Source organism: Oncorhynchus clarkii, chromosome 22 (genome assembly GCF_045791955.1).
Source record: "Oncorhynchus clarkii lewisi isolate Uvic-CL-2024 chromosome 22, UVic_Ocla_1.0, whole genome shotgun sequence".
Taxonomy (NCBI): Eukaryota; Metazoa; Chordata; class Actinopteri; order Salmoniformes; family Salmonidae; genus Oncorhynchus; species Oncorhynchus clarkii.
The window spans coordinates 29,532,250-29,763,557 of NC_092168.1; the positions used below are offsets into that span (position 1 = coordinate 29,532,250).

General features: G+C 43.5%; 7 protein-coding genes across 24 annotated transcripts in view; all 7 read left to right on the top strand.

Moving 5' to 3' along the window:
• LOC139380745 (GRIP and coiled-coil domain-containing protein 2-like) overlaps positions 1 to 1,051 on the top strand; it is a 24,407-nt gene extending 23,356 nt beyond the window's left edge. For all 3 annotated transcript variants that reach the window (XM_071123727.1, XM_071123729.1, XM_071123728.1), the window contains exon 23: positions 1 to 1,051. This exon is cut by the window's left edge and continues 341 nt beyond it. The gene's annotated coding sequence lies outside the window, so the exon portion shown is untranslated.
• Positions 1,052 to 8,599: 7,548 nt separating this feature from the next.
• LOC139380746 (LIM and senescent cell antigen-like-containing domain protein 1) lies at positions 8,600 to 79,763 on the top strand. 9 transcript variants are annotated; one of them, XR_011628462.1, is made up of 12 exons: positions 45,697 to 46,288; positions 50,744 to 50,903; positions 58,791 to 58,857; positions 59,089 to 59,209; positions 59,600 to 59,749; positions 67,926 to 68,076; positions 69,052 to 69,144; positions 69,460 to 69,508; positions 69,689 to 69,764; positions 70,100 to 70,273; positions 75,491 to 76,349; positions 77,503 to 77,873. XR_011628462.1 is itself a non-coding variant. In XM_071123733.1 (11 exons), exons 1-10 carry the CDS (start codon positions 9,377 to 9,379, stop codon positions 70,227 to 70,229), a joined length of 1,035 nt encoding a protein of 344 aa, XP_070979834.1. In that variant the 5' UTR covers positions 9,224 to 9,376; the 3' UTR covers positions 70,230 to 70,273; positions 75,491 to 79,763. The 9 variants fall into 9 exon arrangements, 5 of the variants coding, with proteins under 5 accessions (XP_070979835.1, XP_070979834.1, XP_070979833.1 ...); XR_011628464.1 differs by lacking the exons at positions 45,697 to 46,288; positions 70,100 to 70,273 and adding an exon at positions 8,600 to 9,414 and having other exon boundaries at positions 77,503 to 79,763; XM_071123733.1 differs by lacking the exon at positions 45,697 to 46,288 and adding an exon at positions 9,224 to 9,414 and having other exon boundaries at positions 75,491 to 79,763.
• Positions 79,764 to 86,181: 6,418 nt separating this feature from the next.
• On the top strand, positions 86,182 to 120,505 carry LOC139380748 (E3 SUMO-protein ligase RanBP2-like). 4 transcript variants are annotated; one of them, XM_071123739.1, is made up of 30 exons: positions 86,182 to 86,398; positions 86,998 to 87,065; positions 87,185 to 87,296; positions 88,219 to 88,371; positions 88,709 to 88,939; positions 89,024 to 89,166; positions 89,323 to 89,518; positions 89,611 to 89,911; positions 89,993 to 90,174; positions 91,178 to 91,356; positions 96,320 to 96,443; positions 96,773 to 96,931; positions 100,669 to 100,806; positions 100,991 to 101,122; positions 101,844 to 102,059; positions 102,226 to 102,309; positions 102,443 to 102,584; positions 102,717 to 102,817; positions 105,809 to 110,573; positions 114,112 to 114,267; positions 114,369 to 114,455; positions 114,570 to 114,775; positions 114,898 to 115,326; positions 115,555 to 115,825; positions 115,978 to 116,088; positions 116,235 to 116,380; positions 117,450 to 117,723; positions 117,834 to 118,009; positions 118,125 to 118,298; positions 118,518 to 120,505. In XM_071123739.1, exons 1-30 carry the CDS (start codon positions 86,327 to 86,329, stop codon positions 118,821 to 118,823), a joined length of 9,834 nt encoding a protein of 3,277 aa, XP_070979840.1. In that variant the 5' UTR covers positions 86,182 to 86,326; the 3' UTR covers positions 118,824 to 120,505. The 4 variants fall into 4 exon arrangements, with proteins under 4 accessions (XP_070979840.1, XP_070979839.1, XP_070979837.1 ...); XM_071123738.1 differs by having other exon boundaries at positions 114,573 to 114,775; positions 114,898 to 115,311; positions 115,375 to 115,825; XM_071123736.1 differs by having other exon boundaries at positions 114,898 to 115,825.
• A 6,407-nt stretch (positions 120,506 to 126,912) lies between these two features.
• LOC139380939 (E3 SUMO-protein ligase RanBP2-like) lies at positions 126,913 to 130,073 on the top strand. The gene is made up of 2 exons (XM_071124108.1): positions 126,913 to 130,021; positions 130,066 to 130,073. Exons 1-2 carry the CDS (start codon positions 127,060 to 127,062, stop codon positions 130,071 to 130,073), a joined length of 2,970 nt encoding a protein of 989 aa, XP_070980209.1. The 5' UTR covers positions 126,913 to 127,059.
• LOC139380749 (E3 SUMO-protein ligase RanBP2-like) lies at positions 129,986 to 142,715 on the top strand. 4 transcript variants are annotated; one of them, XM_071123740.1, is made up of 12 exons: positions 129,986 to 131,299; positions 132,203 to 132,280; positions 134,969 to 135,124; positions 135,226 to 135,312; positions 135,427 to 135,632; positions 135,755 to 136,619; positions 136,772 to 136,882; positions 137,032 to 137,177; positions 139,199 to 139,472; positions 139,581 to 139,723; positions 139,844 to 140,017; positions 140,237 to 142,715. In XM_071123740.1, exons 1-12 carry the CDS (start codon positions 130,114 to 130,116, stop codon positions 140,540 to 140,542), a joined length of 3,732 nt encoding a protein of 1,243 aa, XP_070979841.1. In that variant the 5' UTR covers positions 129,986 to 130,113; the 3' UTR covers positions 140,543 to 142,715. The 4 variants fall into 4 exon arrangements, with proteins under 4 accessions (XP_070979841.1, XP_070979842.1, XP_070979843.1 ...); XM_071123742.1 differs by lacking the exon at positions 132,203 to 132,280 and having other exon boundaries at positions 130,945 to 131,299; positions 135,755 to 136,179; positions 136,344 to 136,619; XM_071123741.1 differs by lacking the exon at positions 132,203 to 132,280.
• A 7,397-nt stretch (positions 142,716 to 150,112) lies between these two features.
• On the top strand, positions 150,113 to 153,521 carry LOC139380193 (translationally-controlled tumor protein homolog). Of its 2 annotated transcripts, XR_011628430.1 has the most exons (7): positions 150,113 to 150,238; positions 150,975 to 151,048; positions 151,292 to 151,476; positions 151,644 to 151,749; positions 151,975 to 152,091; positions 152,207 to 152,680; positions 153,083 to 153,521. XR_011628430.1 is itself a non-coding variant. In XM_071122648.1 (6 exons), exons 1-6 carry the CDS (start codon positions 150,130 to 150,132, stop codon positions 152,207 to 152,209), a joined length of 594 nt encoding a protein of 197 aa, XP_070978749.1. In that variant the 5' UTR covers positions 150,113 to 150,129; the 3' UTR covers positions 152,210 to 152,846. The 2 variants fall into 2 exon arrangements, 1 of the variants encoding a protein (XP_070978749.1); XM_071122648.1 differs by lacking the exon at positions 153,083 to 153,521 and having other exon boundaries at positions 152,207 to 152,846.
• A 26,633-nt stretch (positions 153,522 to 180,154) lies between these two features.
• On the top strand, positions 180,155 to 181,624 carry LOC139380402 (potassium channel tetramerization domain containing 4). Its single transcript, XM_071123043.1, has one exon. It carries the CDS (start codon positions 180,257 to 180,259, stop codon positions 181,025 to 181,027), a length of 771 nt encoding a protein of 256 aa, XP_070979144.1. The 5' UTR covers positions 180,155 to 180,256; the 3' UTR covers positions 181,028 to 181,624.
• Positions 181,625 to 231,308: the final 49,684 nt, after the last annotated feature.

The window sequence follows — 231,308 nt, forward strand, 5'->3', positions numbered from 1 at the left end:
GCGCCTAAGTTGAAATGGTTAATGAAGTGAACTATGACTGTGATGACCCATTTCACTTAAGATCTAATGTAGAGGGGTTAATCGACAATTATAACAATTCACACCTGTTTCGATGTATCAATATTACATACCAAAGAATGCTATGTTAATATGAAGGTACGTAGTCTGTAATTGGTCAATGTGTGTGTGTATATATAGTAATTATGTACTTGCTGTGAAATTGCAATGCATTTGTAATGTGGGGCTACTTTTTTTCAAGCTAACCAAACATGAAGAAGGGGTACTGGTTATCAATGACTGGGTCAAATTGAGGCCTCTGCTCTGTCGTCCTATGGTTGTGCTTCATATCACATCATTTACAAGCAGCTATCTGCACTTGAATTTACACATTTGGTGGACAAGCACCAACTGTGACATGTATAGGAGTCACATTAGGCTCTCATTTACTATGACCAAGGCTGCGCCTGAAATTGTTCTCTTATTTCCCATATATCGCACTATATTGGGATAAAGTGCCGGTTCAGATTTGGCTCGTCTCTTACACAGGGTTATATGCTAATGTCATTGTTCTGTGTTATTCCTAAGGCATATTAATGAATGAGGCCAGATGGGGATAAGTAATACATGGGAATAACTGAATGTACTCGTAATGAATAATTGTGTATTTAAACTGGGAAAGTATATTGTTCGTCTATAAAATATGAATGATTACTGATGTTGAAAACTGGTGATGGTTTCCAGTCCTCACGGTTGAAGTTGATATCCCCTCTGGGTTAAGACATGATTTAGAAAAGGACAAATAAGTCAAAGTTAAGCATATGTTTTAGGTCAACCATTTTATATAAAAAGGAGACCTGCAATCAGTAGCAAAACCACCATTCTTTTTCCTAAGAGATTATTTAACTGTGAATAAAGATGACAATTAATATATATGCTTTTTTTTAATACAATTTTTTTACTTTCTTGGCCTGCCGCTACTCTTGTTCATCTAAAAATGTAATGTCTCATCTCAACTTTTTAAGTCACCCCAATTAAATGATTTTGAGGTAAATTGATGTTATATTTGGTCATTTAGAAAAAGTTATATCTAAAGAAGTTACAGTATATACACTGCTCAAAAAAATAAAGGGAACACTTAAACAACACAATGTAACTCCAAGTCAATCACACTTCTGTGAAATCAAACTGTCCACTTAGGAAGCAACACTGATTGACAATAAATTTCACATGCTGTTGTGCAAATGAAATAGACAACAGGTGGAAATTATAGGCAATTAGCAAGACACCCCCAATAAAGGAGTGGTTCTGCAGGTGATAAGCACAGACCACTTCTCAGTTCCTATGCTTCCTGGCTGATGTTTTGGTCACTTTTGAATGCTGGCGGTGCTTTCACTCTAGTGGTAGCATGAGACGGAGTCTACAACCCACACAAGTGTCTCAGGTAGTGCAGCTCATTAAGGATGGCACATCAATGCGAGCTGTGGCAAGAAGGTTTACTGTGTCTGTCAGCGTAGTGTCCAGAGCATGGAGGCGCTACCAGGAGACAGGCCAGTACATCAGGAGATGTGTAGGAGGGCAACAACCCAGCAGCAGGACCGCTACCTCCGCCTTTGTGCAAGGAGGAGCACTGCCAGAGCCCTGCAAAATGACCTCCAGCAGGCCACAAATGTGCATGTGTCTGCTCAAACGGTCAGAAACAGACTCCATGAGGGTGGTATGAGGGCCCGACGTCCACAGGTGGGGGTTGTGCTTACAGCCCAACACAGTGCAGGACGTTTGGCATTTGCCAGAGAACACCAAGATTGGCAAATTCGCCACTGGCGCCCAGTGCACTTCACAGATGAAAGCAGGTTCACACTGAGCACATGTGACAGTCTGGAGACACCGTGGAGAACGTTCTGCTGCCTGCAACATCCTCCAGCATGACCGGTTTGGCGGTGGGTCAGTCGTGGTGTGGGGTGGCATTTCTTTGGGGGGCCGCACAGCCCTCCATGTGCTCGCCAGAGGTAGCCTGAATGCCATTGGGTACCGAGATGAGATCCTCAGACACCTTGTGAGACCATATGCTGGTGCGGTTGGCCCTGGGTTCCTCCTAATTCAAGACAATGCTAGACCTCATGTGGCTGGAGTGTGTCAGCAGTTCCTGCAAGAGGAAGGCATTGATGCTATGGACTGGCCCGCCCGTTCCCCAGACCTGAATCCAATTGAGCACACCTGGGACATCATGTCTCGCTCCATCCACCAACGCCACGTTGCACCACAGACTGTCCAGGAGTTGGCAGATGCTTTAGTCCAGTTCTGGGAGGAGATCCCTCAGGAGACCATCCGCCACCTCATAAGGAGCATGCCCAGGCGTTGGAGGCCACGTGCCTGTACTGAGCCTCATTTTGACTTGTTTTAAGGACATTACATCAAAGTTGGATCAGCCTGTAGTGTGGTTTTCCACTTTAATTTTGAGTGTGACTCCAAATCCAGACCTCCATGGGTTGATAAATTTGATTTCCATTGATAATTTTTGTGTGATTTTGTTGTCAGCACATTCAACTATGTAAAGAAAAAAGTATTTAATAAGAATATTTCATTCAGATCTAGGATGTGTTATTTTAGTGTTCCCTTTATTTTTTTGAGCAGTGTATATAAAAGTTATATTTACCAATAGGGAATCCTAAAGAGTAATACTCCACACATTTAGAGAGAAGAAAGGTATCACCTGATTATTATCCAGGCGTCCTCTGACCTGTTCTCTGTTACTCCTCTATTGTTCCTCAAGCAAGGTGGGAGACCCATGACATCGGAGCGCATCATCCGGCCTACTCCATGAAGTTTGCACTTCAGTCGTAAAAAATAGTATTTTACTACCCCTAAAAAATGTTTTACCTTTAAGTGTGTACATTACTGTATTTATACGTGGGATATTGTTTGTCAACAGGAAAAGTTTAAAAAATGAAATAGCTGACGTCACCAGTCTTTTCAAACAACTTTTACACTAAAGGGGCATCATTATTTTTACAATTGCACAGTATTGTTCCAACCTCAGTATGGAAATATACACTAAGTGGTCAGTATATTAGGTACACCATCTTGTTCACAAAAATGGTTCGCTCTTACAGGCAGTGAGTCACGTGGCTGTGGCTTGCTATATAAAGCAGGCAGGTAGGCATCCAGTTACTGTTCAATTGAACATTAGAATGGGAAAAACGAGTGACCTAAGCGACTTTGAGCATGGTATGATCGTAGGTGCCAGATGCACCGGTTCCAGTATCTCAGAAACAGCCTGCCTCCTTTGCTGTTCACACACAACGGTGTCTAGGGTTTACCGAGACTGGTGCGACAAACAAAAAACATCCAGTCAGCGGCAGTCCTGTGGGTCAAAACAGCACGTTAATCAAATGTTATTTGTCACATGCGCCGAATACAACAGTGAAATGCTTATATACAAGCCCTTAACCAACAATGCTTTAAGAAGTTTAAAAAGATAAACAAACTATTAAACAGCAGCAGTAAAATAACAAGCAGGACTATATACAGGGGGTACCGGTAAAGTGTCAATGTGCGAGGGCACCAGTTAGTTGAGGTAATTGAGGTAATATGTACATGTAGGTAGAGTTAAAGTGACTATGCGTAGATTATAAACAGAGTAGCAGCAGCGTAAAAGAGGGGTCTGGGTAGCCCTTATGGCTTAGGAGTAGAAGTTGTCTCGACTTGGCTCTCCGGTACCTCTTGCCGTGCGGTAGCAGAGAAAACAGTCTATGACTAGGATGGCTGGAGTCTTTGACAATTTTTAGGGCCTTCCTCTGACACCGCCTGGTGTAGAGGTCCTGGATAGCAGGAAGCGTGGCCCCAGTGATGTACTGGGCCGTATGCACTACCCTCTGAAGTGCCTTGCGGTCCGAGGCCGAGCAGTTTCCATACCAGCCAGGATGCTCTCGATGGTGCAGCTGTAGAACCTTTGGAGGATCTGAGGACCCATGCCAAATGTTTTCAGTCTCCTGAGGGGGAATAGGCTTTGTCATGCCCTCTTCACGACTGTTTTAGTGTGTTTGGACAATGATAGTTTGTTGGGGATGTGGACACCAAAGAACTTGAAGCTCTCAACCTGTTCCACTACAGCCCAGTCGATGAGAATAGGGGCATGCTCGGTCCTCCTTTTTCAGTAGTCCACAATCATCTCCTTTGTCTTGATCACGTTGAGGGAGAAGTTGTTGTCCTGGCACCACACAACCAGGTCTCTGACCTCCCTATAGGCTGTCTTATCGTTGTCGGTGATCAGGCCTACCACTGTTGTGTCATTGGCAAACTTGATGATGGTGTTGGAGTCGTGCCTGGCCATGCAGTCATGAGTGAACAGGGAGTACAGGATGGGACTGAGCACGCACCCCTGAGGGGCCCCCGTGTTGAGGATCAGCGTGGCGGATGTGTTGTTCCCTACCCTTACCACCTGGGGGGCGGCCCGTCAGGAAGTCCAGGATCCAGTTGCAGAGGGAGGTGTTAAGTCCCAGGGTCCTTAGCTTAGTGATGAGCTTTGAGGGCACTATGGTGTTGAACGCTGAGCTATAGTCAATGAATAGCATTCTCACATAGGTGTTATTTTTGTCCAGATGGGAAAGGGCAATGCTGAGTGCAATATAAATGGCATCATCTGTGGATCTGTTGGGGCGGTATGCAAATTGAAGTGGTTCTAGGGTTTCCGGGATAATGGTGTTGACGTGAGACATGACCAGCCTTTCTAAGCACTTCTTGGTTACCATCTGAAGATTATCTGAAGTGGTCTGGTGAGGGTGCAATTGTTGTTTTGTAAACCAATCGGTCATGCGATTCATTCTTGTTTTTTTTCTCTAGTTTTTTTAGTGTGTTTGGTCATTTAGGCAGGTTACCTTAGTGTTCTTGGGCACAGGGACTACGGTGGTTTGCTTGAGACATGTTTAATTACAGACTCAGTCAGGGACAGGTTGGAAATGTCAATGAAGACACTTGCCAGTTGGTCAGCGCATGCTCGGAGTACACGTCCTGGTTATCCGTCTTTCCCTGTGGCCTTGTGAATGTTGACCTGTTTAAAGGTCTTACTCACATCGGCTACGGAGAGCGTGATCACACAGTCGTCCGGAACAGCTGGTGCTCTCATGCATGTTTCAGTGTTACTTGCCTCGAAGCGAACATAGGAGTAATTTGGCTCGTCTGGTAGGTTCGTGTTACCGGGCAGCTCTTGGCTGTGCTTCCCTCTGTAGTTTGTAATAGTTTGCCAGCCCTGCCACATCCAACGAGCATTGGAGCCAGTGTAGTACGATTCGATCTTAGTCCTGTATTGACGCTTTGCCTGTTTGATGGTTCGTCGGAGGGCATAGTGGGATTTCTTATAAGCTTCCGGGTTAGAGTCCCGCTCCTTGAAAGCAGCAGCTCTACCCTTTAGCTCAGTGCAGATGTTGCCTGTAATCTATGGCTTCTGGTTGGGGTATGTACATACGGTCACTGTGGGGATGACGTCATTGATGCACTTATTGATGAAGCCAGTGACTGATGTGGTTTACTCCTCAATGCCATCGTAAGAATCCGTTACAGACCTATATCCATCCTACCCTGCCTCTCTAAAGTCTTCGAAAGCCACGTTAAAAAACAGATTACTGACCATTTCGAATCCCACCGTACCTTCTCCGCTGTGCAATCCGGCTTCCGAGCTGGTCACGGGTGCACCTCAGCCACGCTCAAGGTACTAAACGATTACATAACCGCCATCGATAAAAGACAGTACTGTGCAGCCGTCTTCATCGACCTGGCCAAGGTTTTCGACTCAATCACCGTATTCTTATCGGCAGACTCAATAGCCTTGGTTTCTCAAATGACTGCCTCGCCTGGTTCACCAACTACTTTGCAGACAGAGTTCAGTGCGTCAAATCGGAGGGCCTGTTGTCCGGAACTCTGGCAGTCTCTATGGGGGTACCACAGGGTTCAATTCTCGGGCCGACTCTTTTCTCTGTGTATATCAATGATGTCGCTCTTGCTGCGGGTGATTCTCTGATCCACCTCTATGCAGACGACACCATTCTGTATACATCTGACCCTTCTTTGGACACTGAGTTAACTAACCTCAAGACGAGCTTCAATGCCATACAACACTCCTTCTGTGGCCTCCAACTGCTCTGAAACGCTAGTAATACCAAATGCATGCTTTTCAACCATTCGCTGCCCGCACCCGCCCGCCCGACTAGCATCACTACCCTGGACGGTTCTGACCTAGAATATGTGGACAACTACAAATACTTAGGTGTTTGGCTAGACTGCAAACTCTCCTTCCAGACTCACATAAAGCATCTCCAATCCAAAATCAAATCTAGAATCAGCTTTCTATTTCGCAACAAAGCCTCCTTCACTCACCCCGCCAAATGTACCCGAGTGGCCTATTTATTGCCTACCTCCTCATTTGCACACACTGTATATAGACTTTCTTTTTTTGTATTGTGTTATTGACTTTACGCCTGTTTATTCCATGTGTAACTCTGTGTTGTTGTTTGTGTATCACTGCTTTGCTTTATCTTGGCCAAGTCGCAGTTGTAAATGAGAACTTGTTCTCAACTAGCTTACCTGGTTAAATAAAGGTGAAATATATATATATATAATTTTTAATACCGGAACATATTCCAGTCTGTGCTATCAAAATAGTCCTGTAACTTCGCATCTGCTTCATCTGACCACTGTCTTATTGACCGAGTCACTGGTGCTTCCTGCTTTAGTTTTTGGCTTGTAAGCAGGAATCAGGAGGATGGAATTATGGTCAGATTTGTCAAATGGAGGGCAAGGGAGAGCTTTGTATGCATCTCTGTGTGTGGAGTAAAGGTGGTCCATAGTTTTATCCCTCTGGTTGCACATTTAACATGCTGATAGAAATTAGGTAAAACCGATTTGAGTTTCCCTGCATTAAAGTCCCCGGCCACTAGGAGCGCCACCTCTGGATGAGAATTTTCCTGTTTGCTTATGGCCGTAAACAGCTCATTGTGTGCGGTCTTAGTGCCAGCATCTGCGGTGGTATATAGACAGCTACGAAAAATATAGATACTCTACCTCAGGTGAGCAAAACCTAGAAACTTCCTTAGCTTTCGTGCACCAGCTGTTATATGCATAGGCCGCCACCCCTTGTTTTACCAGAGGCCACTGTTCTATCCTGCCAAAAAAGCCTAAAACCCGTCAGCTGTATGTTAATCATGTTGTCTTTCAGCCATGACTCGGTGAAACATAGGATATTACAGTTTTTAATGTTCTGTTGGTAGGTTGGTATATGTGCTCGTAGTTCATCTATTTTATTATCGATTGATTGTACATTGGCTAATAGGACCGATGGTAAAGGTAGATTACCCTCTCGGCGACGGATCCTTACAAGGCACCTGGAATGTGATGAAGATGATATCTCCATCTTTTCCTCCTGCGGATGACGGGGATGAGGGCCTTGTCGGGTGTCTGGTGTAAATCCATCCCATCCGACTCGTTGAAGAAGAAGAATTCCTCCAGTACGGGGTGAGTAATCGCTGCCCTGATATCAGGAAGCTATTTTTGGTCATAAGACATGGTGTCAGAAACATTATGTACAAAATAAGTTACATATAACGCAAAATAAAAACACACAATAGCTCAATTGGTTATGGGATCGTAAATCGGCGGCCATCTCCTTCGGCGCCATTATCTGGAATAACAAGAATTGTGCAAGCTAACACAGGCAGGCCACAAAAAGGCAAATAACGGTGCAGTACAACAGTGGTGTACAGAACGGCATCCTGGAACGCACAACTCGTCGGTCCTTGTCACGGATGGGCTATTGCAACAGACAATCACACCGGGTTCCACTCCTATCAGTTAAAAACAAGAAGCGGCTCCAGTGTGATCGCCTGGTACGACGAATCCCGGTTCCTGTTGCGTTATCCTGATGTCAGAGTCAGAATTTGGCATAAGCAGCATGAGTCTATGGCCCAATCCTGCCTGGTTTCAACGGAACAGGCTGATGGCGGTAGTGTAGTGGTGTGGGAAACGTTTTCCTGGCACAAGTTAGGTCCCTTGATACTAATTGAGCAACGTTTGTATTCCACAGCGTATCGGTAGTTGTTCTGGAGGCAAAGGCAGGTCCAACCTGGTACTAGATGGGTGTACCTAATAAACTGTTCATTGGGTGTATATAAAACACTGGAAAATTACACTTTTAACTGCACTGGGCCTTTAAGGGAAAATTTCTCCCAAAAACTTTTGTTTCATTAGTATTTGTTTCATTAGTCCATTGTTGATATAGTTCCAAGATGTTTAGCATGTCAGCAATCAAGTTTTCAAGATATATATAACTTTCAAAATACAGAAATACAGCAGTATGATGCATTTAGCTTTTAAGAGTTAATTACTCCAAATAAAATTGATTTTAACACACTAATCTTCAGGGGACAAATGCCCCCTTTCAAAGTTTCTGTTTTTATCAAATAACACACATAAATAAATCATTCATTCTGCCCACTTGCCTAAGGATGGCCAGTATGCACATATCTAAATCTTACCAAACGTAGACTTTTTTTTGTGTCTGAAAATAGACATGTTCATTAGGGGAGGCGTTTCCCCCCAACATAACCTATTCAGTCTACGGGTCTGGAGAGCCTACAGCGTTGGCAGGTCCTCCAGATGTTTTCCTATCGTCTTATTCGGGAAATGTAGCCTTTTAAGGAAATATACTGTATGTTCCAATTACATGACCTAAGCACACTGAGCACTAGTAGGTATTTTTAAAGTTTACATTCTTATGGTTAAATCTCGTTAATTTGAACTAATGTTAATACATCAAATAGTCTACAGTAGACTACAACATTTTCGAGCAGCGCCCTACTGCGCCCAGTTATTTTCTCCAATAGCATGTAAGAAGTAGCTATACGACTTAGAGCTCACATTTATGTGTAATAGTTTTGCAAATATTACACATTTTTCACTGTGGGAAATCGGTGCTGCTCGGGTAGATTTCCGCAAACATCCGTCCATGTTTAGCGAGGAAATATGTTGGAAATGCACAGCACAATATAATAATAACATTTAGCTAGTGCATGAGGTTTAAAGTTGAAGTTTTATATTTAACCTGCTGTCCATAGATGCAGCTGGTATTTACAGTAAATACTAGTCTACTGTAGGCTATCGTGGTCCTACATGAATCAGAAGCTTAGAGGGCGGGTCTAGTCCGATTAAATTACATTTTAACGCAGTAGCCAGACACAGCGACAAAGAAATAGGCGAGGCTCATTCGCCATTACTAAGAAAGTATCGCCTGTAAACAATAGCCTATACAAAAAAAAAATACATCCACTCCAGCCCCAAACATCTGGAAAGAAAGTGCCGTTGGAGACGAAATACCCCTGCAGCCAAGAAGATGTTGGGGGTGGCCGAAGAAATGACCAATGGCAACGGGTGAGTACCGAAAAGAAAACACGTGTTATGATCGGCCAAATTTGCTTCTTAAAAGTGTTGGTAGTCTGTGTGTTGACTCAGGACAAACAAAGCTGCAGCCTGTTGCATTCAATGATCATGCACAGCGCTGTCTGTCTGCGGGGTGTAGTTGTGCACAGATGAGTTGATGCGGTGCTTAACTATCATCTATCCATACTTGGATATGATCACTACTGCAACAATCTAACAATCACTTTAACAAACACCTACTTGAGTTATATTGTATTAGGCTACTGAACAGCTGGGGCAGTGATGATCACTCTGGTTAGGCCTATTCACAATGAGATATGAGCAAAAGTTGTCTTTGTTTGCTGCTCTGCAGTGCTGCTGAGATTTAAAGCCTGAATTAGACTGTACAGTTGTAGGCCTACTTTACAGGTTTTGACCTACTTGATGCAAACTTGATGAAAGTACAGCCTGGGACCATCTGAAACCTTGTTGTGGTCACTACGGGACAACAGTGCTATACCGTCTGTGTTCGTGATTCCTTACGAAACCCAGACAAAAAAAAGACCATGTGTACAAAACATTAGGGGCACCTGCTCTTTCCATGACATACGCAGACAAGGTGAATCTAGGTGAAATGCCACTTTCAAAACAACTGGGAACTCTGAAAAATACAAGGTCAAATCATGACAACAGTGATCTTCAGGTCGGAAAGTCAGAGTTCTAGAAAGAGGCCAGAGTTCCCAAGTTGGAATTCCAAATTGGATGACTGTTCAAATGGATTTTTCCTAGTCTGAGCTTGTTTTTTTTTTCAGAGTTCCCAGTTGTTTTGCACACACTAGTCGGGAGTCAGAGATTTTCAAGTTCGGAGATCCGAGCTCCCAGTTGCTTTGAACTCGGAAAAAGCCATGATCCCTTATCGATGTCACCTGTTAAATCCACTTCAATCAGTGTAGATGAAGGGAGACAGGTTAAACATTAAATAAGGATTTTTAAGCCTTGAGATGGTTGAGACATTGATTGTGTATATGTGACATTCAGAGGGTGAAAGGGAAAGACAAAATAATTAAGTGCCTTTGAACGGGGTGTGGTAGTAGGTGCCAGGGGCTCCCGTTTGAGTGTGTCAAGAACTGCAATGCTGCTGGGTTTTTCATGCTCAACAGTTTCCCCATGTGTATCAAAAATGGTCCGCCACACAAAGGACATCCAGCCAACTTGAAGCTACTGTGGGGAAGCATTAGAGTCAACGTGGGTCAGCATCCCTGTGGAATGTTTGACACTGTGGAGTCCATGCCCTGATGAATTGAGGCTGTTCTGAAGGCAAAAGGGGTGCAACTCAATATTAGGAAGGTGTTCCTAATGTTTTGTACACTCAGTGTATATTTTACTTTTGTATCTAAAAGCATAATATTATACCTCGCCAAAAATGCTAACCTCCCCTGTTATTGTAAGGGTGGGAGATTAGCATGTCTTGTGAGTATGATATTTGTGCGTCTGTAACTTTCTCACTCAACATTATTCACAATTCATTCAGGACTATCCGTAATCATGGTAGCATCCACATGAATGTAGAAGTGTTTAGAAACATATTCTATTCTTATTTACAATAAAAGGGACTCCAACATGACACAATCCATTATTTACCATTCATTTCTATTGGGCACAAAATAATCAGAAACACAACCAAAACAAACCACAAATGCATCCAACAACTTTGTAGGGTCACGAGCTTGATGTCATCAGTGTGTGCTAAGAATATGGGACTAAATACGAAGTGTTTGACTACTTTAATACACATAAGTGAATTTGTCCAAAAACTTTTGGTCCCCTAAAACTATGTACAAAAAGTGTTGTGATTTCGAAACTGTTCACCCGATATGGATGAAAATACCCTCGAATGTTCTCATTTCAAAACCAAAGTGCTGCTGTACAGAGCCAAAACAAAAATGTCCTGGTAAACATTTTTGTTGTTTTGGCTCTGTACCCCAGCACTTTGGACATGCTAACCTCTCACCATTACAATAACTGGGGTTAGCATTTTTGGTGAGGTATGATATTATGCTTTTAGATACAAATGTAAAATATACATGTTCCAATATTCTTGGCGCTCACTGTATAAATTGTATCTAAAATGTTATATTTTCAATAAATAAATGTAAAAAAATAATTGAAATCAAAATACTTGTATAACAGAGCAAGCGGTAAAGCTTCATATGACACCAATGTTTGCTTTGTTGCACCAAACCCACCACTGGTGTACATGGCCAAAGAGGTTCATTTTCATGTCATCTGACCAAATCACCGGTTCCAATCCATATGCTTATGCCGTTTAGCCAACTCCAGGTGTTTACTTTTGTTGGATGACATGAAAATAGAGCTCTGGCCTCGTACACCAGTGGTGGGTTTGGCGTTTAAATGAGAATGCATGAGCAGAAAAGAACCCCATACATACTGTAAAATATGGTGGTGGATCTTTGATGTTATGGGGTTATTTTTCTTCCACTGGTCCTGGGGCCCTTGTTAAGGTCAACGGCATCATCAACTTTACACAGTACCAGGGCATTTTAGTCATTAACCTGGTTGCCTCTGCCAGGAGGCTGAAACTTGGCCGTAAGTGGATCTTCCAGCAAGACAATAACCCCAAGCACACATCACTATCCACAAAGAAATGGTTAATTGTCCACAAAATCAACAACTCTGTCTCTGGGCTTGAAACCCATTGAAAGCTATAGTTTGAATTGAAGAGGGCAGTTCAGAAGCACAGATTATCATAACATAAGGCGAGACCCAGATACAGACACAGGAGGCAGATGTTTGGCAGATGTTTGGAGTGTTACAATATGTATTAATCCAATAGGGTAAGAGAATGGTCGTGGACAGGCAAAATGGTCAAAACCAGTTCAGAGTCCAAAAGGTACCGAAGGGCAGGCAGAATCAAGGTCAGGGCAGGCAGGATGTTCAGGCAGGCAGGAAAGTAGTCCAGAGTCAGACAGGGGTCAAAACCAGGAGGACTAGCAAAAAGAGAATAGCAAAAGGAGAATGGGAAAACACGCTGGTTGACTTGACTAACATGCAAGACGAACTGGCACAGAGAGACAGGAAACACAGGGGAAAATAAGCGACACCTGGAGGGGGTGGAGACAATCACAGGAACAGGTGAAACAGATCAGGGCGTGACACAGATGAAGGACATCAAGGATCTGGAAGGATTCTGTATGGAGCAATGGTCTAAGATCCCTCCCAATATATTCTTCAAAATCAAATCAAATCAAATGTATTTATATAGCCCTTCGTACATCAGCTGATATCTCAAAGTGCTGTACAGAAACCCAGCCTAAAACCCCAAACAGCAAGCAATGCAGGTGTAGAAGCACGGTGGCTAGGAAAAACTCCCTAGAAAGGCCAAAACCTAGGAAGAAACCTAGAGAGGAACCAGGCTATGTGGGGTGGCCAGTCCTCTTCTGGCTGTGCCGGGTGGAGATTATAACAGAACATGGCCAAGATGTTCAAATGTTCATAAATGACCAGCATGGTCCAATAATAATAAGGCAGAACAGTTTAAACTGGAGCAGCAGCACGGCCAGGTGGACTGGGGACAGCAAGGAGTCATCATGTCAGGTAGTCCTGAGGCATGGTCCTAGGGCTCAGGTCCTCCGAGAGAGAGAAAGAAAGAGAGAAAGAGAGAATTAGAGAGAGCACACTTAAATTCACACAGGACACAGAATAGGACAGGAGAAGTACTCCAGATATAACAAACTGACCCTAGCCCCCCGACACATAAACTACTGCAGCATAAATACTGGAGGCTGAGACAGGAGGGGTCAGGAGACACTGTGGCCCCATCCGAGGACACCCCCGGACAGGGCCAAACAGGAAGGATATAACCCCACCCACTTTGCCAAAGCACAGCCCCCCACCACTAGAGGGATATCTTCAACCACCAACTTACCATCCTGAGACAAGGCCGAGTATAGCCCACAAAGATCTCCGCGTCTGCACAACCCAAGGGGGGGGGCACCAACCCAGACAGGATGATCACATCAGTGACTCAACCCACTCAGGTGACACACCCCTCCCAGCCCCAGTAAGCCAGGGACTCAGCCCCTGTAATAGGGTTTGAGGCAGAGTGCTTTATCCGGGTAGCCGGAAAGTAGAGCATTGCAGTAGTCTAACCTAGAAGTGACAAAAGCATGGATTAATTTTTCTGCATCATTTTTGGACAGAACGTTTCTGATTTTTGCAATGCTACGTAGATGGAAAAAAGCTGTCCTTGAAATGGTCTTGATATGTTCTTCAAAAGAGAGATCAGGGTCCAGAGTAACGCCGAGGTCCTTCACAGTTTTATTTGAGACGACTGTACGACCATTAAGATTAATTGTCAGATTCAACAGAAGATCTCTTTGTTTCTTGGGACCTAGAACAAGCATCTCTGTTTTGTCCGAGTTTAAAAGTAGAAAGTTTGCAGCCATCCACTTCCTTATGTCTGAAACACATGCTTCTAGCGAGGGCAATTTTGGGGCTTCACCATGTTTCATTGAAATGTACAGCTGTGTGTCATCTGCATAGCAGTGAAAGTTAACTATGTTTTCGAATGACATCCCCAAGATGTAGAATATATAGTGAAAACAATAGTGGTCCTAAAACGGAACCTTGAGGAACACCGAAATTTACAGTTGATTTGTCAGAGGACAAACCATTCACAGAGACAAACTGATATCTTTCCGACAGATAAGATCTAAACCAGGCCAGAACTTGTCCGTGTAGACCAATTTGGGTTTCCAATCTCTCCAAAAGAATGTGGTGATCGATGGTATCAAAAGCAGCACTAAGGTTTAGGAGCACGAGGACAGATGCAGAGCCTCGGTCTGATGCCATTAAAATGTCATTTACCACCTTCACAAGTGCAGTCTCAGTGCTATGATGGGGTCTAAAACCAGACTGAAGCATTTCGTATACATTGTTTGTCTTCAGGAAGGCAGTGAGCCTTGTCTAAAAATTTTGAGAGGAATGGAAGATTCGATATAGGCCGATAGTTTTTTATATTTTCTGGGTCAAGGTTTGGCTTTTTCAAGAGAGCCTTTATTACTGCCACTTTTAGTGAGTTTGGTACACATCCGGTGGATAGAGAGCCGTTTATTATGTTCAACATAGGAGGGCCAAGCACAGGAAGCAGCTCTTTCAGTAGTTTAGTTGGAATAGGGTCCAGTATGCAGCTTGAAGGTTTAGAGGCCATGATTATTTTCATCATTGTGTCAAGAGATATAGTACTAAAACACTTGAGCGTCTCTCTTGCTCCTAGATCCTGGCAGAGTTGTGCAGACTCTTTTGCTTTCTAATAATCATGATATTTTCCTCAAAGAAGTTCATGAATTTATCACTGCTAAAGTGAAAGCCATCCTCTCTTGGGGAATGCTGCTTTTTAGTTAGCGTTGCGACAGTATCAACTCATTAAACATTTTAGAAAAATACTCAGTGCTGTTAAGGCACCGATAGAGAGGGCAGCTGTGCTTCTAGCCCCTAGGCAACTTTGCAGTATTTCGTTTTTTATGTGTTATTTCTTACATTATTAGCCCAGGAATTTTTTGGTGTTATTACATACAGCTGGGAAGAACTTTTGGACAGCAGAGTGGCAGTAACTCACCAGCATTACCAGCATTACGATCAATAATACGACATTCCTGAATCGGATCCTTTGTTCGTACCCCCCAGGGCAATTTAATTGATTCCAGAAGCTGATCCAAAACAACGCCGGCGGAGAAGAGGTAGTTGGAGCGCAGACCACCCACCGCTTCCGAGTATATTACTGGCTAATGTTCAGTCTTTTGATAATAAAGTTGACAAGCTCATGGCGATGATTTCCTTCCAGAGAGACATCCGGGATTGTAACATACAGTGTTTCACGGAAACATGGCTCTCTCGGTATGTATTGTCTGAGTCCGTACAGCCAGTTGGGTTCTCAGTTTATTGCGCAGACAAATAAATACCTCCCCAGGAAGAATGGCGGGGGTGTATGTTTCATGATTAACTACTCATGGTGTGATTGCAATAACATACAGGAACTCAAGTTCTTTTGTTCACCCAACCTAGAATACCTCACAATCAAATGCCAATCATATTACCTCCCAAGAGAATTCTCTTCGGTTATAGTCACAGATGATTTTATTACCCCTCAAGCCAATACCACGACGCTCAAAGAACTTCACTGGACTTTATGCAAACTGGAAACAACATATCCCGAGGCCGCATTTATTGTAATTGGAGATTTTAACAAAGCAAATTGAGGAAAATGCTACTGAAGTTCTATCAACATATCGACTATAGTACTGGCGCTGCTAAAACACTCGACCACTGCTACTCCAACTTCCGGGATGCCTACAAGGCCCTCCCCCGCCCTCCCTTCGGAAAATCTGATCACGACTCCATTTTGCTCTTCCCTTCCTATAGGCAGAAACTCAAACAGGAAGTATCTGTGCTAAGGACTATTCAACGCTGGTCTGACCAATCTGAATCCACGCTTCAAGATTGTTTTGATCACGCGAACTGTGTTATGTTCCGGGTAGCCTCAGAGAGTAACATTGATGAATACACTGATACGGTGACTGAGTTTATCAGGAAGTATATAGGATGTTGTACCCACTGTGTCTATTAAAACCTACCCTAACCAGAAATGTGGATAGATGGCAGCATTCACACAAAACTGAAAACATCAACCATGGCATTTAACCATGGCAAGGTCATTGGGAATATGGTTAAATACAAACAGTGTAGTTATTCCCTCCGTAAGGCAATCAAACAAGCAAAAGATCAGTATAGACACAAAGTGGAGTCGCAATTCAACAGCTCAGACACGAGACGTATGTAGCAGGGTTTACAGACAATTATGGACTACAAAAGGAAAACCAGCCATGTCGCAGACACCGACGTCTTGCTCCGGACAAGCTAAACTCCTTCTTCGCCCGCTTTGAGGATAACACAGTGCCACCGACGTGGCCCGCTACCCAGGACCCGTGGACTCTCTTTCTCCATGACCGACATGAGTAAGACATTCAAGCATGATAACCCTCGCAAGGCTGCCTGCCCAGACGGCATCCCTAGCCACGTCCTTAGAGCATGCACAGACCAGCTGGCTGCAGTGTTTACGCACATATTCAATCTGTCCCTATCCCAGTCTGTTGTCCACACATGCTTCAAATTGGCCACCATTGTTCCTGTACCCAAAACAAAGGTATTTGAACTAAATGACCATCGCCCCTTAGCACTCACTTTTGTCATCATGAAGTGCTTTGAGAGACTAGTCAAGGATCATATCACCTCAACCTTACCTGACCCACTTTAATTTGCTTACCGCACCAATAGATCCACAGACGATGCAATCGCCATTGCACTGCACACTGCCCTATCCCATCTGGAGAACAGGAATACCTATGTAAGAATGCTGTTCATTGACTCTTCAATACCATAGTACCCTCCAAGCTCATCATTAAGCTGGAGGCCCTGGTTCTGAACCCCGCCCTGTGCAACTGGGTTCTGGACTTCCTGACGGGCCGCACCCAGGTGGTGAAGTACACCTCCTCTTCGCTGATCCTCAACACTGGGGCCCCACAAGAGTGCATTCTCAGCTGCCTCCTGTACTCCCTGTTCACCCATGACTGCATGGCCATGCACGCCTCCAACTCAATCATCATGTTTGCAGATGACACAACAGTAGTAGGCTTGATTATCAACAGTGACGAGACAGCCTGCAGGGAGGAGGTGAGGGCCCAGGGAGAGTGGTGCCAGGAAAATAACCTCTCTCTCAACGTCAACAAAACAAAGGAGCTGATCGTGGACTTCAGGAAACAGCAGAGGGAGCAGCCTCCCCCCTATCCACATCGACGGGACCGCAGTGGAGAAGGTGTAAATCTTCAAGTTCCTCGGCGTACACATCACTGACAAACTGAAATGGTCCACACAGACAGTGTGGTGAAGAAGGTGCAACAGCACCTCTTCAATCTCAGGGGACTTGGCCCCTAAAACCCTCACAAACTTTTACAGATGCTCAATTGAGAGCATCCTATCGGGCTGTATCACCCACCGCCTGATACGGCAACTGCACCTCCCGCAACTGCAGGGCTCTCCAGAGAGAATTGCGGTCTGCCCAACGCATCACCGGGGGCAAACTACCTGCTCTCCAGGACACCTACAGCACCTGATATCACAGAAAGGCCAAAAAGACAACAACCACCCGAGCCACTGCCTGTTGACCCCTCTATCATCCAGAAGGCGAGGTCAGTACAGGTGCATCAAGATGGGACTGAAAGACTGAAAAACAGCTTCTATATCAAGTCCATCAGACTGTTAAATAACCTTCACCATTTCCTTAGAGGCTGCTGCCCTATATACATAGACTTGAAATCACTGGCCACTTTAATGATGTTTGCATTTTTTACATTACTCGTCTCATATGTATATACTGTATTCTATTCTACTGTATCTTAGTCTATGCCGCTCTGACATTGCTCGTCCATATATTTATATATTCAAAAATTCCATTCCTTCACTTAGATTTGTGTGTATTGTTAGATATTACTTGTTAGATATTACTGCACCTTTCCTCTTTTGCTCTCTGTTGCTCCTCTATTGTAATTCCTCAAGCTGATGACATCAGATTCCCATCAGACCAACTCCTTGAATGCCCTACTCCTTGAATGCCCTACTCCTTGAATGCCCTACTCCTTGAAGTTTGCAGTTGTGTCTGCAGTTGTGTTTTTTTACCCTTTAGTGTTTGTACTTTACCGTATTTATACTTAGGATATCGCTTTTCAACAGTAAAAGTAAAAAAACTCACTTGGATGTCTTTTATGCAATATGTTCCAAGGGGTTGTGGTGCAGGCCAATATGCCACTGCTAAGCCCTGTTCTTAGGCACAACGCAACCAATCCAGAGGTGCCTTATTACTATTATAAACTGATTACCAACGAAATTAGAACAGTAAATAAGTCATTTTGCTTAATACCCATGGTATATTGTCTGATATACCACAGCTTTCAGCCAATCAGCATTCATGGCTCTAATTACCCAGTTTCTAATAACATACAGTACTGGCTAGGAGCTGCATATCCATACTGTTCAGGTCTGGCGCAGTGAATGTGATGACGCTATCTCTCTCCATCAGTCCTTAGTTGTTAGTCGTTACCGTTGTTCCATTCTACCCCCTGAGGCATGTTTCAGCAGATCCGCTTCCTGCCTGTTAATTACCCCCCCTGTGTGCGTGTGTGTGTTTGTGTATGTGTGTGTATGTGTGTATGTGTTACTTTATTTAGATACAGGGATCTCTGCTCCTGTCAGGAAGGAAACTGTTTTATCATTCACTGGTTCACTGGGGCACATTCCCCCCACCAGTACGGAAAAGTACTCAAATGTCTCCACTCACTACTGTAAGTCGCTCTGGATAAGAGCGTCTGATAAATTAGCCAAAAGTAAAAATGTCACACACACACACACTTTGCTTGTATAACTTCCTTTCCTGAGTTGTTTACGGTTGGGGGAAAGGAGGGGGAATGGGGTTGATGGGTATAGGGAAAGAGAGAGGGGTCTTTGTCATGGCTGAGGCGCAGAGAGAAGTTGTTTTGGCAATGCAAATATATCTTTCCCATGCCAATAAAGCTCTTTGAATTGAATTGAAAGGTCATGATGTGGAGAGCGGATGTCCTTCTAGTCTCCTGAGTCTCTATCTGTCTACATCTCTCTCTCTCTGCTCCACTCCACCCTGGGCAGGAATGTGCTCAGTGGGAACATTGGACATCAGAGCTCTCTCTCTCTCTCTCTCTCTGCTCCACCCTGAGCAGGAATGAGCTCAGTGGGAACATTGGACATCAGAGCTACTGTCAGTCAGATAACTTCTGTAGCTGTCACACATTTACACATTTTTTAATACCTTGGTTTTTCTTCCTGTCCCCATAGCAGAACGCCTTTGAAGAACCCCCTTTGGTTCCAGGTAAAACCCTTTTGCGTTCCATATAGAACCCTTTCCACAGAGGGATCTACATTGAACCTAAAATAGTTCTACCTGGAACCAAAAAGGGTTCTCCTATGGGGACAGCCGCAGAACCCTTTTGGAACCCTTTTTTGAAAGAGTGTACCATCCCTCCCCTGATTGTAAACTAACGGACAACAATACTTATATTGCTACTTACAGCTATTTTTGCTCACATGTACTGTACATGAAGTTAAATAATTTCCTCTTCCTGCAAGTGCTGGATTTCCCCCCACAGTGGCCAATCCACCATTCATTCTGATCTCAACTCCAACCCTCCTATGTCCACAGGTTAACCCATATTTCCCAGTATAATTCCATTTAACAATTTCCTTTTGCAATACATCCCTGCATTTTACTGCAATGTCTTATAAGTGTCTTGAACCTCCCTATTTGTAAAATGTCTACCGATATTGCCCTAAAATAGAGTATAATGATGTTTACCGTTGACTGATTGTGGTTCTTCAGATCCCCTAACAATACATTGGCTGGTCTATCTGAACCCTGATATTATGACATAACATCCATTCCTGGATGTTGAAATGAACGGATTTATGTGTCAATTGTTGTTTTGTATGTCAGTTCATAGACCCGATGCCAAGGTATTGGTACATCAAAAACATGTTCCCAACTGACTTGAATTTCATACGGCATTGATGTCAAGCCTTTTGACTTTAAGTGAAACTGCTACATTTATTTATTTATATACTAATCATTTCAAGCCATGTATGATATTTAATGGGTGGCAGACAGACTAATTCTTTAATTTCTTCTTTAAGTAATTGTCACTGCCAATTTTGTGGCAGAGCCGCAATGAGTTGGTTATAATTGTGTTTAGTGCATACACCTCCATACACTGTTGTTATTTGCTTTTGTGACATCATTTTACCGTCCTTGTTTACAATGTTCTTCATAAATATTATACCCTTCTTGTGCATTTCTTCCAATATTTTTTTTCTCTCTCTCAGTACATTGGGGTTTAGCCATATTATTGGCTGTAATATTAGATCTGCCTTTTTTTGGAGGAGGAAATTGAAATTGTATGACTCTGACTTCCTTTAAAAAAGGGTGATACTTTCAACAGAGATCCCTTGTCAATCCACTGAAAATGTGAGGTTTTAATCTGCACAAAGGAAAAGAGGCCGCTTTTTAACATTGGATGGGCCTCTTAGAATCTTGCTAAAAAACAGTTTGGATTTAGATACAATTTCAGTACAATGGAGACTTTAAGAGAGAGGTTTAATGCCTTAATAGTTAAGGCTCGTGTTCGTTTTATAAATATGGAGGTTTAACTTGCCTTTCCAAATAAAGTGAAATACTTTTTTTCACATGATTTGAAAAATGATTCTCCTGGAGTCGGTAGGGCCATGAATAATATGTAAACTGCGATATAACTAGACAATTAATCAGGGAAATCTATCTATTTTGCAAAGTTTTGCGAGATCGCTCAACTTTTCCACGATATGTACACCAAGCAGGGGTGCTGTATGGGGGAAAAGTTAGGACGATTCTAAGGGCCTGTGACAGACAGGGCCCTAAACAATTATTAGAACATTAGGTTAAGAAACATCTATATTAAATTATTAACCTATCATCATTGTTATATTATTTTATTTACAATTTATTAAAAAACGAACAGTTTATTTTTCTTATTTTTGACAAAAAGTTAATATCCTGATTCTCCATTCAGGAAAAATCTCACTTGAGGCAGCCAATATCAGAGCCTTAAACGAAGAGATGCAGGTTCTTTGAGATGGATGGGAGTCTCTCCTGTCTGAGGCAACACTGATTGCTATGCAAATGATTGTTGCACCTCAGTTTAGCAATTTAGAAGAAAAATAAGAGATTCCATGATGAGACCGTGTTTTTTACTGCTATGGACAACATCATAAGTGGCTTGGACATTAGGTTCCAGAACACTGCAAAAATTGTAGAATCATGTTCTGCTGTTCTGAAAGTTGGGCAGATTAGTGAGGATAAAGTCCCTTCTGTGTGCCAACCACTGATCATGAAGTATTCTAGAGATCTTACACCTGGGTTTCCAAATGAAGTAAGACACCTGAACACTGTATATGCTGCCACTTTCCCCCCTAACTTGTCCCCTCTTGGTCTCCTGAATGCAATTTGTAAGATGCAGCTGCAAAGCATTTCTGTAGAAGTGTGCATTTCTTTACGTATATTTTCCACACTGCCTGTGACCGTTGCTGGTGGCGAGAGAGCTTTCAGTAAACTAAAACTGCTAAAAAACTATTTGAGGTCCACTATGTCCCAGGACAGGCTTTGCAGTCTTGCCATGCTGTCCATTGAACGTCAGTTATCTAGAAAGCTGGACTTCAAAGACTTGATCAGGGACTTTGCTAGCAAGAAGGCTCGGCGCTGGGCTCTTGGTGAGTAAGGCTGAGCAAGGGTCAGTGATAACTGTTAAATGGCATGGCTATGGATATTGGATCACTACGCACATGATGCCCACAGGCTCAGAACAAGACTGAGAACAGACTGAGAACAAGATATATCTCAAAGTAATGACTGGATTGCCATAAAAATGTGTTGTGCACAATCAAGACCCCAAGTGGAAGAAACCTATTGATTTGGTGACCACTTTACCTTTCCTCTAGCACCACCATCAGGCCTTTTCATTTCCATTTCCTCTTGACCTTTCCTCTAGCGCCACCATCAGGCCTTTTAATTTCCATTTCCACTTGACCTTTCCTCTAGCGCCACCATCAGGCCTTTTCATTTCCATTTCCACTTGACCTTTCCTCTAGCGCCACCATCAGGCCTTTTCATTTCCATTTCCACTTGACCTTTCCTCTAGCGCCACCATCAGGCCTTTTCATTTCCATTTCCACTTGACCTTTCCTCTAGCGCCACCATCAGGCCTTTTCATTTCCATTTCCACTTGACCTTTCCTCTAGCACCACCATCAGGCCTTTTCATTTCCATTTCCACTTGACCTTTCCTCTAGCGCCACCATCAGGCCTTTTCATTTCCATTTCCACTTGACCTTTCCTCTAGCACCACCATCAGGCCTTTTCATTTCCATTTCCACTTGACCTTTCCTCTAGCGCCACCATCAGGCCTTTTCATTTCCATTTCCTCTTGACCTTTCCTCTAGCGCCACCATCAGGCCTTTTCATTTCCATTTCCACTTGACCTTTCTTCTAGCGCCACCATCAGGCCTTTTCATTTCCATTTCCACTTGACCTTTCCTCTAGCGCCACCATCAGGCCTTTTCATTTCCATTTCCACTTGACCTTTCCTCTAGCGCCACCATCAGGCCTTTTCATTTCCATTTCCACTTGACCTTTCCTCTAGCGCCACCATCAGGCCTTTTCATTTCCATTTCCACTTGACCTTTCCTCTAGCGCCACCATCAGGCCTTTTCATTTCCATTTCCACTTGACCTTTCCTCTAGCACCACCATCAGGCCTTTTCATTTCCATTTCCACTTGACCTTTCCTCTAGCACCACCATCAGGCCTTTTCATTTCCATTTCCACTTGACCTTTCCTCTAGCACCACCATCAGGCCTTTTCATTTCCATTTCCACTTGACCTTTCCTCTAGCACCACCATCAGGCCTTTTCATTTCCATTTCCTCTTGACCTTTCCTCTAGCGCCACCATCAGGCCTTTTCATTTCCATTTCCACTTGACCTTTCCTCTAGCGCCACCATCAGGCCTTTTCATTTCCATTTCCACTTGACCTTTCCTCTAGCACCACCATCAGGCCTTTTCATTTCCATTTCCACTTGACCTTTCCTCTAGCGCCACCATCAGGCCTTTTCATTTCCATTTCCACTTGACCTTTCCTCTAGCACCACCATCAGGCCTTTTCATTTCCATTTCCTCTTGACCTTTCCTCTAGCGCCACCATCAGGCCTTTTCATTTCCATTTCCACTTGACCTTTCCTCTAGCGCCACCATCAGGCCTTTTCATTTCCATTTCCACTTTTACAGCTGCATATCAAATCAAACTTTATTTGTCACATGCGCCGAATACAACAAGTGTAGACTTTACCATGAAATGCTTACTTACAAGCCCTTAGCCAACAGTGCAGTTCAAGAAGAGTTAAGAAAATATTTACCAAGTAGACGAAAATAAAAAGTAATAAAAAAAGTAACACAATAAGAATAACAATAATGAGGCTATATACAGGGGACACCGGTACCGAGTCAGTGTGCGGGGGTACAGGTTAGTTAAGGTAATCTGTCGGTGGAGGTGAAGTGACTATGCATATTTTCTAGTTGGTATGTATACTTAGTTAAACAATCTGCTGCTGATTTTATTATTTTGTTTGTTATATTATTCAATAGATGATAATGTTATTTATTTTAATTGACGAGGTTAATGTATATTTAAGTTATATTTATTTTAATGTTAAGATTCAAGTATTTTACCATTCAAGAGTTTTACCATTCAAATGACATTTAGACTGTAAAAGATGGCCTTTAGCACATTTCTTATAGAGGGGGATCAGTCTTGCATCAAATAGTGAATTCCACTGTATGCAGAATGTTGCATGCATGTCTGCACAGTGTTATATTTTCACAGCTCACTGTCAGTAAATATCGTACAGTAAATTTTGAACTACAAGAGAGATGCAAGCCTGCAAAGGTAGAGTTATTTAAAGCTTTGAATGGGTCGATTGGGTTCTGGAGGTGTGTGGTTACAGCAATCAGTAAATATAAGTTAACATCTTGATTCTCAGGATGTTAACGCAGGGTTGGTGTGGCCTGTGGTGGTGGGGCCCAATGTGATATCTTTTCATGGGGCCCAAAATCCCTGGCAGCACCCCTAACACCAAGCACATTGACTTCACCATCCGCCCATTTAATTGGGAGACCACATTGAAATTTAAAGCTTGTACAGTGGGGCAAAAAAGTATTTAGTCAGCCACCAATTGTGCAAGTTCTCCCACTTAAAAAGATGAGAGAGGCCTGTAATTTTCATCATAGGTACACTTCAACTATGACAGACAAAATGAGAAAAAAATTCCAGAAAATCACATTGTAGGATTTTTAATGAATTTATTTGCAAATTATGGTGGAAAATAAGTATTTCGTCAATAACAAAAGTTTATCTCAATACTTTGTTATATACCCTTTGTTGGCAATGACAGAGGTCAAACGTTTTCTGTAAGTCTTCACAAGGTTTTCACACACTGTTGCTGGTATTTTGGCCCATTCCTCCATGCAGATCTCCTCTAGAGCAGTGATGTTTTGGGGCTGTTGCTGGGCAACACAGACTTTCAACTCCCTCCAAAGATTTTCTATGGGGTTGAGATCTGGAGACTGGCTAGGCCACTCCAGGACCTTGAAATGCTTCTTACGAAGCCACTCCTTCGTTGCCCGGGCGGTGTGTTTGGGATCATTGTCATGCTGAAAGACCCAGCCACGTTTCATCTTCAATGCCCTTGCTGATGGAAGGAGGTTTTCACTCAAAATCTCACAATATATGGCCCCATTCATTCTTTCCTTTACACGGATCAGTCGTCCTGGTCCCTTTGCAGAAAAACAGCCCCAAAGCATGATGTTTCCACCCCCATGCTTCACAGTAGGTATGGTGTTCTTTGGATGCAACTCAGCGTTCTTTGTCCTCCAAACACGATGAGTTGAGTTTTTGCCAAAAAGTTATATTTTGGTTTCATCTGACCACATGACATTCTCCCAATCTTCTTCTGAATCATCCAAAAGCTCTCTAGCAAACTTCAGACGGGCCTGGACATGTACTGGCTTAAGCAGGGGGACACGTCTGGCACTGCAGGATTTGAGTCCCTGGCGGCATAGTATGTTACTGATGGTAGGCTTTGTTACTTTGGTCCCAGCTCTCTGCAGGTCATTCACTAGGTCCCCCCGTGTGGTTCTGGGATTTTAGCTCACCGTTCTTGTGATCATTTTGACCCCACGGGGTGAGATCTTGCGAGATCGTGGGAGATTATCAGTGGTCTTGTATGTCTTCCATTTCCTAATAATTGCTCCCACAGTTGATTTCTTCAAACCAAGCTGCTTACCTATTGCAGATTCAGTCTTCCCAGCCTGGTGCAGGTCTACAATTTTGTTTCTGGTGTCCTTTGACAGCTCTTTGGTCTTGGCCATAGTGGAGTTTGGAGTGTGACTGTTTGAGGTTGTGGACAGGTGTCTTTTATACTGATAACAAGTTCAAACAGGTGCCATTAATACAGGTAACGAGTGGAGGACAGAGGAGCCTCTTAAAGAAGGTCTGTGAGAGCCAGAAATCTTGCTTGTTTGTAGGTGACCAAATACTTATTTTCCACCATAATTTGCAAATCAATTCAATAAATATCCTACAATGTAATTTTCTGGATTTTTTTTTCTCATTTTGTCTGTCATAGTTGAAGTGGAGCTATGATGAAAATTACAGGCCTCTCTCATCTTTTTAAGTGGGAGAACTTGTACAATTGGTGGCTGACTAAATACTTTTTTGCCCCACTGTATCTATTGGAGACCCAATCCATAATATAGTACACTTATCATAGTTGAGTTTTAGTCCAGAGAAACTGGAGAAATTATCCAGGTCTTCAATAAGGCTCTTCAAGGTTGAAGATTGAGGACTCAAGAGAATGCTTTAATCATTGGTGTACATTGATACTTTTGTCTCTAATCCATTCCTTTTTAGCCCCTTAAAGTTATTGTTGATCTGATTTTAAAGCCAACAGTTCAATGGCCATATTAAATAGGTATGGTGACAAAGAGCAACCTTGTTTTACACCTCTTGGCAATTCAAAGAGAAGTAACTGTTATTTATTTTTTGTCATAGAAGATTGTTGTATGTACATTTTACCCATCTTACGAGAGATTCTCCAAAGTTGAAAAAATCCAAGCACTTACATTGCATTCGGAAAGTTCCCCTTTTCCACATTTTGTTACGTTACAGCCTTATTCTAAAATGGATTCAATAAAAAAAATCCTCATCAATCTACATACAATACCGCATAATGACAAAGCAGAAACCAGCATAAAAAAAATACAAAACAGAAATACCTTATTTACAGAAGTATTCAGACCCTTTGCTATGGGACTCGAAAATTGAGCTCAGGTGCATCCTGTGTCCATTGATCATCCTTGAGATGTCCACCTGTGATAAATTCAATTAAATGAACATGATTTGGAAAGGCACACACCTCTCTATATAACGTCCCACAGTTGACAGTGCATGTCAGAGCAAAAACCAAGCAATGAGGTTGAAGGAAGAGTCCATAGAGCTCTGAGACAGGATTGTGTCTAGGCACAGATCTTGGGAAAGGTACCAAAAAATGTCTGCAGCATTGAAGGTCCCCAAGAACACAGTGGCCTCCATCGTTCTTAAATGAAAGAAGTTTGGAACCACCAAGACGCTTCCTAGAGCTGGTCGCCCGGCCTAACTGAGAAATCGGGGGGAAAGGTCCTTGGTCAGGGAGTTGACCCCAATCTCGATGGTCACTTTGACAGAGCTCCTCTGTGGAAATGGGAGAACCTTCCAGAAAGACAACCATCTCTGCAGCACTCTTCAAATCAGAGGAGTGGTTCTGCTTCCCAAACTTCTCTGTGGCTGTCAGTCATTCTAGGAATGTGAGTGATCCAACACCAAAACCTCTTCTTTGTATCCTCTTGTGACCCACACAATAAACAAAGATGATATGTTGTTATATACACAGTTTACTCTTTCCCTAGCCCTGTCCCTACTCTAGCCCTTACTATTACCACAGGACTGCACCCTGAGACAGTCAGCCACTAACACACACACACACACACACACACACACACACACACACACACACACACACACACACACACACTTGTCATGCCTGCCAGGTGCCAGCATATTACGCTTTGCATAACAAACTCTCCCCACACTAAAATAGTCATGGGTCTCTGAGCCACTATCTACTACCACACCATGACACAAAAACACACACACACAGGCAGCCAAATAGGAAGTGATATGGCTGAGCAGAGAGACATGGCAACAGACACATTAGGGACACTAGTAGTGACAACACAAACAACAACAACCACACAGCAGCCTAACAAAATACTTTGGTAACACATACTATGTTATAGTATTCTGTTTCTTCTACATGCAACCTACACAATCTGCAGTATCAGATCTTGATTGTAGAGAAAACAATGTATTAGTGGGTTTTTGCTCGTCTCAGTTATATTGATTCAATGTCTCTTTGAAAGAATTATCTCAAATATTTAAACTAGATGGCCGTAAGAACAGAGTCGACTGTAGTATTTGTCAATAAGACTGCAGTACCTGTTAAGTCCAGAAAGGGGCAGTATCTTCATGTTCTGTTGGATTTGGACATAATGTTACTTGGCTTTCCTACACTGGCTGATATCACTCTTTTATTTCTTTTGGCAAAATCTATTCAAATAGCACATGTCCTTTTCCATAGAAATAATGAATTATATATGGGAAGCAACCAAGTAAATCTCAAGGACAGTACTCCACTGTGTCAGTGTTGCAGTCAGCCAGCCAGAAGGTGGCGGGCGGCCGACACCCCAGCTACCCTGCCAGCTACCCTGCCAGCTACCCTGCCAGCTACCCTGCCAGCTACCCTGCCAGCTACCCTGCCCAACTTACTGCTGAGAGTTAGAATAGTAGAATATACACAGTGCATTTTTTGGTTGTGCATTAGGAGTTTTTCTGTTATTATGTCAGTCCCTGACAGCCACTCAATTTGCCCATGTCAGCTAAACATTTTTAGATTGGTAAGTTAGTCTAGCCAGCTAGACTAACTTAGGGCCCCCAAAAGGCTAGGGCCATCTCTGACTGCATGTGTGGATATGGATGTGGGTACACAGACCCGCGAGCCACTGCGGCCATGAGTTCAGATTTTTTGTGGCCCCCACCCCATCAAAGTTGCCCATCCCTGATTTAGAGGAACCTGAGGGGAGGTTTGTGTGTTTGTTTGTGTGTGTGTGTGTGTGTGTGTGTGTGTGTGTGTGTGTGTGTGTGTGTGTGTGTGTGTGTGTGTGTGTGTGTGTGTGTGTGTGTGTGTGTGTGTGTGTGTGTGTGTGTGTGGAATGTAGTGCAGGTTAAGGCAGGCTAGTGAAGGTGAAAGCTGCTGGGCATGTTGACTCTAGAGACAGAACTAGCCTTATGGCATGAATATCTCTCTCACACACACACATACACACACACACACACACACTTCCCTCTCTCACTGTATTAGCCAATAACATCCTCTGAGTAAGAGGAACAATATCAGGTTATAGCATATTCTCATAATATTCTGTGGGCAGACTCAACACACCTCAGCACTGAGTAAAATGTAAGTAAACCACTTCATTACATTTCATTCATCTTAATTTTGGACAGTTGTTTTTTCTCTGTGTCTGTGTGGGTCATTGTTTAGTTGCTGTAGGCCTATACCTTCAAATGTTTTAGCCAGTCTAGTCCTCTGCTACACCAGGACCTGCCTGTGTCTCTGGTTCTCTCTCTTTTGCTCCTCTCTCTGTCTGTGTGTTTGTTTGTCTCTAGTTTGTGATGACTGTTATTTTCTGTTAATGTCACAGGTCCTTGTGATATCACCTTCTGCAGATCTTCTGCAGATGTTTGATTGGGTTGCTCTCATGTTGGTGTAGAGATTGACATCGGTCTGATATGGGTGGGGTTAGGGATTGTGATATTGTCTGCAGTAGCACGCATGCACACAAGCATGCACGCACATATACAAACACACACACACACACACACAATAAAGTCCCAACGAAGCTTGCACATTTTGTTCCTTGGAAGCTGTGGGAACTAAAGTTTTTGGTTTCCCATTGGTTTTGGAAACGAAACCATACTTTTCCAGACCGGTAAAACTGAAAATGTTTTAAACATTCAGAGAATGGAAGTGAACATTTGACCTGTTCTAGGAACGTTAATCTTTAGGTTGCAGGGAGGTTCTGAGAACTTTTTACTATGGTTCCTTTAAAGTTTTCCTGGCAGGTTATTTTAACTTTCTGAGACGGAAATTATAGTTTATTTCATGGTAATTAAATAACATTCTGAGAACATGTTTCAATAAGAATTTTAATAACAGTGCTAGCTTAGGTTAACTGTTTTGAACTCCAAGCACAGATAGGAGCCATGGAAATAAATTAGCTTAGGCATTAATCATGCAAACATATTTATTTAGTGGCATGGTGTCAGTGAGATTCAAACCTATGATCTCCTGTTCTATATCCATAGAATTAGTCCACTGTGCCACCAGGGTGGAGCTTGCACCTGATGTTATTTTTAACTCATACAAAACCGTTCATTTTAGTCTATTCAAACAGACCCCATTTCAAAAGAAACAAGCACTCATTTAGATCAGGTGTGGCCAATTAGTAGGCGCAGCCAACACTCCTGAACATACAGTTGTGGCCAAAAGTTTTGAGAATGACACAAATATTAATTTTAACAAAGTCTGCTGCCTCAGTTTGTATGATGGCAATTTGCATATACTCCAGAATGTTATGAAGAGTGATCAGATGAATTGCAATTAATTGCAAAGTCCCTCTTTGCCATGCAAATTAACTGAATCCCCAAAAAACATTTCCACTGCATTTCAGCCCTGCCATAAAAGGACCAGCTGACATCATGTCAGTGATTCTCTTGTTAACACAGGTGTGAGTGTTGACGAGGACAAGGCTGGAGAGCACTCTGTCATGCTGATTGAGTTGGAATTATTGTTCTTCCTCTGTCAACCATGGTTACCTGCAAGGAAACACGTGCCATCATCATTGCTTTGCACAAAAAGGTCTTTACAGGCAAGGATATTGCTGCCAGTAAGATTGCATCTAAATCAACCATTTATCGGATCATCAAGAACTTCAAGGAGAACGGTTCAATTGTTGTGAAGAAGGCTTCAGGGCGCCCAAGAAAGTCCAGCAAGCGCCAGGACCGTCTCCTAAAGTTGATTCAGCTGCGGTATCGGGGCACCACCAGTACAGAGCTTGCTCAGGAATGGCAGCAGGCAGGTGTGAGGGCAACAGGCAGCAGTGAGTGCATCTGCACGCACAGTGAAGCGAAGACTTTTGGAGTATGCCCTGGTGTCACGAAGGGCAGCAAGAAGCCACTTCTCTCCAGGAAAAACATCAGGGACAGACTGATATTCTACAAAAGGTACAGGGATTGGACTGCTGAGGACTGGGGTAAAGTAATTTTCTCTGATGAATCCCCTTTCCGATTTTTTGGCGCATCTGGAAAAAAGCTTGTCCGGAGAAGACAAGGTGAGCGCTACCATCAGTCCTGTGTCATGCCAACAGTAAAGCATCCTGAGACCATTCATGTGTGGGGTTGCTTCAGCGCCAAGGGAGTGGGCTCACTCACAATTTTTCCTCAGACCACAGCAATGAATAAAGAAGGGTACCAACACATCCTCCAAGAGCAACTTCTCCCAACCATCCAGGAACAGTTTGGTGATGAACAATGCCTTTTCCAGCATGATGGAGCACCTTGCCATAAGGCAAAAGTGATAACTAAGTGGCTCGGGGAACAAAACATCGATATTTTGGGTCCATGGCCAGGAAATTCCCCAGACCTTAATCCCATTGAGAACTTGTGATCAATCCTCAAGAGGCGGTTGGACAAACAAAACCCACAAATTCTTTATTTTTTATTTTTTATATTTTATTTTTGCATTTTCCAATTAAGAACATTCAAAACAAACATAAAAAGATATTAGACAACGATAGGACAAAGTGACAGTAACAGACGAGCGTAACAAAAATAAATAAATAATTATAATTATATATACAAACATACAATAAGAAAAAATTGGATTGGACATTGGATCACCTGCCGTAGGCTACATATTATACATTACGTGTGAAACATTATGTGAGGATTATATATAGATTAAATCAATGAGATGTGGGGGGAGATTCTCCATATAGTCAATAAAAGGTTGCCAAATTCTGTAAAATGTCTTTAACTTATTCCTCAGTTCCAGCAGTAAGTGATTTTCTCCAAAGGGATACAACTATTAACTTCCGATAGCCACATTGCAACTGGCAGGGAGGAATCCAATTTCCATTTCAAGGCAATACATTTCTTGGCAATCGCTAGCAATATTTCTGTTAGCTTTATAGTATGGCTTTGCCTAAGATTGGTGTTAGTGAAGTTACCCAGTAGATAGACCTCCGGGTCTAAAGGGAATGCAACCCCGTGAATTGAGGATATGGTATTGCATACCCCCTGCCAGAAACCGTGTAGTTTTGAACACTGCCAAGTGGAATGGAGGAATGTTCCTTCATCTGAGCCACATCTAAAACATAGGGAGGAGATATCAGGGTTGAACTTGTGTAGTCTAGATGGGGTGATATAGAGCTGATGGAGGAAATTAAACTGGATCAGTCTGTATCTGGAGTTCAATGTGGATGTAACACCATCCCTGCATAGGTCACTCCATAGATCCTCATCAAGATCAATACCCAGATCTTTTTCCCATCTAAGTCGGGGTTTATCTAGCCCAGGCAGTGTTAGTCCTGTCATAAGAGCATCGTATACACAAGAAATGGTCAAAACTCACAAATTCTGACAAACTCCAAGCATTGATTATACAAGAATGGGCTGCCATCAGTCAGGATGTGGCCCAGAAGTTAATTGACAGCATGCCAGGGCGGATTGCAGAGGTCTTGAAAAAGAAGGGTCAACACTGCAAATATTGACTCTTTGCATCAACTTCATGTAATTGTCAATAAAAGCCTTTGACACTTATGAAATGCTTTTAATTATACTTCAGTATTCCATAGTAACATCTGACAAAAATATCTAAAGACACTGAGGCAGCAGACTTTGTGAAAATGAATATTGTGTCATTCTCAAAACTTTTGGCCACAACTGTACTTAACAAGATAGAGGACAGACGGAGTTTTGTTGATGCTAAGAACAGAATGTATATGTTTTAAAATAACATTCTTTGAACCTTTTTTGAACATTACTAAAGTTTTCTTGTGGTTTTTATGAAACATTTCTGAACGTTCTCTGATCAATTTGACACCATGACTTTAAATAGAACCATGAGGAAACCTGTAGACAATGTTATGCTTATGTACTGTAATTCCCAAAGAAGAACGTTGGTTCTTAACATTCTCTGAAAGATTTGAGAACATTCCCAATGTCAATCCAGTTGGAGAACATTGCTAGAACATTCCTAAAATTTAAATGAAATATAGCCATGTTTGAACTTTTAGGAAACATTCTGTTGGAAAAACACGAGATGAACTGCTACAAAAAAGACCTGCTAAAGCTAAAGAACACTCTGTAATGTTCACAACTACATATACTAAAGAACACTCCGTAATGTTCACAACTATATATACTAAAGAACACTCTGTAATGTTCACAACTACATATACTAAAGCTAAAGAACACTCTGTAATGTTCACAACTACATATACTAAAGAACACTCTGTAATGTTCACAACTACATATACTAAAGAACACTCTGTAATGTTCACAACTACATATACTAAAGAACACTCCGTAATGTTCACAACTACATATACTAAAGAACACTCTGTAATGTTCACAACTACATATACTAAAGCTAAAGAACACTCTGTAATGTTCACAACCACATATACTAAAGCTAAAGAACACTCTGTAATGTTCACAACTACATATACTAAAGAACACTCTGTAATGTTCACAACTACATATACTAAAGAACACTGTAATGTTCACAACTACATATACTAAAGCTAAAGAACACTCTGTAATGTTCACAACCACATATACTAAAGCTAAAGAACACTCTATAATGTTCACAACTACATATACTAAAGAACACTCTGTAATATTCACAACTACATATACTAAAGCTAAAGAACACTCCGTAATGTTCACAACTACATATACTAAAGAACACTCTGTAATGTTCACAACTATATATACTAAAGCTAAAGAACACTCTGTAATGTTCACAACTACATATACTAAAGCTAAAGAACACTCTGTAATGTTCACAACTACATATACTAAAGCTAAAGAACACTCTGTAATGTTCACAACCACATATACTAAAGCTAAAGAACACTCCATAATGGTCACAACTACATATACTAAAGCTAAAGAACACTCTGTAATGTTCACAACTACATATACTAAAGCTAAAGAACACTCTGTAATGTTCACAACTACATATACTAAAGAACACTCTGTAATGTTCACAACTACATATACTAAAGAACACTCTGTAATGTTCACAACTACATATACTAAAGAACACTCCGTAATGTTCACAACTACATATACTAAAGAACACTCTGTAATGTTCACAACTACATATACTAAAGAACACTCCGTAATGTTCACAACTACATATACTGAAGAACACTCTGTAATGTTCCCAACTACATATACTAAAGCTAAAGAACACTCTGTAATGTTCACAACTACATATACTAAAGCTAAAGAACACTCTGTAATGTTCACAACTACATATACTAAAGAACACTCCATAATGTTCACAACTACATATACTAAAGAACACTCTGTAATGTTCACAACTACATATACTAAAGAACACTCTGTAATGTTCACAACTATATATACTAAAGCTAAAGAACACTCTGTAATGTTCACAACTACATATACTAAAGCTAAAGAACACTCTGTAATGTTCACAACTACATATACTAAAGCTAAAGAACACTCTGTAATGTTCACAACTATATATACTCAAGCTAAAGAACACTCCGTAATGTTCACAACTACATATACTAAAGCTAAAGAACACTCTGTAATGTTCACAACCACATATACTAAAGAACACTCTGTAATGTTCACAACTACATGTACTAAAGAACACTCTGTAATGTTCACAACTACATATACTAAAGCTAAAGAACACTCCGTAATGTTCACAACTACATATACTAAAGAACACTCTGTAATGTTCACAACTGCATATACTAAAGCTAAAGAACACTCCGTAATGTTCACAACTACATATACTAAAGCTAAAGAACACTCTGTAATGTTCACAACTAAATATACTAAAGAACACTCTGTAATGTTCACAACTACATATACTAAAGAACACTCTGTAATGTTCACAACCACATATACTAAAGCTAAAGAACACTCTGAAATGTTCACAACTACATATACTAAAGAACACTCCGTAATGTTCACAACTACATATACTAAAGAACACTCTGTAATGTTCACAACTACATATACTAAAGAACACTCCGTAATGTTCACAACTACATATACTAAAGCTAAAGAACACTGTAATGTTCACAACCACATATACTAAAGCTAAAGAACACTCTGTAATGTTCACAACCACATATACTAAAGCTAAAGAACACTCTGTAATGTTCACAACTACATATACTAAAGAACACTCCGTAATGTTCACAACTACATATACTAAAGAACACTCTGTAATGTTCACAACTACATATACTAAAGAACACTCTGTAATGTTAACAACTACATATACTAAAGCTAAAGAACACTCTGTAATGTTCACAACTACATATACTAAAGAACACTCTGTAATGTTCACAACTACGTATACTAAAGAACACTCTGTAATGTTCACAACTACATATACTAAAGCTAAAGAACACTCTGTAATGTTCACAACTATATATACTAAAGCTAAAGAACACTCTGTAATGTTCACAACTACATATACTAAAGAACACTCCGTAATGTTCACAACTACATATACTAAAGAACACTCTGTAATGTTCACAACTACATATACTAAAGCTAAAGAACACTCTGTAATGTTCACAACCACATATACTAAAGCTAAAGAACACTCTGTAATGTTCACAACTACATATACTAAAGAACACTCTGTAATGTTCACAACTACATATACTAAAGAACACTGTAATGTTCACAACTACATATACTAAAGCTAAAGAACACTCTGTAATGTTCACAACCACATATACTAAAGCTAAAGAACACTCTATAATGTTCACAACTACATATACTAAAGAACACTCTGTAATGTTCACAACTACATATACTAAAGCTAAAGAACACTCCGTAATGTTCACAACTACATATACTAAAGAACACTCTGTAATGTTCACAACTATATATACTAAAGCTAAAGAACACTCTGTAATGTTCACAACTACATATACTAAAGCTAAAGAACACTCTGTAATGTTCACAACTACATATACTAAAGCTAAAGAACACTCTGTAATGTTCACAACCACATATACTAAAGCTAAAGAACACTCCATAATGGTCACAACTACATATACTAAAGCTAAAGAACACTCTGTAATGTTCACAACTACATATACTAAAGCTAAAGAACACTCTGTAATGTTCACAACTACATATACTAAAGAACACTCTGTAATGTTCACAACTACATATACTAAAGAACACTCTGTAATGTTCACAACTACATATACTAAAGAACACTCTGTAATGTTCACAACTACATATACTAAAGAACACTCTGTAATGTTCACAACTACATATACTAAAGAACACTCCGTAATGTTCACAACTACATATACTGAAGAACACTCTGTAATGTTCCCAACTACATATACTAAAGCTAAAGAACACTCTGTAATGTTCACAACTACATATACTAAAGCTAAAGAACACTCTGTAATGTTCACAACTACATATACTAAAGAACACTCCATAATGTTCACAACTACATATACTAAAGAACACTCTGTAATGTTCACAACTACATATACTAAAGAACACTCTGTAATGTTCACAACTATATATACTAAAGCTAAAGAACACTCTGTAATGTTCACAACTACATATACTAAAGCTAAAGAACACTCTGTAATGTTCACAACTACATATACTAAAGAACACTCTGTAATGTTCACAACTACATATACTAAAGAACACTCTGTAATGTTCACAACTACATATACTAAAGCTAAAGAACACTCTGTAATGTTCACAACTATATATACTAAAGCTAAAGAACACTCCGTAATGTTCACAACTACATATACTAAAGCTAAAGAACACTCTGTAATGTTCACAACCACATATACTAAAGAACACTCTGTAATGTTCACAACTACATATACTAAAGAACACTCTGTAATGTTCACAACTACATATACTAAAGCTAAAGAACACTCCGTAATGTTCACAACTACATATACTAAAGAACACTCTGTAATGTTCACAACTACATATACTAAAGCTAAAGAACACTCTGTAATGTTCACAACTACATATACTAAAGCTAAAGAACACTCCGTAATGTTCACAACTACATATACTAAAGCTAAAGAACACTCTGTAATGTTCACAACTAAATATACTAAAGAACACTCTGTAATGTTCACAACTACATATACTAAAGAACACTCTGTAATGTTCACAACCACATATACTAAAGCTAAAGAACACTCTGAAATGTTCACAACTACATATACTAAAGAACACTCCGTAATGTTCACAACTACATATACTAAAGAACACTCTGTAATGTTCACAACTACATATACTAAAGAACACTCCGTAATGTTCACAACTACATATACTAAAGCTAAAGAACACTGTAATGTTCACAACCACATATACTAAAGCTAAAGAACACTCTGTAATGTTCACAACCACATATACTAAAGCTAAAGAACACTCTGTAATGTTCACAACTACATATACTAAAGAACACTCTGTAATGTTCACAACTACATATACTAAAGAACACTCTGTAATGTTCACAACTATATATACTAAAGCTAAAGAACACTCTGTAATGTTCACAACTACATATACTAAAGCTAAAGAAAACTCTGTAATGTTCACAACTACATATACTAAAGAACACTCTGTAATGTTCACAACTACATATACTAAAGAACACTCTGTAATGTTAACAACTACATATACTAAAGCTAAAGAACACTCTGTAATGTTCACAACTACATATACTAAAGAACACTCTGTAATGTTCACAACTACATATACTAAAGCTAAAGAACACTCTGTAATGTTCACAACTATATATACTAAAGAACACTCTGTAATGTTCACAACTACATATACTAAAGAACACTCTGTAATGTTCACAACTACATATACTAAAGAACACTCTGTAATGTTCACAACTACATATACTAAAGCTAAAGAACACTCTGTAATGTTCACAACTATATATACTAAAGCTAAAGAACACTCCGTAATGTTCACAACCACATATACTTTGAAATCGGGAGATGTGGTCAAGAAACACTGGCATATTTTATCATCGGACCCAACTTGGCCGGCTGAATTTAAAAATCCACCACTTATTGTGTATAGGAGAGGTCGCAATTTACGCGATAAATTGGTTAATGCCAACTGCCAGCCACAAAAGAAAATCAGCCAGGCTCTTTTTCACCCTCTACCAAATGGTAGCTATAAATGCAGAGGATGCGCACAGTGCAACAACATAATAAAGTGTGAATATTTCTGGAAAATGGTTCCAAATAAATGACATTATTACGTGTTCCACCACCCATGTTATTTACATTATTAAATGTCCATGTGGGCTCTGCTATGTCGGTAAAACCTCTTCTCTCAAACAGAGAATTAGTGAACATCAAAGTTCAATCAGGAGAAACGACAGGGATTATCCAGTCGCAGTACATTTTAATGGCCTAAAGCATGACATTTCTAACTTTAGATTTTGGGCGTAGAGAAAGTTAAGATATCAGACAGGGGAGGTGATATCAATAATACTCTGAGTAAAAGAGAATGTTTTGGGATTTTCACCCTCCGGAGATTATTTCCTAAAGGTCTTAATCTTAATGATGAAATATGTTATGTTGTGAATTTGAACATGAATTATGTCCCTATTTAAGATTACTCTGTTTTTCGCACAATGTACCCAATGATTAATGAAAACTTGATATGTCCTCATTGTGGTTTTACAGACGTGTTTAATATGTCTTATTTACACACTTTATTCAAATATTTATGAAATACATGTTGTTATATTTGGTAGCACTTATTTGTTTTTCCTTCGCCTCCAACGCCTTTTGATGCGTGGAACGGATGTGGGTGGGGCTAGGTCTTCATAAGGGTGCTATTTTTTTTTAAACTCACAAAAGCTCTGACGAAGGCCGTGAGGCCGATACTTAAGCATATTAAAGATCAGTGATACTATTAAGAGCAGTGTGCGGTTTCCTTTCTCCTTCATCTTGTTCAACTGTTACCATGCACCTGCAAAAATGATTGCTCAGATGTGCGAGTGCCTTTTGAATTTAGGAAACATTCTGTTAAAGTAATGAAATACCAAGAAAATAACGTTATTTTGTCAATTTTTTTAAATGTGCTGAGAATGTTCCAAAGCCAAGCCACTATCCTGCACCGTTCCGAGAACGTTGTGGGAAGGTTGTATGCAAAATAACCTTAGGACAACCACGCTCTGAGTAACATGTGGTTAGCTGGGAAACTGGAAAACAGGAACAGGAAAGGGTGTTCATGTGGGATCAGAGTGGCCATCACTCTGTCACCACTTCATGGTGACAATGTAAACTCTGAACTCTTCTGGCTCTTTTTCTGACCCTGTATGTGTGTTTCTGTGTGTGTCTGTGTGTGTGTGTGTGTGTTTCCTGTGTGAGTTCAGTGTAAAGAAAACATGTGCTATAAGGGTGTGAAGTACATAGTGAGCAGAGTACATACACACCCTACACACGCTGAGTACATACATACACACCCTACACACGCTGAGTACATGCATACACACACTACACACACTGAGTACAAACATACACACACTACACATGCTGAGTACATACATACACCCTACACATGCTGAGTAAACACATACACACCCTACACACGCTGAGTACACACACTGAGTACATACATAAACACACAACACACACTGAGTACACACAGACAGCTGTGGATGGGTTCATCTTGTGGGGCTCCAAGGGGGCTGTTTGGTATTTGAGGAAATCTGAGAGGATGAGATAAATTGTATAATGCAATAGTCGTTATGTCAATCAGTATTGTCAGTTCAGTTCAGCTCTCTTCTATCACAGAAACCCTCTCTCTCAGTCAGACGGATGCAGAGACAGACACGTTGAGAGACTCCAGAGAGATCATGAGAAACTCCCGGGAGATCAAGAGAGACTCCAGGGAGATGGAGACTGGGGTACCAGGGCCGGCTCCAGGCATAGGCAACATAGGTGGTTGGTTAGGGCCTCCAGATGCTAGGGAGCCCCTGGCCCACAAAATTAATATATACTAATATATTAAAACATTTTGGAACACAGTGGGGGTCTCAACTTACATGCATAAGTAGGATAGTAGAATACACAGGGTGCAATTTCGAAATTGAGTTGCATCAAAAGTTTTCCTCATGTTATGTCAGTCACTGACAGTCACTCAATTAGCCATGTCAACTAACAAATTATAGTTAGTCTGGCCAGCTATCTAAACTTAGTAATCATGGCCAAATACCGACTGGCACGTAGGGCATGTGCCTAGGGGCCCTGACCTCCAGGGGGCCCCCATTGATTTTGTTAGCCACTTTCACTCGGATATCATTAACATGGCATAAGTCTTGGCAAAATGTGTGCAATTGACGGACATTTGCTTTAAAACGGCAAAAGAGATTTGGTTGGGCAAGCTCGCATAGGGCCCTCAAAAGGCTAGGGCCGGCTATGGGGGGGACACTGACATCCTATCAGAATGGGAATGTCATTGGATAGCTTGGCAAGATGACAAGCATAAAGAGGACAAGAGAGGGGGAGGGAGCAACAGGGAGAGGGGGGAGAAAGAGAGGTAAAGACAATAGACTACTGCAGTACAACTACCTCTTGCCCTTTTTACCATTCTTCCTCCTTATCCCTCCTCCTCCCCCCTCTATCTCTACCTGCCCTGGGGCTGAGGAGGGGGGCAGAGCGAGGAGCTGATAGGTGTGTTGGATCAGAGCCACACCCCTGATAGGTTATTCCTTTGGGTGTGTGCCTGGAGGTGTGTGTTTGTCAGAGATAGAGGTTGTGTGTAATGTAGTAGCCTGCTGTTCCAGGAGAGAGAGGGGAATGATCTGCTAAGGGCTTCCCAGGGGTGAGCTGACGTTCTGGGCTTGGAGAGGAGACTGGTGGGGGTCAGTGGTGGTTGTTGGCTGTCGAGCCTTGGAGCTTACTGATCACATACACGAGGAGGATTATTGTGAGTGTTTATCCACACCCTGGTGGACAAAGGGAAGGGAAGGAAGGAGGGATGAACTCTCTGCGGTTGAAGGAGTTGTCTAACTCAGACCTGTATAGACGCAGACAGGAGAGACCTGACAGCTATGGAAGCATAGCTCCTGACAGCCTCAGGTGAGAACCTTTTCTCTCTACCCCCCCCCCCCCCCCCCCCCCCCCGCTTTGATTTCTCTCTATTTGCCCATTCTGCAGAGTAAACAGACAGCAGGTCAGAGAGTGTATTGTAGTGGGGGGTGGGTTAATGCTTGGTGAACTCTGTGTTGAAGAGATGCAGAGAACGTGGTCTGTGTGGCCTTTGTGTACTGTATAAGTGTGAAGTAAAGTGTAGAGTGTATACATATATAAAACCGTTTACCATTTTAAGAACCAAATGGAAGCAAACAGAGCAAACCAAACGGGGAGGGGCCTACCTGATTTTGTCCAATAGAAACTCTGTTTTATGTTGCAGAACATTTTCTGTTTGGAGTAAAGGGTTTCTGTTGCTCTCTTTCTCTCCCTCTCCCGCCTTCTTCCTCCTTCTCTCTCTTCATCTCCCTCTATCTCGCTTTCCCCTCCTATCTCCCTCTCTCTCCACCCCTGATCATGCAGTGATTAGACGTCTGTAATGTCAGGAATGCCGACAAATCTCTTTTTAGAGGTGACCTGAGAACAACACAATATAGCTGCAGAGACGATAGAGGGAGATAATATCTCTCCCAAGGGACAGCCATATTATATCATATCACACAGTAGTGGTGATTGTTCACCTGCACCCATCCACAACCACCCGACTATATGTGATATTGTGTGATATTATCCAACCATAATCCGCTAATATAGAACATGTGCTGTAGCTTTTTTTGACAGAGGGTGCAGGATTTTTTTCGCCTAATTTAGATATGTTTCTGTTTATAATTTCCAACATTATGATAGGCTATTTGTTAGTCAACTATGTTTATAATTAGCCAAGCGTACAATTAGGCCCTAGCTTAGGCTTATGCAAAAATAAAAACACACACACACACACACACCAGCCTTCACTGCTAAACATGATGCACTGAAGTGCTTGGTCGGCAGAATTGAGCCAGTGACAGAACAGACCATAAAGTCACCTGGTCTCTGTGACATCTTTGGTTGTAGTGGTGTGTCCCTGCCATGTGATGTGACCTTCACATGACAACATGACTCATGACCACGCAGCTTGCTTCCCAGGTTGTCACACATACTCCCAAACCCTCTCCTCCTCCTCTCACTCTGCCCTCAGCAGGAAATGGAACAGTGGAGTCATGCCAGTAGGGCAGAGGGGCAGGGCAGAGGTTTTAGGGATGTTGGGAACAATGGGAAAACAGGGAGGAACTATCTTCTAATGTTTGAGATACAGTACACTTAGCACAAAGGGAATTAACATGTCTACAGAGAACACCTAGAGTATTCTTTCGTCCACTTTTCTGAGCATTGGTTTGAGGTGCACAGCCACAGGTTTTCCTCTAGTTGTTGCTAACACAGCCCTTATATTTCTCCATTACCATGACTACTGTTGACACAGTGCAGCAGGAGAAGGGGGTTTGTTTGGTTAGCATTCTCCTTAGTGCTAGCAGCCTAGCAGCCTTAGCCAGTAGGTCCAGTCTGATCTGTGTACCTAGCCCTCGCTGAAACCATAACCGCCTGAGCATTATCCAGGAAACATACTTGTCAGAACTCATTCCTAACCCTCTGGGAGGGCAAATGCACAGCTACTGTGGTGTTGGACTGTTAGATGGCTATCACAACTAAACAATGACTGGTTTTAGAAATACTTAGCCTGGAAGCTTGGAAGATTCTTGGGGAGCCAGGGTTAGCCAGGATGACCTGAGGCCCTGGGCAAAGATTTGGAAGGTATAGGAGGCCTGGGGAGATAATTTTTGAGCCTGTGGTTAGGTTAGTTTGAGACGGTCTGGCCTGGCGTTGCCTGGAAGAGTGTGGAAGGATATTGCAGAACCCTGCCTCTGGGCCCTGACGAAGGCGTGGAGTATTCTGGTTGAGCAATGACACTTTGCAGCTGTGCTGTTGCACCACTTTCTCACCAACAGGAAATATTGTACCATCGCCATAGTGATTTATACTGCTATTCCATCTGACTTTGTATTACCATGCCTGTTACTCTGACAACACATCTGTCAAGTAGCTAATCTAGTGCTATGTGTGTTGTTGCAGTTTGTAGTGTGTTATTGTGTGTTGTAATACAGGTCTTGGCAGTCTATGTATTTACTCTAGAACATGCACTAGACAAACTAACCCCAAAGTGACTGTTTGTAATGGCTTACCCTCCCAACAGGCCTAGCTAAGCATCTGTCTAAACAGTTATATTCATCCTATCATGTATCCACAGACAGAGTTGGATATAGCCCAGGGGAGAAACCTTTATACTGGCTCAAAGATCATTTTGTCTCTCTTCGGACACAGCAAAGTCTTCCTTTGGCATTATCAGATGTTTTTATTATCTCTGTATGGATGTCGAGTCCATCTAAAGCTGCTTTTTGTCATCATCATCATCATAACACCTAATTTTTCTCTTAGTGCAGTCTAAACTCCTGCCTCCTGGAATGTTTCCTGTCACCTCTATGTGTACTTCAGACCCCCAGGGGGCAGTGTTTCTCTCTGTACTGCAGACCCCCAGGGGGCAGGGTTTCTCTCTGTACTTCAGACCCCCAGGGGGCAGGGTTTCTCTCTGTACTTCAGACCCCAGGGGGCAGGGTTTCTCTCTGTACTGCAGACCCCCAGGGGGCAGGGTTTCTCTCTGTACTGCAGACCCCAGGGGGCAGGGTTTCTCTCTGTACTGCAGACGACAGGGGGCAGGGTTTCTCTCTGTACTGCAGATCCCCAGGGGGCAGGGTTTCTCTCTGTACTGCAGACCCCAGGGGGCAGGGTTTCTCTCTGTACTGCAGACCCCAGGGGGCAGGGTTTCTCTCTGTACTTCAGACCCCCAGGGGGCAGGGTTTCTCTCTGTACTGCAGACCCCAGGGGGCAGGGTTTCTCTCTGTACTGCAGACCCCAGGGGGCAGGGTTTCTCTCTGTACTGCAGACCCCAGGGGGCAGGGTTTCTCTCTGTACTGCAGACCACAGGGGGCAGGGTTTCTCTCTGTTGTTGGCCCTGTCCTGAGTCCTTTTTACTGGAGCCTCCTTTGTCTGCATGTTGTTGGGGCTAACCCTGGCTTTAACCTGCAGGAGAGAAAGCAACATGAACAGAGACATGACCACATGAACAGAGACATGACCACATGAACAGAGACATGACCACATGGAAATGCTCCTCCTCTCCTCAGTATAATCAGTATGCTGTAATTAGGAAGGCAGTTCAGAGTGTTTCCTGTTTTAGTCCCGCCTTCCGTCCCATTGTCCTGTCAGTTAACACCAGGGATTTGTTTTCCTGTGAGGCCTTCTTTCTCCTATTAGTTTTAATGGGAGTAATATGTGAATGTGCACCTAGCAGTAGGACACACACCAGGGACAGGAAGGAGGGAAAAGCTGCCCCCCCCCCATACACACACACACACACACACGGGGGCTGGCGTCAGCTGCCAGCGCCTATTTTGGACATGATACTTTCCTGGGCGTCTGTTTGTGGAATGATGGAAACAGGCTGGAATAGCAGAGAGAGGAATGCCTGTGCACTCCTGGTTTATAGTCTCTGGTAGAGACTCTGGAGAGACACACATGTCCACAGTACTCCTCTCTAGAGAGACACACAGGCTGCCACACAGCATTGAGATTTGGAGCGGGAACACTACCCTAGCTTTAAAATAATTGGATAAATAGTTTTTCTTACAGAAGATGAATATGTTCCCACTGAATCAGAGTTATTTGAACATCTCCTGTAGATTTATGCCCCTGACCTTTTGGTGGTGTCGAAGTGTCATTTATTTATCTCTGTACTTCAGACCCCAGGAAGATGTAGGGGCGCAACTTTGTTTCTAGAAGTGTGGGGGGGGGGGGGCATATACACATATTTTTTTATATATAAATTTTTTATCCAGTCGGATAAACACCCCAAACAGCCTACCCGACCGCTATAGGCATCTGCATGGTCCTAAAGCACACCGTTGCCTTGTTTTGTATCACATTCCAATGATAAAACTGGAGGGGACAAAAATGAAATTTCTGAATGTGGGGGGGACCCCCTTCCCCAGTGACAGTTGCTCCCCTGGTGTGATGAGTTTAGCCACATAAACAACTATCAGTCACTTTGATTTGTAAATGTTTGAAGTGTTTATTCAGTAGATTAAAAATGGCATAATATGGATGAGATTACTTTTATATGGGGCGGCAGGTAGCCTAGTGGTTAGAGTGCTGGACTAGTAACCGAAAGGTTGCAAGATTGAATCCCTGAGCTGACAAGGTAAAAATCTGTGGTTCTGCCCCTAAACAAGGCAGTTAACCCAATGTTCCTAGGCTGTCATTGAAAATAAGAATTTGTTCTTAACTCACTCGCCTGGTTAAAAAAATATTTATGTTTTCATATTGCAGAGTGCATGTTTCATTCCTTAATCTCCCTTGAGCAAAACACTGAGTTGCTCAACTCAGCCTGTTTCTGACTCGGATCCATGTGGTGGATCTCCCTGAGCGCGCGCGCACGCACACACACACACACACAGAGCTATGACTTTAGCCAAACCATCTGTTTCTCTCCTGGAAGTGAGAAATCACAACATATCTCCATGAGTGATAATGTAGAAGTGTGTGTCAGTGGGGGCTGCTGAGGGGAGGACGGCTCATAATAATGGCTGGAATGGAGTCAATGGAGTGGTATCAATCACATTAAAGATGTGGTTTCCATGTGGTTAATACCATTCCATTGACTGCATTCCAGACATTATTATGAGCCGTCCTCCCCTCAGCAGCCCCCACTGGTGTGTGTGTATGTGTCCAGTGGCACAGTAACCTCTGTCCGTTAGATGGGCCAGTTGCAAAGTCAAAATGTATAATATTGCAAAAATGACCTTTTTGTCCTTAATTGAAGGTTAGGGTTAGGCATTAGGGTTAGCATTGTGGTTAAGGTTAGGTTTAAAATGTGATTGTATGATTTTGTGGCTGTGCTAGCTAGTGACCACTCTGCCTCCAGGGCAAAATTCATTACCATAAATGCCAACCTGCATGTGAGAGAGAGAGTTGAGGGAGGGTGAAATGGAACGAGAGAGTATGAGCAAGGGAGATAAAAAGAGAGAGAGGGGGAGGGTGAAATGGAACGAGAGAGTATGAGCAAGGGAGATAAAAAGAGAGAGAGAGAGGGAGGGTGAAATGGAAGGAGAGAGTATGAGCAAGGGAGATAAAAAGAGAGAGAGAGGGAGGGAGGTAAATCAGGGATATGTGTGAAGTCAGGGCAGTCAGACAGTCTTCTTCTCTGTCTCAGTGCTGCTCATACCATCACTTTCTAGACTACTCCTACTTTTTGGATTGGACTGTTTGGGAAAGAGCCTGTATTTGGATAGGGCCGGGGAAGGGTGTGTTGGACTAGGAGCTTATACTAACTAGTATTTGGACGTGTACTATGGAGGTACAGGTTCAAAGTCAGCCACAGCCCCCCACCATCCTGGAGAATGGGGAGGCCCAGGACCCTGAACCACACCCTGCGGAGTTCAACGGTCATCGTCATGCCAACGGTGGGGAGGCAGAGCTGCCCGTCTCCAAGTCTCAGAGGAGACGCAGCGATGTCAAAGTCTACAAGGAGTTCTGTGACTTCTATGCACGCTTGTAAGTCCTGGAGCCATGATACACACACACTGGGGGAGAAGGTGTGTGTGACAGGATTGTGTGGATCGTTGGTGTGGATCTCTGAAATCACCTGTGTGATCCATGGCATAAAGATCTGTATAACTTCTGAGTTGATTTGATTGATTGATAAATGCTTATTGGAAATTTGAAGAATTTGAAGAATTCTGGTATTGGAAACAGTTTGATTATTGGGAACAATTCTGGTATTAGGAACAGTTTGATGATTAGGAACAATTTGATGATCTGAACTCTATAGAGTTATTTGACATGAATAGACTATTGGCTGTTTTCTGCTACAGTGCATGCTGTCGTGGTGTGGTAGTAGACTGTGGCTCAGAGACCCTGGACTATTTTAGTGTGGGGGAAGTGTATTATGCAAAGTGAAATATGCTGGCAGGCATGAGAACTCTGTGCCATGAAGGGATCTATGGGATGAGGGCAGGCTAAATATATGTGAGCTTATGTTGTGGCCCTGTGGATAGTTAGAATGAATGTTACTCATATTATGGGGGTCATTGGGGGTAATGTTATCAGCATTATAAGTATAGTCACTGAAAATATGTCACATTTGAAGTCTCTAGTCTCAAGGAAAATGTCTGGAATGCAAATCATTAGCAAGGCAATAAGGAGAGTCACACAGTTTGAGACTTATTCAGAGAGGTTAAGTCCGATCCTTAGATGCCTCAGGTACTCTAGCACAGACCATACAGTCTGTGTCAGTCGCTCAGATATGTGATGACAACCTGGTCCTTTTATAGACATAAGCACTAGAGACAACACAGGGAGGGTCAGAAGTTCAAAACCCTGTGCAACTTGATGATACATCTGTCTCTCCCTCCCTCTCCCTCCCTCCCCCTCTCTGTCTCTCCCTCCCTCCTTCTCTCTCTCTCCCTCCCTCTCTCTGTCTCTCCCTCCCTCTCTCTCTCCCTCCCTCTCTGTCTCTCCCTCCCTCTCCCTCCCCCTCTCTGTCTCTCCCTCCCTCCCTCTCTCCCTCCCTCCCTCTCTGTCTCTCTCCCTCCCTCTGTCTCTCTGCCTCTCTCTCTCACTCTCTCTGCCTCTCTGTCTCTCCCTCCCTCTCTCTGTCTCTCCCTCCCTCTCTCTTTACCTGTGAAACAAACTCACTAAGTTAGTATTATGAACAGTGTTGGGGGAAACGACCAATCACCTCACACTGGAAGAAGTTAAGCAACACTAAAGCTACCCTTAACTAAAAAATAGTTTACTGAAAAAAGCTACTTTCATGGAAGTTCACTACATCCAAACTACTTTGTGAAAAAAAGTCATATCTAAATCTGAAATGTCATAGACAACAAACTGCAAAAACAGATCACTCTGGAGTCAGATGTGTAATTTTGCCTATTAAACACAAAAACGGTTTCAAGTGTGAATTGTGCAGGTTTGATGTAAAAAAAGAGTTCTTGCCTACTTCACCCATATTTTATTAAAATGTTTGCTAAAAAAGTAGTATGTAGTTCCAGTAGTTAGCTACACCACTACATGGTAAAAAAAGTAGTTAACTACTGAAAACACTACCAAGATTTGAATATAGTTCAACTACCACCAAGCTACATCAAAATGTAATTAAATGACTAGTTGAACTACATGTAGTTAACTACTCCCCAACACTGATCATGAAGTATTTACCAACCAGCTCAGCACCTCCTTCATAGTCTTTCTGTCTTCCTGTCTCTGGGGGGAAATGCTTGAGGCTTGTGTCATTTCCTACTAGCAGAGCCAGAAAAGGGCTTCTGAATTCTTCCTTTTGTCTGATGTCACACCAAGGCCCTGACAATATGGCCCCTATATGTTCATACATTACATCAGACAGTGTGATGATAGCTGTAGAATATCTTGATGGAACCTCTGCATTGATTCCACATCTTGTGCCAATACGTTCTATGTGCTCTGGAATGTAGTGAGTTACTGTAAATCAGATCAAATCAAACTTTATTTGTCACATACGCCACATCACGGTCAGGTGTAGACCTGACTGTGAAATGCTTACTTTACAAGCCCCTAACAAACAATGCAGTTCAAGAAAGAGTTAAGAAAATATTTACCAAATAAACTAAAGTAAAAAATAATAAAAAGTAACACAACAAAATAACAATAACGAGGCTATTTACAGGAGGTACCGATACCGAGTCAATGTGCGGGGTAATTTGTAGGTAGGGGTAAAGTGACTATGCATAGATAATAAACAGCGAGTAGCAGCAGTGTACATGTAGGTAGGGGTAAAGTGACTATGCATAGATAATAAACAGCGAGTAGCAGCAGTGTACATGTAGGTAGGGGTAAAGTGACTATGCATAGATAATAAACAGCGAGTAGCAGCAGTGTACATGTAGGTAGGGGTAAAGTGACTATGCATAGATAATAAACAGCGAGTAGCAGCAGTGTAAAAAACAAAATATTTACTATATAAACTAAAGTTTAAAAAAATCTAATCTAAATGTAACACAAGAACATAACAATAATGAGGCTATATACCTGGGGTACCGGTACCGAGTCAATGTGTAGGGGTACAGGTTAGATGAGGTCATTTGTAAAGTGACTATGGATAGATAATAAACAGTGAATAGCAGCAGTGTAAAAACAGAGAGGGGGGGTCAATGTAAATAGTCCTGGGAGCCATTTGATTAATTGTTCAGCAGTCTTATGGCTTGGGGGTAGAAGCTGTTAAGGAGCCTTTTGGTCCTAGACGTGGTGCTCTGGTACCACTTGCCATGAGGTAGCAGAGAGAACAGTTTATGACTTGGGTGACTGGAGTCTTTGACATCTTTTTGGGGCTTTCCTCTGACACTGCCTAGTATAAAGGTCCTGGGTGGCAGGAAGCTTGGCCCCATTGATACAACTCGTCAGGATGCTCTTGATGGTGCAGCTGTAGAACTTTTTGAGGATCTGGGGACCCGTGCTAAATCTTTTCAGTCTCCTGAGGGAGAAAAGGTGTTGTCGTGCCCTCTTCATGACTGTTTTGGTGTGTTTGGACCATGATACTTAGTTGGTGGTCTGTAGTGTGGATCCTGCTCTAGGATGTACAGCTACTAGGCTGTATGATGAGAGGGAGGAAGGTTACAGTAGATAGACACCTTACCCTTTCCCCCATTCTTCTGTCTATCTATCTGAGAGGGAGAGGTGTGTGTGTGCGTGTGTGCGTGTGTGCGTGTGTGTGTGTGCGTGTGTGTGTGTGTGTGTGTGCGTGTGTGTGTGTGTGTGCGTGTGTGCGTGTGCGTGTGCGCGCGTGTGTGTGTGTGCGTGTGCGCGTGTGTGCGTGTGTGTGCGTGTGTGCGTGTGTACGTGTGTGTGTGTGTGTGTGTGTGTGTGCGAGCGTGCGTGCGTGTTTGTCTCCTGGGCACACATTCTGACCTTTGAAAAAAGCAGCCTGTTTCCCTCCCTTCTCCACCTCCTCCCTCTTTTTCTCTCTCTTCATTACATCAGGTCTGACTAATAAACAACACACTGTTTGGAGAGACCGCTCCCTTACTGTCACTGAAAAAAACATTGGTATCCATTGACATGAATGTGGGCTTGAGTTTGTGTGGGACAGGGAGTAGCAGTCCTCCCTGTAGCTCTGAGATTGGATCGAGAGATGCCCTTATTTGAACTAATTTTCTCTCCTCTCCTCCTTGCACACACATACTGTACACACAAAGTGTCTCTCACATACCCTTCACTATGGCTGCAAGTTGTCATTAAACCGCGTATGAACCTGATGTTCCTGGTTCAGGAGACGCAGGCTAGAGCTGTCGCTTTCAAGGAGCAGGAAAATAATCCCGCTATGCCCTCAGACGAACCATCAATCAGACAAAGTGTCAATACAGGACTAAGATTGAATCCTACTACACCTGCTCTGACACAATTAGTATGTTAGTATGTTAGTCAGTATGTGTTAATCCAGGACAGATGGGATAGTGCTTCTCCTATGAAAACAAAACATTTAGATTTCCCAGACTCTGTGTCTGTAGCTATGATAGGCCGGGTTGGACCAAAGCCCACACTAGAAGGTTTAGTGTGAGCTGGTCTGAGAATCCTTGTGTGTGTACATGCCTGTATGTGTATGAGGGAATGTGTCAGCTCTCTTCACTCATTTACCCACCCTGATCTCCAAACCCTGAATACAACCTCCAGCTGGATGTGTTGTGTAAAGAGAGACACTATTACTTCTATGCGTTGGGTGATAAATGTACTTCAGCCGTGGTGTGGCTTGCCAATAGGGTTCTACACTGTGTTCATTGTGACGTTACTCACTCTATGACCGGTTCTTTCCCTTGTTTTGAAAAAATAAAAAGAAGACTGAATGTAAACTCTCGTCTTCCTTCTTTCCCCTCTCTCCCCTCTCTCCCCTCTCTCCCCTCTCTCTCCCCTCTCTCTCCTCTCTCTCCCCCCTCTCTCTCCTCTCTCTCCCCTCTCTCTCCCCTCTCTCTCCCCTCTCAGCAACATGGCCAGTGCCCTGGCCAATGCGATTTGTGAGCGCTGTAAGAGTGGCTTTGCCCCGGCGGAGAAGATCGTCAACAGCAACGGGGAGCTGTACCATGAGGGATGCTTCGTTTGTGCTCAGTGCTTCCAACAATTCCCTGAGGGTCTCTTCTATGAGGTGACGTTCACTTACTGTACCCCTCTTACCATCAGACACACTCTCCTCTCTCTACCAATTCCATTCAATGGGCTTTATTGGCATGGTAAACATATGTTTACATTGCCAAAGCAAACAGAATAGACAACAAACAAAAGGGAAATAAACAATACAAATATTAGTAAACATTTCACTCACAAAAGTTTTTAAATAATATAGACATTTCAAATGTTATATTATTGTCTATGTACAGTGTTGTAACAATGAGCACATAGTTGAAGTATGAGAGGGAAGATAAATAAACAGATAAATATGGGTTGTAATTACAATGTTGTCTGTGCTCCACTGGTTGCCCTTTTCTCATGGCAACGGGCCACACATCTTGTTGCTCTGACTGCGCACTGCAGTATTTCACCTAACAGATATGGGAGTTTATCAGTGTTGATTTGTTTTCAAATTATTTCTTGGTCTGTGTGAGCTGTTGGAAATGTGTCTCTAATATGGTCATTCATTTGGCAGGAGTTTAGGAAGTGTAGCTCAGTTTCCACCTCATTTTGTGGGCAGTGGGCACATAGCCGATCCTCTCGAGAGCCAGGTCTGCCTGTGGCAGCCTCTCTCAGTAGCACATGAGTCTGTACATAGTCAAGGATTTTTTAAATGTAGGGTCAGTCACAGTGGTCAGGTATGTACTCTCTGTTTAGGGCCAGATAGCATTCCAATTTGCTCTGTTTTTTGTTGATTCTTTCCAGCATGCCAAATAGTTATCTTTTTGTTTTCTAACAAATTGGTTGGGTCTAAATGTGTGGGCATCCCTTCCTTTTAGGTGGATACGGAATTTAACAGCTCTTTTCTGGATTTTGATAACTAGTGGGTATAGTCCTAATTCTGCTCTGCATGCATTGTTTGGGGTTTTGCTTTGATTGGGGTTTTGCAATTGGGGAATTCTTGGTTGGTGATTGAACCCTAGACCTCACCACCATAGAAGGCAATGGGTTTGATAACTGATTTAAGTATTTTTAGCCTGATCCTAATTGGGATGTTGAGTTTTATGTTCCTTTTGATGGCATAGAAGGCCCTTCTTGCCTTGTCTCTTAGATCGTTCACAGCCTTGTGGAAGTTACCTGTGGTGTTGATGTTTAGGCCGAGGTAGGTGTAGTTCTTTGTATGCTCCAGGGCTGTCACGCTCTGACCTTAGAGAGCCTTTTAATGTCTCTATTTGGTTTGGTTAGGGTGTGATTTGGGGTGGGCATTCTAGGTTTAGTTTTCTATGATTTTGTGTTTCTATGTTTTGGCCGGGTATGGTTCTCAAACAGGGACAGTTGTCTATCGTTGTCTCTGATTGGGAACCATACTTAAAGGTAGCCCTTTTTCCTCCTTTCTGTGTGGGAAGTTGTCTTTGTTTGTTGGCACTATAGCCTTAAGCGTCACGGTTGTGTTTGTATTGATTATTGTTTTTGTCGGCGTCATCATCCTAAATAAAAAGGAATATGTACGCTCACCACGCTGCACCTTGGTCCAGTTCTTTCGAACAGCTGTGACAAGGGCAACTGTGTCGAAATAGAATGTGTATTCGTGGTCTTAGCTACAAATTTAATCTAAATCCTTTTTTTAAATCAACAAAGCATGAGAAAATGTTGCTTTTGTTTTGTTTGTCAATAAGGGTGTGCAGGGTATATACGTGGTCTGTCTAACGTTATTTTGGTAAGAAGCCAATTTGACATTTGCTCAGGACATTGTTTTCACTGAGAAAATGTTGGCGTCTACTGTTGATGATACTGCAGAGGAAATTTCCGAGATTGCTGCTGATGCATATTCCAAGGTACTTATTGGGGTCAAATTTGTCTCCACTATTGTGGATGGGGTGATCCGGCCTTGGTTCCAAATATTAGGGAATATGTCAGAGCTGAGGATAAAGTTGAAGAGTTTAAGAATAGCCCATTTGAATTTGTGGTCTGTATATTTTATCATTTCATTTAGCATACCATCAACACCACAGGCCTTTTTGGGTTGGAGGGTTTGTATTTTGTCCTCCAATGTAATTGGAGAATACTGTGGGTTCTGGTATTCTTTAATAGCTGATTCTAAGTTTGGTAAATTATCATGTATATGTTTTTGCTCTTGGTTCTGTGATATGTCCGAAAAGGTTGGAGAAGTGGTTTATCCATACATCTCCATTTTGGATAGATAGCTCTTCATGTTATTGTTTGTTCAGTGTGTTCCACCATCAGACCTTTTCTCCCTCTCTACCATCTACCATCAGACTCCTCTCTCCTCTCTACCATCAGACTCTTCTCTCCTCTCTACCATCAGACTTCTCTCTCCTCTCTACCATCAGACTCTTCTCTCCTCTCTACCATCTACCATCAGACTCTTCTCTTCTCTCTACCATCAGACTCTTCTCTCCTCTCTACCATCAGACTCCTCTCTCCTCTCTACCATCAGACCCTTCTCTCCTCTCTACCATCAGACTCCTCTCTCCTCTCTACCATCAGACTCTTCTCTCCTCTCTACCATCAGACTCCTCTCTCCTCTCTACCATCAGACTCTTCTCTCCTCTCTACCATCAGACTCTTCTCTCCTCTCTACCATCAGACCCTTCTCTCCTCTCTCCCTCTCTACCATCAGACTCTTCTCTCCTCTCTACCATCAGATTCCTCTCTCCTCTCTACCATCAGACTCTTATTTCCTCTCTACCATCAGACTCTTCTCTCCTCTCTACCATCAGACCCTCCTCTCCTCTCTCCCTCTCTACCAATTCAATTCAATTCAATTCAAGGGCTTTATTGGCATGGGAAACATGTGTTAACATTGCCAAAGCAAGTGAGGTAGACAACATACAAAGTGAATATATAAAGTGAAAAACAACAAAAATTAACAGTAAACATTACACATACAGAGGTTTCAAAACAGTAAAGACATTACAAATGTCATATTATATATACAGTGCCTTGCGAAAGTATTCGGCCCCCTTGAACTTTGCGACCTTTTGCCACATTTTTTGTGAAGAATCAACAACAAGTGGGACACAATCATGAAGTGGAACGACATTTATTGGATATTTCAAACTTTTTTAACAAATCAAAAACCGAAAAATTGGGCGTGCAAAATTATTCAGCCCTTTTAAGTTAATACTTTGTAGCGCCACCTTTTGCTGCGATTACAGCTGTAAGTCGCTTGGGGTATGTCTCTATCAGTTTTGCACATCGAGAGACTGACATTTTTTCCCATTCCTCCTTGCAAAACAGCTCGAGCTCAGTGAGGTTGGATGGAGAGCATTTGTGAACAGCAGTTTTCAGTTCTTTCCACAGATTCTCGATTGGATTCAGGTCTGGACTTTGACTTGGCCATTCTAACACCTGGATATGTTTATTTTTGAACCATTCCATTGTAGATTTTGCTTTATGTTTTGGATCATTGTCTTGTTGGAAGACAAATCTCCGTCCCAGTCTCAGGTCTTTTGCAGACTCCATCAGGTTTTCTTCCAGAATGGTCCTGTATTTGGCTCCATCCATCTTCCCATCAATTTTAACCATCTTCCCTGTCCCTGCTGAAGAAAAGCAGGCCCAAACCATGATGCTGCCACCACCATGCTTGACAGTGGGGATGGTGTGTTCAGCTGTGTTGCTTTTACGCCAAACATAACGTTTTGCATTGTTGCCAAAAAGTTCAATTTTGGTTTCATCTGACCAGAGCACCTTCTTCCACATGTTTGGTGTGTCTCCCAGGTGGCTTGTGGCAAACTTTAAACAACACTTTTTATGGATATCTTTAAGAAATGGCTTTCTTCTTGCCACTCTTCCATAAAGGCCAGATTTGTGCAATATACGACTGATTGTTGTCCTATGGACAGAGTCTCCCACCTCAGCTGTAGATCTCTGCAGTTCATCCAGAGTGATCATGGGCCTCTTGGCTGCATCTCTGATCAGTCTTCTCCTTGTATGAGCTGAAAGTTTAGAGGGACGGCCAGGTCTTGGTAGATTTGCAGTGGTCTGATACTCCTTCCATTTCAATATTATCGCTTGCACAGTGCTCCTTGGGATGTTTAAAGCTTGGGAAATCTTTTTGTATCCAAATCCGGCTTTAAACTTCTTCACAACAATATCTCGGTCCTGCCTGGTGTGTTCCTTGTTCTTCATGATGCTCTCTGCGCTTTTAACGGACCTCTGAGACTATCAAAGTGCAGGTGCATTTATACGGAGACTTGATTACACACAGGTGGATTGTATTTATCATCATTAGTCATTTAGGTCAACATTGGATCATTCAGAGATCCTCACTGAACTTCTGGAGAGAGTTTGCTGCACTGAAAGTAAAGGGGCTGAATAATTTTGCACGCCCAATTTTTCAGTTTTTGATTTGTTAAAAAAGTTTGAAATATCCAATAAATGTCGTTCCACTTCATGATTGTGTCCTACTTGTTGTTGATTCTTCACAAAAAAATACAGTTTTATATCTTTATGTTTGAAGCCTGAAATGTGGCAAAAGGTCGCAAAGTTCAAGGGGGCCGAATACTTTCGCAAGGCACTGTATATACAGTGTTTTAACAATGTACAAATGGTTAAAGGACACAAGATAAAATAAATAAGCATACATATGGGTTGTGTTTACAATGGTGTGAGTTCTTCACTGGTTGCCCTTTTCTCGTGGCAACAGGTCACAAATCTTGCTGCTGTGATGGCACACTGTGGAATTTCACCCCTCCTCTCTCCTCTCTACCATCAGACCCTTCTCTCCTCTCTACCATCAGCTCCTTCTCTCCTCTACCATCAGCTCCTTCTCTCCTCTCTACCATCAGCTCCTTCTCTCCTCTCTACCATCAGCTCCTTATCTCCTCTCTCCCATCAGCTCCTTCTCTCCTCTCTACCATCAGCTCCTTCTCTCCTCTCTCCCTCTCTACCATCAGCTCCTTCTCTCCTCTCTCCCTCTCTACCATCAGCTCCTTCTCTCCCTCTCTACCATCAGCTCCTTCTCTCCTCTCTCCCTCTCTACCATCAGCTCCTTCTCTCCCTCTCTACCATCAGCTTTCTTTTCAGCACCATGGAGTAAATCCTTACCACCGCTGCACCTGGCTATCAGAGGAGTCTTGTCTGACAACGACACAGTTCATTCAGCCTAATTTACTCTTCTAAAAAACAATAGCTGATTTGGCTGACTTGCTTAAACAAATGTGGTTTCTACTGACAGTTTCTACTAACAATAAAAAATCCTGACATAATGTAAAGGTTATACATGACCCTCTCTCCCTCAGTGACATTGTTAGTTTCTAAGATCTCCGCCCGTCTCCCCTTATCAATGCCTGTCACATGTAATCACTTCCCTGCACTCAACATATTCCAAGCTTAGTTGCACCCACTGTATACTTTCCTCCTATAACCCTTAACTTCTGGTGTCGACCCTCAACCTTAGCACTCCATCAGTGACGTGAATAAGTAACATTTCATATTCTTAGAACCCAGCACTTTGTAAAGCTTTCAGTTAGCCACTGATTCCTTCCATACTCGTTGTTGAATTTGAAATGTCCAACTTGTATAATGTTTATGTCCAATACGTTTTATTTCAAATTTTTCTTCGTGTGACAGGGATTGAAAACTGTTTGCTAGTAGATTGTCAACTTGATTCATGATGATGACCGTTCGCTAGCTAAGATTTTGAAATATGATCTTGACATTATCAAAGCAACGGTGGATATAACATTGATTTTGCATAATTTTATCTGTGGCCAATGACATTGAGCCTTCTTGGATGGGCACTTCTAATGTAACTCTATGGCAGCATCCAAGGGGCTTGAATTTTTGAGCTCTCCCTGTAGATTTTGCGGGGACGTAGTGTCCCCATGAGTGACACTGAGCCAATCACAGCACAATTAGAGAACATTACTAACCCCTATGCTCCGTATTTTCCGCTGGTTGCCCCACCACCACAGAAAGCACGGAGCTAGACTGAAACGCGTGCATTTTGGAGCTGCCTTAAACAAAAAAGAGACCATGTTTGTATGCGGATTTATTACCCCAATGATTTGGTCGCCACTGGCCGTGGTAGCCCACGAGCGGTCTTTCAATCACCCGTGAGTGAATGCACTTTTCAGATCAGAGCGTGTGCATTTTTGTTTATATTCATTGCAAGTTAGCGAGTTATTAGCCCAGTTATAGATGAGTATAGGTCAGCAATGGGGAGTTACTGCTTCCTACAAGAGCACAAAACGTGGAGGCTACATTTCAAGCTGTCTTTGAAAATCCAGTCAGGTGAAAAGCTTGTCTTAATTAAAGGGGCAGTGTTGTATTTTGAGACAGGCTTGAATATGCAAATAAGCCAATAGGCAGTGGGGTAGCCTACGTTGTCTACTTCTCTGTATGGTAATAATAATACATAGTATTTTGTAAAGTGGTTTCTTGCATCATACAACACAATGCAAAGCAATTTACAGTCACCTATTTGGCCCATGGTGTTAGACCAAGTAAAAAATCATTCATTAATGTCAAGCCCTTCTTCATGTAAAAACATTTTTAAAAGTCTCATGCAATGTCGGCCTGCGTTGAACACCACATATAGGCTATTGTAGGCTATATCATATAAATCAAAAGCTATTTCCATTTGCTCCACTGGTTTTGTTGGTAGGCCTACATTATGCTTAAATAACTGTACAGGGTACAGCCTCAGTGTTCACTGTAAATGTGTGCCAGCAGTTGCGCAACATTCTCACAACGTTCAGGTTTCTGCTCAGTGCCCCAACAAATTAGAAGGAACATTACTTAGACTGTTTACACAGGCAGCCCAATTCTGATCTTTTTTTTTTTTTAACTAATTGGTCTTTAGACCAATCAGATCAGCTCTTTTGCCCATAATTATGCAAAGGATCAGAATTGACTGCCTGTGTAAATACAGCTTTATTATCCCTGTCACTCTCACCCATCACATTCTACACAACCGTGTCTAGCCTGAAGTAAACCCAAGCCCTTTATTGTGTTAGCCTCCTGGAATCTATAGCGGTGGAACTGCCACGTCTGTTTGAGATATAACAACAAAGATGTTACTTCAAACAACAAACTCGTTTCCCCCTCGGACATCATTGTACGTATGATAGAACAGCAGACTATAGTCCTCCTCTCCTCCTTTCATAAACAAAAACAATAACAAGTGCACCTAGGGCGACCAGTGGCACTATTTCACCAAATGCGGATTCCAGCTTTAAATTAGATATATTACAAACTTTGCTTACATGGCCCTCATGCTGAAAACAACAAAATATGATATCATATGTATTTGGTACGGGTGGTAATATAAGAAGACAAGGGTGGAGACACCTTCACCTCCTGTCACAAATTTGATATTGGGTAAAGTGTATTAACTGGATCGACTCCTAACCTCACAGCACTCAGCCAAATGCATTACTGGCCCATTAGAAGCTTCCCACTGGGCAAAAACAGGTTGAATCAATGTTGTTTCCACGTGATTTCAACAGCAACAAAAACATTTGATGTTGTTGAATCAACGTAGGAAAATGATTGTATCTGCAACAAGTCGTCAATGTATTATTTTTCACTCAACTTTGAATCTAAATACAACGACGTGGGGACATTCGTTATTTATTTCAGGTTGAATTCAAGTTAGATGACAACTCAACCAAATGTAAATCAAAACTAGATGTAGAAATGATGTCGGTACCCAGTGGGTTGTCTCTGAGTTATCCCACTCTCTCTCTCTCGTTGTGTCTCTGTCTGACTGGCTTTTTAGGGGCAGCAGAACAGGCAGGAGGCCAGACACATCTCCAGCTGACCCTAGGGATCCCAGAGCTGTTCCCCGAAAGGGAGATCATATCCACAGACAGATCTGTAGACGTACAGGTCTATCTATGGCTATGGTATGTTCTAATCATTGAGTGATTCTGATGCTTGTTCTCTTCTTCTGCAGTTTGAGGGCAGGAAGTACTGCGAGCATGACTTCCAGATGCTGTTTGCTCCCTGCTGCCACCAGTGTGGTGAGTACAGGAACTGCACCTACACAGTAGAATTATTAACACTGGTGGTGTTGTCTGAAGCTTAAGGTCATATTTGGTCTCCTTTAACCCTGCTTCCCTCACCTCGAGCCCTAGACACAACTGGGTAGACTTCTATCGCCAATTGCTTTCTTGTGCCAAGAGTTGTTTTCTTTAGTTATTTCTCTCTATATTGCCAGTGTGTTGTCCCTTATCTCCTCCTCCTCCTCACAGGGGAGTTTATCATTGGTCGTGTGATCAAGGCGATGAACAACAGCTGGCACCCTGACTGTTTCTGCTGTGACCTCTGCCAGGCCGTGCTTGCTGACGTGGGCTTCGTCAAGAACGCCGGCAGGTAAGTGCAGAAACATGGACTAGATCACTGATCAGCCATTACTGATTTAACATCATGGGATAGGGGACAGCAGCTTTTCCGCTGCATAGCTTTTGTAAAGCAAGGAGAAATCCCACACACTGATAACACCTTCCTGCAGTTTTAACGTAGCAACAGTATTTCAGCCTCTGGGTCAGGCTGAGCTCTCTCTACCAACATGTATATCACTCTCTATCTCTCTCCCTCAGACACCTGTGTCGCCCATGTCATAACATCTCTGGGAACATCTCCGGGATCCCTAGGGTCAGCTGGAGATGTGTCTGGCCTCCTGTCTGTTCTGCTGCCCCTAAAAAGCCTGTCAGACAGAACTCTTTACCAACATGTATATCACTCTCTTTCTCTCTCCCTCAGACACCTGTGTCGCCCGTGTCATAACCGTGAAAAGGCCCGTGGTCTGGGGAAGTACATCTGTCAGAAGTGCCACGCCATCATCGAGGAGCAGCCGCTGCTGTTCAAGAACGACCCCTACCACCCGGACCACTTCAACTGCAACAACTGCGGGTACTCAAGCAAGCAATATAAAAACAACTCCACAAACCCTATATACAAGTACTACTCAACCAAAACACAATATTTATACAACCTACATTCAACCTAAACCCAAACACTGCTAAATCACCACACAAACTTCACACACCCTCTACATAAACCTAGTGGTATGAATACAACCACTGCCAAATTTTGACTCAACTTGTACACAACCTGTATGCAACCTATACATGTACTGTAGCCTACAGTTCAGGTGGGCCTCCGCTTCAGTAAACAAACAAAAGGAGGGGTGCTCAACAACAATGACAAAAATCATGAGAAGGGCTTACGAAGAAAAACTTCCAAAAATACTCATTTGTGGTAGAAAGGAGTTGAAGCACTCAACAAAAAAAGCAGAGATTGATATGTTTTTGCTCACCTTAGTCCATTGATGAGGATGGAACACCTGACTGACATTTCTATGTCAAGCTGACATCTTCCTCTGAGTGACCTGACCATTGCACTTAGCTCCAATTGATAGCCTAGTTGCCCATTGAGACACAACAAGGTAAGAAAATAATAATGATGATATGTTTCAAGGTAAATGGCAAATTATAACACAAAATAATACTAATAATAGTATTATTATTATTACAAGACCACAGGGCCAGACGGTTTGCAAGGACTTGTACTGTGAGCATGTGCGGACCAACTGGCAAGTGTCTTCACTGACATTTTCAACCTCTCCCTGTCCGAGTCTCTAATACCAACATGCTTTAAGCAGACAACCATAGTGCCTGTGTTCAAAGAACACTAAGGTAACCTACCTAAAATGACTACCCACCCGTAGCATTCACGTCTGTAGCCATGAAGTGCTTTGAAAGGCTGGTCATGGCTCACATCAACACCATTATCCCAGAAACCCTAGACCCGCTCCAATTTGCATACCGCCCTAACAGATCCACAGAAGATGCACTCTCCATTGCACTCCACACTACCCTTTCCCACCTAGACAAAAGGAACACCTATGTGAGAATGTTATTAATTAACTACAGCTCAGCGTTCAACACCATAGTGCCCTCAAAGCTCATCAATAAGCTAAGGATCCTGGGACTAAACACCTCCCTTTGCAACTGGATCCTGGACTTCCTGACGGGCCGCCCCAGGTGGTAAGGGTAGGTAACAACACATCCACCACGCTGATCCTCAACACAGGGGCTCCTCAGGGGTGCGTACTCAGTCCCCTCCTGTACTCCCTGTTCACTCATGACTGCATGGCCAGGCACGACTCCCAACACCATCATCAAGTTTGCCGATGACACAACAGTGGTAGGCCTGATCACCGACAATGACGAAACAGCCTATATGGAGGAGGTCAGAGACCTGGCCGTGTGGTGCCAGGACAACAACCTCTCCCTCAACGTGATCAAAATAAAGGAGATGATTGTGGACTACAGGAAAAAGAGGACCAAGCACGCCCCCATTCTCATCGACGAGGCTGTAGTGGAGCAGGTTGAGAGCTATAAGTTCCTTGGTGTCCACATCACCAACAAACTAACATGGTCCAAGCACACCAAGACAGTCGTGAAGATGGCATGACAAAACCTATTCACCCTCAGGAGACTGAAAAGAATTGGCATGGGTCCTCAGATCCTCAAAAGGTTCTACAGCTGCACCATCGAGAGCATCCTGACTGGTTGCATCACTGCCTGGTATGGCAACTGCTAGGCCACCGACTGCAAGGCACTGCAATGGGTAGTGCGTACACCCCAGTACATCACTGGGGCAAAGCTGCCTGCCATCCAGGACCTCTACACCAGGCGGTGTCAGACGAAGACTCTAAAAATTGTCAAAGACTCCAGCTAATGTACATTAATATCCAATGTAACACTGTGTTTGCCTTGCAACATTGCCTTGCAGATGCAGCACAGTACTTTCTGTGTGGTGCATATGTTGGATTTATCCAATATATGCATCAAATGGTATGCTAGACTTGACAGAATTTGTACCAAAAGGTGAATGTTGAACTTTTGTTGCACATATATCCAGTAACAATTTTGTATTAATGAAACAAGTTTGACGACAGAATGTATTACGCTGCATTGATGCAATGATGCTGTCGGGATGAGGAGTTTAAATTCTTGTTTAGTTTGACCAACTTATTAAGCAGCACTGCAGATGCATTTCAGCATGTACATTTGAAGTTGGGAGTTTACATACATTTAGGTTGGAGTCATTAAAACTCGTTTTTCAACCACTCCACAAATTTCTTGTTAACAAACTATAGTTTGGCAAGTCGGTTAGGACATCTACTTTGTGCATAAACAACAATTGTTTACAGACAGATTATTTCACTTATAATTCACTGTATCACAATTCCAATGGGTCAGACGTTTACATACACTAAGTTGACTGTGCCTTTAAACAGCTTGGAAAATTCCAGAAAATTATGTAATGGCTTTAGAAGCTTCTGATAGGCTAATTGACATCACTTGAGTCAATTGGAGGTGTACCTGTGGATGTACAGTGCCTTGCAAAAGTATTCGGCCCCCTTGAACTTTGCGACCTTTTGCCACATTTCAGGCTTCAAACATAAAGATATAAAACTGTATTTTTTTGTGAAGAATCAACAACAAGTGGGACACAATCATGAAGTGGAACGACATTTATTGGATATTTCAAACTTTTTTAACAAATCAAAAACTGAAAAATTGGGCGTGCAAAATTATTCAGCCCCTTTACTTTCAGTGCAGCAAACTCTCTCCAGAAGTTCAGTGAGGATCTCTAAATGATCCAATGTTGACCTAAATGACTAATGATGATAAATACAATCCACCTGTGTGTAATCAAGTCTCCGTATAAATGCACATGCACTGTGATAGTCTCAGAGGTCCGTTAAAAGCGCAGAGAGCATCATGAAGAACAAGGAACACACCAGGCAGGTCCGAGATACTGTTGTGAAGAAGTTTAAAGCCGGATTTGGATACAAAAAGATTTCCCAAGCTTTAAACATCCCAAGGAGCACTGTGCAAGCGATAATATTGAAATGGAAGGAGTATCAGACCACTGCAAATCTACCAAGACCTGGCCGTCCCTCTAAACCTTTAGCTCATACAAGGAGAAGACTGATCAGAGATGCAGCCAAGAGGCCCATGATCACTCTGGATGAACTGCAGAGATCTACAGCTGAGGTGGGAGATTCTGTCCATAGGACAACAATCAGTCGTATATTGCACAAATCTGGCCTTTATGGAAGAGTGGCAAGAAGAAAGCCATTTCTTAAAGATATCCATAAAAGGTGTCGTTTAAAGTTTGCCACAAGCCACCTGGGAGACACACCAAACATGTGGAAGAAGGTGCTCTGGTCAGATGAAACCAAAATTGAACTTTTTGGCAACAATGCAAAACGTTATGTTTGGCGTAAAAGCAACACAGCTGAGCACACCATCCCCACTGTCAAACATGGTGGTGGCAGCATCATGGTTTGGGCCTGCTTTTCTTCAGCAGGGACAGGGAAGATGGTTAAAATTGATGGGAAGATGGATGGAGCCAAATACAGGACCATTCTGGAAGAAAACCTGATGGAGTCTGCAAAAGACCTGAGACTGGGATGGAGATTTGTCTTCCAACAAGACAATGATCCAAAACATAAAGCAAAATCTACAATGGAATGGTTCAAAAATAAACATATCCAGGTGTTAGAATGGCCAAGTCAAAGTCCAGACCTGAATCCAATCGAGAATCTGTGGAAAGAACTGAAAACTGCTGTTCACAAATGCTCTCCATCCAACCTCACTGAGCTCGAGCTGTTTTGCAAGGAGGAATGGGAAAAAATGTCAGTCTCTCGATGTGCAAAACTGATAGAGACATACCCCAAACGACTTACAGCTGTAATCGCAGCAAAAGGTGGCGCTACAAAGTATTAACTTAAGGGGGCTGAATAATTTTGCACGCCCAATTTTTCCGTTTTTGATTTGTTAAAAAAGTTTGAAACATCCAATAAATGTCGTTCCACTTCATGATTGTGTCCCACTTGTTGTTGATTCTTCACAAAAAAATACAGTTTTATATCTTTATGTTTGAAGCCTGAAATGTGGCAAAAGGTCGCAAAGTTCAAGGGGGCCGAATACTTTCGCAAGGCACTGTATTTCAAGGCCTACCATCAAACTCAGTGCCTCTTTGCTTGACATCATGGGAAAGTCAAAAGAAATCTGCCAAGACCTCAGAATTTTTTTTTTAGACCTCCACAAGTCTGGTTCATCCTTGGGAGCAATTTCCAAATGCCTGAAGGTACCACGTTCATCTGTACAAACAATAGTATGCAAGTACAAACACCATGGGACCATGCAGCCGTCATACCGCTCAGGAAGGAGACGCGGTCTGTCTCCTAGAGATTAACGTACTTTGGTGCAAAAAATGCAAATCAATCCCAGAACAACAGCAAAGGACCATGTGAAGATGCTGGAGGAAACAGGTACAAAAGTATCTATATCCACAGTAAAATTAGTCCTATATCGACATAACCTGAAAGGCCACTCAGCAAGTAAGAAGCCTCTGCTCCAAAACCACCATAAGAAAGCCAGACTATGGTTTGCAACTGCACATGGGGACAAAGATTGTACTTTTTGGAGAAATGTCCTTTGGTCTGATGAAACAAAAACATAACTGTTTGGCCATAATGACCATCGTTATGTTTGGAGGAAAAAGGGAGAGGCTTGCAAGCCGAAGAACACCATCCCAACTGTGAAGCACGGGGGTGGCAGCATCATGTTGTGGGGTTGCTTTGCTGCAGAAGGGATTGGTGCACTTCACAAAATAGATGGCACCATGAGGTAGGAAAATTATGTGGATATATTGAAGCAACATCTCAAGACCTCAGTCAGGAAATTACAGCTTGGTCGCAAATGGGTCTTCCAAATGGACAATGACCCCAAGCATACTTCTAAAGTTGTGGCAAAATGTCTTAAGGACAACAAAGTCAAGGTATTGGAGTGGCCATCACAAAGCCCCGACCTCAAGCCTATAGAACATTTGTGGGCAGAACTGAAAGAGTGTGTTTGGGCAAGGAGGCCTACAAACCTGACTCAGTTACACCAGCTCTGTCAGGAGGAATGGGCCAAAATTCATCCAACTTATTGTGGAAGGCTACCCGAAACGTTTGACCCAAGTTGAAAAATTTAAAGGCAATGCTAACAAATACTAATTGAGTGTATGTAAGGCTCCGGGTGTCGTGGGTGTGGAGTCAAATGCAGGAGACAGAGAGTTCAATGCTGTGCGTATTTTAATAGCACCAACGCACCACAGGGTGCTCACAAAAGTTACGTTCCCAAACACAGGGAATCAAAATGTACAATGGAAAAAATCACGACCAGGCACTAACACGTACCTCTTACAACAGAGCCGAAGGTTACACTGAAATAATCCCGCACAACAACCAAGCGGGCCGGCTGTCTAATAAAGACAAACTAATTTAAACATAAACAGGTGCTATCACTAAACATACAAGGAGGGGGAGGAAAGACAATCAGTGGCAGCTAATAGGCCGGTGACGACGACCGCCGAGCGCCGCCCGCCCGGGAAGGGGAAACACCCTCGGTCGGACTCGTGACAGTGTATGTAAACTTCTGACCCACTGGTAATGTGATGAATGAAATAAAAGTTTAAATAAATCATTCTCTCTACTATTATTCTGATATTTCACATTCTTTAAAATAAAGTGGTGATCCTAACTGACCTAAAACAGGGAATTTTTACTCTGATTAAATGTCAGGAATGGTGAAAAACGGAGGTGAAATGTATTTGGTTAAGGTGTATGTAAACTTCGGACTTCAGCTGTATGTGACATTTGTGTTGTTACAATTAATGCAGCTTTGCATTTTGTATTCCTAACCTGTTCTGAGGTGGTCAAATAACGTTAGTATTGATCGTGTTGTCACAATGTACATATCTTTACAGCAATAACAATTTGCTATCCAAACAATGTTTTCCTGCAATTGTATTTAAAGATATTGCGACATGCCTGGCTGGGCCTGTAGGCTACTACTTCCAGTCGCAACCTAACAATCATGTGGACCTATTTGCAGTCCTTCCGACTGCAGGCAATGCTCTTGATCCTCTGTGGCCAAATCATGCTTTAGTAGCCTAATTTGAATGATTTTATTTACTTCTGTATAGAGAGGAGTAGGCTAATTAAGCTAACGTCAAGTGTAACCAAGATGTTATCTGAGGAGTTTTTCCCCCATACTTGTATGTGTTTTCGATAAGCCATAATAAACTAGACAGGCTGGGTACAGCGTAATGAGAAAGTCCTCTATTATCAAATCCTCTGAAAGAGCGTTATCAATTAAACTATATCCTTTTTTATAATGTCTGTGGGGTTGCAACGGAGAGGGACATAACAAAAAAAATGAAAATGTATGCACTCACTATTGAAAGTCGCTCTGAATCAGAGAGTCTGCTAAATGACGTACATGTAAACTTAGTGTCAGAGTTGAGCATAGACCTCACTCTTGTATTGTTCCCTGCTTAATACCACAATAGACCCTCCCTTCTCAGCCATTTCTATCACAATATCTGGATTGTCTTTCAGTTCCTTTAAAGCATTCTGTTCATCATTACTGAGATTAGCTGCCTTGTTTAGGAGTATTGCGGGGCAGTTTAGCAAAATCATGTTCTGTGAGCCACCTGTCTGTGAGAACAGAGGGCTCTTTTTGACAGTCGTTTGTTCTCTCTTATCAGAAGTACCAGATGCATTATAGTTTCTAAACACTGCATTGCCATTCTCAACACGGCTGATATTCCTAATAAAAACACGGACTATGCTATTGCGCGCCACTGCGTAGAAGCCAACCATGGCTCATCTTCCTGCTCTTTGTAGCCATAAACACAACCACATTTCACCAAGAGGAGGTGACATTGTACGTAAACTAAAACAGAGGCATTCTGGCAGTTCTCAGACACTGTGGATCCTAAGTGTCTAAGATGATTTTTGTCATTGTTTGTCATCGTTTGTCATCGTTTCTATAATGTTGTTGCCTTGATTTTTGGGGTCTCTGTGACTTTGGATTCACAGACACCCAAATATTATCTATATTGAAATGGCATATTGATTAACGACACACACTATTTCTGTTATTATTAGTATTATTGTGTTATAATTTGCCATTTAGCTTGGAACATATCATCATTATTATTTTCTTACATTGTTGTGTCTCAATGGGCCACTAGGCTATAAATTGGAGTTAAGTGCAATAGTCAGGTCGCTCTGAGGTGATGTCAGCTTGATCTCAAAACATCAGTCACTTGTTTGCATCCTGTACAATGGATTAGTGAGCTAAAATAAATACATCTCTGCTTTTTTTGTTGAGTGCTCCAAGTTCTTTCTACCTCGAATGAATCCCTTTGAAAGTTTTTCTTGGTAAGCCCTTCTGTGTGGTAGACACTGAAATTCTGAAATACAATCAAATCAAAGTTTATTTGTCACGTGCGCTGAATACAACAGGTGAAATGCTGTTCAGTGAAATGCTTACTTACAGGCTCTAACCAACAGTCCAAAAAAGGTATTAGGTGAACAATAGGTAAGTAAAGACATAAAACAACAGTAAAACAGACTATAAAAGTAGTGAGGCTACATACAGTAGCGAGGCTATAAAAGTAGTGAGGCTACATACAGTAGCGAGGCTATAAAAGTAGGGAGGCTACATACAGACACCGGTTAGTTAGGCTGATTGAGGTAGTATGTACATGTGGATATGGTCTCTCCACAGAGCTGCTATAGACAGGGAATGTTTTCTGTAGCAGGATAGGACTTCTCAAGGTTGGGTTTATTAGAGTTTACCCATGTACAAGTCAGCCAAAGGAGAGAAGAGAGGGAGGAGGAGGAAGAGAGTAGGGAGAGAGGGACTGATGATAGAATAATGATTATCACAGTAGCTCTTTTAGATGACAGTTAAAAGCAGTTGAGGCACCTCCAACCTAACCAAACCTTTCCCGTAAGACTGCCTGTCCTTAAACAAACCTACAGTTGTCAGCTTGTCCTTGAGGTAGAAGTTGTGATGGTGAAAATTCATTCAGGAAGTCTGTAGACGACTAATTCCTCTATGCAACCCCGCCACTTGGTTTGTGTCGTGAATTCAGAACACAATAACCACCACCCCAATAACAGCTGTTGTTGATGCTCATAAGGTTTGTCCCTCCTCTCCCCCCCTAGTAAGGAACTGACGGCTGATGCCAGGGAGCTGAAGGGAGAGCTGTACTGCCTGCCCTGCCATGACAAGATGGGCGTTCCCATATGTGGAGCCTGCAGGAGACCCATCGAGGGCCGCGTGGTCAATGCCATGGGCAAGCAGTGGCATGTCGAGGTAGTTAAATAAAGTTCAAATTTAAATTTAAAATAAAAAAATATATAATTAAATGATGACATCACTCTTACAATATGGACCTGTTCAGGAGGTTGCAATGTTATGGAACATTCAGATAATGTATTGTGTATGTTTATGGTATTTTGTAGCCATATTATTAATATATTATGATCTTTGGTATGTACTGCTTCGTCTGTCTTTGTCGCTGAACAACTATTTCCTATTATACAACAGGTGGTTTGGAATTCCCATTGTTATAGTTAGTTCTATGATTCCTGAGAACATCACAGTAGAAATGTATTCAAGGCAGTTTGTATGTGGTTCTGTTTCTACCCTGCTTTCATATCATCTCTGTGGCCGTGTTTGGACTATCTCAGAATGGAGCATATCCTTCCTCTTTCTTTCCCTCTGACATTCCTCTGTTCATATCTCTGTGGCCGTGTGTGGACTATCTCAGAATGGAGCATATCCTTCCTCTTTCTTTCCCTCTGACATTCCTCTGTTCATATATCTGTTGCCTTTTCCCTCTACTTTTCTCCTCTTCCCCCCTCCTGTAGCACCATGTATGTGCTCTGTGTGAGCGTCCGTTTCATGGCTCCCCGTATTACGAGCGTGGGGACCACACCTACTGTGAAAACCACTTTAACATGGTGAGGGTTTAGTTAGAGTGACTGATGGGAGACCCTTCCTGGCTGCATTATGTCCTGCTCTCTGTCTGGTCTGTGCTGCATTCTGCCCCCGGGTGGACCTCCCAGACAAACAAGGCTCCTCCTGTGTCTGTCTGTCTGTAGAGGTGAGTGCCTCCACAGGGGGCGCTCCTGCCCTGCTGCTGCCCTCTGAACCCACTAATCTCAGACGGGATGGGACTGACTCCTAATAGCTCTGAACTAAACTAGACTGATATGGATTAAACTGACCTGTGCTGGTCTGTCTGTACTAACCTGTTGTGTGGGGCCATGTTGTGTGTGTTTGCAGCATTTTGTGTGTGCTAAGTGTGAGAAGCCCTTCCTGGGCCATCGCCACTACGAACGCAAAGGACTGGCCTACTGTGAGACTCACTACAACCAGGTAATGTAGGAGAAGGCTGCACACACAGCCCAAGGTCTCTACATAGTAACTCAATCCAATCCAGGCACTGTATTTTATTTATCTTTAAGCAAGCCTTTGAGGGATTGCATCTAGCTGTATATCATTTGAATGTGACCTCCAGTCTTGGCTAGTTTTATGGGAACATCTAGTGGTGGAAGTACAAATGTAGCAATGCAACAAATGAAGACTGTGAAGTGAATTGCAAGGCTCTTGAAGAATACAGTAAAGAGTAAAGACATTGTAATATGTAAAGTGAATTGTGTGCCTGGCTATTGACTCTCTCCTCTCCTACAGCTCTTTGGAGATGTCTGCTACCACTGCAACCGTGTCATTGAGGGTGATGGTAAGATATTATCACCTAATATCATATACAGTCAAACAAATATTGAATGTAATATGTCATATTCGTTTTATAAACTACTTGTAGCTTGGAAACCAGACTGTCTCTGCTTTTGCCATGTTGTCATTGTCTTGCCAGGTACCCAGGCTAATGTAATTGACGTGTTTGTGTTGTGTGTTCCAGTGGTATCAGCCCTGAACAAGGCATGGTGTGTCAACTGCTTTGCCTGTTCCACCTGCAACACCAAGCTCACCCTCAAGTAAGTCTGAGTTAACACAGCAACACCATCCTGTGTGCTGACACATTGGAATGAGGTTAGGTTATCTTTGGGACTATAGATTTCAATTCAATTGAAACCTTTCTTTCTGCTCTGTGCCCACCTGAAGCAATATCTCTGTCCACTTTTGGCTCTCATATGTCTCTACTGCTCTACCTGTTCCACTGTACCTGTGACGACCTGATCTATTTCCCAGCTTTTTCCATCTGCCTGTGTCATTCCTTTATCTCTGTCCCTCTCTTTCACTTGTCTCTGTTTGTCTGTCCATATCCTCTCCTCTTTCTTCCTCACGTCCTCCTCTTTCCTGGTCGTACCAGGAATAAGTTTGTAGACGTGGATCTGAAGCCTGTGTGTAAACACTGCTACGAGCGCCTGCCAGACGACATGAAGCGCCGTCTTGCCAAACGAGAAAAAGAAAAGAAGAAGAAAGTGCCCATGTGTCTATAAACCTCTCTCCTTCCTGTTTCCTCACTTCCACTTTCCATTCATTGGTTAGTTTTCACCTCATTTCCTTCTCTTTTTCTTGTGTTGTGCTTTTACTATCTATCTATCTTTCATCCGTCCACCCTGACAAGTCAGTTAAAAAAGGGTTTTAGACACAGAGATCAAATATCTGTTAAACATAAACTATGAACCATGCATTTTTCATCACATCACATTCAACATCACTGTACTATATCAGTTATAGAGTATGAGCAATCAACAGAAGTAGAGATTAGACACAGATCATAAATAATGATTAATAACCAGTACAGATAGATATTTGTCCTAAGCTATTTGGCCTAAGCATCAGTGCCGGTGTTTCCCACCAATGTTGACCATATTTAGGATCTCCGCAGGAAATGGTTACTCCATATGGCCATTCCTCAACCAGACACACTTAGGGGATTAACATAATAATTCAGCGTTGTAATAATGCTGCAATAATCTGACTGGAAGTCCTTTTCTCTCTGATCAGATGGTTGAGGCTAGAGGCATGTACAGTACGCTAGTGTGTATTTTGTCAGAGTGTAAAGAGAAGGCTTTGTTCACCAGATCCTGGTTTGTTTATGGGTAAAACACCAATCGTTTCCTGCCTCTGTGTACTCGCTGGACTGGATGTCTGAGAGAGGGAGCAGAAGGGGGAGAGAGGGAGCAGAAGGGGGAGAGAGGGAGCAGAAGGGGAAGAGAGGGAGCAGGAGGGGAAGAGAGGGATCAGGAGAGATCAGAAGGGGGAGAGAGGGAGCAGAAGGGGGAGAGAGGGAGCAGGAGAGATCAGAAGGGGAAGAGAGGGAGCAGAAGGGGGAGAGATGGAGCAGAAGGGGAAGAGAGGGAGCAGGAGGGGAAGAGAGGGAGAAGGAGAGATCAGAAGGGGGAGAGAGGGAGCAGAAGGGGAGAGAGGGAGCAGGAGAAATCAGAAGGGGAAGAGAGGGAGCAGAAGGGGAAGAGAGGGAGCAGAAGGGGGAGAGAGGGAGCAGAAGGGGAAGAGAGGGAGCAGGAGAAATCAGAAGGGGGAGAGAGGGAGCAGAGGGGGGAGAGAGGGAGCTGGGGAGGGAACAGAAGGGGAAGAGAGGGAGCAGGAGAGATCAGAAGGGGGAGAGGGAGCAGAAGGGGAGAGAGGGAGCAGGTGGAAGCAAAAGGGGAGAGAGGGAGCTGGGGAGGGAACAGAAGGGGAAGAGAGAGAGCAGGAGCGAGCAGCAGGGTGGAGAGGGAGCAGAAGGGTGGAGAGTGAGCAGAAGGGGAAGAGAGGGAGCAGGAGGGGAAGAGAGGGAGCAGGAGGGGAGGAGAGGGAGCAGGAGGGGGTCAGAAGGGAAAGAGAGGGAGCAGGAGGGGGTCAGAAGGGAAAGAGAGGGAGCAGGAGGGGAGAGAGGGAGCAGGAGGGGGTCAGAATGGAAAGAGAGGGAGCAGGAGGGGAGAGAGGGAGCAGGAGGGGGGCAGAATGGAAAGAAAGGGAGCAGGAGGGGGGCAGAAGGGAAAGAGAGGGAGCAGGAGGGGGGCAGAAGGGAATGAGAGGGAGCAGGAGGGGGGGCAGAAGGGAAAGAAAGGGAGAAGGAGGGGAAGAGAGGGAGCAGGAGGGGAGGAGAGCGAGCAGGAGGGGGTCAGAAGGGAAAGAGAGGGAGAAGGAGGGGAGAGAGGGAGCAGGAGGGGGTCAGAATGGAAAGAGAGGGAGCAGGAGGGGGGCAGAATGGAAATAAAGGGAGCAGAAGGGGAGAGAGGGAGCAGGAGGAGGGGCTGAAGGGAAGGAAATGGAGCAGGAGGGGAGAGAGGGAGCAGGAGGAGGGGCAGAAGGGGAAGAAAGGGAGCAGGAGGAGAGAGAGGGAGCAGGAGGAGGGGCAGAAGGGAAAGAAAGGGAGCAGGAGGGGAGAGAGGGAGCAGGAGGGGGGCAGAAGGGAACGAGAGGGAGCAGGAGGGGGGGCAGAAGGGAAAGAAAGGGAGCAGGAGGGGAAGAGAGGGAGCAGGAGGGGAGAGAGGGAGCAGGAGGGGGGGAGAAGGGAAAGAGAGGGAGCAGGAGGGGTGGCAGAAGGGAAAGAGAGGGAGCAGGAGGGGAAGAGAGGGATCAGGAGAGATCAGAAGGGGGAGAGAGGGAGCAAAAGGGGGAGAGAGGGAGCAGGAGAGATCAGAAGGGGAAGAGAGGGAGCAGAAGGGGGAGAGAGGGAGCAGAAGGGGAAGAGAGGGAGCAGGAGGGGAAGAGAGGGAGAAGGAGAGATCAGAAGGGGGAGAGAGGGAGCAGAAGGGGGAGAGAGGGAGCAGGAGAAATCAGAAGGGGAAGAGAGGGAGCAGAAGGGGAAGAGAGGGAGCAGAAGGGGGAGAGAGGGAGCAGAAGGGGAAGAGAGGGAGCAGGAGAAATTTGAAGGGGGAGAGAGGGAGCAGAGGGGGGAGAGAGGGAGCTGGGGAGGGAACAGAAGGGGAAGAGAGGGAGCAGGAGAGATCAGAAGGGGGAGAGGGAGCAGAAGGGGAGAGAGGGAGCAGGTGGGAGCAAAAGGGGAGAGAGGGAGCTGGGGAGGGAACAGAAGGGGAAGAGAGAGAGCAGGAGCGAGCAGAAGGGTGGAGAGGGAGCAGAAGGGTGGAGAGGGAGCAGAAGGGGAAGAGAGGGAGCAGGAGGGGAAGAGAGGGAGCAGGAGGGGAGGAGAGGGAGCAGGAGGGGGTCAGAAGGGAAAGAGAGGGAGCAGGAGGGGGTCAGAAGGGAAAGAGAGGGAGCAGGAGGGGAGAGAGGGAGCAGGAGGGGGTCAGAATGGAAAGAGAGGGAGCAGGAGGGGGTCAGAATGGAAAGAGAGGGAGCAGGAGGGGGGCAGAATGGAAAGAAAGGGAGCAGGAGGGGGGGCAGAAGGGAAAGAGAGGGAGCAGGAGGGGGGCAGTAGAGAACGAGAGGGAGCAGGAGGGGGGGCAGAAGGGAAAGAAAGGGAGCAGGAGGGGAAGAGAGGGAGCAGGAGGGGAGGAGAGCGAGCAGGAGGGGGTCAGAAGGGAAAGAGAGGGAGCAAGAGGGGGTCAGAAGGGAAAGAGAGGGAGAAGGAGGGGAGAGAGGGAGCAGGAGGGGGTCAGAATGGAAAGAGAGGGAGCAGGAGGGGAGAGAGGGAGCAGGAGGGGGGCAGAATGGAAAGAAAGGGAGCAGGAGGGGAGAGAGGGAGCAGGAGGAGGGGCTGAAGGGAAGGAAATGGAGCAGGAGGGGAGAGAGGGAGCAGGAGGGGGGCCAGAAGGGAAAGAAAGGGAGCAGGAGGGGAGAGAGGGAGCAGGAGGAGGGGCAGAAGGGAAAGAAAGGGAGCAGGAGGAGAGAGAGGGAGCAGGAGGAGGGGCAGAAGGGAAAGAAAGGGAGCAGGAGGGGAGAGAGGGAGCAGGAGGGGGGCAGAAGGGAACGAGAGGGAGCAGGAGGGGGGGCAGAAGGGAAAGAAAGGGAGCAGGAGGGGAAGAGAGGGAGCAGGAGGGGGCAGAAGGGAAAGAAAGGGAGCAGGAGGGGAGAGAGGGAGCAGGAGGGGGCAGAAGGGAAAGAGAGGGAGCAGGAGGGGAGAGAGGGAGCAGGAGGGGGGCAGAAGGGAACGAGAGGGAGCAGGAGGGGGGGCAGAAGGGAAAGAAAGGGAGCAGGAGGGGAAGAGAGGGAGCAGGAGGGGAGAGAGGGAGCAGGAGGGGGGGAAGAAGGGAAAGAGAGGGAGCAGGAGGGGTGGCAGAAGGGAAAGAGAGGGAGCAGGAGGGGAAGAGAGGGAGCAGGAGAAGGGGCGGAAGGGAAAGAGAGGGAGCAGGAGGGGGGACAGAAGGGAAAGAAAGGGAGCAGGAGGGGGGGCAGAAGGGAAAGAAAGGGAGCAGGAGGGGGGGCAGAAGGGAAAGAGAGGGAGCAGGAGGGGAAGAGAGGGAGCAGGAGGGGAGAGAGGGAGCAGGAGGGGGGGAAGAAGGGAAAGAAAGGGAGCAGGAGGGGGGTGCAGAAGGGAAAGAGGGAGCAGGAGGGGGGCAGAAGGTAAAGAAAGGGAGCAGGAGGGGAAGAGAGGGAGCAGGAGGAGGGGCAGAAGGGAAAGAAAGGGAGCAGGAGGGGAAGAGAGGGAGCAGGAGGTGGCAGAAGGGAAAGAAAGGGAGCAGGAGGGGAGAGAGGGAGCAGGAGGGGGGCAGAAGGGAAAGAGAGGGAGCAGGAGGGGAGAGAGGGAGCAGGAGGGGGGCAGAAGGGAACGAGAGGGAGCAGGAGGGGGGGCAGAAGGGAAAGAAAGGGAGCAGGAGGGAAGAGAGGGAGCAGGAGGGGAGAGAGGGAGCAGGAGGGGGGGAAGAAGGGAAAGAGAGGGAGCAGGAGGGGTGGCAGAAGGGAAAGAGAGGGAGCAGGAGGGGAAGAGAGGGAGCAGGAGAAGGGGCGGAAGGGAAAGAGAGGGAGCAGGAGGGGGGACAGAAGGGAAAGAAAGGGAGCAGGAGGGGGGGCAGAAGGGAAAGAAAGGGAGCAGGAGGGGGGGCAGAAGGGAAAGAAAGGGAGCAGGAGAAGGGGCAGAAGGGAAAGAGAGAGAGCAGGAGGGGGGGCAGAAGGGAAAGAGAGGGAGCAGGAGGGGGGGCAGAAGGGAAAGAAAGGGAGCAGGAGGGGGGGGCAGAAGGGAAAGAGAGGGAGCAGGAGAAGGGGCAGAAGGGAAAGAGAGGGAGCAGGAGGGGGGCAGAAGGGAAAGAGAGGGAGCAGGAGGGGAGAGAGGGAGCAGGAGGGGGGAAGAAGGGAAAGAAAGGGAGCAGGAGGGGGGTGCAGAAGGGAAAGAGGGAGCAGGAGGGGAGAGAGGGAGCAGGAGGGGGGGGCAGAAGGTAAAGAAAGGGAGCAGGAGGGGAAGAGAGGGAGCAGGAGGAGGGGCAGAAGGGAAAGAGAGGGAGCAGGAGGGGGCAGAAGGGAAAGAAAGGGAGCAGGAGGGGAGAGAGGGAGCAGGAGGGGGGCAGAAGGGGATGAGAGGGAGCAGGAGGGGAGAGAGGGAGCAGGAGGGGGGGCAGAAGGGAAAGAAAGGGAGCAGGAGGGGAGAGAAGGAGCAGGAGGGGGGCAGAAGGGGAAGAAAGGGAGCAGGAGGGGAGAGAGGGAGCAGGAGGGGGGCAGAAGGGAAAGAGAGGGAGCAGGAGGGGGGGCAGAAGGGGAAGAGAGGGAGCAGGAGGGGAAGAGAGGAGGCAGGAGGGGGAGCCGAAGGGAAAGTAGTGCTAGAATTTAAGACTTGTGATATATAGATAGATAAATGAAAGACAAATAAAATCAGAACCCTGATCATAAAGATTGTATTTTTGTCTCTTCCTTACAGGAACAAGTTTGTGGAGTTTGACATGAAGCCGGTGTGTAAGAAGTGCTACGAGAAGTTTCCTCTGGAGCTCAAGAAGAGGCTCAAGAAGCTGGCAGAGACCGTGGCCCGGAAGTAGACAGACAGACAGACATGCTAGAACAGACAAAAGTGATATCAGAGTGTTTGAGCAAGCACATGACCTTTGTTCTTGGTGTAAATTTAGGGATTAAAACCACTACCCAACCCCTCATAGGTTGATGAAAATCAGATTTGCAATATCCTTCAGTCCTTTCATGCCTGGTTAAATAGTGACAACCCATGAGCAGAGAGAGAGACTGTACACAAGAAAGGGTCATCCCCAAATCAGTGCCTTTGTCTGACTACACATTCATATTATATTCATATATATCCTTGATATACTCATCAACTTATCTCATATATTTCATAATTCTTTTAGCTTAAAATGTCCCTTCATAACCCAACTTGTATATTTAAGTATGCATCAATGGTCCTGGTATTTTGTCAGGTGAATAAAGAGTATTGATAAGGTTGTTTCTGCCTTAGCCAACTACTTTATCAATGTCATGCCATACAAGTAGAAACAGACAGACACCTGGGCTATGTTACTGATGCTACACATAATCACATTACTGTGCAGCAGAACTGGATCCAATATAAATATATATATAGATATATGCAGTACCAGTCAAAAGTTTGGACACAACTTTCATTCAAGGATTTTTCTTTATTTTTACTATTTTCCACATTGTAGTATAATAGTGAAGACGTCACAACTATGAAATAACACATATGGAATCATGTAGTAGCCAAAAAAGTGTTAAACAAATGAAAATATATTTCAGATTTTATATTCTTCAAAGTAGCCACCCTTTGCCTTGATGACAGCTTTGCATACTCTTGCCATTCTCTCAACCACCTTCCCCTGGAATGATTTTCCAACAGTCTTAAAGGAGTTCCCACCTATGCTGAGCACTTGTTGGCTGCTTTTCCTTCACTCTGCGGTCCAACTCATCCCAAACCATCTCAATTGGTTTGAGTTCGGGTGATTGTGGAGAGCAGGTCATCTGATGCAGCACTCATCACTCTCCTTCTTGGTCAAATAGCCCTTACACAGCCTGGAGGTGTGTTGGGTCATTGTCCCGTTGAAAAACAAATGATAGTCCCACTAAGTGGCGTATCACTGCAGGATGCTATGGTAGCCATGCTGGTTAAGTATGCCTTAAATTCTAAATAAATCACTGACAGTGTCACCAGCAAAGCACCCCCCACCATCACACCTCCATGCTTCATGGTGGTAACCACACATGCGGAGATCATCCGTTCACCTACTCTGTGTCTATATTCCAAAGAGAATGGCGGTTGGAACCAAAAATCCCAAATTTGGACTCATCAGACCAAAAAACATATTTCCATCAGTCTAATGTCCATTGCTCGTGTTTCTTGGCCCAAGCAAGTCTCGTCTTATTATTGGTGTCCTTTAGTAGTGGATTCTTTGCAGCAATTCGACCATGAAGGCCTGATTCATGCGGTTTCCTCTGAACAGTTGATTTTGAGATGTGTATGTTACTTGAACTTTTATTTGGACTGCAATTTCTGAGGCTGGTAACTCTAATGAACTTATCCTCTGCAGCAGAAGTAACTATGGGTCTTCCTTCCTTGTGGCGGTCCTCATGAGAGCTAGTTTCATCATAGAGCTTGATGGTTTTTGAAATTTTCCGAATTGACTGACATTCACGTCTTAAAGTAATGATGGACTGTTGTTTCTCTTTGCTCATTTGAGCTGTTCTTGCCATAAAATAGACTTGGTTTTTTATCAAATAGGGCTGTCTTCTGTATACCACCCCTACCTTGTCGCAACAAAACTGATTGGCTCAAAAGCATTAAGAAGAAAATAAATTCCACAAATGAACTTTTAACAAGGCACACCTGTTAATTAATTGAAGTGCATTCCAGGTGAATACCTCATGGAGCTGGTTGAGAGAATGCCAAGAGTGTGCAAAGCTGTCATCAAGGCATAGGGTGTCTAAACTTAAGAAGGATGGAGGCCACTCTGTTCTTGGGGAGCCTCAATGCTGCAGAAATGTTTTGGTACCCTTCCCCAGATCTGTGCTTAGACACAAACCCTTGGTTTTTGCTCTGACGTGCGTTGTCAACTGTGGGAACATATATAGACAGGTGTGTGCCTTTCCAAATCATGTCCAATCAAGTTAATTTACCACAGGTGGACTCCAATCTAGTTGTAGAAACATCTCAAGAATGATCGATAGAAACAGGATGCACCTGAGCTCAATTTCGAGTGTCATAGCAAAGGGTCTGAATACTTATGTAAATAAGCTATTTCTGGGGCTGGGGTTTGTAATAAATGTGCAAACATTTCTAAAAACCTGTTATTGCTTTCCATAATTGTGTGTAGATTGATGAGGAAAACATTTTTTTAAATCCATTTTAGAATAAGTCTCACGTAAGTCTGAATACTTTCCAAACGCACTGTATGTATGTATGTATATATGTGTGTATGTATGTATTTATGTATATGCACACATATACATCTATTTCAAATACTTGAAGATCGCTTGATTTAGCTTGCTTATTATAATGGAACCATTTGAATTGTGCCAAAATTGCAAACTGTGCCCACCCTGTATACCAGTAAGCTAAATCAAGAGCATGTCAAGTACTTGAAGTATCTGATGTTTGAACAGTACTATTTGACCCAGATCTGATGGGAAGCTTATTGAGAAAGTAGCCTCCATCCCAGCAGTTCAGGTCATATAGAAACAAGAGTCATATTCGTACCAGAGGATTGTGTACATTTTTCAGGAAGTATTGGAATATTATCCAAAGATAATACTGAATGAGGTGACACATGTATGCATATCTCATATAGAGATGTTTGGGACTCCATGTCACGGGCGTCGTAAGAAGCGGACCAAGGTGCTGCGTGGTCAGCGTACATATTCCTCTTTATTAGAAATGTCGCCAACAATACAAAACGAAAGCTTAACAGGGCTATGAATGCCTCTAACAAAGTTAACTACCCACACTGAAGGAGGGAAAGGGCTACCTAAGTATGATTCCCAATCAGAGACAACGATAGACAGCTGTCCCTGATTGAGAACCATACCCGGCCAAAACATAGAAATAAAGAGACATAGAATGCCAGCCCCACATCACACCCTGACCTAACCAAGTAGAGAAATAAAACGGCTCTCTAAGGTCAGGGCGTGACAGTCCACAACATTGTACATGGCATTATATTGTTATATTTATATGAATGTACCATTTTCATATAAATATAAATATGTAAGGTCTATTGTCACTGAAGGGCGTTTTTTACTGTTTACTGTGTTTTTCACAATCAATATGCTCAGAATAAACATTAATACACTTTTATATAATAGTAATGGAATCAAACAATATCTGCCAATAATTTTCTTCATGCTTTACATGTCATGCATTATTTTGTCTTTTCAAATGGAGAAAAAAAAATTGCAGAGACAAACAATTCCGTTGATAAATGGATTTTCTTGTAACTGCAATGTCCATTTTTCCTTTTCCTATTGGTGTGTATTACAGTGGATTTATGAGTACTGTAAGATGTGGGAATGTGTGTATAAGCTCAGTAAACCTATCCTCTGATGAGTGTTACTTCCTCCATCTATAGATCCTCTTAGCAAGGAATGAACTGCCAGAAAAGAAAGCATCATATCCCTTTTGACCTTTTGAAAATGTGTTTAGTTTGTCACAGTATTTAACTATATTTGAACAAAAATATGTTGCAGTGTGTTGATTTGCATAGAGTGATACAATTACACATTCCTCTGCTAAATGGGACTTTAAAACCCTGCGTTATTCCTCCGCTATACTGCAATATAATAGTCTATGCTACATTCACAGCCTTGATTCATACAGTGCTTGGCTTAAGGCTATTATTTACCTCAACTAAATGTTGTAATGAATAATGTGGAAATTGAGCAAGTTGAGTTGACTAATCTGTTTAGAGTAATCCTGGACTGTAAACTGTCATGTTCAAAACATTGATACAACAGTAGTTAAGATGGGGAGAAGTCTGTCCATGATAAAGCGCGCCTCTGCCTTTTTAATAGCACTATCAACAAATCAAATCATTTTTTTCATTCAGATCCTCACTGAACTTCTGGAGAAAGTTTGCTGCACTGAAAGTAAAGGGGCTGAATAATTTTGCTCGCCCAATTTTTCAGTTTTTGATTTGTTAAAAAAGTTTGAAATATCCAATAAATGTTGTTCCACTTCATGATTGTGTCCCACTTGTTGTTGATTCTTCACAAAAAAATACAGTTTTATATATTTATGTTTGAAGCCTGAAATGTGGCAAAAGGTCGCAAAGTTCAAGGGGGCCGAATACTTTCGCAAGGCACTGTAGGTCAGGGGAAGCATGTGTTCAAACTGTAGAACCAAGTTCCTACATTTGAATATAAAAATGTATTTTATCAAACAAAACTATGCTACATTTTATCTCTGGGACCCTCAGGATGACAAATTAGGGCAAGATTTCTGAATGTAAGTACAGTACATTATTTACCTTCAGAGGTGAAAGTATCAAACCAGTTGCTGTGATAAGTTTTTTGTTGTTGTGCACTCTCCTCAAACAATAGCATGGTATTTTTTCAATGTAATAGCTACTGTAAATTGGACAGTGCAGTTCGATTAACAAGAATTTAAGCTTTCTGCCCTAATAATACGTCTATGTCCTGGGAAATGTTCTTGTTACTTACAACATCATGCTAATCACATTAGCGCACATTAGCTCAACCGTCCCGCGGACACCGATCCTGTAGAGGTTAACTATATATCTTTGTCTGTCGTGACTACAACACAAGCATATTGAAACACCCACCAATATCCAGAAACTTTGCCCAGACATTGAAGAGGAGTGAGACAACATTCTACAGGCCACAATCAACAGCCTGATCAACTCTATGCGAAGGAGATGTTTTGCGCTGCATGAGGCAAATGGTGGTCACACCAGATACTGACTGGTTTTCTGATCCATGCCACTACCTTTTTTTTCATGTATCTGTGACCAACAGATTCAGATCTGTATTCAAAATCATGTGAAATCCACAGATTAGGTCCAAAGGAATTTATTTCAGTTGACTGATTTCCTTATTTGAACTGTAACTCAGTAAAATCTTTGAAATTGTTACATGTTGTGTTTATATTTTTGTTCAGTGTAGTATTTTTTATTAAATATATTTATATGGGGCCATATAGCTGAACCAGCCTTTGGCAATACATGTAGACTGTGTTTAGACAGTTCTGATCTTTTTTTCTGTAATTTGTCTTTAGACCGATCAGATCAGCTCTGAAAAAAAGATGACATGAAAAGATCTGAAGTGATTGGTCAAAAGACCAATTAGTGCACAGCTGACTTAAATTGTAAATATAGGAAAAATTACTTGCCTGGTAATGTGCATGTATCTTTCTTGGAATGTTCTCAAACCATTACTGTCCATGATATCGGGGAGGGGGGTAATGTGGTACAGACTCCGCATTTGGACCATTGGGGTGATGCAAAAGGCCTCCAGATCACAAGACATTATTCTGAAATACTGATGCATGGGGTATGCCATTTTGATTCCCAGTTACATTGTTTTTCATTTTGCACCAAATAAACATTTTTTAAGCAATAATAGGACCAAAGCGTAGTTGACATTGTTTAAGGGATCTATCAGTGAAGACCACTTCCTCCAGTGCAATAGGAGACACCATATTACATTGTTTAAGGGACATATCAGTGAAGACCACCTCCTCCAGTGCAATAGGATAAACCATATCTCTCTCTACAGAAGAGAGAATCATGTCTAAACCAATTTACGATGGGACGAAATGCTAGCCTGGAAATACAATTTAATGTTTGGTACGAATAGACCTGTTTTTCACTATTTGTAAATGTATCAATTTTATCCGGGATCGTTTACCTTGCCATATACATTTTGAAACCGCACTATGAATTTTATCCCAATAGCCAGAAGGGGGAGCCATGGGAAGCATTGAACTACAGACATTTAGTCGTGGCAATATGTTCATTTTGAAAATTGATATCCGGCCAGTTAAAGCAACAGCGATATTATTCCAATTATTGAGGTCGGGTTGAATTGGTTTGCGCGTTCTAGCAATGATTTTATCTATAAGGAAGGAAATACAGTTGAAGTCGGAAGTTTACATTCACCTTAGCCAAATACATTTAAACTCAGTTTTTCACAATTCCTAACATTTAATCTGAGTAAAAATTCCCTGTTTTAGGTCAGTTAGGATCACCACTTTATTTTAAAGAATGTGAAATGTCAGAATAATAGAAGAGATAATGATTTACTACAGCTTTTATTTCTTTCTTCACATTCCCAGTGGGTCAGAAGTTTACATACACTCAATTAGTATTTGGTAGCATTGCCTTTAAATTGTTTAACTTGGGTCAAACGTTTTGGGTAGCCTTCCACAAGCTTCCCACAATAAATTGGGTGAATTTTGGCCCATTCCTCCGGACAGAGCTGGTGTAACTGAGTCAGGTTTGTAGGCCTCCTTGCTCACACACGCTTTTTCAGTTCTGCCCACAAATGTTCTATAGGATGAGGTCAGGGCTTTGTGATGGCCACTGCAATATCTGAGCAGCCTTTCAGGTTATGTCGATATAGGACTTGTTTTACTGTGGATATAGATACTTGTGTACCTGTTTCCTCTAGAATCTTCACATGGTCCTTTGCTGTTGTTTTGAGATTGAGTTGCACTTTTCGCACCAAAGTACGTTCATCACTAGGAGACCGAAAGCGTCTCCTTCCTGAGCGGTATGATGGCTGCGTGGTCCCATGGTGTTTATACTTGCATACTATTGTTTGTACAGATGAATGTGGTACCTTCAGGCGTTTGGAAATTGCTCCCAAGGATGAACCAGACTTGTGGAGGTCTACAATTTTTCTGAGGTCTTGGCTGATTTTTTTTCATTTTCCCATGATGTCAAGCAAAGAGGCACTGAGTTTGATGGTAGGCCTTGAAATACATCCACAGGTACACCTCCAATTGACTCAAATTATGTCAATTAGCCTAACAGAAGCTTCTAACGCCATGACATAATTTCTGGAATTTTTCCAAGCTGTTTAAAGGCACAGTTAACTTAGTGTATGTAAACTTCAGACCCAGTGAATTATAAGTGAAATAATCTGTCTGTAAACAATTGTTGGAAAAATGACTTGTGTCATGCACAAAGCAGATGTCCTAACTGACTTGCCAAAGCTATAGTTTGTTAACAAGAAATTTGTGGAGTGGTTGACAAATTAGTTTTAATGACTCCAACCTAAGTGTATGTAAACTTCCGACTTCAACTGTATACTGTATCTACTCCTAAATATTTAAAATGGGAAACTATTGGGATTCCATAAGTAGAGATGGAGTCCTCCATCAAGGTATTGAGAGGCATTAGGGCTGATTTGGTTGTATTAATTTCATAATTTGAGTGATTGCGGTACATTGTCTAGAGATAGCAGTGTTGTAGTGCATCCGGTCTCGAGACCACACATTGAGTGTCTCGGTCTTGTCTTGGTGTCAGACACATTTGTACTGACTGTGTAACGGACAGTGAGGACTCGTAATTTCTTACCTAGAGTTACCTTTCTACTCCTACCAGTGGAGAAGAAAATTCACAATTCTCATCTTCCATTCAGTCAGCCATAAAACTGATTCAACAGGCCAAATATCCACACTCCGTTCTTGAAACATTAATATCTTGACAGCATTTATATTCAGTACCAGTCAAGAGTTTGGACACACCTACTCATTCAAGTGTTTTTCTTTATTTGTACTATATTCTACAATGTAGAATAATAGTGAAGACATTAAAAGTATGAAATAACACATATGGAATCATGTTGTAACCAAAAAAGTATTAAACAAATCAAAAAATATTTTATATTTCAGATTCTTCAAAGTAGCCACCCTTTGCCTTGATGACAGCTTTGCATACTCTTGGCATTCATACCTCTCTCAACCAGCTTCACCTGGAATGCATTTCAATTAAGTTCCTTGTTAAAAGTTAATTTGTGGATTTTTTTTACTTCTTAATGCTTTTAAACCAATCAGTTGTGTTGTGACAAGGTAGGGTACACTCATCTTCAGCACATCTATCACTCCAGTATACAAATTGGGTTGGTATAGGATTGGAATAGGGTTGGTATACAAAAAGCCAAGTTAACAAACAGATCACAGACCATTTAGAATCCCACAGTACCTTCTTCACTATGCAATCTGGTTTCCGAGCTGGTCATGGGTGCACCTCAGCCACGCTCAAGATCCTAAACGATATCATAACCGCCATCAATAAGAGACAATACGGTGCAGCTGTATTCATCGACCTGGCCAAGGCGTTCGACTCTGTCAATTACCACATTCTTATCAGCAGACTCAACAGCCTTGGTTTCTCAAATGACTGCCGCGCCTGGTTCACCAACTACTTCTTCAGTGTGTCAAATCAGAGGGCCTGTTGTTCCTACCTCTGGCAGTCTCTATGGGGGTGCCACAGGGTTCAATCATCGGGATGACTCTTTTCTCTGTAGACATCAATGATGTCGCTCTTGCTGCTGGTGAATCTCTGATCCACCTCTACGCAGACGACACCATTCTGTATACTTCTGGCCCTTCTTTCGACACTGTGTTAACTAACCTCCAGACAAGCTTTAATGCCATACATCTCTCCTTTCGTGGCCTCCAACTGCTTTTAAATGCTAGTAAAACTAAATCTATGCTCTTCAAACGATCACTACCCACACCTGCCCGCCCACCCAGCATCACTACTTTGGACGGTTCTGACTTAGAATATTTGGACAACTACAAATACCTAGGTGTCTGGTTAGACTGTAAACTCTCCTTCCAGACTCACATTAAGCATCTCCAGTCCAAAATTAAATCTAGAATCAGCTTCCTATTTTGCAAAAAAGCACCCTTCACTCATGCTGCCACCACACCCCCGTAAAACTGACTGTCCTACCGATCCTTGACTTTGGCGATGTCATTTACAAAATATCCTCCAACACTCTTCTCAGCAAACTGGATGCAGTCTATCACAGTGCCATCCGTTGTCACCAAAGCCCCATATAGTACCCACCATTGCGACCTGTATGCTCTCTTTGGCTGGCCCTCGCTTCATATTCGACGTCAAACCCACTGGCTCCAGGTCATCTGTAAGTCTTTGCTAGGTAAAGCCCCGCCTTATCTCAGCTCACTGGTCACCATAGCAGCACCCACCCATAGCACGCACTCCAGCAGGTATATTTCACTGGTCACCCCCAAAGCCAATTCCTCCTTCGGCCGCCTTTATTTCCAGTTCTCTGCTGCCAATGACTGGAACGAACTGCAAAAATCTCTGAAGCTGGAGACTCATATCTCCCCCACTAGCTTCAGGCACAAGCTGTCAGAGCAGCTCATAGATCACTGCACCTGTACATAGCCCACTTGTTATTAGCCCATCCAACTACCTCATCCCCATACTGTTATCTATTTTATTTATTTTGCTCCTTTGCACCCCAGTATCTCTACTTGTACACTCATCTTCTGCACATCTATCACTCCAGTGTTTAATTGCTATATTGTAATTTTTTCGCCACTATGGCCTATTTATTGCCTTACCTCCGTTATCCTACCTCATTTGCACACACTGTATATAGACTTTTTCTATTGTATTATTGACTGTATGTTTGTTTATTCCATGTGTAACTCTGTGTTGTTTGTGTTGCACTGCTTTGCTTTATCTATGGGCACAAACCCACTGTCGCTGGACCAGACAGGACTGGCAAAAAGTACTCTTCACTAACGAGTCGCGGTTTTGTCTCACCAGGAGTGATGGTCGGATTCGCGTTTATTTTCGAAGGAATGAACGTTACACCGAGGCCTCTGGAGCGGGATCGAATTGGAGGTGGAGGGTCCGTCAGTCTGGGGCGGCATGTCACCGCATCATCGGACTGAGCTTGTTGTCATTGCAGGCAATCTCAACGCTGTGCGTTACAGGGAAGACATCCTCCTCCCTCATGTGATACCCTTCCTGCAGGCTCATCCTGCCATGACCCTCCAGCATGACAATAGCACCAGCCATACTGCTCATTCTGTGCATGATTTCCTGCAAGACAGGAATGTCAGTGTTCTGTTCATGGACAGCAAAGAGCCCGTATCTCAATCCCATTGAGCACGTCTGGGACCTGTTGGATCGGAGGGTTAGGGCTAGGGCCATTCCCCCCAGAAATGTCCAGGAACACGCAGGTGCCTTGGTGGAAGAGTGGGGTAACATCTCACAGCAAGAACTAGCAAATCTGGTGCAGTCCATGAGGAGGAGATCCACTGTAGTACTTAATGCAGTTGGTGGCCACACCAGATACAGACTGTTACTTTTGATTTTAACCCCCCCTTTGTTCAGGGAAACATTATTCCATTTCTGTTAGCCACATGTCTGTGGAACTTGTTCAGTTTATGTCTCAGTTTTTGAATCTTGTTATGTTCATACAAATATTTCCACATTATACATTTTCTGAAAATAAACGCAGTTGACAGTGAGAGGATGTTTCTTTTTTTGCTGCGTTTCTGGGCGTTTTCAAAACGTATCGGCTAAGTATCGACCAATCACAGGTCATGGTTAAATTACGTTTTGTACCACGTGACTACTGCTGCCATTTGACGTTGTCGCGGCAGAAGCGGGGAGAAAGGGCGAATTAGCGAAGCAGTGGGGGAAATATTTACGATTCCTGCTTTTTCCGGATGAGTTTTGTCACTCTATGCAATTTTAGTTTTGAATTATAAGAAAATACGCTTTACACAGCCATGCGGCGAAATAAGGCCGAAGTGGACGAATATATTTATTCAGTAGAGAGTTCCTCTCCTTCACTCAAAGAGGTGAGTCAAACCCGGCCCCAACTGGCTCTTCAGCCTGCGTATACTACCTAGCTAGCTAGGCTAAGCCAACTGCTACTGCCATCTTGGCCTGGCATTTAGCTACACCTAGCTGGTAGCTATTACAGGTAATAGTACATAACGCTTTTAACGTAGCTATCAAAATACTATTAATAGACTAACTTTGAAACAATAAGTAGCTAACGGATCATTTTGGCTAACTATCTTGGCTAACTAAAATGTGAACTGGGACACCTCAAGTTATTCCATCGCAAGGAACACTTCCTCGTTGAAAAGGCTGGCAGCAGGGCTGGCTAGCTTTTGAAACCTGTCCATCAGCTTGCTTTATGCCGGCTAACAAACTAACGTTATGGCTATGTCACTCTTCCTACGATCCGTTGGAAAAGAGCCATCATTACCTTTCTTACTTGATGTGTACATGGCTAACAATGTATACTTGAATGGATCCAGCTGGCTAACTAGCTACCATTTTTAGCTAACTAAAAATGTAATATGTATGTAATCTGTAACGTTAGCGATCTAGTTGTTATAACCAAGAGTGTAACCTTACTTTAAATTAGGCCTATATGATCTTCCCACAGAAACCAATTAAAGGATTTTTATTTGCTAAATTATACTTCGAGGCTAAGGAGTATGAACTTGCTAAAAGGTAAGCCCTGAACACAACCAACGCAGACATTGTTGACATTGATGACATTGAAGTGGGTAACGATGCCGTTTTTTGTGTGTATTGTGGTTCTATTCTGAATGCCTGGTCCCCTCTGTTAGACATGTATCCGCATATCTGAAGGTGGCGGAAAGAGACCCCAAAGCACACAAGTTCCTGGGCAAACTTTATGAGAGGGAAGGAGATATCAACAAGGCCATAGGATGTTACAAGGTAAGATCCTTCTCAGTTCTTCACTTACATACATACTACTGCTATAGTATCCTATTACCCTGTCCTTTAGGCTTTGGCAGTCATCCAGTTTGATATGATTTATTTGTTTTTGAAGAAACAAATATGCCAGTTGTGTGCGATTAGTGCTAGGGAATATATCAAATTAATGTTTTAGCGTGATATTCCAAATGCCTGTTTTGCAAGAATTTTTTTAAATTCTCGTTTTTATGGGCCGTTTATGTCCGCTTGTTCTCGTGTCTTTTTGGTCTTGTCTCCTTCGCTCCTTCTGTGCTGTGTGCACCTTCCCATTTAAACCAGTGATCTGTATATAATGACGACATGCTCATGTCTCTTCCCTAACAATGGGAGTTGTTGTCCCAAAGGAGGGAAGACCGATTTTGGACAGATTTTTGGCAAAAGTGAAACCTCTCTCTTTGCCTCTTTCTCTCTGTTTACACACACCAAGCCCCTGCCACTCACCACAACAAAGATGAGAGATCACTTCTTCCTCTCTGACAAGCGGTTTGGTCCAACAGAAACAGATACATTATTTTACTGTAATAGTGAAGTTAACCTTTCTAATTATACCCTTTTTATGTCTCTACTCCTCAAATTGTGTGCAGAGCAGACACTAAAACAGGAGTATCAATGAACATTCATTCTGGAAAACGAATGCTGTTTGTCGCGCATGGCATTGCAGGCCTGCTAGCAGCATTTTAGCCAGACTATTATGCTAACTATCGAGTCTGTGTTTTATAAATGTGCAATAAGCATAGAACACAATTATATAAGGAATTGGCAACTCATTCTGATGCAGTTTTACTCCATACTGCCCAGCCCTATATGCAATGGGTGTTCACAGCTAGCTGACGATGCTTTCTGGTCTTTAATTGTGTGTATGTGTGTCCGTGTGTCCATCCAGCGGTCTGTGGACCTGAACCCAGCCCAGAGGGACCTGGTTTTGAAGGTGGCTGAGCTGCTGGTCAGTAAGACCGAGAGAGACAACAGAGCAGAGTTCTGGGTGGAGAAAGCTGCCAAGCTGCTGCCTGGACACCTTGCTGTCTTCAACCTCAAGGTAAGAGCTCTAACACAGTATTGATTTCCTGTATTTAAATTATTTTTAGGTTGTTTAAAATGGTTTGCCTAACCTAAAATAGTGGGTCAAGGCTAAAGACTGACTGCATTGTGACTGGAGGAGTGTTTACAAACTGTGGCACTGGGTTGACACATGATCACTACCTGTACCACTCACCCCCTCGTCAGGAGTGCCTGTTGAGCTGGCAGCTGTTTAATGCATATGCCCTCCACACTGTCTCTCCCCTTAGGAGCAGTTGTTTAGCAGCAGATGGGCATGGGGGCTAGAAACAACTGTTTTAAAAGTCCTTGTTTTACTTAACTAACTCTCCCTCTAGGAGCACCTACTGAATCAACAGGGCCAACAGGGATGGAACCAGTTGTTTGACCTACTGCAGGCAGAGCTGTCTGTGAGGCCTGGCGATGCCCATATCAACATCAAGCTGGTTCAGTTGTTCTCCTCCGATGGCAGGCTGGAGGAGGCTGTCAAACACTGTCTGGCCACAGAGAAGAGAGGCCTGCTTAGATCTAGCTTGGACTGGTACTCTACTGTAGTACACACTCTGCAGGTCAGCAGGATGCTCACAAAATACAATTATGTTCTTATGGAATTACATGTACGATGGTAAAGTGATGAATTGTGTGTTTCTCAGGAATCCCTAGCCCAGCCCAGCGTTTCGTCCAATGAGAAGATGAGGCAACATCGGCAGAGAGAGCTACTTTTGGCACACTGCAGCCTGCTGAGACTGACTCTGCAGGGGAAAGGACTGCAGCCTAGCATCCAGGCCCTCTGGAGGTGTGTTTGTTACATCCAGGCTAGGCAGGGACATGTGAATGCTGTACTAGTCTACCAACAGAGCTCCTTCATTAGAGCACCACTCTGTAGAGTCCTATTAGATTGTAGCACTGTGTGTGTGAGTATTTAACCCCATTTCTCTCTGTTTCTGTGTAGTTTTGACTGTGCGATGCAGGGCCTGAAGAGGGCAGAGGGCAGTGTAACAGATGATCTGTCTGGGGTCTATGTGGAGATGAGGGGACATCTGTACCTGCATGCTGGCACTCTGCTGCTGAAGATGGCTCAGGAGAGAGAACAGCAGTGGCGAGCTGTCATTGATCTGGCTGCTCTCTGCTATCTGCTGGCCTACCAGGTAACACACACACAAGCTAGAGGCTTTGTAGCAAATAACAGTCCCTGTGTATCCAACTTCTTGTTTTCATTCTTCCTACTTGTCATATTTAGGTCCCCAGGCCAAAGAGCAAGGTGTCTAAACGGGACCAGTCTCCTCCTCAGCCTCTGGAGCTGCTGGCTAGTGACAGAAAGAGCCAGGCTGGACACATGCTGCTCAACCTCAAGCCCGAGACACACACCTTTGTCAGAGAGGTGGTGGAGGCGTTTGGGAACCGTAGTGGTCAGGGCGCTTTGTTTGAGTTTTTGTTTGGGCCTCTGGCTCCGGTCGGGACTTCCTTCATTGGCAACGATGACATCCGCTCCATCAACACACAGGCTCCAGAGATATCTGACCTTACCAAATGGGATAACGGTATGATGCGTGTGTGTGGCTCTACACAACAGGAGCCCAGCTGATCTCACACATAAGATCTCTAACTTTTTTTGTCTCTAGGCTCCATCCAGCTCCATGGTGGGGACCTCCAGCAGCTGTGTTGGCTGGGCCTCCAATGGTCTCTCTTGGCCCAGAGGCCTGCTCTGAGGGACTGGCTCAAACAGCTGTTCCCCAGGCTCAACCTGGAGACCTCCAAACTGGACACCAACACACCAGAGTCCATCTGCCTGCTAGACCTGGAGGTGGGCGTGGTTGCTCTACAGTATCTAGTCCTGAGTGATTTAGTGCTCTTTGGGGTTGTTCCGGTTAGATTATTACAAAATAATTATAATTTTCGAATTCGGGTTAGATTATTTTTAACATTAAATGCACTATGCATTATGTGGGTTGAATGCTGTATCACAGAAAAAACCATTCATAAAAGTCCCATGATGGTAGTGACTGCCCATGACTGCTTATCACTTATTAACCATCATTTATTCACATTACTTTAATCAAATATTTCAGTTGTGTATATTACATTTGTTTTATTTGATGACTTTTATTTCAAGTCATCTCATCTGTATAGAGCTGATGTCTGACAAAATCACTATTTTTAGTAGTTCTTCAAAGTAAATAAGGAACACTTTTATGACTGCTGAATACCAACTATCAATCACTTAGATCATGTATTTTCAGGTACTCCCTCATGAAGAAACTGCTCTCTTGGAATTATTCTTGATCGCGCATTCTTCTTTCCCTTACCTAGCAGGTGTAAAAGAAACACACACCGACAACTAGCTGCGCGATGGATTATGGTTATTGTAGTTAATTATCATGTTTTCTGCACTAAATTATGTAGAACATTGGCCTGTTGGAAACTACAACTCCCTACCTCATCGCATCTCATTTTGAGCTAGATCTGATTTATCTCTAGAGAAACTGCAGCGCAATCTGCGCATTGAGATCAGGAAAAAAAAGCGTAACGAATTGGAATTCAAATAATTGAACGACGTCGGTCAATTAGTTGTTTAAAAACAGGAAAATAACAAATATTGTTTATTCGCTCAGCACTAACAATATCTATGCTGTTCAGTTACGGCCTTATAACGATCTTAATACTGTCCTTCGTATCATATCATTGATGGTTTCCTTTTGCTTAATTTTTCATTCATACAATGACCTGTAATGCACTAAAAACTAATGCAAATAACTTGTTTAGGTCCTCCTTCTAACAATACACTGGGATGATTCCCTCCTGTCTAGGTGTTCCTGTGTGGGGTGGTGTGGTGCAGTCACACCCAGCTCCAGGAGAGGGCCAGGATCACTTCTACTGGTCAACATGAGCCCCGCTGCCTGCCCCTGCCCCTCCTCCACCACCTCTTCACAGACAGACAGAGGGACTGGTGGGACGCAGTCTACAGGCTCATACACAAACGAGCAGCGTGAGTCACGATGGGTTATAATCTCTGTAGTTATGTGATAGTTGTCTGAAATCAAGTGTTTTACTACATTTTACATTCTAGTAATTTAGCAGACACTACTTTCCAGAGTGAGTGCATATATTTCAGCTTTTTTTTATACTGCCATGCTCTACCAACGGAGCCACACGGGACTACACATACAAGCTCTGTAAAAATGACCCAGCGGAGCCACACGGGACTACACAAACAAGCTCTGTAAAAATGACCCAGCGGAGCCACACGGGACTACACATACAAGCTCTGTAAAAATTACCCAACGGAGCCACACGGGACTACACATACAAGCTCTGTAAAAATTACCCAGCGGAGCCACACGGGACTACACAAACAAGCTCTGTAAAAATTACCCAGCGGAGCCACACGGGACTACACATACAAGCTCTGTAAAAATGACCCAGCGGAGCCACACGGGACTACACAAACAAGCTCTGTAAAAATGACCCAGCGGAGCCACCCGGGACTACACAAACAAGCTCTGTAAAAATGACCCAGCGGAGCCACCCGGGACTACACAAACAAGCTCTGTAAAAATGACCCAACGGAGCCACACGGGACTACACAAACAAGCTCTGTAAAAATGACCCAGCGGAGCCACACGGGACTACACAAACAAGCTCTGTAAAAATGACCCAGCGGAGCCACACGGGACTACACAAACAAGCTCTGTAAAAATTACCCAGCGGAGCCACCCGGGACTACACAAACAAGCTCTGTAAAAATGACCCAGCGGAGCCACCCGGGACTACACAAACAAGCTCTGTAAAAATTACCCAGCGGAGCCACACGGGACTACACAAACAAGCTCTGTAAAAATTACCCAGCGGAGCCACACGGGACTACACAAACAAGCTCTGTAAAAAATTACCCAGCGGAGCCACACGGGACTACACAAACAAGCTCTGTAAAAATGACCCAGCGGAGCCACACGGGACTACACAAACAAGCTCTGTAAAAATGACCCAGCGGAGCCACACGGGACTACACAAACAAGCTCTGTAAAAATTACCCAGCGGAGCCACACGGGACTACACAAACAAGCTCTGTAAAAATGACCCAGCGGAGCCACACGGGACTACACATACAAGCTCTGTAAAAATTACCCAGCGGAGCCACACGGGACTACACAAACAAGCTCTGTAAAAATTACCCAGCGGAGCCACCCGGGACTACACAAACAAGCTCTGTAAAAATGACCCAGCGGAGCCACACGGGACTACACAAACAAGCTCTGTAAAAATTACCCAGCGGAGCCACACGGGACTACACAAACAAGCTCTGTAAAAATTACCCAGCGGAGCCACACGGGACTACACAAACAAGCTCTGTAAAAATGACCCAGCGGAGCCACACGGGACTACACAAACAAGCTCTGTAAAAATGACCCAGCGGAGCCACACGGGACTACACAAACAAGCTCTGTAAAAATGACCCAGCGGAGCCACACGGGACTACACAAACAAGCTCTGTAAAAATGACCCAGGCACCCACCCTTCCTCCTTCCTTCACTTGAACTGATCACTGATATTATATGTCGGTAACCCAGTGTCATAACACTGTCATGACATATACAGTTCCAGTCATAAGTTTGAACACACCTACTCATTCAAGGGTTTTTCTTTATTTAAATGTTTTTCTATGTTGTAGAATAATAGTGAAGACATCAAAACTATGAAGTAACACACATGGAATCATGTAGTAACCAAAAAAGTTGTTTGTGATTTTTTTCAAAGTAGCCACCCCTTGCCTTGATGACAGCTTTGTGTACTCTTGGCATTCTCTCAACCAGCTTCACCTGGGATGCTTTTCCAACAGTCTTGAAGGAGTTCCCACATATGCTGAGCACTTGTTGGCTGCTTTTCCTTCACTCTGCGATCCAAATTATCCCAAACCATCTCAATTGGGTTGAGGTCGGGTGGTTGTGGAGGCAAGGTCATCTGATGCAGCACCCCATCACTCTCCTTCTTGGTTAAATAGCCCTTACACAGCCTGGAGGTGTGTTGAGTCATTGTCCTGTTGAAAAACAAATGATAGTCCCAATAAGTGCAAACCAGATGGGATTGCGTATCGCTGCAGGATGCTGTGGTAGCCATGCTGGTTAAGTCATCATGAAGTGCTTTGAGAGACTAGTCAAGGACCATATCACCTCCACCCTACCTGACACCCTAGACCCACTCCAATTTGCTTACCGCCCAAATAGGTCCACAGACGATGCAATCTCAACCACACTGCACACTGCCCTAACCCATCTGGACAAGAGGAATACCTATGTGAGAATGCTGTTCATCGACTACAGCTCGGCATTCAACACCATAGTACCCTCCAAGCTCGTCATCAAGCTCGAGACCCTGGGTCTCGACCCCGCCCTGTGCAACTGGGTACTGGACTTCCTGACGGGCCGCCCCCAGGTGGTGAGGGTAGGCAACAACATCTCCTCCCCGCTGATCCTCAACACTGGGGCCCCACAAGGGTGCGTTCTGAGCCCTCTCCTGTACTCCCTGTTCACCCACGACTGCGTGGCCACGCACGCCTCCAACTCAATCATCAAGTTTGCGGACGACACAACAGTGGTAGGCTTGATTACCAACAACGACGAGACGGCCTACATGGAGGAGTGAGGGCCCTCGGAGTGTGGTGTCAGGAAAATAACCTCACACTCAACGTCAACAAAACTAAGGAGATGATTGTGGACTTCAGGAAACAGCAGAGGGAACACCCCCCTATCCACATCGATGGAACAGTAGTGGAGAGGGTAGCAAGTTTTAAGTTCCTCGGCATACACATCACAGACAAACTGAATTGGTCCACTCACACAGACAGCATCGTGAAGAAGGCGCAGCAGCGCCTCTTCAACCTCAGGAGGCTGAAGAAATTTGGCTTGTCACCAAAAGCACTCACAAACTTCTACAGATGCACAATCGAGAGCATCCTGGCGGGCTGTATCACCGCCTGGTATGGCAACTGCACCGCCCTCAACCGTAAGGCTCTCCAGAGGGTAGTGAGGTCTGCACAACGCATCACCGGGGGCAAACTACCTGCCCTCCAGGACACCTACACCACCCGATGTCACAGGAAGGCCATAAAGATCATCAAGGACATCAACCACCCAAACCACTGCCTGTTCACCCCGCTATCATCCAGAAGGCGAGGTCAGTACAGGTGCATCAAAGCTGGGACCGAGAGACTGAAAAACAGCTTCTATCTCAAGGCCATCAGACTGTTAAACAGCCACCACTAACACTGAGTGGCTGCTGCCAACACACTGACACTGACTCAACTCCAGCCACTTTAATAATGGGAATTGATGGGAAATGATGTAAATATATCACTAGCCACTTTAAACAATGCTACCTTATATAATGTTACTTACCCTACATTATTCATCTCATATGCATACGTATATACTGTACTCTATATCATCGACTGTATCCTTATGTAATACATGTATCACTAGCCACTTTAAACTATGCCACTTGTTTACATACTCATCTCATTTGTACATACTGTACTCGATACCATCTACTGTATCTTGCCTATGCTGCTCTGTACCATCACTCATTCATATATCCTTATGTACATATTCTTTATCCCCTTACACTGTGTACAAGACAGTAGTTTTGTAATTGTTAGTTAGATTACTTGTTATTACTGCATTGTCGGAACTAGAAGCACAAGCATTTCGCTACACTCGCATTAACATCTGCTAACCATGTGTATGTGACAAATAAAATTGGATTTGATTTAAGTGTGCCTTGAATTCTAAATAAATCACTGACCGTGTCACCAGCAAAGCACCATCACACCACCACCTCCATGCTTCACAGCGGGATCCACACATGTGGAGATCATCCTTTCACCTACTCTGCGTATCACAAAGACATGGCAGTTGGAACCAAAAATCTCATATTTGCACTCATCTGACCCAAGAACAGATTTCCATCAGTCTAATGTCCATTGCTTGTGTTTCTTGGCCCAAGCAAGCCTCTTCTTTTTATTGGTGTCCTTTGGTAGTGGTTTCTTTGCAGCAATTGACCATGAAGGCCTGATTTACACGGTCTCCTCTTAACAGTTGATGTTGAGATGTCTGTTGAACTGAAGCATTTATTTGGGCTGCAATTTCTGAGGCTGGTAACTAATGGACTTATCGTCTGCAGCAGAGGTAACTCTGGGTCTTCCTTTCCTGTGGTGGTCCTCATGAGAGCCAGTTTCATCATAGCGCTTGACGGTTTTTGCGACTGCACTTTAAGAAACTTTCAAAGTTCTTGAAATTTTCCAGAATGACTACCTTCATGTCTTAAAGTAATGGACTGTTGTTTCTCTTTGCTTATTTGAGCTGTTCTTGCCATAATATGGACTTGGTATTTTGCCAAATAGGGCTATCTTCTGTATACCACCCATACCTTGTCACAACACAACTGATTGGTTAAAAAGCATGAAGAAGGAAATAAATTCCACAAATGAACTTTTAACAAGGCACACTGTGTTTCCTCCGGTGCATTGGTGCGGCTGGCTTCCGGGTTGGATGCGTGCTGTGTTAAGAAGCAGTGCGGCTTGGTTGGGTTGTGTATCGGAGGACGCATGACTTTCAACCTTCATCTCTCCCGAGCCCGTACGGGAGTTGTAGCAATGAGACAAGATAGTAGCTACTACAATTGGATACCACGAAATTGGGGAGAAAAAAGGGTAAAATTCAAAAAAATAAAATAAATGTATGGGTCATGATAGTGTTATGACAATTTTTCAGCTTTCATGACATGGTTATGAAGTAAAGTGTTACCATAAGATCTGATTTAAGGTCCGTGTTAAAATGTAAAGGCCCAGGATGGAGAAGTCAAGCTGACTGATGGCTCTGTGGTTAACATGACTATGGTTCTGCTTCTGTCTGCGGGCCTAGTATGTATAATACTCTGTGTATCTGTGTTTGTAGGCCTGGCATGTCAGCCAAACTGAGGATGACGGTTCAACATGGACTAAGCACCTTGCGAGCCGGAGAGAAACATGGCCTTCAACCAGCCCTGCCCATACACTGGGCCCAGCACCTCAGCTCAGCGGTACACACACCTCAGCCAGATGAGACACCTGCCTTTTTCTGTTACACTCTACATTAGTGAACATGATATGTGCTAGGTGTCTGTCTGAAATGATTACCTCCGCATTTACTCAATAGTATTTATAACTTTGTATAATTATTATTTATAACTCTCGGACTAGCAAGAATATTCCACAAAATCCCTTTGGTAAAGTAAATTATGACTATATATAAAACAAAATAACTGAGAATGCAGCACTGAACGAGGTGTCCTTAGTAAAAATTCATGGTTTTGAAGGAATTACATTTCTGCATGTAATTCCATTAAATCTGTTCTGATGTAATTCCCAGGGGTTTGGTGTGAACTCATACTGCGACCACGAGTACATAAGGCGGAGTGTCCACTACTGGAACGTGGTGCTCCCCCTGCTGGACAAGATCAAGAGGAGACGTGGCATCCCTGGACCCCTGGACCCCCTGTTCATACACTTCCCCTCTAGAGACATAGAGGTGAGCTACCACCACAGCTGTTTCTCTGACCAACACCGTTAGTCTGCTGAGTTAAAGCATTGGCATGTGTGTAGACTTTTGATATCAAATTTAATTTTATTGGTTACATGCGCCGAATCCAACAGGTGTAGACTTTACAGTGAAATGCGGACCTACGAGCCCATTCACAGAAGTGCAGTGTTAAGACACATTTTGTTTAAATAAAAAGGGAAATAGTAACACAATAAAAACAATAACGAAGCTTTATACAAGGAGTACCAGTACCGAGTCAATGAGCAGCGGTACGAGGTAATTGAGATAATACACTGTGTACACAGTACATGTGAGTCGGGTTAAAAGTGACTAGGCAATCAGGATCTATATTTGTATTTATTATGGGTCCCGGCAGCAGCTACTCTTCCTGGGGTCCAGCAAAATTAAGACTGTTTATACAATTTTCAAAACATTACAATACATCCAGACTGTGTGCCCTCAGGCCCCTACTCCACCACTACCACATATATACAGTACAAAATCCATGTGTGTATGCTATCATGTGTCTGCCTATGTTTGTGTTGCTTTATACAGTCCCCGCTGTTCCACAAGGTTTTTATCTGTTTTTTAAATCTAATTTTACTGCTTGCATGAGTTACTTGATGTAGAATAGAGATCCATGTAGTCATGGCTCTATTTAGTATTGTGCTCCTTCCATAGTCTGTTCTGGACTTAGGGACTGTGAAGAGACTACATGGATACTACACCTCTGGTGCCATGTCTTGTTTGGTATGCATGGGTGTCCGAGCTGTACTCCAGTAGTTCAAACAGACAGCTCGGTGCATTCAACATGTCAATACCTCCCATAAATACAAGCAGGGATTAATTCAATCTCTCCTCCACTTTCATACATACATAAACTCAGCAAAAAAGAAACGTCCTGTTTTCAGGACCCTGTCTTTCAAAGATAATTTGTCAAATCCAAGTAACTGCACAGATCCCCATTGTAAAGGGTTTAAACACTGTTTTCCATGCTTGTTCAATGAACCATAAACAATTAATGAACATGCACCTGTGGAACGGTCGTTAAGGCACTAACAGTTTACAGACGGTAGGCAATTAAGGTCACAGTTATGAAAACTTAGGACACTAAAGAGGCCCTTCTGCTGACTCTGAAAAACACCAAAAGAAAGATGCCCAGGGTCCCTGCTCATCTGCGTGAATGTGCCTTAGGCATGCGGCAAGGAGGCATGAGGACTGCAGATGTAGCCAGGGCAATAAATAGCGATGTCCGTATTGTGAGACGCCTAAGACAGCACTACAGGGAGACAGGACGGACAGCTGATCGTCCTCGCAGTGGCAGACCACGTGTCACAACAACACCTGCACAGGATCGGTACATCTGAACATCACACCTGCGGATGGCAACAACAACTGCCCAAGTTACACCAGGAACGCACAATCCCTCCATCAGTGCTCAGACTGTCTGCAATAGGTTGAGAGAGGCTGGACTGAGGGCTTGTAGGCCTGTTGTAAGGCAGGCCCTCACCAGACATATCCGGCAACAATGTTGCCTATGGGCAGAAATCCACCGTCGCTGGACCAGACAGGACTGGCAAAAGTGCTCTTCACTGACGAGTCGCAGTTTTGTCTTTATCGTCGAAGGAATGTGCGTAACACCGTTGGCCTGTACTCTGGAGTGAGATCGATTTGGAGGTGAGGGTCCGTCATACTCTGGGGCGGTGTGTCACAGCATCATCGGACTGAGCTTGTTGCCATTGCAGGGAAGACATCCTCCTCCCTCATGTGGTACCCTTCCTGCAGGCTCATTCTGACATGACCCTCCAGCATGACAATGCCACCAGCCATACTACTCATTCTGTGTGTGATTTCCTGCAAGACAGGAATGTCAGTGTTCTGCCATGTCCAGCGAAGAGCCCCGATCTCAACCCTGTTGAGCACGTCTGGGACCTGTTGGATCAGGGGGTGAGGTCTAGGGCCATTTCCCCCTAGAAATGTCCGGGAACTTGCAGGTACCTTGGTGGAAGAGTGGGGTAACATCTCACAGCAAGAACTGGCAAATCTGGTGCAGTCCATGAGGAGGAGATGTTTTTGCTGAGTATTGTAGATTTGTAGTGGTATAATAATGTTATATGATGTACTGTTTTTTGTTTTATATGTTATGTAATTAACTTAATGTGTTTGGACCCCAAGAAGTGCAGCTGCTGCCTTGGTAACAGCTAATGGGGATCCTTAATAGATATAGATGTGAGTGCTACGGAGTGGTAGTCATTTAGACAGAGCATGCACTGACAAGCTGTAACCTGAGTATGCATCCTGGTAATCTGTCTGGCCCTGCGGCCTTGTGAATGTTAACCTGTTTACAAGTCTTAGATCATAGTCTTCTGGAACAGCTGGTTCTCTCACACATGGACAGTGTTGCTTGCCTCGATGCGAGCATAGATGGCATTTAGATCATTTGGTAGGCTGGCGTCACTGGCGTTTCCCGTTGTATTCCGTGATAGTTTGCAGGCCCTGCCACATCCGACAAGTGTCAGAGCTGGTGTTATAGGATTTGATCATAGTCCTGTATTGATGCTTTGCCTGTTTGATGGTTTGTCGCAGGGCCCAGCGTTGTCCGGTTTAGGGCAGGGTTTGGCTGGCTGGGATTTCCTTGTCCCATCGTGCTCTAGCGACTTCTTGAGGTTGGCCGGGCTCCTGCAAGCTGACTTCGCCAGTTGTAACACAGTGGTGCGGCTGGCTTCCGGGTTAAGCGAGCAGTGAGTCAAGAAGCAGTGTGGCTTAGCAGGGATGTGTTTTTCCAAGGACGCATGGCTCTCGACCTTCGCCTCTCACGAGTCTGTTGGGTAGTTGCAGCAATGGGACAAGACTGTAACGACCAATTGGATATCACAAAAAAGGGGTAAAAATAATCACCGACCACCAGGAACGCCGCCTCTGGATGAGCATTTTCTTGTTTGCTTATGGCCTTATACAGCTTGTTGAGTGCGGTCTTAGTGCCAGCATCGGTTTGTGGCGGTGAATACAACTAGGAAAAATACAGATTAATACTCTTGGTAAATAGTATGGTCTACAGCTTATCATGAGTTACACTAACTCAGGCGAGCAGAACATCGATACTTCCTTAATATTTGAGAATGCGTACCAGCTGTTGTTAATAAAGAAACGCACCACCACCGCCCTGGATCTGTCGTTCTGTACTGTCGATGAATTGACAAACCACGTAGCTTTTATATTATCTATATCCTTGTTCAGCTGTAGCTCCAAGAAGCATAGTATTTTACAGTTGTTGATAGGATAGTCTCGAACAGAGCTCGTCCAATTTTCTTTCCAGCGATTGCACATTCGCCAATAGAACCGCGGGTAGTCTCACCAGGGTGCTCGTGTGCCGGCCTCTATACGAGTGTCGTGGATCAGGGCCTGGTCCGGGATAATCCATGTCTTTTGCCTCCGACTCATTGAAGTAGAAGTCCTCGTCCAAATGGAGGTTAGTGATAGCTGTTCTCATGTTCAGAAGCTTTTTTCGGTCATAGGAAACAATAGTGGAAACATTATGTACAAAAAAGTTCAGATTACGACAAAAAAATACACTAAATAGCACAATTGGTCAGGAGCCTGTAAAATGGCCGCTATTCACTCTGGCGTCATGTAATCACTGTTGCCAAGCTGGAAAATTGACAAGACCAGTTTTAATGTATGCATTGCTCTATTTTCATTGGTTAGTGTGTTTGTGTTCATCGCAGATCCCATCAGTGAAGGGCTTTGAGGACGAGGCCAAGATAGCATTTGCGACCCTCCTGGACATCGAGGGGAAGACAGAGGAGGCTATCGCTACCCTGGAGACCATTAACAACATCTCGTCTAACTGGCACCTAGCTAGGGTATGTAGTGAGGGGTTCACTGCTCGACCTTGGTCTTGGAGTCTGTCACCTGCACTTTATCACCATGCTTTTAAGTGCAGCTCCCAGTAAAAAAAAATGTTAAATTCTGCCAGCATTTTTCTCTGTTTTACCATACAAAATGTGTTTGTTATGAATTGTCTTTTGATATATCTGTGTTTTGTAGATCTTCCAGCGTCTGTCTGAGGAGGCCGGTAGCGGGGTGGAGGAGACACAGGACAGGTGCATCATGTTCCTCAGGAAGTTCAGAACTTACCTGTCCAAGATCTACAATGCCAACGCTGACGACATGGATAAGGTTAGACACACACACTAGTGGTGCGCCGGGCAGCTATTTGTTCACTTGCCCGCAATTGCTAAATCTGAGGCCTGCACCCAACCCTAACCCACAAATATAGAATATGCGCTATAGGCTATAGTCAAAGACCGCAGAACCATTCTTTGATAGGGTTGCTTGATTTTTTTGTTGTTGCATGATTTTGATACGTTTCTACTAATCATTTCTGACATTTTGGTAGGCTATTTGTTAGTCATCTTCTCTATAATTAAATACATGCAGCTTCTCTTCTGTCATTAAATGTTGCCCTAGAAGACTAAATAAACCCTTGCTCACCAGAATAAATTGATAGAATGAATGCTTCAATCTAGTTGACATCTGAGAAAATGCAATAACTCAACAACAACAAAAAGATAAAGATGGCACCTCTACCGATGGTATTTAACTGAGCATTCCCATTCTCTCAAGATGCTGAAAGAAAGAAATCATATTTCTCCACTCCTGTTCCCGAGTAAAAATGTTGCCAATATTTTGTGTATCATTTTACTGCAAGAAATGCTTAATCCTGCCGCAGTTAATATTAAAGCTATGTGAGAAGTTATAGGCCTACAATCAGTGTCCAGATTTGAGTTTCCATTTAACCCATCTGAACAGTAGGCTACAGTTACCTTCATATAATCAAACGTTTAAGAGTTGGAAGCATGACATGACATTCAACCATATTCACTGTGTTATGTCCCAGCTGCCCGTTTCGATGGAGGAGGTGATGGATCTCCTGAACGATGTGAAACAGCAGCTGGAGGAGAGTGGAGAAGCGATGGATGAAGAGGACGACGGCGGACCGGTCCACTCCAGCCTTCAGTTTACTAAGCCTGCTGCTTCAATCTCTTGTGTCAAATTTGCCCCATTAACCCCCTCCCCCAGCAAGAGCTTGGCCTCTCCCTCCAAAAGACACCTGGTACTTTTAATTATAAATGTTGACTTGTAAACATATGTGAGACAGTTGCTCTTTCTATTTTTCAAACATGAACATACATGCACTCAGATTTACTGTACAGGTTGTTTTTCTCGCATAAATATTTTAAATATCTTTATGGGGGGGAAAAACTATCCTCCATTTCCAGATTTCCCCAAAGACGCCACCTCATTGGGCGGAGGACCAGAAGTCCCTCCTGCAGATGCTCTGCCAGCAGGTGGAGAGCCTCAAGGTCAGCCCTTGGCTTCATTGTTTTTGAGGATATGGGAGATGGATGTTAGCCATGTCAAGTGTGCATATTAATTAAATTAGAGATGTTAATGTATGGTTTCTATGTTGATAAGTGCTGTGTGGTTGTGTTGCAGAATGAGGTCCATGACCTGAGGCATCACTCGTCAGACAGCATGGCGTCACCCCACCAAAGAATGTATGGAGATGGGTACGGGGCTGAGAGCATGCAGGAGGGCTACCCCCCAGCACAGACCTTCCATGGAGCACCCCTCACTGGTAGGAACACAGTACACAACTGAGTTGTGTAGTTTGACTGTGTGATATAAGGAATAATGAAATAGCAATGTTTCTAGGATATTAAATTCTGAATGTTGATTATACCCTCTTTCCTCCTCTTTTTGTTTACAGTTGCCACCACACAGGCACCCTCTATGTATTACAATCAATCCCCTGCTTATAATGCCGGACAGTATCTCCTTCGTACGGCAGCCAATGTTACTCCAACAAAGGTATGTGTTTATACATTGGGATTCTTTAAGAATTGAGAATGGTTTAGTTACTTAAAGTGGGATAGTATTTTCAGTAGGGCTGGGTGATATGGCCTAAAAATTAATATATTGATTTCTTGACACATCTACTCATTCAAGGTTTTTTTATATATTTTTTAAGACTATTTTCTACATTGTAGAATAATAGTGAAGACATCAAAGCTATGAAATAACCCATATGGAATCATGTAGCAACCAAAAAAGGGGTTTGAGATTCTTCAAAGTAGCCACCCTTTGCCTTGATGACAGCTTTGCACACTTGGCATTCTCTCAACCAACTTCACCTGGAATGCTTTTCCAACCGTCTTGAAGGAGTTCTCACATATGCTGAGCACTTGTTGGCTGGTTTTCCTTCACTCTGCGGTCCAGCTCATTCCAAACCATCTCAATTGGGTTGAGGTTGGGTGGTTGTGGAGGCTAGGTCATCTGATGCATCACTCATCACTCTCCTTCTTGGTCAAATAGCCCTTACACAGTCTGAAGGTGTGTTGAGTCATTGTCCTGTTGTAAAACAAATGATAGTCCCCATAAGCGCAAACCAGATAGGATGGTGTATTGCTGCAGAATGTTGTGGTAGCCATGCTGGTTAAGTGTGCCTTGAATTATAAATAAATCACTGACAGTATCACCAGCGAAGCATCCCCACACCACCTCCATGCTTCATGGACCCACACATGCGGATATCATCCGTTCACCTACCCTGCGTCTCACAAAGACATGGCGTTTGGAACCAAAGATCTCAAATTTAGACTCATCAGACCAAAGAACAGATTTCCACCAGTCTAATATCCATTTCTCGTGTTTCTTGGCCCAATCAAGTCTCTTCTTTTTATTGGTGTCCTTTGGTAGTGGTTTCTTTGCAGCAGTTCGGCCATGAACGCCTGATTCACGCAGTCTCCACTGAACAGTTGAAGTTGAGATGTGTCTATTACTTGAACTGAAGCATTTATTTGGTCTTCAATTTCTGAGGCTGGCAAGTTACCTCTGCAGCAGAGTCTTTGGGTCTTCCCTTCCTGTGGTGGTCCTCATGAGAGACAGTTTCATTATAGCGTTTGATGGTTTTTGCGACCTCACTTGAAGAAACTTTCAAAGTTCCTGACATTTTCCAGATTGACTTAAAGCAATAGTGGACTGTTTCTCATTGCTTATTTGAGCTGTTCTTGCCATAATATGGACTTGGTCTTTTACCAAATAGGGCTATCTTCTGTATACCACCCATACCTTGTCACAACACAACTGATTGGCTCAAATGCATTAAGAAGGATAGAAATTCCACAAATGAACAAGGCACACCTGTTAATTTAAATGCATTCCATGTGACTACCTCATGAAGCTGGTTGAGAGAATGTCAAGCGTGTGCAAAGCTGTTATCAAGGCAAAGGTTGGCTACTTTGAAGAGTCTTAAATATTATTCTAAAATGTAGAAAATATAAAAAAGAAAGACCCTGGAATGAGTACGTGTCCAAACAGTTGACTAGTACGTATATCTAAAAAAAAAAGTTCTCGAAGTAAGCTTTGTACAGTTAAAAGGTCAAATACACTGCATTTCAAACAGTCAAAAAAAATCTAATGAATTCAGGGCTTGTGAAGTTATACCTCGGCTAAATATAGGGCTTCCACAATCATAAGTGGCAAAGCGGTCTAAGGCACTGCATCTCAGTGCTTGAGGCATCACTACAGTCCCTAGTTCGAATCCAGGCTCCATCACAACTGTCCGTGATTGGGAGTCCCATAGGGCGGCACACATTTGACCCAGCTTCGTCTGTGTTTGGCCAGTGTAGGCCGTCATTGTAAGTAAGAATTTGTTCTTAACTGACTTGCCTAGTTAAATAAATAAAAATAAGACCCACTAATGTAATATTTTATCAAAATGATTTAACCTGCCTTTTTGTAAGCACAGATCTGTCTAACCAGAACCATGCAAAATGCACATTCACTAATAATGACTAACTTCTTGTAGCAGGCATTAGGCTATAGAAAATTAATGAAGGTCTCATAATTCATCTCAAGCACAAGCCCATGTGCTAGTGACTAGTTAGCTAATCTTTATATTTAAATTTTAGCTAACCTGGATCTATTTTCTAGCTAAGAAGGCAGAACAGTTGGATTATCAACACACCCTTCTGTCCGTCTCCAACTGTTTGAACAGCATGTTAGCTTGTCCACTTTGTTCAGATATTGAAATCGAGTGGCCTCAGAAACAAGTTGAAATTTCTTTATACAGTTGTGTTTTATGCTTATTGCACATTTATAAAACACAGACTAGACAGCTAGTATAAAAGTATTTGGCTAAAATGCTGCTAGCGGTACTTGATACCGCAATGCCACATGCGACAAACTGAGCATTCATTTTCCAGAATCAATGGTCATTGATAGGCTACTCTCGTTTTAACATCTCTATTATGGTAAAATCATTTCTCAATGTGTTTTGGTGTCCATATGACCGATTCTGTTGGACCAGACGTCAAATGCAAATAGTGAGTTAAAACTGCTCCTCAGGGAGGAAGATGTGATCTCTCATCTTTGTTTTCGTGAGGGGCTTGGCGTGTGTGCCTGTGATTCTGTGAGGAAGAGGCAAAGTCTGTTCAAAATAAGCCAAATGCGTTTCTATGGGCTTATTGTGGGCCTAAGCTTGTCGCATGCCTTCCTGCCTTGGTGACACCAACTCCCATTGTTAGGGCGGAGACGTGCATCTCGTCATTATATGCAGATCTCTGGTGTCAATGGGAGGGTGTACAGAAGAAGCGAAGGAGACGAGACGTTTCCTTTATAAAAAGTACAAAAGTACAAAAAACCTTGATTCTTGCAATACAGGCATTTGGAATATTGCGCAAAGACATACATTGGAATTAATTTACTTAATTTGATATTGCCCAGCCCTACTTTTCAGTGGCAAATATGAAATGCACAGGTTTTTAGTTTGAATACATTTTTCTTTCTCTTGTGTCTCAGGCTCCTGTGTATGGAATCAACCGCCTGCCACCCCAGCAGCACATGTATGCCTACCAGCAGCCCACAAACACACCTCCCCTACAGTCAACACCAGCCTGCATCTACCCTCCTCAAGATCAGGTCTTCGGCGCCCCTCTCCGCTTCGAGTCACCAGCAACCAGTCTACTCTCCCCATACAGTGAGGAATACTACGGACACTCTCAGCCCACCACAAACCCTCCCCTCCCAGAGCCTGGCTACTTCACCAAGCCCTCCATTGTACCTGTCCAACCACCAAAGAGCATTGAGGGGAAGCCTGTGGGCTTTGGGAAGATCTCTTTTGGCCAGCCGATCCCTGCTGAGCCTCCTAAGTTGCCTAGCTTTGGTGCTGGAATAGTCGCCCAGTCCACTCCATCATCCGCTGCCTTTAAATTCAACTCCAACTTTAAATCCAATGACGGGGACTTCACCTTCAAGTCCAAAAATAATGAGAGCCTGTTAGGTCTTCTGACGTCAGACATTCCCACCAAATCTGAGGGTCCCTCAGAGGGGAAGCCACAAGAGCCTCCTAGTCAGGGAGGGATTTTTACCTTTGGCCCTAAAAGTGCGTCTGAGTTCTCCTTTGCTGACACAATCCAGATCCAGGACAAACCAAACCTGTTTGGAAAAGTTGACCAGCCATTTAGTTTCACTGATGTAACCATGCCGGTATTTGGGCTGGCAAACACAGCAGAGGAGGAGAAGGGAGCCGAGAGCAATAACGACAGCACTCATGTGGAGGAGGACGAGGATGGGCCTCACTTTGAGCCTATTGTGCCCCTCCCTGACAAAGTAGACGTGAAGACTGGAGAGGAGGAAGAGGAGGAGATGTTCTGTAACAGGGCCAAGCTGTTCAGATTCGATGCAGAGACAAAAGAGTGGAAAGAGAGAGGTATCGGCTTAGTCAAAATCCTAAAGCACAATACATCAGGGAAAGTGCGTCTACTGATGAGGAGGGAGCAGGTTCTGAAGATCTGCGCTAACCACTACATCACGCCAGATATGCTCTTGAAACCAAATGCTGGGTCTGACAAGTCCTGGGTCTGGAATGCTGTTGATTATGCGGATGAGGAACCAAGGCCTGAGCAACTGGCAATCCGGTACAAAACGGAAGACGAGGCATTGCTCTTCAAGACAAAGTTTGAAGAGGCTCAGAAGATCGTTCCCAAATCTCCAAAAATGCAGCAAGATCAGTCAAATAGGAAAAATAATTTTCCTAAACTCTCTGCTCCATTGGCGACAAACTTTGCTGCCCAATTTGCAAAGAAGTACGGGGAGTGGGACTGCGATGTGTGCTGTGTAAGAAATGCAGCTAAAGTTATGCAGTGTGTTGCCTGCCAGACTGCCAACCCTAATGCCCCATCAAAGCTGGACAGCGCACCGGCTACTGACATCAAAGGCTTTACTAGTGGGGCAGCTTCAGTGGGAGGATTTACCTTTGGATTTGGAGCTGACTCGTCAAAAGACACCAGCAGCGCAGGATCTATTGGAAAAGGATTTGGGTCTTTTGGAGCTCAGATACCCTCCTCCTTTACGTTTGGAACCAGTGGCACCACTTATATACCTGCTGCTGGTTTTGGTGCCCAGTTTGGAAAGAGGCAAGAAACCACAAAAGTATCAGCAGAATCAAAGCCCTCAACCATGCCATTTGGCTCTGGATTTGGTGTGCAGTTCGGCATAAATCCAGGGCAGTGGGACTGCGATACATGCACTTTAAGAAATGAGGCATTCGCAAACAGATGTCTCTCTTGTCAAACTCCTAACCCTTCAGGAAAACCTGCTGCTGGTGCCCCGGCTTTGGCAACCCTCTCAATTGGGTCTGGATTTGGTGCACAGTTTGGCAAAAAACCAGGGCAGTGGGAGTGTGACACGTGTCTTGTTAGAAATGAGGAGTCTGCTAGCAGTTGTGTTTCTTGTCAAACTCCAAACTCTGTAGCCAAAACAGATGTAGATGGAGCAGCAGAATCAAAGCCCTCAACCATGCCATTTGGTGCCCCGGCTTTGGCAACCCTCTCAACTGGGTCTGAATTTGGTGTCCAATTCAGCAAAAAGCTAGGGCAATGGGACTGTGATACATGCATTGTAAGAAATGAGGCTTCTTCAAGCAGTTGTGTTTCTTGTCAAACTCCTAACCCTTCAGCAAAATCAACAGTAGAGGTAGCACCAACAACAGAGCCAACAGTGTCAGACTTTGGTGCTGCTTTTTCAAGGAAGGATGGACAATGGGACTGTGACACCTGTCTAGTGAGGAATGATGCATCTGCCTCTAAGTGTGTTTCCTGCCAGACACCCAACCCCAATGCTAGCAGCTCCTCTCTTAGGGCCATGTTTGCCAGGCAGGAGGGACAGTGGGACTGTGACACATGTCTAGTCAGAAACAACGACTCTGCTAGTCAATGTGTCTCCTGTCAGATGCCCAATCCCAATTTTAAGAGCATAGCCACAGCCGCCACTTCCAGCTCATCCTTCAGCTTTAACTTCGGGAGTCGGACTGCCTCTACTCAACCCACAGGCACTGGGTTTAAAGCGAACTTCAAGGGTGACAGCTCTTTGCAGTTTGGCACAGGCAAAGTTGATAAAAGTTCCCCTGCATCCTTCAAGTTTGAGACCCCTCCTCAGGCTGAAAGCAGTACCCCCAGTGCTGCAGGATTCTCTTTCACCATGCCCATCCCAGCAGGTGGCTTTAAGTTTGGCACTCAGGAAACTGCAAAGGAAACCCTACCAGCTGAAACTCAGACCCCTGCTTCAGGGTCTGCGTCAATGTTCCTGAAGAATATCGCAGAGCAGCACACAGAGAAGGAATCTGGTGTCAGTGTATATGCATCAGTGCTGTCAGTGGACAAGACGGGTCAGGATGAAAATCCCCTCTTCATTGGCAAACCCAACGACTTCAGTTTTGCAGACTTGGCTAAAAACTCACAAGGAGACTTCCAGTTTGGTCAGACTGACTCCAATTTCAAAGGCTTCACCCGCGCTGGTGAGCAGCTGTTCACATCCCTTCAGTCAAACCAGAGGGCAGACACCTCAGCTGACCAGGATGAAGAGGGCATATACAAGACAGAGGATATTGACGATATCCAGTTTGAGCCTGTGGTCCAGATGCCAGAGAAAGTGGACCTGGTGACAGGAGAAGAGGACGAACAGGCCCTCTACTCCCAGAGAGTGAAGCTCTTCAGGTTTGATGGAGACATCAGCCAGTGGAAGGAGAGGGGCGTTGGGGTCCTCAAGTTCCTGAAGAACGCCACCAATGGCAGGCTCAGGGTGCTGATGAGGAGAGAGCAGGTCCTGAAGGTGTGTGCCAACCACTGGATCACCACCACCATGAACCTGAAGCCCTTGGCTGGCTCCGACAAGGCCTGGATGTGGCTGGCTAATGACTTCTCTGATGGAGATGCCAGACTGGAGCAACTCGCTGCCAAGTTTAAAACCCCTGAGCTGGCTGAAGAGTTCAAGCTGAAGTTTGAGGAGTGTCAGAGGCTCCTGTTAGACATCCCACTGCAGACTCCTCACAAGCTTGTTGACACAGGCAGAACTGCACATCTCATCCAGAAGGCAGAGGAGATGAAGTCCGGCCTGAAAGATCTTAAATCTTTCCTGACCGATGACAAAACCAAGATCAAGGAGGACGACAGCCATGCTAACATCACGACAGCCAGTAACACCTCTGGTCTGAATATCAAGCCCCACTCAGAGAACACTGGCCCTACCTTAGAATGGGACAACTATGACCTGAGAGAGGAGGCTCTGGACGACAGTGCTGACACCTCTGTCTACGCCTTACCCCTGGAAAGCAGCCCAATCAGGAAGAACCTCTTCTGCTTTGGAGAATCCACAGAGGGCTTCAACTTCAGCTTCCAGCCTGTCGTCAGTCCCGCCAAGTCGCTGGCCAAGATGAACCAGAGCGGGGTGTCTGCGGACGAGGAGCAGGACATTAGCCAGGAGGAGGAGCGGGACGGCCTGTACTTTGAGCCTGTGGTTCCCCTGCCAGATCTGGTGGAGATCTCCACTGGAGAGGAGAATGAAAACGTGTGTTTCAGCCACAGGGCAAAGCTGTATCGCTATGACAAAGACCTGAACCAGTGGAAGGAGAGAGGCATCGGAGACCTCAAGATACTGCAGAACTGCGATACCAAACGAGTCAGACTCATCATGAGGAGAGACCAAGTCCTGAAAATCTGTGCCAACCATTGGGTCACATCTTCTATGAAGTTGGAGCCCATGAAGGGTGCTGAGAAGGCCTGGGTCTGGAGCGCTATTGACTTTGCCGAGGTAACTAAGGGAAATGTTGAGCAGTTAGCTGTGAGATTCAAACTGAAGGATGTGGCTAACTCCTTCAGAGATATATTTGACCAGGCTAAAACTGCCCAAGAGAATGAGATTCTGGTCACTCCAATCGCCTCCAGTGAGACCTTTACTCAGGAGGAAGCAATAGCGACGGGGACAACCGTGTGTGGACAAGCTGCTGTGGCCATCCTGGAGGAGACCACCACAGAACGGACGGAGCTGTATCATGAGACTTTACACACCCCTGACTGTAAGTCCTCCACCGGTACTCCACATAGCCCTCTCAACCTCTCCAGGATGGTGATGTCCCCACCCAAGTTCCTCTTTGGAACAGACTCTCTCCAAAAGTTTTTCGGCAGCAGCCCACCGTCATCCAAGGAGGATAGTTCTCCAGAGAGCTCCAAGGTTAAAGACAGCGGTCGGACCTCCCAGCCTTTAACTGCATTCAAAATCTCAGAAAAGGGTAAGCCTTTTGTTTTCCTTTCTTGATCGTTTTTGTTGATATTGTGGTTCAGTGTAAACTGCTTGTTTTTGAATGGTGATGCCCATTATGGAGTTTTAACATAATTTGACCCATTGTGTTGTGATTCCATTCATGTCCCATTGGTTTATCGCATTGCTCCTCCCAGCAGCCTTGTGTTCGTAGGACAGAACATAACCGTTACTCCCATTAGCCTAACTCCACTCTTCCTCACATTTGCTATTTTGATATAGGTTGTTTGATATGATAGCTGATGTAATGGATTATAATCCATTACATTTAGTATATTATACAGAATAATGCAGTCACAAGTTTTATTGCAGGCTTTGTCTTCATGAAGGCAGAAATGGGGACAGGACATAGTTAGAGGACTCTAGATTAGGCCTGGGCAATTCCAGTCCTCGGGGGCCAGATTGGTGTCACACTTTTGTCCTCTAACTATGTCCTGTCCCCACCATTCTGAAAGTAGTCAACTGGTTGGAACTTCCTATGGGTTACGGAAGGATCACATGATTTCATCCGAGTCATCTGCCAGTAAATTATACTTCTGAGCAAACACTAGTTGGCAGTATGCACCCTTTCAGTTTGTTTGCCAACTAGGAGGAGAAGAAGGAGGTAATAATAATGGAAATTGCCTCAATGGCGCTGCCCGTGAGTTTACAGACACCATAATGGAACTTATATAAAGATATCTCTAGCATTCTCTATGGGACAGGACCGAAATATAGAAAGATTGATATAGGCCTAATCCATTACGCTTACTTAATGCAATGACGTTCAGCAACTTGAAGCTAACCAAATATGCATTAATACATTTTCATTTCTTAATCCAACCACCCCCAATTCTAGTTTGTCTCACATGCCAACCATTATTTTGTAGGATTGGACTTAAGGCTTTTCAAAGATAACCCAAAGACTTTTTGGACCAGCACCTCATCCACCCAATTTGAGCCCCCAGGTACTCTGTCACCACACTATGTGTGTTCTGTGACACGTCACCTACACAGCTGGCACCTGTCTGGCCTTGCCTGGTAGCCGGTCTTAACCAGCACGCAACGAGTGGAACATGCAGTGCATTCGGAAAGTTTTCAGAGACAGTAGATTTTTCCCACATTTTGTTACGTTGGTCTTATTCTAAAATTGTTGGTTCCCACAATCTACACACAATGACAAAGCAAAAACAGGTTTAGACATACTCACTAATTTGTTGAAGGTGAACCTTCGCCCCAGTCCTGAGCGCTCTGGAGCAGGTTTATATCAAGGATCTTTGTGCTTTACTCTGTTCATCTTTCCCTTGATCCTGACTAGTCTCTCAGTCCCTGTCGCTGAAAAACATCCCCACAGCATGATGCTGCCACCACCATGCTTCACTGTAGGGATGGTGCCAGATTTCCTCCAGACCTGAACCTTGGCATTCATGTCAGAGTTCAATCTAGGTTTCATCAGACCAGAGAATCTTGTTTCTCATGGTCAGTCCTTTAGACCCTTTTTGGCTGTCTCCAAGGGGGCTATCATGTGCCTTTTACTGAGCAGTGGCTTTCGTCTGGCCACTCTACCATAAAGGCCTGATTGTTGGAGTGCTCCAGAGATGGTTGTCTTTCTGGAAGGTTTTCCCATCTCCACAGAGGAACTCTGGAGCTCTTTCAGAGTGACAAATGGGTTCTTGGTCACCTCCCTGACCAAGGCCCTTCTCCCCTAATTTCTCAGTTTGGCCAGGGGGCCAGCTCTAGGAAGAGTCTTTGTTGTTCTAAACTTTTTCCATTTAAGATTGATGGAGGCCACTGTTCTAGGGGACATTCAATGCTGCAGAAATGTTTTGGTACCCTTCCTCAGATCTTTGCCTTGAAAAAATCCTGTTTCAGAGCTCTACGGACAATTCCTTCGAACTCATGGCTTGATTATTTTCTCTGACATGAACTGTGGGACCACACACAGGTGTGTGCCTTTCCAAATCATTTCCAATCAATTGAATTTATCACAAGTGGACTCCAATCAAGTCTTAGGAACATCTCAAGGATGATCAATGAAAACAGGATGCACCTGATCTCAATTTCGAGTCTCATAGCAAAGGGTCTGAATACTTATGTAAATAAGTTCTTTGTTTTTTATTTGAATGAAATATGCAAAAAATTCTGGTCCTTTCGAGTGGCGCAGCAGTCTAAGGAGACCCATGAGGCGGCGCACAATTGGCCCAACATCATCTGGGTTAGGGGAGGGTTTGGCTGACCGGGATGTCCTTGTCCAATCGTGCTCTAGCGACTCCTGTGGCGGTCCGGTTGAAAGCACCCTGACACGGTCATCAGTTACAGTGTTTCCTATATAATAATTAAATTATACTAACAACATGGCTCTCGACCGTCGCCTCTCCTGAGTCTGCACGGGAGTTGCAGCGATGGGACAAGACTGTGAATATAAATTGGATATCACAAAATTGTAGAGAAAGAAGGGGTTAAAAAAAAGAATAAAGTGTTTTATTCATTTTTATTCTAAAAATGTTTTCACTTTGTCATTATGGGGTATTGTGTGTAGATTGAGGAGGATGTTTTATTTATTTAATCCATTTTAGAATAAGGCTCTAACTTAACAAAATGTGGGAAAGGGGAAGGGGTCTGAATACTTCCTGAATGCACTGTACAAACCTAATGAGCTGCATGCCCATGTGTGATACTCGACAGTAACTCTCACTCTAGTGAAATATAGATTTCTACAGATGAAAGTTAGGATAGCTGTTTAGCTATTGGAGGGGTGAAATGACTAAGTTCCTGGTAGCAGCCAGTTGTGTTGACGGTGATTCAGAGTACTTCTCCCTCTGTTTAAAAGGAGACACGGGGAGATTCCAGCCATGCTTGCTGACAGAAATGTGCTGTCACACACACATTTGTAGTCCAGGATGTGTAGCAACAGTGTAAAATCAAATCCCACTCTGGATCGGTTTGTTCCAGAGGTTTACAATATGTCCCAGTGAAAGAGCCAGAGTTGAAACTCCGGTAGTATGTTCTGTATGCCACAAGCAAAACTTGTTCTACCACTGGACAGTAATCTTTGAATTGGTTTTAGAGCAGCAGGAAGAAATGGTATAACTGCTATCCTCTATGGTTGGCCTCATGTACACTATAGATCCATGGTTCTAATGTTTATGATGCTTTTGAGATGACTTACTCAGTAGTAATAGCATTGTCAGAGATATAGGAGACTTCTCTCTCGGTGTGGTGAAATGCACGGTGTCAATTATTTTAGATGCATGTGTTTTGATGAGGAACTAACCCTAGACATGCACCTATCTGCTTAGTGAAATGGTTTTGTGACTTTCTAGTTAATAAAATGTTAGCCTGCCTTTTAGAATCAAATTACAGTTTCTGTAGATGCAATTTTCAATAATAATAAGAAATCAAATTCCCCTTGTAGATTAATATAGTTGTATTAATCGGTTCCTGCTCTCAGTGTCTCTCTGTGCTGTACACTTTTCTGTAGGAAGGGGGCCTCCTGACTGAGTTGTCTCACCATTTGTGTTGTGTTATAGCACCCTCTCATGCGGAGGCCGACAGTGAGGTGGAAGTGGTGTATGTGAGGCAGCCAACAGTTGAGCAGGCTTTTCTGGCTAGGGAACTCCTGCTGCCTCTCACCTTCTTCTGCTACCAGAACGAACCAGGATATACCAGCGACGACCAGACTGATGGTGAGAAACACTCTCAAACTTTTTTTTACCTGCATGAGCAACCGTTTGGTAATTGTAGTTGACAGTGTTGCTAACGTTAGTTTGTGCTGTGGATATTGCAGATGAGGACTTTGAGACAGCAGTTAAAGCCCTGAATGGAAAACTGTACCGGGATCCTCCTGAGAGAGAGGCTGCAAGTGCAGGTTCTGGTAAGTTTCATGGCCAAAGCAGCTATAGAGATGGGTATGAATAGGACAGGTTGGAGTGAAATTTCTCCTCAAAAGTTACTTCACGAATAACCTGCCCCACTCGTCTCCTCTCAGCAGGCCAGGCCGAGGCAGGTGTTGAAGGTCTGGACCCGGAGGTTGAGGTTTTATGGGAGAAGAGGCCAACTCCAGAGGAGGAACAGAAAGCCAGGAACCTGCAGCTGCCTTCAACCTTCTTCTGTGGTGTAGGCAGCGACAGCGAGGCAGAGAAGGACAAGCCAGAGGACTTTGAGACAGAGTTCCGCAAAGCTCAGGAGGCTCTGGTGAGATTATATGATATGCATTTCTTTGCACAAAGGTAAACAACTTATGTGGCATTGGGTTATAAGAAATTGAAAGTGGTTCTCTCAAGCAAATGTTAACTGTTTTAGTTATTGTGTTTCAGGATGCTGAGAGAAGCTCAGACCCTGTTTCATCTGAGGATGTGTCCTCCAGCACCTGCGATACAGTGCCAGAACAACAGGTCCCAGACCAGTACCCCAGCAGCCAGGAACAGGCTTCAGATCAGTCTGGGGCAGAAGTCCAGTCCACTACAGCAGAAGAACAGGTCTCAGATCAGTCCTTAACCATACAGGAGGCTGAAATCCCAACCCCAGGTAGCCAGGAACAAGCCACAGAACAGTCGGTTACCATCCAGGAGGCAGAAGTCCAGTCTTCTACAGCAGAGGAACATGTCCCAGATCAGTCCTTAACCATACAGGAGGCTGAAATCCCAACCCCAGGTAGCCAGGAACAGGCCACAGAACAGTCAGTTTCCATCCAGGATGCAGACATCCAATCTTCTACAGCAGAGGAACAGGTCCCAGTTCAATCAGTAACCATCCAGGAGGCAGATGTCCAGTACTCTACAGCAGAAGAACAGGTCTCAGTTCAGTCATTAACCATTCAGGAGGCAGAGGTCCAGTCCACCACAAAGGAGCAGCAAGCTCCAGATCAGTCAGACTCCACTTCAACACCATCGCAGACTGCCTTCTCCCGCAGCAGGGAGCAGGCTACCACTCCAAACCCTTCAGAAAAACCTGCTGCTAGTGCCCCAGCTTTGGTAACCCCCTCATTTGGTTTTGGATTTGGTGCACAGTTTAGCAAAAAACCAGGGCAGTGGGAGTGTGACATGTGTCTTGTTAGAAATGAGGAGTCTGCAAGCAGTTGTGTTTCTTGTCAAACTCTAAACCCTGCTGCCAGCAGCGGGGAACAGGCTCCAGATCAGTCAGACTCTACTCCTGCAGCTACCAGCAGCAGCCCTATTGACCTGTCTGCCAAGAAGACCTCTGAGCCTGACTCCAATACTACATTTACTACAACCACTACTCAGGGTATGAAACATTTATCACTGCAAAGCCTTTTGAATTCTACCCTCACTTAACTCTTGGCAATGCCTTCTATGTCCTCCCAGCAACACAATCCCACTTCTGACACCAATGCAGCAAACTGAGCTGTCTTCTCTTCCTTACTTTCTCTTTTACAGATGCTCCTAACTCATTTGGCTCATTGGGCTTCAGTGCTCTAGGAGGGGAAGGATTCTCCTTTGCTGATCTGGCACAGAACACTGGGGGGGAATTTGCCTTTGGAAAACAAGGTTGGTACTTCTAAGTTTTCTGAATACGATTGACTGAAGAAAATTCAATATGTGTGTTCTTAAGATTTCTATTCGTCACCATGACAACTGAGCTTTGTTTCAGTGAAAACAAACATTTCATTTAACTTTTTATCTTTCATTGTTAGATTCCAACTTCTCGTGGGCGAACGCCGGGGCTACGTTGTTTGGAGCTGCAGACCCAGCCAAAGCTGACGGAGGGGAGGAGGAGTGTGATGAAGGGGACACTAATAATGTGGGCATTGACTTTGAACCCATAGTCTCTCTACCAGAGGTACTTATCAATGCACTGCTACTCATCTATCTCCACTTCCCCTTACTGGGAATGTCATGTTATGAAGTAAAGTAAGTAGCCTAGGTGTGTGCGAGCCAGAACGGCTCATAGGAGCAGACCGGTTTCTGTAGTGAGGCAGCTTGTTGTACAAGTACACTGCCTGGACAGGACACCAGTCTAACGCAAGGCCTTACCCCAATCTCGCTTTTTAAAGGAAAAATCCAAATAAAACCACAAATTCTTTAATTTACAGGGTTAAATAACACTAAAATGTGAGAAACATTTTTTGTGAATTTATTTTTCATTTTGCCATCATAATAAGGTTTGTAGCAACATGGAAATTTGTTGCATCTCAAGTCGTCTACAAAATCCACAATGCAATGCTCTTTCTACGGGCAAACGTAGCTACACGCTATAATACAGAAGATAATATCAGCATGTTAGTTAGCTTTAAAATCTCCTAAACAAACTGCACTATCAATTTAGGAGTCTACAATCTCACCGTGTTCAAACTGCAGATCGATGTGCCTTACAGAGTGGAGTCTCTAAGGCACATGGGAAACATTGAGAGAAGACATCCTCCCGAGTTGTGACATCAGCCAGTATTGAAATCTGACATGTATGATAGATGATTTTGCGATCTAAAAGGCTTATTCCTCTTCATTTCCAGTGTAGTGAGCGACTTTATCACAGTGCTAAGTCATACCGGAGGCATTTCTGCCTGTTCGAACCACAATAACTCTGATACACATGAAAACATGAAATTACCCAGGGAATCGATAGAACATCACTCATAGATGCACAAAAACAATATAACATTCAAAATGGGTGAACCTTTCCTTTAATGCTGAGTTCCAAGCAGAGACTCTACGTCATCGTTATAACTGACTAAATGTGTTCTAGGTGGAGGCTTAGTCTAGAGCTGGCATTACTCCACATTCTATCTATAGGACAGAGAATCTTGGATGTTCTACTCAATACATTTCTATATGAGTTCTGTAATCTTACACCCTCCTGATTAATGAGCCCTTGGTCTCGTCATTAACCTGCATGTAACTGTGTTGTCCAGGTGGAGACTAAGTCAGGGGAGGAGGATGAGGAGATCCTGTTTAAGGAGCGTACCAAGCTGTACCGCTGGGAGAGAGACCTGGGCCAGTGGAAGGAGAGGGGTGTGGGAGACATCAAGATCCTCTTCCACCCCGATAAGAGGTTCTACCGGGTGCTGATGAGGAGGGAGCAGGTGCTGAAGGTCTGTGCCAATCACACCATCTGTCAGAGCATGGAGCTCAAACCCATGAACACCTCTAACCAAGCCCTAGTCTGGACAGCTACTGACTTTTCAGGTAGGTCTATACATAGCTCGGCAACACACACACAAAGCTACATAAATATATTGATTCGTATATAATTTGAATTGATAAATATTTTTTTATCAACAACAACAAAAATCCAGAGGGTGAGGGTAAGGTGGAACAGTTGGCAGCCAAGTTTAAGACCGCGGAGCTGGCCGAGAGTTTCAGGAAGATCTTCTGTGAGTGTCAGAGTCGAATGAGCCAATCAGAGGCCTCCACCCTCTCCTCCCCCCAGCTGTCCAGGGTACAGGAACATTCCAGAGACGCCAATCCCCAGGTCAGTGTTTCCCCTGTCTGCTAATGTATAGGTGGACCGCCTACCACTTTTGTCCCCTCCACCTACAATAATGTTTAATAATATTTCTAAAGAATCCACTAAACCCTGCCCCCAGGTGTACCTCTCTATCTCCGCTGACGACGAGCCCCTGGGAACGGTCACCATAGAACTGTTCTCTCACATCGTCCCCAAGACAGCTGAGAACTTCAGAGCTCTGTGTACAGGACAGAAAGGCTTCGGGCTGCGCAACACTGTCTTCCACAGGGTCGTACCCGACTTCATGTGTCAGGTGAGAAGCGGGGAGTTGTGGGGTTAGACTCAAACCAGAGTGGGGTTAGCCTCAAACCAGACAACAATCAGAGCCAAAGTGCTTTCATAACCTTCAATACCATGTTTCCCAAAACATAGGTCACAGTTAGTGCCTCTTGGAACACAAAACATTTTGTAAACCTCTGCAAGAATGTATAACTCTGCTTGGTCCGGTCTCTGTATTGTCCTCTTTCCTCAGGGTGGAGACATCACCAACCAGGATGGGACAGGAGGGAAATCCATCTACGGGCACAAGTTTGAGGATGAGAATTTTGACGTGCGCCACACAGGCCCGGGGCTGCTGTCCATGGCCAACCACGGCCGAGACACCAACAACTCCCAGTTCTTCATCACTTTGAAGAAGGCTGAGCACTTGGACTTCAAACATGTGGCCTTTGGCTTCGTCAGAGAGGGCATGGATGTGGTTCGCAGCATGGGAAAGCTGGGCACCAAGACTGGCAAACCCAGCAAGAAGATTGTCATCACCGAATGTGGACAACTGTAGAGCTTCGTTCTGTTCACTGACATTGGACATCACAACTGTAGGGCTGAGATCTGGTCACTGACTGGACGTCTATCGGCCTTCGCTCTGGCCATGGACTGGACAGTGATAGGCTTTCAAACTGTGGAGTGGACAACTATAGTAGGCAAATCTCAAATGAGACCCTATACCTCATGTAATGTGAAACATGTTTAGTTTTTTTGCAGAGCCCATGTGGAGTGCACTAAGGGTTCTGGTAGTGTACTACAGGGGAAATAGGGTGTCATTTGAGACCGAGATGGTCTCCTTTTCATAAGTGTTGCCCCACCCTGAGGGCAGCATGTGACTGTGTGACTTTTGTGTATAATGTACATTAAATTCTTTTTTGGGGGGGTGTTCTTTTCATGTGTTCTATTAAAAGTTGATAACACTGGTTCCTTCATAAGCTCCCTAACTGGATTGTTTTGCATAATTAAGCCTTAATTGAGATTAACAAGAAACCTTGTTTAAGAACCAACCTCAGTTCAAATGAACAATGTTCCTCTCTCCTGCTCCCTGTGAATACTTTTAGGTGTGGTGGTGTATTTTTGTGTATACATTGATTTCATAATGTGCAAATCATTGAGACGAACCTTGTTCATCTTAAACTCCGAAATATATATATAATATGAAGAACTATAACCTGCTGTGTGACACTTTGGGAGAGGTATGACATAACTTTTGGTTGTGTAAGAACCTTCTATGGTATTCTGTTGACAAATATCACTTGGAATTGAAACAATTCTTATTGTCAATATATAAATGATGCTGGAGAATGTCTTTAGAAATAAAGTTGCTTTATACTGATAATTATGAGGATGCCCTTTACGATTTCAAACACACTACATGACTAAAAGTATGTGGACACCTGCTTGTTGAACATCTCATTCCAAAATCATAGTCATTAATATGGAGTTGGTCCCCCTTGCTGCTTTAACAGCCTCCACTCTTCTGGGAAGGCTTTCCACTAGATGTTGGAACATTGCTGCAGGGACTTGCTTCTATTCAGCCACAAGAACATTAGTGAGGTCTGGCACTGATCTTGGGCGGTTAGCCCTGGCTCGCAGTCAACGTTCCAATTCATCCGAAAGGTGTTTGATTTGGTTGAGGTCAGGGCTATGTGCAGGCCAGTTAAGTTCTTCCATACCGATTGAGACAAACTCCCTCTGTATGAACCTCGCTTTGTGCACAGGGTCATTGTCATGCTGAAACCGTAAAAGGCCTTCCCCAAACTGTTGGTGCAAAGTTGGAAGCACAGAATTGTCTAGAATGTCATTGTATGCTGTAGCATTAAGATTTCCGGTCACTGGAACTAAGGGGCCTAGCCCAAACCATGAACAACAGACCCAGACCACTATTTTTTTCCACTGCTCGGCTCATTAAGAAGGAAAGAAATTCCACAAATTAACTTTTAAGAAGGCACACCTCTTAATTTAAATGCATTCCAGGTGACTACCTCATGTAGCTGGTTGAGAGAATTCCAAGTGTGCAAAGCTGTCATGAAGGCAAATGGTGGGTACTTTGAAGAATCTCATCGAATATATTTAGATTTGCTTAACACTTTTTTGTTTACTACATGATTCCATGTGTTTTTTTGTAGTTTTGATGCCTTCACCATTATTCTACTATGTAGAAAATAGTAAAAATAAAGAAAAACCCTGGAATGAGTAGGTTTGTCCAAACTTTTGACTGCTACTGTATATTGTATGTGTTTTAGCTAAGTGTACAAAAACTACAGACGTATTGGTTTCAGGCTTTTCATTATCGACAGAATGCACCTAAAAAGATGACTGTGGGGCGTACTAGAAATCAGGCTACCTTTGATAAACAACCATAACTATTGCTTTTCTGGTTCACTAAGAAAGCAACACGTATGTGTTTGGTTGTTGAGTCAACGAGCCCATGCCCAATTAAAACAGTTTAAAATGATTTCAGAATATTTAGGCAAATCATTTATCCTGCTTTGTGGTACAAATCTAGTTTCATATCATCCTGATCGTGAATGCATGTGATGATTATTTAAGGTAATACAATTTATCTGGAGTAGAGCCTGTATTCAGTGGGGATTGTTTGAGGCTAACCTAATCAGCTCACCTGGAGTTGCGCTGCCCACATCATTCCAATGGGCGGCGGCGCAAGTTGCTAGAGAGGAGGGATAATTCAAATCAAAATAAATGTTATTTGTCAAATGCGCCGAATACAACAAGTATAAACCTTACCGCGCTTACTTACAAGCCCTTAACCAACAATGCAGTTTCAAGTTAAAAGTTAAGAAAATATGTACTAAATTAACTAAAGTAAAAAGTAATAACACAATAAAATAATAACGCTACATACAGGGGGTACCGGTACAGAGTCAATGTATGGGGGTACAGGTTAGTTGAGGTAATTGAGGTAATGTGTACATGTAGGTAGGGGTAAAGTGACTATAAATAGATAATAAACAGCGAGTAGCAGCAGTGTAAAAACAGGACAAGGTCCAGGTAGCCATTTGACTAATTGTTCAGCAGTCTCAGATCTTGGGTGTAGCAGCTGTTAAGGAGCCTTTTGGATCTATATTTGGTGCTCCGGTACCTCTTGCTGTGCGGTAGCAGAGAGAACAGGTTATGACTTGGGTGGCTGGAGTCTTTGACAATTGTTTAGGCCTTCCCCTGACAACGTCTTGTACAGTGGTTCTGAATGGCAGGAAGCTTGGTCCCAGTGATGTACTGGGCCGTACGCACTACCCTCTGTAGCGCCTTACGGTCGAATACCGAGCAGTTGCCATACAAGGCAGTGATGCAACCGGTCAGGATGCTTTTAATGGTGCAGCTGTAGAACTTTTTGAGGATCTGAGGACCCATGCCAAATCTTTAGTCTCCTGAGGGGGAATAGGCATTGTCATGTGTTTGGACCATGATAGTTTGTTGGTGATGTGGACACCAAGGAACTTGAAGCTCACGACCTGCTCCACTACAGCCCCGTTGATGTGAATGGGGGCTTGTTCAGCCCTCCTTTTACTGTAGTCCACGATCACCACACTGCCAGGTCTCTGACCTCCTCCCTATAGGCTGTCTCATCGTTGTTTATGATCAGGCCTACCACTGTTGTGTCGACAGCGAGCTTAATGATGGTGTTGATGTCATGCTTGGCCACGCAGTCGTACAGGAGGGGACTAACCTTTCCACCACCATTTCTTATGTAACAGTATAGACTTTACGTCCGTCCCTCGCCCCGACCTGGGCGCGAACCAGGGACGCTCTACACATATCGACAGTCACCCTCGAATCATCGTTACCCATCGCTCCACAAAAGCCGCGGACCTTGCAGAGCAAGGGGAACCACTACTTCAAGGTCTCAGAGCAAGCACCACCGCTAACTAGCTAGCCATTTCACATCGGCTACACTTGCATAATTAATTTTGCCGACATAAAAGATCCCACCATGTCGAACGAACAAATTATATGTACAGTGGGGCAAAAAAGTATTTAGTCAGCCACCAATTGGCAACTCAGCATTCTTTGTTCTCCAAACACGACGAGTTGAGTTTTTACCAAAAAGTTATATTTTGGTTTCATCTGACCATATGACATTCTCCCAATCTTCTTCTGGATCATCCAAATGGTCTCTAGCAAACTTCAGACGAGCCTGGACATGTACTGGCTTAAGCAGGGGGACACGTCTGGCACTGCAGGATTTGAGTCCCTGGCGGCGTAGTGTGTTACTGATGGTAGGCTTTGTTACTTTGGTCCCAGCTCTCTGCAGGTCATTCACTAGGTCCCCCCGTGTGGTTCTGGGATTTTTGCTCACCGTTCTTGTGATCATTTTGACCCCACGGGGTGAGATCTTGCGTGGAGCCCCAGATCGAGGGAGATTATCAGTGGTCTTGTATGTCTCCAATTTCCTAATAATTGCTCCCACAGTTGATTTCTTCAAACCAAGCTGCTTACCTATTGCAGATTCAGTCTTCCCGGCCTGGTGCAGGTCTACAATTTTGTTTCTGGTGTCCTTTGACAGCTCTTTGGTCTTGGTCATAGTGGAGTTTGGAGTGTGACTGTTTGAGGTTGTGGACAGGTGTCTTTTATACTGATAACAAGTTCAAACAGGTGCCATTAATACAGGTAACGAGTGGAGGACAGAGGAGCCTCTTGAAGAAGTTACAGGTCTGTGAGAGCCAGAAATCTTGCTTGTTTGTAGTTGACCAAATACTTATTTTCCACCATAATTTGCAAATAAATTCATAAAAAATCCTACAATGTGATTTTCTGGATTTTTTTTCTGATTTTGTCTGTCATAGTTGAAGTGTACCTATGATGAAAATTACAGGCCTCTCTCGTCTTTTTAAGTGGGAGAACTTGTACAATTGGTGGCTGACTAAATACATTTTTGCCCCACTGTAGGTATTAATGAAATTGTACCGAACCTTCCTCTATCTACCAAAACTGTCGTGGTTTTCATTAATACAGTATGACTTTCATAAAAACTGTGGATGGAAAAGTGGCTATGGGCATTCCAAGTCTTTTCGGTGATGGCCTTTTGAAACTTTGTTTAAAATGATTTTAAAAATATACCTAGTACCATGAAAAAATTAGCAAATCTCAAATAAATTGTGCAAAAGTTAGGTCATTTTTACATCTCCAAATTATTAGCAACATCCACCAGTAGCACGCGCTCCAGCAGGTATATTGCACTGGTCACCCCCAAAGCCAACACTTCCTTTGGCTGCCTTTCCTTCCAGTTCTCTGCTGCCAATGACTGGAACGAATTGCAAAATCTCTGAAGCTGGAGACTTATATCTCCCTCTCTAACTTTAAGCATTAGCTGTCTGAGCAGCTGTACCTTTACACAGCCAATATGTAAATAGCCCACCCGACTACCTCATCCCCATATTATTACTTACCCTCTGGCTCTTTTGCACCCCAGTATCTCTAATTGCACATCATCATTTGCACATCTATCACTCCAATATTAATGCTAAATTGTAATTATTTTCACCTCTAGGGCCTATTTTTTGCCTACCTCCCTACTCTTCTACATTTGCACACACTGTACATAGATTTTTCTTTTATTTTGTGTTATTGACTGTACGTTTGTTTGTGTGTAACTCTGTGTTGTTTTTGTCACACTGCTTTACTTTATCTTGGCCAGGTCGCAGTTGTAAATGAGAACTTGTTCTGAACTGGCTTACCTGGTTAAATAAAGGTGAAATAAAAGATGGCCAGTTTCTTTAGATAATTATTTTGTAACTTATCTGCAGAAAAACTTTACTTTGAGCTCAAAAAGCAGTAGTAGTAGGTTCAAATCAGGGAGCCAAAATGAACGTCTCTTTCACGATTTGGTTCCTGACGTTCACGAAAAAGATCTGTTCAATAGCAAAGGACCCATCACTAATTTGCTGTCGTGTTTGAGGTAGAAGCGGTAACATGAATGAACATTCCAGAATCTATACTACTGATGGGTTTGGATTTCTGAGCTTTAACTATTATTAATCATTAGTTCTAATAGAGACATGAGGGGTGCAATAGCCCAGAGTTTACACCAGGAGATGTCTGTAGGAGGGAGTGTTATGGTGGGTGGGAGGGGCTGAATGCAGGGAAAGCAGTCACGTGGCAGTCCTGATAAGGGGAGAGAGCCGTGGATAAGGGGGTCGAGGTCAGGTCACGTTAAGGGAAAAGGAACCGTTTATTGCCCATATCACTTCGTTTCCTGCCTAGCAATAAAGATGTATAGCATCATGTTTAGCGAGAAGGAGGAGATTCCACCTAAAGTGGGGTACATATACCACCACTATTGTAACCATGCCTTTGTCGATTCAGCTGTTCGATCCTTTGGGAAGAATAAACTTGGTTTAAGAATAAACTTGTCTGTCAAGTTTTTACTCTGATAATTAGAACCTAACACTATCAACACTTTTTTCTACCTGCAAATACAGGTATGAAAAATACAAGTTTTGTTTATTTAATCTGTTAGTTAAAGTGTGGATACATTTGATCAGTTTTAACTTTCCATCACTTACGTTTCCTAAGAGAGTCCTGTTTTAACAATCCTAGCCTGGCCTCTGTCCAACACCACACCCCCTACAGACAGAGTACAGCACAAACAACACCCACCGAATCAGGAAACGTTCCCAATCTCCCACACAACAAGCATTTCCAGAGAAACGAAACTGATCTGTGATACTTTGCTGCTCAGCCTGTTGATGTGTTTACTATAATGGCAGATGCAATGGACTTGATGAATTGTTCAATTTGCCTGGATCTACTGAAAGATCCGGTGGCTATTCCCTGTGGACACAACTACTGTATGGGCTGTATTGAGGACTGCTGGAATCAGGGTGATCTTAACGGTGTCTACAGCTGCCCAAACTGCAGAAAGACCTTTACCCCGAGGCCTGTTCTGAACAAAAATACTCTACTGATTGAATTGGTGGAGAAACTGAAGAATACAGGACTACATGCTGCTTTAGCTGCTCACTGTTTTGCTGAACCTGGAGATGTGGAGTGTGATTTCTGCATTGGGAGAAAACTCAAATCTGTGAAATTCTGTCTGGTGTGTCTGGCCTCTTACTGCGAGACTCATCTACAGCCTCATTATGAAGTAGCTCCATTAAAGAAGCACAAGCTGGTCAAAGCATCCACACAACTCCACGAGATGATCTGCTCTCATCATGACAAACTGCTGGAGGTTTACTGCCGTACAGATCAGCAGTGTATCTGTTATCTTTGTACAGTGGATGAACATAAAGGCCATGATACAGTGTCAGCTGCAGCAGAAAGAAATGAAAAACAGGTAAGGACATGAGCTTTGTATTTCACTCTCATGTCTATTACCACAGTTGATTACTAAGGAAGTGTTCTAAGGGCTCAAACAGGAAAAAGCCTGATGCACCATAAAATATCCTGTGCCTCTTATTAAGTCTTATTGTCTTATGAAGTCTACTCTACATTCTAAATCTATTCTACATTTGAATTATACTTTTCTTATTTTTATTACCTCACGGTTTTGATTTACGTTGGGTTTTTAAAATATTAAAATCTATCAACATTTGATATTGTACATAGCACAATACTTTCTTTGATTTGGTGTTTTTGTGATGTATTTATTTATTTATTTCTGTTCAGAAACAGTTGGATGAGAAACAGCAGATATTAAAGCAGAGAATCCAGAAGACGGAGATGGGGGTGTTGGGGGCGAGACAGTCTATACAGTTTGTCAAGGTAATTCTTGAAGAGGTCCTTTGGCTGATGGCCTTCTCAAAAAATGACTTTTTTTTGTCTAAGAAACTGTAATCCTACTGAGCCCCACTGTGGGGAACGAGCTGACTAGGGTCCTGATGAGAGCTGAGTGAGCGGAATGGTTGAAGTGGGCCCTGTCCTCTCTGTGTGTCCTAACAGAGCTCTGCACAGGCAGCAGTGGAGGACAGTGAGAGGATCTTTCCTGAGCTTATCCGCTCCATTGAGAGAAGGAGCTCTAAGGTGAAGCAGCTGATCAAAGCCAAGGAGATGGCTGAAGTGAGTCGAACTGAAGGACACCTGAAGCAACTGGAGGAGGAGGTGGTTGAGCTAAGGAGGAAAGACGCTGAGCTGGAGCAGCTCTCACACACAGAGGATCACATCCATTTCCTCAAGGTGACATCACTCATTCTGTTAACAGAGGAAACAGCCTCTCTAGACTTCTGTGGTATGCCCCAAAAAATCTCTTTTCTATGGTTACATTACTTTACCTTGTTTTCTGATCTCTCATAGAGTTTCCAGTCTTTCTCTGTCCCGCCGGGAATTGAGGGCTTACCCAGCACTTTTAACCCTCATGTCTCCATTGAGGATGTCAAGAAGTCCCTCTCTGAACTACAAGACCGAATGGAGAATGTATTCAATGAGGAAATGGTAAAGATATCTAGAAAAGGTAAAGCTTATGTCTCATGCATACAGAACAATGAAGACTATATTTTAGTGATATATATATGCTCTGTTATATGCTCTGTTCAATTAAAAGTCCAATATGCAATATTTATTGATATATATACACATGTATTACCTCAGCATAACCCACAAGATACACAAACAAGTGTTTATAGTTAAAAATGATGTTTAAATCTATCCTTTGATCTTGTCCTTGCATCATTTCAGTTACTTATTTGAAAGAGGTTACATTTCTCCAGCCCCACCCCAATGCTTTAAAACAAACCATGTGGCTGGCTGCTGTTTGGCTAGGGAAAAAATAATAACAATTGTGCCTTTTAAAAATGTATTTATCTAACTTTTTTCCTTTTGAAGTTGGATATGCCTTTCATTTAGCCAGTAGCCCAATGAGGAAAATCCTCTTCTGCTTTGGAGAATGCACCTCTGGCTTCAGCTTCCAACCAGTTATCAGTCCCTCCAAGTCCCTGGCCAAGCTGAACCGGATCAGGGTGTCTGTGGACGAGGACCAGGACGTGACTCAAGACAAACAGGCTACTAAAACCAAAGTCTTTACTGGTGGGTCAGCTTCAGTGGGAGGATTTACTTTTAGATTTGGGGCCGACTCTCAGCCCACCACCAACCCTCCCATCCCTGAGTCTGGCTACTTCATCAAGCCCTTCGTCGTACCTGTCCAACCAGCTAAGAGCATTGGGCGAAAGCCTGTGGACTTTGGGAAGATGTCTTTTGGCCAGCCAATCCCTGCTGAGCCTCCTAAAGTGCTTAGCTTTGGTGCTGGAATAGTCGCCCAGTCCACTCCATCATCCGCTGCCTTTAAATTCAACTCCAACTTTAAATCCAATGACGGGGACTTCACCTTCAAGTCCAAAAACAATGAGACCCTGTTGAAGCTTCTGATGTCAGACATTCCCACCAAATCAGAGGACCCCTCAGAGGGGAAGCCCCAATATCCTCCTAGCCTGGGAGGGATACTTACCTTTGGCACTAAAAGCGCTCTTGGGTTCTCCTTTAATGACTCAATCCAGATCCAGGACAAACCAAACCTGTTTGGAAAATTTGACCAGCCATTTAGTTTCACTGATGTAACCACGCCGGTATTTGGGCTGGCAAACACAGCAGAGGAGGAGAAGGGAGCCGAGAGCAATAACGACAGCACTCATGTGGAGGAGGACAAGGATGGGCCTCACTTTGAGCCTATTGTGCCCCTCCCTGACAAAGTAGACGTGAAGACTGGAGAGGAGGAAGAGAAGGAGATGTTCTGTAATAGGGCCAAGCTGTTCAGATTCGATGCGGAGACAAAAGAGTGGAAAGAGAGAGGTATCGGCTTAGTCAAAATCCTAAAGCACAATACATCAGGGAAAGTGCGTCTACTGATGAGGAGGGAGAAGGTTCTAAAGGTCTGTGCTAACCACTACATCACGCCAGATATGCTCCTGAAACCAAATGCTGGATCTGACAAGTCCTGGGTCTGGAATGCCGTTAATTATGCGGATGAGGAACCAAGGCCTGAGCAACTGGCCATCCGGTTCAAAACGGAAGACGAGGCATTGCTCTTCAAGACAAAGTTTGAAGAGGCTCAGAAGATCGTTCCCAAATCTCCAGAAAAGCAGCAAGATCAGTCATGTAGGGAAAAAAAATATCCTAAACACTCTGCCCCAGAGGCGACAAACTTTGGTGCCCAGTTTGCAAAGAAGTACGGGGAGTGGGACTGCAATGTGTGCTGTGTAAGAAATGCAGCTAAAGTTATGCAGTGTGTTGCCTGCCAGACTGCCAACCCTAATGCCCCATCAAAGCTGGACAGCGCACCGGCTACTGACATCAAAGGCTTTACTAGTGGGGCAGCTTCAGTGGGAGGATTTACTTTTGGATTTGGAGCTGACTCGTCAAAAGACACCAGCAGCGCAGGATCTATTGGAAAAGGATTTGGGTCTTTTGGAGCTCAGATACCCTCCTCCTTTACGTTTGGAACCAGTGGCACCACTTATATACCTGCTGCTGGTTTTGGTGCCCAGTTTGGAAAGAGGCAAGAAACCACAAAAGTATCAGCAGAATCAAAGCCCTCAACCATGCCATTTGGCTCTGGATTTGGTGTGCAGTTCGGCATAAATCCAGGGCAGTGGGACTGCGATACATGCACTTTAAGAAATGAGGCATTTGCAAACAGATGTCTCTCTTGTCAAACTCCTAACCCTTCAGGAAAACCTGCTGCTGGTGCCCCAGCTTTGGCAACCTTCTCAATTGGGTCTGGATTTGGTGCACAGTTTGGCAAAAAAACAGGGCAGTGGGAGTGTGAAACGTGTCTTGTTAGAAATGAGGAGTCTGCTAGCAGTTGTGTTTCTTGTCAAACTCCAAACTCTGTAGCCAAAACAGATGTAGATGGAGCAGCAGAATCAAAGCCCTCAACCATGCCATTTGGTGCCCCGGCTTTGGCAACCCTCTCAACTGGGTCTGAATTTGGTGTCCAATTCAGCAAAAAGCTAGGGCAATGGGACTGTGATACATGCATTGTAAGAAATGAGGCTTCTTCAAGCAGTTGTGTTTCTTGTCAAACTCCTAACCCTTCAGCAAAATCAACAGTAGAGGTAGCACCAACAACAGAGCCAACAGTGTCAGACTTTGGTGCTGCTTTTTCAAGGAAGGATGGACAATGGGACTGTGACACCTGTCTAGTGAGGAATGATGCATCTGCCTCTAAGTGTGTTTCCTGCCAGACACCCAACCCCAATGCTAGCAGCTCCTCTCTTAGGGCCATGTTTGCCAGGCAGGAGGGACAGTGGGACTGTGACACATGTCTAGTCAGAAACAACGACTCTGCTAGTCAATGTGTCTCCTGTCAGATGCCCAATCCCAATTTTAAGAGCATAGCCACAGCCGCCACTTCCAGCTCATCCTTCAGCTTTAACTTCGGGAGTCGGACTGCCTCTACTCAACCCACAGGCACTGGGTTTAAAGCGAACTTCAAGGGTGACAGCTCTTTGCAGTTTGGCACAGGCAAAGTTGATAAAAGTTCCCCTGCATCCTTCAAGTTTGAGACCCCTCCTCAGGCTGAAAGCAGTACCCCCAGTGCTGCAGGATTCTCTTTCACCATGCCCATCCCAGCAGGTGGCTTTAAGTTTGGCACTCAGGAAACTGCAAAGGAAACCCTACCAGCTGAAACTCAGACCCCTGCTTCAGGGTCTGCGTCAATGTTCCTGAAGAATATCGCAGAGCAGCACAGAGAGAAGGAACTCGCTGCCAAGTTTAAAACCCCTGAGCTGGCTGAAGAGTTCAAGCTGAAGTTTGAGGAGTGTCAGAGGCTCCTGTTAGACATCCCACTGCAGACTCCTCACAAGCTTGTTGACACAGGCAGAACTGCACATCTCATCCAGAAGGCAGAGGAGATGAAGTCCGGCCTGAAAGATCTTAAATCTTTCCTGACCGATGACAAAACCAAGATCAAGGAGGACGACAGCCATGCTAACATCACGACAGCCAGTAACACCTCTGGTCTGAATATCAAGCCCCACGCAGAGAACACTGGCCCTACCTTAGAATGGGACAACTATGACCTGAGAGAGGAGGCTCTGGACGACAGTGCTGACACCTCTGTCTACGCCTTACCCCTGGAAAGCAGCCCAATCAGGAAGAACCTCTTCTGCTTTGGAGAATCCACAGAGGGCTTCAACTTCAGCTTCCAGCCTGTCGTCAGTCCCGCCAAGTCGCTGGCCAAGATGAACCAGAGCGGGGTGTCTGCGGACGAGGAGCAGGACATTAGCCAGGAGGAGGAGCGGGACGGCCTGTACTTTGAGCCTGTGGTTCCCCTGCCAGATCTGGTGGAGATCTCCACTGGAGAGGAGAATGAAAACGTGTGTTTCAGCCACAGGGCAAAGCTGTATCGCTATGACAAAGACCTGAACCAGTGGAAGGAGAGAGGCATCGGAGACCTCAAGATACTGCAGAACTGCGATACCAAACGAGTCAGACTCATCATGAGGAGAGACCAAGTCCTGAAAATCTGCGCCAACCATTGGGTCACATCTTCTATGAAGTTGGAGCCCATGAAGGGTGCTGAGAAGGCATGGGTCTGGAGCGCTATTGACTTTGCCGAGGTAACTAAGGGAAATGTTGAGCAGTTAGCTGTGAGATTCAAACTGAAGGATGTGGCTAACTCCTTCAGAGATATATTTGACCAGGCTAAAACTGCCCAAGAGAATGAGATTCTGGTCACTCCAATCGCCTCCAGTAAGACCTTTACTCAGGAGGAAGCAATAGCGACGGGGACAACCGTGTGTGGACAAGCTGCTGTGGCCATCCTGGAGGAGACCACCACAGAACGGACGGAGCTGTATCATGAGACTTTACACACCCCTGACTGTAAGTCCTCCACCGGTACTCCACATAGCCCTCTCAACCTCTCCAGGATGGTGATGTCCCCACCCAAGTTCCTCTTTGGAACAGACTCTCTCCAAAAGTTTTTCGGCAGCAGCCCACCGTCATCCAAGGAGGATAGTTCTCCAGAGAGCTCCAAGGTTAAAGACAGCAGTCGGACCTCCCAGCCTTTAACTGCATTCAAAATCTCAGAAAAGGGTAAGCCTTTTGTTTTCATTTCTTGATCGTTTTTGTTGATATTGTGGTTCAGAGTAAACCGCTTGTTTTTGAATGTTGACGCCCATTATGGAGTTTTCACATAATTTGACCCCATTGTGTTGTGATTCCATTCATGTCCCATTGGTTTATCGCATTGCTCCTCCGCATTGCTCCTCCGCATTGCTCCTCCCAGCAGCCTTGTGTTCATAGGACAGAACATAACCGTCACTCCCATTAGCCTAACTCCACTCTTCCTCACATTTGCTATTTTGATATAGGTTGTTTGATATGATAGCTGATGTAATGGATTATAATCCATTACATTTAGTATATTATACAGAATAATGCAGTCACAAGTTTTATTGCAGGCTTTGTCTTCATGAAGGCAGAAATGGGGACAGGACATAGTTAGAGGACTCTAGATTAGGCCTTGGCAATTCCATTCCTCGGGGGCCAGATTGGTGTCACACTTTTGTCCTCTAACTATGCCCTGTCCCCACCATTCTTAGAGTAGTCAACTGGGTGGGAAGGATCACATGATTTCATCCGAGTCATCTGCCAGTAAATTATACTTTTGAGCAAACACTAGCAGTGTGCACCCTTTCAGTTTGTTTGCCAACTAGGAGGAGAAGGAGGAGGTAATAATAATGGAGATTGCCTCAATGGCGCTGCCCGTGAGCTTACAGACACCATAATGGAACTTATATAAAGATATCTCTAGCATTCTCTATGGGACAGGACCGAAATATAGAAAGATTGATATAGGCCTAATCCGTTACGTTTATTTAATGCAATGACGTTCAGCAACTTGAAGCTAACCAAAGATGCATTCATACATTTTCATTTCTTAATCCAACCACCCCCAATTCTAGTTTGTCTCACATGCCAACCATTATTTTGTAGGATTGGACTTTAGGCTTTTCAAAGATAACCCAAAGACTTTTTGGACCAGCACCTCATCCACCCAATTTGAGCCCCCAGGTACTCTGTCACCACACTATGTGTGTTCTGTGACACGTCACCTACACAGCTGGCACCTGTCTGGCCTTGCCTGGTAGCCGGTCTTAACCAGCACGCAACGAGTGGAACATGCAGTGCATTCGGAAAGTTTTCAGAGACAGTAGATTTTTTCCCACATTTTGTTACATTGGTCTTATTCTAAAAATGATTTTAAAAAAAATAACGGTCCTCATCAATCTACACACAATACCCTACAATGACAAAGCAAGGTTTTTAGACATTTTTGCAAATTTATAAAAAATAAACGGAAATATTACATTTTATAAAAGTATTCAGACCCTTTACTCAGTACTTTGTTGAAGCACCTTTGGCAGTGATTACAGCCTAGAGTCCTCTTGGGTATGATGATACAAGCTTGGCACACCTGTATTTGGGGAGTTTCTCCCATTCTTCTTTGCAGATCCTCTCAAGTTCTGTCAGGTTGGATTGGGAGCGTCGCTGTACAGCTATTTTCAGGTCTCTCCAGAGATATTAGATTGGGTTCAAGTCCGGTCTCTGGCTGGGCCACGCAAGGACATTCAGAGACTTGTCCTGAAGCCACTCCTATGTTGTCTTGACTGTGTGCTTAGCGTTTGTCCTGTTGGAAGGTGAACCTTCGCCCCAGTCCTGAGTGCTCGGGAGCAGGTTTCATCAAGGATCTTTTTGTACTTTGCTCTGTTCATCTTTCTTTTGATCCTGACTAGTCTCCCAGTCCCTGCTGCTGAAAAACATCCCCACAGTATGAGGCTGCCACCACCATGCTTCATCGTAGGGATAGTGCCAGATTTCCTCCAGATGTGACCCTTAGCATTCAGGTCAAAGAGTTCAATATTGGTTTCACCAGAGAATCTTGTTTCTCATGGTGTGAGAGTCCTTCAGACCCCTTTTGGCAAACTCCAAGCTGGCTGTCATGTGCATTTTACTGAGGAGTGGCTTCCGTCTGGCCACTCTACAATAAAAGCCTGATTGGTGGAGTGCTGCAGATATGGTTGTCTTTCTGGAAGGTTCTCCCATCTCCAGGTTCTCCCATTTCTGGAGCTCTGTCATCAGAGCTCTTGGTCATCACCATCTTGGTCACACCCTGACCAAGGCCCTTCTCCGCCAATTGCTCAGTTTGGCCTGGGGGCCAGCTCTAGGAAGAGTATTGGTGGTTCTAAACTATTTCATTTAAGATTGATGGAGGCCACTGTGTTCTAGAGGACCTTCAATGCTGCAGAAATGTTTTGGTACCCTTCCTCAGATCTGTGCCTCGACACAATCCTGTTTCAGAGTTCTAAGGACAATTCCTTCGAACTCATAGCTTGGTTTTTGCTCTGATATGCACTGTCAAGTGTTGAACCTTATATAGACAGGTGTGTGTCATTCCAAATCACGTCTAATCAATTAAATATGCAAAACATTATTGTCCTCCCGAGTGGCTCAGCGGTCTAAGGCACTGCATCACAGTGCTTTATGTGTCACTACAGATCCGGATTCGATCCCGGGCTGAGTCGCAGCCGGATGAGGTGATGCACAATTGGCCCAGCGTCAACCGGGTTAGGGGAGTGTTTGGCCAGCCGGGATGTCCCTGTCCCATCGCGCTCTAGTGACTGCTGCGGCTTGGCAGGGTTGTGTTTTGGAGGATGCAACCTTCTCCTCTCCCAAGTCTGTACTGGAGTTGCAGCGATGGGACAAGACTGTAAACATCAATTGGATATCAAAATTGGGGAGGAATTTTGTTTTATTTTTTATTTTTTACTGTTACTGTTTTCTAAGCTGTTTTCGCTTTGTTTTTATGGGATACTGTGTGATTTTTTTATTTAATCCATTTTAGAATAAGGCTGTAACTTAACAAAATGTGGAAAAGGGGAAGGGGTCTGAATACTTCCTGAATGCACTGTACAAACCTATAGTACAACAACCTAATGAGCTGCATACCCATGTGTGATACTCAACAGTAACTCTTACTCTAGTGAAATATAGATTTCTACAGATGAAAGTTAGGATAGCTGTTTAGCTATTGGAGGGGTGAAATGAATAAGTTCCTGGGAGCAGCCAGTTTTGACGGTGATTCAGAGTACTTCTCCCTCTGTTTAAAAGGAGACACGGGGAGATTCCAGCCATGCTTGCTGACAGAAATGTGCTGTCACACACACATTTGTAGTCCAGGATGTGTAGCAACAGTGTAAAATCAAATCCCACTCTGGTTCGGTTTGTTCCAGAGATTTACAAAATGTCCCAGTGAAAGAGCCAGAGTTGAAACTCCGGTAGCATGTTCTGTATGTCACAAGCAAAACTTGTTCTACCACTGGACAGTAATCTTTGAATTGGTTTTAGAGCAGCAGGAAGAAATGGTATAACTGCTATCCTCTATGGTTGGCCTCATGTACACTATAGATCCATGGTTCTAATGTTTATGATGCTTTTGAGATGACTTACTCAGTAGTAATAGCATTGTCAGAGATATAGGAGACTTCTCGCTCGGTGTGGTGAAATGCACGGTGTCAATTCTTTTAGATGCATGTGTTTTGATGAGGAACTAACCCTAGACATGCACCTATCTGCTTAGTGAAATGGTTTTGTGACTTTCTAGTTAATAAAATGTTAGCCTGCCTTTTAGAATCAAATTACAGTTTCAGTAGGAAGGGGGCCTCCTGACTGAGTTGTCTCACCATTTGTGTTGTGTTATAGCACCCTCCCATGCGGAGGCCGACAGTGAGGTGGAAGTGGTGTATGTGAGGCAGCCAACAGTTGAGCAGGCTTTTCTGGCTAGGGAACTCCTGCTGCCTCTCACCTCCTTCTGCTACCAGAACGAACCAGGATATACCAGCGACGACCGGACTGATGGTGAGAAACACTCTCAAACTTTTTTTTACCTGCATGAGCAACCGTTTGGTAATTGTAGTTGACAGTGTTGCTAACGTTAGTTTGTGCTGTGGATATTGCAGATGAGGACTTTGAGACAGCAGTTAAAGCCCTGAATGGAAAACTGTACCGGGATCCTCCTGAGAGAGAGGCTGCAAGTGCAGGTTCTGGTAAGTTTCATGGCCAAAGCAGCTATAGAGATGGGTATGAATAGGACAGGTTGGAGTGAAATTTCTCCTCAAAAGTTACTTCACGAATAACCTGCCCCACTCGTCTCCTCTCAGCAGGCCAGGCCGAGGCAGGTGTTGAAGGTCTGGACCCAGAGGTTGAGGTTTTATGGGAGAAGAGGCCAACTCCAGAGGAGGAACAGAAAGCCAGGAACCTGCAGCTGCCTTCAACCTTCTTCTGTGGTGTAGGCAGCGACAGCGAGGCAGAGAAGGACAAGCCAGAGGACTTTGAGACAGAGTTCCGCAAAGCACAGGAGGCTCTGGTGAGATTATATGATATGCATTTGTTTGCACAAAGGTAAACAACTTATGTGGCATTGGGTTATAAGAAATTGAAAGTGGTTCTCTCAAGCAAATGTTAACTGTTTTAGTTATTGTGTTTCAGGATGCTGAGAGAAGCTCAGACCCTGTTTCATCTGAGGATGTGTCCTCCAGCACCTGCGATACAGTGCCAGAACAACAGGTCCCAGACCAGTACCCCAGCAGCCAGGAACAGGCTTCAGATCAGTCTGGGGCAGAAGTCCAGTCCACTACAGCAGAAGAACAGGTCTCAGATCAGTCCTTAACCATACAGGAGGCTGAAATCCCAACCACAGGTAGCCAGGAACAAGCCACAGAACAGTTGGTTACCATCCAGGAGGCAGAAGTCCAGTCTTCTACAGCAGAGGAACATGTCCCAGATCAGTCCTTAACCATACAGGAGGCTGAAATCCCAACCCCAGGTAGCCAGGAACAAGCCACAGAACAGTCGGTTACCATCCAGGATGCTGACATCCAGTCCTCTACAGCAGAAGAACAGGTCTCAGTTCAGTCATTAACCATTCAGGAGGCAGAGGTCCAGTCCTCTACAAAGGAGCAGCAGACTCCAGATCAGTCAGACTCCACTTCAACACCATCGCAGACTGCCGTCTCCCTCAGCAGGGAGCAGGCTACCACTCCAAACCCTTCAGAAAAACCTGCTGCTAGTGCCCCAGCTTTGGTAACCCCCTCATTTGGTTTTGGATTTGGTGCACAGTTTGGCAAAAAGCCAGGGCAGTGGGAGTGTGACATGTGTCTTGTTAGAAATGAGGAGTCTGCAAGCAGTTGTGTTTCTTGTCAAACTCTAAACCCTGCTGCCAGCAGCGGGGAACAGGCTCCAGATCAGTCAGACTCTACTCCTGCAGCTACCAGCAGCAGCCCTATAGACCTGTCTGCCAAGAAGACCTCTGAGCCTGACTCCAATACTACATTTACTACAACCACTACTCAGGGTATGAAACATTTATCACTGCAAAGCCTTTTGAATTCTACCCTCACTTAACTCTAGGCAATGCCTTCTATGTCCTCCCAGCAACACAATCCCACTTCTGACACCAATGCAGCAAACTGAGCTGTCTTCTCTTCCTTACTTTCTCTTTTACAGATGCTCCTAACTCATTTGGCTCATTGGGCTTCAGTGCTCTAGGAGGGGAAGGATTCTCCTTTGCTGATCTGGCACAGAACACTGGGGGGGAATTTGCCTTTGGAAAACAAGGTTGGTACTTCTAAGTTTTCTGAATACGATTGACTGAAGAAAATTCAATATGATGTGTGTTCTTAAGATTTCTATTCGTCACCATGACAACTGAGCTTTGTTTCAGTGAAAACAAACATTTCATTTAACTTTTTATCTTTCATTGTTAGATTCCAACTTCTCGTGTGCGAACGCCGGGGCTACGTTGTTTGGAGCTGCAGACCCAGCCAAAGCTGACGGAGGGGAGGATGAGTGTGATGAAGGGGACACTAATAATGTGGGCATTGACTTTGAACCCATAGTCTCTCTACCAGAGGTACTTATCAATGCACTGCTACTCATCTATTTCCACTTCCCCTTACTGGGAATGTCATGTTATGAAGTAAAGTAAGTAGCCTAGGTGTGTGCGAGCCAGAACGGCTCATAGGAGCAGACCGGTTTCTGTAGTGAGGCAGCTTGTACCCCAATCTCGCTCTTTAAAGGAAAAATCCAAATAAAACCACTCATTTTTAATTTTAAATCAAATCATATCAAAGTTTATTTGTCACGTCCACTGAATTCAACAGGTGTAGTAGACCTTACAGTGAAATGCTTAATTACAGGCTCTAACCAACAGAGCAAAAAAGGATATTAGGTGAACAATAGGTAGGTAAAGAAATAAAACAACAGTAAAAAGACAGGCTATATACAGTAGCGAGGCTATAAAAGTAGCAAGGCTGCATACAGACACCGGTTAGTCAGGCTGATTGAGGTGGTATGTACATATGGTTAAAGTGACTATGCATATATGATGAACAGAGAGTAGCAGTAGCGTAAAAGAGGGATTGGCGGGTGGTGAGTCTGACACAATGCAGATAGCCCGGTTAGCCAATGTGCGGGAGCACTGGTTGGTTGGCCCAATTGAGGTAGTATGTACATGAATGTATAGTTAAAGTGACTATGCATTTTTGATAAACAGAGAGTAGCAGCAGCGTAAAAAAGAGGGGTTGGGGGGGCACACAATGCAAATAGTCTGGGTAGCCATTTGATTACCTGTTCAGGAGTCTTATGGCTTGGGGGTAAAAACTGTTGAGAAGCCTTTTGGACCTAGACTTGGCCCTCCGATACCACTTGCCATGCAAACTAAAAAAGGTAAAGAGAACAGTCTATGACTGGGGTGGCTGGGGTTTTTGACAATGTTTAGTGCCTTCCTCTGACACCGTCTGGTGTAGAGGTCCTGGATGGCAGACAGCTTAGACCCAGTGATGTGCTGGGCCGTACCCACTACCCTCTGTAGTGTTTTGTGGTCAGAGGCCGAGCAATTGCCGTACCAGGCAGTGATACGGCTCTCGATGTTGCAGCTGTAGAACCTTTTGAGGATCTCAGGACCCATGCAAAATCTTTTTAGTTTCCTGAGGGGGGTTTGGCTTTGTCGTGCCCTCTTCACAACTGTCTTGGTGTGTTTGGACCATACGTGGACACCACGTAACTTGAATCTCTCAACCTGTTCCATTACAGCCCGGTCGATGAGAATGGGGGCGTGCGTGGTCCTCCTTTTTCTGTAGTCCACAATCATCTCCTAAGTCTTGGTTACATTGAGGGATAGGTTGTTATTCTGGCACCACACGGCCAGGTCTCTGACCTCCCTATAGGCTGTTTTGTTGTTGTCGGTGATCAGGCCTACAACTGTTGTGTCGTCTGCAAGGGTTAAATAACAGGGTTAAATAACATTATGTGAGAAAAAAAACTTATTTTTTTTAAACAATCATTTTGGTGACATAATAAGGTTTGTAGCAACATAGAAAATTGTTATGGACATTTGACATCTGACACAGAGGCTGGATTAACAAGAAGTTAAGCTTTATTTTGATGTATTACTCTTGTGATTTTATGAAAGTTAAATATAATTCTGTAGTTTGAATTTCGCGCTCTGCAATTTCACCGGATGAATTTCCAGTGTAGGGAGTGCGACTTTATCACAGTGCTACTTCATACCGGAGGCAATTCTGCCTGTTCGAACCACAATAACTCTGATACACATGAAAACATGAAATTACCCAGGGAATTGATAGAACATCACTCATAGATGCACAAAAACAATATAACATTCAAAATGGGTGAACCTTTCCTTTAATGCTGAGTTCCAAGCAGAGACTCTACGTCATCGTTATAACTGACTAAATGTGTTCTAGGTGGAGGCTTAGTCTAGAGCTGGCATTACTCCACATTCTATCTATAGGACAGAGAATCTTGGATGTTCTACTCAATACATTTCTATATGAGTTCTGTAATCTTACACCCTCCTGATTAATGAGCCCTTGGTCTCATCATTAACTTGCATGTAACTGTGTTGTCCAGGTGGAGACTAAGTCAGGGGAGGAGGATGAGGAGATCCTGTTTAAGGAGCGTACCAAGCTGTACCGCTGGGAGAGAGACCTGGGCCACTGGAAGGAGAGGGGTGTGGGAGACATCAAGATCCTCTTCCACCCCGATAAGAGGTTCTACCGGGTGCTGATGAGGAGGGAGCAGGTGCTGAAGGTCTGTGCCAATCACACCATCTGTCAGAGCATGGAGCTCAAACCCATGAACACCTCTAACCAAGCCCTAGTCTGGACAGCTACTGACTTTTCAGGTAGGTCTATACGTAGCTCGGCAACACACACACAAAGCTACATAAATATATTGATTCGTATATAATTTGAATTGATAAATATTTTTTATCAACAACAAAAAAATCCAGAGGGTGAGGGTAAGGTGGAACAGTTGGCAGCCAAGTTTAAGACCGCGGAGCTGGCCGAGAGTTTCAGGAAGATCTTCTGTGAGTGTCAGAGTCGAATGAGCCAATCAGAGGCCTCATCCCTCTCCAGAGGCGGCAATCCCCAGGTCAGTGTTTCCCCTGTTTGCTAATGTATAGGTGGGCCGCCTAGCCTACTATTTTTGTCCCCTCCACCTACAATAATGTTTAATAATTGTACTAAAGAGTCCACTAAACCCTGCCCCCAGGTGTACCTTTCTATCTCCGCTGACGACGAGCCCCTGGGAACGGTCACCATAGAACTGTTCTATCACATCGTCCCCAAGACAGCTGAGAACTTCAGAACGCTGTGTACAGGACAGAAAGGCTTCGGGCTGCGCAACACTGTCTTCCACAGGGTCGTACCCGACTTCATGTGTCAGGTGAGAAGCGGGGAGTTGTGGGGTTAGACTCAAACCAGAGTGGGGTTAGCCTCAAACCAGACAACAATCAGAGCCAAAGTGCTTTCATAACCTTCAATACCATGTTTCCCAAAACATAGGTCACAGTTAGTGCCTCTTGGAACACAAAACATTTTGTAAACCTCTGCAAGAATGTATAACTCTGCTTGGTCCGGTCTCTGTATTGTCCTCTTTCCTCAGGGTGGAGACATCACCAACCAGGATGGGACAGGAGGGAAATCCATCTACGGGCACAAGTTTGAGGATGAGAATTTTGACGTGCGCCACACAGGCCCGGGGCTGCTGTCCATGGCCAACCACGGCCGAGACACCAACAACTCCCAGTTCTTCATCACTTTGAAGAAGGCTGAGCACTTGGACTTCAAACACGTGGCCTTTGGCTTCGTCAGAGAGGGCATGGATGTGGTTCGCAGCATGGGAAAGCTGGGCACCAAGACTGGCCAACCCAGCAAGAAGATTGTCATCACCGAATGTGGACAACTGTAGAGCTTCGTTCTGTTCACTGACTGTTGACATCTCAACTGTAGGGCTGAGATCTGGTCACTGACTGGACGTCTATCGGCCTTCGCTCTGGCCATGGACTGGACAGTGATAGGCTTTCAAACTGTGGAGTGGACAACTATAGTAGGAAAATCTCAAATGAGACCCTATACCTCATGTAATGTGAAACATGTTTTTTTTATTTTATTTACCAGAGCCCATGTGGAGTGCACTAAGGGTTCTGGTAGTGTACTACAGGGGAAATAGGGTGTCATTTGAGACAGAGATGGTCTACTTTTCATAAGTGTTAACCCACCCTGAAGGTAGCATGTGACTGTGTGAATCCCCAGTCTGTATTTTTGTGTATAATGCACATTCACTTTTCATGTGTTCCAATAAGAGTTGAAAACGCTGGTTCCTTCATAAGCTCCCTAACTTGATTGTTTTGCATAATTAAGCCTTAATTGAGATTAACAAGAAACCTTGTTTAAAAACCAACCTCTGTTAATTTTGAACGATGTTCCTCTCTCCTGCTCCCTGTGAATACTTTTAGGTGTGGTGGTGTGTTTTTGTGTATACATTGATTTCATAATGTACAAATCATTGAGACGAACCTTGTTCATCTTAAACTCCGAAAGTAGGAATATGAAGAACTATAACCTGCTGTGTGACACTTTGGGAGAGGGATGACATAATATCTTATGGTTGTGGAAGAACCTTCTATGGTATTCTGTTGACAAATATCACTTGGAGTTGAAACAATTCTTATGGTCAATATATAAATGATGCTGGAGAATGTCTTTAGAAATAAAGTTGCTTTATACTGATAATTATGAGGATGCCCTGTATGATTTCAAACATACACTACATGACTAAAAGTATGTGGACACCTGCTCGCTGAATATCTCATTCCAAAATCATAGTCATTAATATAGAGTTGGTCCCCCCTTTGCTGCTATAACAGACTCCACTCTTCTGGGAATGCTTTCCACTAGATGTTGGATCATTGCTACTGGGAATTGCATCCGTTCAGCCACAAGAGCATTCGTGAGGTCGGACACTGATATTGGGCGATTATCCCTGGCTTGCAGTCGACGTTCCAATTCATCCCAAAGGTGTTCGATAGGGTTGAGGTCAGGGCTCTGTGCAGGCCAATCAAGTACTTCCACACCTATCTCGGCAAACCATTTCTGTATGGACCTCGTTTTGTGCACAGGTGCATTGTCATACTGAAACGGGAAAGGGCCTTCCCAAACTGTTGGCACAATGTTGGAAGCACAGAATTATCTATAATGCCATTGTATGCTGTAGTGTTAAATGTACCCTTCACTAGAACTAAGGGGCCTAGCCCCAGTGATGTACTAGGCCGTACGCACTACCCTCTGTAGTGCCTTACTGTCGGATGCTGAGCAGATGCCATACAAGGCGGTGATGCAACTGGTCAGGATGCTCTCGATGGTGCAGCTATAGAACTTTTTGAAGATCTGGGGACCAATGCCAAATCTTTTCAGTCTTCTGAGGGGAATAGGCCTTGTCGTGTCCTCTTCACTACTGTGTTGGTGATGTAGACACCAAGGAACTTGAAGCACTCAACCCGATCCACTAAAGCCCTGTCGATGTGAATGGGGGCGTGTTCAGCCCTCCTTTTCCTGTAGCCCACAATCACCACACTGCCAGGTCTCTGACCTCCTCCCTATAGGCTATGTCATTGTTGTTGGTGATCAGGCCTACCACCGTTGTGTTGTCAGCAGATTTAATGATGGTGTTGGAGTCGTACTTGGCCACGCAGTCGTGGGTGAATAGGCAGTACAAGAGGGTACTAAGCACACACCCCTGAGGGGCCTCCGTGTTGAGTATCCGCATGTCTGATGTGCTGTTGCCTACCCTTACCACCTGGGGGTGGCTCGTCAGGAAGTCCAGGATCCAGTTGCAGAGGGTGATGAGCTTTGTGGGCACGATGGTGTTGAATGCTGAGCTGTAGTCAATGAACAACAGTCTCACATTTGTTTGTTCTAGTAGCTAGGTTTCAATCCAATTTGCGACAGCTTTTCATATGACTATTCTGAAAGAGGCCTACGCATAAAGAAAATATGCAAATATTCCCACCAGTAGTGTGTTTCCACCAAACAGACACTTTTTGCCTAAGTTTTCATGTGCCTATTAAATATCTACAGTTCAATATGTTTCCATTGCATTTTGTCAAATGGCACTCAAGCATCGATCATCATGTCATCAGAATAAGACCCTCAATATTTATTGGAAAGGAGCATCGAAATCATAGTGCATTTTCACTACCCTGGGAAGTTCATCATAATTTATTTAATCTTTAGCCTAATAAACTGTATGGTTTCCCATGTTGTATTGGGAAGACCTCACACCATATCATTGTGTGACTACAAGTTTACCTTCGACGTAACGGTTATGAAATAAATATTTGTGCATAAAGGCATTTCCACTGCCTCCTCTCGCCTAGTTCATTTTCCGACACAAAAAGATCCCACCATGTGAAGCTAACAAATTATCTGTAACAGTGGAGGCTCTAAAAATTGTAAAACATTTAAAAAGTTATCCTTTTTAGATAAAACTATATAAAATATACACGTCACCAAATAATTGATTAAAACACACTGTTTTGCAATGAATGTCTACAGTAGCCTCAACAGCACTCTGTAGGGTAGCACCATGGTGTAGCAGGAGGGCAGCTAGCTTCTGTCCTCCTCTTGGTACATTGACTTCAATACAAAACCTAGGAGGCTCTTGGTTCTCACCCCCTTCCATAGACTTACAAAGTAATTATGGCAATTTCCAGAGGATGTTCTCTAACCTATCTGAGCTCTTGCAGCATGAACTGACATGGTGTCACCCAATCAAAGGATCAGAGAATTAATCCAGTACTGAAAGCATAAGCTACTGATAGCTAGCACTGCATGCATATCATGTGGTGAGTAGTTGACTCAAAGAGAGAGATAGACAATTGGTGAACAGTTTTCAACTAATGAATTTAATTCAAAAATGTTGGAGAAGCCAGAGATGATTGCACCGACAGATGGCCACCTCACTTCAGGTCCTTACAAAACTATGCAGTTATTTGTTTTTTTATGTACTATTTCATACATTGTTAGCCCAGAAAATGTCAAGTGTTATTACATTCAGCCGGGAAGAACTATTGGATATAAAAGCAATGTCAATTTACCATCATTACGACCAGGAATACATCTTTCCCGAAGCGGATCCTTTGTTCGGTCCTCCACCCTGGACATGCGATCTTATCCCAGAGGCCGACCCAAAACAACACTGTCACCGCAGGAGAGGCGGATGGAGCGGCCTACTAGTCAGACCCAGAAGGCGAACACAGCATCCACCGCTCCCGAGCATATTACTTGCCAATGTCCAATCTCTAGATAACAAGGTGGACGAAATTAGGGCACGAGTTGCCTTCCAGAGAGACATCAGAGATTGTAATGTTCTCTGTTTCACGGAAACATGGCAGAGTCGGTACAGCCACCTGGTTTCTTCACGCATCGCGCCGACAGAAACAAACATCTCTCTGGTAAGATGAAGGGCCTTAACGACTCATGGTGTAATCACAACAACATACAGGAACTCAAGTCCTTTTGTTCACCTGGCCTAGAATTCCTTACAATCAAATGCCAACCGCATTATCTTCCAAGAGAATTCTCTTTGATTATAGTCACAGCCGTGTATACCAATCAATCACATGGACTGGGATATGTTCCGGATAGCCTCAGACAACAACATTGATGTATACGCTGACTTGGTGAGCGACTTTATTAGCAAGTGCATCGGTGACGTCGTACCCGCTGTGACTATTAAAACCTTCCCTAACCAGAAACCGTGGATTAATGGCAGCATTTGCGCAAAACTGAAAGCGCGAACCACCGCTTTTAATCATGGCAAGGCGACCTAAAACATGACCGAATACAAAAGGTGCAGCTATTCCCTCCACAAGGCAATAAAACAAGCAAAGGGTCCGTATAGAGACAAAGTAGAGTCGCAATTCAACGGCTCAAACACGAGACGTATGTGGCAGAGTCTACAGTCAATCACGGATTACAAAAAAGAAAACCAGCCCCCTCGTAGACATAGACATCTTGCTCTCAAACAAACAAACAAATTAAACAACTTCTTTACTCGCTTTGAGGACACTACAGTGCCACTGACACGGCCCGCTACCAAAGCCTGTGGGCACTCCTTCTCCGTGGCCAACGCGAGTAAAACATTTAAACGTGTTAACCCTCGCAAGGCTGCCGGCCCAGACGGCATCCCTAGCCGCATCCTCAGAGCATGCAGACCAGCTGGCTGGTGTGGTTACGGACATATTCAACCAATCCCTATCCCAGTCTGTTGTCGCCACATGCTTCAAGATGGCCACCATCGTTCCTGTTCACAAGAAAGCTAAGGTAACTGAACTAAATGACTATCGCCCCATTGCACTCACTTCTGTCATCATGAAGTGCTTTGAGAGACTAGTCAAGGATCATATCACCTCCACCCTACCTGATACCCTAGACCCTCTCCAATTTGCTTACCGCACCAATAGGTCCACTGACGATGCAATCGTCATCACACTGCCCTATCCCATCTGCACAAGAGGAATACCTATGTAAGAATGCTGTTAATTGACTACAGCTCAGCATTTAACACCATAGTACCCTCCAAACTCGTCATTAAGCTCGAGACTCTGCGTCTCGACCTCGCCCTGTGCAACTGGGTCCTGGACTTTCTGATGGGCCGCCCCCAGGTAGTGAAGGTAAGAAACAACATCTCTACCCCGCTGACCCTCAACACTGGGGCCCCACAAGGGTGCGTACTCCCTGTTCACCCATGACTGTGTGGCCATGCACGTTTCCAACTATATCATCAAGTTTGCAGACGGCACTATAGACTGATTACCAACAACGACGAGACGGCCTACAGGGAGGAGGTGAGGGCCCTCAGAGTGTGGTGTCAGGAAAATAACCTCTCACTCAACGTGAACAAAACAAAGGAGACGATCGTGGACTACAGGAAACAGCAGAGGGAGCAGCACCCCCCCCCCCCCCCCCCCATCCACATTGATGGGACAGTAGTAGAGAAGGTGGAAAGTTTTAAGTTCCTCGGCGTACACATCACGGACAATCTGAAATGCTCCAGCCACACAGACAGCGTGATGAAGAAGGCGCAACAGCTCCTCTTCAACCTCAGGAGGCTGAATAAATTTGGCGTGACATCTAAAACACTCACAAACTTTTACAGATGCACAATCGAGAGCATCCTGTCAGGCTGTATCACCGCCTGGTACGGCAATTGCACCACCCTCAACCGCAAGGCTCTTCAGAGGGTAGTGTGGTCTGCACAACTTATCACCGGGGGCAAACTACCTGCCCTCCAGGACACCTACAGCACCCAATGTCACAGGAAGGCCAAAAAGATCATCAAGGACATCAGCCACCCGAGCCACTGCCTGTTCACCCCGCTATCATCCAGAAGGCAAGGTCAGTACAGGTGCATCGAAGCTGGGATCGAGAGACTGAAAAACAGCTTATATCTCAAGGCCATCAAACTGTTAAATAGCCATCACTAACATAGAGAGGCTGCTGCCAACATAGAGACTCAAATCTCTGGCCACTTAAATAAATTGAATTAGTTAAGGTATCACTAGTCACTTTAAATAACACCACTTTAATAATGTTTACATATCCTACATTACTCATCTCATATGTATATGCTGTATTCTAAACCATCTACTGCATCTTGCCTATGCCACACGCCATCGCTCATCCATATATTTATATGTTCATATTCTATTCATCCCTTTACATTTGTGTGTATTTGTGTGTGTAAGGTAGTTGTTGTCAATTAGTTAGATTACTTGTTAGATATTAATGCATAGTCGGAACTAGAAACACAAGCATTTCATTACACAAGCATTAACATCTGCTAACCATGTGTATGTGACCAATACATTTTGATTTGATTTGAGAGAGATTTCGTCATTTTTTTCACTTTCAGTTTCAGTTACTTAGCTAGCAAATGCAGCTGGCTAGTTTAACCTACTCAAACGCCCGGCTCAAATAGAGGGATAGTGTAATGCCCGGGGTGTAGTGGAGGAAGGCGCAGGAAACAGAGAGTTCAGGGTAGCGATACTTTTAATTCACCACAAAGGTGAAAACAAAGCCAACCCAAACAAATGCCCCAAAACATGGGGAACTAAACAGTTCAGCAAAACACACACATACACGGACAACCGTGACTTACAGTCGTGCACAATCGTACACTGAAAATAATCCCGCACACCCAGCAGGCGGGCCGGCTGGATAATAAAACCCAACCAATTAACCTAACTAAACACAGGTGTAACTAATAAACAGACAAGGTGAAAAAAGGATCAGTGGCAGCTAGTAGGCCGGTGACGTCGACCGTAGAGCGCCACCCGAACAGGAAGGGGAGCCACCTTCGGTAGGAGTCGTGACAGATAGTATGTTAGCTAGCTGGCTATGACTTTCCAACACAACACTGGAACTTTTCCAAGTCAAGGTAAGCTTTTGGTGTATTCATTTATTGCCGCCAGAGCTGCTGGTGTAACTGCAAAACTGCTTACTGACTACACTGTAACATTACTGCATGATTGTGCGGGTTAACTAACACATGAGTTCTATTAGCTATGTTGACTAGGACGTTACTTTAGCTATTATTGGGACAACAATGTAGGCTATGTGTAGCAGTTATGATCGCCTGGTCACATACAGTTGAAGTTGGAAGTTTACATACACTTAGGTTGGAGTCATTAAAACTCGTTTTTCAACCACTCCACACATTTTTTGGTAACAAACTATAGTTTTGGCAAGTCGGTTAGGACAGCTACTTTGTGCATGACACACAACATTTTTCCAACAGTTGTTTACAGAAAGATTATTTCACTTATAATTCACTGTATCACAATTCCAGTGGGTCAGAAGTTTACATACACTAAGTTGACTGTGCCTTTAAACAGCTTGGAACATTCCAGAAAATGATGCCATGGCTTTAGAAGCTTCTGATAGGCTAATTGACACAATTTGAGTTAATTGGAGGTGTACCTGTGGATGTATTTCAAGGCTTACTTTCAAACTCAGTGCCTCTTTGCTTGACATCATGGGAAAATCAAAAGAAATCAGCCAAGACCTCCACAAGTCTGGTTCATCCATGGGAGCAATTTCCAAATGCCTGAAGGTACCACGTTCATCTGTACAAACTATAGTACGCAAGTATAAACACCATGGGACCACGCAGCCATCATACCGCTCAGGAAGGAGACGCGTTCGGTCTCCTAGAGATGAACGTACTTTGGTGCGAAAGGTGCAAATCAATCTCAGAACAACAGCAAAGGACCTTGTGAAGATGCTGGAGGAAACAGGTACAAAAGTATCTATATCCACAGTAAAATGAGTCCTATATCGACATAACCTGAAAAGCCACTCAGCAAGGAAGAAGCCACTGCTCCAAAACTGCCATAAAAAAGCCAGACTATGGTTTGCAACTGCATTTGGGGACAAAGATCGTACTTTTTGGAGAAATGTCCTCTGGTCTGATGAAACAAAAATAGAACTGTTTGGCTATAATGACCATTGTTATGTTTGGAGGAAAAAGCGGGAGTCTTGCAAAGAACACCATCCCAACCGTGAAGCACAGGGTTGGCAGCATCATGTTGTTGGGGTGCTTTGCTGCAGGAGGGCCTGGTGCACTTCACAAAATAAATGGCATGAGGCAGGAAAATTGTGGATATATTGAAGCAACATCTCAAGACATAAGTAAAAGCTTGTTTGCGTATTGGTCTTCCAAATGGACAATGACCCCAAGCATACTTCCAAAGATGTGGCAAAATGGCTTAAGGACAAAGTCAAGGTATTGGAGTGGCCATCACAAAGCCCTGACCTCAATCCTGTAGAAAATGTGCGGGCAGAAATGAAAAAGTGTGTGTGAGCAAGGAGGCCTACAAACCTGACTCAGTTACACCAGCTCTGTCAGGAGGAATGGGACAAAATTCACCCAACTTATTGTGGGAAGCTTGTGGAAGGCTACCCGACGCGTTTGACCCATGTTAAACAATTTAAAGGCAATGCTACCAAATACTAATTGAGTGTATGTAAACTTCTGACCCACTGGGAATGTGATAATAAAAGCGGAAAGTAATCATTCTCTCTACTATTATTCTGACATTTCACATTCTTAAAATAAAGTGGTGATCCTAACTGACTTAAGACAGGGAATTTTAACTAGGATTAAATTGTGAAAAACTGAGTTTAAATGTATTTGGCTAAGGTGTATGTAAACTTCCGACTTCAACTGTACAGCTGATGTGTTGTGCATTGAAGTCCACAAACAAAGGGAAATGGTGAGAGGAAGAGTGAATAGATGCGAGATGAAAACAACTGTGGCTGCTATGAAAGTGAACTGTGTGTACGTGTGATCAGGGGTGAATTCATTCCGCCGATTCTGTTGAAAAATATTTCATAAAAATGGAAACAAACAAAACGGGGGGGAAATCACCTGAATTTGTCCAATTGAAACTCTTGTTTGCAACTGTTGGACTAATGATTTCACCTTAGATAAGCTAGACGCAGGCGAGTGTGTGTGCAAGGCGGTATGTGTCACCGTCTCTCACCTCAAGATTGTTTTTGACCTGTGTTCCTACGTTGTAAACTTTCATTCATAGGCTAGGTTGTAGCAACCTGATGAATGGTATAGGGAAATTGAGTGTCATGTAGTAGCCTAACCCTATTGATGTTACATTGACCTGGGTGAATGGAATATGAATGACAGTCATCCAATATGCTGTAATCGAAATACGACTATGCTCATGAGAATAAAATAAATTGTCCTCCCTCATCTTAAATGTCACTGACCGCCACTGGTGTCAACAGCTGCCCACAGTGTGTAGAAAGACCATTAACCCGAGGCCTGTTCTGAACAAAAATACTGGACTGATTAGATTGGTGGAGGAACTGAAGAATACAGGACTACATGCTGCTTCTCCTGCTCACTGTTATGCTAAACCTGGAGATGTGGAGTGTCTGACCTCTTACTACGAGACTCATCTTTAGCCTCATTATGAAGTTGGGTGGGTCCCCGCGCGGGACGGTTGAGCTAACGTAGGCTAATGCGATTAGCATGAGGCTGTAACTAACAAGTGCAGGCTTACCCTGGCGTATCGTTTTGATAGCCATGTACATCTCTCTCGGACAAGGTGACTTTGATCAATATATTCGGCTCTATTTACTCACGGATTCTAAAAAGGTTTTATGGGTATTATCATACTGACTCATACTGTGGTACTCTATGGTGTTGGTGCATGATGCTTCTGTCCTCTACTTCTATACTGATGTGACAACACCACATCTCACACACATTGGTGTCCTCCACAACCCGGTCACCCCAACCATCCTTCCACCCAAAACTAACTTTTCAATTTAAAATGTATCGCTCCATAATAGTATGTATCGCTCTTTTATGGGTTTTCGTATTTTTATCCACCAGAGGGCAGACTTGCCTCATAAATGGGTCAAATATAAATTACTTCAACAGCAAATTGTACACTAGACCGCGTTGGATGCATGACGCTCTTTTCTGGTCAAGCCAGTGAGGGTGAGGGTACTCCGTTGTCTTTGTGTCGAATTCGAAACTTCAATCCGACAATGATCATCTACAAGGACATCATCACTGGTAATGACAAATCTCGTATGCCCATTAATGTATATATTTTTAAAATTATGTTGTCATGCTATCTATATTCAGAATCAAGTGTGTTGGTCTTTAATGGTTCCCGGTGTTGTGAAATCAAAGGCTAAGGCCTTGCACAGGGCCACACGTAACCTCAACTGTGTATGTGTTTACTATAAACTGTTTTACTATTACACCACATCTCACACACATTTTAATCAAGAAAAAATGAATGTTTGGTAATGTAACCAAAGGAGAATATTTACTTATCGCGATGCAAAACAGGTGCAGTTTACGGTAATGGGATATGTGGACCTTGTTAGTTAGTCAGCCTGCAGCTGCTTGTGTTCCATGCGCGCGCTGACAGATTTGACAGCTGACAAAAGACCGTCAACTAACAGCAAACGCTATCAATCACTCAATGGTTGAACTGTATATTCGTCGATTATCCACATACTAACCATTTGCACACATACTAGTATCTTAATGTTATGCTTCTAATCCAGTTATATTAGCATTGTAAACCTAGCAGATGTTGCTAGTACCACAGCAGTAGCTAGCATGTCTGTCAGCCGTCTAACAAATAGGATTAGTGGGCAAGCTCAGCTATGTTAGCCGGCAGCAGCAGGACCTGGCCTGGGGAAGTCTGTAGAAGGCCCAAGGCAAACTACCTGACAACAATGTAACCTTGTGACTGTGAGCTATTAATGTGGTTTCTATTCATTCTGTTTTATTGCAGGGGATGAAATGTTCTCTGACATTTACAAGATCAAAGAATCAACAAATGGGATGTTATTGGAAGTTGAGGGAAAGGTGCGTCTCCACTGCAGGTATAAGCTCTCTGAGTTGTGGAGGTGAGGTGTATTAGGATTTGGAACCACTTATTGACTTGGGTATCATCTCAACTCATAGTTTTGAATTATGCCTGAGTTTACATAGACAAGTCCGATCAGATGGTCCTGAAATATAATAAGGTGTTTGACAGTAATGGGACCCAACCACTGAGTGATTCAGCACTCACTCTCCTTCCTCTGATATTCCCCCTCCTCCCCTCAGATGGTTAGTAGAACGGAGAATATCGATGACTGTCTGTTGGGGGCAAATGCATCGGCGGAGGTGCAGGATGACGGCTGCGAGTCCAGCACAGTCAGTGGAGTGGACATTGTCCTCAACCACAAACTGCAGGAGACATCCTTCACCAAGGACTCATACAAGGGCTACATCAAGGACTACATGAAGGCGTGAGTGTTTTAGTGACGGGTGTCTGCGCATGTTTGGGCTAGGACTGATACAGGCAAAACCCATCAGTCTCCCTGTATGCCCCTCACAACTGTGACTGTACTTATGTAGATGAAAATGTCCTTATTTGAAATGAAAAGCAGTTGAAGGTGTGTGGGGGTGTCTGCAGGATCAAGGCTAAGCTGGAGGAGAACAACCCAGACAGAGTGAAGCCCTTCATGGCTGGAGCTCAGGAGGAGATCAAGAAGATCATGGGCAACATGAAGAACTACCAGGTAACTACTAGTTACATCTACTACTGCCTACAGTAAATTCAGCTACACATACATTCCTCACATCACATCAACTATTTGTGCTCAGTCAAGCTGTGATGATTGAAGGTCCAGAAACTATTACTAATATGAAACTAAAAAGATCTAGATTGGAGAAGAATCTTATGGATGTAGTTTCACTGACCTAATTTCTTACATACCCTCTCTCTGTTCCCCCTCCCACTGTAGTTTTTTACAGGTGAGTCAATGAACCCAGATGGTATGGTTGGGCTGCTGGATTTCCGTGAGGACGGCATCACTCCCTTCATGACATTCTTCAAAGACGGCCTGGAGATCGAGAAATGCGTGAGTCCCTTTATCCCAGTCTACTCATGTCTAATAACACACTGATTATGTTATAACTTATAACCAGTCTACTCGTGTGTTATAACCACTGACCTTCCTCTCCTCTCTTTCACAGTAACACTGGACTAACTCTGTTTCTATTGGCTGCTCAGCTGCATCTCACCTGACCCACGACCACCAACCAACGAGACGACTGCTCTGCATTACATTTGGATTGAAAGCATTTAGTTACAATTGTTATATTATATCTGATTGGAATGGAAGTATTACTTTAAAGTATTATAAGATGCCCAAACCATGTCATGTCTATGGGGTTGGCTGAAGGGGTGCTGTGACAGTATTTTGGTGTTGATTCTGTAATTGACCTTACTGATTACTGTGTTAAACTCTGACTATTGCGTTCTGGTAAACTGGTATATTCAGGAAGGCCCAATCAGAACATTCAGATGGAGGCATATATATATTTCTATCATGTAGAATAAGGAATTGTGTCAGCTTTAATATGTTACATTTCAAATTCAATATGTCACACAGTTTGCTGGGATGATTTGTTTATCTCTGCGAAGACAATGTTTCAGTCCAATGATTAGTTATTCATTAATTGGTTATTTATTGTTGATGGATTTAACTCTCAGGCCTCCATTTGCTTGGTTTACAGTTACATTAGATGTGACACCCTTACTAAAAGTAGTGGGATAGCTTAGGACTTCCTGATTTGAGTTGTGAAAAATTAAACTAACACTGGGTAAAACATTTCCAGTTGTGGTGTTGATTTGTTTAAAAACGTAGATACAATCATTGGATCCATAAAATATATTTTATGTTAATACCAATGGCCTTTTTGTTGAAAAGTTTATCTCTAGAGCTTGTTCTCAAGTAAGTAGTCCTGCATATTTAGTGAAAATGGAAAATATGCAAATACCAGTCGTTCCATTATTTTATGGATTCTTTATAAATTCATTATTGCAGAGTTGCAGGTTCTGTAAGTAAGGTGAAAGACAAAATCCAAAGAACCCATCCAAAGTACAGTGTAGCTTTAAGGCAAGTGCTTCACACAGTATGGTTCATGGTGCAAGATCCCCACACCATCCTACCAACAGGTTGACAACAAGCAGACACTCTGGTCATGTAACTTTGGGTACCAGTTAAAGAACAGAAAGACTCCCAACTCTCCACCATGATGGGAGGCCCTTGGGTCAGCATTTATATCCTGGGCAGGATGCTCCTTTCTGGGCTAGTCACCCTTCATCTCCTCCCTCTTCCCTGGTAGTGGTGGTTCCCAGGTGCTCTTGTGGGTTCCTTTAGCGTTGTACACGCCTATCTCCCTCAGGATCTCCTTCAAGTAGGTCTACAGGAAACACAAACAAAACACATCTCTCTGGATCTCCTTTACATATGTCTATGAGACAAAAATAAAGGCAGTAAATTAAGCTAAATGAATTGTTTTGCTGCCAGACAAGGCTCCGCTGATACCCAGGTGTAGCGGTGGTAAGGATTCACTCCATTGTGCTGAAAAGAAAGCTCAGCTGTTGGAACAGTTTTATGTAGGCTCTAACTGTTTGTGAGCACCGTTTGTTACCCTTATACTGTAATTAATGTATTGTTTAGTGTTGTGATGTGTTGTGTTGTGGCTTTGCTAGCATGCAACTAATACAATTTATTTACTTTTCTGCCCCACCAAGATTTACATTCTAAAATCGCCACTACAAACACCTCTGGGAGAAGGAGATCAACTAATGAAGATATAGGGTCTGATTGAGAGAAGCAGAGAAATTAATGAAGATATAGCGTCTCATTGAGAGAAGCACAGAAATGAGTGAAGATATAGGGTCTCCTTGAGAGAAGCAGAGAAATTAATGAAGATATAGTGTCTCATTGAGAGAAGCAAAGAAATTAGTGAAGATATAGGGTCTCCTTGAGAGAAGCGTCCCATTGGGCAGAGCAGGTGATAAAGACACAATGGCACACTCTATGTTGTACAATGGTTGAATAGTGAATATAGCCTACTAGTAATAATGCACAGTACTGTCACTATACAGACACAGGCAAGCATGCATGTTCTCAAACACTCAAGGAGAGAGAAGAGTTGCTATAGCACACACAGAACAGTTACTATAGCAATCCCTGTCAACCTCAGCTACAATAAAACAGTATGGAATACATTCATTCCATTATTAGGTATTCTCGGATATGACTACTGTTCCTCCACATCTACTAAACTCACTCAGAAAGGAAGCCAGGAGAAATAGCCTACAGTATCTATCAGTGATGCTTTTTAAAACAGTCGCCTCATTATATTTAGTTGTATTGAATTTGGTTTCACTCACTTCCTTAGTTTCATGTAGTTTTCATTGACGTGAGGTCTGCACTCTGCTCTCTGTACCATTATGCCCTCCAGACTGATATTATCTGAAACAAAGACAGTATATGTTTGCATCAATGACACACACACAAATCAATAACAGAATTCTGGTTTTAATCAGATTGTATTCTTTATTTCAGTACAACAGGGCTAAAACGTGTTACTTAATAACCTTCAGCACTGATCTGAACCACTTCAATTCGTTCAGGTGGGTTTGGATTGGTGCACAGTTTGGTAAAAAGACTGGGCAGCTGTGGGATTGTGACATGTGTCTTGTTAGAAATGAGGCCTTTTGCTGTTGCTGATGTCAATCTTGTGAACAGAGTGCCAAAGGGTGGCAGTGGGGTTACAGTATGGGCAGGTAAAAACTACGGACAACATACACAATTGCATTTTATCCAGGGCAATTTGAATGCACAGAGATACCCTGATGAGATCCTAAGGCCGATTGTAGTGCTATCCATCCGTTGCCATCACCTCATGTTTCAGCATGATAATGCACAGCGACCATGTCGCAAGGATCTGTACACAATTCCTGAAAGCTGGAAATGTACTAAATCTTCCATGGCCTGCATTCTCACCAGACATGTCACCCATTGAGCATGTTTGGGATGCTCTGGATCAATGTGTATGACAGCGTGTTCCAGTTCCCACCAATATCCAGCAACTTTGCACAGCCATTGAAGATGAGTGGGACAATATTCCACAGGCCACAATCAACAGCCTGACCAACTCTATGCAAAGGAGATGTGTCGCCTTGCATGAAGCAAATGGTGGTCCCACCAGATACTGACTGGTTTTCTGATCCTCACCCCTTTTTTGTCAAGGTATCTGTGACCAACAGATGCATAATCTGTATTCCCAGTCATGTGAAATCCATAGATTCAGTAAAACTCAGTAAAATCTTTTAAATTGTTGCAAGTTGCGTTTATATATGTTTGTTCAGTGCTACAACTGAACAAAAACTCAAGAGGTAGCCTATGGGTTTTTGGCTTTTTTACTGAACAATAGAGTTAGGCCTAGTTGAAGACAGAATGCACAAAAAAGGCTGACAGCCTGGCCTAAACTTTCCTTGGGCACCGAAGACGTGGGGATGTCGATTATGGCAGCCTCCCGCACTTCTCTAATTCAGAGGGGTTGGGTTTAATGCGGAAGACACATTTCAGTTGAATGCATTGAACGCTTGCATTTGAAGGAAGCGCATGAATATCAAACAACGTTTTGTAGTTATGGCTAGGAGAATATTGGTATGGAATCGGTACTATTGGGAATTTTCCAGTACATATGTGCACATTATACATCTTAGAGTAGTAAGCAGAATCAATACAAGCCATATGTGTCTGGGCCATTAGACGCACACTCTGAAGCCATTAATCAATAGGTCATCAGGTTAAGGGAAGGCATATGTGTCTGGGTCATTACGCTAAGGGAAACCAATAATCAATAGGTCATTAGCATAGGGAAGCCATTACCTAGTCCCGTGAGGTTCATTAGATGTGCATTTGGAGTGTATTACTAAAAGCACCATGAGACATGCACCTGGAGTGTGCGTCTCTGTTTCTTTTTGTATCATTGCTATGGATACACCACAGATTCTATGCCCTAAGGTCTGTGCCAAACAAGAAAATGGAAACCAAGCTGAGATACAGATGAAGTCGGAAGATTACATACACCTTAGCCAAATACATTTAAACTCAGTTTTTCACAATTCCTGAAATTTAATCCAAGTAAAAATTCCCTGTCTTAGGTCAGTTAGGATCACCACTATATTTTAAGAATGTGAAATGTCAGAATAATAGTAGAGAAAATGATTAATTTCTGCTTTTATTATCACATTCCCAGTGGGTCAGAAGTTTACATACACTCAATTAGTATTTGGTAGCATTGCCTTTAAATTGTTTAATTCGGGTCAAATGTTTCAGGTAACCTTCCACAAGCTTCCCACAATAAGTTGGGTGAATTTTGGCCCATTCCTCCTGACAGAGCTGGTGTAACTGAGCCAGGTTTGTAGGCCTCCTTGCTCACACACACTTTTTCAGGTCTGCCCACAAATGTTCTATGGGATTGAGATCAGGGCTTTGTCATGGCCACTCCAATAACTTGACTTTGTTGTCCTTAAGCCATTTTGCCACAACTTTGGAAGTATGCTTGGGGTCATTGTCAATTTGGAAGACCCATTTGCGACCAAGCTTTAACTTCCTGACTGATGTCTTGAGATGTTGCTTCAATATATCCACATAATTTTCCTGCCTCATGATGTCATCTATTTTGTGAAGTGCACCAGTCCCTCCTCCAGCAAAGCACCCCAACAACATGATGCTGCCAACCCTGTGCTTCACGGTTGGGATGGTGTTCTTCGGCTTGCAAGTCTCCCCCTTTTTCCTCCTAACATAACAATGGTCATTAGGGCCAAACAGTTATATTTTTGTTTCATCAGACCAGAGGACATTTCTCCAAAAAGTACGATCTTTGTCCTCATGTGCAAACCGTAGTCTGGCTTTTTTATGGCGGTTTTGGAACAGGGGCTTCTTCCTTGCTGAGCGGTTATGTCGATATAGGACTCGTTTTACTGTGGATATAGATACTTTTGTACCCGTTTTCTCCAGCATCTTCACAAGGTCCTCTGCTGTTGTTCTGGGATTGATTGTACTTTTCGCACCAAAGTACGTTCATCTCTAGGAGACAGACTGCGTCTCCTTCCTGAGCGTTATGATGGCTGCGTGGTCCCATGTTGTTTATACTTGTGTACTATTGTTTGTAGAGATGAACGTGGTACCTTCAGGCATTTGGAAATTGCTCCCAAGGATGAAGCAGACTTGCGGAGGTCTACAATTTATTTTCTGAGGTCTTGGTTGATTTCTCTTGATTTTCCCATGATGTCAAGCAATGAGGCACTGAGTTTGAAGATAGGCCTTGAAATACATCCACAGGTACACCTCCAATTGACTCAAATTGTGTCAATTAGCCTATCAGAAGCTTCTAATGATGCCATGACATCATTTTCTGGAATTTCCCAAGCTGTTTTACCTTAATGAAGGCGTGAGTGTTTTAGTGACGGGTGTCTGCGCATGTGTTGTGTGTGCTAGGACTGATACAGGCAAAACCCATCAGTCTCCCTGTATGCCCCTCACAACTGTGACTGTACTTATGTAGATTAAAATGTCCTTATTTGAAATGAAAAGCAGTTGAAGGTGTGTGCAGGATCAAGGCTAAGCTGGAGGAGAACAACCCAGACAGAGTGAAGCCCTTCATGGCTGGAGCTCAGGAGGAGATCAAGAAGATCATGGGCAACATGAAGAACTACCAGGTAACTACTAGTTATACATCTACTACTGCCTACAGCAAATTCAGCTACGCATACATTCCTCACATCACAACTATTTGTGCTCAGTCAAGCTGTGATGACACCTTTGGAGGAATGGAGTTTCAGGCCTACGAAATTCAACAGTTATGAGCTTGCTTAAAAAATGTAGTTTTTTTTAAATAAAAAATTGGAGAAGTGTTAAAGGATTATAACAATTCCTATGTGTTCATTAACCAATTTAAATCACTGTCTGTTTCAAAGAATTTGTAAGATCCTTATTTGCATAAAATGGACAGAGACCAATCTACCAAAATTAGCCAATAGCATTTATTCTCGAGAGAGCTGATCATAGTACCATGTACATCAGTTTATATATGACATATGACGTCATAGGTTTTAAAATGTCCCTCCTCCTCTCGAACCAGGACAAAGCAGCGTCAAAAGTTCATTCCAACTCACTAGCGCACATACATGACACACAATATATCTAGATTATCTCCTGAAGTCTCACCACAGTTTATTACCACTTAGCAGACAGTTCCGGTCCCCCTCAGATACGGAAAACCTGGAGGGGCTCTCGCTGTCTTATTCTATCTCCGCAGAGTTTTAGCCGGGTAGGTTCAAACATAGGTTAAGGACCCTCTTTGCTTACTTTAGACACACACATGCATTCCTCTCTTCCCCACTCCAACCTAGTTGGAGCGGTGTTTATTATTTTGAATTACTCCTTGTTCATGCTACATAACATCTAATCCCTAATGGTTAAGTTTCTGAGTAGAATTATTCAATCATGTATCTTAAACCTTGATCAAATATCTTAACAAGAAGTAACGTGTGGAGTTACAATGACCAAATGTCTTCATCCACTTACACTCACTCTCCCTCCTAGTTCTTTACAGGTGTATGAACCCAGATGGTATGATTGGTCTGCTGGACTTCCGTGAGGACGGCATCACTTCCTTCCTTCCTTCATTCTTCAACGACGGCCTGGAGACCGAGAAATTAGTCCCTTTAGCCCAGTCTACTTATGTTATAACTTATAACCAGTCTACTCGTGTTATAACCACTGTTCTTTTTCTCTCTCGCAGTAACACTCTGGTCTAACATACTGACCAGACCGGACGCGTTTCCTCGAGCGTCGCAAAATATATTTAGAAATCCATGTTGTTCAATTATTGCACCCACACTGCTCGCGCGTGCCAACGAGTGTCTGCATTGCCAACGGCTAAAATAGAAGTCCTTTCTATTTCTGATGCAGATCACGCTGAAAGTCCTGCCTCTCCCATCGGTTTATAGAAGCAGGTACCCACGTGCCATCTCCTCATTGGTTATACCCACGTGGGTGATTGAAAGTCTAAATGTTTTTCCGGTTGTCGTGGTAATACTATGAAAGTGTAGATGCCAATCACCATATATGTTCAAAGATGAAAAAGCCTGGAAGGAGGAAAGATGACTAGAAACAATTCGTTTTATGTGTGGATTAATTAGCAGAGTAGAGGAGCTTGTGCATTTCAGGTGAAATAACAACTCAATGTTTATATCCCAGGACAAATTAGCTAGCAACAGCAAGCTAGCTAAATAGGACAAATTAGCTAGTAAGTGCAAGCTAACTAGCTAAATTGCCATACATTTTTAATGCTTTTTGACCTGTCCCCAAATTAATGTCATTGGTTCAGTATATTTTGATATTTTAACCTGCGTGTTGTGAACGTGTTTGGTGTAGGGGGACAAAATAGATTTATGCACAATGGCGCACGCACGCAGCCGGTTTGGGTTCCGTGTAAGAACTTTGCCTCTATTGGCTGCTTAGCTGCATCTCACCTGACCCACGACTACTGACCAACCAGTGGTTTAAAGTATTATACAATGGCTTGCGAAAGTATTCACCCTCTTGTCATTTTTCCTATTTTGTTGCCTTACAACCTGGAATTCAAATAGATTTTTTGGGCAGGGTTGTATCATTTGATTTACACAACGTGCCTAACACTTTGAAGATGCAAAATATTTTTTGTGAAACAAACAAGAAATAAGACCAAAAAAAAGAACTTTAGCGTGCTTAACTATTCACCCCCCCAAAGTCAATACTTTGTAGAGCCACCTTTTGCAGCAATTATAGCTGCGAATCTCTTGGGGTTTGTCTCTAAGCGTGGCACATCTAGCCCATGGGAGTTTTGCCCAAACTTCAAGGCAAAACTGCTCCAACTCCTTCAAGTTGGATGGGTTCCGCTGGTGTACAGCAGTATTTAAGTCATACCACAGATTCTCACTTAGATTGAGGTCTGGGCTTTGACTAGGCCATTCCAAGACATTTACATTTTTCCCGTTAAACCACTTGAGTGTTGCTTTAGCAGTATGCTTAGGGTCATTGTCCTGCTGGAAGGTGAACCTCCGTCCCAGTCTCAAATCTCTGGAAGACTGAAACAGGTTTCCATCAAGAATTTCCCCGTATTTAGCGCCATCCATCATTTCTTCAATTCTGGCCAGTTTCCCAGTCCCTCCCAATGAAAAACATACTCATAGCATGGTGCTGCCATCACCATGCTTCCCTGTGGAGGTGTTGTTCTCAAGGTGATGAGATGTGTTGTCTTTGCACCAGACATAGCGTTTTCCTTGATGGCCAAAAAGCACAATTTTTGTCTCATCTAACCAGAGTACCTTCCATTTGTTTGGGGAGTCTCCCACATGCCTTTTGGCGAACACCAAACTTGTTTGCTTATTTTATTCTTTAAGCAATGGCTTTTTTCTGGCCACTCTTCCATAAAGCCCAGCTTTGTGGAGTGTACGGCTTAAAGTGGTCCTACGGACAGATACTCCAATCTCCGCTGTGGACCTTTGCAGCTCCTTCAGGGTTGTCTTTGGTCTCTTTTTTGCCTCTCTGATTAATGCCCCCTTTGCCTGGTCTGTGAGTTTTGGTGGGCGGCCCTCTCTTGGCAGGTTTGTTGTGGTGCCATATTCTTTCCATTTTTTAATAATGGAATTAATGGTGCTCCATGGGATGTTCAAAGTTTTGGATATTTTTTTATAACCCAACCCTGATCTGTACTTCTCCACAACTTTGTCCCTGACCTGTTTGGAGAGCTCCTTGGTCTTCATGGTGCTTGGTGATCTAAGTGTATATATACACCTGTTTTTCACTTCACCAATTTGGACTATTTTGCATGAAATCCAAATAAAATAAATGTAATTTACAGGTTGTAATGCAACAAAATAGGAAAAATGGTGCTTGGTGGTGCTGCAGACTCTGGGGCCTTTCAGAACAGGTGTATATATACTTAGATCATGTTACACTTAGATTGCACACAGGTGGACTTTATTTAACTAATGATGTGACTTCTGAAGGTAATTGGTTGCACCAGGTATTATTTAGGGGCTTCATAGCAAAGGGGGTGAATACATATGTGTAACAGTATAACTTTAGACCGTCCCCTCGCGAACCAGGAACTCTGCACACATCAACAACAGTCACCCACGAAGCATCGTTACCCATCGCTCCACAAAAGCCGCGGCCCTTGCAGAGCAAGGGGAACCACTACTTCAAGGTCTCAGAGCAAGTGACGTCACCGATTGAAACGCTATTTAGTGCACACCACCGCTAACTAGCTAGCTATTTCACATCCGTTACATATGCACGCACCACTTTTCCTGTAGTTCTTTAACAAGTTATTGTTTTTCCCTTCACCAATTTGGACTATTTTGTATGTCCATTACATGAAATCCAAATAAAATACATGTAATTTACAGGTTGTAATGCAACAAAATAGGAAAAATACCAAGGTGGGTGAATACTTTTGCAAGGCACTGTATGATGCCCAAACCATGTCATGTATATGGGGTTGACTGAAGGGGTGCTGTGACAGTATTTTGGTATTGATTCTGTAAATATATATATATATATACATACACACACTAACTTTTTATTTTTATTGGTCAGTCTGAGATGTGGCTTTTTCTTTGCAACTCTGCGTAGAAGGCCAGCATCCTGGAGTCACCTCTTCACTGTTGATATTCCGTTAAAAATCATCCATTTCCAGCTACAATAGTCATTTACAACATTAAATGTCAACACTGTATTTCTGATCAATTTGATGTTATTTTAAATGGACAAATTGCTTTTCTTTCAAAAACAGCAATCACTGTTTCTAAGTGACCCCAAACGTTTGTACGGTAGTAGAGCAGAAATGCCTCTGTCATGCAGAATAAGGAATTGTGTCAGGTCTAATATGTTACATTTCTACCTGGGACATTCAATATGTCACACAGTTTGCTGGGATGCTTTATTAATCTCTGCAAAGACAATGCTTCAGTCCACTGATTAGTTAATTCATTGGTTATTTATTGTTGATTGATTAAATCTCAGACCTCCAGTAAGAACCTACGCTGGAGATAAGAAACAGGTACCTGGAGTTGAACATTTCATGAATGGCCAATGACCAGGACAGGACCAGCGTCAGAACAGGTGGAACAAAACGACATGACAATAAATGCTGAAGTGGGGAACAGCTGGTGAACAGACCGATAAAGGGGAGGTAATGAGAGCAGGTGAGTCCAATGAATTGCTGATGCACGTGACGAGGGAAACAGGTGTGCTTAATGATGGTGGCAGGAGTGTGTAGTGCTGGGCAGCGAAGGAGAGCGGGAGCAGGTGTGACTCCTCCATTTGCTTGGTTTACAGTTAGTTATATTAGATGTGACACCCTTACTAAAAGTAGTGGGATAGCTTATTTGAGTTGTGAAAAATTAAACTAACACTGGGTAAAACATTTCCAGTTGTGGTGTTGATTTGTTAAAATGTAAATGTAGATGATAGAATCATTGGATCCATGAAAGATATTTTATGTTAATACCATTGGCCTTTTTGTTGAAATGTTTAGTAAGTAGCAAGTAAGTAGGCCTACATATTCAGTGAAAGAAAATGTCAAAAATGCAAATACCAATAGTTCCATTATTTTATAGGCGTTCTTTATAAATTATTTATTGCACAGTTGCAGCTTCTCTTAAGTAAGGTGAAAAAATAAAATCAGAATAGCACATCAAAAATACCCAGTGTAGCTTTAAGGCAAATGGTTCATAGTTCAAGATCCCCACACCATCCTACCAACAGGTTGACAACAAGCAGACACTCTGGTCATGTGACTTTGGGTACCAGTCAAAGAACAGAAAGACTCCCAAACTCTCCACCATGATGGGAGCATTTATATCCCAGACAGGATGTTCCTTTCTGGGCTCGTCCCTCTTCATCTCCCCGCTTCCCTGGTAGTGGTGGTACTCTGGCTTCAGTTCCCAGGTGCTCTTGTGGGTTCCTTTAGCATTGTACACGCCTATCTCCCTCAGGATCTCCTTCAAGTAGGTCTACAGGAAACACATTTATCTGGATCTCCTTTACATATGTCTATAGGAGAGAGGCAGTTCAGGGCTGGACTCTTTACAGTATCCATGTTCACACAGCTACTGCCTGCACCCTTATTCTGAAAACTAGAAGAAGCATTTGTCTACTTCTAGTGTCAAAAGCCATGTTCTCGTTGGCTGGCCCTCGCTTCATACTCGTCGCCAAATCCACTGGCTCCAGGTCATCTACAAGTCTTTGCTAGGTAAAACCCCTCCTTATCTTAGTTCACTGGACACCATATCAGCATTCACCCGCAGCACGCGCTGCAGCAGGTGTATTTCACTGGTCACCCCCAAAGCCAATTCCTCCTTTGGCCGCCTTTCCTTCCAGTTCTCTGCTGCCAATGACTGGAACGAACTGCAAGAATCGCTGAAGCTGGAGATTCTTATCTCCATCACTAACTTCAAGCACCAGCTGTCAGAGCAGCTCACAGATCATTGCACCTGTACATAGCCTATCTGTAAATAGCCCATCCAACTACCTCATCCCCATACCGTATTTATTTTGCACCCCAGTATCTCTACTTGCACATTCATCTTCTGCACATCTGTCACTCCAGTGTTTAATTGCTATGTCGTAATTACCTCGCCACTACGGCCTATTTTTTGCCTTACCTCCTTAATCTTACCTAATTTGCACACAATGTATATATAGACTTTTCTTTCTACTGTATTATTGACTGTATGTTTCTTTATTCCAACAACTCTGTGTTGTTGTATGTATCAAACTGCTTTGCTTTTATCTTGGCCAGGTCACAGTTGTAAATGAGAACTTGTTCTCAACTAGCCCCCTAGTTAAATAAAGGTGAACAAAATAATAATAATGTTGTAGTTGATAATGTCCACTAGATGTCAGTAGTGGGTAACAGTTGACGCTTCTCCAAATATAATAGATCTGTGTTCGGATTCTGCCTTACTTATTATGTGTGACTAATCAGGCCTCAGGTAACTATAGTCCACTCGGACATGCTGGTCTCTTTGTGAAGCACCCTGGAGAATGAGGGTTACAGTGGTGGAGTGTAATCTATCCTTGAGAGCTGAGCAGAATAGCTCGCAGCTTACACTCACCTATGGTAATGCAATCATGCAGGAGAGCGGACAGGTTTCTGAATGTGTGTGTGTGACACTAACCACAGGTTGCTTGGCGACCTCCACCAGGTCTTTGATGTTGTAGTACTGGTGTTCCTCGAAGGCGGAGAAGAGCATGTCCATCACCTGCTGTCTGTATGCTCTCACCATCCTACCCTCAGCCTTCTTCCTCTTCTCATACTCCACCTACACACACACAACACACAGCCCACAGAAAACCCACACGGACAAGGAGGGAGCATGGTAGAAGTGCACATAACAGTTCCAGGTGTGTGTTGATCCAACACTATAAATATATGCATGTAACCTTCAGGAGCATGCAAGCAGGCAGTTACACATACACACTGAGAAATGAATGAAAATATAGGGTCTCATTGAGAGAAGCGCCCCAGTGGGCAGAGCAGTGGCACACACTATGTTGTACAATGGTTGAATAGTGAATATAGCCTACTAGTATAATGCACAGTATCGTCACTACTGTACATATACAGACACAGGCAAGCATGCATGTTTTCAAGTACATTTATTTTCTTTGTTCCTTTTATAGATGAACGTGCGCAATACTGCCTTATCAAGACACAGAATGATAAAATAGTCAGGCTTAACATTGGGTTGTGCCGTGGCGGAGATCTGTGTGGGCTATACTCGGCCTTGTCTCAGGATGGTAAGTTGGTGGTTGGAGATATCCCTCTTGTGGTGTGGGGACTGTGCTTTGGCAAAGTGGGTGGGGTTATATCCTGCCTGTTTGGCCCTGTCCGGGGGTATCATCGGATGGGGCCACAGTGTCTCCGGACCCCTCCTGTCTCAGCCTCCAGTATTTATGCTGCAGTAGTTTATGTGTCGGGGTGCTAGGGTCAGTCTCTTATATTTGGAGTATTTATCCTGTCTTTAGTCCTGTGTGAATTTAAGTATGCTCTCGCTAATTCTCTCTTTCTTTCTCTCTCTCGGAGGACCTGAGCCCTAGGACTATGCCTCAGGACTACCTGGCATGATGACTCCTTGCTGTCCCCAGTCCACCTGGCCGTGCTGCTGCTCCAGTTTCAACTGTTCTGCCTGCGGCTATGGAACCCTGACCTGTTCACCGGATGTGCTACCTGTCCCAGACCTGCTGTTTTCAAGTTTCTAGAGACACTAGGAGAGGTAGAGATACTCTCAATGATCAGCTATGAAAAGCCAACTAACTTTTACTCCTGAGGTGCTGACCTGTTGCACCCTCGACAACTACTGTGATTATTATTATTATTTGACCATGCTGGTCATTTATGAACATTTGAACACCTTGGCCATGTTCTGTTATAATTTCCACCCTGCACAGCCAGAAGAGGACTGGCCACCCCTCATAGCCTGGTTCCTCTCTCTCTAGGTTTCTTCCTAGGTTTTGGCCTTTCTAGGGAGTTTTTCCTAGCCACCGTGCTTCTACACCTGCATTGCTTGCTGTTTGGGGTTTTAGGCTGGGTTTCTGTACAGCACTTTGCGATATCAGCTGATGTAAGAAGCGCTATATAAATACATTTGATTTGATTTAACATAGCAGTTAGACCAAACATTTTGTTGGATGAAAGCTGAATTGAGAATGTCATGATGTATTGGTTATGTATTTGTGGATCAACAGAACTGCTGTATTAGTGCGGGGAATCTGTAAGTATCCTGTCAAATCTCATGTTGGTGAAGCAAGGCAGGTTTATGGAGTCGGGTATACAATGGATTTAAACATGTCAGGCTCACAGGCATTTCTTTAGTGTTGTTGTTTTTCTGGGTGAATAAGGTTCTTAAAATATCCTTGTGGTTTGGCGGTAATGCCTAAAGTATGGTAAGCATATGTGGTCTCATCTCATTGGGAACAATAGCAAGGTAAGTTTATCACAGGTGCAGAATGCAGTGTCCAGTGGACTAACTGGCATAGCCTGCAAAGATGAGCAGCGACAATGGAATGCAGGAACTCGGAGGAACCTTGAGCCAATGCGGTTAAACAGCATTGACTTCACACACCATAAGGCTAGTGACCAATACGCAGAAAAGAATCCAGAATGTTCACCCCTGCCTCCCACGCCTGCATTCCACTCACAGGAGGAATTGAATAGGATCCTGAAACACATGAATCTGCCTGTGGGGAATCTTCTCTATAAGTGTGTTAATGCTGAACCGACAATAATATCACAGCCAGTAGCATCACAACGCAGGTTACACAGGGCAGCACAGATTCAAAGTATTTTGTAAAATGTGAATATTTATTTGTGGTTATACCATTTTAATGTATTTGAACTGATGTGTGTCTCTTCTGTTCAATGCTTTCTAACTCCATATAATAACTTCATATAGATTCTCTACTCTAATCCAGTCGACTGCTTTGGAACAGATGAGCAGAGTGCCTCACACTTGTGGCATGACTCAAGGAAGCTTCATTTTACTGCAAGCTCAGCTCAGAAGAGCCATGGCTATCAGCAAGCCCTGCTGAACTCCATGGAGCTGTTGGAGATCAAGTGTCCTGTCATGGGGAAGGCCTGTGATTCTCTGGATGAAGTCTTTAATGGGAAAGCCTGTGATGTGTAGGTAGTGGAGGGCACAGCCCAACTGCAACCACATGGGCCACATGGCTATTACATGCAGCTGCAAAGTGGTATGTTTTGCACAGGATTGAAAGAAAGTAAGGTACTCATCTGGACTCTGTCCAAGCAAGTTGTCATCCCTGTTCCCTATGATGCACAGTTCTGTGCAGAGGCTGTCCTGAGGTTGAAGGCATTCCTGAACAAAGGGGGGGAGGTCAAAATCAAAAGTAACAGTCAGTATCTGGTGTGGCCACCAGCTGTATTAAGTACTGCAGTGCATCTCCTTCTCATGAACTGCACCAGATTTGCCAGTTCATGCTGTGAGATGTTACCCCACTTTTCCACCAAGGCACCTGCAAGTTCCTGGACATTTCTGGGGGGAATGGCCCTAGCCCTCACCCTCTGATCCAACAGGTCCCAGGCGTGCTCAATGGGATTGAGATCCGGGTTCTTTGCTGGCCATGGCAGAACACTGACATTCCTGTCTTGCAGGAAATCATGCCCAGAACGAGCAGTATGGCTGGTGGCATTGTCATGCTGGAGGGTATTGTCAGGATGAGCCTGCAGGAAGGGTACCACATGAGGGAGGAGGATGTATTCCCTGTAATGCACAGCATTGAGATTGCCTGCAATGACAACAAGCTCAGTCAAATGATGCTGTGACACACTGCCCCAGGCCATAACGGACCCTCCATCTCCAAATCGATCCCGCTCCAGAGTACAGGCCTCGGTGTAACGCTCATTCCTTTGACGATAAACGTGAATTCGACCATCACCCCTGATGAGACAAACCGCAACTCGTCAGTGATGAGCACTTTTTGCCAGCCCTGTCTGGTCCAGCGACAGTGGGTTTGTGCCCATAGGCGACGTTGCCGGTGATGTCTGGTGAGGACCTGCCTTACAACAGGCCTACAAGCCCTCAGTCTAGCCTCTCTCGGCCTATCGCGGACAGTCTGAGCACTGATGGAGGGATTGTGCATTCCTGGTGTAACTCGGGCAGTAGTTGTTGCCATCCTGTACCTGTCCCGCAGGTGTGATGTTCAGATGTACCGATCCTGTACAGGTGTTTTTACATGTGGTCTGCCACTGCGAGGACGATCAGCTGTCCGTCCTGTCTCCCTGTAGTGCTGTATTTGGCGTCTCACAATTTGGACATAGCAATTTATTGCCCTGGCTACATCTGCAGTACTCATGCCTCCTTGCAGCATGCCTAAGGCACGTTCACGCAGATGAGCAGGGACACTGAGCATCTTTCTTTTAGTGTTTTTCAGAGTCAGTAGAAAGGCTTCTTTAGTGTCCTAAGTTTTCATAACTGTGACCTTAATTGCCTACCGTCTGTAAGCTGTTAGTGTCTTAACGACCGTTCCACAGGTGCATGTTCATTAATTGCTTATGGTTCATTGAACAAGCATGGGAAACAGTGTTTAAACCCTTTACAGTGAAGATCTGTGAAGTTATTTGGATTTTTAAGAATTATCTTTGACAGACAGGGTCCTGAAAAAGGGACGTTTCTTTTATTGCTGAGTTTATATGCAGCTCTTTAGTATGTAGTCTGATGTCTCTCCTGTTTGCAGTTACTATTAGCAAATTGTTTTTCAATTAAAATACATCAACAGTCACAGTATTGTAGAAATTGTTTTTATTGCTTTTTAAAAATTAATATTAATGAGTATGTAAAACAACATAATTATTGAGTTGTTATAGAATTAATTGAAATGTATTTAATGGAACTTTTGACTCATAACTTTAATTCATATTGGGAAAGCGACCATGAGAATGGCATTTGACTGGCCAGTTCATTCAGCATCTTCATGAATGATATCACCACACAGGCTACCCAGGGCAGCACAGATTCAAAGTATTTTGTCCATTTTAGATGAGACGTTGATTGTCACTGTCTGTGAGAGGATTCTAAACCGTTTGAGCCTTTGAATTATGCGTTCCACATGAACCTTCATGTTAGCTATCCATCTTGTACATGTGGTGTCCTTCTCTTACAGCTGTGCGTCTCTTTTTGTGAAAGCTGGAATTGTTAATTTGACCTTCCTCTCGTGTAGCAGATCAAGAATTGTGAAGGACCGGTCAGCCATGACCTCATTTTATTTTTGTATTTTATTTAACCTTTAAATAAATAAGGCAAGTCAGTTAAGAACAAATACTTATTTACGATGATGGCTTACCTCGGCCAAACACTAACCCAGAAGATGCTGGGACAAATGTGCACAGCCCTATGGGACTCCCAATCACGGCCGGTTGTGATACAGCCTAGAATCGAACCAGAGTCTGTAGTGACGCCTGTAGCACTGCGATGCAGTGCCTTAGACCGCTGCGCCACTCGGGAGCCCCCTCATCACCTGGACAGAGGTACTCCAGGAACCCAGAATCTCCATACGCTGAGGAGACGAACATCACTAGACCACAAGGTGCAATGGCCACCAGGTATGTGATAGTGTTCTGGGCGTAGTAATTTTCTGAATGACTCCCCCCTTGAATCCAGATTCTTGCACTTCCTAAAGAGGTTTCTGAGCAGTCAATAATGCAGGTTGTTCATGGGTAGTGGTCCTTTAAACATTGGGGAATTGTAGCACGGATGGTCTCTCTTGGCAGCCAATGGAATGTACTCCCTCAGATTCTCTTCCATCATGTCAATCCAATAACTAATCACAAAAAATGTCTACGTGACCCCAAACTTTTGAACGGTAGTGTACGTCTCGTGTCTTCACTTTGTCTCTGTACTGACGTTTTGCCTGTTTGATTTCCTTATGGAGGGAATAACTACACTGGTTCGTATTCAACCATATTCCCAGTCACCTGGACATGGTTAAATACGGTGGTTTGCACTTTCAGTTTTGTGCGAATGCAGCTATCTATCTACAGCTTCTAGTTTGGGTAGGTTTTAATATTGACCGTTGGTGCAACATCCCCTATACACTCCCCAATGAACTCAGTCACCGTGTCCATGTAAGCGTCAATGTTATTCTCAGAGGCTTATCCCAGTCCTCGCTATCAAAACAATCTTGAAGAATGGATTCCGATTGGTCAGACCAGCGTGGAATAGACCTTAGCACGGGTACTTCCTGTTTGAGTTTCTGCCTATAGGAAGGGAGGAGCAAAATGGAGTCGTGATCTGATTTGCCAAAGGGAGGGCCTTGAAGTCATCTCGAAAAGGCGAGTAGCAATGAGCTAGTGTTTTCCCTAAACGAGTATTACAGTCAATGTGTTTATACACTGCTCAAAAAAATAAAGGGAACACTAAAATAACACATCCTAGATCTGAATGAATGAAATAATCTTATTAAATACTTTTTTCTTTACATAGTTGAATGTGCTGACAACAAAATCACACAAAAATTATCAATGGAAATCAAATTTATCAACCCATGGAGGTCTGGATTTGGAGTCACGCTCAAAATTAAAGTGGAAAACCACACTACAGGCTGATCCAACTTTGATGTAATGTCCTTAAAACAAGTCAAAATGAGGCTCAGTAGTGTGTGTGGCCTCCACGTGCCTGTATGACCTCCCTACAACACCTGGGCATGCTCCTGATGAGGTGGAGGATGGTCTCCTGAGGGATCTTCTCCCAGACCTGGACTAAAGCATCCGCCAACTCCTGGACAGTCTGTGGTGCAACGTTGGTGGACGGAGCGAGACATGATGTCCCAGATGTGCTCAATTGGATTCAGGTCTGGGGAACGGGCGGGCCAGTCCATAGCATCTCAGGTAGCTGCACTACCTGAGCCACTTGTGTGGGTTGTAGACTCCGTCTCATGCTACCACTAGAGTGAAAGCACCGCCAGCATTCAAAAGTGACCAAAACATCAGCCAGGAAGCATAGGAACTGAGAAGTGGTCTGTGGTTACCACCTGCAGAACCACTCCTTTATTGGGGGTGTCTTGCTAATTGCCTATAATTTCCACCTGTTGTCTATTCCATTTGCACAACAGCATGTGACATTTATTGTCAATCAGTGTTGCTTCCTAAGTGGACAGTTTGATTTCACAGAAGTGTGATTGACTTGGAGTTACATTGTGTTGTTTAAGTGTTCCCTTTATTTTTTTGAGCAGTGTAGAACTTCGGTAGCATTTTCCTCAAATTTGCTTTGTTAAAATCCCCAGCCTCCGGATATGGCTTCCAGTTTGCATAAAGTCCAGTGTAGTTCCTTGAAGGCTGTTGTGGTATCGGCTTCAGGGGGTATATACACGGCTGTGACTATAACCGAAGACAATTCTCTTGGGAAGTAATACGGTCTGCATTTGATTGTGAGGTATTCTAGGTCGGGTGAACAAAAGTACTTGAATTTCTGCATGTTATCACAATCACACCATGAGTAGTTAATGAAGCATACACCCCCGCCTTTCTTCTTCCCAGAGAGTTTTTTTATACCTGTCTGCATGATGAACTGAGAACCCAGCTGGCTGTATGGACGGGGACAGTATATCCCAAGAGAGCCATGATTCTGTGAAGCAGAGTATGTTACAGTCCCTGATGTCGCTCTAAAAGGAATCATCGCCCTGAGCTCGTCTACTTTATTGTCCAGAGACTGAACATTAGCGAGTAATATACTCGGAAGCGGTGGATGGTGTATCCGCCTCCTGAGTCCGACTAGAAGTCCATCCCGAATACCTCTTTTCCGCCGACGGCGACTTGGAGCAGCCTCTGGGATAAGTTTAATTGCCCTGGGAGCAACGAACAAAGGATCCAATTCGGGAAAGTCGTATTGCTGATGGTAATGCTGGTCAGTTTCCGCCACTATAATATCCAAAAGCTCTTTCCCGGCTGTGTGTAATGACATAAAAAAACGTTCTGGGCCAATAATGCAGGAAATAATGCACAAAAAAACTAAATACTGCAAAGTTGCCTAGGAGCTAGAAGCAGAGCTGCCATGTCTGTTGACTCCATCTTACTTGATCATCCCCATAGCATGATGCTGCCACCACCATGCTTCACCGTGGAGATGGTGCTAGGTTTTCTCCAGACGTGACGCTTGGCATTCAATCTTAGTTTCATCAGACCAGAGAATCTTGTTTCTCATGGACTGAGAGTCCTTTAGTTGCCTTTTGGCAAACTCAAAGCGGGTTGTCATGTGCTTTTTACTGAAGAGTTGCTTCCGTCTGGCCACTCTACCATAAAGGCCTAATTGGTGGAGTGCTGCAGAGATGGTTGTCCTTCTGGAAGTTTCTCCCATCTCCACAGAGGAACTCTGGAGCTCTGTCAGACTGACCATCAGGTTGTTGGTCACCTCCCTGACTAAGGCCCAGAAATGTTTTGGTACCCTTCCCCCGATCTGCGCCTCGACAGAATCCTGTCTAGGAGCTCTACGGACAATCCCTTCGACAATCCCATGACTTGGTTTCTGCTCTGACATGCACTGTCAGCTGTGGGACCTTATATAAACAGGTGTGTGCCTTTCCAAATCATGTCCAATCAATTGAATTTACCACAGGTGGACTCCAATCAAGTTGTAGAAACATCTCAAGGATGATCAATGGAAACAGGATATACCTGAGCTCAATTTCAAGTCTCATAGCAAATACTTTTGTAAATAAGGTATCGTTTTTTAAAATTTGTAATACATTTGCAGAAATGTATAAAAACCTGTTTTTGCTTTGTCATTATAGAGTGGTGTGTGTAGATTAATGAGGAAAACATAATTGAATACATTTTAGAACAGGGCTGTAACGTAACAAAATGTGGAAAAAGTCAAAGGGTCTGAATACTTTCCAAATGCTGCCAAAATTATCATATTTGGTTATTCTGTCTGTGCCACTTGACTAAATCAACACAGAAAGAGGTGAAATAGGTGGCACCACCCGAGCTGAGTACTCCACAGCCAACACTCCAAAACTCCACTCATCAACTGCCATTGGAATGCTCATCAACAGCTTGACATTTCAAACTGTAGTGATTCCTCTGTTTGGGTTTTTCTTTGTCATGAAGTGTGTGTGTGTGTGTGTGTGTGTGTGTAACAAGGGGGCGGGGATAGGTTCACAAGATGGTATGACACACTTTCATACAGAGATAAGGGGATGGACACACTCTGTCGCGACTTCGCCCAACAAACGTTCAAGAACAGCCAACAGCTACTGAAGTCCAGTTGGTGTCCGTTGGCGTTAGTTGGCTAAACTCATGTTTTGTTCTACTGAAACAAAATGTCCAGTTTTCGTTTGCTGGTGCAGTTAAAAATCTGCTACTTTTACCAGGTGGCTCCGGATAAATCACTTTACAGTCAAATGTCACAGATCTCACTCACTCACTAATATCCATTACTCACTGTTTTCACAAATGGACACAATTATGTGCAATTATTGCATGATAAGTGCTGGAACACTTGTCGGTGCATCTCTATAAACACGCCTACACACAAACGCATTTTTCAACTTCAGAGCAGCCTGCCTCCAACTATCTTGCTAGTTACCCACAGTGGCTAGTGTCACCTGGATCAGGGTCATATAGGAGAGAATAGTATAGATCTCCTCCCTTAAAGGTTTATGCTGATTTTCACTCTCTTCCCATCTTCTCCCTCTCTCAAGGCTCCCCCTCTCCTTTTCCATCCTCTCTCTTTGTGTCTTTTGTCTCTAAATCTATCCCCTACACTATCCCCCTCTCACTAGACTGCTCATGCCTCTTCTCCTGTAGGATTGTTCAGGACTGAGAGTGTTGTGGATTTATGTCTGTTTAGCGTGGAAGGATATTGGTATGTAGGAGAGCAAAGCTGCACATGCAGAGATGGAAAGAGGAATGAAGTGGAGCAGAAAGAAAGGAGATCAGAATGAGAGGAGGAGTAGGGAGAGGAACTGGAGGAGAGAGAAAAGAGGTAGAGGAACGGGAGAAGAGAGAAAAGAGGGAGAGGACCTGGAGGAGAGAGAAAAGAGGGAGAGGAACAGGAGAAGAGAGAAAAGAGGGAGAGGAACGGAAGGAGAGAAAAGAGGGAGAGGAACGGGAGGAGAGAGAAAAGAGGGAGAGGAATGGGAGGAGAGAGAAAAGAGGGAGAGGAACGGGAGGAGAGAGAAAAGAGGGAGAGGAACGGGAGGAGGGAGAAAAAGGAAAGAGAAGAAGCTTCCGCTCCCTCCCTCATCTTCTCCCACAATGTCTAACCTCTCCGCTCCAAGGACCTTCCTTAAAGCGCACTCACACACACACACACACACACACACACACACACTGCCCCCACAACCTAATACTTATCCCCAGACACCTCCCTCTCTGTATCTGAATATTCCAGAAGATAATGAAATTGTGAGCCTTCAGATTTCTCAAGCCTCTGGTGAATCTCAGATAGACTACCAAAAACCATCAGATAGAAAAGTGTCTCAGAGGAATGCATTGAAAACTGGAAAAGGTGATAGTCAGATGATTGCGGTATTTATCCTTGAGGTGACAAGAAAAGAGAGAGAGAAAAAGAGGAAACCTGTTGACTAGATCACCTACTACTATAAACCTGGGTACAGGAATAAGAGACAGCCTTATGATCTATCAGATTACACAGAAGTGTCTAACCTGAACCCTATCTCATGCACCTTGTCTCATAATTCATTTAAAATGTTGTTTTATTTAAACAGGGAATCCCATTGAGACCAAGGCCTCTTTTACAAAGGAGACTGCACACAATCATACAAATTCACAATATTTACAATTCCAACACAATAAAAACAACTTAAGAAAAGTAACATACAAAACACCATCTTGAAGAGAAAAAAATCATTAAAAAGCAGCACCAAAACATCCGTGTTCTGGAGATCATTACACAAGGTGCAACCCCCCCCCCCCCAGATCTAGTTAACTCAGTGGAGAGCAAAAGGAGTTAGCCATCCCTGTGATCGTGTCTTGTCTGGTGACTCGTCTGTAATTTAACAATGAAGTAAAGTATGGCAGAAGTTTGCACAAGAGGGATTTATAAACTAAAAGAGATAAGTGCACTGATCTATGACACTTAAGAGAGGGTCAGCCTACTTCCTGATAAAGAACGTAGTGATATGTACTGAGCCTATTGCCCATAATAAAGCAGAGTGTGCTCTTATAAACTTAAACAATTGCTTCAAAAGTGGCAGCTGCATTCATGCAGACAATGTCGCCATAGTCTAAAGCCGGAATGAATGTCGACTGAATTATTGGTTTATTGGTTTTCTGCTATTTAACGAAAGGCATGCCCTATTTCTAAAGGAAACCCATCTTAATTCTTAATTTCTCAACTAACTCATCAATATGCTTTTTGAAAGATGGCTTTTCATCAATTTGGATATTCATGAGCGGGGACATGATCAATGTGGGCACCATCCAATATACAGTACATATGCTTTTTGGAAAATAACAGTTGTAACTGCATTAAGTACCAATTTCAGTTCAACTAAGATGTTAGCCATATTGCATTTTCTTGTTCTATTGACAACCCACACAACACTATCTTACTATCCTACACAACACTATCTTACTATCCTACACAACACTATCTTACTGTCCTACACAACACTATCTTACTATCCTACACAACACTATCTTACTATCCTACACAACGCGATCTTACTATCCTACACAACACTATCTTACTATCCTACACAACGCGATCTTACTATCCTACACAACACTATCTTACTATCCTACACAACACTATCTTACTGTCCTACACAACACTATCTTACTGTCCTACACAACACTATCTTACTATCCTACACAACACTATCTTACTGTCCTACACAACGCGATCTTACTATCCTACACAACACTATCTTACTATCCTACACAACGCGATCTTACTATCCTACACAACACGATCTTACTATCCTACACAACACTATCTTACTGTCCTACACAACACTATCTTACTATCCTACACAACACTATCTTACTGTCCTACACAACACTATCTTACTATCCTACACAACACTATCTTACTATCCTACACAACACTATCTTACTATCCTACACAACACTATCTTACTGTCCTACACAACACTATCTTACTATCCTACACAATACTATCTTACTATCCTACACAACACTATCTTACTATCCTACACAACACTATCTTACTGTCCTACACAACACTATCTTACTATCCTACACAACACTATCTTACTATCCTACACAACACTATCTTACTATCCTACACAACACTATCTTACTGTCCTACACAACACTATCTTACTATCCTACACAATACTATCTTACTATCCTACACAACACTATCTTACTATCCTACACAACACTATCTTACTATCCTACACAACACTATCTTACTGTCCTACACAACACTATCTTACTATCCTACACAACACTATCTTACTATCCTACACAACACTATCTTACTATCCTACACAACACTATCTTACTATCCTACACAACACTATCTTACTGTCCTACACAACACTATCTTACTGTCCTACACAACGCGATCTTACTGTCCTACACAACACTATCTTACTGTCCTACACAACACTATCTTACTATCCTACACAACACTATCTTACTGTCCTACACAACACTATCTTACTGTCCTACACAACACTATCTTACTATCCTACACAACACTATCTTACTATCCTACACAACACTATCTTACTATCCTACACAACACTATCTTACTATCCTACACAACACTATCTTACTATCCTACACAACACTATCTTACTGTCCTACACAATACTATCTTACTGTCCTACACAACGCGATCTTACTATCCTACACAACACTATCTTACTATCCTATCCTACACAACACTTTCTTACTATCCTACACAACACTATCTTACTATCCTACACAACGCAATCTTACTATCCTACACAACACTATCTTACTGTCCTAAACAACGCTATCTTACTATCCTACACAACACTATCTTACTGTCCTACACAACGCGATCTTACTATCCTACACAACACTATCTTACTATCCTACACAACACTATCTTACTGTCCTACACAACACTATCTTACTATCCTACACAACACTATCTTACTATCCTACACAACACTATCTTACTGTCCTACACAATGCGATCTTACTATCCTACACAACACTGCCTTTCAAGAGCAGCACTATTCTTAAGGCTGTAATGTCTCTCAATAGTGAAAGAGATGTAGGGTGACTGCATGCCCAAAGCGATCTCTCTGTAAATACGCTATCTATAAATTATTTCACATGAAGGGGTTTGGGGGGGGGGTACTCAGAAGAGGGAAGAGAAAACATCTTTATCAACAATCTGCTGTGAGGGGCTATTAGTTTACTCCATCACCTGTATCACAGATACCAGACAACATTTTCAGCACCCTAGGAGATGTTTCCTAAAATATAGCCAACATCAGCGTGTTTGACATAGAGAGACCCCATGTGACCGAGAGTTTGAACCCAGGTTGTCTGTACATATCTAAACAGTGTTAGCCTGCTGAACTAAAGCCTATGCATTAGCTTGGGGAGCTTAACGCAAGGCTACAGGTCTCAGGCAAGGCTACCTTACCACCTCCGCCTCACACACTCACACACACACACACACACACACACACACACACACACACACACACACACACACACACACACACACACACACACACACACACACACACACACCTCATACACCACATATATGTTCCTCAAGGCTACAGGTCTCAGGCAAGGCTACCTTACCACCTCCGCTACACACACACACACACCTCATACACCACATCTATGTTCCTCAAGGCTACAGGTCTCAGGCAAGGCTACCTTACCACCTCCGCTACACACACACACACAGACACACACACACACCTCATACACCACATCTATGTTCCTCAAGTCTACAGGTCTCAGGCAAGGCTACCTTACCACCTCCGCTACACACACATACACCACATCTATGTTCCTCAAGTCTACAGGTCTCAGGCAAGGCTACCTTACCACCTCCGCTACACACACACACGCACGCACGCACGCACGCACGCACGCACGCACGCACACACACACACACACACACACACACACACACACACACACACACACACACACACACACACACACCACATCTATGTTCCTCAAGTCTACAGGTCTCAGGCAAGGCTACCATACCACCTCCGCCTCACACACATACACCACATCTATGTTCCTCAAGGCTACAGGTCTCAGGCAAGGCTACCTTACCACCTCCGCTACACACACACACACATCACATCTATGTTCCTCAAGGCTACTGTTGCTATGCGAGCTTCACTGCAGTTTGTGTTACAGCTCTGTCATGGCCAGTAACATTATGAATAATTCAATATCTTTAATGAAAAGAGACAAAGTGATTTTACTGATGGGAATAGACAATACCGTTCTCAGTACTTTCTGAGGGAAAAAAAGACAAATAAATGAAATAGATTCCGACATGAAGTTGAACAATTATCCAGAGTAACAATGGTGTGGAAGGGCTGGGAAGGAAAGCAGTTCATCCACCCACCCACCATCTCTTCTCTGCTGTTCTTTCATTCGCTGTTCCACTGTCTCATTTGCAATTCTAATACAGGGATGATTCCACTAATCATATTATGATTAAAAAGCACCACGGTACGGTAGAGCCGCCTCGTTGATCGCCGACGTGCCACTCAGATGTCACCATGTTGAGCAGCCGCACCGGAAATGAATTGAACGGAAAGGGTTGTCAGACTGTCACACTGATTGTCCACAGGTACGTTCATTGAAGGGAATGGGTGAATGGAAGTCGGGCCTCCACTTCTGGAGATAAGACATAGGGGATGTTCTATTTGATAGGTTGTGTCACTGTCAAGGCTGTGTGGGAATGTCCTACACCTGGATTCTGGGGGGATTGCTTGGTTTAATTACAATTTTAACACCAGCATACACATACCAAAGCTTTCTGTATAACTGTGGACAACACCAGGCCAGCTCCATCAAACAGACTTCACACTGAGAGAAAAAACAACTTAATTACACATCTCACTGTTTACTATAATGACACTTCTGTATGCTAAATGTATGCTAAAGGGAGAGAAGGGGGGGGGGGGGGGGGGGGGGGTTGAGAAACATCACTGTCTGTCTGTGACAGCCCATCACCTGCAGGACACTCTCTCACCTCTGGGAGCAGAACTGTCAAACACACACGTCACTATTTGTTACAATTAGTGTCAGGCGAAGACATCGTCCAGACAGTTTGTCATGGTCAGCCCATGTAGAAAGAAATATTGTGCTGTATTATACAGTATTGATTTAAGCTCCTTGCGCCATGTTCTGGAGGCTAACAATATGAGTCTATGACTCACCATAATAATACACAAGGCCTTTATACACATCACAAGCCTCTCTTCCTTATAGAGCAGTAAGAGACATTACCCTCAGTTTAGACCTAATTACCTTCCAGTCAACTCCCGAGGCTGTGGGTGGATACAGGAAGATGTGGACTAATCAAAGACCCTGCAGACTCAGACCCTGCCTGCATTCACCAGTAATTAGGTGCACACACACACACACACACACACACACACACACACACACACACACACACACGTCTCTGAGGGGTTTACTCTTAGGGAGATCTTAACCAACTGCATGCAATCTTTGAGATAAATCAGGCATTTGTGTAAATACACTCTCATTTACATAAATACCCACAATCTGCCCACTTATCCCTATCTCTCTATCACACTGCCAGTGAATGTGCCTACCATGCTGCCAGTGAATGCCCACCAAGCTGCCAGTAAATGCCACCCTGGACAAAGCTGTAAACATGGTTTGAAGCACACTGCAGAAAGTCTCTACAGCAGAGATACTTACACAACTACAGTCTATCTACACCAACAGGTTCCTAGGATGGGGTTGGGGAGAGAGGTTCCCTGCCACGACAACCTCCTGTGTCTGTGTGTGTGCATATAGGGTGTGTGTGTGTGTGTGTGTGCATATAGGGTGTGTGTGTGTGTTCAGGGGCCTCCTGTTGTCTCACGTGGGGAAGCACAGCTGGGGAGCTTTTTCATCAGCGAGAAAAGAGGGCTAATTACTAAGATTGGGAGAGAGAGAGATGGGTTGAGAGAGAAATAGAAGAAAGAGGGAGGCTGGAGGAGAATGAGAAAGGGGGAACGAGAGAAGATGACGAGAGAAAGGGGACAAGACAAAGGGGAAAGAAAAGAGGGGGTGTAGAAAGTAAGGAGAGAGCGGTAAAGGAGAGCACCTGCCACCCTTTCTACTCATCGCTTTCTCTCTCTCTCAAATGCACACACACTCCCTCTCCTCCCACCCTGTGACAGAGGGTGGCCCCCCTCTTCCTCCAGCAGAGATGCAGAGAGAGAGAGAGAGAAATAGAGAGAGGTAAACGGGAGGGAGGGATGTAAGAGGGAGGAGAGAAAGGGAGAGGCAGACTCATTCTGCTACCAGTGCGCTCTGCGCTCCTCTCTATGCCAGTACCTCTCCGAGTGGCTCCCACACACACACTCACTTTTTACTGCACGCTACACACACTTATCCTGAGGACCGCAGACACAGACAAAGATACTGAGGTTGTTGAGTGGGAGCGGCATGGAATGGAACCTCAGAAGGATGGACAGTGAACTGAGACAGATCAACTCGGACCTGCTGCAGCCCAGTAAGAGCATCAAGAAGCCCTCGTCAGGCACCATCACCCTCAACGTGGGGGGCTTTCTGTATGCCGCGCACCGCACCACCCTCAGCCGCCACCAGGGGTCAGTGTTGGAGGAGCTGGCTAGCGGCAAAAAGACCGTCCAGCACACTGACTCCATGGGCAACCCCTTCATCGACCGTGACGGCCCTGTGTTCCGACACATCCTCAACTTCTTACGGACCGGAGACCTGCAGCTACCCGACGACTTCCGAGAGGCGGGCCTTCTGAGACGGGAAGCAGAGTTCTACCGCCTCAGTGGATTGGTGGAGGCCATTTTGGAGTGGGAGGAGCTGCGGGCGGTACAGCGGGAACCCGCCTTCCTGGAGGTGACTGACGAGAGGTCACAGGGCTTCAAGGTGTACTGTAGTGACCCCAGTTTCATTGACAAGGTCAAAGGTCGCCTGGTTCAGATCTCAAAGAGCCGTCTGGACGGCTTCCCGGAGGAGTTTGAAGTGTCGTCCAACGTGATCCAGTTCCGCCACTTCATCAAGTCAGAACCGGGCTCCAGGCTGGTGCTGAAGCAGGACAGTACCTTCGTGTGTACTCTGGAGTGTCTGAAGCTAGAGACGGTGATGCTGGCTCTGAAGGCTGGCTTCTCTATCATCACCTCTCTGGACAGCAGCAAGGGATCTGTGGTGGCCGCAGAGGCACTGCACTTTGTCAAGTAAGAGAGGGAAGAGAGGGGAAAAGGGAAAGATGGGGGAGAGGGATCTGGGAGAGAATGGACAGGGAGGTAGAAAGAGAAGGGAAGAGAATGGGGCAGGTAACAGGCAGGTAGAGAGGGGAACTAGAGGGAGGAGAAAGGTGTCTGATTCCAGATTGACCCCTAGCCCCTGGGCTGGAACTGATGCAGGACAGAACACAGAGGAAAAGTCTCCTACTGGATTGCATCAAGCTGCTTTTTCCATCCTGTCTGCTCCACCTTCAAACCAGCCTTTGTGTGCACAGTGAGGTATTACAGTGTGTGTGTTCTGTTGCTGTGGTCTAATATTTAGTTGTGTGACCAAGCCTTTTTCTGGATCCTGAGGGAGTGGTAGAGTGGAAGAATGTACTGAATGACCTACTGACGGTTGCTGATTATTGGACGAAAACAATTGTTTTATTCCAGAAACTTCTCACACAGCCTGACTGGATGAGAGGTGTGCTTTGCAGAAAATATACACGTAGGGTTTAGACCCAAGGGTTCAAATCTAGCATGATGCATGCGCAGTGAAGATTTTCAAATCAGAAACCAACTTTGTGATTGTTTGATTGCCTGTGCTGTGAGTGAGTAAGTGACAATGTGTTCGTTTGGATATGTGAATGTTTTGTTTTACACACAATAAAAGTAATGAATATTGTCAGTCATTACATGATTATCTTGTTAAATATTACAGACATATAGCATCTGGAAATTGGTTTGGAATATTTCTTCCACAACACATGAACTTTGTGTTCATTCTATTATATAGTACAAGGGGACTTGGAAACACAGTGCATTCAAAAAGCATTCAGACCCCTTCCTTTTTCCACATTGTGTTACGCTGCAGCCTTAATCTAAAATTGCTTAAATTAATTGTTTTCCTCATTAATCTACACATAACACACCATAATGACAAAGCGAAAACAGGCTTTTAGAAATGTTTGTATTTTTTTTTTTTTTAACTACAACTGAAATACCTTATTTACAAAAGTATTCAGACACTTTGCTATGATACTCAAAATTGTACTCAGGTGCATCCTATTTCCATTGATCATCCTTGAGATGTTTCTACAACTGGCTGGAGTCCACCTGTGGTAAATTCAATTGATTGGACATGATTTGGAAAGGCACACACCTGTTTATATAAGGTCTCACAGTTGACAGTGCATGTCAGAGCAAAAACCAAGCAATGAGGTCGAAGGAATGTCCGTAGAGCTCAGAGACAGGATTGTGTCGAGGCACAGATCTGGGGAATGGTACCAAAAAATGTTTGCAGCATTAAAGGTCCCCAGGAACACAGTGGCCTCCATCATTCTTAAATAAAGTAAGTTTGGAACCACCCTGACTGTTCCTAGAGCTGGCCCCCCTGTCACGTTCACTGTCTTCAAACTCCCTGTCATAAATGAGCCAAGGCGAAACCTTCACAAAAAACAGGTAACAGAACCCGAACGTGACGCAACCGTGGCGCACACAAACACACACAGAAAATAAATAATTACCCACAAACACAGGCGGGAAAAAAGGCTGCCTAAGTATGATTCCTAATCAGAGACAACGATAGACAGCTGCCTCAGATTGGGAACCATACCCGGCCAACAAAGGAACAGACAAACTAGAATGCCCACCCAAATCACACCCTGACCTAACCAAATAGAGAAATAAAAAGGCTCTAAGGTCAGGGCGTGACACCCCCAGCCAAACTGAGCAAATGGGGGAGAAGGGCCTTGGTCAGGGAGGTGACCAAGAACCCGATGGTCACTCTAATAGAGCTCTGTGGAGATGGGAGAACCTTCCAGAAGGACAACCATGTCTGCAGCACTCAGTCCTTTCTGGAGACACCTAGTAATAGCTGTGCAGCGACTCTCCCCATCCAACCTGACAGAGTTTGAGAGGAACTGAAGAGAAGAATGGGAGAAACTCCCTAAATACAGGTGTACCAAGCTTGTAGCGTGATACCCCAGAAGACTCTAGGCTGTAATCACTGCCACAGGCGCTTCAACAAAGTACAGAGTAAAGGCTCTGAATACTTACTGAATGTGAAATTTCCGTTTTTTTAAATTAAATTTGCTAAGAATTCTAAAAACCTGTTTTTGCTTTGTCATTATGGGGTATTTTATGTAGATTGATGAGGGAAAAAACGATTTAAAATCAGTTTTAGAATAAGGCTGTAAAGTAACAAAATGTGAAAAAAGTCAAGAGGTCTGAATACTTTCAGAATGCACTGTGTTTATTTGCATCAATATTATGACAGCTCATTAAGGCAGAAAGATTTTACCATACGGATTTAATAGAACAGACAATAACTAATGCTGTAGACTTAGAACTATAATAGAGTTAACTACTTCTACTTTCCTTATTAACTGTAATGTAAGCTTACTGTATTGGAAAATGCATCAGCGCCCAACAACCCAGCGCAGTTACTTCCAGCCAAACCCTCAACAGACAGGTTATTATGTCATGTCAAATACAATGCATATTTATAAGAATCTGAATTGAATCAGAATTCCTATATTAATCTCAGACTCTCGTTTCCCATTTCATGATTTTTATAATCTAATATTTCTTATAGGAAGTGATCACTGGTGAGAAAGATCAGTGACTGACAGTTGTGCTGGTGTGTCTTCTACTCCCCAGAGTTTGGAGACTGGTGATATTTAAAGAAGTGGGTCAGAAAGGCAATTCAATAAACGCTGCTCTCTTCCCTCAAGGTGGACCTCTTTTTAAATTCATGTCTCAATGTTTTACATTTGTAGTACTATCAATTACTTCACTTTCAATTTGGGCCATGTCTACATTTGACAACAAGACTAAACATATTGAATATTTCATTGTATAATTTCCCAAAACTCTGCAAAAGGGGTTGTTGTTTTATGTACACACAGTATTCTATTACATTGTTGTACAGAGCACAAGTGGTAGAATATAATATGGTGTGTCTCTGCCTAACCAGACACATTCCCTTTAGTTTGGACTTAGAGTTAGGCTACTTGGTATTCCCCTGCCTCCCAGTGCTAATTGCTTTACCATCTTGTAATTAATCTCTGCCAGAACCCTTCTGACACAGGGAAACAGATGGTGCGAGACTAGAACATTAGGAACTAAAATAAGTTAACTCAGTCTGTGCTTGAAAAACAGTAGCTGTAGTGTTTAACACATATGGAGTCGCCCACCTCGATTCAGCCTGTGTCTCAAACACCCCAAAAACCATCTGTTGCAGCCAGGGCTCAAAATTAACATGAGTAATTGGTAGCATTGGTGCTCCCAATTCTTTTAAAGTTAGAAGCACAAGAAAGTCTAGGAGCGCCAGATATATTATAGGATTCTAGCTTCTTTTGAAGCACATGTTGTGCTCTAGAATCTAATATTTAACCCTGTAAAAACATTTGTTTATTATAAAAAGCTAGAATATTGATACAAAAACAGTCGTGGTTTCCACTAATGCAATGCTGCTGATTGTTGGGAACCACCAAGACTCTTCCTAGAGCTGGCCGCCCGGCCAAACTGAGCAATCGGGGGGGAAAGGGCCTTGGTCAGGGAGGTGACCAACAACCTGATGGTCACCCTGACAGAGCTCCAGACTTTCTCTGTGGAGTTGGGAGAACCTTCCAGATGGACAATCATCTCTGCAGCACTCCACCAATCAGGCCTTTATGGTAGAGTGGCAAGACGGAAGCCACTCCTCAGTAAAAATGACAAATGATAGTCCGCTTGGAGTTTGCCAAAAGGCACCTAAAGGACTCTCAGACCAAACTCTGGTCTGATGAAATCAAGATCGAACTCTTTGGCCTGAATGCCAAGCATCACGTCTGGAGGAAACCTGGCACCAACCCTACCATGAAGCATGGTGGTGGTAGCATCATGCTGTGGGGATGTTTGTCAGCGGCAGGGACTAGGAAACTAGTCAGGATTGAAAGAAAGATGAACGGAGCAAAATACAGAGAGATCCTTGAAGAAAACCTGCTCCAGAGCTCTCAGGACCTCAGACTGGGGTGAAGGTTCACCTTCCAACAGGACAACAACCATAAGCACACAGCCAAGACAACGCCGAATTGGCTTCGGGACAAGTCTCAATGTTCTTGAGTGTCCCAGGCAGAGCTCGGACTTGAACCCGATCGAACATCTCTGGAGTGAACTGAAAATAGCTTTGCAGTGACACTCCCCACCCAACCTGACAGAGCTTCAGAGGATCTGCAGAGAAGAATGGGAGAAACTCCCCAAATACAGGTTTGCCAAGCTTTCAAGGATGTAATCAATGTCAAAGGTGCTCTAACAAAGTACTGAGTAAAAGGGTCTGAATACTTATGTAAATGTGAAATTGTTTAATCTTTAATACATTTGCAAAAATGTAATACATTTTAGAATAAATCTGTAAAGTAACAGAATTAAGAAAAAGTCAAGGGGTCTGAATATTTTCTGAATGCACTGTAGATCCACAATATGACAGATCAGTCTATGAACTCTGTTTGTGGCCTCACTCTCCCTCCTCCTGTCTGTCCATGGATAGCAACATGGCTGCCTCTCTCTTGTATGAAGGTAATACATGCAATACATCATCTAGACCAGGGATGGGCACTGAACACGGAACGAGAGAGTGACAAACAATAAAACAATTATTACAAAAATAAACATTAGCATACCTGTTTAATTTGGATCCCGCGATGCAGTTGGCCTCAGTTGCTGGGACCACTACCATCTGTCCCGGGATACTGCCGAACCGCAAAGCCTGAAGAGCTGCTGCTTGGCAAAGCAGCTACCCTAGCTGCTCACTATCACGCTAGCCAGGCTTCCATGATAGTTTGAACACTACATGTGAAGCAGTTAGCCCTTGTGACTGGCACTACATATAGTTCCAGGCTTCTGGCTGTTTAAATTCTTGCTGTTTATATCCCTGCAGTTTCAATCGACTCTGCGATTTGTGCTGGCTGGAACTGCATCGAGTACCAGCATTAGCCTATGTTGCTACCATCATGCTGCCCAAAGTTAAAGAAGGTTGGAGTAATGGGGATCACAGGTGCGTGATCTTTTAAATCAACAACAAGATGTCTACAAGCAATTGTTACAGCAATTGGAAAATAGCTTCAAGAGCTTTGTCCAAATACTTGTGGACTCAACTAACAAAAGAATGGACCATCTGACCAGAGAGGTCCAAGACCTTAAGAACAGATTGCAGTTATCCCAGGGAGAGGTGGATGTCATGAAAGAGACTTCCAGCAAGATGACAACCAACTGTAAGTCCACGCGAGATGACATGAGCACTGTCTGTGAATTATTATTACATATGACTGGGAAAACAGAATATCTAGGAGGGACAATCCAGGGGGAATAACATTGTTGTGGATGGCATACCAGAGAGTTCACATGAGACCTGGACGGAATCTGAGGAGAAAGTGAGAAAAATGTTAAAGGAAAAGCTCAAGGTCTGGAAAACCTGTAATGAGCCCAAGTGACAGACCCAGGGCAATAGTGATCAAGTTCCTAAGGTTCAAGGACAAAGTGGCTGTTCTGGAGAGAGGAAAGGGCTAAGAATAGCCCATATTATAATACTGTATATAACCTTTGAAATAAGGTTAATGAAATCAAATCGAAAATCAAAATCAATCAAACTTGCTAACATCGAATAACTGGCTATCTCTGAAACAATAGCATTACAAGGATATAACATTTACAGAAAAGACAGGAATGCCTATGGGGGAGGTGTTACGGTACTGTATATGTTCAGAGTCATAGTCCTGTAAAGCTTAGAGAGGATCTTATGTCAAATGTTGTTGAAGTGTTGCAATTTCAAGTTCACCTGCCTCATCTAAAGCCCCTTCTTCTGGGTTGCTGCTATAGGCCACCAAGTGTGAACGGTCAGCATTTGTATAATATGAGTGCAATACTTGATAGTGTGTGTGTGATGTTAACCGAGGTCTATTCTCTGGGTGAACAGAACATTTATTGACTGCATAGCAACTAGCTGTCATCTCAAGAGGAAGCGTCTAACTGTGACGAATACCTGTAATATGACCCAAATTATTACTCAACCAACTAGAGTGCATAGCAACAGTGTTGGATCTGTGACATTCACTTGTTTTGATTATATTGTGGCAAAGGGGGCCGAGTGATAAATTGCAGATATGTGAGGGCAGAACTAATAAACGGCTCTGTCCTCCAACTAAAATGTCCACCCTGACAAGAACTACAGATCACAAAATGGTAGATCGCCCAAAACTACAATCACGAGAGGCAATGGAACACTCGGAAGGTGGGTCCAATCCACAGATAAGGGGTCAGGACAAACCAGGAAGAGAGAGAGAGGGGCTTGGGGATCTGTAGCGAAAGAGACAATATATATCTGCTGGATTTACCGTGTATGACGTGGACTGTTTGGACTTACCTGTTGGCATTTAGACCTGGACCTACCGAGAACCTGATTTGTGTACCGAACCCTGCTATGCTTGACCACGACGGAGAAACCAACATACAGGTACTGTCCTGTTCAAAATAACTCTCATTCTGGGGTGATTTTGTGTGACGCTCTCCTGCTTAATTTGTGACAAACTCACCGAACCTTGAAGAGGTTTGTCACACGTGGTGGAGAATGCGGGCACAGTGTGGGCTGAAGCGGATAAAGGGACTAACCATACCGCTGGTTAGGTAGGTAAAAAAGTGTTCAGTTAGCACTCCAAAGGGGAGTCAGATTCTTTTTTGTGTGTGGCATTGTTTGTTTAGTACAGTTTGCTCAAGGAAAATGAGTATGGGGGGGGGGGGGGGGGGGTGCCATACAGGCACTGTTACAAGCAGAGGCAGCCCAACAAGAGGAAACTAGAGCTCAACAAATAGCTCATCAGGAAGCAATGCGAAGGCATCAGGACAAGTTACAGGTCCAAACCGCACCAACCAGCTCCTCAGAGAGGAGCAAGAGAGAAACACCTGGGAGTTAAGAGAAGGCTAGCAACCCAAATTGGGGCTCAGTTACCAGCTGCAAATACCCAGAGGTGGGCCAATCATTTTCTTCAAAAAATGACAAAGCAGGATGATGTGGAAGCATACCTCACCACCTTCGAAAGGATGAGAGAGAGAGAGAGAGAGAGAGAGAGAGAGAGAGAGGCCAAAGAGAGGGGGGGCCAAAAGAAGAATGGGCAGGGCTTCTGGCACCATACCTGGCACGGGATGCTCAAACAGCCTATTTCAACCTGGAGTTGAAAGAGGCACAGGATTACGAGATTCTGACTAGACTGGAAATGTCAGATACCATGAGGGCACATCGCTTCCACCAGTGGGCCCACAGACCTGGACAACCCTCTAACACAGATGTTCGACTTGATTCACCTGGCACGGAAATTGTTTGCGACCAGAGACCTGTTCATCCGCTGAGATCGTCGAGGCCATCGTACTCGACCAGTTTCAGCGAGGTCTACCCAGAGAAGTTTGCCGATGGGTTGGCCAGAACAAGATACTTTCCGCCGACCATCTCATGGCACTGGTTGAACGGTATTGTACGGCAGGAACAGCTGAACAGGCATAGGAGGAAATATTCCCATTCCCCAGGCCTGGGCGAACCAGCGGACAGAGTAAGACTGTTCCAGCATTGGGAAGGGGAAGAGAGCAGTGTGGGGCCGTGAGGAGAGAATCAGACTGGGTGCAAGAGACTCCGGAAAAAGCCGTAAACCGGGACCGGGGGTTGAGCCCCCCCCAAATCCTATTATCTGTTACAATTGTAATAGACCAGGACATATTGCGGCATGCTGCCCTATTAAAGAAGAGCCAATGCAATGTAACCTCTGTGAAAAAGAAGAATGTGCATTCATGTGGATACCCGCCCGTACCCCACAGCCTTAGTGAGCATACAAATGGAGGACGGGCTGCTGGATTATGATGTCGGCGTGGTCCCGAAGATGCCGTATGATGTAATACTGGGTAGATACTTCCATAACTTTGCGAGGTTAGGCAAGAAGAACGGTATGTTTGAAGAGTCAACACCCCTTACCAAGCAGGAAGTAGCATGTAGCCCTCAACCAAAGCGAAAAGAGGAGAAAAGAGGACTCCCAGGGGCCAACCTCACAGGTGCAAGTCAGGGAGGATGAGAAAGAAGGGGCAGACCACATCAATAACTAGCAGCCCGGTATTAGTGGGGACGGGGTCGATCGGGATCCAGAAGCCTCAGAGTGCGACTATCTAGAACCAACAGACCTGGCATGGTCCCTGACAAATTTCGGGATGGCCCAGACCCAGGATCAAACCTCTCAGCAAGCCAGAGCAGATGTGCAGGTCGTAGATGGTACCCCCATAATGATAGGACGATGCTTAATAATTATCTCCACTTAATCATGAAAAAAAGGTTTGGTGTACAGAGCCTCAAAAATAGGGGTTGACGTGGTGGAACAGTTGTTGGTCCCCACCCGGTATCGGAGAACAGTACTGGACCTAGCTCATGGGCATATTCTGGGGGGACACCTTGGTATCGATAAAACCTGACACTGGAGTGTGAGGAGGTTTTACTGGCCAGAAATTCAGGCTGAGGTGGCTTGACATTGTGGAGAGTGCCCCGACATTGTGGAGAGTGCCCCGAGTGCCAGTTAACGGCTCCCAGACCAGCTGTTAGAAGCCTGTTAGTGCCACTTCCCATAATCAAAATGCCATTTGAGTGGATAGCAATGGATATAGTGGGCCCACTACCTAAATCCGCCAGAGGGCAATACATTCTGGTCATCCTAGATTATGCCAATCGCTACCCAGAAGCCATTCCCCTTTGGATGATGGCTTCCAAAAATATAGCCAAGGAATTAGTGCTCATGTTCACCAGGGTAGGGATTCCAAAGGAGATCCTTACTGACCAGGGGACCCCCTTGCCTTGTGGCAGACCTTTGTAAGTTGTGGCAGGTGAAGCAGTTGATGACATCGGTTTAGCATCCTCAGACGGACGGCCTGGGTGAGAAATTCAATCACACCCTGAAGTAAATGCTCAGGAAGGTAATCGATAAGGATGGGAAAAACTGGGATTGCATGTTACCGTATCTGATGTCTGCCATTAGAGAGAGGTTCCCCAAGCCCCAAGGTTTTCACCCTTTGAGCTGGTATATGGGAGGCACCCCCGGGGAATCTTAGACGTCGCCCGGGAAACCTTGGAGAACCAATACACCCCTTATACTAGTGTTATAGAGCATGTCATAGCAATGCAAGACAGGATAGCCACAGTCACGCCCATCGTCAGAGAGCACGAGGCAAGCACAAGAGCACCAGTGGCACACTTATAATCTGCAGGCTACCCTGAGGGAATTTCAACTGGGAGATAAGGTGTTAGTTTACACTCTACCGTGGGGACCAGCACTACTAGCCACATGGAAAGGACGTATGAAGTGCTGGAGAGAATAGGAGAGGTTAATTATCGAATCCGACAGCCAAGTCGTCGGCCCCCGGAACAGATCTATCACATTAACCTGTTAAAAGCATGGAGAGAGAGCGAGAGAGACACTAATTGTCAAGTACCCCATGCCCACTCAGGAGGCAGCCGAAGTGCATGTTTCACCTACTCTGTCCCCAGCACCAGTACAGGAAGTAAAGACCCTGATCCAGAAAAACAGAGATGTGTTTTCAGGGATACCAGGCCAAATTGAGGTTACGGCTCATGATATTGTTTCCCTACCAGGGAGAAAAGTGAGCATGAGGCCATATTGGGTACCCGAGGCTCGACGAGCCGCGATTACAGCAGAGTCTGAGAAAATGTTGGCAGATGGAGTAGTCGAAGAGTCACATAGTGAGTGGTTCAGCCCAATTGTGATGGTCTCCAAGCCACGGTCTTTGCGGTTTTGTAAAGATTTTCGGAAAGGTAAATGAAATCTCCAAGTTTGATGCCTATCCCATGCCCCGAGTATATGAATAGTTGTAGAAAATTGGTAAAGCTCGGTACATTATGACCCTGGACCCAGCCAAACGTTACTGGCAAATTCCTCTGAGCCCCAGAGCCAAAGAAAAGACAGCATTTGCAACCCCTGACGGTTTGCTTCAATATACTGTCATGCCATTCAGCTTACACAGGGGCCCCAGCCACCTTTCAACGGCTAATGGACCAGGTCCTAAAACCGCAGCGAGCTTACTCCACAGCCTATTTAAATGACGTGTGGTTCTACAGCCCAAATTGGGAATCCCACTTACCCCTGGTACAGGCAGTGCTAGACACCCTTAGGAAGGCAGGGCTCATGGCGAACCCTGCCAAGTGTTACGTGGGGTTAGAGGAAACCGATTATCTGGGATACACCGTGGGAAGAGGGTTAATCAAACCCCAATTTAAGAAGGTGGAGGCAATAAGAGGATGGCCGAAACCAGTAAATAAGAAGCAGGTTCGAGACTTCCTAGGGTTGACCGGTTACTACCGGAAGTTCATCCCAAGTTATAGCATAGTGGTCGCCTCACTCACCGACATGACTAGAGTCAGAGGGCAAAACATGGAAAAATGGGATGAAAAGGCCACCAAAACATTTAGAACATTACAGGAGGCTCTCTGCTGTAATCTAGTGCTGGTGGTACCAGATTTGAACGCAAGTCATTGTTCAGACGGATGCTTCAAAGGTTGGCTTGGGAGCCGAGATGTAGAAGGGGTGGAACACCCCATCCTGTTTCTTAAGCAGGTACCACACAAGACCCACTACTCAGTCGTTGAGAAAGAGGCGTTGGCAGTAAAGTGGGCTCTAGAAAGCATGAAATACTCATCAGTGAGATGTGTGGCAAAGAAGGGGACCGAGTGATAAATGGCAGATATGTGAGGGCAAAACTAATAAATGGGCTCTGTCCTCTCACTAAAATGGCCACCCCGACAAGAACTACAGATCACAACATTTCAGACTGCCAAACTACAATCCCCAGAGGCAAGGGGAACACTCGGAATGAGACCCACAGATAAGGGGTCAGGACAAACCAGGAAGAGAGAGAGAAAGGGGCTGGGGTCTGTGAACCATAGAGAAAGAGACCATATATATCGGCTGGATTTACAGTGTATGACCTGTTGGTGTTTGGACCCGGACCTACCGAGAACCTGAGTCATGTACCGAACCCTGCTATCCTTGACCATGACGGAGAAACCACCATACAGGTCCTGTTTGAAATAACTCTCATTCTGGGGTGATTTTGGTGACGGTCTCCCGCTTAATTTGTGACAAACTCTCCTAACCTTGAAGAGGCTTGTCACAATATCTTCACTAATGCTGCAGAGAATCACTCCATTGTAGCAATAACAAGGAAAGCCAAAGTGCCAAAAGTTGGGCCTAAAGCAATTTAGAAGAGATCATATAAATGTTGTTTTCTCATGACTCTTTTGTTGAAGAATATGTGTGTTGGTCTGATGTGTATGAGGATGTTAATCCAGATGCAGCATTGGTAGTATTTGTGAAATTATTAATGCCAATTGTTGAGAACTATGCACCTGTTAAGAAATTAACTGAGAACTGTTCGAGCCCTCTGGATTGATGATAAATTAACAAATGGTATGGTTCAAATAAATTATGCAAAAGAGGTGCCAACAAGTCAGGCTGTTCAGCTGATTGGTTGACATACTGTACATTGAGAAATGTTGTGACTAAACTTAACAAAAAGAAGAAACGATTACCAAACCAAGAAAATACATATACTTAACAAAAATATAAATGCAACTTGTAAAGTGTTTGTCCCATGTTTCATGAGCTGAAATAAAAGATCCCATAAATCTTCCACATGCACAAAAAGCTTATTTCTCTCAAATTCTGTGTACAAATTTGTTAACATCCCTGTTACTGAGCATTTCTCCTTTGCCAAGATAATCCCTCCACCTAACAGGTGTGGCATATTAAGAAGATTAAACAGCATGATCTTTACACAGGTGCACCGTGTGCTGGCGACAATAAAAAGGTCACGGTAAAATGTTTTGTCACACAATGCCACGGATGTCTCAAGTTGAGGGAGCTGTTGTCAGAGAATTGAATGTTAATTTCTCTACCATAAGCCGCCTCATGTCGTTTTAGAGAATTTAGCAGTACTTCCAAACGGCCTCACAACCGCAGACCATGTGTAACCACGCCAGCCCAGGACCTCCACACCTGTTCTTCACCTGCGGTATGGTCTGAAACGAGCCACCCAGACAGCTGATGAAACTGTGGGTTTGCACAACTGATGAATTTCTGCACAAACTGTCAGAAACAGTCTCAGGGAAACTTATCTGCATGCTCGTCATCCTCACCAGGGTCTTGACCTGACTGCAGTTCAGCGTCTTAACCAACTTCAGTGGGAAAATGCTCACCTTTGATGGCCACTGGCATGCTGGAGAATTGTGCTCTTCCCGGATGAATCCCGGTTTCAACTATACCAGGCAGATGGCAGAGAGCGTATGGCGTTATGTGGGCGAGCCATTTGTTGATGTCAACGTTGTGAACAGTGCCATGTGGTGGTGGGGTTATGGTATGGGCAGGCATAAGCTACGGACAACAAACACAATTGCATTTTATCGATCGCAATTTGAATGCACAGAGATACCGTGACGAGATCGTGAGGCCCATTGTCGTGTCATTCATCCGCCGCCATCACCTCACATTTCTGCATGATTATGCACGGCCCCATGTCACTTGGGTCTGTACACAATTTCTGGAAGCTGAAAATGTCCCAGTTCATCCATGCTCTGGATCGACGTGTACGACAGTGTGTTCCAGTTCCCGCCAATGTCCAGCAACTTCGCACAGCCATTAAAGAGTGGGACAACATTCCAGAGGCCAGAATCAACAGCCTGATCAACTATGTGATGGAGATGTGTCACGCTGCATGTGGCAAATGTTGGTCACACCAGATACTGACTAGTTTTCTGATCCACGCCCCCATTTTTTTTAAGGTATCTTTGAAATTGTTGCATGTTGCGTTTTATATTTTTGTACAGTGTAAAACAATGGAAAAAGACTTGAGTAGCTTAAATTATATCATAGGCAGAATTCACTGCCAGCTTTCATTGAAGTTGATGGATCATTTATTACAAAACCTTTCAATATTGCAAATAATTTCAATGACTATTTCACTAGTAAAGTGGAAAAACTCATGCTGTTTAGAATTTGGTCACGTTCGTGTAGGAGAGGTGGAAAAACTATTGTTATCCATCACTAATGATAAACCACCAGGTATAGACAACCTTAATGGGAAACTATTGTTATCCATCACTAATGATAAACCACCAGGTATATAGACAAGACTGTATTGCCACACCTATTTACTATATATTTAACCAAAGCATAAAGGAGGTTGTGTCCACAGGAGTGGAAAGAAGCTAAAGTAATTCCACTGCCTAAAAACAGTAAAGCACCCAATCAGTTTGTTGCCTACTCTTAGTAAACTGATGGAGATAATTGGTTACAATAAATGGATAATAACATGATAGTTGGAGCTGTATTGTTAGAGGATGTTATTGACCGAAAAAAAGAAATTCACTTGCTATGGCTTTACATCACCTGCCATCACATGGTTGTGGAGTTATTTATCCAATAGAACCCAGAGAGTGTTCTTCAATGGAAGCTTTTCTAACATCATATGTACAGTGCGGTGTCCCTTAGGGCAGTTGCCTTGGGCCATTAATCTTCTCTATTTTTACAAATGATTTGCTACTGGTCTTACACAAAGCTATAATGACTATGTATGCGGATGATTCCGCACTCTACATGTCAGCACCTAAAGCCAGTGAGCTCACTGAAATTCTAGATAAGGAGTTAGCCAGTATCAGAAGGGGTGATTAATAATAAAGTGGTCTTAAATACATCTAAAACTAAAAGCATTTTATTTGGTTCAAAACATTCTCTAAGACCTAAACCTCAACTGGAGTTGTGTATAAAGGGTGTGACCATTAAACAAGTTGAGGAAGCTAAACTCCTAGGTATAACATTGGATGGTCAATTATCATGGTGAAGTCATATTGACAAAGTTGTTGTGAAGATGGGTAGATGTATGTCATAAAAATATGTTCTGTGTTTTGACAGAACTGTAATAATTGTTCAGGCTCTGGTCTTGTCCTGTCCAATTTTGATTACTGTCCGTTAATATGGTCCACCTTGCGAACAAAACATTTGAGTGCCCCCGCCTTGACATCAGAGAGAAATTGTTTTATTGTTAATTTCCTGCAATTCTACACAGTGTGCCATGGGCCGTAGAGAAAATGTTGCAAGTTTGCTGCAGTTCGACACATTTTGACATTAGGTGGGGAGAAGTTTTAGCAATTTAAATACATTTCATTCAGTTCTACTCATTTTGCCATGGTGTGGAGAGAAATCTTTGCAGTTTTTAATATATTTGAGTGAGAGTGACCCCCAGTCAGTAATTTGACCATGATTACTACAAGTTTAGATAGTCAAGCCAGTTATTTTACCAAATTAAGAAATGTTAGATAATTGACTGACTGTCAGTGACTGACACAGCAAAAACTTAAGATGCACAACCAAATTTAGAAATTGCACCAATAATTTGAGACCCTGATGAAATCTGTGGGGGGGGGGGAAATTTCACCTGCTGCTAACATTGGGGGAAGGGGGGTGCATGTCCCCCCATGGCTCCTACACCCTGTTTTCGTGGGCGGAGTAAACCCTCTCGCGTCCCCTCTTCCTTTCTGACGACCTGCAACAGATCAGTCATTCATTCATTGCTATGATCATTGATCTTCTAAAGAAGCTATTCCTTTTACTTTCCTTCTGTGCCCCCAAATGTTTGGATATACTGGTAAAGTAACCAGGTTGTTAGCGAGCTAGCAGGTAACATGACTGGTAACATGACTGAACAAAGTGTAAACAAATGCCGTGAGTGGTTTTGGAACGACCTGCAACATGGTTTATTAACAGGACCTAAAACAAACGTTTTGGTTCACCCGCCACTGTGGCAGGTACAGTGCATTCGGAAAGTATTCAGACCCCTTTTTCCACATTTTGTTACATTACAGCCTTATTCTAAAATTTATAAAATTGTTTTTTCCCCATCAATCTACACACAATACACCATATTGACAAAGCAAAAACAGGTTTTGAATTTTTTTGCAAATGTATTAAAAATAAAAACTGAAATAACCCCTACATACAGTGCCTTGCGAAAGTATTCGGCCCCCTTGAACTTTGCGACCTTTTGCCACATTTCAGGCTTCAAACATAAAGATATAAAACTGTATTTTTTTGTGAAGAATCAACAACAAGTGGGACACAATCATGAAGTGGAACGACATTTATTGGATATTTCAAACTTCTTTAACAAATCAAAAACTGAAAAATTGGGTGTGCAAAATTATTCAGCCCCTTTACTTTCAGTGCAGCAAACTCTCTCCAGAAGTTCAGTGAGGATCTCTGAATGATCCAATGTTGACCTAAATGACTAATGATGATAAATACAATCCACCTGTGTGTAATCAAGTCTCCGTATAAATGCACATGCACTGTGATAGTCTCAGAGGTCCGTTAAAAGCGCAGAGAGCATCATGAAGAACAAGGAACACACCAGGCAGGTCCGAGACACTGTTGTGAAGAAGTTTAAAGCCAGATTTGGATACAAAAAGATTTCCCAAGCTTTAAACATCCCAAGGAGCACTGTGCAAGCGATAATATTGAAATGGAAGGAGTATCAGACCACTGCAAATCTACCAAGACCTGGCCGTCCCTCTAAACTTTCAGCTCATACAAGGAGAAGACTGATCAGAGATGCAGCCAAGAGGCCCATGATCACTCTGGATGAACTGCAGAGATCTACAGCTGAGGTGGGAGACTCTGTCCATAGGACAACAATCAGTCTATAATCAGTATATTGCACAAATCTGGCCTTTATGGAAGAGTGGCAAGAAGAAAGCCATTTCTTAAAGATATCCATAAAAAGTGTTGTTTAAAGTTTGCCACAAGCCACCTGGGAGACACACCAAACATGTGGAAGAAGGTGCTCTGGTCAGATGAAACCAAAATTGAACTTTTTGGCAACAATGCAAAACGTTATGTTTGGCGTAAAAGCAACACAGCTGAACACACCATCCCCACTGTCAAACATGGTGGTGGCAGCATCATGGTTTGGGCCTGCTTTTCTTCAGCAGGGACAGGGAAGATGGTTAAAATTGATGGGAAGATGGATGGAGCCAAATACAGGACCATTCTGGAAGAAAACCTGATGGAGTCTGCAAAAGACCTGAGACTGGGACGGAGATTTGTCTTCCAACAAGACAATGATCCAAAACATAAAGCAAAATCTACAATGGAATGGTTCAAAAATAAACATATCCAGGTGTTAGAATGGCCAAGTCAAAGTCCAGACCTGAATCCAATCGAGAATCTGTGGAAAGAACTGAAAACTGCTGTTCACAAATGCTCTCCATCCAACCTCACTGAGCTCGAGCTGTTTTGCAAGGAGGAATGGGAAAAAATTTCAGTCTCTCGATGTGCAAAACTGATAGAGACATACCCCAAGCGACTTACAGCTGTAATCACAGCAAAAGGTGGCGCTACAAAGTATTAACTTAAGGGGGCTGAATAATTTTGCACGCCCAATTTTTCAGTTTTTGATTTGTTAAAAAAGTTTGAAATATCCAATAAATGTCGTTCCACTTCATGATTGTGTCCCACTTGTTGTTGATTCTTCACAAAAAAATACAGTTTTATATCTTTATGTTTGAAGCCTGAAATGTGGCAAAATGTCGCAAAGTTCAAGGGGGCCGAATACTTTCGCAAGGCACTGTAAGTATTCAGACCCTTTACTCATTACTTTGTTGAATCACCTTTGGCAGTGTTTACAGCCTCGAGTATTCTTGGGTATGACGCTGCAAGCTTCGCACACCTGTATTTGGGGAGTTTCTCTCCCATTCTTCTCTGCAGAGCCTCTCAAGCTCTGTCAGGTTGGATGGGGATTGTCGCTGCACAGCTATTTTCAGGTCTATCCAGAGATGTTTGATCTGGGTTCAAGTCCGGCCTCTGGCTGGGACAATCAAGAACATTCAAAGACTTGTCCTGAAGCAACTCCTGCGTTGTCTTGGCTGTGTGCTTAGGGTTGTTCTCCTGTTGGAAGGTTAACCATCGTCCCAGTCTGATGTCCCGAGCGCTTGGAGTAGGTCTTCATCAAGGATCTCTCTGTACTTTGCTAAGTTCATCTTTCTCTCGATCCTGACTAGTCTCCCAATCCCTGCCGCTGAAAAACATCCCCACAGCACGATGCACCATGTTTCACCGCAGGGATGGTGCCAGATTTCCTCCAGATGTGACGCTTGGCATTCAGGCCAAAGAGTTCAAACTTGGTTTCATCAGACCAGAGAATCTTGTTTCTCATGGTGGAGTTTGCCAAAAGGCACCTAAAGGACTCTCACAAGTGGGCTGCCATGTGCCTTTTACTGAGGAGTGGCTTCCGTCTGGCCACTTTACCATAAAAGGCCTGATTGGTGGGGTGCTGCAGAGATGATTGTCCTTCTGGAAGGTTCTCCCAACTCTAGAGCTCTGTCAGAGTGACCATCGGGTTCTTGGTCACCTCCCTGACCAAGGCCTTTCTCCCCCGATTGCTCAGTTTGGCCGGGCAGCCAGCTCTAGGAGGAGTCTTGGTGGCTCCAAACTCAAGAATGATTGAGGCCACCATGTTCTTGGGGACCTTCAATGCTGCAGACATTTTTGGGTAACCTTCTCCAGATGTGTGCCTCGACACAATACTGTCTCGGAGCTCTACGGACAATTCCTTCGACCTCATGTCTTGCACTGTCAACTGTGGGACTTTATATAGACAGCTGTGTCCCTTTCCAAATCATGTCCAATCAATTGAATTTACCACAGGTGGACTACAATCAAGGATGATCAATGGAAACAGGATGCACTTGAGCTCAATTTTGAGTCTCATAGCAAAGGGTCTGAATACTTATGTAAAATATATATATTTTTATCATACATTTGCAAGAATTTCAAAAACTTTTTTTGTCATTATGGGGTACTGTGTATAGATTTGAGAAAATCATTTTAATCCATTTTAGAATAATGCTGAAATGTAACAAAATGTGGAAAAAGTCAAGGGCTCTGAATACTTTCCGAATGCACTTTAGGTTAAAATCTACCAGCCACTCAGAATTCTTACCAGCCAATACACTGTCATAATAACAACCCCAAAAAAGACCACTTGATTGATACAAATCATGAGATCATATTCTGCCATGTTAGCCTACCGTTTTATGGGAAAGCCTTTAGAAATGACTGTTTGGGCATCGCTAACGGGTACAAAGGCATTCCCATGCCGCTACGTCTTCAGAAAGTTGCAAGAAATACAAATCACTGAATTCTTTAATATTCTTTACATTTAGGCTTTGGATGGAGCCAATTTGTGCTCGCTTTCTTTCTCTACAGCCCCCTACTCATGACTCACACACACACACAATCCCTCATGCGCACACACACACATTCTTCTGGCGCAGGGCAAACATGAAGCTCCCGAAGCCAGCAGTGTGCTGCGGGAGACAACAAACCTGAGAGCTTTTTAATTGCAGATCAGACCCATCCATATTTGATGATACCACTGTGCCTATTAGCTTTTGGCTCAGACTGATGAATATCTAACCCACAGGTGGCAGGGAGAGAGATTAAGGGAGATGGATGGAGAGAGGGAGAGGAAAAAGTAGTGGGAGGAGAGCGAGAGAGAGAGGTGGGGGGTTAATCCAGAAAGAGAGAAGAACAGAGACAGAACATACTTAGCTTACTCAAAACAGAGGCAACTAGGGCTGTGGCGTTCATGACATTTTGTCAGCCGGTGATTGTCAAGCAAATAACTGCCGGTCTCACGGTAATTGACCGTTAATTAACAAAAACGTTTAGCATTTCCTGGCTTCCACGCATAGCCTACAAGCCATTGATGCAGACCTTTGGAACATTTACATTTTAAAAAGTATAAGTTATCCATTTTAATAGAGCCTACACCATCACAATAAATCAATTATTTATTTCAGGTCTAAAGAAACATGATATGAAGAAAATGTACTCTATTTCAAATTAACAGAATAGGCTACTCTGAGTTGTCCTTGTTACGCCCTGATCTGGCTATGTCATATGGCTGTGGGCTACAATAGTTAATTTAGCAGACAAGATTTGCTTAGAATTCTGTGGCATTATTTACATTATTTCATAGTATGACGAATACAATTGAGCTGAATAAAATGAAGGATATTTTCTCCAAACGATTTCAGAGGGAGTGCGCACATGCAGCTATTCTGTGTTGAGCGGGTAACAAAGAAACAGGTCCTCCTATATGCTTCATTTAGAGTTATTTCTGCAACTTTAGTTGTGATAGCCCAGCGGTTGTATGTTTTGATTTTTAATACATTCTAAGGCTGCATTTTGCGACTCTAATGATGAGCTCTGCCTTGTTTCAGCCTGCATACACTTCATCAGTCCCTGCTTCACAATTTGACAAGCACTTGATAATATTCTCACCAGGCTTCGAATTTCATGGCGGCATCCTCCTTGTGTGGCTGTAATACCCGTAAAAAATCCATGCCTTTTGCGGTCAAAGTGGCCATTGTTCTGAATATAATAATTGTAAATTCCCTTCTCTCGGCTGCCAATTGCCTTGCTCCGAAGCACCTCTCACTCACATAGCTTTCTCAGATATCTCAATTCTTATTAGCCACCAATACCCACCAGGTGATCGGGTCATTCTCACAAGCATCTCAGCTCCGAAGTAGGCTACAAGTGAAGACAGACACGTTGGGGACTCAGCTGCTCGGCCCTTTTAAACGAATTCTGAGGCGCATATTGAAGATGTTAGAACTGTCCACGCGTACTTTTTGTCAGCCAACAAGAAGAGTATGACTAACGAACCGCAATGCACTAGTCTGTCAATCTATCCCCCCATAGTACACTAGTTAACCTATTCTATTGGTCAACTTGTCATTCTGTGAGAGAGAGAAATATTCCAAACATAGTCTGGGGCAGTTGTGGGATGTGATAGATCCCAAATCAATACCACCACTCGCATCAAAAATCTTTTAAAAGGAATGAGGCTGACCCAATAGATCGAAACGTTTCGGCAATTTCTACACATTAAAAGCGTAGCAATGCGCACACGCCTAAGTAGGCTATAAGCATAAATGTTTCAAAAAACAATGAATCAGTGAGAAAACAAGGTTCTCAAAAGTGACTGCAATTGTGATTATGCATGTAATGCTTTTATTATAAAGATGCATTTTTATGGTGAAAATTCTTTCCCAAACTTGAAACTCATGTGTTGCCTATGTAGGCCAGTTAGGCTCTACACCCGTTGTAAAGCGGAATAATGTGCTTAATGTTAAGAAGTTATTTGACCACTTTAGTTGTGATACAACCCTTATCAAAACATATAGGCCTATGGGCTAGGCTACATGAGGTGTGATACTAACCTTATTAAAACATATAGGCCTATGGGCTAGGCTACATGAGGTGTGACACTAACCTTATCAAAACATATAGGGCTAGGCTACATGAGGTGTGGGCTAGGCTACATGAGGTGTGACACTAACCTTATCAAAACATATAGGCCTATGGGCTAGGCTACATGAGGTGTGATACTAACCTTATCAAAACATATAGGCCTATGGGCTATGATTTTGAAAAAGTTTCAAAAAAAGGCATGCACTGTTTCTTGCCTTACTGCACGCTCTGGGGAAACAATGGGTGTATCTTATCTAGTAGATGTAAAGACTATGCTAATAATCTGATCTTTACATCTACTAGATAAGATACACTATGCGTGAAATTAGTTTTGATTTAGAATGGACCACTGTCATGCACCTGTCTCGGAACAGGCAGGGGAAAAAACATGTAATCTACGCACTTAAATAGAAAATGGAGGACGCTTTTCCCATGGTTCATTTTCATGCCAGCCAGGTAGGCTATATTCCGACTGTAAAGTGAAGCAATGTGCTTAATATTAGGAAAGTTGATATATAAATATAGTAGGCCTAGCCTATAGAAAGCTGATGGGATCCACTCTTTTTAAGAGGCCACCAAAACTCTGTTTTCTCACGCAATAACATAGCCTATAGAAATGTTGAGCAACATGAGCTCATGGATTTTCTATTATATTTTCATTGATGAGTGATTAAAGGGGCAATTAGAGTGCTGAGTACCAGGCAGTTAGCAAGTTAGGTAGGCTACTAACGACCATCAGCATCAAAGCTTCGAAAAGCCTAGTTAATGTGGCTAAACGGTCACGTGGAAATTGACCGTGGTCATGACTCGTTTTCGCCGGTGTAGAGGTAATAATGTCACTAACAGCCCTAGAGGCAACCCATTAACAGATTCATGTTTATTTTTTATTTTTTTGCTCTCACCTGTTGCCAGGCAAATGAAACTCCTACATCACACTCCACGCTGGCTTTAATACACACACACTCCTAGCCTGTTCCCTGTGGCAGTAGGTGTCCCCATGGTTATATGTAATTAAGGGAAACCACTAAGATTCCTAACTATCAATACATTCCTCATCCCTGGAATGACTCTTTAATGGACGGGTCAACTACAGCTGACCTAGACTGAAGAGTAGCCAAGGCTAGCCAAGGCTGGGCAAGGGTAGAGGGGAAATAGGCACAGAGAGAAGAGGAGAGGCAGAACGAGGCAGGGCATAGAGAGGATAAAGGGAGAAGAGGCAGAGAAAGAGGAGAGGCAGAGAGGAGAGAAAGAAGGAAGAGAACGAGAAATGCAAGGAGATAGGAATGGCAGAGATGACAGACAGGAAGAAAATAACAAGAGAAGAAAAGAGGGGCAGGGGAAAAGAGAAAGACAGGCAGAGAGAGGCAGAGAAAAAGAAAGCCAGCTGAATCAATCAATCCACTCCTCTCCCCCGACAGCATGGCTGAGAGGAGTGAGTGCCACATCTCAACAAGCTGAATTAATAATATCAGCTATTATTCTGACGCTATAACAGATGACTGTTCACACACACGACCTAAAGACCAACCGAGTGTTTTGACTTAAGAAATATAGCAAATTAGATTTTCTCTTCCTTGTAGCCAATGACAACCAAAGAATAGGAATGGACTGACGTAGCCCTTACTTTCCCTCCCTGGAGAACACTGCAATACAGAATCTCACCATGGTCTTACGCCAGATTGTGGCGATTCCGCCTGCAATAATTGAGGTACGAGCGTTGAGTAGGAGTGACGCCATCTGACGTAAGACAATGGCGTCTTACATTATATTTTGCTATTGTAGTTGGAACACAAATCTAATGACAGTTGACACACTGAAGGCTTGACAACAGTTCTCTTAGCAGGTTGAATGAGAGATGTGACATTGTAGTTATACTGAGCCACATGCTGTGGTCTCTCAAATAAATCATCAGCCTTCAGTCAGCACTCTAAAGAACATCTGTACATTCTAAAGAATCTCTACATTCCAATGAATATCTCTGTACATTCTAAATAATATTATGTTCTAAACATACCCACTATTTACTTGTGCATTTTCTGCATTATCCACAGATAATGCACCTGTACATAGCCCATCTGTAAATAGCCCATCCAACTACCTCATCCCCATATTGTTATTTATTTATTTTGCTCCTTTGCACCTCGGTATCACTACTTGTACACTCATCTTCTGCACATCTATCACTCCGGTGTTAAATTGCTATATTGTAATTATTTCGGCACTCTAGCCTATTTATTGCTACCTCCCTTATCCTACCTCATTACCACACACTGTATATATTGTATTATTGACCATATGTATCTCGGTGTTGTTTGTGTCGCACTGCTTTGCTTTATCTTGGCCAGGCCGCAGTTGTAAATGAGAACTTGTTCTCAACTAGCCTGCCTGGCTAAATAAAGGTCAAATAAAAAAAACAGAATACACATTTTTCTTTATATTTTAAAGAGTATGTGTACTGTACATTCCATCCTGGGCTTAATGGAACTGCCTTATTCTACAATGTAGAAAATAAAGAAAAATCCTTGAATGAGTAGGTTTCCAAACGTTTGACTTGTACTGTATATCCATCTGTTCCAGCAGTTTCAGAAGGTACGGTAAACAACAGAAAAGCCCGAACAGAGCAGAGAGATTGCACTACAGATCATCTTTAATAACACCTCTCACTGTACTCTGCTATTACTGCAGACACGAAGTCAGACTGTCTGGAAGAAACCATACTGCATTACATACATCAGAAAGAGAAGTGTTCTGGAAATAACTCCAGCCCACCTGTTGTGGAGTGAATGAGTGATGCTGATATACAATCACAAATATGGAACGCCGTTTGCGTCTTTGCGTGTCAAAAAATATACATGTCAAATAACAGTGAGTGTGTCTCTAATTGTTTTAAGTAAAGTTTATATGTTTATAATCCATTAGATATTGACTGAATTGTAGAACATTAAACATTTTACAGGCACGGACAAATAATGAGTTCAGGGATTTTGGTGGAAATTCAGGTATTCAATTTATTGTAAAATTTCACCTTAGAATGTACTGGTACATACAGTTGAAGTCGGAAGTTTACATACACCTTAGCAAAATACATATAAACTCAGTTAACAGTTCCTGAATATTAATCCTAGTAAAAATTCCCTGTCTTAGGTCAGTTAGGATCACCACTTTATTTTAAGAATGTGTTATATATCTACTGTGTTATTGACTTGTTAATTGTTTACTTACTCCATGTGTAACTTTGTGTTGTCTGTTCACACTGCGATGCTTTATCTTGGCCAGGTCGCAGTTGCAAATGAGAACTTGTTCTCAACTAGCCTACCTGGTTAAATAAAGGTGAAATAAAAAAATAAAAAATGTCAGAATAATAGTAGAGAGAATGATTTATTTCAGCTTTTATTTATTTCATCACATTCCCAGTGGGTCAGAAGTTTACATACATTCAATTAGAATTTGGTAGCATTGCCTTTAAATTGTTTAACTTGGGTCAAACATTTCGGATAGCCTTCCACAAGCTTCCCACAGTAAGTTGGGCTAATTTTGGCCCATTCCTCCTGACAGAGCTGGTCAGGTTTGTAGGCCTTGCTCGCACACGCTTTTTCAGTAATGCCCACAAATTTTCTATAGGATTGACGTCAGGGCTTTGTGATGGCCACTCCAATACCTTGACTTTGTTGTCCTTAAGCCATTTTGACACAACTTTGGAAGTATGCTTGGGGTCATTGTCCATTTGGAAGACCCATTTGCGACCAAGCTTTAACTTCCTGACTGATGTCTTGAGATGTTGCTTCAATATATACACACAATTTTCCTTCCTCATGACGCCATATACAGTGGGGCAAAACAGTATTTAGTCAGCCACCAATTGTGAAAGTTCTCCCACTTAAAAAGATGAGAGAGGCCTGTAATTTTCATCATAGGTAAACTTCAACTATGACAGACAAAATGAGAAGAAAAAAAATCCAGAAAATAACATTGTAGGATTTTTAATGAATTTATTTTCAAATTATGGTGAAAAGTAAGTATTTGGTCACCTACAAACAAGCAAGATTTCTGGCTCTCACAGACCTGTAACTTCTTCTTTAAGAGGCTCCTCTGTCCTCCACTCGTTACCTGTATTAATGGCACCTGTTTGAACTTGTTATCAGTATAAAAGACACCTGTCCACAAACTCAAACAGTCACACTCCAAACTCCACGATGGCCAAGACCAAAGAGCTGTCAAAGGACACCAGAAACAAAATTGTAGACCTGCACCAGGCTGGTAAGAAGCATTTCAAGGTCCTGGAGTGGCCTAGCCAGTCTCCAGATCTCAACCCCATAGAAAATCTTTGGAGGGAGTTGAAAGTCCGTGTTGCCCAGCCACAGCCCCAAAACATCCCTGCTCTAGAGGAGATCTGCATGGAGGAATGGGCCAAAATACCAGCAACAGTGAGTGAAAACCTCCTGAAAACTTACAGAAAACGTTTGACCTCTGTCATTGCCAACAAAGGGTAAATAACAAAGTATTGAGATAAACTTTTGTTATTGACCAAATACTTATTATCCACCACCATTTGCAAATAAATTCATTAAAAATCATACAATGTGATTTTCTGGATTTTTTTTCTCATTTTATCTGTCATAGTTGAAGTGTACCTATAATGAAAATTACAGACCTCTCTCGTCTTTTTAAGTGGGAGAACTTGCACAATTGGTGGCTGACTAAATACTTTTTTGCCCCACTGTATTTTGTGAAGATCACCAGTCCCTCCTGCAGCAAAGTACCCCCACAACATGATGCTGCCACCCCCGTGCTCCACAGTTGGGATGGTGTTCTTCGGCTTGCAAGCCTGGCTTAGGAAGACCACCAAAACTCCTGAAATGTACATTTTCCACCAAGATAGAACTGCTAAAGGGGATGGAGTTGCAATCTACTGCAGAGAGAGCCTGCAGAGTTCTGTCTTACTATCCAGGTCTGTGCCCAAACAATTTGAGCTTCTACTTTTAAAAATCCACCTTTCCAGAAATAAGTCTCTCACCGTTTCCGCTTGCTATAGACCACCTTCTTCCCCCAGCTGTGCCCTGGACAACATATGTGAATTGACTGTCAGAGCTCGTGCTGTTAGATGACCTAAACTGGGACATGCTTAACACCCCGGCCATCCTACAATCTAAGCTTGATGCCCTCAATCTCACCCAAATTATCAATGAACCTACCAGGTACAACCCCAAATCCGTAAACACGGGCACCCTCATAAATATCATCTTAACCAACCTGCCCTCCAAATACACCTCTGTTGTCTTCAACCAGGATCTCAGCGATCACTGCCTCATTGCCTGCTTCCGTAATGGGTCTGCGGTCAAACGACCACCCCTCATCACTGTCAAACGCTCCCTAAAAGACTTCAGCAAGCAGGCCTTTCTAATCGACCTGGCCCGGTATCCTGGAAGGATATTGACCACATTCCGTCAGTAGAGAATGCCTGGTTATTCTTTAAAAGTGCTTTCCTCACCATCTTAAATAAGCATGCCCCATTAAAAAAATGTAGAACCAGGAACAGATATAGCCCTTGGTTCACTTCAGACCTGATTGCTCTTGACCAGCCCAAAAGCATCCTGTGGTGTACTGCATTAGCATCAAATTTCCCACGAGATATGCAACTTTTCAGGGAAGTTAGGAACCAATATACACAGGCAGTTAGGAAAGCGAACAAAAATTTGCATCCTGTAGCACAAACTCCAAAAAGCTCTGGGACACTGTAAAGTCCATGGAGAATAAGAGCACCTTGTCGTGGAAATTTCCTCTATTTACCAAATCATGGGAGCAAACCACACACACAAGTCAGAGTTAGTTATCAAAGTCGATTCAGAAACGACAACCTCCTCCCAGCTGCCCACTGCTCCGAGGCTAGGAAACACTGTCCCCACCAATAAATCCACGATAATTGAGAATTTCAAAAAGCATTTTTCTACAGCTATACAGGCTTCCACCTGGCTACCCCTACCCCGGTCAACAGCCCTTCACTCCCCCCCCACCCCCACAGCAATTTACCCCACAGCCTTTCCCATTTCTCCTTCACCCAAATCCAAATAGCTGATGTTCTGAAAGAGCTGCAAAATCGGGACCCCTACAAATCAGCTGGGCTAGACAATCTGGACCCTCTCTTCCTAAAATTATCAGACAAAATTGTTGCAAGCCCTATTACTAGCCTGTTCAACCTCTTTCGTATCGTCTGAAATCCCAAAAGATTGGAAAGCTGCCGCGGTCATCCCCCTCTTCAAAGGGGGAGACACTCTAAACCCAAACTGCTACAGACCTATATCTATCCTACCCTCCCTTTCTAAGGTCTTCGAAAGCCAAGTTAACAAACAGATCACAGACTATTTCAAATCCCACCGGTACTTCTCCGCTATGCAATCTGGTTTCCGAGCTGGTCATGGGTGCACCTCAGCCACGCTCAAGGTCCTAAACGATGTTATAACCGCCATTGATAAGAGACAATACTGTGCAGCTGTATTCATTGACCTGGCCAAGGCGTTCGACTCTGTCAATCACTGCATTCTTATCGGCAGACTCAACAGCCTTGGTTTCTCAAATGAGTGCCTCGCCCGGTTCACCAACTACTTCTCAGAGAGAGTTCAGTGTGTCAAATTGGAGGGCCTGTTGTCTGGATCTCTGGCAGTCTCTATGGGGGTGCCACAGGGTTCAATCCTCGGTCCGACTCTTTTCTTTGTATACATCAATGATGTCGCTCTTGCTGCTGGTGATTCTCTGATCCACCTCTAGGCAGACGACACTATTTTGTATACTTCTGTCGCTTTTTTTTGGACACTGTGTTAACTAACCTCCAGACGAGCTTCAATGCCATACAACCCTCCTTCCGTGGCCTCCAACTGCTCGTAAATGCAAGTAAAACTAAATGCATGCTCTTCAACCGATCCCTGCCCGCCCGTCCAGCATCACTACTCTGGAAGGTTCTGACTTAGAATATGTGGACAATTACAAATACCTAAGTGTCTGGTTAGACTGTAAACTCTCCTTCCAGGCTCACATTAAGCATCTCCAATCCAAAATTAAATCTAGAATCGGCTTCCTATTTTGCAACAAAGCATCCTTCACTCATGCCGCCAAACATACCCTCGTAAAACGGATTATCCTACCGATCCTTGACTTCGGCGACGTCATTTACAAAATAGCCTCCAACACTCTACTCAGCAAATTGGATGCAGTCTATCACAGTGCCATACGTTTTGTCACCAAAGCCCCATATTCTACCCACCACTGCGACCAGTATGCTCTCGTTGGCTGGCCCTCCCTTCATATTTGTCACCAAACCCACTGGCTCCAGGTCATCTATAAGCATTTGCTAGGTAAAGCCCCGCCTTATCTCAGCTCACTGGGCACCATAGCAGCACCCACCCATAGCACGCGCTCCAGCAGGTATATTTCACTGGTCACCCCCAAAGCCAATTCCTACTTTGGCCGCCTTTCCTTCCAGTACTCTGCTGCCATTGACTGGAACAAACTGCAACAATCACTGAAGCTGGAGACTCATATATCCCTCACTAATTTTAAGCACCAGCTGTCAGAGCAGCTCACCGGTCACTGCACCTGTACATAGCCCATCTGTAAATAGCCCATCCAACTACCCCATACTGTTATTTATTTTGCTCTTTTGCACCCCAGTACCTCTACTTGCACTCATCTTCTGCACATCTATCACTCCAGTGTTTAATTGCTATATTGTAATTATTTCGCCATTATGGCCTATTTATTGCCTTTTACCTCCCTTATCCTACCTCATTTGCACACACTGTATATGGACTTTTTCTATTGTATTATTGACTGTATGTTTGTTTATTCCATGTGTAACTCTGTGTTGTTTGTGTCGCACTGCTTTGCTTTATCTTGGCCAGGTCGCAGCTGTAAATGAGAACTTGTTCACAACTAGCCTATATGGTAAAATAAAAATTAGCCTACCAGAAGCTTCTAAAGTCATAACATAATTTTCTGGAATTTTCCAAGCTGTTTAAAGGCACAGTCAACTTAGTGTATGTAAACTTCTGACCCACTGGAATTGTGATACAGTGAAATAATCTCTGTAAACAATTGTTGGAAAAATTACTTGTCATGCACAAAGTAGATGTCTTAACTGACTTGCCAAAACTATAGTTTGTTAACAAGACATTTGTGGAGTGATTGAAACATGAGATTTAATGACTCCAACCTAAGTGTATGTAAACCTCCGGCTTCAACTGTATATATTTTCTTATTGTATCAGGTATTTTTTCATGTTAAAATAAGGGTAATATATGTATCTAATTTGCATAACTACACCAGGTGTATTCGCATATATGAATACATTAACATAAAGGGGTGGACCAGGGCTGCAACCACCAAACACTTGTCTCTGTCTACCCTACATGTGTTGTGTAAACGGCCTCATTAATTACTGTTGTCACATTCTCTTGCTTAATTCAAAAAGTGTCAATAGCAGGATACCCTCAGATTTAAAAAAATCAACACGCTTAACTCTAAATTACATCTATCTAAACATACCTGATATTCGGCTACTGTATACAGGGGTATTTCGAAACACACATTTGTTTACATCCCTCTTGGTGAGCATTTCTCCTTTGCCAAGATAATCCATCCACCTGACAGGTGTGGCATATCAAGAAGCTGATTAAACAGCATGATCATTAAAGGTGCATCTTATGCTGGGTACAATTAAAGGCCACTCTAAAAGGTTCAGTTCTGTCACACAACACAATGCCACAGATGTATCAAGTTTTGAGAGAGAGTGCAATTGGCATGATGACTGCAGGGATGTCCACCAGAGCTGTTGACAGAGAATTTAATGTTAATTTCTCTACCATAAGCCGTTGTTTTAGAGAATTTGGTAGTACGTCCAACCGGCCTCACGACTGCAGACTACGTGTAACCACGCCAGCCCAGGACCTCCACATCTGGCTTCTTCACCTGCGGGATTGTCTGAGACAAGCCACCCGGACAGCTGATGAAACTGTGGGTTTGCCAACCAAATAATTTCTGAAAAAACTGTCAGAAACCGCCTCAGGGAAGCTCATCTGTGTGCTCATCATCCTCACCAAGGTCTTGACTTCACTGTAGTTTGGCATCGTAATCGAATTCAGTGGGCCAATGCTCACCTTCGATGGCCACTGGCACGCTGGAGAAGTGTGCTCTTCACGGATGAATCCCGGTTTCAACTGTACCTGGCAGATGGCGGGTATGGTGTCATGTGGGCGAGGCATTTGCTGATATCAATGTTGTGAACAGAGTGCCCCCAGGCATAAGGTATGGACAACGAACACAATTGCATTTTATCGATGGCAATTTGAATGTACAGAGATACCGTGACGAGATCCTGAGGCCCATTGTCGTGCCATTCATCAGCTGCCATCGCCTGGTGTTACAGCATGATAATGCACAGCAAGGGTCTGTACACAATTCCTGAAAGCTGAAAATATCCCAGTTCTTCCATTGGCCTGCATACTCACCAGACATGTCACCCATTGAGCATGTTTGGGATGCTCTGGAGCGACGTGTACAACACCGTGTTCCAGTTCCAACTTCACACTGCCATTGAAGATGAGTGTGACAACATTCCACAGGCCACAATCAAGACTGATTGAACGGGAAAAAATGACGGGCACAAGCTAGGAAATGAAATAGTCGCAGCAATAAAATTAAAGCAATCAATCCGTGAGATTTACCTGACAAATGGATTTTGCATCCCTCAAACACAGAATATAGATGCCTGCGGGTGGGGCATGCGCATTGCTACTGTTGCTAATGTTCTTCAGGGTTGGAGTGTGTCTTCGCCGAGCCTCTAGTTCTGTGAGGCAGGATCTGAGGCAGCTTGTAGGAAATGTAGCCGTCTGGGTCGGCTGTGTATCTTCAGTCCAAATCCCTGTGTGAATCACTGAGCATTCCACCCGAACACCTCTCAGCACTGGGAGTGAGTCATGGGATTTTTGCCATTGATTCATCCCCCTCAGACCTGCTCTCTTATCTGTCTCTACTGGAGCGATCATGTGATGGTTGTCAGGCCGAGAGCTATGCCCCTGTCGGTTCTGTCCATGTCTGTAATGAGAGGAGAAGCCAAGGTCAGGGCCTACAGTAGGTGGGTGGGAGGGCAGACGGCTTGTTACCTGCCCTCTCCTACTGACCCTGTCTCTACTCTATTTATCTACAACAGTCTAACACTGTTTCTCCCACCCAGCTCTAGATAGAGCACTTCATTCAGCTCAACCCAAGGTTTGGTGATTAGTTGTCTAGTTAAATCATGTCCTGCTGGTGCTGGAATAGAAGATGTATGATCAGCTGAGAGGCTGGGTGGATTTGCTGAGATTGGTGTGAAAGCTACCAGCCCAGGTCCATGTGGACATCATCCAGCCAGCAGCAGCATATCGTTCAGGCAGGAAAAGTCATTGTTGCTCAGAGATCCATTTGTGTCCTGGAAGAGAGACCTCGGCGCCCTCTGCTCTGCTCTCTCACAAAGGATGCACGTGTTGCAAGTAATAATCAGTAGAAAATGTTCACACCGAGAACAGGCTGTCTTATTTAGAAAAAATAGTGAATATAAAAACTAATTAAATAACACATATAGAATCATGTAGTAACAACAAAAAGTGTTAAACAAATCAAAATATATTTTATATTTGTGATTCTTCAAAGTAGCCACCCTTTGCCTTGATGACAGCTTTGCATACTCTAAACATTCTCTCAACCAGCTTCACCTGGAATGCTTTTCCAACAGGTTTGAAGGAGTTCCCAATATGTGACTCACTACCTGGATTCCCTCTTATGTAGCAAAATGTGAAATGGTGTTTTTTACATTGGATAAAAGTATAGACTCAGAGCTACAACATTGTATATCATACACTGCATTTGAGGAACAATGGGAAAGTAATTCTGCTTTGAAAGTTAATCAACTTGTAAACTCACTTTCGAGAAAATCGCCTTTGAATGTTTTGGTATCTTGTGAAGAGCTCTTCGTCTACACCCATTCAGCATCGTTCACACCCTCTTAAGCTTTAGCCCCACCCATCTCGTTTCGCTCTCGGAGTACACACTTGACACTCTGGCCAATGATTTGTTTACCTTTGGATAACATGAAAACAACCTAACCAGCTCTGCTGGCAACAATTTCATGACACTTTTTTGCAGACGTTTACTGGCACCGGCCATATATAACAGAGATCATCCGTTCACTTACGCTGCGTCTCACAAAGACACAGCGGTTGGAACCAAAAATCTCAAATTTGGACTCATCAGAGCAAAGGACCGATGTCGACCAGTCTAATGTCCATTTCTCGTGTTTCTTGACCCAAGCAAGTCTCTTCTTATTATTGGTGTCCTTTTAGTAGTGGTTTCTTTCCAGCAATTTGACCACGAAGGCCTGATTCACGCACTCGCCTCTGAACAGTTGATGTTGAGATGTGTCTGTTACTTGAACTCTCTGAAGCATTTATTTGGCCTGCAATTTCTTAGGCTGGTAACTCTAATGAACTTATCCCTTGCAGCAGAGGTAACTCTGGGTCTTCCTTTCTAGTGGCGGTCCTCATGAGAGCCAGTTTCATCATAGAGCTTGATGGTTTCTGCGACTGCACTTGATGAAACTTCTAAAGTTCTTGAAATTTTCCGAATTGACTGTCCTTCATGTCTTAAAGTAATGATGGACTGTCGTTTCTCTTTGCTTATTTGAACTGTTCTTGCCATAATATGGACTTGGTCTTTTACCAAATAGGGCTATCTTCTGTATACCACCACTACCTTGTCACAACACAACTGATTTGGCTCAAGCGCATTAACACCTGTTAATTGAAATGCATTCCAGGTGACTACCTCATGAGGCTGGTTGAGAGTGTGCAAAGCTGTCATCAAGGAAATAGGTGGCTACTAAGAATCTCAAATATAAAATGTATTTTGAATTGTTTAACACTTTTTTTTGGTTACTACATGATTCCATATGTGTTATTTTATATTTTTGATATCTTTAATGTTATTCTACAATGTAACAAAAATGTAAAAAAAACAACAACCTTGAATGAGTAGGTGTGTCCAAACTTTTGACTGGTACTGTAGTTCACTCCTGACCAATTTCCTTTCAGGATGGTTAAGAGAGAGAGAGAGAGAGAGAGAGAGAGCAGGAGGGCTGACAGCGAAAAAGAGAGAGAGCATGGGGGTTGGCAGAGAATTAGAGGGAGAAGGAGAGAGGGAGAGAAATTAATGGCTTTCTAACAGTACAGTACAGCTGAGCCTATTCACTGCTTCTGTAGCGAAGCTTGTTGCTAAGCAACCACTTAATCAATACCTGCTGCCTGCCAGAGTTGGGCTCTACGCACATTTATTTTTTTACCACTTACACATGAAATTACATGAACCAACTACTACTGATATTCCGTGCATGGCTTCTGTAGGAATGACATCATTAACAGACACAATTAGTGCTCTGTGTGTATGTGTGTGTGTGCGTCGATATATATGCGCCTATGGATGTTCCCATTCTTTCTGAGAATCATTCAACAGATCATTAAAATACATGTACAGTATGTGGGTGCGTGTAGTTGTACATGTGGGTGCATGTGCTGACACTATGTACGCACATGAGAAGGCGTTATAAGTGTTACAGTAGGCTGTTTTAAAGTTGGGATGAAATGTTTAAATACAATTAAAAAATTGTGATAAAATAAAATCTGTGTGTTAGAGTAATCGTAATAACTCTGCACTCAATAGAGCAAGGCAAAATCAGGAGAGTTTAAAATAGGCTTTTGTTGACATTTCAGCTACAGTTTTTCAAGACAAGTAAAATGAAATAAGCCAAATGAGTCTTGATTATAAACCTCTCCACTTCTCCATGACATGTCAAAGAGACTGCTTGAGCAGGACACCCAAATCTAATCTGATTCATCTCAAGGAGTTTCATTTCTTGATTATTTATGATTCATCAACTCATGCACCATATTGCGTTAACTCAAATGAACCATACCGCCATGTTGTTTTACCAGTATTAGAGCAGGGCAGTTGACTGTTCCCTGCAGAGCTTTCAGTGAACACAGCCATAGTCTTTCCCCCTACACTGTGCATGGTCATTGGATGGTCCCGTGGGGCTCGTACCGACGCTGCCTTCTCCCCAAATGCAGACAGGCTGGTCAGGTCCTCATTCAGTGTGAATGACACCTGGGGATACACCACAGACCCCTGAATAAGCTAACATCCCAGCATAGGTGCAGGCTTTTGTTCCAACCAAGCAGTAACACGTCTGATTCAACTAATAATATTCTATGAATATATAAACATGACATCCAATATTTCAACTTATATCCAATAATACAGCTACTGTTTTCTAGAATACTTCCAAAAGTTGGAGGTATTAAAAGATGAGGAACAGTGTATGGGTTTACAGTGACACCATGTGGCGACAAGTACCAGATTTACATCTGCTTTTCCTTGATTCCTGTAGGACAAAATACAAAAAGGAAACTACAACATACACTACACACATTTTCTCATTAGACAACTGACTCCTCAAAAAAACATGTTACAGAATTTAGGACAATGATAACTGACTAAACACCATGGTGATGGAAGTTCTGATGAACTCCACCAGAAACGTCCTTCCCCATGGAGTTGAGATTAGTCAGCTAAAACATTAAGGCCTATTTACATGCAACATCACCAACTACCCAATTCAGCATGATGTCCACTGCAGAATTCAACATTTCTCTTTTTGGCATTGTTGGAGCCCTCTGAAAATACATCATGTTTTCTGTAAAGAACAAATGTGGAGTTGTAGCCAAAAGCCAGTTCTTACTTTCCAACCTCTCCTTTCCCTGACGCGTTGGCGCACTGCTGGGCTCGGTACTGGAAACCTGATCAGGTAAAACAAAAGTCAAAAAGAGACCGGGGCAGAGGTGGTACTGTAGTTTAGCTTGCTAATTGCTAGGCTAGGTCTTCAAGAAAACTGACAAGTGTGACCAATATGTTTATGGATATGACTTATCGTTCAAATACATTTTAGGCAACAAACCTTTACTAGCCATACGCCATGGTTTTGCTTAGCTCCGGTTAAATCAACCTCCGTTTTTTCAGACATAGCAGCAAATCCTTTGATTTCTGTTCTTCACGTGCAGTTGATAACAGTTGGGTCACAAACAGTTGACGACCTGAAGGGGAAAAAAACGCCGAAATTTGATCAATGACTCTACTGCAGCGACATTAAGTTACCACCCATCGGTGGTCGACAGTAAAAAAATATATATATATATATATATGTTTTATTATTATACTTCAAATTGTTCAAACATATACGAGACTTGAATAATACATTCAAAATGCATATTTTGTAAAGAACATAACCAAGCACACACACGTGTGTGTGTGTGTGTGTGTGTATGTATGTGTATATATATATATATATATATATATATATATATATATATATATATATATATACAAACGTCAGAGGTCTTATACTGTACATATCATATCAGCTTGTATGGAACAAAGGCAGCACTGCGTTTCAGGACTTGTTTGTTTTTAACAAATCTTTAAGATTGCACAAAAATATCAAGCTAACTTTAAAAAATCAATAATAAGGGGGTAGTCTTCAAAAATCTACATTTGTGTACAAATACGTTGTCTAAAACAATTATATTATTGACCAGGAAATTGAAATCGTTATTATCTTGGACTAAACCACATTTTATGTCATTGTATGTGAACTTGTCAATTGTAATATTCTTTGAAGTTAATAAGTCATGTAACTCCACCCAGAATGTGGTAATATGATTGCAATAAAATATGTTAAGTAGTTTCAATGTCATTCCCACAAAATGTACAGTCATTACGCTTTACATTTTAAATGATTCACTTTGGCCTTGGTTGGTAAAGGGAAATATACATATTTTCTTCTTGTTTTCTTCATTACAGATACATAAAAAGATGGACAGATATAAAAATAAATGATAACTGTTTTTGGAAATAACTTGTCTACCATGTTTATTGTTACACTTCTTATCCCACAAACAACAGCCATCTATGTACAAAGAGAGTAGGCAAGGAGACACATCTGAACATAACATCACCTTTCACCAGCTGTACAAGACTAGAAGAAATAGCATTTATGACTGTACAGTATTGCTTAGGGCAACAAGGAAAGTCATGTTTTATCATAAAATCATTATAGCGGAGGATATTACCACTTTCATCTAAAAGAGCTGTAACAGACCAAACATTTTTGTAAATCCATTCTTCAAAGTAATTGGTCTTGTCATGGTACAGAATACACCTGTTATTCCACATTGGTGTGGTGTGTGAAGTAAAGTTGTGTTTTATATGCCAATTTCTAATATAATAACACTTAATGGTGAAATGCAGAAAGTTTCACAGGTAATTTGTTAATATTGAATATACATCTAAGCAAGAAATCTATTCCTCCAATATTTTTTAAAAAGAACGTGGGGACACTGAACCACAGACCATCCATATCACAGAGAAAAGACTGTAACCACATTAGTTTAATATACCATTCATACATTCAAAATCAATAACATTCAAGCTCCAATCCTTGTATGGTCTTAAAACATCACCCTTTCCTATGCAATGAAATGAATGGATGGTCATGTATGGCCATAAGCTCAAATGTATAAAAATGGTGAAATTGGGAAGCTTTGTCGAATTACACGATTAATGTTGAATCGTGGAGAGGTATAAAAACAAAGAGAGTCACACACTCCACATGTATAACCTCCCAGTAATGTATTGGGTAAATAAACACCAATGTTTCAGCATCACTGTGCCGCCTTCGGGGTGATGTCATGCTTGAACCAGGTTATGTAGAAAAACAGTGCAATTACTGCAACCAATGACAATAGTGAGGGGTGTGTCTTAATTGCTAGGTTGATCAGAATTAATTGAGCAACACTGTTAAAAGACAATAGCCCACAGCATATTGAATATATTATGCCATTGCTATCATTGAGGTAATATGGACATGTAGGTAGTGTTATTAAAGTGACTATGCATAGATGATGACAACAACAGAGAGTAGCAGTGGTGTAAAAGGGGGGGCAATGCAAATAGTATGGCCTGGGGGTAGAAGCTGTTTAGAAGCCTCTTGGAACTAGACTTGGCACTCCGGTACCACTTGCCGTACGGTAGCAGAGAGAACAGTCTATGACTAGGGTGGCTGGAGTCTTTGATAATTTAGGGCCTTCCTTTGACACCGCCTGGTATAGAGGTCCTGGATAGCAGGAAGCTTGGCCCCAGTGACGTACTGGGCCGTCTGCACCACCCTCTGTAGTGCCTTGCGGTCGGAGGCCAAGCAGTTGCCATACCAGAAAGTGATGCTCTTGATGGTGCAACTGTAGAACCTTTTGAGGATCTGAGGAACCATGCCAAATCTTTTCAGTCTCCTGAGGGGGAATACGTTTTGTCATGCCCGACTGTCTTGGTGTGCTTGGACCATGATAGTTTGTTGGTGATGTGGACACCAAGGATCTGAAGCTCTGCCTCGCAATACTCTTTAAATTCTATTGAAGGAATATGGCTTTTAATTTTAAAAAAAATAATTGCAGTTATTGGGGGAGTAGGATGAGGAATATAAATGTACAGTTGAAGTCGGAAGTTTACATACACTTAGGTTGGAATCATTAAAACTAGTTTTTCAACCTCTCCACAAATTTCTTGTTAACAAACTATAGTTTTGGCAAGTCATTTAAGACATCTACTGTGTGCATGACACAAGTAATTTTTCCAACAATTGTTTACAGACAGATTATTTCACTTATAATTCACTGTATCACAATTCCAGTGGGTCAGAAGTTTACATACACTAAATTGACTGTGCCTTTAAACAGCTTGGAAAATTCCAGAAAATGATGTCATGACTTTAGAAGCTTCTGATGATAGGCTAATTGACATCATTTGAGTCAATTGGATGGGTACCTGTGAATGTATTTCAAGGCCGACCTTCAAACTCAGTGCCTATTTGCTTGACATCATGGGGAAATCAAAAGAAATCAGCCAAGACCTCAGAAAAAAATTGGAGACCTCCACAAGTCTGGTTCATCCTTGGGAGCAATTTCCAAACGCCTGAAGGTGCCATGTTCATCTGTACAAACAATAGTACGCAAGTATAAACACCATGGGACCACGCAGCCATCATAACGTTCAGGAAGGAGAAGCGTTCTGTCTCCTAGAGATGAACGTACTTTGGTGCGAAAAGTGCAAATCAATCCCAGAACAACAGCAAAGGACCTTGTGAAGATGCTGGAGGGAACAGGTACAATGGTATCTATATCCACAGTAAAACGAGTCCTATATCGACATAACCTGAAAGGCCACTCAGCAAGGAAGAAACCACTGCTCCAATACCGCCATAAAAAAGCCAGACTACGGTTGGCAACTGCACATGGGGACAAAGATCGTATGTTTTGGGCCAAAATTCACCCAACTTATTGTGGGAAGCTTGTGGAAGGCTACCCAAAACGTTTGACCCAAGTTAAACAATGTAAAGGCAATGCTACAAAATACTAATTGAGTGTATGTAAAATTTTGACCCACTGGGAATGTGATGAAAGAAATAAAAGCTGAAATTAATAATTCTCTCTACTATTATTCTGTCATTTATTCTTAAAATAAAGTGTTGATCCTAACTGACCTAAGACAGGGAATTTTTACTTGGACTAAATGTCAGGAATGGTTAAAAACTGAGTTTGAATGTAAACTTCCGACTTCAACTGTATAAATATATATTATTTCTGTAGCAATCAACTTTGGTTCTGACCTTTTATATTAACATACTATGAATTTATAACGTTCCTTTCCTCAAGTCTGCTAAAGTAAGTGTTTTCTTTTCTCCTATCCACTTTGCCTTTGATCTGCTGGCCTTCTTTATGTTAACATCATCCAATTTGGATTGTAAAATATGTATCTTATTTTTGTCATCAACAGACAAATCTGACTTGTTACAAAGTATATTGATTTTGTTAACCAAATCAAACTGTCTTTTACACTGAAAAACCTTTTTACTAAAATAAAATTAACATATCTTAAATTTGAGATATTCCCATCTACTTCTGTATGCACATACAGTGGGGCAAAAAAGTATTTAGTCAGCCACCAATTGTGTAAGTTCTCCCACTTAAAAAGATGAGAGTGGCCTGTAATTTTCATCATAGGTACACTTCAACTATGACAGACAAAATTAGAAAAAAAATCCAGAAAATCACATTGTAGAATTTTTTATGAATTTATTTGCAAATTATGGTGGAAAGTAAGTATTTGGTCACCTACAAACAAGCAAGATTTCTGGCTCTCACAGACCTGTAACTTCTTCTTTAAGAGGCTCTTCTGTCCTCCACTCGTTACCTGTATTAATGGCAGCTGTTTGAACTTATTATCAGTATAAAAGACACCTGTCCACAACCTCAAACAGTCACACTCCAAACTCCACTATGGCCAAGACCAAAGAGCTGTCAAAGGACACCAGAAACAAAATTGTAGACCTGCACCAGGCTGGGAAGACTGAATCTAAGCAGCTTGATTTGAAGAAATCAACTGTGGGAGCAATTATTAGGAAATGGAAGACATACAAGACCACTGATAATCTCCCTCGATCTGGGGCTCCACGCAAGATCTCACCCCGTGGGGTCAAAATGATCACAAGAACGGTGAGCAAAAATCCCAGAACCACACAGGGGGACCTAGTAAATGACCTGCAGAGAGCTGGGACCAAAGTAACAAAGCCTACCATCAGTAACACACTACGCCGCCAGGGACTCAAATCCTGCAGTGCCAGACGTGTCCCCCTGCTTAAGCCAGTACATGTCCAGGCCCGTCTGAAGTTTGCTAGAGAGCATTTGGATGATCCAGAAGAAGAATGGGAGAATGTCATATGGTCAGATGAAACCAAAATATAACTTTTTGGTAAAAACTCAACTCGTCGTTTTTGGAGGACAAAGAATGCTGAGTTGCATCCAAAGAACACCATACCTACTGTGAAGCATGGGGGTGGAAACATCATGCTTTGGAGCTGTTTTTCTGCAAAGGGACCAGGACGACTGATCCGTGTAAAGGAAAGAATGAATGGGGCCATGTATCGTGAGATTTTGAGTGAAAACCTCCTTCCATCAGCAAGGGCATTGAAGATAAAACGTGGCTAGGTCTTTCAGCATGACAATGATCCCAAACACACCGCCCGGGCAACGAAGGAGTGGATTCGTAAGAAGCATTTCAAGGTCCTGGAGTGGCCTAGCCAGTCTCCAGATCTCAACCCCATAGAAAATCTTTGGAGGGAGTTGAAAGTCTGTGTTGCCCAGCAACAGCCCCAAAACATCACTGGTCTAGGAGATCTGCATGGAGGAATGGGCCAAAATACCAGCTACAGTGTGTGAAAACCTTGTGAAGACTTACAGAAAACGTTTGACCCCTGTCATTGCCAACAAAGGGTATATAACAAAGTATTGAGATAAACTTTTGTTATTGACCAAATACTTATTTTCCACCATAATTTGCAAATAAATTCATTTAAAATCCTACAATGTGAAATTCTGGATTTTGTTTTTAATTTTGTTTGTCATAGTTGAAGTGTACCTATGATGAAAATTACAGGCCTCTCTCATATTTTTAAGTGGGAGAACTTGCACAATTGGTGGCTGACTAAATACTTTTTTGCCCCACTGTAACTCTCATCCCTAAGAAAGTCAGCGTTAAATGTCCAGATTTATGGATAGTAGGTTTTAAATCTAGAGATATGACACAATGATCAGTGAGAATAGAAGCTGAAACAGAAGTGTTACAGACATAGGTGGCTAAATGATTTGAAATAAGTCAATAATCAATTCTTGATTTTCTGGGACCATTGGGTTTGAACCATGAAAATTGCTTAATAGCTGGTTTCTGAACTATGCATAAGAGTCACAAAAGTTGGAGATTATTTTAATGCACATAATATCTGGGGGGGATATCTATTAGTTGACTCATCTGGGGCCATGTTGAAATCACCCCCAACGGCCTCCCGGCCGGTTAAGGGCGCTGTACTGCAGCGCCAGCTGTGCCATCAGAGTCCTTGGGTTCGCGCCCAGGCTCTGTCGTAACCGGCCGCGACCGTGGGGCGATGCACAATTGGCCTAGCGTCGTCCGGGTTAGGGAGGGATTGGTCGGTAGGGATCTCCTTGTCTCATCGCGCACCAGCGACTCCTGTGGCGGGCCGGGCGCAGTGCGCGCTAACCAAGGTTGCAAGGTGCACGGTGTAGCCTCCGACACATTGGTGCGACTGGCTTCCGGGTTGGACGCGCGCTGTGTTAAGAAGCAGTACAGCTGGTTGGGTTGTGTATCGGAGGACGCATGACATTCAGCCTTCGTCTCTCCCGAGCCCGTATGGGAGTTGTAGCAATGAGACAAGATAATAGCTACTACAACAATTGGAAACCACGAAATTGGGGAGAAAAAGGGGTAAAATTTAAAAAAAACACACAAAAAAAAAGAAATCACCCCCAACAATTATATTCTCATGTAGGAGAACATTCTGAGATAAAATCTTTCAGCTTGTTAAGTGGGATTAAGTTTTGGTTGTTGTTATTATAGCACCATTGTTGCCATTATAGTAAAAAAAAGTCCCTTCAACATTCAGCTAACCAACTTTGTTGAATGAAATAATTGTATTTTATTTGTCAACATGTCACGCCAGGAACACAGACCTTATATATGAAGTACAGTAGTTCTAAAACTATTGGAAGTATTACCGTTTTTTACCGCTAGGTTTTATGGGTATTATGATGCTTCCATTGTGCCAAACTATTGTGCAATTGTGATAAGCTTTCATGGTGAATTTGGTCCATTTTATTTATTGAAATATATTTTAAAGAGCACACTAGCTCTTAGCGTATTGATAAAGTTGTAACTATATATGGACCAGGTATTTGGTTACAGTAAATGCAGAGTTTAATTCTAGATGGGGTGAGATCTGTTCACTCAATGATTTATTGACATGACTAATTTATCACTAAATAGAGCTTTTCCACATTACTAGATCAAGGGAACAACTTCATTCACAATTTTGGTGATTAGGCAGATACAGCATGTGGGCCTAGTCTACATGTAGGCTATTTATGTGGATAACCTGAACATTTGAAGTTCTCAAATATAAAAAATGTTTGAGGTCAGACCACCAGGTCAAAACACTGTCCCCTGTTGCTCGTGTTGTTGACTAGACACATATCCTGTTTTCCTCAGCGATCTCACCACATTGTGGCCCAGCAGCACCATGTCCTGGTCCACACAGACCTCTGACTCCTACACGACGGCTCTCAGAGCCTCTCAGCCTGACTACCGTTCATCACCTTCACATTTACCTCAGAACCCTTCACCACATCAGGGCACTTCACCCACAGACTTCCTTCAGCCTGGCAAACTTATCTTCCTTATGGGAAAGTGTCGAAAGGCTATGAACAAGGACAGAGTTAGAAGCCAGCAGATCATGCGGTTACTGTACAGTAGTATCCAATAGGCACTCACTCAAGCTCGAGCACACACACATTAGTGTAAGAACGCACACACGCATGCACAATCTCAATACACATGCTTTCAAGACCAGTCGGGTCGATGTATCAGCGAGTGATTAGCAGTATGGAGAATCCCTGGTGTACTCTAAGTTCCTTCCTATTCAGTAGATTCCCCACACACTTTTCTCAGGACTCAGATTTCACTCTGACTGTGTCACGGTGGCTTTTCCTTAAACCTGAGAGAAGTGTTGACAGGCCTCTTGCATAACGTCAGAAACAGCTGAAAGATCCTCTATCCCATTTTTCATCATGAGCTAAATGAACACTGCCATGGCTATGACATAGGGCTTTGATTCTCCTGTCAAGGTCAACATTATTTTGAGGTTTACATTTATGTAATTGTTTATTTCACTTGCTTTGGCAATGTAAACACGTTTCCCATGCCAATAAAGCCCCCAAATGGAATTGATGGATAGAAGGAAAAAGAACAGATAATTCACCACTATTGTTGCTTTGATCATAAACTCTCTCTGTCGGATCACTCACTGCCCAGCACTCAGTAGAAGGATGGAGCATTCATAAACATGATTAGATTCAGTTAGCTAGGCAGTGTAGCAATACATCCCAGTCTCATAAATCTACAGAGAAGGGGCCAAATTGAATCATGCTATGGCCACTTAACTTACTGTTAAAAGGAGAGCAGTGTTGTTTAACACAACTAAATATTTGTTTAGTACGCTGTTTGGCACTGTTAACTGTAATAGTCTTGTTATTTTAAAAACTATCAGTCAGATATTGTTTATTTTTCATTGCTCCAATTCATTGACTGACATACAGTGGGGCTGTGCGTGACAAGTCAGTGATATGTGAAATGTATAAGTGCTGTTCTGTTAGCTGTAAGAGATGTGTGTTTATGAAGTGGCACCATAGAGGAGCTTTAAAAGGTTGTTTCATGTGTGTTCAACGTACCTCTGTTCATGGATCATCTAACAAAGATGTAATATCACCCTGTCTCTGTCACTCAGATAAGCTCCTTCCTTCCTCCGGGCTAGAGAGACAGGACCAATGGGCAAGAGTAGAGCAGTTGTCACACCCTGATCGGTTTCACATGTCTTGTGCTTGTCTCCACCCCCCACCAGGTGTCTCCCATTTTCCCCATTATCCCCTGTGTATTTATACCTGCGTTTTCTGTTTGTCTGTTGCCAGTTCGTCTTGTATTGTCTGGTCATCCCAGCGTGTTTCCTGGTTTTCACTGCTTTCTAGCATTTCCAGTTCTGACTTTTCTCCCTGCCCTGACCCTGCCTGCCGTTCTGTACCTGCCTGATTCTGACATGGTTTATGAACTTCTGCCTGACCTGAGCCTGTCTGCCGTCCAGTACCTGTCGAACTCTGATCTGGTTACAAACCTCTGCCTGTCCTCGACCGGCCCTTTGCCTGCTCCCCGTGTTATAATAAATGATCTGAAAACTGAACCATCCGCCTTCTGGGTTTGCATCTGGGTCATATCCTGATTTGTGATAGCAGTATGTGTAAATATGTATATACAGTGCCTTCAGAAAGTATTCTCACACCCCTTGACTTTTTCCACATTTTGTTGTGTTACAGCCTGCATTTAAAATTAGATACCCCATAATGTCAAAGTGGAATTATGTTTTCAGTGATGTTTACAAATGGAAAAGTAAATAAGTTCTGGAGTAAAAATGTGCCAAACAAGTCACATAAGTTGCACGGACTCACTCTGTGTGAAATAATAGTGTTAACGGAGGGAAGACAGTGATCATGTTCTTTGCCAGAGTCAGCTTGTTTCCACTAGATGGGTAACTGGAAAGAGTGAGAACACTGTAATTACCAAACCACTTCTGATGACCAATAATTCACATTAACCTCCAGACCAGGGGATGCCCAAGCTTTTGGACTCAAACATATAATTTAATTAATCAGCTTCAGTCCACACTTTGGGCAGCCCTGCTCTAAACAAATCAAAACATTATAGGCATGTAATGGCCACTCCAAAACTGAAAGTTAACATTGACAATGTGCTCAGTAAAATGACAATCCAATAGCTCTTCTCTGATAGGATGGTGGAGATGAATTGAGGAGGGATGGCTCATTAATAAACATCTTGTTTTTATTTTATAATTCATTTTCTCACCCTAGTGATTGTAGTATGTTAAATGTGACATGCATGACGCCACTCCATTTGAACCTGTCCTCCACAATTGAACTACACCATTTAACTACACTTAACTTACACGCCTTGTCTCTCCACGTGATCACAGACACTTATCTTCACAAGGATCTTCCTGGATGAAATGGACAGTGTGCCGGAAGTCTAATCTGCCAATATATTTGGAGCCTTCCTTTGAATCAATGCCTTTGTAACGTAGACGCAGGTTGTTGGAAAGCAAGTGCAGTTAGTGAGTTTAAACATGATTATTTGTTTGTTTTTAATTTAAAGAATTTTACCCCCCTTTTCTCCTCAATTTCGTGGTATCCAATTGTTAGTAGTTACTATCTTGTCGCTACAACTCCCGTACGGGCTTGGGAGAGACGAAGGTCGAAAGCCATACGTCCTCTGAAACACAACCCAACCAAGCCGCACTGCTTCTTAACACAGCGAGCATCCACCCGGAAGCCAGCCGCACCAATGTGTCGGAGGAAACACCATGCACCTGACGACCTGGTTAGTGTGCACTGCGCCCGGCCCGCCACAGGAGTCACTGGTGCGCGATGAGACAAGGATATCCCTACCGGCCAAACCCTCCCTAACCCGGACGACGTTAGGCCGATTGTGCGTTGCCCCACGGACCTCCCGGTCGCGGCCGGCTGCGGCAGAGCCTGGGCGCGAACCCAGAGTCTCTGGTTAAACATGATTTTTGAAAGACTATCTCATTCCTGTACCCCACACATACAAGAAAAAATGACATTTTGACAGTAAAATATAGCAACTATAATCTAATTATTCAACCAAATCACTGGATTAGGATGCACATCAAAATATCTTGAATCATGGATTCCTGCTTTTACATGTTACATGAAACAACTTATTTCTTGAATACCAGTAGTCTGTTTATTATACTTAATGGCCCAGTGCAGTCAGAAACACGTGTTTTACAGGGCCTTCAGAAACACGTGTTTTACAGGGCCTTCAGAAACACGTGTTTTACAGGGCCTTCAGAAACACGTGTTTTACAGGGCCTTCAGAAACACGTGTTTTACAGGGCCTTCAGAAAGTTCTCACACCCCTTGACTTTTTCCACATTTGTTGTGTTAGAATTTTTTTTTTAAATCAACGATCTACACAAAATACTCTATGTCTAAGAAAAATTCATTAAAAAAATATTAAAAAAGATGAATGAACAATAAAACCGTGATACATACAGTACCTATAGAAAGTATTCATACCCTTTGACTTATTCCACATTTTCATGTGTTACAACCTGAATTCTACATGGTTTAAATCGATTTTTTTTCTCACCCATCTACACGCAATGCATTTTTGTTTTTAGAGAGATTTTTGCACATTTATTGATAATGAATTAAAGAAATATCTTGTTCAGACAACTATTCACATCCCTGGGTCAATACTTTATAGAAGTGCTTTTTTGCAGCGAGTACAGCTGTGTCTTTCTGGGTAAGTCTAAGAGCTTTGCACATCTGGATTGTACAATATTTGCCCATTTTTATATTTATACTCTTCAAGCTCAACCAAGTTTATTGTTGATCATTGCTAGACAACCATTTTCATGTCTTGCCATAGATTTTCAAGCCGATATAAGTCAAAACTGTAACTAGGCCACTCAGGAACATTCAATGCCGTCTTTGTAAGCAACTCCAGTGTATATTTGGCCTTGAGTTTTCGGTTATTGTCCTGATGAAAGGAATTTGTCTCTCACTGTCTGTAGGAAAGCAAACTGAATCAGGTTTTCCTGTAGGATTTTGCCTGTGCTTAGCTCTATTCCGTTTCTTTTTATCCTAAAAAAACTCACTAATCCTTGCTGATGACAAGCATATCCATAAAATGATGCAGCCACCACAATCCTTGAAAATATGAAGTTGAACTCAATGATGTGTTGTATTGGATTTTCCCAAAATATATAGTGCATTCGGAAAGTATTCAGAGCCCTCGACTTTTTCCACATTTTGTTACGTTGCAGCCTTATTCTAAAGTGGATTAAATAAAGAAATATCCTCATCAAGCTACACACAATACCCCATAATGACAAAGTGAAAACACGTTTTTAGAACTGTTTGCACATTTATTAAAACAAAAACAGAAATATCTTATTTACAGTGCATTCGGGAAAGTATTCTGACCCCTTGACTTTTTCCACATTTTGAAACATTACAACCTTATTCTAAAATCCAAATCAAATCACATTTTATGTGTCACATGCGACGAATACAACAGGTGTAGTAGACCTTACAGTGAAATGCTTACTTACAAGCCCTTAACCAAGTTAAGAAAAAAATTCAAATAAGTGTTAAGTAGAAGTGTTAAATAGAATTAAAAGTTACAAATAATTCAACAGCAGCAGTAAAATAACAAGCAAGGCTATATACAGGGGGTACCGGTACAGAGTCAATGTGTGGGGGCACCGGTTAGTTGAGGTAATTGAGATAAAAATGTAAATTTAGTTATTAAAGTGACTAAGCATAGATTATAAACAGAGTAGCAACAGCGTAAATGAGGGGTCTCGGTAGCCAGGTGATTAGCTGTTCAGGAGTCTTATGGCTTAGGGGTAGAAGCTGTTAAGAAGCCGTTTGGACCTAGACTTGGCGCTCCGGTACCGCTTGCCATGCGGAATCAAAGAGAACAGTCTATGACTAGGGTGGCTGGAGACTTTTTTTTAGGGCCTTCCTCTGACACCGCCTGATATAGAGGTCCTGGAAGGCAGGAAGCTTGGTCCCTGTGATGTCCTGGGCCGTACGCACTACCCACTACAACCGCGTCGATGAGAATGGGGGCGTGCTCGGTCCTCCTTTTCCTGTAGTCCACAATCATCTCCTTTGTCTTGATCACGTTGAGGGAGGGGTTGTTGTCCTGGCACCACAAGGTCAGGTCTCTGACCTCCTCCCTGTAGGCTGTTTCGTCGTTGTCCTACCACTGTTGTGTCATCGGCAAACTTCATGATGGTGTTGGAGTCATGCCTGGCCGTGCAGTCATGAGTGAACAAATCAAATCAAATCAAATCAAATTTTATTTGTCACATACACATGGTTAGCAGATGTTAATGCGAGTGTAGCGAAATGCTTGTGCTTCTAGTTCCGACAATGCAGTAATCTAACTAACAATTCCAAAACTACTGTCTTGTACACAGTGTAAGGGGATAAAGAATATGTACATAAGGATATATGAATGAGTGATGGTACAGAGCATAGGCAAGATACAGTAGATGGTATCGAGTACAGTATGTACAAATGAGATGAGTATGTAAACAAAGTGGCATAGTTTAAAGTGGCTAGTGATACATGTATTACATAAGGATACAGTCGATGATATAGAGTACAGTATATACGAATGCATATGAGATGAATAATGTAGGGTAAGTAACATTATATAAGGTAGCATTGTTTAAAGTGGCTAGTGATATATTTACATCATTTCCCATCAATTCCCATTATTAAAGTGGCTGGAGTTGAGTCAGTGTCAGTGTGTTGGCAGCAGCCACTCAGTGTTAGTGGTGGCTGTTTAACAGTCTGATGGCCTTGAGATAGAAGCTGTTTTTCAGTCTCTTGGTCCCAGCTTTGATGCACCTGTACTGACCTTGCCTTCTGGATGATAGCGGGGTGAACAGGCAGTGGCTCGGGTGGTTGATGTCCTTGATGATCTTTATGGCCTTCCTGTGACATCGGGTGGTGTAGGTGTCCTGGAGGGCAGGTAGTTTGCCCCCGGTGATGCGTTGTGCAGACCTCACTACCCTCTGGAGAGCCTTACGGTTGAGGGCGGTGCAGTTGCCGTACCAGGCGGTGATACAGCCCGCCAGGATGCTCTCGATTGTGCATCTGTAGAAGTTTGTGAGTGCTTTTGGTGACAAGCCGAATTTCTTCAGCCTCCTGAGGTTGAAGAGGCGCTGCTGCGCCTTCTTCACGATGCTGTCTGTGTGAGTGGACCAATTCAGTTTGTCTGTGATGTGTATGCCGAGGAACTTAAAACTTGCTACCCTCTCCACTACTGTTCCATCGATGTGGATAGGGGGGTGTTCCCTCTGCTGTTTCCTGAAGTCCACAATCATCTCCTTAGTTTTGTTGACGTTGAGTGTGAGGTTATTTTCCTGACACCACACTCCGAGGGCCCTCACCTCCTCCCTGTAGGCCGTCTCGTCGTTGTTGGTAATCAAGCCTACCACTGTTGTGTCGTCCGCAAACTTGATGATTGAGTTGGAGGCGTGCGTGGCCACGCAGTCGTGGGTGAACAGGGAGTACAGGAGAGGGCTCAGAACGCACCCTTGTGGGGCCCCAGTGTTGAGGATCAGCGGGGAGGAGATGTTGTTGCCTATCCTCACCACCTGGGGGCGGCCCGTCAGGAAGTCCAGTACCCAGTTGCACAGGGCGGGGTCGAGACCCAGGGTCTCGAGCTTGATGACGAGCTTGGAGGGTACTATGGTGTTGAATGCCGAGCTGTAGTCGATGAACAGCATTCTCACATAGGTATTCCTCTTGTCCAGATGGGTTAGGGCAGTGTGCAGTGTGGTTGAGATTGCATCGTCTGTGGACCTATTTGGGCGGTAAGCAAATTGGAGTGGGTCTAGGGTGTCAGGTAGGGTGGAGGTGATATGGTCCTTGACTAGTCTCTCAAAGCACTTCATGATGACGGATGTGAGTGCTCAGTTACCTTAGCTTTCTTGGGAACAGGAACAATGGTGGCCCTCTTGAAGCATGTGGAAACAGCAGACTGGTATAGGGATTGATTGAATATGTCCGTAAACACACCGGCCAGCTGGTCTGCGCATGCTCTGAGGGCGCGGCTGGGGATGCCGTCTGGGCCTGCAGCCTTGCGAGGGTTAACACGTTTAAATGTCTTACTCACCTCGGCTGCAGTGAAGGAGAGACCGCATGTTTTCGTTGCAGGCCGTGTCAGTGGCACTGTATTGTCCTCAAAGCGGGCAAAAAAGTTATTTAGTCTGCCTGGGAGCAAGACATCCTGGTCCGTGACTGGGCTGGATTTCTTCCTGTAGTCCGTGATTGACTGTAGACCCTGCCACATGCCTCTTGTGTCTGAGCCGTGAACAGGGAGTACAGGAGGGGACTGAGCACGCACCCTTGAGGGACCCCTGTGTTGAGGATCAGCGTGGCGGATGTATTACCTACCCTTACCACCTGGGGGCGGCCAGTCAGGAAGTCCAGGATCCAGTTGCAGAGGGCTATGTTTAGTCCCAGGGTCCTTAGCTTAGTGATGAGCTTTGAGGGCACTATGGTGTTGAACGCTGAGCTGTAGTCCAGGTGGGAAAGGGCAGTGTTGAGTGCAATAGAGATTGCATCATCTGTGGATCTGTTGGGGCGGTATGCAAATTGGAGTGGGTCTAGGGTTTTTTGGATAATGGTGTTGATGTGAGCCACGACCAGCATTTCAAAGCACTTCATGGCTACAGATGTGCGTGCTATGGGTCGATAGTCATTTAGGCAGGTTACTTTAGTGTTCTTGGGCACAGGGAATATGGTGGTCTGTTTGAAACTTGTTGGTATTACAGTCTCAGTCAGGGACAGGTTGAAAATGTCAGTGAAGACACTTGCCAGTTGGTCAGCGCATGCTCGAAGCGCACATCCTGGTAATCCGTCTGGCCCTGCGGCCTTGTGATTATTATTTTTTTTGTGTGTACAAAAGTTTAATATGACCCGACGTTGGATACGGGAGACTCTCACGAATACGATTGTATTCTCCATTTTGCTCCACGACCCCCACAACTTTCATGGGACTCGTCTGAAGGTAACCTGGTACCGGTTTAGAAATAATGAATGGAAGTATAGAGGTAGTTTTTGTGCCAACAAAAAAAAGGGGTTAAATACAGTGACTTCAGAAAGTATTCACACCCCTTGACTTTTTTCACATTTTGTTGTGTTACACCCTGAATTTAAAATGGATTCAATTGAGATTTGTGTCACTGGCCTACACGCAACACCCCATAATGTCAAAGTGGAATTGTGTTTTTCAAATGTTTACAAATTAATAAAAAATGAAAAGCTGAAATGTCTTGAGTCAATACGTATTCAACCCCTTTGTTATGGCAAGCTGAAATAAGTTCACGAGTAAAACTTTGCTTAACAAGTCACATAAAACAGTATGTTATGGGTATCCTTGTAATCGTTAAGGACTGGGGAGTTTTCAGGATAAAAAAGAAATGGAATGGAGCTAAGCACAGGTAAAGGGAAACCTGATTCAGTCTTCTTTCCACCA

Coding starts and splice junctions, on each gene's coding strand:
- LOC139380749 (XM_071123740.1), top strand. CDS start 130,114: ATGAAGTCCGGCCTGAAAGATCTTAAATCTTTCCTGACCGATGACAAA. Junction 135,125..135,225: donor CAGCGACGACCGGACTGATG/GTGAGAAACACT, acceptor TGGATATTGCAG/ATGAGGACTTTGAGACAGCA. Junction 140,018..140,236: donor TACCCGACTTCATGTGTCAG/GTGAGAAGCGGG, acceptor CTCTTTCCTCAG/GGTGGAGACATCACCAACCA.
- LOC139380193 (XM_071122648.1), top strand. CDS start 150,130: ATGACGCTCTTTTCTGGTCAAGCCAGTGAGGGTGAGGGTACTCCGTTG. Junction 150,239..150,974: donor CTACAAGGACATCATCACTG/GTAATGACAAAT, acceptor GTTTTATTGCAG/GGGATGAAATGTTCTCTGAC. Junction 151,049..151,291: donor TATTGGAAGTTGAGGGAAAG/GTGCGTCTCCAC, acceptor TCCTCCCCTCAG/ATGGTTAGTAGAACGGAGAA.
- LOC139380402 (XM_071123043.1), top strand. CDS start 180,257: ATGGAATGGAACCTCAGAAGGATGGACAGTGAACTGAGACAGATCAAC.
- LOC139380748 (XM_071123736.1), top strand. CDS start 86,327: ATGCGGCGAAATAAGGCCGAAGTGGACGAATATATTTATTCAGTAGAG. Junction 87,297..88,218: donor AGGCCATAGGATGTTACAAG/GTAAGATCCTTC, acceptor GTGTCCATCCAG/CGGTCTGTGGACCTGAACCC. Junction 116,089..116,234: donor ATTTGCCTTTGGAAAACAAG/GTTGGTACTTCT, acceptor TTTCATTGTTAG/ATTCCAACTTCTCGTGGGCG.
- LOC139380746 (XM_071123730.1), top strand. CDS start 46,086: ATGGAGGTACAGGTTCAAAGTCAGCCACAGCCCCCCACCATCCTGGAG. Junction 46,289..50,743: donor TGTGACTTCTATGCACGCTT/GTAAGTCCTGGA, acceptor CTCCCCTCTCAG/CAACATGGCCAGTGCCCTGG. Junction 58,858..59,088: donor TCCCTGCTGCCACCAGTGTG/GTGAGTACAGGA, acceptor TCCTCCTCACAG/GGGAGTTTATCATTGGTCGT.
- LOC139380939 (XM_071124108.1), top strand. CDS start 127,060: ATGTATTTATCTAACTTTTTTCCTTTTGAAGTTGGATATGCCTTTCAT.